Genomic DNA, 288358 nt, shown 5'->3' on the forward strand with positions numbered 1-288358 from the left:
AGAGTCGATGGTGCCTCCATTTCGGGCATTAGAAACCGAGTGGACGGAGTTACCACCTGCAAAGACAGGGAGACGGGAAGACGAGTCCATCCAAAGGGAAACCAAGAGCTCGGTTTTGGATGTTCTGGTTGGAGATCATGCGAGCCATCCCGAATATCGGTTCTGAGACTCAGGGCTGTCTGGAGCAGGGACGCAAACGGGAGAGCTGCTTTTCCCCTCATCTCAGCAGAGCTGGGGCGTTCCCGGGGGGCAGACTCCAGAGTTCCTGCGGCGAGTCCGCACGTCTCCGCTTCCTCCAGAAGCTGCAGCAGAGGGCGCCAGCCACCCTGCGAGGACCAGGTGAACCCCAGGGAAAGGACAAGGCACCTGTTAAGGACCGCACAGAACTTCGATCATTAAAAACAGCAGTCTTTGTAAGCACCTCTCAAAAATAGTTTTGACCTCAGCTGCAGGTATTTGCATAAGAATCCTTTGACCCATAGGCTTTGTTCAGCTGCCTTCAGAAACTCAAGTCCCTGATGGTCGGACTGACCGGTTTAGTAAGAGTGAAGAGTAAGGGAGAGCCGCAGACGAGGAGACGGAGCCGGCGACCTGCGCTTGCAGAGCCCAGTGTCCCACGAGCCAGTGAGAGCCGGGCGAGGGGCCAGGCGGCTGTTCGTCTGACACGGATTCTATTTACAGGTCGAATCCAAAACTCTTCAGTGTTGAATTCGACGGCAGCCTGCAAGGAAATCCAACACAAACTCACAGCCTCTTCCCACTCTGGAAATGAGAGCCCGCCTCGGGCCACGGCACCGGCCACGCGGCCCCGTCTGCAGAGTCAGCGACCCCACGTCCGCGAACAAGCGGCTCTGTTAGGCTAGAAAACATCTCGGAGCCCACCGATTTCTTTAAACAAAAACCAAAATCACCCAGTGAAAAGCAATGTTATCTTATCTTGATGGGTAAGATGGAAAAAAACACAAAACCCTCCAACTTCTGAATTTGAAACTTCAGTGGGACCCGGACAGGGACCGGAGGGGACAGTCACAAGGATGACTGTAGGGCAAAGAGCAGCAATAACACGGGATGGGGGCACAGCAGGTCCTCAGCACGCGGGGGCCAGGCCCCCAGCTCAGGAGACGTGTTCCTAATGAAAAATAACTCCTGAAGGTCCACCAGGGCGCCCGGAGACCACGCGAAGGGTAGAAAAGGTCAGAACTTAACCACCACAACTCAGCGTCTTCTCCTATGAAAAGCGATTAACAGGATGATCACGAGGGCTCCTTTTAACTCAACTTCCTAAGAATGAGAATTTAATTTGTCTCCTGGTGTTTCAGGCAACACACAATGCATCCATGATAGGTGAAAAAATAACTAAAAACAAGGACTTTCTAGAGTGCTTACTTCCGTCGCCCGTCGGAGTGTTTAGGGCTCCAGCCGTTCCCCGGGCCTCTCTGTAGAAAATGAAGCCGTCAATCCGCAGACTGAAGAGTCCTTGCAGGTTACGGCAGGCGACCAGCACAGGACGCATGCCAACGGCCCACCTCGTGGCGGCGGCCGGGGGGGGGGGGCAGCCACGCGCGGCCTCCACACGGCCCACGTCTAGAGGCCACTGAGAGTTCACATCCCGCGTGCTTCCTACGATCATGCCGCCACGGTCAGGACGCGCTGCTTGGACGCAGAAGCCCAGCAGATTTTTAACTTTCATTGATGGAGACTCTCAAACGCGCACAAAACAGGGGGCAATAGGATATCGGGCCGTCCCCAGCCTCGCTGACACATGGTCCATCTGGTTTTACACACGTGCTCAACCCACCTGCCAGTTCTCTGGCATATTTTAAATAAAATATCGGACAGCATCATCACTGGATTCAACCCATGAGGACTCTTTTTTCCGCACGCCCACCACACGTTACTAATCTCACTGTCTGAAGTTAACATGACCCCATATGTACTCCAGTTTCTCTGGCTGTCCCCAGAACGTGTGGCTTACAGCTGGCTTGTTCAGGTGCTGTGATCGCGAGCCTGGTGTGTCTCTCCTTCTGGTCCTGTCTCCCTTCTTGGTGTTCCCGATTTCTCAGAGAAGTCGGGTGAGTCGTCCCGCGAAGTGTCTCACATTCTGACTGGGCTGATTGTTTTCCTCCTGTTCAGAATGACAGACCCTGAGGCCCCGTTAGACACAGGCTCAGCTGGGAGGCCCAGTCTCCACCGTGGGGCTGTGTACCCCTCCGCATCTCATCACCACTTCCTAATGTCTGAGCACCTTGCTTTCAGGGAAACTTCGAGGGCTTCGAGGGCTCTGGGTTCTGAGGGATTCTGGAACCTTCTGTGGTGAAGATCCTGCTGACCCCTAACGGTCTAGCACCCACTGAAGACTGTCCTCCAGAGCCATCAGGACTTCCAAGTGCCGACTTCTAACTTTATCACTGACTCTGAATGTGTTAAGTAGACTCTTCTACAAAGAAAAGCTTTCCCTATTTGTTTACCCTGAAATGCATTTCATCCTGGAAAGGTATCATAAATGTCTACCTCTTTGTGACTTTTTAGAATAATAGACTGATGATGTTCCAGCACGCTGCACCCACGGTCCCTGAGGAGCCCCACTTCCCCGCACGTGGAAGCCAGGCTGGGAGCTGGGGTTCCTGCTGTTACTTCCAGGCCTTCTGGGTACAGAAAGCTAAGAAACACACAGGTTCTGAAGAGAACACAAACCCTGAGCTCGTAGTAAATACGGCCATCGCATAAATTTAGAACACACAGGTCATGCTCGGCTGCGTCGGTTCTAGGCCTGTGTTTCCTTCCTTATGCTCTAAACTTCAGGTCCCGCTCGTACACGTGCTGACTGATTTGGGAGCTGGGAAACCAACGTAAAACGTAGGCGAAGTGACTTTCCTCACACACATCCACAGTTAGGAGCTTGTGGCTTCACACGAGGGAAGTGCCCCCGAGCCTCGTTAATTTCTCGCTCCCGGGGAAATCAAGCAACAGAACCCATCTGCATTATCCAGGAGGCTCTCTGAATTACTCTCAGGGTGGAAATATCTGGGCACTCTGTGAACCATCACACAGGAAGCTTCTCCAAAGACTGTGTTGGGGATGTCACTCACGTCATCAACGGCGTGGACCACTCCTGCAGGCACCGAGCTGGGGGGAGGAGGACAGTGAAAATACGCATCACCGTGGAGTTTCCGTCTGCTTCCTCACCATCCAAACTTTCACACTCCTTCCTTCCTTCCTTCCTTCCTTCCTTCCTTCCTTCCTTCCTTCCTTCCTTCATAAGAGAGAGAGAGCCAGCATGCAGGGTGAGGGGAAGGCGCAGAGGGGGAGGGAGAAAGAATCTCAAGTAGACTTTGTGCTGAGCATGGAGCCCAATGTGGGGCTCGATCCCAGGACCCTGAGATCGTGACCTAAGCCGAAATCAGGAGTTGGCCGCTTAACTGACTGAAGCCCCCCAGGCACCCCAAAACTCTTCAACACTCGTATTTCTGCTGAGCCCTCCTTTTGTTTTCCCTTTCTGGTCCTCCCCACTGGTCCCCTCCTTGCCTCTGGCTCGGTCTCTGTGCCTCATACCCCTCGTATCAACGTCTCTGATTTTCGCCCCGTTCCTCAGTTTCCCCTCTCCTCCTTCCTTTTCACGTCCTCTGGAAATGTTTTCTCTCACGCCCCTGCTTTATTCCATAGTCCCTGTGGGCCATAGCAGTGATATAGCATCTCGACCCCGAGTCTCGGGGGTAACCGATGGACAAGAAACCCTACGGCACAGTCTCTCGAGTGTTTGGGGGCAATCGGGAACCTGGAAAAATGCAACGTGCTTCAGAGCAAACGTCAAATGAACGTAAGCGAGGTAGGAGCACAAACGAAAGTTCACGAGGCCTCTGGTGAGCGCTGAGAAGCTGAACAGTGGGAGCAACACTGTCCAGCAGGCCTTCGTGCCGTGATGGAAACAGCCCGGCCCCAGCGGCTGAAGGGTCGCTCAGGCCACAGGGCGCGCGGCGCGCAGGCCGGCCAGGGGCGGTGTTAGCACGCGTTCCCGACGCTCTCAGGCCCTTTGACACGGGCTGCGGCCCCGGCCAGCACGGCGCAGGAAGGACTAAGCTCGCAAAACAAAAGCGTTGGTGGAAACAGCGCTCAGTCGCTGTCAAAGAGGTACAAACTGTGTTTCATACTGCGGGGCTGACCCAGGGCCTTCGGAAGACCTTCCAAAGTCACGGGCTAGACTGTATGATTGAAACATCAGTGAGGCGCAAGGGAGGCCCTTCCAGGAGAGCAAGATTTGGGCGGAGAAGGGGAGGACCCTGACATGAGCCAACCTGCAGGGCAGAGGTGAGTGCCTGCCGGCCGCAGAGCCGAGGAGACTGACCTAAGGGAAGCAGGGGGCTAGTGTGCGGCATCGCGTGGTCGGAGGGCCCGGAATGTGGAATCCATTCTGCAGGCAACGGGGTGGACCTTTCCACGCGGCTTTGTTTCATCCGGGGAAGAAGGGAAAGTCCTACTGAGTATGGTTTTCAAGTAAACAGCCAACTAAAACCATTTCCGATAATTCTGTGTTATTCAGTAATACCATCAGAACTCCAAGTCACAAATACCAGCAACACTAGTAACCTTCTTGCACCCCTGAGGGGTCTCCGGAGTAAACAAAGAAGGACACCTCTCCCCTATGATGCACTAACATACAGAGAAAGGACCAGCCAGAGCTTGGCCCTGCCAGTCGCTGAAAGAAGCCTGACCCCATCGGGCAGCAGAACCCCTACGACACACACGGAGCTCGCTCAGAAATTCTGGCCACGTTCAAGCCACATTCCAGCAGCCTGCTAACTGCTCAGCTCCTTCCATAAAACAACCCTCACCCAGAGCATGAGAAATCCTGCTTTGGGGCCGGGGTAGGAACACAGGAGACACAGGAAATGGCCGCACTTTCTTTTTCCTTAAAACAGACACACACACACGCATGCATGCATGCACACACACGCACACACACACGCACACACTTGCACACACACCCCGCCCCAGTGCAAAAGCAAATTACCCGTCCTGTGAGGCTGGATCATCAAACTCCTTGTCGAAAGGCAACGGAGGACGGATCCGACAGTGGACTCTGATGTTCCCTTTCAGCTCCTACAACAACAGAGTTTGCACCCATGAGCGGAGACACTGTTCCCTCAGAGAAGGCGCCCCGTACCGTTTCCCCAGGACAGGAGCCTTGGATTGCCCACCCGCACCCCGGCCTCTGAACGAGTCCCCAGGAAGGAACACTGCCGGTCGGTGCTCCTTTACAGCTTTTCAAAATCCCCACGTAAATGTGTTCACTTGGCAAACGATCATCGTGTGGTGTGGTGAGAAGCATCAAGAAAACACCTCTCAAAGGCCACCTGCATCCAATCTGTGAGGCATTTGAGGGGAAGTTTCTGAAACCTGGTACTTCTGCTACTTTTCCAGACCCTGCAAAGCGTTCGTCTGAATCGCGGCAGGCTGTGATATCGCGGAGACCAAAACAAAGAGTGAGAAGGACAAACTGGGCAGCCTGGTAACAGCTCCTCACGTGCCCGCCGGAGGAAGGGCGCTGCGGCCGGAGACGGGTCCGCTCGGCGGGAGCACAGCATCGGGCACATCCGCGCTCAGACGCCGCGAGCCACGCAGGGTCCACCAGCTCCTGGGGGACACTGGCTCCGCGCCCACCGCTCTCCCTGGCACCGTGCCGGCCTCGTTTGCCCACCGGTCCTTGCGCAACCTTGGGACCATAATGAAGACCTCTGTGCCTCCTCCACAGGACAGCATGTCAGAAACACAAACTCTGGCGCCGTGTCCTCTGGAAACCACCCTTCCCCACTCACTCTCACCAGCCCCCGGGCGCGTGGCTGCCTCCGCAGTCCCCAAATGGCTAAAGCAGCGGAGTCCGTCCTTATGGCTCCTGAAGTGCTGCGTCCACAATGAGAACCCATCTCCAGCGGCCTCTGACGTTCTGATATTCTTCTGTTCCGCAGCCGAGCAACCACCAGCTTACTTGGCAGCTCCGGACACGAACGACCTATTCTGTGCTTGGGATCATCATCTAAAACCAGGAATTCTGCATCCACCCGAAGGCGGCCAGCCGCTCCTCCCCAGCCCCCAGATGAGAGACGACGCATCCATGGGGAAGCATGGGGACTGGCATGGCTGCAGCTCTGCCAGAATCCAGCATTCCGTGGGAGAATACGTGGCCTTGGGAACCAAGCCACACCGTATCACAAGACAGGAAAGACCACGTGGAAGGAGGAGGAGGGCCAGGCCGGAGAAACTGGGAGATGGCAGGTGAAGGGCAGTGTCAGGTGATCTAAGAGGCGGCTGCATCCGTGAGTAAAGAAGTGTTACCCACAGAAAGGGACGGTCACCTCCACTCCATGCGCACCAGGGCATCCATCGGCACAGCCTGGTGTGGTCCGAGGAGCCTGGGGTGAGGGACCAGGTCCCCAGACTGAGCCTGCTGCAGTCCGAGCTCCTGTGGCAGGGAGAGGGACTCCTGCTAACAACCACGACGATGATGATGGTGCTGTGAGTTCCAACATGTTTTTCTATTTAAAAACTGATCTTAGCTCACAAGGCGATGCTGTTGCGTGCGGTCACCTGTCCTTGTGCACCTCTCCCAGGCACCTGCTCTTATCCCATTTCCTCATCAGCCGGCACCTGCGTACTTGGCATTCCATAGCCTGTTTGCTCTGCTTGAGCCTAGTGCTCTAGCCTGTGGAAATATTTTGGGATACTCTTTGCCATTCAATGTGTTTGCTATAAATCCCTTTCAAATTCATATTCTCAAATACAATAATATGCTTTTCTGTCTCCATCATGTCAGCAAGAATTAGGATCCAAAGAGTCTGGACAGAGCCCAGAGGACATCCCTACACAGCTCCTCTCCTGGCCGTCATCTGGGCCCAGGTCCCTGGCTGGGCAGGCCTGCCCCTCCCTCACTGCGCGGCCTCCACAGACGCCAAAAACCTGGGGTGGGGGCGCTGGCCTGTGAAGGATGGCTTGCAGCTCTTATGCTGACGTTCTGTTTATTAATATTTCATGTCATACTTTTGCAAATGCCTGGCTGAAGACCAGATACTCTACATCTCTCCTCTTTTCTTGATGTGATACCTGGAAAGGACGAGAACACTGTCATTCTCATACACTCCTGCTGGTTCCGTGAGCAACTCGTTTTCCCTCTAAGTGTTCAGAAAGCATTCTCTGGAGATCCGTTCTGAATCGTACCCTGGACTCACAGCTGGTTGATTCAACTAGTCGTGAAGCACAGCTGCTTTTACTTCCTGAACACTGAGTAGGTGACGCACACCCGCTGATTTACGGTCTGTCGGTGTGTCTTCCAGGTCGCAGAATGCGGCAGCCAGAGCGCCAAGCCTCGTCCCACCCTGGACCTGGTTCCCGCCCGAGGGCCCGCCTGGCCCCTTTGGACCCAGGGCGATGCTGCTGTCAAGACCAGGCATGAACGTGCACGGAGGCGCTTACAGAGTGCCTGGTCAGCAGGAAGCGCACAGAGCCCGAACCACATGGGGAGACAGCGAGCGGACAGGAGAGCCACTCCTAACCTCTGGGGGAGCCGGGGGCCGGGGAGTCGCCAAGCACAGGCTCAGTGGGACTGTGAGCTGGCCGGGGCTGCAGCACGCCAGCAAATCTCTCGGAGCAAAGTTCATCCAACAAACCATCAACTCCGGCCTCATCGTGTGCAGAAATGGAAACCCGAGTCTTCACACTTCCTGGGCCTCAGGCCTCACACTGCATAAGAGAGGAAGGCGGGCCATCCTCGGTGTCCTGCTGACGGCGAAGAAAGCTGGAGCCACGCTGGCCGGGGAGGCTGAGCTCTGAGGATCCCGGCTCACGCATTCCGGGCGCGCCCTCCGCAGACCCCTGGGCACACGCGTGCCCCTGCCCGGCCCCCGCCCTCGCACTCGGCCAGGTGTCTGACCCCCCACCTGCAGGCCTCAGGGACTGGTCCCGTCCCACCCCACCCCACCCCACCCTGGGGCGGCTCAGCCCCACCGCCTCCTCGCCCGCGGGCCACACCTCCCCTCGGGCCACGCCTCTGGCACGGGCCACGCCTCCCCGCGGGCCACGCCTCCCCATGAGCCACGCCTCCCCGCGGGCCACACCTCCCTGTTGGCCACACCTCCTTGGCTGTCCACCCAGACCCCCACCCCTACCTTTCAATGAGGTCACCTTTCCCACCACCCTCCTCGGAACGGGAACCCTGAGTGGAGCTCACCACCAAACGATTGTGAAGCATCTTCCTCTTCTGCTTCTCCAGCTCATACCGCGTGCTTACTTCCTGCAAGGACTGCTCCAGGTGACCCGCCTTCGCCTGCCAGGCTGCGGGGACAATTTTACCGCAGGTGCGAGTGAGGTTTTCAGGAGAGGATCTTCAAACCACTCCCCATGACCTGCCCTACCTGCAGGAGACTTTCGCGTCCTGAGGGAAATTCATGGCTCTTCCCCCTCTTCTCCCAGTTCTCTGTAAAGCACCCCTCTTTGTCAGAGGCACACTATGCCCATTAGATAACCATGCTGTCCCCTTTCCTGGAGCACGTGACATGGAGGACCACAGGCGCACACGCACGTGCACACCTGTCACCTGGCCGGAGACCCTGCAGGAGGGTCCCTGAGCGGAACCTACCCAAGGAGCATGCCTTCATTTCTACGGTGCTTCTGGGGTGAGGACTTACAGCCCCACGGTCAAAGCACCTTGCTCCCCGGGCTGTAAGTCTGGTCGGTGACGAGAACATCCCCGTCTCCACCCAGTAGTGACCGAGCCTGAGAAAGAGCTGAATGGACAGAAGGGACCATCACACTGCACTTCAGGGACATGACACGGGAGGCTCAGCAGGGACACAGCCCCAGCGCAGGGCCGGCATCAGAGAGAGGCTCTCGCTGTCCCCAGAGGACAGGGACCTCCCTGAGGGGCGTGGCCACCGGGACTGTAGCCCCGCGATGGCCAGCCCGTGCCTCGGGGTTTGCTCATGTCTGCACCCAGGTGGGGGCACAAAGCCACAGCAGATGCCAACTCCAATCCCTGGCAGTCTCTGTGTCCGCACAATGGGCCGGGCTGCCGTTGGGCTAGGGCCTCAGCTTACCCAGCAGAGCCTCGTGGCAGAGCTGTGCCCTCTGGACGGCCGCCACCACTGCGGAAAGACCATCCTGCAGGTGCTCCCGGTAAGTTCTGAAAACCTCCAGAGAAGAGGCTCGCAGCGCCTTCATGTCTCGCTTCAGGTTCTGGACCACAAGAACACACAACCGAGATGATGTTATTGATCACATCGCACCATATGGAATAGTCATGTAAGCGTCTATAAAATAAGAACACAGCCACGTGGATGACACAACCATGCACGAATCTCCCATGAACTAAATCCATTTAGAGCTGAAGCTCTTAAACGTTAGAGGGAGGACAGCTTTCTGTCCGCTGCGGACTTCCTCGTGAGGCCGGCCGGGCCCCAGTCCGCACGCCGCCCTCCGCATGCAGGAACAGGGCTCTGGTCTCTTGTCCTGACTGCCCTCGGGGCCACACTGTCCTGAGCACATGGCCAGAGCCATGATGGCCCCTGTGCGCGTGTGACCCATGTCCAGGTGCACCTGCGAGAGCATTTAGGGAACTCTGGGGACAATGGAGCCGATAAGCGGTATCCCCCACGTCAGGGGCTCTTCCCTTCTGGGACGCTGTTTGGCACCAGCAGACAAGAGGCCCAGAAGGAAGGAGCTGACGTCCTGTGGTCTGACATCTAGCAAGCGAATCACGAAACCCCAGCTGATCTGAGATACATGTCCTTGGATTCTTAAGTCTTTCTTTTCTGTAAAACGGAGACCGTTTCCGTATGTTTTGGAAACATTCTGATAAAATGTCCATACGGAATTGAATTACAGTATCTTTAGTACATGGGATGCAGATAAAGTCCCACACTTCCGTCAGAGATGGACCCCTTCCACTGAGCTGTAAGAGGACAAAGGATTAATCCTCCGTAAATTGATTCTACACACATTCCCGCAGTTCGTGGGGAGGAAAAACAAGCCTCTCAGGGCAGACTAATCATGTTTACAGATGGCGTTTTTGCTGTTGTCATAATGATCTTTTTTTTCCCTTCTAATTTCTGCCCTGGTCACATTGTTTGCAACAAAAGGTGAACAATGCTCCTAATCACACGATGGTATAAAAATACCCCTGCACCACGTGGCCCTGGAGCACTGCCAGGAGTGCTAGGGCCACGGCCACGCCGCTTCCGACTTTTCTTTCCAGACGGCCCGGCAGGTCACCAGGACCTGCTCCCCGGTGACCGCGGTGGCGTGCGTCCTGGTTAACCTGACCTGCATAAAGCCGTCTTCTACCATTTGATACTGGAATAAAGAAGAGGACCACCCTGCCTCCCAGTGTATCGGGAGCAGAGCTGTGTCACACGGCCCGGCCACGGCCACACGGAGCTTCTCCCTCCCGCGTGGGCTCAGGACCCCAGGCCTCCTGTTCAGCAGGTGCCGCAAAGGAGGCGAGCTCCCGCCGTGGGCACCAGTGAGACGCGTTGGGCGTCTGCTTTGGCTCGGTCATGATCCCGGGGTCCTGTGCTCGAGCCCCATGTTGTCGGGCTCCCTGCTCCGCGGGGAGTCTGCTTCTCCCTCTGCCCCTCCCCCTGCTGGTGCTCTCTCTCTCTCTCTCTCTCTCTCTCTCTGACAGATAAATAATTAAAAACAAAAAATTAAAAAAAAGAGAAGGCCACGTGGGTCAACTGTGCTGGAAGAGCCACTACTGCTAACCGAGGAGCTTTGCCTCCTTACATCAGGCTCCTTGTAACCCCTTAAGCGTAGGTCCGTCCTCACGGGCATAAGGTCCACAGTCTCACCAGAAAACCAGCGCTGTGAGTTACGGACACGAGCGTCTGCCGTGTAAATAGAGCTGCTCCTACCTGAACTTGGCAGCGGAGCTGGGGTGCGGCCGGGGCTGCGCTTCTCCGCGGCGGGTCCCGGTCTCGGCACCGGGAGCAGAGCCCGGCGGCCGCGCTGCCGCCCTTTCCAGTCATTCCTCGGTACTGTTGTGCAGAAGAGAATAAAAGACCAAAGTCTCAACACCTCAGAGCAGGTGCACTTTCTCTGAGGGGAGACTATTCACCCATTGTCCGCTGAGCCCCACCCGCATGCAGGGCCCACACGGGGTGGGGGGCGGCACGGGACCGGGGCACGGGGGGTGTGGCACGGGGACGGGGGCACGGGGGGGGCGCAGCACAGGGACGGGGGCGCGGGGGGGCACAGGGACGGGGACTGGGGCGCGGGGGGACACAGGCACGGGGACGGGGGCATGGGGGGGCGCAGCACAGGGACGGGGGCGCGGGGGGACACAGGCACGGGGACGGGGGCACGGGGGGGCGCAGCACAGGGACGGGGGCGCGGGGGGGCACAGGGACGGGGACTGGGGCGCGGGGGGGCACGGGGACGGGGGCACAGGTAGGGCTGTATGGACGGCGGGTGCAGGGTGGCCGAGGCTGAAGGCATCCGCGTTGGCAGGTGCTTAAGGGCCCAGTTCGTCTGGCCGATGCAACAAAGGAGAGAACAGTGAAGGGGACGGGGATGACGGGGAGGCCATGGGCCTCGTCAATGATAAGGTCACTGCCTGGGTGTTTTCTTCAGGGCAAAGCCAAGCGAGCGAAGATTTTCAGGACAGATACTTGTTCAGGATGATGGCTCTGGGACCTCGGGGGAGAAGGGGCTGAGTCGGGACACATTCAGGGACAACCTTGGCACGTCTGGGAGGTGACGCGGTGGGACGAGACAGGGGCCACTGCAGCTCCCAGGTCCCTGGACTGCGTGGCCAGCTGCGGAGGGGCCATAACTCAGGTCCCAAGGAAAAGGTGATGTGTTTGGGTTTTTGCTTCGTTTTGGTTTGTTCTCCACGGTGTTTGAGTGTCGATGCTTTCACGCTGTGTCCTTGCAGCTCGTAAATAACGGCAGATGGTCTCCCCCTCCGCACGCAGCCATGCCTTCCCATTCGGTGAAAACACACGGCTGAGTAACAGCCGAGCGCCGCATCGTTGCCGCCGCTGCTCAGTAAGACCGACTTTCCATGCACTGACCGCGCATCCTGACATGAAGGTGCACGGCTCCGAAGCTGCAGGGCGCACGTGCTCACTTCACGAGCAGGAACCGGCTTCTCTTCGGGAGGAGCACAGAGGCGGAGGACGCAGGCCTCCCCACACGGTGGGGTCAGTGTGGGACACACTGGTCTCCGACGCAGGGCCCTGCAGCGAGGAGGAGGCCTGACGGGTACGGGGCTCTCCCGAGTGTCTGTGCCTGATGGGGAATGACACGGAGAGTGGCAGGGACGCCAGCCTCGGAGACGGGCATGCCTGGAACAGGAGCTGCTGCGGAGGCCAGGCCAGGGCGTGGGGTGAAGCACCCTGAGGACCGGCGCCGCCTGAGCATCAGGGGTCAGGGGGCCCCGCCCGGCTGCCACACGTGAGTTTCTGGGTGTTTGTTCCTCACTACGCTTCCTCTACAGCAGGGAACAGAGGCGAGGCTGCCGTCAGCTGGGCAGGGCTGGCCCCCCTCCGCGCCGGGCGGGAAGCCAGCCCCGTAGATCCACGGCTCCGCATGCTGCGGCCCATCCCACTGCCGCCGTGCCCACGACTGCGGGACAGTCCTTATCTCACGGAGGTGAGCTCGGAAGGAACACGACCCGGAGGCTCAAGGCCCTGCTCCTGGCTGACAGTCATGCAGGCCTGGGTCACGCCTCTGGTGACAGGAAATAAAATAAACCAGCTAGCAAGTTCATGTAATTAGGCTCATTTGCTCGGGAGCTTCGGACTGAATTCCACTCAACACCTTGAAAGTAGGAAAGCACCATGATGGTAAATGAATTCTGTCAAAACTACCTGACGAGGGAGCCGCGGAGGGGGACGGAGAGTTCTGTGCACTTTGAGCAGCATTCCATTCCCTTCTTTCACTGGTGCTGCAGGACCGGAGAAGTCCGCTAAATGCCAGAGAGGAGAGAGGGGGCATGTTTGTGCCTCATGGGCCAGACCTGCCTGAATGGCCAGGGGTCTGCGCTGTCCCAGTGCAGCTGAGCCCACATTCCTCCACCCCTGGCGCCGAGGCTTCACGCCGGCTCGCATGGTTGTTGAAACCAACGTCTTCCCTAGACTCCAAACTGTGAGGCTGGGTGTTTTCTTTCAGTCAAAGCTTTTGACTGTAATGCTCATGAAACCACATCAAGCAAATTCTTTCCGCACCAGGACCAGGGTGGACGCCCGAGCTACAGTGAACCGGACACAGAGGTGGCAGGTGGGAAGGGCCCCCTGGTGAGGCTGGAGAATCTAGTACTTCTTGATGGGAAACCTTCACACTTAGGAGAACCGACACGACAGGGAAGCTCAGGAGAACCCGCTCATCCGCGGGATGATAAAGACGACAGAGAACACGCGGCACAGCAGGTGCTGGGAGCCACGTGGGCACGGACTTGTAGACGGACTAGAGCTCAGGGACATCATGCAGTTCACTGCCTCCACCCCTCAGGCGGCTAAAGACAAAACTGAAGCAAAATGAAGGCCCTCAACTCAGAAGGCTCAGATTCTCTCCGGAAAAAAAATAATGTACATATAAATATCCAGACCTGTATTCCGAAGGCTCCGGTGCTGACCGTAGGTCCAACAGGAACTCAGAGGGAAATGAGGTAAGAGCGACCGAGTCCGGCACACGGGACGTGGGGCTGCCTGGCTTCCGGGGCCGGGCTGGTTTGGCAGAAACGGGCAGAGAGCCGCGGGCGTCCAGCGAGAGTGGGCAGCAAAGCTGCGTAAGCATGAGCACATGGCTCTGGGGAGGCGCTCGGACGCGCTCTGGGAGAGACACCGGAACAGGGACAGTGTCCGAGGGTCGGAGGGGCCGCAGCGGAGCCGTGACCGGCCACTCTGCGCAGAGAGGCCGGTGGACGGCAGCTCTCGGCAGAGCCCTGCGGGCTGCCCGTCTCCATCCCAGGCACACGGGCGGGCGGGAGGCGTGGGCCCCAGAATGAAGATGTTCTACTTCATAATCATCAGAAATGACTTAGAGGGACTTAGCATACAAATGCCAAAAATGTTTCAGGCTATGCCTAATGATCTTAAATGTGAAAGAAAATGTTTTTAATTTCATCTTGAGGGTGTTCGGAAACACTACCGGAGCTTTGCGGCAGCCCTCACCGACGGAGGGTTGTGAACTCCGCGATCCCACCGGCCCTGTGCCTCTAGCCCTGCAGCGGGGGCGGGGGCAGGACCGCGGCGCGCGGGCTGGCCGTTGGCTCCGGGGTTCCTGCGGCCGACCCAGACACCTGCCACATCTGCCGCCGACCATCCGTGCCCCTCGGAAGCGCTGTGGGAAGGTTCTGGTGCAACGCAGGGGAGATGTGCTCCTGGCCAGGGCTCTGGCCAGAAGCACCGGCAAAACGAACCAATAAATGAATACTTAATTTAGGAAGCAGTACGAACAGCCCTAACTTAATCTACAATTTAGTGCAACTAAGTTTGGTTCAGTGAAACTTGGACAGGGTTGTTCGAGGAGTGACAAGAGCTTGAAGACTGGGTTCTGCTGTGAGGCCCTCAGGAGAGATCTGCAGGGTTCACAATTTAAAGATGAGGAACTCAGATGTGCGTAGCTTTCCAAACAAATGACCACCGCCTGGGAGTCTTGGGACAACACAAGGGCATCCGCTCGCGGTTCCGGAGGCCAGCGTCGGAACCCAAAGGCTTCGGGGCAGGTCCGCCCACCACTCCAGCTCCCGTGGCCACCGGGCGCCCTGGCCGTGGCTGCGTCTGCGCCTCTGCGGATGGCCCCTGCGCCGTCTTCACATGGCCTTCGCCTCCTGCAGGGACTGCCGTGGCACGCAGGGCCCACCCGAGTCTTCTGGGGGCTGCAGCGGCTGGCCGTGCGAGACCAGAGTGGACAGGCTCCCACCTGGCGCTCTCCTCCGCGCACCCTTCCTTCGAGGTGGACAGCTGATCTGGGCCGAATCACGCGAGCGTCTGTGCCAGGACGCCAGAACTGGTCTGGAAGTGGGGGAGGGCAGGGGATGAATCTGAGTGGCATGAGGGTCTTTGGGGGGCAGGTGCCGGGGGTGTCACGATGGCCGGGCAACCATGAGTGGACTGAACGTCCACTTGTATGCTTCAACTGGGGGGAAGTCGTGTTCATAAGTTCGACCTCAGTGAAGGGCAGGCACCACACTAATTCCCGACTCACTAGATACTCGTGAGCATGGGGATTGGGGCTTGTGGCCACCGCAGTGGACGGGAGAAAGGGAAGGGACGGGCTGCAGCCCTGAGCCGGGCAGGGCTCAGTCCAGCTCCATCTCCCAGACGCGTGGGGGCGCTACCTGGGCCAGTCTCAGGTGAAGAACAGCATTTTCCGTTTCCAGTTCAACTATCCGCTCTTCTTTGGCCTACAGCCAAGGACAAAAAAGGGACGTTATCACCATAACTGATACTCATCAGTAAGCATTCCATCCTCAGAGGGAAGCCAGCACTGGCATCAGGGACAAGCTGCAGGGGAGTCAGCTGGAGTGGGGGCGGCTTCTGACGCGGGTGGGCACCCCCCTGCCCCGCGTCTACAACCCTTACTCCAACGGTGGTCCCCAGCAGCAGCATCTGGGGGCTTGTTGGAAATGCAGAATCCTGCATTATGGCACATAAATTATACCCCAATCAAGCTGCTGAAAAAGTCCCACCCCAAATCTACCAGAGTCTGCATTTTAGCGAGAGCTCCAGGTGACCTATATGCAAGTTAAAATCTGGAATGCACCAAAATCAGCATTTCTTTCCTTGAATTAACTCATATTCAAAAACTATCTGTTAGAAATCTGTCATGTGCCAGGCACTTGTCTGGGTGCTGTGGACACAGGCGTGAATGATCAGGTGCAGGGTTCCCATCCTCATGGGGAGACGTGGAAGAGCCAGTGCGTGGGGTAAGTGAGCTGGGGAGGGGATGCCTAAGTTAAATCAGTGATATGGGTTCAGAGGCAGGGCGGCTGCCCAAGGGTGAGGAGGGCTGGCAGGCCAGCGAGGAAACCAGAGGAAAGGGACAAGCCCATGCAAAGGCCCTGAGGCAGGAATGAGTTTGCTGAGTTGAGGCGCAGAGAAGGTGAGACTCTGGGGAGGAGGCTGGGATCTGGGAGGAGGGACGACAGGGAAGAAGGGAGTGTTATCTGCAGGGTTTTAAGCAGAGGAGTTTAAATATGAGCTATTTACAGTAAACGCTGAGCAAGCCAGCCCCTGGAGGTCTCGGTGGACAGGAAAGCACGGGTTTCTGGGAAGGTGGCCCAGGGGCCGTCCTTTCTGCAGGGAGTCCCTCCCCAAGCCCGCTGATGTGCAGCTCTCAGAGAACTGTGATCATTTCGGGACAATCTCTTTGTGATTGGTTATAAAACCAGAAACCTGGCTGTCATCTGGATTTTCTGTTACCATGTTCAGTCAATTTTACCTCTTAAAAAAAAAAAAACAAACCTCGAATATTTCCGCAGAAGTCCACTTTGGGCATCCAGCAAGATGGCGCCCCTGACTGCAGCGCTATGGAGCTGTGAGTCACTTGCAGGCAACTCACCGGCCCACGTGCGCAGGTCGGCGGCTTTGGTATCCTCACGGTGGTGCCACCATCACCGAAAGTAGTCTGAGAATATTTCCGTCTCCCCAACAGGAAACCCCACCCCTGACGACCCCCAACCCAGCCCGAGGAAACCACTGATCTACTCTCTGTCTCTATAGATTTGCCATTGGACATTTTGGATCAACGGAATCACAGGATATGTAGCCCCTTGTGAGCGGCTTCCTTCACTGGGCACCTTGTTCTCAAGGCTCAACCGAGTCGTGGCGTCCTTCCAGAATTTTATTTCCTCCCATTGCCTGATCATATTCGACTGTAGAGCTGTGCCACATATATTTACCCATCCATCAACTGAAGGACATTCGGGCTGTTTCCAGTTTTTGTTATTCTGAGTAGTGCGGCTATGACATTCCTGAACGAGTTTTTGTGGGACACACGTTTCCCTTTTGCCTGGGTGTAGTCCTAGGATGGGAACCGTGTGCGGTACCCCTGGTTAGCATCTGAGGAACTAACTGCACACTCCCACCTGCAGTGCGTGACAGTTCCAAGCCGTCCACACCCTCGCCAAAACTCCCCATCTGTCTCTCTGAGCACGGCTGTCCGAGTGGGTAGGAAGTGGCGTGTCATTGTGATTTCATCTGCATTGCCCTGATGGCTAATGCTGACCATCATTTTCAATGTGCAAGTCATGCAATCCTTAAATTTCTTCCAAAGCATTTTATTATCTTTGATGATAATGGAATTGTTGTTTTTAATTTCTTTTTTTTTTTTCATTCCTATGAAGTAGAAATACAGATTTTTGCACCTGGATCTTGTATCCTTCAACCTTGCTGAAATCACTTACTAGGGCTAATAGGGTTTTTGGTGGATTTCTTAGGATTTTCCATATATGAGATCATGTCATCTGCAAATAGGAATAGCCTTCTTTCCTCCTTTCTGATATAGATACCTTTTCCTTCTGTCATCTTGCCTAACCACACAGACGAGCACGTCCAGGAAGATGGTGAATGGACGTGATGAGAGTGGGGCTGTTCATCTTGTTCCTTTCACCTTATGCGTGTCAGCTGAGGGGTTTCATGGACATCCCTTTATCAGCTTCAGGAGTCACCATCTGTTCCTAGTTGGTTGAGTGTTTTCATCATGAAGTGGAGTTAAGTTTTGTCCAATGCAATTTTCTGGATCTATCGAAATGATCATGGGGTTTGTCCTTTCTTTTATTGATACGGTCTAGCACATTAACTGACTGGGATGCTAGACCATTTGAGGGATGACTCCCACTTGGTCATGGCTATAATCCTTTTTATATACCACTGGATTCAGTTTGCCAGTATTTTTTGAAGATTTTTACATCTATATTCATGCTGTTTTCTTGTGTCTCCCTTTTTATTTCTGTGAAGTTGGTAGTAATGCCCTCTCTTCTATTCTTGATTTTATTAATTTTATTTAGTCAAACTAAGGGTCTGTCAGTTTGGTTCATCTTTTCAGAGCCCCCTTCTGGTTCTGTTGATTTTCTGTATAGTTTTTCCAGGCTCTGTTGCACTTGTTTCTGTTCTAGTCTCTGTCGTGCTTTTATTTTGCTGGCTTTCAGTCTTGCTTCACGGCTTCATCCAGTGTCTTCAGGTGGAAGTTTAGGGTGTTGATCTGAGAACTATCTTCTTGTTTAAAGTAGGTGTTTACGTCTATGAATGCTCCTTCGGGTGCTGCTTTAGCTGCATCCCATAAACTTGGCTATGTGGCATCCTCATTTTCATTCCTCTCAAAATATTCCCTGACCTCCTTTGTGATTTCTTCTTTCATCCACTGATTATTTAGGACTGTCTTATTTAATTTTCACCTATTTGTGAATTTCCCAAATTTATTTTTGTTATTAATTTCTAACCCCCCTCTCTTGTTACTGGAGAATATACTTGATATGCTCTTTATCCTTTTCCATGTGTTCAGGCTTCCTCTGCGGCCGGCAGGTTGTCTAACCCAGAGAGCGCGTCTTAGTCATGTGAGAAGAGTGTGTCCTCCTGCTACGTGGGAGGGATGTTCTGTGCATGTCTGCCTGCTCGGGTTGGTTCAGGGGCGTTGTTCAAGCTGTCTGTCTTCCTGCTGGTCCTCTGTCCAGTCTGTCCATTACTGAGAGTCGGGAGGGTGGATGTCTGTTGCTATCATTTTTGAGTTGCCTTTTTCTCTCTTAGATCCTGCCAATTTTGGGGCCATGTTGTTAGATGCACATATAATTTTCCTATCTTCCTGATGGAGTGATACTTCTGTCATGAGCAAAGGTCCTTCTTTATCTGTAGTAACACTGTTTTCCTCTGGAAGTCTATTTTGTCTGGTATTAGTACAGTCACTCAGTCTGCTTGAAGCTGATGGTGGCATGATGTCTTTTCCCACCCTTCTGCTTACAACTACTTGTATCTCTGCATCTAAAACATGTCCCCTATAGAGACAGCATGTGGTAGATGTGGCCTCTTACCCCGTCTGGCAGCACCTACCTTTTGACCGACGGTTTGTCCACTCACACTGAATGTCACTGAGGTGGCTTTATGCCCAACATTTCACTTTTGTTTTCTACGTGTCTCGTGTCCTGTTGGTTCCTCATTTACTGTCTTCTTTTGCATTAAGTGGATATTTTCTGGGGTGAAATCTTAACTTCTTTGATGACCTTTTCCACTAGTTTTTGAATAATTTTCTCCGTGGTTGCTCAAGGGCTCACCTGTACTTTGAACCTGGAACAGTCTACTTCACATTTACAGTCCGATTCCAGTGAGATGCAGAAACATTCCTGTTGTGGCTGACGTGCTGGTACCGTTACACATCATGTCCGTGTGTGTTACAGATGTAAAAATCCCGTGCAATCACTGGTACTTCACATAATTTCATGTTCATTAAAGAGTCTGAGAAGAGAAGGGACAGTAAGCATGTATTTATAGGGTTTGCTCTGCCGGCCCTCTTCACCATTTTGACTTCTGCTCACTTGGTCCTGTGCATTCAAGCTACCATCGGGTGTCATTCTTACTCCCACAAAACTGCCTCCACCCACCTCCTTTGTGCTACTTTTCTCAAATACATTACATTTCTAGATGTTATAGTTTCAACAACACAGTTATACATATGTTTTACATAATTGCTTTCTAAGTCAGTGAAGGAAACAAAGAGAACTACACCTTTCTTCTGTGTTTTATAATTACCTGACGGTCTTTACTGGCATTCTTTGTGGATTTGTGTTTCCATGTAGGAACTTCCTTTGGTATCTCTTAAAAGGCAGGCCTGCTAGCAACACATTTTCTCCGATTTTGTTTATTTGGGAATGCCTTTATTTTGCCTTCATTTTTTAAGACAGTTTTGCTGGATGTAAGATTTTTGGTTGACAGAATTTTCGTCTTTCAGCACTTTGAACACGTCACCCACTGCCCCGACCTCCACAGACACTGATGAGAGTCTGCTGACAGTCATGGTGAACTGACACGACAAGTCGTTCTTCTCTCTCTGCTTTTCTCTTTATTTTTACAAAGATGCAGGTGGATGTGGATCTCTTTGTATTTATCCTCATTGGAATTCATTAAGCTTCTTTTATGTGTACCTAAACTTCCAACAAATTTGGGGAGTTTGGGTAATTGTTTCTTTGAATATTTTTCCTGCTTTCTTGCTCTCCTCTCCTGGTGCTCCCATGACAGATATGCTGGTGTGCTTACAGGTTTCACACCTTTTCCAGAGGTTCTATTCATTTTTCTTCTATTTTTCTGTTTTTAAGATTGCATAATTTCTACCAATCTAAGAGTTTGCTGATTCCTTTTTTGTCTATTCAAATCTATTCTTGAGTCCTCTAGAGAATGTTCCCATTTCAGTTATTTTCAACTCTAAGATTATAATTAAAAAAATAATTTCTAGGTATTTCTTGATATTTTCTATCTGATGAGAAATTAACATATTTTCCTTCACTTCTATAATGCAATTTCCTTTAGTTCTTTGAACATATTTATAATGACTGCTTTGACTTACTAATTTCAACATCAGGCATTCTCATGGGCAGTTCCTGTTGTCTGTTTCCCTGCTGTGGATGAGTCTCACTTTCCTGTTTCTTTCATGTCTTACAATTTTTTGTTGAAAACTGGACATTTTAGGAAATATATTGTAGAAACTTTAAATAGTGATGCCTTTCCCCCACCTGCAGTTTTTGTTGTTGTTCTTGTTGTTGTTTTTTGTTTTTTGTTGCTACTTGTGTGCTTTGTTGAGTGATTTAGCTCGCCTCTTCCAGGGAAGTCTGCCCAACCCCTGAGGGAAGGACACAGCCGCGGGCATGCACACAGGCACTGGGAGACTGCAGTTTAAGCAGGGCTCTTTTTAACCGCCTCTCCCCGATCTCTGTTACTCTGTCTCCCTTGGTATCACAACCACCCCACTGATTATTGATTGCCTTATTGTTTTCAATAATGGCCTGGGCCATAAATTTCTCCACTGTCTGGTCCAGTTAAACTGGGGCAGGGCTACTTTTGGAAGCCAGTCTTTGATATTTGCCCTAACCCCAGGCTCTTCTTAGCCTTGAGTGAACTAGGTGGCCTATTAGCTTGTGGCTAATTATGGGCTGTATCCCGCACCCCCGCACACACAATTCACTTGTTGAAGTCCCAAGTCCAGGACCTCAGAATGTGATTGTATTTGGAGACAAGGCCTTTAAAGGGGTGATTAAGTTAAAATGAGGCCACTAGAAAGGGCTCTAATCCAACCTGACTGGTGTCCTTATGAGAAGATCAGGACACAGAGGGCACTCCAGAGATACCCACACACAGAGGAAAGACCACGTGAGTGCGCCACAAGAAGGCAGCCACACACAGGCCAAGGGCTGAGGCCGTAGGAGAAACCACCCCTGCCTATAACTTGGTCCCAGATTTCCAGTCTCCAGAACTGAGAAGAACATGTTTCTGTGCTGCTCTGTTACACTGCCCAAGCACACGTTAATAACTGCTCTTAATGAAGGAGAACTCTTGTTTCTGAACTTCCCCACAGTGTGTTTGGAGGAAGTTCCTTTGCGAAGAGCTTCAGAGCTCTCTCTTCTTATGGGCTGCCTCTCCCCCTGGGCTAAATCCCCACTCTGGGCACTGGGCAGGGCTGTGGCCTCCGGTCTGTTGGCTGGCTCTCTCACTATGAAACCTTTGTGCTGATCAAGGGCGGAAAGAGCAATTGGGATCCCAGTATTCCTGACCTCTGTTCTGGGGTGAGGCCTCTGTCATACGAGTGGGGAACCACATGAACCCCTAAGCCTCCACCCCACCCACTGGTAATTTAGCCTCTTCCGCTGCGTGCTGGTGAGATACAGTGACCCTAAGTCAGAAGCTGAGGAGAGGGGGAGCCCCATCTTGGATACACACACCCAGAGAGGACCTTCTGTCGAGCTGAGCTCAGCTGGTGGGAGGGAAGGAGCCACAGGTTTTCACTGTTCTTACAGAGATTTTTAGCAGATTTCTTGCATAAATGTTTCTTCATGTGATGTATGCCCTTAGGGCCATTTCTAGGGGCTTTACACCATTTTTCTACAATATTCCCCAGATGTGCTTGTTTTGCTTGGGAGCAGGTTCACAGAGGTCCTCATCTTGCCATCCCAGCAGTCCTGCCCTGCACCTTCTAACTCCACCCTACATCTTCATGCTTGTCCTTCAAGTAGGACTTGCTACGAGTGACATTTTCAAAATGCGGATCTAACTGTATCATCCCCCTCTTAAGATCTCTTCAATAGCCTTTCCTGGCCCTCAAGACAAAGAAAAACATCCTTAGTCCGGCTTGACCCTGCGTGGGCTGCCTTCCTCCCGCCTCTCAGCCTCCACTATCCGCTCTCTCCTGTGCTCTGCCAGTCTCCCAAGGCCAGCCCCGCCCGCCACACACACACCATGATAAGGCTATTCTGTCCTTAACCCTCAACCCCACTGCCACATGGCAGCCTCCCATCCCAGCGGAACTCAGCTCCACTTCTGCCCCCAGGGGAAGTCCTCGACTGGGATTCAACCAGACCTGTTGCACTACAGACCCTAATAAGACCATGTACCGTAGCATCATCTTGGGGCCACTTTGATGGCTTACATTTATTGTGACTATTTATTCCTTTATTCAAGGCTATACTCCAAGAGAGCAGGGTTGTTGCTTAACCATTGCATTCCAAAATTTAGCACAGTAAATAGTAAACGCCCAGTAAGTAACGGGAGGGCCCTGGGCGGATGACACAGGTGCTCAGATGAGGGGCATGAGGTCTCAGGTGTGGGTGGGGGTGGGGTGAGGTCCAAGGGGGACTACAGATGAGGACCTCGCACCCTATAGAGCAGAAGGTAGAAGATGATGGGGCCTCTAACCCCAACGCAGTCTTCCGGCGCCATCACCCCAACCCTCCCACGCTGGCCACACCCCCAAGGCTCCCAGGCGGGAGGGGGCGGTCAACCCGGCCAGGGGGGCTGCAGGTGTGGCCTCAGCTGCGCTCAGCTGCCCCTGCTCACCTGCACCTGGCGCTGCAGCTGCCTGGCCCGCTGCTCCAAGAAGCGCCCCCAGCGGCGGCCCTGCACGGGCATCACCAGGCCCAGTCTCAGCCACAGAATCCGCGTGGGTGGGCAGTTTGCGCCCCGTGGTTTCCACGGCGACAGGGTCAGGGGAATGCCGGGGGAGGAGGGAGGCGTGGGGAGGGGAGCGAGCGGCTGCATTTGAAGACCCTTTCCGAAATATTGTGGGTGTTCCAAATCCCATATAAACGACAAGCCTCTTGGGTGGTACGAACTTAACTTCTGTCCTTCCCTTTTTACATCTGCCAAGTGACTATGGCTTCCTTTCCCATAGGAACGTTCATCTGTGGGGTCCACACACAGGAACTCAAGTCAGCGTCTGCTGCCTCACTGAACGGATCTGAAGGAACAGGCAGGGCAAGGCGCCGCGGCGCTGCGAATAAGCCGCATCCTCCCCGACAGCGCACTCCTCCGAAGCTGCTGAAACAGAAATGACAAAGACAGGCGCGGAGTTGGGGCTCGCTGGGCAGCCGGGAGGTGCGAGGCCTCCTTCTGTGCTGCTGGGGGCTGGCAAGGCCACGGCGGGGAGGGGCCCCGCGCGGGGAGCTCCAGCGCACCGGTGATGCACACATGTGATGCACCATGTGGGACGTGTGTGTGCTGTGCACACGGATACAGCGTGACCACTGCTAGAACAGACGCCCTGGGGGGCCTGGGCACGGGGACAGGCCGGCCGCACTGGCCGGATGGCAGGGTGCTGCCCGCCGGCCCGCCATGCCCCTCCCACCACTGCACCTGCCCGAGGCACGTCTCAGGACATCTGCTGGTGCCACATCCACCGGCCTTCCTCCGAACTGGCGCCTTCAGCACGGTGGGTCGCAGCTGCGGGCAGAGCCTAGTCCTCCCTGAGGCTGACTCCAGCTGCGGGCCGCGGGGAAACGACACGCTGGGTTTCAAAGGCTTCCTAGGAAAAAGGATGCGGACTACCGTGTGTGCACGGTTTGTGCCGACCGCATAGTGCCAGGGTAGTTTTCGGACATCTGGGCTGAGTATGAATATGCTGAAATTTACTTCCCGTTTGCCTTTTCTCTTCCAACGCGGCTGCTCAAGAACGGAGTGTCCTAAGTGATTAGGGGCGCTGGACCATCGCCTTTACGGGGAGAATGTGGAGAGCGGTTCCAGGGGATGAAGCGGGGGTTGGTTAGCGGCTGGCCTAAGTGCTGTGTTGCGGTCCCGTGATGCCCCCGAGGCTGGCCTCCCACCCCTTCCCACGCTCTCTCCCCGCCGACCAAGCCGTGAATGTTCCTCCAAAGCGTGAGGCCCTCCTCCCCGGTGCCCTTGGCTCCCGCGAGCCGTGCCGAGGTCTCCTGCCGTCTGCGGGCGGCAGCCTCTCTGCCCAGGGGTCTCCTCCGCCTGCGACAGCCCCTCCTCTCAGGAGGGAAGCCATTTCCGCAGAGGGCGTGCCAGCAGGAGTTAGATGGGGTCCTCCTGGGCAGAGTGCCCAGTGCACCTGCTGTGTACAAACCGAGAGAGGAACTGTGCTCACGTAACTGTGGACGCCTGCCTTCCCGCATCGGCTGTGGGACACTTGGAACCCGCGTCCCCACTGGCTGACACAGAGCAGGCACTCATGAGTTGTGTTTGTGAAATAAAGTGGGAGAGAAATGGACTTTTATGTTTGGAGTTGTTCTCGCATCTTTTGCGGCGCCATGACTTTGAACAAACGATGAATAGCTGTGCACGGACACCGGTCACTCGGCATCTCCTCTCCTGGGAGACTCCCTGCTGCAGGCGACAGGGGCATGGAGACCCTGAAGGTACGACTCGGCTTCCCACACAGGGCACCGCCGTGGCTCAGTCGGTTAAGTGGCCACCTCCTGATTTCTGCTGGGGTCACAATCTCCAGACGGGGCCCCGAGCTGGGGGTGGAGCTTAGACTGTCCCTCTGCCCCTCCCCCCCAAAACCAAGTCAGCTCCCCGAGCAACAGAGCGGCGATCATTTTCCCATGGCACACGCTAGAAAACCCTGCAGGGCCTGCTGCTGTGACGTCCACCACAGAAAGCCTCGCTAGGGCAGACTCCTTACTTCCACGAGGAGCAACACAACTGCGGTCCTTGAGACAACCTGAGTCAGTCTCTAAGTTTCTGTCCTCCTAAACTCTAAAGCACCTTTTTGGGCATTAAAAATACATTACCAGCGAATATCCTCATTCCAGTACATAAGCAGCTGGTCCTACCCAAAGGCCTCCCTGAGCTTCTGCAGTCCTAAGACATTCCCTCCTTCAGGAAAGCCCTTCTCGAACTCCTGGGGCCGCTCCTTCACCCAGCACGCCTGCTCCGGGGCCACAAAGGAAGGCGGACTGGGCACAGGGAACACGGGAGTCAGCACCGGGGAGAGGCAGGCCCCCCCAGGTGCAGCCAGAGCGCCGGCTCCCTTCTCGCGCCACCTGTGTGCTTTCGTGACCGCCTCCCATGAGCCACGTCGGGTGGGTCTTCGCTGCTGATGCACCGCCAGCACATCCGATCCACACAGCTTAGTAAGTTCGGGTGTGCTTAAGAATCCAAGAGGCAATGAAGGGACCGTGTGAGTCTGTGTGACCAGGGGTCGGCTGACGCGCCCAGCAGGTCGTGGAGCCGGGCTGGGCAGGGGAGCGTGGGGACCGCGGCAAGAGTGGCCCGCGGCCTCTGTCCGACAGCCTGCACGATCAGGACAAACCAGAACGAGCGCCTGACACAGACGGGACCCTCGGGGCACCTCTCGTGAATGACGTCACAGGCAGAAGGGGACGGGAGGCAAAGGTGCAGATCACAGATGTAATTCTGCCCGCACGACTGCAGTAACAGCAAACACACTTAAATACATACAAAGTTTATTAAAAATAGATTGCAAATGAAGTACAGTAGAAACAGGAAAGTACAGCAGTTGTGGTGTCCCCAGCGACGCAGTTATGAAAAGCACGTGTTCACATTTGACCTCATCACCCAAGGGTGGCCCAGCCCACCTGCCCACGGGCCTGATGACCACACACACAAATAGCCCTGCATGTCAGTATTTACATGTATTTGCATGTACTTACGCGTAGTTGCTGTTTCTCTATATATTAACAGAAAAGTAATTCATCTGCATCTTTTCATGGAAGAAAGTGTGAATTTAGTCCCTATAAGGCGGCCAGTGTTCTCGAGCTATCTGGGAGGGGCCTGCTTTTCCTGGAACCTCCAGAGCAAACACCCACATCCTTCATAAACACTTAGAACCATGTGACTCTCTTAAACAAGGGGAACGGTGAGAGCACACTTCCAAATAAGAACCCTGATAGACGTAAAAATATTTACACTCGCATTTCAATGATTTATCATACAGCTCTCATTAAAGTGATTTCTCAGGCTAAAAAGCCTCTCCCTCTTCTATTTGAAAGTGTGTGTATTTTTCTAACGTATATATTTGTAAGAGAACAATCTGGTACAGAAGAATCATCGAGACCCCACAGCAGGGTTTTGTCAAGTAGAAAATTTGCTCATAATCACAAAGTAAGTTAGCACTTCCACGGCACACAGTAGAAATCGACATGAGATCCATCTCCCCAGCATCAGCCACACGGTCACAGCTGAAGAAACAACTGCGATGCCCAATGACTCAAAAATGAAAATTAAATAACTCTATTCGATGTAAGAAAATCGCTTAAACTGCAGTCCGAGGTGTGTGACGTTGCTAGCCACGAGCCTTCCTTCCCAGACAACACGTGGATGGAACTGGTCCTTCCTCGAAGGTAGAATCCCTGAGCCCCAGCCGTGTCAAGCGTCACTACTAACCTCCCATCCCTCTCATACTTCCGCATCTCTCCACATCAACACGGCCCAGCTAAACAGATCCTCTTTTATAGATTCTCTTGAATAGTCGAGATACTTAGTGAACTCCCTAACTGAACTGCCATCTTCAAAATCACCAATGATTTATTAGTCTAACAATAATCTGGCATTTATAAAAATAAAATATCCTAAGCTTAAATCCTCAAAATTTTCTTCTTGGAGAATTTTTTTTTAAATTACCTATTTAGAATATAGCAGGAGGGCTGTCCCTGGATGGAAGCAGAGGGGGCAGGGCAGGGTCCTGACAGGCACCACCTCCCTTCTGGGCCGCGTGGGTCTGAGCTGCCTTGGGACCCCCCTCCCCGGGGGGGAGACAAGTGAGCAAGGCGGGGGGCGGGCTCTGCACTGAGCCCCCGTGCAGGGTACGCTCAGGTGTTCTCTCTCCTGGAAGGGGACACCTCGCCCTCAGGGGACACGGTCTGCAGCTGCTACTCAATAGCACAAACAAGGTCTGGGCAGGTCAGGCGGTTCCCTGCCCAGTCGCCACAGCGCCATACAGCCTCTCTGCGCCACGCCGGGCGAGGGCGAAGACGTGTCCCCACTGTGCTCTCCTGCCCTGCATTCTCCCCTCTGCCACTCAGACGCTAAAAAAGGAAACAAAAAACTTATCTTCATGTGAGTCAGATTAAGAAATTAGACAGCGTTTACATTGTATAAATGATCATCTCCTGGTGAATGAAAAGAGCGTCTTGGAACGGGACCATCTCTGGATCCCGGCCGTCTCAGCAACGGTGCTTCTGGGACGCGGACAGGCCGCGCGCGGCCCCTGCCCCGAGCCCGTCCTCCAGAGCCGCGCCGACAGGCCCCTGGGGCGCACGGGCACCTCGGCCCCGTCTCATTTTGTGTTCAGCTCATTTTCCAGTTCTGTTAATTTACGAGAGGCTTTTACTTTGTTGGACACATCTTGACCTTGTGAAAACAGACGCTGACGCTCTTTGAATGTCAAGTTTTCAGGGGCTCCTGAACTTCCAGGTACATCGGCATCGTGGCTGCAGCAGAGCAAATGCAAACATCACTGGTCACATGGAACTAAGCTGTCAACACCAATGCCATTCAAAGTGAGGTGACCTGACACAATGGACAATTAAGTACATTCTTCCATGAGGGAGACTCATTCCTTGTTAAATTTGCCATAATCCTTCCCATGAATACAATCACTGGGGTTGTCGCTAGGCAGCAAAAAGGGCAGAACGTTCTCCTGACTAAACTGTTAACTTTCTCCAGCCACGTCCAACTCTCAAAACGCCAGTCACTTCAATATTAGCAGGCCGGGGATTCTTAATAGGTGAGCTAGCTGAAGAGGTACAGCTTAAAAACATGTAATTTTAATGAGTCCACATGGACCCGAGAGGCATCTGTCAGTATACCTACCTTAACGAGTTAGTGTAAGATACTAAAGATTCTCTCGATGAGCTCAATGTCCGTGTTCTAAGAACCATCTGGACTACGGCCTAGGTGAGGGTGCTCGGTGGAGACACGACGCCCATTTACTGTTTGTGCATCGTCAGGGTTGGCCTTAGGCAGTCTAACAGGATGTCTGGACACTGCCCTAGAATCTTCCACCCTCGTCGGCGGAAGCAGACAGCATCATGCCCCCCTCCTTCTGGAGTTCTGACCACTAAGCCTGAAACCTACATCACTGTCTGAAACACAATGCAAAATAAAAGAGCCTCTAGGCTCACACACTTGTGCAATGAGAAACGTCTGAGATGATAATGAAGTCTCTAAAATTCCACTCCAGCCTCCTACAGAACTAGCACAGCTGTAAATACCTTTTAGACAGTCTCTCTCTCGGATCCCGATAAGCATCATGGGCACCAACAGCTGTCCCAGCCGATCCCATGTAAGAGTTTGGTCCTTTTCCATAAAAGAAAAAAAATCAAAGTTAAAGTGCCTGCACAATTTCCAAAACTTTACTCATGATCAAGATGCAGTGCCCACGGAGGAGTACTGAAAATCTGACAGGAGCCCCGTGGGTCTGAAGCTCGCGTCTCTCAGTGGCCCGAGTAACCCAATCACCAGGCCGCGCAGGTGCACGGTGCCCCAAGCCAGCCACGCCAGCCATGTCCTCAGGGAGCGACAGCCAAAAGGTTCAAATCAGTGAAGATGCATAATTACCATGAATTCATATGAAAAATCCCCAGAAGACTAATTCAAATGAGACTGTCAGATGCTCCTGACGCAAAGGGTTTCCTTACAAACTAACTGAGAGCAAATGTAACCCAAACAGTAAGCAGTGATCACATGCCTCGAGTTTCTCTTTTCAGGGCAGCTCCTGAATTTTTTTGCTACATAAATGGCTATAATTACTAAAACAAAACTTTTTAAACAAATGAGTTACAGAAAAAGCCCTAGTGTTTGATATAAATGCTGTAAATACAAACTCACTCAAAACCAGACCCAAAGCAGTGTAGAGGAGGAGTGCGTGAGTCTGTGGGATGCCCAGCCTGGGTCCCTGGCTCGGCCTGCGCCTGGCCCAACGCCTGGGGTGACTGACGGCAGCCAGCCTGGGAACAGCACCGCCCTCTCTAGCCAGTGTTAAAGATCAAAAAAGATGACACAGATAAAAATTTTAAAATGCATCCAAATATTACCACTAATGATATATTATTAAAACCATAGTGCATTATGTCAGCACTCATATATTGTTAATTGTAACATCAGCAAGAAAAAAAATTTCATGCTTGAAGAGCGTTTTGCTTACAATGATACAAGCTGGAGCAATAAATGCTCAAAATACTCAGCAAACGGGGACAGCATGGGTATTGGATTAGACAGGCCACAAAATCACTACAATATCTCAACAGTAGAATTTTCCTTTTTAGACAGCAGCATAAAAATGATTTCTAGCTTCTTCTCTGGATGCAGGAACATGCTGTGCAGACCTAGCTGTTTGGCTGAGACGCAGCGCAGGGCTGGCTGGGGCTCCTCGGGGCACTGCATCATTCCCGGTCCTTTGCCAGGGTCCCCGTGATCGCCACGTGGGAAGTCATCCTCCACAAAGACTCAAAAGATGAAACAGACCCCTATCTCCAACGTGGAGCAACCCAGAGCAGGCCTCCACAGCAATTATCGGCAGAGTAGAATTTTTTTCTATTTTAATTCTAAATTTTCGCTGTTTTAGAAAATGTTGCATTTTATCTTTTGAGTTTTGTTGTAAGAATGATACTTGCTTCTTCCACTGGTAAAAATCAATTCTTCAAAGTTTTCAAAGTTAATCAGAATATTAAATACTTTCAGTGGACTATATGAATTAATACTGCACATCTCAAGTAATTTTCAAAGAGCTCCAGTTAAAGAACCTTTTTTTTTTTTTTTAAAAATACCTTGCTATGCTAGAATGAGACACTGTTTATTCCAATTCGTACCCGTTTCCTCCTCCTCAGGCACCCAGTGGAAGAAACCAGCCCACCCGCAGACGCATGCGGAGTGCTCACGACACAAGAAACGTGAGCTGAACCCGGGGGTGCGGCCGTGTTAGTGGGATGGCGGTGAGGAGGTCAGAAATGCTCTGCATTTGGTGCAGACAGCTTTGTACTTTACGAAGGAAGTCTTCAAAGAGGCACGAGCCATCAGACGCAGGATATAACCTGCTCCTATGTGGTCTTTTCGGTGTGAAATAAAATAAGGGTTAGTGGTATGAGTGAAAGCCAAGGTGGTCAGAAATGAAAACCTAGCCCAACATCGCGTTAGCAAATCTCGTCTGTGTCACGACACACAACCCCTCAAGTTTGCAGCTTGTAACATGATGCAAGGAGACTGAGGCCATCTCACTTCGAAAACTACTGTTGTCCCAGAAAAGTCTTTCTAGACACCGACAACAGATATTTTATAAAAAGATTTAATTTTGACTTCTGAGTGACTCAGTCTCAGTATCATATGCTGAGCCTTCGGGGTGGATCAAAGCTCTGACGTCAATGGGAAGAGAACCTGGCAGAACTCATTTGTTCTGGAAGAGCGAAGGTCACGTGTGTTTTTGATCATTCATCTTCTTTTAGAATTCTGAGTCCCGGGCATTGCACCAGGAGCATTTTAGAAGACCCTTGTGCCCATGAAGACCACTAAATCTGACAGTGTTTATTGCCAGCATTCTAATATTAAGATTTTAAGAGGAACTTGGAGTTTGAATATTGTAAACATCCCTTCCAGTGCAGTCTTGGACACTGGTTACGGCGGCTGCGCCTGTGGGCAGGACCACCGTCACGTCAGAGCTCGTATTAACTCAAGGCAACTGCGTGCCTGTCAGGGTCTAGGTACCAGGACTGTGACATGCCGGGAACGTCTGTTAACAGGAAGGAACGAAACCAGCAAGAGGGAAAAGGAGTCATTTCACAACGACTGGGTTCTATGTCCCTGGCGTGAGGCAGCTCACATTACAGCAGGACCATCAACTCAGCATAGCGCCAACTACTCCACCCAAACTACCACGGAAAGTAGGGGTCATCTGGTAAACCACTGCCATGTGGTGCGTAAGCCAGAACAGAAAGTTCTACTCATGTTGGAGAACAGAACTTAGCATGTGACCCTGACACTGCTGGGAAGAATGTCTTACTCTCATCTTCAGACACCAAGATGTGTGAAAAAAGCATGTGTTCAACCAAACTTAATAAGAGTTATTTGAAGAGGCAGAGAATGGAGGCCAAGACCAACAGTACTTCAAGTGACTGGGGGGTCCCGGAGGGCCAGCCACCGCTGGCAGGTCCGAGGGACAGAACCCTGCAGGTAGAAAGCAACTGGGGAGCTGGTGTACTTGCCAAAACGACTCTTAGCACAGACAGGACAATTGGAGGTAGGGGGAGATCACCACACTGAGACTAGTGATCAGGCGAAATCAAATTCCAAAGCGAGTGCTGACTGAGGGGGCCCACAGAGCAGCAGGGTGCAGGGTCCCGATTCCAATCAGGAAGATAAAAGAGGGCTTGATTTGCAATCCCACATTTTACCTCTACCTTTCGAGTGGCTGGGCTGGTAGAAGCCTGGTTTTTTTGGAAGGGGCGGGGGCTGGCCTGTTTTGGGAGCAGTACTGTTGGCACGGGCCGAGGGTGGCTGGAATGAGTTGGAGAGGAAGGTGCCGTCGGAGGCCGGGCGTGGCGGGCAGGGGGGCTGCTGTGGCTTAACGGCGGCGGGAAGAAGAAAGTGCCCGTGGGGCTTCCTCGTGCAAGAGCGCTTATCCTGACCTGCCAGACTGCAGTCCTCCTCCTCCTCCTCCCCCTCGTGGTACGAGACGAGCCTGGCGGTGTACAGAGAGTCTGGGGACAGGGTCTGGGCCTGGAGGGAGGAGGCGGTCCGCTGAGGCGGGGGAGGAGGAGCGGCGGCCGGAGGGGACGGGGACGGGAGCTCGTAGCCCCGCGGAAGCGGGGGTCTGCACAGACCCGGCTCCTCCGGCTCCAGCAACCTGCGCTCGGCCTCTGCGTGCTGTCTGCGCCTCTCGGCTTCCAGGCGGCTGTAATACCCTTCTTCCTGTCGCCTCTGCACGTGGAACAGACAAAAGCGCAAAGGTCAGAGTCAGGGGGGGCCTTCCGGGTGCACGAAAGGGCGCATTTACCCTCTGCCCCCCGTCTCCACACTGATCACGAGTCCAGGGGACAGCAAAGTTTCAACGTAACAGTCTACGACAGAAACGGGCAGATCCGCCTGGAGACAGTCTGGAGACTCCCGGGCACGTTCGTCCTATCGGGGGGTTTCTGGCACGAAACTGCTCCAAAGCACCGAACCAGTGCGCTCTAGGTCCTCGCAGGCTCCAGCTTCCCGTTACGACACCACTGTCCCCATTCAATTATCCCTCCAGACCCTTAATTCCCTGCTGCTCCTCTGTCTCGCTCTCCTTCTGCTCTTGTAGAGTATTAACTTACCTGTGCCTGCTCGGTTTAAAGACAAAACGAAACCCAAACAGGCTCTAACTGGCTTTCTACAGCTGGTACTTGCAAGAACAGCAACCTGGCACGCATGCTTTTTCACTGACCCCGGGAGTCCAGGGAGCAGCCCTTCCCCTTCCTCGACCAGAAGGACGATTAAGTCACCTGGTTTATTTCCAGTTATTCAGAGGGAAGTTAACAGAAACCAACAACTGTAAAAAAAAAAATTACTCATTTTCCCAAGGGAACAATCTAACAAATATGCTTTCCACAGTTCTTAATTTATAGTTCAAATCTTAACAGACTCCCTGACAGACAGAAAATTAGAGAGCCAGGCGTTAATAACAGCAGCAACACGATATTCGGATATATTTGGACACACACGGTACATTTTCTTCCGACATACATCCGCACAGACTGCAGCTGACAGAGCTGAAATTATTGTCACATTAAAAAAGGTAACAGCACGGTTCTGTTAAAGATTGACAAAAGTTCTAGAACACATGGGAAGAGTGAGTGTAAGAAAGGGGTTCCAAGAGCAGACAGAAGGACGTGCCTCAACCTGGGTGTGTGGTGCTGCAGAACGGAGGGAATTCTCAATCCATTCAACCACACGAAAACTCATTTTGGGGCCCTTGCTGGCATGAAGATACAAGTTTCGAGTCCCCGTTTTACCACGTACGCTCGTGTTTCCTCCCTGCTCCCTCCGGAGCACGCATGCACCGGACAACGGTGCTCAGCGCTTCCCCTTCTGAGGGAGGAAACTGCAAGGACCAGTGCCGGCCCCGGGCACGGCCCTACACCGACTCCTCACTTGATCTTCTCACTCTGTGTGGAGACATCCTGAAGGAAAGACATTTTGCACCTTATTTTCTACACAAAGTAAGTGTTTGCTTGGGGTTGGGGAATCCAATTCAGAACGATCCCTGTGGCCTTTACATCAAGTTGTCAGGAATCTTAGTGTGACATGGAGAACATTTTAGGAGGAAACCAAAATACCCTTTAGTTACATGGAGAGCAGATACAAGTACATGACCCCACAATTATTCTACCACAAATGAATGGCACATTTTCTATAACAAAGCAAGCCCAACAACTGTGGACATTCTGTATAAAAAATAGGTTATTCAGCTTCTTTTTACAGTGCGCACTCAATTCTAGAAAGCAGTTCCTAAGACACAAGCGTATTTGACAAAATCGTGAGTTGTGAGCACACACGCTGGAAAACCCGAGTAGTGCCCGAGCGTCCCCACAGAAGGCGCGCTGCTCAGGCGGCAGGGCCGTTCCCGCTCCCGCTCCCGCGCACGGCGGTGGCTCTGTGCGGGCCGCCCGGGCACGCAGAGGCTGCACACAGCCAAGGAACAGCAAGACAACACGCACCCCAAGGGGGACCCGCATGGCTCACGTTTCAGAAAACTGATTTTGATTCTGACTCATCATGACACAAAGTAAAGAGTCAAGGGAGACCTAACCCTGAAAGCTCAGACTCCTTCAGAAAACTGCAAATCTACTGGGACACAGCTTTTGAAGATAATACGATGACAACTTTAAGGAATGGTGAAGGTCTAGAAGACGCAGAAGTCGCTAATTTCCATACAGGTTCGTGTGCTAGCGTTATTTACTCTACTTTCATTGAAATGAGTCACATCGTTTCTGTCAATCTTGCTTTTCATTTGTTATATATCCGCAAAGATTCTATTGCTACAAAAAGCTTCCTTAAAGTTCTGTTTTTGGGGGAGGAGGAGGGTGCTCTATGAATACAGTTCACTGGATTATCAGAGGAGGAGTGATGAGTAAGAACTGAACTTCTCCCCATCAGCAGCTGTGGCGCTCCCGGCCTCCGCCTTCACAGAAGGGAAGCAGCAGTGAGATGCGCTTCTCCCGGGCCGCATCCAGCACGGCGAGCCCTGCGGGAGGGCCCGGGCGGCACACACAGCAGGAGGCCACAGGCCACAGGCGGAATAGGTCAAATCAGTTGTCATTTTAAAATTCAACTTAAAAGATCACTTTCATAAAAAAAAAAAAAAAAAAAAATCCACGTATGGAAACCAAGTAGTAACTCAGGATACTTATCAGATTAGATCCTAGTTGAATTCTCCTTGAATCGTGTTTTTCATAAGCCATCAACCAGCAGTGAGTGATGTCAGTGAACAATCTCAAGTGCGGAGTGTGAACGGACTGTGTTACTACGTTCCTGGCGCCTCCCACGGCTCGCACTCCCTCTGCCCGCCTAGCGCACAAGCATCCCCCTCACAGTAACCAGCTGGACCACGTCCAGGAAAGGAAGAGCCCGGAGTACGCGGGCAGGCTGCGAAGAGGCTCACTCATCATAACCAGGCCTATGAGTTCAAAAGTGGGAGAGAGACAAGACTCAGAGGGTAAGAGAGTCTGGACACAGTTCGGAAGAGAGGTAGGTAGGCCGGGTCAGGCTCAAGTGTTGGGTCCGATAACACAGGTGGGGATCCAGGCCCTGTTCTGTCTTGTACATCTTAGGATACAGGTCAGGTCTAGCCCCTCTCCCCAGCCCATCGACGGGTTCAGGCTAATCTGGTAAAGTGCTAGCTGCCCCTAGAGGACCATAACCTTTTCTTCAGCATCTCGCTTCGCTCTCTCCTCGTCCTGGCGGCGCCGCTCCTCTTCCTGCCTGGCGCGATCTTCCGCCTCCCGCCTGCGCATCTCCTCCAGCTGCTGCTGACGCCTCCGCTCCTCATCCTGTAACTAACAACACAGCGCCTTGAAGCTCCGCTCTGCTCACCCACCTGCACGAGGCGTACCGGGCACATGCGGACACAGGCACACACAGTCAAATACAAGATACCAGGCTAGAAGCACTGCTGAAAGACAGTAAAACACACACCTTAGAGCTCTGTAGTTCAAAAATAAGTTTCCTAAAAGCGTGGTCCCCACAGGTCCGTTAATTTCCCCATTAACTGTGGCTCAAAGGAGGAGGACTCTGTCTCATGCATTCACACATTAAACAAGCATCATTCTTGTATTAGAATAAATAGAAGTTTAACCAGCTCCTGTAAATCAGCAGACTCCAGCAACAGACAAAACCCTCAACTGATGGAACTCTGGAACCCACTCAACCCCCTGTGCTTCCTGGCCGCGCTCCTGTGAGCTGTGGCACGCAGATGCTGGCCTCCCCGGGGCGGGGTGCAGGCCCCAGCTCACGACTGCAGCGGGACGTGGGTCTGCGGAGAGCCCCGTGCAGAGCAGCCCGCCTCTGCCTGGGCACCAAGCTTCCAGCACGCCGGCCCGTGGCCATCCGCTCTCTCTGGACCCCATCCTGGACTTTGAGAATTCCTTCTCAGCCCGGGAATACCCCCAAACTGAGTCAGAGAATCTGAACCTAAAATCTGGAAGGAACCTTACTCTACCTCCCTCCTGCTACATCTCTGCCAAGTAATTATCCACTCTGTCTGAATAACTCTGGTGTCTGGGAACCTGCTGCCTACCTCCCCGAGACAGGGTATTCTATTTTCAGGTAACTACTAGTCAAAAAGTTCTTCTGTGGGTCTAAAATTCATCACTTGATGGTTTGCTTTCTATTTTTCATCATTCAGGTTTTGCCTTTTTGAAACAACACAAAACAAATTTATTATCTTTCCTTCACACCATCCAAATGCTTCAGGGTATCTTCAAAAATCTACGATGTAGCCTGTTTTGGTTTCCGGCTCCTTTATCCTTCTGGTCAGATTTCTCTAAGTACTACGGCTTCAGGGTCCCTTTGACCAGAACAGAACAGAGAATGCCCTTCTGCTGTTACAGGCCAGGACAAAGGTAACTCTGGAAGCTTGCTTCTCCGTTGCTGTCGTCTGCGACAGAGCCGGCCTGGAGCAGTGCCCACAGCCCTGCATCACCCTTGGCATCAAGAGCAGTGGATTCAAAATGTAAAAAATGAAAATGTAACTCAACGCCACCTCGTTTAACTGCTAAAACCACTGCAGGAATCCCTTACATAAAATCGCTCACGGTACGTTTCAGTATTTACAGAATTACTAGTTATTGTATAAATTGTTCATAGCAAAAAATAGAAACTGAACTGGACTTAAATTGCATTTATGTTTATTTTTTTAAACAAAAACGTAACGACTTCACTCTTGCCTGATTTCTCTGGAATAAAACACTGCATCTGGTGGAAAGTAACAAATTAACTTGTGTCACTAGACTTTCTCATGTCAGCAAGCAATATTAAGACTCCTTAGAAAAAAAATGAAAACTGCCTCGTCAAGAAGACAAATTTACTTAACTTCCTCTTTCAGTACAATCTAGAAATAGGCCAGGAGGGAGGGCAGGGTGGCTTCTGGAGCAGGGGCAGGTGCTCCTTCCTGAGAACTGTCCAGCGTCCTGCCCTGGGGAGAGTCCCCCACGGAGGGCTCACAGCCAGCAGCGTGAAGACTGATCAAGCATGTTATAGTCATCAGTCCAAGTTATGAGAAATAGTCAAAATAAACAGCCACTGAGAACAGTAAATACTCTACAGAAGAGCAACTTATGGAAGAATGTAAAACTGCATTAGTGAAAGAAGTTTTTGTTACCCAATAAAGCACAAACTAATTCATCATGTTATACTTTCTAGACCTAATTGAAAACAAGTCTGAGCAAGAAAACCAGTATCCACTGAAACAGCCTACTCATTCTTTTAAATTAAAGAGGAGTATGATTTTAAGAAATGAGAACGGTTACAATTCTCATAATTACAGGCACAGAATGCTACACCTTATGAATCGGTAAACAGACTCTTTCTCTTAAAAGCCTTCATCCTTCTAAATCTGGATGGGGTAAGCAAGGAGACATCTCTTGGGTTGGGTTCATTAGTGCCTGTTTTTAAAGTCGACCAATGAGCCGGTGCAGTCAGGACCAGGGCAGCCTCTCCCCACTGCGGGGGTAAGCTGCTTCATGCCCTCTCATCTTCAAAACACAGACTGTTTTGTTCTTCGTATGTATGCTGCTTTACTCTACCCTCCTCCCCCAAAACCATTAAAGACAGAAAAGAGAATCCAATCACTTAATTTACTCCAAATAATAGCTCAGAATGGTACACTGAGCTGACAGTCATTACCAGTTAAGGGGCAGCTCAACTTGTTACAAATTTCATGGCTGAGATCCGATGACAAACTATGTTAACACTGGAGTTAAATGAATAGAGATGAGCTCACTGTTTTACAGGAAAGGAATGCCAAGTGACATGTATCAAAGACGTCTGGTAGGAACTTATATTCAGGGGAACAGATCTGAGTAGACAGAAGGAGAATTCTTACAGAATGAACACAAGGCAGCCCAGACTAAAGCTATTCTAAACCAAGAACTTAAGCTGGGATTTCAAAAGCCAGTCCTCTAAGCCTGAACCAGTTTTGCTACATTGGTGGTCCCTATTTCTAAAAAAGACATTTTCAGGTAAAAAAAAAAAAAAAAATCATGTTGAAATCTATGTGTTTATGACTTTATACCACAAGACCCTAAACTGTATCTTAAATTTATAGTAAAAGCCCCATTAAGGGAGACAATCACACCGAGATAATCGGAATACAAAAGAGGACCAAGGTGTCCCTTACTTTTTGACATTTTCACTGAAAATATCACTAAAAGTCTGTTGAGCAGATTGTCCTTAAGAACTTGGGCAAGACCTTTCTGCCTATGTTCCCACCCATTAAAAACACCCTAAAAATTTTAATACCCACCCATGAGGAACCACTATGATCAGGCCCCTTACTACCGCTGGGCGCTGGCCCGACTCGGGTCCAGAGCAAGTCCTCAGCTAGCTGGCAGCCCCACGCCGGGGGCGTTGAGGACGGGGCGCCGTCCTTAGGAGAGCCGTCCGCACAATGTCGGGCACTCCATCAGTGGGCGAGCTCCCTTCCCTGAGCGCGGCCCGTGCCTCTGCCTTTGCAGTGTAAGGAGAAGGACAACTCTGCCAGGAGCTGTAGGACCTACAGCTTAGCTGCTCCAACAGCGGCAGAGACAGGAAGTCACCCCCAAGGAGGCCGTGCGGCTCAAAGGGCCCACGATGTGCACCCACAGTTCTCTTTGCGCAACTGTCATATCTGACACAAGCATGTGAATTTTGTGTTCTACTCGACAACATGGGCAAGTTGGTTTGACTACGAACACACTCTCCTCCTCACTGCTGGGAGGACGGCCCATCGTTCGGCTCCCACTGCCCGCTCCTGCAGCCAGGCACTCCCCTGTGAAAAGGCAGTGAGCAGCCCACCTCTCTGAAAGGGTACCTTGCAACTGGGTTTCCGAATGACTCTTGCTTTCAGTCCAGCCCCTTCTATGCCCAGGTTGCTCGGGTCTGCCCAATTCCTACCGTCCCACATGAAGACCAGACAGGAGGGCAGGGGACGAGGGCAGATCTAGCCTGGAGGAAAACAGGAGAGCCACCGAAATCCTTGAAAACGTCCCTTCGCTGGCACTACCCCAAGGTAGAAGAATTTTCCCCTTGAGCTGTCAGGTCATCTGAGTCAGCGGATGAGCCATTGCAACGGTACCAAGACAAAGCCTGAGACCAGCCAACCGAGACTGTCACTAGTTGAAAGATGGTTCCTAGCAAGAGTTTCGTGAGCAGGAGACATTTTTGTGCAGCAGACTTTAAAATAACCATAAAGGGAGAAAACTCTGGTTAGGATCCTGACTGTCTCTATGGCGTAAGGTGGATCTCTTCCACACCGGCCTTGCCCCTCTGTTCCACCCACATCACAGGGCTGTCATGAGGGAACAAGAGAGTCATGTATGTAATTAACTGGCAGCCTAGGGCAACAGAGGTATGACGTGCTGCACACCCCGTCACTGGGTAGAAGGACCGGTGGCCCTTAGCCCTCAGCCGGGAGGCTGACAGCACCCACCCCACAGCGCAGGTGCGACAGGGAGGGTAGGCTGGGGCGGGGGAAGGCACGGATGGAACGACAGCACTCCGTGGCCATAGGAAGACTGAGGACGCTTCTCTAAGGGACGGGGAGCCACTGCTGGGTTCTGAGCACTCCTGAGTCATACGTTTTTAACTAGGGTCCCTGTAGCTGCTGTGCTGAGAACAGCCTGTATGGGAACAAAGGTGGAAAAGGGACTTGAGGGAATGGCAGTGGCTCGGGCCAGTGTGGTGTCCAGGGGTCAGATTCTGAGAAAGTAAGGACAGGAGAATTTCTCAACGGAGAGGAAGGGGGGTTATGGTTCCTAAGGTTCATAGATGGGGGCAATTAGGAGAGTCTACTGAAGTGGGGAAGGCTGAAGGCAGAGGAGATGAACAGCACGGTGGGCGGGGGTGGGGAGAGAAGGCGTTTCGGGTGGAACACGCTGGGGTTTGCAAAGTCTTATCTGACTGCCAGTGGAGGTGTTACATGGCCAACTGTGTACAGGTCTTTGCTCCGAGAGGGCTCGGGCTAGAAATGTAAATGGGCATCCTGGATCGGGAGGCGGCCCACTGAAAGAGCAGAGGGCGAGCAGAGCCAAGCCTGCTGAGACGGGGCTGCTCCGGAGCAGAAGACCTGCTCCGCTGAGCCCAGTCATCCCCACAAACATCCCGTGGCGTTCCGTACGAAGGGCACGCTGTAAAAACTGCACGGCATGCGCTTCCTACCCGTCCGGTCACAGCCGCCACCACCCTTCATCTCAGGGAGAGGACTGACACCTAGCAGCGGAGGTCCCTCCACACAGCCTGCCCATTCTGACAAAAGGACTCTCCAGATACTGACTGCTGCCAGTAACATTAATATTCGCAGGGGAATCAGGCTAAGAAATGCTCAGAAATGTGGTGGTTAAAAAGTCAGTATTAATACTCAAAATAATTACCTTTTAAAGAAATAAAAACTCTGAACTGTGTCTTTAAAATACGAATCGTCGTGTAATCCTTTCTCCTTAGGTATCATTCACCTGTCACGTCATCTGCGTAGTGGGTTCTGGCCGGGCCCACAGAGCTGGGGAACCCCTTACAGCCAGCCAGTGCGTCGGGTCAGCACCCGGGGGTAACGGACCCCCCAGGAGCGTGTGCTGAATGAGCACCTGACACAAAGAAACCCCCTGCCATAGGTACACCTTACCACACAGAAGCATGGAGAGAACATATATATTTTATCTTTGTCTATTAAAAAAAAAAAAAAAAAAGGAAAGCTAAAATAATCTGCCCTTCGGCCGTCAAGGAGCTGCGTGCACGAGAGGCTTCTCCCTGGAGCGACAGTGCCGCCACACTGTTTAAAGGAGGAAGAAAAAGGGCTGTTGTTTGCTGAAAAGGCCAGCGAAGTCAGACCTGGACTCAGGGACTGTCCACAGTCCTGGTGTCTGATGCTGCCCATATGCATTTGGAAGCCGACTAACAAAAAATGCCCTCGTTAATATAACAGATACATCAACCAGTCTGTAATTCTCTGGCCAATGACACAGGTAATAATAGCACCTGCGCACCGCAGATACTGAATGACCAACCAGATTTCCCACTACTGACGTCAAACCCACTGAAGTTACAACAGAAAAGGACCCTGGCATTTTTCGGCAGACAGTAAACTGGTACGGCTGATAAACTAAACTGAAGTCCATGTGAAATTATTAAAGAAAACAAAGAATAAATGTTTACCGAAAAGCTTTCTTATTCTACCAATAAACTAATATCCTAGACAGTTACATCTTAATTGGCAAAACAATGTGAATACCAATTCAATTGAGTTTCTAATAGTTGATTATTCAAAATCTATTACCAAGGTAATAATAATGAAATAGATTAGTCATTGCAAAAGTTCTTTCATTTGCTCATGTATTTATGACTACGTAAGAATACACAGAATCAACTTTATGACTGAGAAAAGGTCAAAAACCATAAACAAACAGTAACACTTAAAATTAAGGGGGAAAAGCAAAGAGGAACTAAATCTAAACACACTGCAGGCATGCTTCTTGAGAGGCACGAACTATCCTGCACTAGGACACCCCTAGGAACTGGTCTACTAGAAACACAAAACCACCACCACTGAGAGAAAAAAAGAAAATCAAGACAGGAAAAAAGTACCAAAGGAAAGAAATGAGAACATACCAAATCTAGAACAGAGATTGCTGGCAGAGCAGTCTGCTGCAGGTAACAGAGAGGAAAAAAAAGAAAGATGAAGTGTGAAAAAAAGTCAAGTTTAGACCTGTATTCCACCACCACCGGCGCGTCGGCTGCTCCCGCATTTCATCTGCGTCTGAAGGACAACCCAACGAGAACAGTAAACGCTACAGACCAGCTTCCCGAACTCAGAAATAGGAAAAGGTCCACAAACGTATTAAACACTTGAGTTTCATTATTAAGATACGTGGAAGAAACTTTAAAAAGTATAATTTCCCTGAGCTCATTACTTGGGAGACTAAGATATTAATCTTAAATATGATTAGTGATAAATACACAGATACTTTTCTAACTAAATTATCATAAAAAACTTTCCAAATGTCATAATTCATACTAAAAGGCTTTGAAATAGTCACTGTTTGAACAACCTGGAAAATCTGACAGACCCTTAATAAAAATCCACTGTAAAGAATAAATGCAGCCATGTCACAATGCAGATGCTAACGTCCCACTCTGGGACGCAGTTACCACAATGGAGGTTCATGATGTCTGCTGACTTACCAGAGACCTCGGCTTCACACTCAGCGTGGACGGCAGCGAATGGCACGCTCTCCTGTTTTGGGGGTGAGAGATCTGAGGCCGGGAGCACACGCAGCTCCTGGGACGACACCCCTGTCACTAGGGGCATGGGCCAAAGCAGAGGACCCTGCACTGAGCACTCAGCCACTGGGTACACGGGGGCCTGGGGTCCTGACCCCAGAGTGGAAACTGCGCAAAGAATCCTAACCCTGTAAGTGACCCGTTACTGATCCACCAGTTGCTCTTTCAAATATAACAATACTGATGGTAAGCAGAGCTGTTTTTAAGGACGTTTATTCCTGGTGACTCGGATAATACTGATAAAATCATGTCACAGTTAAGATTTGGGCCTTTGTTTAAGATACCTCAGTGTTCCAGCTGAATTTGTGGCCGAGTTCCATATACCTTTTGCTGAGAATATGTGAATAAGAAGTGTGTGACATGTTTCAGGAAAATTAATTCACAGGGCAAACTCGAAAAGGGATCAGACTGCTGGCTTTATGTACTAATAATTATCTAAGGTTAAGCTGCATCACGACGTGGCAAGGCCGAAATGTCTGCCCTAATAGTTAATTTGTTTAGATCTCTAGTAGACAGCAACAAATCAAAGTTGCAGTTAGACACAAAATCCGAAAGTCGTGCTCCAGGCTGTCTCTCCCCAGAAGCCTGCACTGTAGAGAACTCATTAACATGCTGCGGTCAAATGCCTCTCCCTCAACAGTTCTCTTGACAGGGTAACACAGAATCTTAAATTTGGCACTTTAATGATCTATTGCGTTCAACTAACATAAATTTCACTTATTTTGATACAAAGGAATAAGTTACTTTTATCAAATGGAGAAATCGGAATAAAATCCTAAATTCTCAGTAATCTTTATACTTACACCATTGAAATATAGTTGTTTAATTTGATAAGTATCTGCCTCATCAACCAAATGAGCACTCTGCAGAGTGCTCTTTCTGGTAATGACATTAAACCCGTAACTCTGAAGTTCTCAAGTCTTCTTTGTTACCCACCATCCCTCGCTGATCATCGAGACCAGGGGTCAGCAGACGTCCTGCCACCTGTGAAGGACGTTTCGGGGCGCACCCTCGCTGCTCGGGTACCGTCTGAGGCGGCTCGTGTCGTTTGACCACGGAGCTGCGCCGTTAAAACAGCCCGTATGGCCCACACAGCCTCCGATACTCACTTCCTGGCCATTTAAGAAAAAGTTTTGCCAACCCCTGATGAGGATTATTACTGGTTACTAACAAATTAGTAGTTATTAACTTGTTTTCTCTACTGAAGTGTTAATGAGGACAACTACGAGTTTGCTAATTAAAACAGCAAAGTTCCATGTGGATGATATTTACTTTTCAACGTCTAAGCCTCTAACCCTGGCTCACCCTGCAGGACGCCAGCTAGCAGCGGTAGGTACAGCAACACGCGACAGGCCAGGGCCCTTGCCAACCCTCCGGGAGCCTGGGCGTGGCCACCCCCACGAGCGACACGCACAGGTACGCACGCCCACAGCACTTCTCCCCTTTACCCTTGCTCTCCGCTCAGCCTCGAGGCGCTGCATGATCAGCATGGTATCCACGTCATCGTCCTCCTCCTCCTCGTCATCCTCGTCCTTCTGTTTGGACTCCTGGAGTCTCTTCTGGAACTGCCATTCCAGCATGAGTTTCCGCAGACGGTCGTTCTCCTCTGCACTGCGCTCAGGCTTGTTCTGGAGCTCTTGGATCTCCCTGCTCAACATATCCACGATGTGCATCTGCTGTTGCTTCTCCAGCTTCTCCCGGGCATCCCGCTTCCACGGGTCTGGGGACAGACTGTCTCCGGACGACAGCTCCTCTTGGCTGACTGTAATGTACTGCAGGTCTCTGCGCTCGATCGTGCGGGGCTGCTGCTGGGGCTGCAGCTCCCGAATGACCGTCTCTTGGGGCCTCTGGAGCGTAGAAGGCTTTTCTGGCTTCACGTGTGGGACGGTCACAGGAGAAAATGGGGCCGGGTTCAGGGACTGGGAGCGCATCTGGCCCAGCTTCCGCTCCTGCTCCCTGCGCTTCCTGTCCCGCTCCTCTTCTAGACGGGCCTTCTCCTTCTCATACCACCGCTGGTGCTCCTCCCGCTTCCTCCGCTCTGCAGCCGCTGCCTGAGCAGATGCAGGTCCGGTCTGGCCGGCAGGAGGCGGAGGGAGAGGCAAGTCCATGGGGATTCCGTCGAAGTCTCCAGCATAGTGCGTGGGGGGCGGCGGGGGCGGCGGGGGCAGGTCTGTCTGCACAGGCTGGGAGACAGCCGCTGGCACGGGCTGCACGGCAGCTGGCGTCTTCCAGCGCCCAGGGCCGCTTTTGGTCAGAGTGGACGCGGGGGTGCCTGACTTGGAGGAGTGGTCCAGGTGCTCCTGGCTGGAGGTGCTGGAGCCCACGGAGGAGCTCTGATGGATCCACATATCACTATCAGACTTGCGATCCAAGACTGCCTCGATCCGATGCCGCTCTAGCTGGTACGCTTTATCCTCCCGAAGTTCCTCTTGGGAACGGGTAACACGCTGGAAAAAGGAAAAAGGAAAACTGTTCTATTTCAGCCGCTTAGAAAAAAATTACTAAAAACGCGTAAATGTTTTATCGTTGGGGAGAAAACACTGTGGGGAAATTGTTAAGAGAGTGCTGAACAGAGGTTGAGACCGTCCAGCTCCGTAGCTCTGCGGGACGCACGACTTGGGGCGGGGGGGGCACCATGTCCGGGGGTGGGGGTGGGGTCAGTGCTCTCCCAGGGAATTTATCTGTTACAAACAGGAAGGAGCTGTACGTCCCACCTGCATCCCTGGCAAACATACAAGGCACATACATGCAGGTGCTTCGTGGACACGCGTGGCCCCCCCAGCCGTCCGTGGGCCCTCGCACGCATCTGCAAAGGGGTTCCTCCCGCAGCTGACTTTGAGAGGATGAATGTGTTTAGTGTAATTACACGAGGAGCAACAAGATTTATGCTCCCGTAGTAAAATTCTGAGTAAGAGTCAGGATCCAATCTTAAGCACACCAGCCACGGCTCCACCAGCTGACGACGGGCTTTGGGAACACTCCGACAGGGCTGGGCACACGCCAGGACGAGCCGGCACCCGCGTGTCTCTGTCCCCGTCTCAGAAAGGTACAAAACAGTGTGCATGTGTGGAAGAGACCAACATGAACACTCTTCCAAAGGGCTAGTCTCTGCACAATGGCATGTCTAAAAATTGTTTCAATTGATAGAAATGGATTCACTATGATGTCAAACATTTTTTCCTATCCTTTTAATATGCAAAATAGAAAATGAAGATGCAAATCTGGAAAATAAGCTGTTTCCTTTCCTTAAAAAATAAGCCAACAACAAAAAAATGAACTATCACTTGAAGAAAACAGCAGCCTGCGAGAAGAATGGAGTACTTACTGCCCACGTTTCGCTACAGCTGTACTGTGCCCACAGAAACAGTTTCTTGCTCGCTGGGCCGAGTCCAGACCCTCGAACAAGGCGGGGGTTAGAGGCACCGAACCCTGGGTGGTCAAAACCCCACACACAACTTCTGACTCCCCAAAACTTAACTACTAACAGCCTACTGCTGACTGGAAGCCTTACGGAAACATCAACAGTTGATCACCAAGTATTTGGTATGTCTTATTATACACTATTCTTACAACACACTCAACTACAGAAGAGAAGACATCGTTAAGAAAACCATCAGGATGAGAACATACATTTACAGCACTGCACTGAAGAACACGGGCGTAAGATGGACACGAGCAGGTCAACCGATGCTGCTCAGGCCAACAGCATCATTCAATTTCCTACTATTTGTAGGAACAGATACTTCTATTAAGATACAAGATGTCAGCGGTCCCGCCTCAGACTCTCCACCAGCTTCTCCTGCTGCTGCCACACCGAGCCTCCTGGATCACTGCCCTGCTCTTCCTGACTTCACGAGCCCCCTGGTGCCCTCGTTGCATTTCTCCATGTCTCCCCTGCTAAGTCCTGCCCTGAGGCTCAGTCATGTCAAGATCCACATAAGTAACCCATCGACACGCTGACCTCTCAGCATCCTGACTTCCCCTTCTGGCTCATTTATCTCCGAGGTGAGGGAGAAGCAAACAGCAGACATACACTATGAACCTAGAGGCTTAATAATGGTATTCCCGTCAAATAGGAGAAAATGTGTAGATGCTCTTGACACAGGGGAAGGAGATTTTCCTAAGGGCTAACAAAATACGCTAGAGGAAGCAGGGCACACAAGTACTTCACTGTGAAAGAGAAATCTGGAGGAAGACCTTCTCCGCCAACTCCAGCCAGGCATCCAATGGTCCCAGATAGATTTGGGGGGAGGGGGGAAGGAGTGATCAGGCCTCCCTAGGAAACAGGCAGGAGGGCCCCGGGGACAAGATGACAACATCTGTGACCTCAGGATAACTTCTTGCCCTCAGAGAATGTGGCTCTTCCTCACGGCTACTCGTGCCGTTCCCCGTGCCTGTGAGCCCTCCTCTGTTCTCCCGGCCTTCCCGGCTCAGCTCAGCTGCGCCTCCATCGCTGGGCTCCTCCGACCACCTCAACTAAAGCACCACATCCAGAATTCACTATCCAGGATCCGTATTTGTTACATATCCTAGACTGTGCCTATCTCTACGCATACGTCTGACGTCTTCTCCCAGTCTTCCACAATGCAACGTTATCTTTCCAAACAGAAAAACACATCTGATAATGTTCCCCAGCTCAACGACTCAAGACTGATGCTCCCCTCTCTAACTTGGATAAAACCCCAATTCTGCAGCTCATCACTTCAAGCCCTTGCTGTATGGTTCCAGGCTGCAAAGGCCTGCCACTGCCCCCTGCCCCGAGCCTGGTTCCTGCTCAGCGGCACATCTCTGTGGTCTGAAAAGCTCTTCTGTTCAGAGAGCTGTAATATAATGCGGAAGCCCGGGTGCTAGTCACACCGAGACTGAAAGGTAGCTCTGCCTCTCAGTGGGGACCCAGATCTCCAGCAGGACTTACTACACTATACTGACTTTATCTGTCTCATTTCCTAACACATCATTAGTTTCACTGGCGGGGACCACGGTTATGTCTGCATCCCAGTGCCCGAACAGCTTCTGGTGCAAAGAAAAACACACATCACTCATTTCTCACTCCTTGGATCAGGAATCCTGCCTCACGAACTGTAATGAAGGTGTACTGTTACTAACCCTTCACTAATCAAATACCAAGGGAATAAAGCATTCCTTTTCATATTTAGTATTCCTTCCTATCCACTCTTCCTCAATTAACCAGGAAACCAGGAAAGAAAAAAAAGGTACCAGTCTCAGTGCTGTCCTACAGAGAATATCGACTGTATCTCTGAAATCATCCAGATTTTACCCTGTCAAACTGGTTTATCTTTGACGGCTGCGAATGTTCATGGACTCCTTCTCTCTAACCTGAATTGCAATACTGGAATGATTACTGTCTGCGTGCATGTGTGGCTTCTCCTCGTAATTTGGCCACTGGTTCTGAGGAGGAGCCATCCGGTCCTGGGATTTGGAAGCTGGGAAGGTGAAATACTCTCTGGTGTACGTCTGAGTGGGGATGGGGTAGGCCTCAGGTCTCGGTGGAGGGGTCTGTTCCTGTAAAATGGGAAGAAGAAAGAAAAGTGAGCTTTTGGCAATTTGTACATAAACTAATTTAATTTCCAAAGATCTGTTTTAAAATACAGTAGATACATTTAAAACTGTGTTAAAAATTAAAAGTGTTTGATCCTATACGGAGAATAATGAAAAACCTTTTATTTTGCCCTGACTTCTTAACTTAAAGCTAATTTCCTTATTATGTTAAAAATGAAGAAGCCCCCAGGAATTCTAAACACTGCTGATGTGCAGAGGAAATGCATGAGGAGACAGTTTAGGGATTCTGCGGGAGGCCTGAGTTTTGGCTGTAGTGAGGATGTTCGCTTCACTCTCACACCTCAGTGCAGAGGTTCCCGGTGGAGACAGATGTTATCTTAGCTGTTGTTCCGGGGGCATATGTGCTCTTCCCTCCAGGGCTAGGAGGCTGATCTGTTGGAAAGAGACAGTGAAAAGCAAGTTTTTTGTTTTTTTTTTCAAGTATCACAATGTTTATTCCATGTCACGTGACAAGAGCTCTTTAAGGGCAGTGACCATGTGTCCCGCATCTTCAAACTGCCAGTGAGGAGTCAGCAGAGACCGCTAGGGGCCACGGGACAGATCAGGGCTCATCACACCCTCTCCTCTCTCCTGAATAATCAGAGCCCAGAGCTACCAAGCTTCATCGACAGACCAGGGACTGGCAAACATTTCTGGCAATGGGACAGACAATAAATATTTTAGGTGCTGCAAACCTTGTATGTGTTGTATATCCTTCTATTGATTCTTCTTGTTGTTAACAACCCTTTAAAAGTATAAAAACCATCTGAGCTCCTGCTGGCAGCCTGCCAACTCCTGCTAGCGACAGGATCAATGGCTCTCTAGAGCATCCACTGAATCAGAGTGTTCGAACCTCGTTTTCATTTTCTATCGGAAGAACATTACTTTTGATATCTCTCACGAAAAGCACATTTCCGTTAGCCAGGATATGCAGGTAATCCTACTGCTTTGATAACTAAGCAAGCACGGGGTGTCCCCCCAACACTGACGGTGACTGAGCATGTCCAGGCCAGGGAAGGACAAGCACAGTGACCCTTCTTACTTGCCACGTTGGGGCTGGAGCGGTGATCAGCCCGGTTCTTCATCAGTCTGTCGTCACCTGGCAATTTCTTAGGTTCGCTGTATTCTGCCCAAGGCAGCTGAGGGCTCTCAGGTGACCCGTTTGGAGCTGAATTATTGTAGAGCTCAAAACCTTCACTCTTTGGTCGGGGTTTACCTGAGCCACGACGATCTGAAACTGAAATCAAAGTGCATTCAGGCTCTCCTCATTTATTCAAGATTTTAAACACCCTATTTAGTCTTTAAAGAAAGATGAATCTATAAAGATTTAAAATTTTGTAAGACCTTATTTTTAGCGAAGAAATAAGGTAATTTTTTTTATCTAAGAGTAAAATCTTTCTCAAGAACCTTAAAAGCAACATTTAACTGGCACTGATGGGAAAAGGTGCTCTTTCCAACCTTATTTTCTCATGAACTCCACCTGTTAAGTCACAAGGCTACTTTTAAAGTAACTTTTTAAAAGACGTACTTCCCTCCCTTTCTAAAACACACAGCTGGCACTGCCGTCAGCTGGCGTGACCGTCCACGCTCTGCTTCTGGCTTTCACGTCTCCCTGTGCGGCAGTGTTCTCTGCTCTAACAGCTTCCCTCTGACTTCTTTTTTTTTTTTTTTTAAAGATTTTATTTATTTATTTGAGAGAGAGAGAGAGAGAGAGAAACAGCATGAGAGGGGATAGGGTCAGAGGGAGAAGCAGGCTCCCCGCTGAGCCGGGAGCCTGATGTGGGACTCGATCCCAGGACTCCAGGATCATGACCTGAGCCGAAGGCAGTCGCTTAACCAACTGAGCCACCCAGGCGCCCTTCCCTCTGACTTCTAACTCATGGTCTGGTTTGCTTCTCGGAAATGACCCTAAGCTGTGACATTAGACCACCCATGTCGTACTGTCCTGAAAAAAGTAAGAAATATGCTGAGTTGAGGTCTATACTACAACACATGGTTGTGTGAAGATACGCTGTTTATTCCAGTAAACAGCAGACCCAGGTTCTCAGAAGCTTTGGTTGCTGTCGCTGTGCTACCCTTAGGTCGACTTCAGGTCCTGGACTTGGAAGCTCCCGGATCACTGACTGATGAAGAAGGGAGCTCCACCAAGGCCAGACCGAGCGGCTGTGCACAAAGTTAACAAAGTAAATGCAAAGTATATAATGATTTAAAAAGATAATGTGAGTCCTAATGGGTTTTTCTCTGTGATTTCTGAACTAATCCTTTTTAAAAAGCCTTAAATTTATATTGGTTTTATTCTGAGATTTTTGATGTAGGTACAAAATCATGGTTCCCACCAACAGATTACTTTATCCGAATAATTGAGCTTTTAATTTAAAGTGAACTACATGTAACAGGATAATCATGTCCTGCACACACAGGACTGAATATACTATTCATACACACACTCATATACGTTGTTTCAGTAGAGAATCCTGCTTGTTCTTTGAAGACTTTATATCCCGCATCACCCGCTGACTACGACTAAGTGCCTAGTGCAGGATGGACGGAAACCCTCCAGCAGCCAGCCAGTCCCATGGGGGTTCCTGGAGGGCGGGAAGATAGTGTATCACCACGTGGCCAGACACTGAACGCTGCCCTTGGCTACTTTTCCCGGGCATCTTGCCGAAGTGCCTGCATCCCCAGCTGGGATGGTGAAAGCAGTAGCACCTAATCTAGAGTTTTTGTGGCTACGAAGATAAGGTCAGGACAGTAAAATGCCTGGCATGCGGTAAGTGATCAATACAAGCCAGCTATTATTGGCAGTGGTCAAAGGAAGAGACGGCATGCAGTTCTCCACAATGAGCTCTTACTTCTTTGCATCATTGGGGACGGCTGATTGAGCAGGGTGGCGAGGCCGTGATAAATTGCTCCCTGCTTTGCGACTTCTAGTGTTACGACAGAACTTGTTCTTGTCATGAGTTCTGCCGCCCTAGGAAAAAGAGAGTAGCACAAACATAAAGAAAATGTCACAACGACAGCCTGTGATCAGAGCAACCGACGGCTATTTTGAGTAACAGTTCTGACCTTCAGACAGATGACCTACTGCCCATTCCCTTCCTTTAAAGATTACCTAAGCACACATCTCCTATTGTCATATTAAGAACAGTAAGATGATACTCAGACATTCCCAGGACGTGCCAAGAATATGTTTTTTTTTAAGCTTCAAAGAAACTGCTCCAAACCAAAATACATATTTATAATCTGCTAACAAATGAGGTGTCATGTACACTGGTTTACATTTAGAAAGGTGAAGAGTAAGGGCACAGCTTTCTAGCATTATTTTTTGTCTTCTAATTCCAAACGTGAAACATCCTTAAACACGTTAATATTCAGCTTTAAACAAATACATAAATGATACCTTTCTTGAGAGAGTCCTACCAGACTTCGTCCGTCCACACTGAGGAGCTGGTCTCCCGCAGCCAGGCGTCCATCCTGTGCACACCCAAAAGCATGTGTTTTGGGCGGTGGGGACAGCCAAGGGCAAGAGGAGGAAGAGGAAAGTCAATGGCAAGGAAGCTCACATTTGTTTTTTCAGCAAACAGTCTACATGGTGTTTTATAACAACACACATCAGTGGGTCATAGCAGGTCATTTGCTGACGAGGACGTACTGAGAACTTACATCTTTAAAAATGACACTAACCCCATCAGCAGCACCTCCTTTTACAACAGACTTGACATAGATTCCAAGTTTGTCTTGGCCAGCGCCCTAAACAAAAACAAGGCAACACTGCTTGAAAATACACAGTAAAAAATACAATACTCAGTAAAATAAAACCAAAATTAAAAAAATAAAACTAGTACATAGATAATTGCAACAAAAGTCCTGGTTCTTGCTTTTACATGAAAATTAGTACTAATAAAATTAACACTCTATCTGGTAAATATAAAGGAACAAACAGGAAATGTACCTATTTTATCTTCCTAAATCAAAGAGTACTTACTCTGGAAAAATCGATTAATAAACCAGTTGATGAGATGGCTAAGTTTAAGTGAGCTAAAGCTACCCTCATGACATATACTATTAATCACTTACATACAAAAGCAATTTACTATAGTATTTTTATATTCCAATATTTGCCTATATCCCCTTATTATTTCCAAAGCTGTATTTTAAAACAAGAAAAAACTTCTTGTGGCATCCAGGAAGGGGGACTTAGGTAGTAAGGGAGGATTCTGTAGAAAATCCTGTGCATCGTTTCAACTGAAGGATCATGTATTCTAACTCTAGATGAATATGGAGCTAGGAGCCCCGATCCACACGGAATGCACATCAGGACAAACAGCTTCTGTGAAACAGGCTTCAGGAACACATCCAACTCTTGTACAGAATCACCAACATTCTACTTGGACATTCCAACCAGGACATAAAAGTCCATTATGGATAACTTATTGGAATGACCGCAGGAAGCAATCGCATGCGTGAAATCTCACCTGGATAGCACTGCCCATGTTCCACAACCAAGGATACGGGTCTTAGCTCAGGGTAATTTCAATAGTTATGAAGTACTGGGTCATAAATAAAAAATATAAACGGTATCCCAGAGAGTTGTAGATACAGTGATTTCAATAAATGACTTACTGAAACAAATGTTCTACAACACTCTGGAAGTACATAATTCCCACCGGAAAACTCTTCATTCCTCCCTTTCGCTGAGAGAGCCGGTTTGGAGACTAAGTCTGACTGGGGAGCTCTCCCCTCAGGGAAAATCCAGCATGTAGCATGCCACTGTTTCATGAGCCTAAAACCATCTATTACGTATCTCATTATGAAAATGGCATAGAATGTCTCAATTTAACAAAACAACTCAATTTTGGGAAACCGTGTGTTTCAAGTTTCGTGTGGTTACATTACCTGCGGGCTGAGTTTATAAAAGTTCTATACAAGGTAAAAAATCAAGTCCTCTCTTTGCAGCTCCCCACCCTCTGGTCTAGGTTTTCCCACCTGTTCACCTCCAAATGTTCCTCGGCGTCTGTCCGTTCCATATCCCCTCGCTGCACATCTCCTGCCCAGCCCCAGACACCCGACTGCCTACCAGACAGACGCACGCCCCTTACAAATCATCCAGCACTTCCAGTACGACAGGATAACCAAGTGCACGCTGACACCTCTGCCTGGTCCTTCTGCTCCCCACCACCCTCCCCCAGACACAGCACTGAGATAGTTGGCAAAGCTTGTACTTTTTTTAAGTTTGAAATTCCACAATAAAAAATACATATAGTAGGCACTCAATAAATGGCAACTTCCTGAATTTTAGCATGTCACTTAGCGAGAGAGAAATAGAGCAATAGATACACCTTTTACCTGACTCCGCCCAGGCCAATCCTGGGTTTCCCTGAACCTAGGGACCTAACATGCAATCGGGGGAATTACTTCTAAACCAGCCCCATCCCAACCCCATCTGTTATTATGACATAGGGTATTCCTTCTCATGTCATCTACTTAAATGATTTTTCCCCAATATATTCCATACTTTTATGTAATCTGCGATTGACTGCTTAATTCAACAACTCAGCTATTTAAATGACAATTTTACTCCTTCAACAAATATTCACTGAATGCTTCCTTATACTATCCTAAGCTCTGCACACACATCCGTGAACAAAGCAGACAAACACCCCTGCCCTCATGAAGCTTATATTCCACAGTAGTCTTCCCTGTGGCTAATAATTTTGGCTGGGGCACTGAAAATCCCCTTCTTTTCCTTTTCTGCAAATGCTGCAGGGCATTTCCTTACAGCTAATACCTGAGGCCAGACTGTTTCTCAAAGGTTCTAAGCATAACTACCTGTTTCCTGTGTTCTCTGTCTGACCAAGAGCAAAGCAATGCTCACAGCATTTCAGGATACAGTTTTAGTGTGAATGGGTGGGCACTTACATCTTCATGATGTAGTATAGACCGTAAAAATTGTCCTTTTAAGAAGATGCTTAATTACTACCATCTTGGAAAGAAAAATGTTTACTAGTAATACTAATAGCATATTTTTAGTAACAGTGATATAAATAATAAAATACCAAATACATTTTTATAAAAATTTTTAAATTTTTAAAAAGATTTTAGTTATTTGACACAGAGAGAGAGCATAAGCAGGGGAAGCAGCACACAGAGGCAGAGGGAGAAGCAGGCTCCCAGCGGGGAGCCCGACGCAGGACTCAATCCCAGGACCCTGAGATCATGACCTGAGCTGAAGGCAGACGCTTCACGGATGGAGCCACCCAGGCGCCCCCCAAATATATACATTTCAAAACTTATTGACCTCCCCCATTTCTGGTACTCTTTATAAGAAAAATTATTAATAATGAAACAAATAACATTTATTTAGACAAACTGTAAGAGGACTCTGTCTAAAAATCACAAAATGGAATGAGAAAAGAACAAGAGAAAAAGACTGTTGCTTCTCCCTCCGTCAAGGCCCTGCTCACACAGCCTCTGCTGCCCGGCCAGCAGCTCCTTTGTCACCATCCTCACTCTGGGCAGGGGAGCTCCACATTCAGCATGAACGGAAGCTGCACTGCAATACCCCGTTCTGCCTTCAGCCTCTTGTTCAGACCAGGACTCACACCCTGAGGGGAGCTACCAGGCCCCACGTTCCATTTTGCACAACCGATCCAGGCTTCCACGTGGGAGACTCTGCATGAACTGCAAGTACTATGTAAATTACCGGAAACCCCGCAGCGCCTCTCGAGAGGCAGTTTAGGATCCGACATGCGATGTGAGGTTTATGAAGTCTACATTCAAACATTCAAGTAAAACTGACCATGTAATATAGATACTGGACAGAATCATGACCGTCACATCTTTAAATTCAGGCAGAAGTTTCCAGCATAAATCTCCCAACAGTCCTGACCAAGCCCTCCTTGTCACTGTCCTGCTGGTCCCCTCCGTGCCACCTGCCGCAGGAACCCCTTCCTGAAGCATGCCCTGCGGGGCTCCTGACCCAAGACCAGCGCAGCTGCCCGCCCATGCACAGCACCACGCCCCCTGAACCCCAGGTCAGGTTCTCGCCCCTCTCACCACACGCTAGGCCTGATCCAGATGCTCTTTCACGTGCCCCCATTCCATCCTGTTTCCGTGTTCCTGCCTTTGTTTACGTTGTACTTTCCACACAGAACGTCTGATGCAATCTGTCTGCCAAAACGCTTTCGTCATTCGATTCCCGGGCTCACCTGCCACTATTCACCAAGCCACATACCTTCCCAACCTCAGGACGGATACAAGCTCTCTCTCACCTATGTGCTATGTTCCTGGAACAGCTCCCCTGTCCTGTATTCCAGCTGACAGCACAGACGGCTCTCCCCCGCCCGCTCTCCCGGTTGCTGCCTCCTCTCCTCCTACCATGTTGTCGACAGCGTCCTCTCAAGCCCTGACACGAGGCAGTCCAGAAGCCACTGAATGAGTACATCAGTATCATATTCGTGGGTTAGGAAGCAGCTGATGCACCTATCACAGACTGAGCTGGTAACACTGGGACGTTCCTAGTTTAACAAGTAGGAGCCCTAAGCATTTCTGACTATGGCACCACACATACTGTGTCCAAAGAAGCTATCTTCCATTACTGTTGTTGGGTAATGGACGATGGGAATTTATCTAAGTTCTAAGCTACAATCACGTTAATTCCAAGTTTAATTTATCAGTGTATCTGCTACTCAGAAAAGGACATCTTCACCTGAGGAATTACGAGACAATGATTCTTAGAGACCTCAATTGCAAAGACCCAGTAGGCTTCTAAAAGGTCCTTTTAAGGTTGGTCATAAAAACAGACTTAATAATTAAGTCACTGACAGTGCATGATGAAATACATAAAAAAAAAAAAATACTCTTGGGGGAGGGTGATACACAAGTGAAGAATGTGGATCTAGAATATTCTAAAGAGGTATCCAAGCTTTGGTTAGCATCTGAATCTTACTAATGTGGTCTCAACCTTGCACTACTTACCTAGAAATACTCTTTATTTAACAGACCCACTGCTTACATTTCTGTAAACATGTTGCCATTCTGCTAACCTTTAACCTTCTCCTGAAGACATGGTCCCTTTAGCAGATCTACTCCACTGGAACTTCCTTCCATCCTCCCATTCTGGCCCCCTCCCACCTCTGCTTATTTGAATCCTATCTATACTTCATGTGCAGCTCACTGTTATAATCTGGACATAAAAAACTGCAGTACAATTGTTGTACAGAGAAATGACCAGTTCCACTGGTTATTATTTTAGAAAAACAAATCTACAGATGGATACTCAGAAATCAAAGAAGTCTAAGGAATTTATTTTTAAAGATGTTATTTGTTTGACAGAGAGCGAGCACGAGCAGGGGGAGCAGCAAAGGGAGAGGGAAAGCAGACTCTCCGCTGAGCAGGGAGCCTGACTTGGGGCTTGATCCCAGGACCCCGAGATCATGACCTGAGCTGAAGGCGGACGCTTAACCGACTGAGCCACCCAGGCACCCCAGAAGTCTAAGGAATTTTCTAACTATACACACACATACACATATGTGTGTATATACATAAAATCAACATGGGTAGTTACTTTCAACCCAGAACACCACAATCTCTGGCCAACTCCAAGGGGACCCAATGTCTCCACCTGGCTGCAGCAGCCCTGGTCTGGAATGTCCACCTTGACAGGCTGGACAGAGGAGCATGTAGGTGCTGCTTCCTCCCTGCTAATGCCAGTTGGACTGGGAACAGCTCAGCACCGAGGCAAACTTACCACCCGTCAGGCGGCAATAACTCCTTAACTTTACGAAGCTTTCACTACCTGCCCCACTTCATCTGAATAAAAATAAGATTATACACTATGATAAAAACTGTATAAAGCAAAATTATTTCAGAAGCATTAAGCCACTTATGTCTTCTTTCTGAATAATAATGCACACACTAACCTAGCCTAGGAAGACTGAACTTTGTACGGCAAGTCCATTCCTTTTCTTTTTTTAAAAGGTTTTATTTACTTATTTGAGAGAGAGCACATGAGGGGAGGGGAGGGGCAGAAGGAGAGGGAGAAGCAGATTCCCCTTCAAGCAGGGAGCCTGACGTGGGGCTCGATCCCAGGACTCTGGGATCATGACCTGAGCCGAAAGCAGACACTTAACTGACTGAGCCACCCAGGCGCCCCAAGTCCATTCCTTTTCCAATTAAGAAAGGAAAATGGGGTCCAGGAAGTTTTTGCTGCTACATACCAATGTAACATTATCTGTCAGTAAAAGAATGTAAATGTGAGCTATATAAACATTAACCAAATGTTGGTGCAATGGCATTAGATACTATGAAGACTGTGCTGTCCGGTATGGTGGCCACAGACCACACGTGGCTTTACTGAGCACTCAGAATGTGGGAATGTGGCTAGTCCAAACCGAAATGTGTACTAAGTATACAACATACACAGATATCAGAGCTTTGTATGGAAAAAAGAATCTAAATATATCACTAATGACTTACATTCACTATATGCTGGAATCAATAACATTTTGGATATACTGTGTAAAATAAAATACATTATTAAAATTAATTTCAGGGTTTTTTTTTTAATGCAGCTAATAGAACATTTAAAATTACCTTTGTGGCTCACACATTCTATTGGACAACACTATTCTAAAACTACAGACTTTTCATACTATATGTTATTAGTAACCACAGGTACTAGCAATAAATTTATAATTATACAGATAACTGGGTAAAAGCAAGACTTTATCACAATATAATATATATCATAAATAACATTATGCACCCTGATTTCCAACCATGGGAAGAGTAACCATAATCATTAAAATGGAAAGGCTAAATAATTTTAAGGATTACTTGTTTAAAGCTACTACCTAAGCTGGTATTTGAAGATATTTCTGTATTTTTAGTCTTTTATTTGTAAAATTAAAAGATTAATCAGAAACATTCAGATTTATTCATTCCCCATTTAACAAATCAAATTCTTTTTTTTCTTATTTTTTAAGATTTTATTTATTTATTTGAGAGAGAGAGAGTGTGCAAGCACAAGTAGGGGGAGTGGCAGAGGGAGAGGGAGAAGGAGGAAACCCAGGCGCCCCTCAAACTCCTTTTTAAGGGTCTCCTGGAAAGCAGTTATATATTTCAAAGGCACCAGGAATTATGAATGACTAAGTACAATTTTGGAATTTAATTAAACTACTGAGAAGTAAATTTTTAAGTATCAAAGCCACATTTTCCCTTCCGAAGACACTTTGAGAGTTACACGGTGCCAGAGCTGCCCTTTTTTGGTGTCTGTGCTCCCCAACATCACTCCCGACGCCTAGAGTAGAGAGTGGGGACCAAATATGCCCCAGCCAGGCCGTGCAAATGAGACGCAAAGAGCTAGATCCTCAGTCCTTAGAAAAGCAATTAAAATGAAATAACAGAGATCACATGTGTGATCTTAGTGCACCTTGAATCTGCCTGTCTTTCCTTTCAAAGGGAAAAGGGGCTGGAGAGGGAGGTGGGATCACTGAGGAAGAGGAGGGCAGGGCAGAGGGAGGAGAGGTTTAGCAGAAGTATACTGGGGTGCTGGGGTTTCCTTGTGGAAAAGGGCAGAAGAAGAATGGCAGTAAGTTAACAGAAGAGGTTCCCAAATAGAAAGATTGAGGCAGAAATAAGAACTCAGCAGCTACACACGCCATACATTCCCTAGAACTCGACGAGACGCGCTCGCGGCTTAGCTGCTTACGTGCGGCGTGAGGACCGACTACAGGCAAAAGGCCGCCCCCAGACAGCTGGTCCCGGCTCTCGCTGGCGCACCTTCGGGAAGACGGAGGGTGAGGTCCTCTCACCTCGGGTACAGAAACCCAGTCAGAGGAACCTACTCCTCGAACACCCAGTGACCAGCTGAGTGTGTGGGGGAGTATGTATGACTAACAGCATAAAAACATCATTAGCACACAACCCAAAAAAAAAAAAAAAAAAAAAGGCAGCAGGAGGAGGAAGGAAGATACGCCAGCAGAGAGTCAAGCCTATTGTTTCCAGGGCTAGAGACCCAGTCTGGGCTCTTTACTGAAGGTTCCAGAACAACAGTGGGCTGGGAGGACCTGAGAGCCCAGCAGCATTTAAAACTCATCAGGATGTTCAGTACAGCGCTCTGCCCACGTGCTCCTTTCTCAGGGTCTGAAAGTGGCTTTGTTTCTCATCAGACAAGGAGTTCCGATTCGTAAACTATTAAAATTCAGAAGAAGGTTTTAAAAACATTGAAAAGCTCTCTCTTCTTGGTAGGAATTACCTAATTCTGAAACAATCGATTGTAAAACTCGTTCTTGATACACATTCCACCCTCAACAGTGCTGCAAGCATAAGCTAGGTGCTCCCAGACAGGTGGGATGCCGTAAAGGAGGCTACGCTTGGTTTCTGTGAACCAGCCTCCAGGTGCAGCTCTGTTCACGGCTTACCCTTTGCAGAGAACACAAAACACATCCCAGGGATGCCTGGGTGGCTCAGTCGTTAAGCATCTGCCTTCGGCTCAGGTCATGACCCCAGGGTCCTGGGATCGAGCCCCACATCGGGCTCCCTGCTCAGTGGGAAGCCTGCTTCTCCCTCTCCCGCTCCCCCTGCTTGTGTTCCCTCTCTCGCTGTGTCTCTCTCTGTCAAATAAATAAATAAAATCTTAAAAAAAAAAACCACAAAAAACAAAACACATTGCATCTATCCTTTCCTTCTTTATAAAATGAAGGAAATGACCTAAATAGGGGACTCTTAAGTTGGGTCTCTCAGATGGGCTGCAGGAGGCCCGCAGTGTGTGCACTGCACGACGGCAGAGGTGGAGGGCTTTCCCGAGATCTCAGAGTGGTCTGGGAATGAAAGGACTGCGGCCAATACAGGCGAGCTCCTGGCTTCTGTCCACGGCTCATGCAGGTGTGCCCCCTGCAGGGGTGAGGCCTGACTCCCAAGCCTTGGCTGAGAGCAAGTGGGCGAGGCTGAGGCAGTCTGGACCTTCCTCAGACTGGGATGATCCACAACCGATCCCCTGCACCCACTGAGCCACATAAAGATCATTTCTTACCGTGTGTCCTATCATGTGAAATTGTTCTGCTTTAGAGCATTAACATTTAATGTTTCTATTACGGTAATACTATAATAAAATCCAGTAATTCCATCAATCCAAGAAATTAGCGCTTACACTGTTATTATAAAATAGGTAAAAAATTATTCTTTTATATAATTTACTATTTTGCTTTTAGAACAAAAATATAAAACATTATTTCCAAATTCACGAACACTAGCCATGGAGGGCACTAGTCACTTCATACAACTTAATGGAAAATTATTTCTGACACTTCCACGGAAGAAATTCTGCAGTCACACTGAGTACCTTGAAACTGATTTTAAAACGGAACCAAAATTTCCTGACTTCATCTTTTTGACTAGGTTTTTCCCATGTGGTCACAATAAGGACATTAAAGAATGTGATTAAAGAATGTGAGAACAAAGGTCTCAAATTCTTCAAAGGACTTAATTGTAGTTCATGTCAGGAATTTACTCTTCAAACAGCGAGAAGGTGGTATATTAATAAACACTGTTTTCATCTTCTCCTAAGGCATAGGAATCTTTTTTGTGTTTCAAGCTAATTAAAATTTAAAAACTTAGAATCAGTATATAGTCTAAAAGTATAAACTAGAACACCTTTAAGACACTATTCAACTGTTCATTTTTAAATAAAATAGTAAAATATCCTAAGTACCTTTAAAATGGTCACTTTTAGGTTCACTTTCAGCAAAAATGGGTGTTAGAGACAGTCAAAGCTACCTAACGCGTCCACAGGAAGTTACGGCACTCTTGTTTCTCAGCAAGCTCTACAACGGCACTCAGCATTACTTTAAGCAATCTTCACCATATTATGATCAGCAGGAGTACATTTATGGGGTTTTTTTTGTGTGTATGTGCAAAAAGGATATAGGAACCTTTTATTTTTATGAACCTTAAGAATGTGCAACATTAAAATACAGAGCAACAAACTCCTGGGTGTGTAATTACAAGCTACAGTAAACGGTTGCTTCATGAGCAAGTTAGTTATTGGCAGGTTTAAACAAGTTCTAATGGAAGCAGCAGCATTCTTGGAAGGATCACAGTTAAGAGTTTGCCCAAGAACATCCACGTCCACAACAGCACCCTCAAGAAACTCACCACCGATCCTGTTCTTCCGACAACAGAGAACCACATTCTGATCTCAGGACTACAGCAACTTCTCGAACTGAGGAAAAAAACAACTGTCTGCTTCCCTCAGTTTTCCACAGCAACCAACAGAGCTGGTCTTTGAGGACCCGGATCCGCACAGCTCCGAGCTGGACATTAGGACACCGAGCGGCATTTATCAGCACGGGCTACAGCGAGTGCCGCGCTCAGACTCTTACGTAACCAGTCAGCTCTGACTTGCCTTCACTTGGTACTTTATTAAACTTTAAAAAGAGCTAGGAAAATAAAGAGGGAATTGTTTGTATTTTAAAAATCCAAATTAAACAGGAAGCATCGTGTTGTCCCACAGATGGGTAAGAAGGAGCATACTAAACTTCCCCAAAAGCAATGTTTTAAAAAAGTAAACTGCACACACATACTATTCCAAATCATCTGGATTTCATAAAACTGAACCGCATTGTGGAAGGGGCGTCAGGGAGCTTAACATCAAAACATCATCCAGGCTCACAGCAGCTAGCCACACACTAATTAGGAAAAAAATCAAAAAAAGACTAGGCCAGATACAAAGACCACAACAGCTTAAAGAAAACACAAACTACACAGACACCAGTAAGAGTTCCTGGGGCCTCCAGGTTCTTCTTTGCCAACCATGCGGCAGCAAGGAGAGAGCAAGATGACAGACGGCACCGTGCGGCCGGCGCGGCTTGTCCAGCGTGATCTGCTCGGCTCCAAGGCTGTGAGGTGCACATGCAGATCCTGTGGCATTGGACCAGCAGAGGAAGCAAGCTGAGCCCTGGCAAGAGGGAAGTGACAGCTCCCAATCGTGCTGACCCCCCCCACCGTGTGCCGGCTGGCCTGGCACTTAAAACACATTCTTGAAATCCCGAAAACAAATCTCTTTCTATTGTTATAAGTGATGCAGACCTATGCGACGTATCAGCCTCACGGCGCTGCTTTAGCAATGAGTGTAAATTAAATGACTTCTGATTTTTATTGCTGAATGTTCCTTTTCTAGTACCAAAGACATTACAAAGAAGTCGGAGAAAAACAGGTTACGTGAAGCAATGGGGAACTTCGAGACTCCTGTCCCGTTTCAAGAGCAGGCATGAACGCCCTGTTCATGTCTTCGAGGGGCACACTGTGCACTTAACAGACCGTATTCTTTGAGTTACTTTCTCTAGAGCATCTGTCGGTGTGCTGACATCCAAATTCTGTCTGCTCCACAACATCCTCACTCCCCTAGCGAGACCGGCATCCCAGATCTCCAAGGTAGCCTGCGCAAACTGAACACCTGACTCTCTCCTTGCCCCAGCCCCACCTTCAGTGCATGCCACTTCCAGACGCCCCACGCTGAGCACAGAAGCACGGTGCAACCTGCTACTTCTCTCTTCCACCCACCACAGCCAGTTCATCCATCACACAGAAAGCTGTTGTTCCGCAAACATGCATCGGCACCTACGATACTCCAGCGGCAAGACCGAGGGCCCGACCTCAACGACTGCTCTACCCCTCCTCCGGCCGGCCGACCACCTGCCTCTGCGGCCGCTTCCTGGGCCGGCGCCTCCGGCACTTTCCATCGGCAAACTGCTGGTGGCTTACCCCCACTGCAGCTCTGCCTGCACTCCTGAGCCCCTCGAACCCGTGCTCTCTGAAGGACCAACAATAAACTTTCAAAACCCCACTCTGATCCTGTCGCACCTTTATCTGAAACCCTTCAACGGCTACTTCTCTGGCCGATACTCACATGCACAACCCCGTCAAGACCGCACAGCCACCCTCCCGCACTGGCCGCCGCCCTGTGGCCGCAGCAGAGGCCGCAAGGCCCACAAAGCAGAGAACACTTGCCACCCGGCCCCTCGCAGGAGAAGCGCGCTGACTCTGCTGTGTGAGCCGCGGTCCCAGCTCCCCGTCTCCCAGACGCACCTCGGAAGGCCTGCCCCCCGCTCCTGTGCTGCAGCCACACGGCTGCGCCGTTGCCCGCGGCCCCTCTCCTCAAGTTCTCTGCCCACCACCCTCTACCTGGCTAACACGTGCGCACCCTGCAAGTTGCGGCTTAAAAGGCATTTCCTCAAGAAGGCCTTCACTATCTCCACTCTCCACGGGCGTTTAGACAGTCAGTAAATACCCCTGGATAATGACCTCTGATGTCATTCACTCTCCCCTACTTATTTCTGCCTCACAGCTCAAATGACCAAGGGTATATGTACCGATAAAGATATTCTCGGTGGGAGAAACTACAACGAGAGCCAGGTGCATACTTACTTTTATTAAATCTACTGTTTAATAAGCTGATGAATTAACCACCTTAGCATTAAATCTTTTTTTTTTTTAAAGATTTTATTTATTTATTTGACAGAGAGAGACATAGCGAGAGAGGGAACACAAGCAGGGGGAGTGGGAGAGGGAGAAGCAGGCTTCCCGCCAAGCAGGGAGCCCGATGCAGGGCTCGATCCCAGGACCCTGAGATCATGACCTGAGCCAAAGGCAGACGCTTAACGACTGAGCCACCGAGGTGCCCTGGAATATCTTTTCAAAAAATTTCTTCTGCTTCTAAATTTATACTTTCACTGTGGAAAGTATTTAAAAAGACCAGAAACAAAAACAGTGTGGAAATCCCTGAAATGTTGGCGAGGGTGCCACCTTCCCAGTTTAGAAAAGGAAGGAGCTGGCCTGCCGAAGACACTGAGCAGGTGCCCCGTCCTGGGTTCCCGGGCTCTGACGGGAGGCCTGCGGCAGGCGCCACGGGGGAAGCTGGCAGGAAGGCGAGCGGGCTGCTTTCAGAAACCAGCTACAGCCGGTCTGCCGTAGATGCGACTCAGGCGCCACGCTCTCCGTCTCAGCTTCGGGCGGTAAGGTTTCTACCTAACTTCCTGTGTTGCTCCTAGTCCCCATGAAGCCCCAATTCTATAATCCTATATCCCAATTAGAAATGCTAACACTGGTATTTTCCAGTTTTATCTCCAAATCTTTTTTTTTTTTTTTTAATGCGTCAGTACAAAAAACACCACCAACAGAAACCTAGAGACTTCAAGGTTAAAAAGTGAAAATTATACTTTATTTTTACACAGCAGGCACTTGGTATTCTCTCCTGGAATGAACAGCACCCTAACAATGAGCTACTACTTGCACATTGAGTTTGTTACTCTATTATTAGTGAAAGGAACAAAAGAGCTCCTCTTAAGACTACTACACAACCGGAAGCTAAATCCTGCGTGTTCCCAACTGACGCGAGGCTAACGGAAGCCAGTCACCGTGCTACCACGATTTCTTAGCACAAGTCACAAACACTTCTGTAAGAGCGAGGATCCCAGAGTCACTCTGTTTGCATGACGAAGTACCTCCCACTGCCTGGAGGGAGAACACCGTCTTCCCCACGCTTCCTCGTGTGAACGCAGATGCACGCAGAAGGCACGGGAGCCCGGAGGGGGTGGGGGTCAGCACAGGCGGGAGTGGAAGAGGTGAGCAAGGGCAGGGAACCACCACCAGGACAGAAGCACAGCCGCGTGGCCAGCAGCCACGGTGGTGGGCGAAGGCCAGGCGGGCCAGCTGTCCTCACTGGTCCTGGCCCAAGCACCTCCACACAGAGACCCGCTAACGGGGCCTCAGCTGAGGTCCTGTCCTCTAGGCTCACTCACTGCTTTCTCACTCCTTCCCCTGCTCCAGTCTATAGACTGGAGGCGGAGGGACCCTTCCTGGCAGTGAGAGGACTCTCCCCACTGCCTGCCATCTGACCCTTAGCAGGAACCATTCCTGGGGAGGATGGAGGCCTGGAGCCGTGCCCTCCCTTCTGCCTCTCACCCACAGGCATAGGTGAGTGAATCCAGGCGTGACTGTGACTTCAGCCCACCTCCTTGTCCTAACCACCCCCTGACACCTGGCCGCCCGGCAAGAACAGAGGCCAGAGGGGGCGGCAGGGGCCCGCATGCAGCCTCACTTTGTACACCATGCCTTTACACGTTACAGGAAAGGATCAAAGACGCTTACGTAAATCAGACTTCAATCTTCAGAAAACAGGTTTTTCTGTACCGAGAGAGAGCATAACTTTCTAAGCTGGAAAGGACGGAGGTGCTGATGAACGGTGGCCCTGCCATCCCACAAGTTAGTACTTCAAATCCCAAGTAAGATGAATACCGGAAAAAAGATCCATATACATAAACACATAATAGGAAACACACAAGCTAAAGTTTTCCTGTGTATCTGAGTGTGGCAAGGTAATTTTTCATCCTGGTATTTTTTTTTCCCCTAAAAATGAGCATTTGATTCAGTTGGTAAGCAGAGAAAATAGTCCACATCTAATACCTCCCCATTCACAACTCCCAAAATTTTGAGTTCTGGGTCCATTAAGTTAGAATAGTCTGGAAATATGGCACACGAGCATGAGCCTTATCAGGAGTAAGGGACTCTGGACTACGAGCTGGGCTAACAGGCTCTGGACCTACCCTCTGGCCCATCTTGGGCAACCCCACAGAACCTGGCGCTTCAGAAGCAGACTATCGAGTCCACACCTGACAAAGGCTCGCCTCCGCCAGCCGATTCCCACCTGGAATCCCACCTGCGGTCCCAGGTTCCTCCAGTCATCCTACACACCACGCCCTTCCCATACACAGCTTCCTGAAATGCCAGTTCCATCATGGCCCTTTCCTTTCTCTGTGGGGTCTACAAGACACAGTGCAAACCCCTCAGCCGTCAATCAGGAGTTTCCAGAATCACTTGAGCACCACTTCCCTCACTCCACTCTCCCTTAGCTGTACCTGGCTTCGTGCCATCCCTGCTTGTCCCCAACTACTCACTCTGAGGCTAGCCGGGACGCACTTCGTTCCCGACGCCCTGCAAGTGGGTCTGCGGCACTCGGTACGGAGCGGGCCCACGTGCAGCCCAGGGGAAGGGTGCGACCTCCTAGGCCCCACGGCACACCCCCTGGAAGAGAGTGCCTGGACAGGGGAGGCAGCAGGCCGCCGGGGTAACCAGTGTGTGGGGACGCGTCCGCGTACTAGCACCTGAGAAGGCGTCCGGTGCCCGCTCCCAGCATGTGTGAGACCTAGCTCCTGTCTCAGGCTAAGGGATCCTCTTCTCCTGTGCCTGCCATGGCTCAAGTTCTGACCGCCTGCTCCTCAGGAGCACCCCTGGCTCCACATCAAGGTCACGCTCTCTACGGCTCCTGTGTTCAGAGCAGCACGCCGTCCCTCCGTTGCCTGGGCCTGAGCGCCGTGGCCTCTTTCATGTAACACCACCGACCCCCAAGAGAAACAGAAGTGTAGGCGCACTTCGTCCTCGGGCAGCGAAGGGCTCCCACACACTCGGCCGAGCGCTGACTGAGTCAAGGTCCAGGAATGGAGTGTGACAGCTCACATCACCCACGGTGCCCTACCTTTGCTGCAACGATGCTGAGGCCCATCCCATTTTGCTTTTTAAGAGTCACAGTGATTATTTCAGGTTCTTTCCTCAGAGGCTGAGCCTGAAGGACAAAAACAAAGGTTTATTTTATGGCTGAAATGAAGTGTTTCTAGCTTAGACAATCATGTGGTAAATGGAACAGACAACAAGCAAGGATTACAGATACTGCTCATGGAGTAACCCGGGAAAAGAATCAAAACTCTCGACTCAAGAGCCCCGAAGATGAAACTAGTCATAAATGCTATTTAAACGTTAAAGAACTTAATTTAGAAAACAAAACTACACTTCCATTACTATCAGATTAGAAAAACCCAATGATAGAAATGAAATGAAATTGTTACTTTATTACCTTTCAAAATAAATTACTAGGTGTTTTTTAAAGAAGAGATGTAAACTTATTTTCCACCATCTATGGGGAGGTCAGCAAAAGAGTCGTAACAAAGATGATCACACATCTGTCTCTTGGGAGAATGCAGGCGCCATCTGAGGTCAGGCCACCCCAGGATGCGGGCACCACCGTTCCAAGTACTTTGGGTAATAAAGTCACGGCTCAGGGGCGGAGGTCAGTTCTCAAACTGACCCCTAAGCAAATGAGGAACTGCCCACTGAGGCTACATGTTAGACACGTCACAGCTCACCCAAAGAATAAACAAAACCACAGAGGAAAATCACCAGCGCATACACACTAAGGGATAATTTAATCAGATACGTTAAGTACGAAGGCACACTGCCAACAAGTGGTAGTTATACATGTGGGTTGTTAAGTTAGAACCAAGGTCAGTGAGAGAACGCTTTAAGGAAAACAAGCAAGATTAGGTGACATTACATTTTTTTTTCTTTTAAATTAAGACTTGAAAGCTCCTGAAGGATCTCCGAATACACTAGGAAGATGAAGAAGGCGTGATCCCATCTACGAAGGGACTTGCTGTCCTATAAAATCTGAGAGTTGGGAACTGCTATCACTCGGGATGCGGCAAAAAGCTCGCAAGGCCGAGAGAAAGCGCGAGAGGCACACTGCCGGTGTGTCAGTGGATAGACGCCATCGGCTCTCCGATGGGACAGAGCTCCCGTCCACTAACTCAGCTGCTGGAGACGGGAGGACACACACTCCAGTCTAAAGCAGGCTACTCAGTCATCACAAATAATTACTTGGAATTTGATATACAAAACACATATTACATGCTTTAAGTATTGCCACCTTACACAAACTATGTTTTCTTAGAAATTAGGTACATAACAGGCACCCAGTTTTGACTGACTACTGGTTAATATTTTCAGGTGGTACAAGGAAGTCTCTGAAGCTTCACAAGGTATCTGGCTGTTTCCGCACACCAGAATCTCTAACTCTTGGCGGGTCAGGCGTGCTGGACAATTCCATGCCTTCTGAGAATCGGTGGACAGATGAGTAAGTGGCCACATGCAATCAATCACACATAACACACTAACCCTGACCCATAGGAACCTCGACAAAAGTACGGTCACATCTGTTCGCTCCTTCAAACCCTTAAGTGGCTTAAAGATGAAAATGGCAATTATAGAAAGATATTTAAATGAAACTCAATAACAAAGTTCAAAAAGGGAAAATTTCATCTGTTTCTATTAATTGGAGATACGGCAGTCTACGTCGTACAGGACAGCTGTGTCTGCTGTCACGTTCTAGGGCACAGGGAAACATTCTCTGTTGTTTAAAACTCTCTGTAGGAGGCAAAGCAGAATTTTCCATAAAATGTATGAAGCTAGCAAATACTAGGATTGACTTCTCTTCCAGAAGATACAAAATATCAGCAAGTGATTTGATACGTATTTAAAACAAGGTAAAACCAACTATAAGGCGAAAATATTTCTACCAGCGAAAAAATTTTTTTTTTTAATTTTTATTTATTTGAGAGAGAGAGAGCAGGGGGAGGGGCGGAGGGAGAAGGAGAAGCAGACACCCTGCTGAGCAGGGAGCGCAATGTGGGACTTGATCCCAGGACCCAGAGATCATGAGGAAGGCAGCCGCTTAACCGACTGAGGCCACCCAGGCGCCCCTAGAAAAACATTTTCTGATAAAATTCGTAATGCTATCGTATTAATATCTTTTAAAAAATATGTATTAATATTAAGGCTGGTATAGCTGTGGGTAGAAATATTCTTTATTTTAAAAAATACCATTTGTTTATGGACAAAAGTGTACAGACACGGCCTAGAATCATGGTTTCAGATTTTTTAAAAATAAAATTAGTGTTTAAAGGTGATTTTAAAATATTTTTATCACAACAATGCTCACTATAATCAAAGAAGGAGTTTACGTTACATTTTCAAACTGTAAGGAATACAGGTTAGTCTGTACTCGGCCTGTCACCCTCACAATACTTACCAGCTCCGTGTTCTCACGCAGAAGATGGCTCTCATAATCTGCACCCTCAAAATATATTGTCCAAGTACCTGGTGAGCGTGCATGAGGAATTAACCTGCAAAATCCTGAGGAGAAAACAAGCAAATTATAAAACTGAAAAGCACAGCATGTCAGCCACATAATCGTCAAGAAGGGAAGCAGCATCACGTGTCAATTGCTTAATATCTAAAGATGACATTTATTTTTCCTGCTCTACGTACATTCATTCCCTCTCAAAACTGAACTATCAGACATTTAAAATCATTATTTGTTTTCGTCCAATGGAATTCAACAGCAAGCTGAAAAGTGAAATTGGTCTCCCCCTTTTTTTTTTTAAAGAACTTTTCTCCTTACTTCTATGAGAAATCACTGAATTGCATGGTAACTCCTTCCTTGCTGACCAAGCGCTCAACAGTACCCAGAATGCCTTGCACAGCGGAGACCAGAACCACTGCCAGCACACGCGTCTGCCCAGGTCACACCCTGGGCTCCACGGTTTTCAGGCAGGACTCTGACCTGGAGGATGGGCCCCTTCTGATGACTCTGTCCAAATTTCCTTACTAGTCACTTAAATTTCACACAAATAAATTGCAGAATCATTTTATAATGTTTTAAAGAGTATCTATGACATTCCCATCATGAAGAAATGACATCTGTACAAAACTAATAAGCCTTTTGATTCATAACATGTCACTCTTCATTTTGTCAGATCTTATTCTGTGTTTCTCGGGAATTTCTTGACAAAGTCGTATCACACAGGCCTTGCACAATTCTTAAATGTTCTCCAAAGCAGTCTGCTCTAATATTAGCAGCCAAACAACCACGCGGAGCACAGGACGTGCCCGACGTCACACTGACCGCTCTCGCCAGCACACACAGCCTCAGCTAGTCCTCAGAACTGGGACTGGGCACCACTCTCCCACTCTAGGATTCCACCAGTGAGGGGAGGCTGCCCATTATTTTCGGGCACTTATGAGGTTTTTTGCAGTAAGGGGAAAAGGAGACGTCACAAAAACACAGTTAAAATAAAGATATAAACTTAGAGCCTGTTTTTTTTTTAAATCACTGTTTCAATCCATTTTCATTAAAATACAACCTACAACTTCTCTTTCCCCCACTTGAGGGGACTCAAGTGATTATCATGATTTTGAAATGAACAATTTTTATTATTTTCTTATTTTTTTCAAATGTCAAGGCTGGATCACACATCAGACAGACATTTTCTGCTCTCTTAGGTGAAGGAATGCATCTCCGATCAGGTATGAGTCTGTGCTGGTTTTATAGCCTTCTCTCACACGACTGTGTTACAGGACAAAACAAAAGGAGTATAAATTGAGAACACATAGTACTTCTTTATTTGGCTTACAAAGAACTGAGCATGAAGAATTAAAAACACTGATGTCATACAAGAAAACACCCAGTTCTTTGTAAGTCTTGTAAAGGCACCTCTGTAATAGGCTGTGTTACCATCTGACACATATGGAATAACATGGGGACGCCAAGACCATGATGAAATAGCACATACGTTCTGAAATCAATCATTCAAGGGACCCTCAGGGGAAGTCACGGAGTAAACTTCACCAACGAGGCAAGAGCTCACTCTTCCCAACTTGGCCAGCCTCTCCTCGATGGCACACATTACAAAACTGACAGCTGTGTGCACACCGCAAATCACACACACAGATCTGAAAAATGCTAGTAAATTAGTCTTCCCGTGTGCGCATTCACAAGGACTCGGTGCTGAGCACTCGACGCCCAGCGGCCCCACGTTAGGTGCTGAGGGGTAGGGGGAGCCCGCCCCCCCCAGGGACTGCAGGTGCTGAGGGGTAGGGGGAGCCCCCCCCAGGACTGCAGGTGCTGAGGGGTAGGAGGAGCCCGCCCCCTGGGACTGCAGGTGCTGAGGGGTAGGAGGAGCCCGCCCCCTGGGACTGCAGGTGCTGAGGGGTAGGGGGAGGGCCCCCCCCAGGGACTGCAGGTGCTGAGGGGTAGGGGGAGCCCCCCCCGGGACTGCAGGTGCTGAGGGGTAGGAGGAGCCCGCCCCCTGGGACTGCAGGTGCTGAGGGGTAGGGGGAGCCCACCTCTGGGACTGCAGGTGCTGAGTAGGGGGAGCCCGCCCCCTGGGACTGCAGGTGCTGAGGAGTAGGGGGAGCCTGCCCCCCCCCAGGACTGCAGGTGCTGAGGGGTAGGAAGAGCCCGCCCCCGGGACTGCAGGTGCTGAGTAGGGGGAGCCCGCCCCCGGGACTGCTGGTGTTGAGTAGGAGGAGCCCGCCCCCTGGGACTGCAGGTGCTGAGGGGTAGGGGGAGGCCCCCCCCCAGGGACTGCAGGTGCTGAGGGGTAGGGGGAGCCCCCCCCCGGGACTGCAGGTGCTGAGGGGTAGGAGGAGCCCGCCCCCTGGGACTGCAGGTGCTGAGGAGTAGGAAAAGCCCGCCCCCGGGACTGCAGGTGCTGAGGGGTAGGGGGAGCCCGCCCCCGGGACTGCAGGTGCTGAGGGGTAGGGGGAGCACGCCCCCCCAGAACTGCAGGTGCTGAGGGGTAGGAGGAGCCCGCCCCTGGGACTGCAGGTGCTCAGGGGTAGGGGGAGCCCGCCCCCTGGGACTGCAGGTGCTGAGTAGGGGGAGCCCGCCCCCGGGACTGCAGGTGCTGAGGGGTAGGGGGAGCACGCCCCCCCAGAACTGCAGGTGCTGAGGGGTAGGAGGAGCCCGCCCCCTGGGACTGCAGGTGCTGAGGGGTAGGGGGAGCACGCCCCCCCAGAAATGCAGGTGCTGAGGGATAGGAGGAGCCCGCCCCTGGGACTGCAGGTGCTGAGGGGTAGGGGGAGCCCGCCCCCTGGGACTGCAGGTGCTGAGGAGTAGGGGGAGCCCACCCCCAGGACTGCAGGTGCTGAGTAGGGGGAGCCCACCCCCGGGACTGCAGGTGTTGAGTAGGGGGAGCCCGCCCCCCGAGACTGCAGGTGCTGAGGAGTAGGGGGAGCCCACCCCTAGGACTGCAGGTGCTGAGGAGTAGGGGGAGCCCGCCCCCCCCAGGGACTGCAGGTGCTGAGGGGTAGGGGGAGCCCCCCCCGGGACTGCAGGTGCTGAGGGGTAGGGGGAGCCCACCCCCCGGGACTGCAGATGCTGAGGAGTAGGAGGAGCCCGCCCCCTGGGACTGCAGGTGCTGAGGGGTAGGGGGAGCACGCCCCCCCAGAAATGCAGGTGCTGAGGGATAGGAGGAGCCCGCCCCTGGGACTGCAGGTGCTGAGGGGTAGGGGGAGCCCGCCCCCTGGGACTGCAGGTGCTGAGGAGTAGGGGGAGCCCACCCCCAGGACTGCAGGTGCTGAGTAGGGAGAGCCCACCCCCGGGACTGCAGGTGTTGAGTAGGGGGAGCCCGCCCCCCGAGACTGCAGGTGCTGAGGAGTAGGGGGAGCCCACCCCTAGGACTGCAGGTGCTGAGGAGTAGGGGGAGCCCACCCCCCCCAGGGACTGCAGGTGCTGAGGGGTAGGGGGAGCCCCCCCCGGGACTGCAGGTGCTGAGGGGTAGGAGGAGCCCGCCCCCTGGGACTGCAGGTGCTGAGGGGTAGGGGGAGCCCACCTCTGGGACTGCAGGTGCTGAGTAGGGGGAGCCCGCCCCCTGGGACTGCAGGTGCTGAGGAGTAGGGGGAGCCTGCCCCCCCCCAGGACTGCAGGTGCTGAGGGGTAGGAAGAGCCCGCCCCCGGGACTGCAGGTGCTGAGTAGGGGGAGCCCGCCCCCGGGACTGCTGGTGTTGAGTAGGAGGAGCCCGCCCCCTGGGACTGCAGGTGCTGAGGGGTAGGGGGAGCACGCCCCCCCAGAACTGCAGGTGCTGAGGGGTAGGAGGAGCCCGCCCCTGGGACTGCAGGTGCTCAGGGGTAGGGGGAGCCCGCCCCCTGGGACTGCAGGTGCTGAGGGGTAGGAGGAGCCCGCCCCCTGGGACTGCAGGTGCTGAGTAGGGGGAGCCCGCCCCCGGGACTGCAGGTGCTGAGGGGTAGGGGGAGCACGCCCCCCCAGAACTGCAGGTGCTGAGGGGTAGGAGGAGCCCGCCCCCTGGGACTGCAGGTGCTGAGGGGTAGGGGGAGCACGCCCCCCCAGAAATGCAGGTGCTGAGGGATAGGAGGAGCCCGCCCCTGGGACTGCAGGTGCTGAGGAGTAGGGGGAGCCCGCCCCCTGGGACTGCAGGTGCTGAGGGGTAGGGGGAGCCCACCCCCAGGACTGCAGGTGCTGAGTAGGGGGAGCCCACCCCCGGGACTGCAGGTGTTGAGTAGGGGGAGCCCGCCCCCCGAGACTGCAGGTGCTGAGGAGTAGGGGGAGCCCACCCCTAGGACTGCAGGTGCTGAGGAGTAGGGGGAGCCCGCCCCCAGGACTGCAGGTGCTGAGGAGTAGGGGGAGCCCACCCCCCGGGACTGCAGGTGCTGAGGGGTAGGGGGAGCCCACCCCCCGGGACTGCAGGTGCTGAGGGGTAGGGGGAGCCCACCCCCCGGGACTGCAGCTAGACCCCAGAAACAGATGGATACACGTACTTCAAGTGCTGTCACAGAAACATCCCGAAAGAACACAGAATCACTTGTGGGGAAAGTGGCTGAAGTGTCAGGAGGAGGCGAAGGTTTTCTAGACAAAGGGCTAGCTGGCACGAGTGTGAGTGCAGCAGTGGGCACGCGCGGGGGGGGAGGGCACAAAGGCCCACGGGGCCGCGCAGTCGCAGTTAGTACGAACGACAAGGCTGGGAGCGGAGGCTGTGCGCTCAGATCCTGGGGCTGAAGGGGCAGGGCTGCGGGCAGGAGAGCCAGCAGTGACGGGCTGCCAAGCACCCGATGGCCTCGCAGGGTGGGGGCAGGGAGGGCGGTCCGGGAAGCAGCCTGCCAGAGCACTGCCGCTGTAACCCACACGTGGCTGCGTGGGTGCTGGGGACACACAGCTGACGGGCACGGCCCTGCAGGTGTGACACGTGGTGGTGCCCGCGCGGCAGCGGATACCCCTGGGCTCGGCACACCGAGGCCACACGCCGGTGCCACGGACCAGCGCAGGCCCCCTCTGCGGGGACGGAGGGTTCCCCCGACAGCAGCCCTGACCCGGGGGCTCCCAATGCCTGACCGAAGCTTTCGTGGACGTCACCACAGCCCGCACCTCCGTCCTCCCTGCTGGTCCCAGACAGGAGCCCGGCTTCCTGTCCCGGCCCCCGTCTCCTTCACACAAGGCTCCTCGAAGACGCACGTGCCTCAGCTCCGCTGCTCGGAGGATGGTGTGGACAGGAGACGGGGTCCGCGTTCCCGGCTGGCTACGGCCACATTTGCCGGTGGATGAACTAACACACTACCCTTCTGTTACAACAAGGCTTTGGGAAATGGAAATTTTAAACTATCGAAACCTTTAAAGACATAAAAATCTATTTATTGTAGCATGTGAAAGTCACTGAAATGAAAAATCACACTCACCACGCTTATGTAGATGAACATAAAACCTTAACTTTTCTATTATTTTTGTTTAAACTCCTGAATTTTGAATCTGTTTTTCTATTCATCTGAGCTCCACATTACAAAACATAGACTGGGACTGAATTGTGGTCTAATTTAAAACCTTGTGCTTCAGGTGTAAGTGTGGTATTTGGTGGGGAAGGAACAGGGGGAGAGCGAATGTCAAGCAGACTCCCCGCGGAGCAGGGAGCCTGACACGGGGCTCGGTCCCAGGACCCTGAGATCACGACCTGAGCCGAAACCAAGAGTCGGCCGCTTTAACCGACCGAGCCGCCAGGCACCCCCTAAGTGTGGTGTTTCTATCAGCACAGTCCAACAAGAGCATGTGAACGGGTGTAGGATAAGACCGGGGGGCTCGCTGCCCTCACACTCCTCAGCACCTGCAGTCCGGGGGGGCGGGCTCCCCCTACCCCAGCAGGACCAGCTGCAGTCTGGCTCACACACACACGGCAGGCGCCCCGGGGCTAAGCGCCCCACAGGCAGCTGGCCTGGTCCTCACCACATCCTAAGCCCCTGCTGCCCACGTGCCCGTCTTACAGACGGAAGTCACAGGGGACAGAGCTGGGGTCCGAGCTGGGAGGGTCTGACCGCAGCACTCATGCTGCCCCCAACTCTGCTGGTAGCAACACGACGGACAATTCAGTTCCAGGGGTGAGCCAAGCTCCCGGGCCCACAAAAAATGGAGGGAGGAGCAACAAAAGGTCCTCCTTCCTCGCGGGCCCGGCAGGAAGGTGGCTGTGGCAGCTGGTGAGCCCAGCCAGTGCCCACGGGACGGTCACAGCACCCCCCAGGGACTTCATGGCGGGACACTGCGGGACACTGCTGACCCCCTGTCACTGCGAAACGCTTACTTCCACGTCCTGGAACACGGTTTTCTCCAGACATACACGGTGTGTGCTCCACACGTGTGGACTGCCACACACACACACACACACACACACACACACACACACACACACACGTACGAGGCTCGGGTCATAGTTCAGACGCCAGGTCCAGTAGGTGAGACTCACCTCTCTGGCACAAAGGGTCTAAAAACTCTTGTAAACCATTTGGAATGTTCCTGACAACATCGCAAGAGTAGCCGTCTTCTGGCAAAAGAAAAGGCAGCTGCAGATCGGGGTCCTCTTCGAGCTGCACCTCCCTCCCGTCACTGCGCGCCAACTCATCAGCCGTGTTTTCAGCCACGGCCACCACGTTTTCGATCAGGTCCTGGTCAGAACACAGACGCACAGTGAGAACGGCATGCCAACGGACTGGCACTCAGATCTCCTCGTGCACAGTGTGGCCACACACGCAGGCAGGCTGCGAGCGGGAACGGATTTCTCAGTGTGTTAATGTCACTTTGCAGAGCAACGGATCACCTGCGAAGTACACACTTCAAACATATGAACCAAGATAGTCATAATTAATCTCAAGTCATCTGCAGCCTTAAAAAGAAATTATTCAATCACAAGAAAATGGTTTCCCTTTTCAAAAGTAGTCATTTTTTTCCCTGCAATTTTTTAACATCCAGGTGTTAATAATCCTATTTTTGTAGAATTTTTAATGACAGAAAAAGCTCACAGTGGAAAATGTAAAAAATCGGGACAAAAATACCTATTCCCAGCTAATCGGAAAGCTCCCACACCTTCACTGTAAAGCTTGAGGAAGTGAACACGGCACCTCAACTGCCCCCGGTTCAAGGGACGGAGAAGCAGCCCCTCGTCACCGTCTCCCTCCCTGGGTCAGCTTCCCGGGCTTCTCCGGCCACAGCCCCCACCTGTCTGCTCATGAAACCCGTACAGACGGAGGCTCTATTTACTTCGTGCCTGACTTCTGTGCACACGGCGCAGTGCGTGTCATCTGCCGTGCAAATTCACACCTCAGCGGCGACAAGACCTCTACACGCTGTTCTGTCGGTGGGCGTTTGCTGGTTTCTTATCCTGGGCTACTCCGTACACGTCTTGTTGGCACCAAGTCAGGACTAGAGGTCAACCCATGCACCTCATGCACTCCCCTTGTCAGGACTCCTGCCTCGAGCGGACTTTATCCGCAGGTGGCGACAAGCACTTGCAGCCTTCCTCGCCCTCCACACAGCAGCTGTAGCCCACGCTGTGGACTAGGCCGCTCATGATGCCAAACCTCGATTCCCACCAGTCAGCTGCACCTGCCCAGGTCGGGGGGCCCCCTCGCCGCGCTGCTTGCTGTTGGCGGCACACGAGGATGAGCGGTGGATATGAGGGGGCACTCTGTGTCTGCAGCACATGGGTGTCTGTGGCCGTGGCAGGAGCTCTCGGGCCTCTGAGCCTCAGGTCCCAGGGGAGAGCCTGGGAACCAGGGCAACTTAACTTCCTCTCCCCCAGTCCTTCCAATGACTTCCCAAGAACCTAATTCCCTGAATTAAATCCCTTTCTACCTAAAATGCTTGTGTATTTTGTACTTCTTGTACCGAATCCAAACTCAAATATCAACAAGAAAAATGATCTTATGAGATGATTAAGTAGCTTCTTTATTAAAGAAATAAAGTAATTATAAACGTCGACTCTCCCTCACTTTTTTGAACCAAAAATTTCCCTGTGCAAACACGTGTCATGCTGTGTGGGTGATGTGTGCCACTCACCGTGGGGATAAAAGGCTCATCGGGCGCACAGTGGTAATTCTGCAACAAGGCTTGGAGCTGCAGTGAATTTAACTTAAAGCAGGTACTGTTTATATTTGGAATATCATCAGGTGCATATTTATCCATTGTGAGCAAAGTGGTTGCCTGTTCAAAAGAATAAGTAACAGGAGATATGATTCAAAAGTATTTCATAAACATTCCCCTTTATGTAACATTTAAAACTGTAGTAACTTGCTAATTTGATTTTGAAATGCAGAATGTTTTTTAGGGAAACACACTTCTATTAACATTGAATTGAACTGAAAAAGCATTGTCTAGTGAAGGTTTTTAGCCAGTTTCTTAATTTTACTAAAGTATAGACATTTATATTTTATGTAAAAATATAAATGAGATTCATTTATGTCCACAAATCATTTTTAAAAATTCTTTTAGAAACTGTAAACATTCACATCATAACCATTCCGATTACCAATTACTGGGGTCTGAATAAAGTTTCATTGTAATGACTTGTTTATAGCCAGCTGATACAATCCAAGGAGGAGGATAGTAGCCTCTTTCTATACTCAATTACTTTAAAAGAGTTTAAGAAATTGAGAAAAAATGCAAAATTATACACTGTAATAATAATAAAAAAAATCTGTCCTAAGTTTGAGGCTGCAGATCTTATTTCCTTGACTGTAAAACCCCTGTGTCCCGTGTGGGCTACGTAGGGGCTCCCTGAGAACCGGCCGAGCCCTTAGCACACAGCTGTTGAGTGCTCCTCTGTCCCCTTCTCAAGTCTCCTGCTCTGGTCCTTTGGGAAGTGAGGACTGCCGAGAGCTATGCTTAGACCCCTTTCTCTTTCTCTTCTGTGCATCCACTACGGGTTTTTGCTTTGTGGTCACTTGGCTCTGTATGCTAACGACCAAAGTGTTACCCAGTTTTAAACTGGAATCCATCCATTCAGTATGGAGCTTCACAAAATACACCTACTGGTTTCAGAAAAGAACCCTTTAAGGGCACTTACTCTAGTGCTTACCACCTGCTACGGGCTCACCCGTGTCCCCTAAAATTCATACACAGAAGTCCCAACCCCGTGTACCACAGAACGCGACCTTACTTGGAGAAAGGGTCTTGACGGAAGTGAGCGAGGACAGCAGGTCTAACATGACTTGTGTCCGTATAAATAGTGGATGTGTGGAGACACACATGCCCACAGGGAGAACACCTGTGAAAACGAAGGCAGAGAACCACCCAGCCCACACTGTGACCTTGGACTTCCTTCCTCCCGGACTAGGAGACAACCGTCTGTCGCTGATGCATCGAGCTTGTGGAAGTCCGCCACAGCGACCCAGGCAAACCAACACGCCAGTGTTTCTTTAGCTGTGCACATGCAACACCCCAGAGCGGTACTGAACTGGCTGAATCCGAGTTCTGACCCCGGAAAGAATGAGAGCCACCGATGACGAAGTCCAGGGACGGTGGGGAGGTGAGACTCGGGAAGCCCACCTGCACTATCCGGCTGAGGTGACAATCAGCTGCCAGCTCCAAGCCCTGCTTCTCTGCCCACGCTTCCACGTGTCCCAGCTGCTGGCGGATAATCGCCCCCCAGTAGTGCGAGCACAGTCCTGACTCGGGATCGGTCACCAATCTGTTGAAGAGCCACATGTTGATGAAGTGGAAGAGCTGGGAGAAGAGCTGGATGGTCAGGGCAGCGTTGACTCGGCAGCGTCGCAGCAAAGACATGGCTCCCGTGAGCGTGTGCAGAACGTCATCTGGTCAGAGACGCGGGACGAAAGCAAGAGTCTTTTGAACGAACGGTGAATTCAGAAAATGGCAGTTACGGTAAGAATGCCTACCGGGTCGCTTTTGAGACACCAGTCTCTTCAGAAAGGAGATGACAGTGAGGTGTGAAACCACACACGGCTGGTAACTACACACACTGCAGCTCCCCCCAAGACACCTTCTGAAAAACCATGACACACCAACCCAGAGCTGTTCTTGAAAGAGAACAGACAGCAGTTACGATTTACTGAAGAATACCAAAGCCAATAGGTTATCTCATTTATTTTGAAAATACCTCCTTCTTATGCATGTGAAATATTAAAATGAAGTTAAACAGAAGGAGGGAAGAAGGAAAGCCCAGAGAGAGAGAGAGAGAGAGAGGAGAGACAGGGAGGGAGGAGAAAAAGGGCATCCTAACCTATTTTTGGTCTTTGTAGGCTGTTCTCTTCAGGGTCATCCAGAAAGGCTGGCATATAATTATTCAGTTCTGATTGAAGACAATGAACCAGGTATCTGAAAAAACGTAGGCAATTTTAATAATGTCAGCAGAACACACTACTATTGTCAGACATGACATGCACAAGTGAAATAGTTTATACTGTTTAGAAATATTTTCCGTTTACAATACAATAGTTTTACTCTCAGGATTCCTGAAACACAGCTAATAAATTCAATTTCTTAAATCAACACATTTGGCACATAGTTATTCATGCTTCTCGCTATTCATCTTTAATTAGGGTAAATAAAAACCTTTAAAAAAAAATCTCTACAGAATAGTGCAATCTCCAAAAACGTGCTCCTTACTTAAACGCCATTTGAACCAAGTGTGCTAAAACGTCTTGGGCATCCAATGTGATTCGACTAAGATCTCGGTCCTGTTTAATGAAGTTGAGCAGCTCAGATGCATTGGCCATCCAGAAGGCAAGTGCCCCTGCAATATTCTTCTGTTTCTGTAGACAGAACACATTTCCATAAGCGACCCAAAGACAAACAAAAAGAATGAAAAAAAAAAAAAAGGAATGCTCTTGAAAAGCTGCTGGAGATAGACCAGTACCTTCCCATTGTCACCAAGGTATTTAGCACAGATACCAGATATTTGCAAAGGAATTTGGATACGTTCACAGCAATGGAACTGCAACATCTTCTTAGGATTCATGGACAGACACATGGATCCAGTTAGCTACCATGTATGGAATCAGGGCCGAAAACAGAGGTATCAAACCCTACAACACCCAATTGGAGATTGTGCATTATCTGGTAATCTGTGAAGTACACACGCGTCTATCCATGGTTACCCACAGCCACCCTGATACGCGTAGTCACTGGCTCGGATGCCGAGCAACCCGGTATCAAGTACTGATCTATCACATCATCTCCCGACCACATGTGCAGGCCAGGCAACTTCAGATGAGATCCAAAGAATAGGAACCAAGGATAAACAAGAAAGAGAGGAGAAACAGAACTTTTGTCATTTCATATCCACACTGAAGTGCATTAAGCAGAAATTATGAAATGCTGATAAAGGTTGCACAGTCAAAAAAGGATTTAGTACTGCATGTTTCAGTTGCTGAATGAGTGTTATGAACCGTCCAGTCCGGTTGCTGGAGTATTGTGTTTGACATGGAAGCAGCGCGAGAAACTCAGCTAAGCCGACATAGCCAGGACCAGTTCCCAGCAGCACGTCCTACCTGATCAACCTGGTCTACTTCCTGGAGAAAAACAGACGAAGGGAAATCAAGCAGAACGAGAGAAAGAAACTTGTAAACAATCATGATAGTTTAAAAAAATCAAAACACTAACATGAAGGTACGACATGAAGGTACGACATTTAGTTATGTTATTCCCAAATTACATATTCATTCCTGGCTCTGAAGCAGCTTTGGAAGTACATGACATAAAGGATTAGTTCTACGTTCTTAACACTGGCACAGTAAGGGAGGGAATTCCCAGAATTTATATAAAGGAATGTGACAATTAACACAGGAACACACTGATCTCTTTAAAAGATTTATAAATGAAGGACTTCTTAACGTCTTGTAATGATATCGTGTGTCTGACTACTTAAAGGTATATGTAAGATAATGTCTATCCTCTGGTTTAATAGGATGAAAGAGACAGAAAAGACCAACAGAAACAATAAAAATAAAAGTTAAAAATTTTTTAATGTATAAAAAACATAACTCTACTAAAACGGAGTAAATCGGTTTTTGAAAGTAGGTTTTTACAAATTTAAGCATTTATTCATTACTACGATTCTTTCCTAAAACTTTAAGATTCCTCCAATCACATACTAACCCTAAATGTGTTTTAAAAGACCTGTTGTGATAATGATGATCTCACTGACTGACTAGTTCAAATTCAATCAGAAAAAGTCTATCGGCAGTAGTCTGATGACAGGAGTTTCACAATCTGAAACAGGCTTTAGAAACGCAAACATGAGGGAAGACAGACAATGGCTCTGAACTAAAAGGAAATCTGTTTCTTTATAAATTAGTAAGAGAGGAACAAAAACATGGAATCCAAGTAAAATGACAATCCTTTTTAGCTGTTTCCTCACTTGGGTAAAAGAACTGTAAGCTCATTAGATTCATAGGCTAACCCCTCAAACATAAAAGAAACAGTTCTTGAAAAATTTGGACTTTTTAAAACAATTCTGAAGGAATCAACAGATTAGTTTGCTCAAGCTACCCTCACAGGAGGAAAACAACCAAACCATCTAATCATGTTGCTTCATAATATGTAACTAGAGTTTTATATTTCGTGGCCGAATAACAGCACTGATAAGTGGTTTGGAAAAACTTAAAATCTTTACATTTACTTTTAAGGACTTAAGATTAAATCTTCAAATTATCTGTGAGTTTGGAAAACTGCTATGCCAATTTTACCAACTACAGATGAAGAGTACTTAAAGAGAAACAAACCATACTACAAAAAGAATACTCTTAGTTCCTTAAGCTTTCCACAGTTTTATTAAAGATTTTCAACATTTCATCATCATTGAGAAATGTCGTGATGTCCATCACACCTAAATGAGTGCTATCAAAAATCCACATAATTACTACCAACATCATACACTCACACTAGAAAAGAGCACACCTTTGTAACCATGAGAAGATTCTAAGGAGGTGGTTGCCAGGGACTGGTGAGGGGTTATGAGGACAAACTGCTTCATGGGCACAGGTTTTACTTTAAAGTGATGGGAATGTTCCGGAACCACAAGTGGTTGCTGCACAACACTGTGAATGTACGAAATGCTACTGAATGAGTCACTTTAAAATGGTTAATTTTACGTTAATGTGAAATTCACCTCAACATGTTACTGTTTTTAATTCTAAAAAAATCCCCACAAGTCTCGATACGTTCTCACAACCACTGCCATTTTAAGGATCTTTACCGTGATCATTACGTTCCCACATTCAGATTACCTTCCCGTATTCTAACATTTGTAGGAAGAAACAGAAAACAAGTTTACATTTCTTTTCAACTTTTAAAGCTGTACCATTGTCCATGCTATTTATGGAACTTGCATTTCAGAAAAGATTGTGGAGGTCAAGTCCAACATGTGACCAGGCGGGAACACGAAAGCCACTGGCTTCCTGGAGTAGGACAAGGGGCACACTTACTGAGCTGGCTCTGCAGGCGGACGCTTACCTGGATCACCCCCTCCATCATGCTCACCATCCTGTTGACTATCGCAATCACTTTGTGAGTGCGCTCGGCGGGGCTGACCTCCGGTCTGTACTGGCAGGACAACACATACCGACATGCCATGTATAATACGTATGTAGGTGACAACTTAAAATGGACTGTAGAGCTATTAGTGTAATTTATAATGGCAGATAAAAATGAATCTTCAGCTGTGAAAAGATTTCAAAAAAGAAGAAAAAGAAAAAAAAGAACAAAAAAAAACCCATGAAAATCAGATGGAGGAAAATGGAACAAGAAATAATTCACTAACAATGGAATCTGAAATTACTCACAACTTTCCCTGAATTCAATGCTTGCAGGCAATATCAGTTCAGGCCCAGGAGCATCCTGAGTTCTGAAAGAAGAAAGTGGCCATCTCTTAAAAACAGGTCATGTGGCTAATAACATCACTAACAATCTATGCATATTTTGGCAACTGTTTTTACAGTCTCCATATGGTTCTTACAAATAATACACAGCCCAATGACTCCTGTTCACATGGAAACTGTTCAAACATTCAGACGAGCGTCCTGAGAGTGATCATATCCGTACTCCTCACAGAGGTCAGTTCCCTGAAGTATCTGCTTCCATCCTGAGAACTGATCTGACCGCGATTCTCTATTATTCATGAAGGTTTCGTGCGGAGGAGGGCGACCAGGCTGCCATGCACCTGCCACAGCAACAGCTCGAGTCACAGTGAAAAGCCACTGCTACGAGACACAAGAAAAACTACACCACCGTGGGCCTGGAACCGAGCTCTCACACATAACGAACCAGTTCCTAAGAGCCAGACGCTGCCGCTGGCTTCCGAGAGAGCTCAGAGAAGATCATCCCCGCAGGCCCCTGCAGTCACTCCGTATTACCATTCCTCGATGCTCACAGGGAAGCCCGCCTTCAGAAGAAGTAATCCTACTCACACTTTTTCTTAAAGTCACATCAATTCCAGACACCTTTCATCATGTAGCCGGACACTACAAAAACAAGGCACTGCCGAGAAATATAAACCAAGAGCAACTAGTATTTGGAACACTTCGAAGAATTAGCACTGTACTAATGTTTATGTATTTCCAGGTATTCTGGGCCAAAGTACCTCAAAGGTTAGGTACATTTCTAGTTCTATAAAAGAGTTCTCCAAACAGTGGATCACCCTGCCCCCACTGGTAGGGTGGAAGGTTCACTGTTCCGTGAAATTCTTCTTTCAGTTATAAATATATACATATGTAGGTATGTGTCCACTGGGGCACAATATACAACAGGATTCTGTGTTGTGTACTGTGGTCAAACAACATCTGAAAGCCATTAGTAAGCACAGAATTTCTAAAATGTGTAAAATAATTACAAATCCAATTGAGATCTCCTTACCTTAGATGTATACTGTTCTCGATGGATGGTGTTCAGTTTAACTACTCTTTCATGTAGACACGTGATTAGAATTTCAAGCAATTTAATCATTACTCTAAGCTAGTTGGCTACTAGCTGTATTTTATGTATAACATTTGTAAGTCACCCCCCACCCCAAACAAACTGGCAAATAATTAGATTCCTAAAGAGTTTAAATCTTTACCATTTAGCTCAGCTTTTACAGATGACCAGGAAAAATTTTACAAAATCTGTCTTCGAATAGATTAAGAAAATTAAAATTGACAGCAAAAGCAAAGAAACATGTGTTGTGCCTTCCCACAAACTTAACTGGAAAGTAAAGAGTGGGGCTACAGTGACTTACACCGGGATGAAAGAACTACTGAGGTAAATATGGGCTCAGACAAAACTGAGGTCAGTATTCAAACACAGCTTCACATCTGCTGGAAGGGCGAGGCAACAGCCTTCTCGGTGCTCATGAATTTGTGAGTTAAATGACAGCCATTTTCAGCAGGAACACTGAAGTCTACCAATCCTGGATAAACGGTGACGAATCTGCCCGATTTCAGGGTTTGGAGTCACTGCTGTGACCGCTCATTCACTACATGGGCTCCTGTGACAACTTCTTTAAGAAAGGAGACGAGAGGGAGAAGAGCCCGTGATGGCCACAGACCAAAGTCACTGGTCCCCAGCAGCTCCCGTCCCGCCACCCCACCTCCCCTGGCACTGAAGGAGCAACAAAGAGAAACACAGCAAGTTACCTCAAACTGTTTTAATCGTGAGAAGGAAAAAGAAAAGTCTTTCCATCAAATTATATGCTTCACAGTTTCTTATCCTGTCTATGATTAAACAATTCAGATTTAACTCAACAATTCAGGTGTAAAAAGGCTCTTATAAACAATAGAATTTAAATGCCCAATTATGTTAACATGTCTCTCTTAACTCCTGTATTTATAGACATCTAAAATTGCAGATAAGCAGTTACTTTCAATTTACTATCTATACAATAAACTGGATGAACCTTACCAATTGTTTCCTTAATTTAACACATCTGGTAAAAATAAGGAATTTAATCTCTCACCAAAAAAAAAAAAAAAGTGTCAGTGAGAACTTAAGGCACTCCATTATTCGAAAAGATGTTTTTCCTTGACTAACATCAGTAGTTTTTTTTTTTTAAGATTGTATTTATTTATTTGACAGAGAGAGAGAGAGAGAGAGAGTGAGAGCAGGAACACAAGCAGGGGGAGCGGGAGAGGGAGAAGCAGGCCTCCCGCGGAGCAGGGAGCCCGATGCGGGGCTCGATCCCAGGACCCCGGGGATCATGACCTGAGCCGAAGGCAGACGCTCAACGACTGAGCCACTCAGGCGCCCCTAACATCAGTATTTTAAACATACTTATTAAGACAACTTAGATTTTTATGAATATACCAATTAAGTGAAGCACTGCTTACACCCACATTGTATATGTGAAAAACAAAGACCAAAAATAGCAGAATCACCTGTTTCCATCACCGCTGTAGTACCAACAAAGTCGTACATACTACAGCTCCCATAAGACCTGTAGTAAAACCTCTACTCACAGGATAAAATCAATCCGAACAGACAATGAACCATCAGATGGCTATCTGACACTGTACTAACCTACTATATTCACCTACCAACTATATATATATATAGTTTACACACACACTGATTAATTTTGCATGTCCTAAAAGAATTATCCTAATTGCTCTTTCCTGTCCCCCATTTGATTTATTCACTCATTCAAATATTTATGGGCTAAGAACTATGATACATTGCTCTCAATCACCTTATAAATAAATAGAGGCACTCTTTACGATGCTAGTTTACCATTTGGACTATCTTATTCTAGAATACACCACCAAAAACAAGTACAGACACAGAAAGTAGACTTATTATTACATCTAAAAAAATTCACACAGCCAACAAAAATCTTGAATAATAACCAAAAGTGCAGGATAAAAACAAGGGAAAAACCCGAGATTCCCATATCAATCTACAAACTGAATTACTGTGATAAATGATATTAAAAACTTAAAACACACAGCACCCTCTACTGGAAGATGGAAAATTAAAGAGCTACATCAGCTGCCTGTCACCAAATTGATACATGACCTTGGGCTAGTCACCTGCCTCAGTTACCAGATCTGAGAGAGAACAGTTAGAATGGCTTCATCAAAAATCTGAATAGCACGAAAAGAAGGACACCCCAGTTCCACCGCTGGTACCGAGAGTCCGTGATATGGCACTCCTGCACTACTGCCCGACTGCTGTCTGTGTTCAGAAACCTGCTGGACAAGTACTCGAACCACATCACACTGCGGCTGAAGCTCATCAGCATTCGGAACTCGTCACCTGTTACTTCAGTGTGTGCGGCACCGACATCACTTTTCAATATGTAAACAATGTTAAGAAGTCACAAGGAAGTAGAATTCTAATTAAGGTAACACGTACTTAAAAATCATAAGAAAAGGAAGTAACAAAAGGCAGAAGTTCTCTGTTCAAAAACACTAGGCAAGAACAATGGCAGAAGAAACAGATATTTACCCCTACCCTTCTCAGCAGAACATAAGACACAGTAACGTGGCACTCGCTAAATCCTAAAAACTCCACCTGAAGTCATGTTTGGCTTCATGTATTTAAACATGGAAGGATTTTGTATACGGATGGGTGAAATGATGAGTAAATTATCTAAATATAAAAATTATCAAATATTAACATCCTAGAGAAACTTCCTTTCTCCACATTTTACAGAAGAGCACATTTAAAACAGAAACCTTTTTAACTCAGAGCACCTCCCACTTCAACCGGACAGACGGCGCGGCGGCACTGGGGTAAGGAGCACCACTGCTCATGAAGCCCTCTCCAGTGCAGTGATGTGGAAAGAAAACAGCATTCTAAAAATGTCAGGCAAGCCTCAGTAGATTCAATCATCTTTACCCCAAGCCCTTTCTAGGAATACTTTCACTTCTTTCATAATTAAAAAAAGCACTACCTCCTACCTGTTTTCTTGCCTGCGGTAGTCCTGCTGCCGTTCTCCTCTGATCATTGGCTTCACCATCCCGCGCTCCGCCGTGCTGGAGGCGGACAGCACCCTGTCGCTGTCCAGCCTCGTGGTGCTCTAAGCCAGGGGAAGACACAGCATTTAACCAAGCAAACCAACCAGGCTTTCACTTACTCTTGCAGGTGAAGATCTGATGCAAGGCTGCCAGGCAGGGGAAGGCAGGAGAGGGATGCAGAGGAGGAGCACGGACAAGAAAAAGGCACGGCAATGCTGGGGATGCCATGTCCACAGCGGCACGCCCCAAAACACACGGTCTTCAAAAAAACAATAAAACACACAGCCACTTTGCTTTTCAAAGAGCTAGATGTGGGCTTTAAAACACAGGCAGAAGTGGTACATATACACAAGGGTTCCTCAACCAGTACAGTAAAAACAGGAACTACTCCAAAAAGTTCTAATTCAGGAGAGAGCTGAGAGAATATGTACAATATGAAAAGTCAGGGTCTTTGCTTTACTTGTTAAGAAAGGATTTAAAATCTACTCATCATAGCTCAACACCCAATGAAGAAGTGAATACAGAAACTGGTTTATTTCTTGCCCTTCATCAACAGAGAAAAGGCACACTTAGAGTGGCCCAATACGGTACATTTAAGCTCTTCCAAGCAGGGCACATCCCTAACCAACCCAAGGCAGACAAAACAGATAAGCAACCTGTATTAGTAAGAAAATAATCAGAACACAATCAATAAAATCATACAAAGAAATTCACTGTAGCAAAAATTTTATGTCAAATTTCTCATTGTATTTGTTTATTTGTAGAAATTGAGCTTGATAATAGAAATCATTCTTGTCTTACCAACCAGAGAGTAACTTTGGGCTGTATTTATCTTTACGGTTTTTCTTATTTTCCATAAATGAGGTTATCCAACCTACTTTGTAATAAATACTCTTTTTCATATGTTGTAAACATCTTACAATATTTTTATGTTACAGAACTGTAATGGTTGTGTAACATTTTGTTGTCTATTCACCAAAGTTCATTGAACTAATCCATGATTACATTGTTTAGAATGTTCACCAGGACAGGGTGTCCCGACAACCATGTCTGTAAACATATATATTCAGACACAATGATTACTTCCATAAAACACATTTATAGAAATAAAATGCTTGGTCAATGGATGGCAACAGACTACAAAAAACTGTTATAAATGAATAGTAAGAAGGCAATGGATAAATTATGGTATGTTTATAAGCTAACATATTACAAAATAATTTTAGCCTGTTTTCAAATAAAATGATTACAAAAGCATAGCCAAAGGCCATAGGAAAGGTTTGTGTGTGTGCGCGTGGGGATATTTAATTATTTCAAAGTGGTTTTTTTTTTTTTTTTAAAGATTTTATTTTATTTATTTGACAGAGAGAGAGAGAGACAGCTAGAGAGGGAACACAAGCAGGCGGAGTGGGAGAGGGAGAAGCAGGCTCCTGGCAGAGCAGGGAGCCCGATGCGGGGCTCGATCCCAGGACCCTGGGATCATGACCTGAGCCGAAGACAGACGCTTAACGACTGAGCCACCCAGGCGCCCCTATTTCAAAGTGTATTAATGAACACATGTGCAACATAAAGAGCTCAGAGAAGGATCCATCAAAATGTTACCAATAGCCAACTATAAATTGAGGATGAATGATTTTCATTTTTGTACATTTTTTCTTAATTTACCAAGTTTTCTGTTTTAACTATACACTTTCAGAAGTTTTTATTTAATTTGGAGAGAGAGCACGAGAGAGAGAGCGCGTGTGCAAGCATTCATGCGTGGAGGGGAGGGGCAGAGGGAGAGGGAATCCTCAAGATGACACCCTGCTGAGCGTGGAGCCCGACGCGGGGCTCAATCCCATTACCCCGAGATCATGACAGGAGCTGAAATTAGAGTCTGACACCCAATCGACTGAGCCTCCCAGGTGCCCCTAAGAAACTCAACTTTTTATGAAGACAGTTACATTTGGTTCCAAGAGTATTTGCTCACGCAGTCACTCAACAGCTCTTTACTGCGGCTCTTCAAGGCCCTGAGCGCTTTCTGAGCACAAGCAGCACAGCAATGAACACGTCAGGTGAGGCCCCTGCTTGCACAGAGCTCACAGTCCACGGTTGGCACGGGAGATGGCAGAATGGGCTGGCACAGAGAATTTAAAGTGAGGTGTAATTATGCCTGGATGCTCAAGGAAGTTTCTTCAAGGAGGTGATGTGTAAACTGAGGTCTCATTAGGAAGGGGCTAGCTGCATGAAAACCAGTGGGAAGAACATTCTAGGAAGAGCAAACATGCCCGAGCCTTCAGGCGGGAAAGAGGTGTGTGGTCAGTGTGGCCGGCACAGGCTAAGCCGAGAGGAAAGGTGGGCCAGGTCAGAAGGGGCTGTGAAGGCAGGGCAGTAAGAGGATCGAATTCCTATTTTCAGAACACCAGCCCGGCCACTGGGAGAAGAGCGGCAAGCCAGGTCAGCAGAGGAAAGGCTGCTAACTCAGAAGCCATGCAGATTCCCTGCCACGTGACACCTGGAGCCTCTGCCCGACCACTCACGGCGGCAACAGAGAAAGACAGGCACTTGTGGACTATTTCAGACGAAGAGCAAACAAAACTTGCCAACAAGTGAATGCAGAGGCTGAGGGAAGGGAAGGAACCCAGGATAAGCAGTGATGGACTTCTGTGGGGACAACGCTATGGGTGAGGATATCATTTACTGAGACGGGGAAGGATCAGCGAAAGAAAGATGTTTGAGAAAGAAAATCAGTTCTGTTTTAGCTACGTTAAACCTGAAATATGTCTTAGACATCACCACAGCTGTATCGATCAAGCCTCTGGGGTCTGCAGAGGTCAGGGCCAAAGACACAGTCAAGAGTCATCGATATTTAGATGTACTTTAGCTCCCCGACTGCGTAAGATCACCTCGGGAACACGTACACACAGGAGAGACGGAGCCCTAGGTCTAAAACCAACGTGAGAAGTCAAGTGGAGGAAGACGTGGAGGAGGTGCCACCAACAGATGAGACCCAGGAGGACTGAGCACCGAGGTGGGAGAAATCGGGAGGGCGACACCCTGAGGCTGAAATAAGAAAGTGCCCCAAGTAAATGGTGCTAACCTATCTTCAGGCCGACGGAGGGAAACGAGCACTGGACTGGGCAATCGGGATGTCAGCAGAGCACAGGACAGACACAGTCCCTATGAAGGGGCAGGAGCCAAACGGGAGCCAAGGCAAGAAGAGGGAGTAACAGGAAGCGGAGCAGAGACTACCTCCTCCTCCAGAAGCAGGAAACTGGGCCAACAGCTGGAGGGCCCAGGACGGGTGTCTAAGAACAGGAGGTGCTAGAGCCTGTCGGGGCTGGTGCCGCTGCACGGCAGCCTCAGCCTGCCGCACCCGGAGCAGCTCCTTCCCTGAATCTGCGCTAAGCCTGTGTTTGGCTTTAACCAATGGAAGGTGAGGGAATCAAAGCTGGGCACCAGCTCTGGCCCAAGCTTAAGAAGGCCTGTCAATTCCATGATTCTGTGAGGCATCAAAACATCTGGCTGCCCTCGGGGAGAGATGGGCAAGAGGTCCCAGGGAGAGAACCTGAGATGACAGGGAGAGGGGAGGCCCCGCCAGGCCACCAACCAACCCATCAGAAGCTGAATGCAGCAACACGGGTCACCACCAACAAGACCAGCAAATAAACAGCCCCAGTGAGTCCAAACCACACTGCACAACTGTCAGTAAATAAAATGGGTGCTGTTTTATTTTAGTCCACTAAGTTTTGGGGTGGTTTGTTACTGAGCGATAGATAACCAAAATGAGGACACAAATTCCTTGATCATGCAAGATAAGGGGTAACTGTGGAAGCAAAGTGCCTGAGAAGGTAAGCTGGCAGGTGGATGAGAGGGAAGTCTGTTTTCTTCAGAGGTCACCTGGCCAAGAAGAGCTACTTAGACAGAGGATGAGCCTAGGATGCACTGCTTGGAGGAGAAAGCACAGTTCCCTGGCCTTAGGCCTGTTATGTATCACTAAGAGGCAGCACAAGAGATTAGGACAACCCTCAGTTAGAGACCACTGTGAAGTCTGTCTTCGCAACAGTTCTACAAGTATATTACCAATAACTCATCCATGGTGTCCTATGATGCCACACACAGTCCTATCAGGTCATGTAAATTACCTACCTTGCTTGTTGGTAACGCTGTTCCACTATGAACATCTCCTCCTAAATCAAAAGTTGTCTCTTGAACAATTCTTTTAGGATAAAAAAAAAAAAATACATAGAATTAATAACTCTCAAATGATAAGACATCCTTTTTCTCAATAATACAAAAGAAACGGCTAAATATCCCAATTCAAAGAGCCTCAAGAAATCGCTTTATTTTCAGCGTATAAAGTTGCAGAATAAAAAAGCTGTTAAAACTTTATGAACTTTTCGGGGCACCTGGGTGGCTCAGTCAGTTAAGCGTCTGCCTTCAGCTTAGGTCATGATCCCAGGGTCCTGGGATGGAGCCCCAAGTCCGGTTTCCTGCTCAGCAGGCAGCCTGCTTCCCCTCTCCCTCTGCCACACTCTCTCTCTCAAATAAATAAAATCTTTAAAGAACGAAAACTTTATGAACTTTTCTTACTGCTATATACTGAATACTCTCAGGATCATATTTTTTAAGACTATACTTTAATAACAATAAATTAAAAAGAACCATAAAAGAAAAAAGCAAGCTGCTTCATCACATAACAGCACATAAATGAAGTGCAGATGTCTGTGGTTTCATGAGCCCACTTGCTGGTCCAGGGAAGGCAACCGTGTTCATCGGAGGATAAGGCACGGGAGCGAAGCTGCCATCCTCCTAAAGCCAATCTGATGATTTTTTTAAAAGCTCATGGATACCACTACTTAGGCTATAATAAAGAAATGGGGAACTTTTGTATAATGTTAGTAATCAGATCAAGAGTTATTCTATTTTAAACAATTTCTTAGAATATCTAAAAATACCAAACTTTTAAATCCATCATTACGAAAAATTCAGAATAAACAAAATCTCATTTTGAAGAGTCAATTACCTGAAGCAAGCTATGGTTCTTCAGCACAAATAAAGGTAAATACAATCCATTAATCCCAGACCAAGAGAGAGGCCCCAAAAAAGGGGGAAAAAGAGCCCTAAAAACACCTGGAAACGAACAGGATGGGTTAAGTGCTTAAATTTCCTGGGCTTCTGCCCAAGGTAATCAAAAAGAATGACAATCTCTTTTGTTATCTGAAAGACAATAGTCTAGTTTCACAGCACTGTGGTAACTTTAAACTTGTATTTAAGCCCAATCTATAGAATGAAACCACAAGTGATGCAGAAGTTCAAAACAATTTTTCAAATTAGAAAATCAGGTACAAATTCCTCCCCTACCGCATCACTATGAAAATAAAATCATCTTGTAATACAAAAACAGCATCATACTTTAAAATAGTAACTTGAGAAAGTAAAAGCTTGTACTAAAAGCTAAACACTTTGTCACCTACCCTCTGTCACCAAGATATTCACAAAACATAGAAAGTTCTCCTGGTTTCTAATGGTTGGAATGGGAAATTCAGTTGAGTTACTTTGTCTCTGATAATGAAAGCAAGCAGAAGTACGACAGCTCACCTCCCTCCATCATCTATCAAAGCTACATACACACCGCACCAATCCCTAACTCCATGGTTACTGATGTACGCAATACAGCCAAAGCCTTCTTGACTCCACACGTGATTATCATCCTAAAATAACAAATCTACTCAACACCATGCAAAGCTCTTTACTTTTTCCCCAAAAGCTAACAAGACTTTAAAGTTTAACATGGACCCATTTGTACTACATTCTGGATATGTAAATGATTACAAAATGACTTATTGATGACTTTAATGACATTATCTAAGTATAACCATTGAGGGTAAGAACCATGTCCCGGCCACGTCAGCCCAGAGGACAGTGACATGTGACGCAGGTGCCCCACGAATGCAGGCTGGATGCATACACACATGCAAAGGTGAATGAGTGCCTCAAATGCATCAACAGAAGCCCCGCCCTGACCATCAACATCAAACTGTGCCACTTTGCTGGTCCACCATTCACTAAGGGTTTGAAGACACAGACCCTGAAATCTGCAATTAAGAACACATGCATCATGTATCCCCTCAAGGAACCAGGAAAAAAAAAAACAAAGCCCAAGGTTACTAGAGGGAAAGAAAGAAATAAAATAAAATCAGAAACTAAAAGAGAAGACTTTACAACTGGTACTGGACAACCTAGAAGAAATGGATGAGGTCCTAGAAACATACAAACTACCAAGACTGAGTCATGATGAGACAGAATCTGAACAGATAGATTACTAGCAAGGAGATCGAAACATTAATCAAAAATCACCCAACAAACAAAAGTCTTGGACCAGATGGCTTTACTGGTGAATTCCACCAAATGTTCAAAGAAAAATGAATACCAATCCTTCTCAAACTCTCCAAAATCTAGAAGAGGAGGGAACTCTTTCAAACTAATTTTACAAGACCAGCATTACCCTGATACCAAAACCAGACAAGGGCACAAGAAAAGAGAATTACAGGCCAATATCCCTGATGAACAGAGATGCAAAAACCTTGTACAAAATATTAGCAAACCAAATTCAACATTAAATTAAAGGGCTCACACACCAAGATCAAGTGGGATTTATTCCAGGGATGCGAGGATGTTCAATATCCACACATAAGTCAATGTGGTCCACCACATTAACAAAATAAAGGATAAAGATCACATGATCAACTCAACAGATGCAGAAAAAGCATTTGACAAAATTTAATATCCGTTTACAATAAGAACTCTCAACAAAGAAGGTATAGAGAGAATGTACTTCAATATAATAAAGGCCATTTATGACATGGCCACAGCCACATCATACTCAATGATGAAGACCTGAAGGCTTTCCTCTAAGGTCAGGAGCAAGACAACGATGCCCACTCTCACCACTTTGATTGATCAAAATAAGTATGATCTACCACTCAGGAATGAAGTATTGGAAGTCCTAGCCAGAGCAATTAGGCAAGAAAAAGAAATTAGAGGCATCTAAACAGAAATAAATCTGTCACTATTTGCAGATTACATGGTTATTACCTATAGGAAACCCTAAAGACTCCCATCAAAAATATATTAGTTATATATTTATATATACTTACTTACATTTACATACATATAACTTATACAAATATACTTGCATGTTTATATTTGTTTATATATATAACTAATGTATATTAGCTATATACATATATAAAATGGAATGTTATTCAGCCATAAGAAAGAAGGGAAGTTTGCCATTTGCACAATATGGATGGACCTGGAGAGCACTGTGCTCAGGGAAATAAGCCAGACAGAGAAAGACAAATACTGTATTATCTCACTCACGTGTGGAATCTAAAACAAAACAAAAAAACCTCAGCTCATAGACATAAAGAACAGACTGGCAGTTGCCAAAGGCAGGGGTGGCGGGTGGGGAAAGTGGGTCAAAAACTTCCAGTTATAAATGTAAGTCACAGGGATGTGATGTATGGTATGGAAACTATAGTTACTAATACTGTACTGTGTATCTGAAGGCTGGTAAGAAAGTTAATCTTACAACTTCTCATCACAAGAAAAAAAAAAGTACCCATGTATGGTGATGGATGGTAACTGGACTTATGGTGGTGATCATTTAGCAAAAATATAAATATTGAATCATTATGCTTTGCACCTGAAACTAACACATGTCAATTATACCTCAATAAAAAAACATATATACACACATCCGTGGAAAAAAAAAAAAACATGGGTTATCTACCTAGACATATAATAGTTTGATGACAGAACAAAATTAGTGTTTATAAAAAAAATGAAAGTTCTTTCTAATTTATGGATGTACATATAAGTACTGGTATATTCAACCACTGAGCAGTTTTCACTAGGTTTGTAAGGAAAAGATGTAATATAAACATAAAATTTCATAGCACATTGCCATCAAAGAAACCTAGGCCATGTTCTTAGTATGATTCTGCTTTTGGCCAGAGATAAGATGAAAACAGACACCATGGGCAGGCCTCCAAAGCAGGAGCCATTATGGCAAAAACAACTGGGGAGGAACCTCACATACAGAAAACCAGAAAACCCTGCCGGGCAAAACTCAAGGACTGTAGTGATGGGACAGGGACAGTCTTATCACTACAACTGCAACACATACCATCAAAATAAGTATGATCTACCACTCAGGAATGAAGTATGATTGGGAAAAACTGCAGGTACTGCTTGAAAAACAATGTGCAACAGGCCAGAAGAAACCATTCCACATGATGATTTCTTTGGCCAAACATCCTACAGGTAAGTGGCAAGTAAGACTCTCGGACAGGCACACCTCAGCCTGTCACCCTGTCTGGTGCCTAAAGAAAGATGCAGGCCTGAAGAAGAACGGAGGATTAGAATGGAAACCATCTGAACTGTTGGCTGAAACAAAGGGGCCACGCAGAGGTCACGATGAGGGGCAGGAAATGCGGACGTGGCTCATAAGTAAATACTACCTTAAAAAGGGAATATAAAACAAATGGTCCTCCAAGACACAAAACGGAAGGATGAGTTTAGATACACATTCCGTTTAAAGCTGGAAGACTATTCAGGCAGAAATGGGCTTTCTTGAGAAGTCAAGGCCCACACTGGTTTTCCTTGGGAACCGACGGACGGGTCCTTGGCTGAAACGTGGAGCTAGCTGGAGGTGAGCAGCTGGGAACAGAAGGTCTCACCCCATGACATTTCCCACGTCCCATGTGCCTAGGGGAACATTTGTGATGATCCACAAAGTGTCATCTTGGGAAAGATACTAAGTCTTACTTGTACTAGCTGCCTTTTATCCCTTTTCTGGGCCAGGATTCAAGATGGATACAGAATAACCTAATAACCCTCCAGGAAAGATCGCAGTTGAGTTTACAATGCCGAAAAACTGGCAAAAGACCAACACGAAGAAACTAACAATTTGCACCTGCCCGAGAGTTATCAACTCTGGGTGGCTAAGCAAAGGTAGGTCACAGAACAGAATAACGGGACAGGCAGCAGGGAGAAGACGACCCACACACTCTACACGGTGCTGTTGGGGCAGAGCGCTGCTCTGTACTCAGCGGACTCTCTGGCTGCCCTCCACAGCGGGTGGGAAGGGCCGTGGCAACGACTGCCCCGAGACCCATGCCCTAGCAGCCTGCGAGCTGGATGACAAAGGGGCTAAACAGCGTATTCTCTTAAAAAATTACCATTACCAAAAAGGAGGTCTTACTCCCTCGCCTGTCAAGCAGTTTAATTAGATGATCAGTAAGGATTTGTCTTCTCTGGTAATAGGCCCACACTGCAAGTCCTCAGAAAGGCACTAGGTGGAGCTAAACTATTTTTAATTCCTTAAAGAGTTCCTAAGGTGTCTCATTACTCCTAACCCTAACCCTAACTAATTTAAAAACCAGCCCACAACTTCAATTTTACAATAAAGCCAAGACCCCTTTCTTCTTCTTTCCTCTGCAACCAACCCAAATCAACAAGAACAACAAACCGTACTTTGAATTTTAAAAATGAAACCACCTGTCATGTATGCCGAATTCAGATTCCTTTACACATAAATCAAGCCACCCTAAACTCTTCAAGCTGAGGGATAGCAATTACCCAGGCTTGTGTCTGGGACCCTTGGCAGTCAGGCCTGCATCCACAGATCTCTTTGCCAGAGCGTGGTCCTGGCTCGGGTCCACAAACTTGAACACGTGTGACGTCCCAAACTGCACTTTCATCCCACTCTGCAGCATGGTTGTCTCTGAGATGCGCAGTCCTTCCACGTAAGTCTCAGCCTCCATGCTTCTTGGCGTGACAGTGACAACTCCATCCATGTTTGTGAGGTCACAGTGATGGGGCTGAATTCCTGATCCAAACAGCTAAAATGAAATCAAAGAAACTTCCATCATAAAGGACATGGTATTTAAAAACAGAATTTTTGGGGCACCTGGGTGGCTCAGTTGGTTAAGTGGCTGACTCTTGATCTCAGCTCAGGTCTTGATCTCAAGGTCATGAGTTCAAGCCCCACACTGGGCTCCACGCCCAGCATGGAACCTACTTAAAAATAAAAACAAAAACCCAGCATTTTAAAACCATGAGTTCCTCCTTTATGATAAATATAATAAAATAAACTAGATTTTTGGTGCTTTTTAAGTAGAACCCCCCCCCCAGTATAAAAGTAAATAAACACTGTCAAAATAGTCTCAGAATTATTGAACACATTATGTTTAGCATCAAGTAACTTGCTTTAAGACACACTATAAATCTGAATTGAGAAGCACACGGTCATCTTAAACATTAGATAACTAAGAATAAATCTGTACAGATGATTAGGATTACGAATTCTATTTATCTGTTTTACTGTTGTGCTGAAGGAAGGGATGTCAGAACTGAAAATGACACTAAATAACCCGACCCATCATTTGCAACTGGGAGATGACAGCACAGAGGAAGGGCGGTCTGCTGGAGGTCAGCTGAGTTCAGTCAGGTAAGGAACCCTGGCCTTCCTCATTTAAAGAACACGCTATGCTGTTTTCACTGAGTACCTGAGTACCATATCTGGCTCACATCGTTAACTACAGCCGAGGGAACGCCCACTGCTATGGGCATCAGACCCAGAGGCAGGCTACCTCCCCTGATCCTGAAAAAGACCCACGAAGTTTTCACCACCTTCTGGAGAAAAGCCAACAGTCTCGGAGGAACTCCACAACCAGGTCCAGTTTCCAGAGGTGGAGAGTGGACATAATGTCACAGCCTGCTCCGGTCGTGCTGAGGCACAGGAAAGTGACCCAGAGCACACAGTTATAAAACAACAAAGTCCTTCACGTGTGTCCATGCCTGTATCTGCTGCCGTGCGCAGGCCCTGTACCATGTGCCCCTTCCTACCCAAATGTAAGGACAGATGGTGCTAGAGCCGCGGCTTGCCTGCACACCTGGATGGAGTTCTCATCGAACTTCTCTGTCCCGACCTCAGTGACACTCAACTGAAGGCGGTAAAGCTTGGGCTTATCTCTGGAATCTGAGCCATCTGCGGGAAAGAAGAGCAAAGCTTCATTTGCCAAGTCTGATGTTCTTGTCATGTTATTTCAAACAAGCCAACAAAGCAAGCGAACAAAAGGTTATCTTAGAAATGAAGTAACAGTTCTCAATTCTCAGCGTTCCATTTCAAAGAACTCTCCATATTTAAATCATGCAATTTAATTAACTGGATATAGAAAATTTAAATTAAGACATAGACACATTAGCTTCTGTTTAATCTAATTTAAGGTGTTAACATCATCATCATCCATAACCAACATTTTCTATCACATAAAAAGCAACTTCTCCACCATGCAGCCTGGATTTTTGTGACTGATTCTGAAGAGCAATTCTATGAGGCAGATACAAGACCTTCCCTTCAGAGCAGACTGTTCTCCCAGCAAATGTGCCACCTGTAGAGTATCCGGGACTGACGGGGTGCAGCGGAATCACAGACGGGGGTTTTCAACGTACAATCTCATAGCTCATCCAGACCTTCAGACCCAAATCTCTGGGGATGAGGCCCACACACATGCCTTCCGAATAATCTCAAGTGATTCCAATGCCCATTCCCGACAGTAAGTTCCAGTAAGAACTACCATTAAAAGTGCTTAGGTTTGTGGAGTGGAACGGGGGGGGGGGGGGGGTGGTGCAGAAAGGGACACTGGGTTTTCTGTTTTTGTGTCATTGTATACCTCTGTGAACTGCTGAAATGTTTAACTTCCCTGTGCATGAGTTTCTATGCTGGGGATGGCATGGGGAGAAGGAGGAAGAACCAGCACCAAGATATCCGCCCATACCCAAATGTTTCCTCACTTCTCACCTACTATATTCAACCTAACAGAGGATGTCAATCAGAGATTTATTCTGATTTCAGAGCTGTGAACACACAAGGAAACATGCCTCACAGAACTAATGTGAAGTGAATCATGACCCATCTCCCAGCTGTGAGAGCCAACCTAGCGTGGGTGTGCAAAGTCCTAAAAGGGCCACGCAGAGTCTCCCTGACCGACTTCAATGCACCAATAACTTGCTGATTCACTTATTCAGTTGCCAGTTAAAATCTCTGGTCACTGGGACCAGGAATTAAGCTGTGAGAGCTTCAGAAGTTAAACACTGGGAGTGTATGTGGATTTCAGACTGCTAAAATCTCTTAGCTGTGGTGTGGTCTGAACTCTCACAGACAAAACACACCATGAATATAAAAATTCTGTTACAATTGTTGTTAATCGTAGAGTACACAAAATAACATTCTAATCACATTTCCCACTTCTGAAATATTTCTGAAACCTGTCAAGTCTGGATGAAAGTAACCTGTGTTTGAAAGCCACAACGCCTAATATCCATGAAAAAAACTGGTTCATCATCTGCAATGCTTCACAGCTGGAATATCCTCATCGTGTGTGGTGGCAACGGAAGCATTTTTTTTTAAACAGTTTTCCTTTCAACTCCCAACTCCACCTCCACGTCCTGATCCAAAATGAGGCATCAGAACCACCTGAGCCTTCTCCCAGAGGTGGGCAGGTCCCTTCTAGAGCTGCTGAGTCCAAATGCCCCAGGAATGTGGATTATTTTGCTTGCTTTAAACACCACAGGCAGTCCCAATAAATACTCCCAGTCAGGAAGCATTCTGTGTTCTTCCCATCCTCCACAGCACCCCGGACTACTTTATCTTCATATCACTAACCCTATTCCAGGATTATTTCCATTTACTTGCCCCCCCATCCCACCTCTGAGCTCCTTGGCGGCCAGATTAAAAAATAAACAAACAAACAACAATCTCTGGATTCTGGCGCTCAGTACAGTGTCTGGTCCACAGTACACATTCAACAAAGATTTATTAACAGTGAGTAATTAGTAGCTAAAAATGAAGAAAATAAAGCAATATGGTTACAGAGAAATCACACAAATGAATTACAAAGAAAGCAGAAGAAGCAAATAAATGATGAAGAACAATCAAAACAAAGTTAAAAATACAAGAATATGAAAAATACATGTTTAGGGGTGAAAGAAAAAATTCACATTAATATTCCTCTGCATTTTGAGTGCTTCTGAAAGGTATCTTGTGACTAATAAATGGATATTATGTACTCTTCTAGATCAACAGATTTACAGGTGTAAAGAAAAAGGGGGAAATACAAACTTCCCCTCCAGTCCTTCCTTCCTCCCCCCGTCACTACACTGGAAGCCTCCCCACACACAGGGGAGAGGCAAGCTGCCTTCCCAGTCCCTCTTTTCTTACACTTTCACAGCAATAGAAAATACAGATAAAGCCTTCATGGATAGATTTTGAATAACCCAAACGGTGGCCACAGAATTTACTAGATACAGTGGTCTCTGGTTTGATTTGGGGAGTGAGGGGAGATGTAGGCAGGTGATCTTCAAATAAGCAACATCTTTCTTTTTGGAAAATCTCATTCCCTTCTCTTCATTAAGAGTACAAGGACCATCTCATGGGCATTAATGAACACAGAAAAGTGTTGCCTAAAACAATACCTTGTATTTTCTCCCCTTCCTCAACTGAACAAGAGCACTTGCGCACCTTCCTTCCCCAGAGATGACAAATCTGGAGCACTTTTAAAAGCAGAGACAAATCTAAGTAACCCCCCCACATACAACACTGCTTCTACCAGAGGGGTTTTGGGTTTTTTCTTCATGTCATAATGTAGAATTAAAAATATATAAAATATTCATGTGGTTTGAAATTTAAAAGGCACAGGAAGTAATCAATGAAAAGCACCCTTCCTTTCCTGCGTTAATTCCCTACCCAGAAGCAAATCTTTAAAATCTGTTTTATGCATATATAATTAAGCAACTCAATACACGTATTTTTCTTTCTCTTTTTTTTTTTTTTTTGCACCAACATTAGAATACTCTTTAGGGTTGACAAATGAAATACATGGCATCCAGTCAAATGGGCAATCGTTGGGACCCGATTTACACAAAAATTGGTTTTCTATCTAAAACTGCTAATGCCTCTGGGTGTCTTGAATTTTATTTGCCAACTCTGGTACCCCTAAATTACTATTCACATTGTTCTGTGTCTCGTTTTCCTGCTTTTGCTTTTTTTTTAATTTGAGATATAACCGCAAGTTTTCCTTAGTATTCTAAATATTAAGGGAAAATAGACCATTATGAACATAGCATAAGAACATTTTTTAAAGAGTACTTTTGTTTTTACAACAATTCTATACCTCCAACTCTGCTTTTGCCTCTACTTGCTTCCCCAGGTGAACCCCGGGTGAAGTTAGTATGTGGTGTTAAGTGTTGTTTTTGCCGTGCCACTTACGGGACAGGGAGGGACTCGTTCATTTAAAGAGCGCTGACCAAGAGTTTCCCGTGTCCCAGGCACGGGGAGAAACTGAACACACAGTCACATCCCCACAGAGCTCACAGTTTAGTGAATCTACATAACAGTTAAGAAACTATCTAATTTCTGAAGCTTACTGAATGAAGTACAGAGCTTAGTTAGATCATATTTTCACAAACTCTATTCAGAAAAACAAATAAACCAGCTCTCCTAAAATACAAATGGAAAACTAAAAGCACTTTGGTCAAAGTTTTGATGAGTTTATTCTATGCATTTTTTATACACACCAAGTAAAAAAAAGGAAATGCCATTTTCCCTCTAGTTTCCATTACTTTACAGTATGAAATTAACAAACACATGAAAACATTAAAGAGTCCTTTTCAGGAATTAAAAAACAGTAAAAACAGGTCTTAGACTCTATGCATATATGAGTATCAAAATAGGTGATAAATATCACTTATTTATGTATTTGTTTAAAAAGAACAAAACTCCAAACTCCAAGTTCAGTTAACATCCAATGAAAATCTGTACTATCAGTTTGGAGATAATTCAACAAACAAATACAAGACGCTAAAAGGTGGGTAAACTTTATACAGCATGGAAAAGCATCTGTTACATTCAACATGTAAAAAAATAACATTTAAAACATAAAAACAAAAAAGTATTTCCATAAAACCAAAAACTAGCTGTACTACTGAAGATGACAAAAACAGAAATAGACAAATTTGAGAAAAATGTTCTAAGTAAGAAGGTACATCTTTGCTAACAAGAAGAAACAAATTTCAACCAGGAAAACAAGGAGAATCCTAAGGAACACCCTAAAACCTGGTCCAAATGTAATACGTTAGTTCCCTACAAAAAAGATGGTCAATATGAGTGAACGCCAGGTGTACGGCTGAGTCTTCCTCTCACCCTCCCGAACACTGTCACACATGCCAGTGGTGGGGACACGTCTTCCCGTCAGCGTTATAGCTGAGTGTGTGAGCGCGGAGCCCCTCCCACCCGCCGCTGGGTCCTGGGTGCATTCTTACCCACCACCCTCACTCTCCCCCATCCTCTTCCTCCCCCAGCTTCTCCCCTCTTCCTAACCTTTTTGGGGGAAGGAGGGGAAGGATAGGAACCCAGCTCCTGTCCTTCTTCAGTCCAATTTCTCACTCTAGACTTTGCCTGAGTAAAGGAGCTGGACATTTCTGCAAACTCGGCTTCTGTGAGATGAAGTGAATGCTGCACATGGAGTGCTGACAAGACGCCAACCAAGGAAGGATGGCACATTACATTTCTTAGAATAAAGTTACTTGTATTAATTAAGAAACTAATACATAAAATGTCTGGCCACTTAACATTATTTTGCCCAAGAGGCTCTGTTAGTGCTCTAGTTAGAAAAGCAGTATGAACATAGCATTACCTTCGTAAGGGTGATAGTTGTAGCAGGCAAAGCGATCCCTTCTCCCTGGGGTTAGAGACACATGCACGGGGCCCAGGTGAAGGCAGCGGCGGCAGGACAGAGGCCATGCAGAACACGCGGAAGAGGGAAGGAGGAGAGAGACAGGAGAGGGTGAGCTGCAGTGGGACCCCTTTCAAAGGATGAAAAGCACATTTCACCCAGAGCTTTCGGAGCTGTGAGGACAAGACAACAGCGCTCCAGGCAGCGTGTGTTAGAAACCAATGCACACTGTTAAGGAAAACACCAAGACGACAGTTGAGTCACCAAGCAGCAGGAGAGCAAGTTAGTTAACCATGTAGAAGACTACCACCCAACGCGGCTGAACACATTCAAAACCAAACCAAAGAATAAAATGACTTTTTACCCCCATCTCTCCAAAACACAATAAAGACAATATAAGCATACACCCCCATCTCAAAAACCTCCCATCTACAGCTCCTGCACCCTGGCCCAACCGGGAGGATACTTGCTTGGCTGGTAGTATGTCCAGTGCACGGACAGCACTTATCTATTCATGACAAATCAACATTTACCGGTATTATTTTCTTGTAAATGGAAAAAGAAATCCATTTCATTCAGCATGCTGACTGTGCTCAACTCATAATAATAATAATGAAAACTGAAAAAGACAGCATGACCTAGTAAACAGAACGTGCCTTTGGTGTGAGAAAGACCCCGGCCCAGCCTCCGGGCCCACCAGCGACTGCTCACCCTGGCGCCAGTGGGAGCCGAGGTGCAGGACAGACAGCTGTGCAGCCACAAGCAGGGCTATGGGCTGGCAGCCCGGAGTACTCGGGAGGGGCTCCTCACACACTGGGTTACGACGATGTCTTGTATGGGAGCCACGTGAAGGCAGGAACACCCCTCTTCACTTTTGTACTCACTGCTTTCCCTGAAGCAGCCGCTCAGTAAATGCTGAGTGCCACGAACGGAGGAAATGCGTTACGAGCATTAACCCGGTATTTGGTGAAAAGTACTAAGAGAATTAATGAGAATTAATTTTTATCTATGGCCTGTTATTTTCCCACGCCTACAAAAACGTCTATATATTTTTTTAGCTGGGAAACTAAAAATATGAAATAAGCAGTCAAAATAGCAATTCTCACTAGAATGGAAGTTGCCAAGGTCAGCGGGTTTAATCTGTTCAGTTGGTGCTCCATCACAAAGGCCCAGGACGGGGAGGGTCTGACATCATAAGTATCAATAAATACTTGTCAAATAGATGAAGGATTGAATTCTCATCCTGTCTCTGCGACCCATCCAAACCACCTCTCCATTATTCATTTGAAAATTATTCTATGTCAGCTGCTATTATCAATTCTCTCTAGACTAATATTCCTAAATCCTCAAAAAGTTAGATTTAGAGAAAACAATCATTAGTTTCTAGCATGTAATGCAAAATTTTAAAAAGCAGACCCAGTGCCCAAAGATCCTAAAAATTTGTTAAGTTCCGACACAATGGCTGGCCCTCAGTTGCTGTTACTGCCGCAGATGAGCAGCCCCCCGCGCTCACGTACGCCACACCGCACAGCAATACGGGGACATGTCTCCGAACCACAGTGAGAAAGTTTAAATGAATTTTTCAGCCGGAGAACGGAGGGACAAAGCAACACTAACATACTCCTCACAAACAGCTAATTAATCTAAAAAACTCCTCAAACATAATTAAGTATAAAAACTACTACCCGCAGCATATTGCCACTGATTATAAATTACAGACTATTAGTCAAACCAATACCATTTTTCCTGTATCGACAGGTCCTACTTGTGCCATAAGATTGTAGGACCTCATCTATTCATTAGTTATCATCTCGCCAACAAAAATAAACGCTCATGAATCAAAGAAGAGAAAAACTTAATTCCTGTCCAAGCAACCACAGATGATCTACATTTTGGCTTCCAGCTTTTTCTGTACTTACTAATCGAGCTTTATCTAAAAGCGTTTCTGGGGGCGCCTGGGTGGCTCAGTCAGTTGACAGTCTGACTGATGATGTCGGCTCAGATCATGATCTCGGTCCTGGGATCGTGCCCCGTGTCAGGCTCCGTGCTCAGCGGGAGTCTGCTTGGGATTCTCTCCCTCTGCCCCTCACCCCCAACTCTCCCCCAAAATAAATAAATAAATCTTCAAAAAAATAAAAAATAAAAGCAGTTCTGGGCGGGAGAGCTCAATGCTCTGTTCTTCACAGCATTTCATAATATAGGTTACATACTACTATTTGAACCAAATGAACAAAAACGATGTCGCTTAGCTGAATGATAAAATGTCATATACACATATACGTATGTGTGTGTGTTACATCTATATGCTACATTGGGATATGTGCATAAAACACTTCTGTAGGAATGTCAACGCATCTCTCTACCTCATGACTAACTTAGAACAACAGCTTTAGCTTAATTAAGAGAGCTCTAAAAAGAAATATCTAACATGAAAATAAACTTAGTCTATTATTATTTTAAAACCGAACAAATATCCTTCCTCTTACAGATGGATTTCTTAGATGTACTGTTAAATTTAAAGATACCTTCTCAGACACTGTTCATACATTAAACAATAGTATAGTAAATACACACACACACACTTGCTTCTATTAAATTTGCCCTAAGAGTACATTTCAGTTTGTCATTTTTTAGGTTAAGTATTTTATAGGTTATTTTTGGAAAAAAATTTTAAAAGTGGATCATTTAAACTTCTCCTTAAACTCTCCATATTCACTATTTTAAATTTTGTTTTTCAATATTCGTTTTTGTCCATGTGAACTCTATTTTTATGCATAAATATACATATCCTGTGACCTTAAGGTTCTGTTTTTTTTTAAATATAAGAATAACTTTTTAAAAAAATAAATGGTCTAAAAAAGGGTTGTCAGCCAACAGAAAGGATACTTAAATAAAATTCATTAAAAGCATAAACATTTGAGGATAGAACAATGTATATTGATAGTATTTCTCACCTGGGCTTAGCTCTACTAGATAGGGCAGCTTCTCGGGCGGAAGCGCAGAGCCATAGCCCGACCCCTCCGCTCTCTCCTTGCCCTTCACCAGCTTCCCATCGACATGTTTCTTAGTTTTCTTTGGGATATAGTCTGGTGGCCTCCTCTTCAACTGAAAGACTAAAACCCCTAGAACAGTGCACATTGTCAATCATCAAGCACACTCAAATCAGCATATGTGGCCAAATGACTCACCGTCAACTCTTCTAAGATTTACCAAGAAAATATAATTTAACATCTCCCAAGGAGTGATTGAGTGAAGGCTTAACCAATTTATACTTTTACTCAGTCGAGGAAGTATTAGTCACTTGTGTTCTGAAAAATTCTACTAGCAATTTCCAAAGATTATTTTAAATTAACAACTACCAAAGCACATTACATGCTTGAAAACAACACAGCATCAGTTTAAGAACAAATCAACGTTCACATTGGTAAGTAACCCTATGATCAATAAATACAATCACACACACACACACCACATGCATACACAAATACATATATACAAATATATTTTTAGTTGACCTGATTTTAACTCAACTGAATTAACTCAGAATTCAAAGCAATTTGAATTTATATTATAAAGAGGTAGACTAAGCAAGTGTACACTTTAATTTAAACTACCAGTCTACATTACTGATACGATGAATGGGCAATCAATTTGTATGTCTTCATTATGCAAAGGCCTCTACTCAAGGACACACAGCTTACAGTGTGAAACTGAAAGCAAGAAAACTAGATTTCATCAAAACAGCTTTCAACCTTCACTGCTCTGAAATAATCAGGGGAAACTGAATGGTGAAAAGTCTGGATTTCTCATTTGAAATGACTAAATTCCTGGACAATCTCTAAGGCTGCAGGTCACCGTCCCCATCACAAGCGCTCAGGGTGGAGAGGACCCTGCCACTGACAGAGAACAGTGCTCTTGCACTGGCCGACACAGTGCGGAACCCCCATCCTGTTCCTTCCAGACAAGGTTCTCCTCCTACGGCAGGACAGCCTGTTCCAGGTCTACACCCCAAACTCACACAAGCGGAGTGTGGCCCTCAGGACAACATCTGTCAAGTCTAGGAAGGAGCTAAAAAACTATACAGCAAACAGCCCCCCCCCACACACACACACACAACCAAAAAATCCTGCCACGCACGCTCCCCAGCATCCTCACAGTTAAACAACTAACATATCCGGCAGAAATTTAATGTATCATATAAGTAATTCTTTAACAAATAAAATTACCCTTTACCTTTGTCACTTGGCCATTCCCTGAAGATTTGTAAAGGACAGTCATCATCATCAAGGATAATTTCTTTAGCACCTTTTTCATCAGAATGCTGGGCTCCAGGAGGAAGCATAACCTGAAAGGGAAAAATAATTAACTGTGCTATACCTAAAAAGTAAATTACCAGGATTTACAAACCAGAATTTATTATAAATAAAGTCACGGTAAAATTAAACTGATCAAACACTACAGACAATTCTCCAACTAATCAACGAAAGTGAAGGACAACAGCTTCCAATAAAAAGCTTTGCTGTTTTTATCTACCTGCCTCTCTGGCCCCCAAAAAGAATTAGTGGAGTAATTTTTGTTTGTTTGTTTTTTAACAAACTCTTATAGGGAAGGATGGTATGTAATGGTCAAACTGTGAGTAATTTCTGTAATTTTTAAGGAAAGATCACTCCACTACTGCTCAGTCTCTGGTCCCTAATCCACTTTCCTTGCATCATCAAATAATTGTTTTTATAGTTTCATCTAATGTGAGGTCTCTCAGGATAACTGTCACCTAACAACGAAAAAGCATAGCATTCTTTTTCTTGTAGATAATCGGTCTTTATGATTAAATTTTAATAAGATCATTTAGCTATACCACAGGGCTATTCATTCAACAAATGTTTTTAAGCATCTGTTTTAAAACACTACATTCAAAGACACTCTTAAAACTCATAATGCTGTATTAACTTTTATGTTTTTCTGGTAGCCAAACAATTTTCTTAATCATCTGGGAAAGCCCCCAGTAATACAGAGGGAGAATCTAGTGACAGTAGCCCAATAATCTCATGCACCTGCTGGACTTTTGCCCTTCCTTCATTCTACTTCAGTATTAAAGCAAACCAAAACATGATTATAGAAGACAGGAGAAGCAGCCAAGCCACTGGCGTCTGGACATTATTTTCAACCTACGGCACTACAATGTTATCTCAATAAACCTTACCAACCAAACATATCATCATATCCATACACCAAATGGATTAGACTCTTGTATAGAACCCTGTAATTTCTTTCTACACTGCTTCAAATTACCTGAAAAAGAAAAATATATTACAATACCCTGTCCTGCTAAAGTAATTAATTTTTTCTTGTACTGTTTTGTATTGAATTTAGTACCTTGGGCTTAGAACACACACAGTTCAAAACCTGACCTTTGTCCCTCTCCTGCCCCAGTCTTTGTCACGCACCCTGGTAGATCCCAGCCACTACTCAGAGCTCTCAGACTAAGCCATGAGTTCCACTTGTCCATGATCTCTTGAGCCTAAAAGGCTCGTTTCCCAGCGTCCATGTCTAGCTCAACAACAGCTCCTCCAGGAAACCTTCCCTGACCACCACGCTCACTCCAGTGCTCCTTGTTTTGCGTTTCTCACTCCCGGCTTCTCTGTCCCCCTTTAGTGAAGTTCTTTCAGAGACAGCCCTTGCTTTTGTACCCCAAGAGAGTAATGAACGAGTAAGAGGAACTTAAGTATTTACTGAACAAATAGCTAAAATAACCACTGAATGAATACAGAAGCGCTACCTCTTACATAATTGATAAGATGGCAAACCAAGAGAACGAAGACTATCTAATTCAAGATTAAAACAATAGTCAACTCCTGATTTGTACTCCCTAAGCTTGTGAAGTAGAATTTGCAAGGACATAATAGAACAGAAAAAACCCAAAGAAGGAGACCCTCAAAAGAAAACATCAAATGACTTTAAAAAGGCCTGTCACTACAGCCCAAAGTAGGCTTTCGTAACTTCATGACCCCAATGAAGGTGTCCTTTCATGTTTGAATTTCATCAGTAACAGTATGGCAGAAATTAATGAAAGGGAAAAAAATGATCAAGTTCATTACCACACAATGTATCAAATGCAACTCTGTATGGAACTGATGAGTAGTATTTAATAGATTCACACGCACTTATACAAAAACATTCCCTTGGCAAACAGCTGAGCAATCCCAAGTCTCGCACGCAAGGCTAGGTGCTGGTAACCAAGTTCCTGCCCTGGGTGCTCAAAGACTAGCAGGGGCGCAGCTGGAAGAGGGTCAGGTTTCCGCTCAGCCAAGCAGACCCTATGCACACCACTGATTTACTGATTTTATTCTGACCAGAACACTTTTTACAGCCATGACTAACAAAAACCATAAGGAACATGCATCCAAATCCATCCTTCTCCACGGGCCCAATTACTCCAGAGGCATAAGTGTACTTCCCAGATATACAGTAAGGCTCACTATGTTTTCCTCCTGAACAGAAAAGCAACGATCTCACCAGCATTACAAGAGGGTTCTCCTCTACTTCGTACTTAACCGCCAGGAGGAAAATGCACCAGAATGTCCTGTATCTGAAGTATTTCCCCTTCAGAGGCAATGCATGATTAACTTGATTACCTATTCTCCCAACCTCACCCCACGAATTTCCCCCCCCCAAAGTAGGGTAGAATTTCAGTTCAGGATACTGTTTCTTTATCTATGAACCCTATTCTCCAGAAATCCAGTATAAAATATATCTTTTATTTCGGAAGCATCACTTTCCCTTCTAATTTATCAATACCATTTCTTACGCTCTTAGTGAGACCAAAGGAAATGAAAGAGCATATCAAAAAACAAACACTCGTGATCACCTATCTTTCCCCACCCCACAAAGAAATGAGCTTTGGGGTATTTTTTTTTTGAGGGTGGGGGTTCTAAATAATACAGGCTCACTATAAAAAACTGCAATACAGAAAAGCATAAGGAAGGAAAAAACAAACCCATTGTGAGATGACGTTTTTACAATCATGCGTTCAGTAATGATCTTTATGCGTCTATCTATCTCGTGTTAAGAGGGCTCACATCTGAATCACATGTGTATTTCAGAGTCTTCTTTTCCTCCCTCTTCCCTTCACGTAGGTAACTGGTAAACTGCTGTGTATTTTTCCTAGGCATCTATCTTTCTCTACGGTCATGTATGCACAGACAAGGACTTGTGTTGTTCCATTTTATTTTATGGTAACTGTTTTTCCAAAACCGGGGTATTTTATGAAATGTATGTATCCCCAAGTCAACTGGTGTAGATTTAATTCATAATGTTTCATAGCAACAGGTATCCAGTGGCATAAGCATTCCTTTAGTAATGGGTGTTTAGTTTGCGTCTTATTTATTGCTGTAACACAGAACTGAAAAAACATCCTCACAGAAACACACTCAGGAATTTACTGGCCATTTGTTTTAGACAGTATAACTAACATTTATCACCTCATTAGAAACACTATTTTCAGTCTCATACACTCTCTCCACCGTGCAGTGGGTGCTATGTAGGATGACTGCACAGACAGACATCTTCCAGACTCTCTATCCTTCTTCATCACCCTCGGGATGACCTCCTGTGCTAGATCCTATTCGGGGAGTCTGTACCTTTCTACTTCTTGGCCCACTCCATCATTTTGCTGGAGGATGTCCTCCAGTACCTTTTTGAGAAAGGCTGAATGGGTGGTAAATTTTGCCTTGGAAGCTTTGAAATGTCTTTGTTCCACCCATCTACCACTTGACAGTTTGGATTGGAAATCATTTCACTCTGAATCAGAAAGTACTGTGTCATGTCATGTATTCCAGACTCCATGGTTATGCTGAAATGACTGGCACCAATCTTGCCCACCCTCCTCCGCCGGATCCTTTATATGCCACTGGAATCTTTTTCTTTGGAATCATTATTCTCTTTTCTCTAGTTTTCTACAATTTCAAAATAATACACCTTGGTTTGGCTCTTTTTTGAAGTAACTGTACCATTACTCAGCGGGCCCTTTTTGAGCTAGAAACTCAAACCCTTCAGTTCTGGGAGACATTCTAGTACATTTCCTTGATAACCTCTCTCTCTCCATGTCCTCTTGCTTTCTCTCTCTGGCCCTCATTTAGCTAAGTGCTAGGTATTCTACAAGATGACCTTTCCGATATTTTCTCTTTTCTTTCTGTTCTACACTTGGGCAGATATCTTGAACTTTATCTTCCACCCCTTCTACTGACATTTTTCTCCTATCCCTTACTGACTTCTATTTTAAATTTCCAAGGTTCCTTTCTCCAAGTGTCCCTCGTGACAGCACTGTGGTCTTATTCCACAGATGCACGGTCTTCCCTCTCCCCTGAGTCTCTCTTTTTGAACACTTCCACCTGCTTTCTGCCTTGTCGCATCCATGAATTAAGACCAGGTTCTTTTACCTACTTGTGTTGGTCTGTCTTTCATTTTAAAGGTGTTTCAAATGTCTGTTGATGCTTGGCCATCAGTTCACATTCGACAGTGAGGCAAAAGAAAGTTCAAGGTGAGGGGCAAGGATTATTGTCAGGAGCCCTCTGAGTGAGGTTACCGGATTGAGCTTCCACAGGTCAGTTTCCATACAGATCTCTGTCCCTTGGCGGGAGGGTGCCTTCTGGGAGAAATCCTCAAATCTTCAGGCTGTCAGTGTCCTGGGAAGCGCTTCTACTTCACCCTCCCATCTTCAGTAAAGACCCTTGCCATACCCTGCTACTCCTGTTACCCTTAAATGCAAGGCCTCCTCCCCTGTCACCTCCATCACAGCCTTCAGAGGGAGAGATGACACAGTAGCAGGGATGGGGAAGAGAATCTGGTGGGGTCTGCCACTTCTTATGAAAACTTTCAACCCAATTTCACTTTAGCCCAACCTCAATGCTGCTGAAGCATGTGCTGCAGCCCCTCGTTCCTGTCTGCGGGGATTGTGATGTGGGCGCTCGGCCAGTTTCTTCCTGCTAGGTTCTCTCTGCAGGTTTCCTTGGGCCCAACAAGTGGGATACCAGTCATTGACTTCTCCAGAATTTCATTCACAACTCTGCTCTTTTGCCATCTCTTCTTTCATTCTCTTTGTTCTTGTGCATTTATACAGATTTTATTTCTTTATTGTCATTTTAATGGGGAAAAAATCTGTTTTCTTTTCAGCTAAAACCTGAGCTATATTCATAAAATTGCAGATCTACCAAATAGTTTTTCTAATTGAATAAAACTTCTTAGCTTTTCAGCAAAAAGAAAAAATTCATAAAACTCAACAAGCCCTTTATTTAACTCCATCTACAGCTAACAGAAGAGGTCTGAGACCCACACTGAGCGCTCAAAGTAAGGCCGCATCAACAAGAGGCGCCCTGTGCTCGCAGCCTGGCAGCCTGGACACTTCGAGGGTGGACGCCTCTGACTCATCTGCAGAACCCACGCCAACCCAGTCACAATGCCAGCACCTTCTGGGTACAACCTGACAGGCTGATTCTGAAATTTTTTCAGAAACACAAATGACCTAGAATAACGGAAGCAATTTTTAAAATCAAAAACATAAACAACAAAACTGGGATTTACTTTATCCAGTAAAACTTTAAGACTTACTACAAAACCTACAGTAATCAATACAGCTTAATGCTCACAAAAAGATACAAGACATACAGATTAACAGAACAGATTCCTGAAATCGAGCCACATATATATATATATGGTCAACTGATTTTCAACAAAGGTGTCAAAGCACTCAATGGGAGAAAAGAAAGCCTTTTTAACAAATGGTGCTGGATCAACTGGGTATCTGCATGGAAAAAAATGAACATCTACCCTAATCTCACACCGTACACAAATGTTAACTTTAAACGGAATATACAGACCTAAGTGTAAGAACTAAAACTATAAAACTTCTATAAGACAAAGGAGGAGGGGCACCTGGGTGTCTCATTTAACATCCAACTGCTCTCAGATCATGACCCGGGGTCCTGGGAGGGAGCCGACACAGGCACCATCCATCATCAGGCTCCCTGCTCAACAGGCAGCCTGCTTCTCCCTCTCCCTCTGCCCCTCCCCTCTGCTCCTGCTCTCTCTCTCTCAAATAAATAAAATTTTAAAAAATAATATTAAGACAGAGGAAAGTATGTGGAACCTCAGAAGAGACACATTCTTTTATAGAACACAAAGGAATGCTAAAAACAAAAAAGTTGACTTCCACAAAAATAAAAAAAATTTGTTCTCTAAAGGGCATCATTTAAAAAATGAAAAGGCAAACCAGCAATGAACAAGTCACAGATGAGGAAAAAATATACACAACATATGTATCATACAAAGGACTTGATATATATCTCTCAACAGGAAATTAAAAAAATTTTTTTTAAAGATTTTATTTATTTGAGAGAGAGCGAGCATGAGCAGGGAGCAAGGGCAGGGGAAGAGGGAGAAGCAGGCCTCCCGCTGGGCAGGGAGCCCGATGCAGGGCTGGATCCCAGGATCCCGGGATCACGACCTGAGCCGAAGGCAGACGCTTAACGACTGAGCCACCCAGGCACCCCTAAAAATGTTTTCCACAACGAGATACCACTATGACCTATCAAAACGGCTGGTATTTAAAGTAACTGACCACATCAAATATGGCGCTCTCACAAACTTCTGATGCAGATGGAACATGGTATAATCACTTTGGAATACAGTTTCAAAGTTTCTTCAGTTGCACAAACACTTTACTCGAGGAAAAACGTCTGTCTGTGAGAAGACCTGCACACATATGCTCACAGTAGCCTTATTCTAACAGCCAAAAACTGGAAACAACCCAAATGTCCGTCAACAGGTAAGGAGATGAATAAATTTGGACATATCCATATAATGAAATACCACGCAGCAACAAAAAGGACAAGCATGGATACAAGCAAGCACACCTGAAATTGTCACGCCGAGTACAAGCAAGCAACAGGAGTGCACGCTGCATACGGCTCCTTACATAAAAATTCTACAACATCCAAGTACTTTATAGTGACAGAAAGCAAACCAGTGGCTGCCTGGGCAAGGGGGAGGAGGAAGGGACACATCACACAGAGGCACACGGACACTCTGCAGGTGACGAGGTGTCCCCTGGGCTGGTGCACCAGCCCTAGCGAGGCCGCAGAGGTAAGTACACGCAGTTTACCGCACTGCAACCGTTCCTCCGTAATCCTGAGTGTGTGTATGTGTGTGTGTGTGGGGGGGGCCCTGACACGAGGAACCACACTGTTTTATGATTTAGTTATCGATTGCTAAGGTGAGGAAAGGAAGACATCTCTTGTCAAACCCCAGTGCCAATGCGATCTGACAGGGAAATCCTGGTAATGAAGAAGCCCGCGCACACTTCAGGGTTAAGAATTGTCCAGGTATGGGGCGCCTGGGTGGCTCAGTCGTTAAGCGTCTGCCTTCGGCTCAGGTCATGATCCCAGGGTCCTGGGATCGAGCCCCGCATCGGGCTCTCTGCTCAGCGAGAAGCCTGCTTCTCCCTCTCCCACTCCCCCTGCTTGTGTTCCCTCTCTCGCTATGTCTCTGTCAAATACATAAATAAAATCTTTAAAAAAAAAAAAGAATTGTCCAGGTAGTCTGTCTCAGAAGAGAAAACCTGCTTGATTTTACTTAATGAGACCGCTCAGTTCTAAGGAAGAAGAGCTCACTGTCCTTGTGAGAACTGGGTGAAAGATACACGGTCTTTATCTGCAAGAAATGACGGGGATGATGACGAAATGTAGACACCAAGTGCTAGTTAGAACAGCAAACTGGAGTTTTTATTTGGAAGCTGAATCTTCATGATGTATCTTAGTAAAACCATTAGAAAAACACTTGAAAAATATTAAGTTATCTATATATGCAAAACAGGAACTAAAGAGATATATATATAATGTTATATATATGTTGTCATACATATAAATGTTAATAGGGGTTACCCTTTGGTATTAGAATTATGGGTGATTTTTATTTTCTTCAAGTCACCTTTTCATACTTTTTTACTTTATATTTATTTATTACTTTTGTAATGGAAAGGACAATGTTCGTTTTTTATACATATTTAAGACAAGGTTTCCACTTACTACATTTTAAATGGTACCATGGGAAGAAAATTACCCTACATTTAACTTGATTTAAAGAATATCTTTCCGCTTAAATGTGAAGCTGTAGCATGTGCAATACTGGTAAGCTCTGATGTGATAGTTACTTACCCGGGCAATGCAGTAATCCTTAGGATTTTCTTTTTCCAGACCATATTTCTCTAATGCTTCAGCCACAGCAAAGTCTGCAGGATCCGTGGTAGACAGCAGGATTGTCTTGTAGGGAATATTTGGTTTTAAACTATCTGCATAAATTCTCAATGTTCCACCTGAAAAAAAAACATTTTGACACCTTTGAGCACTACTTTATTTTATTCCAGTAACAAAGATAGCTAACAACTATGATCACTTTAAAAAAGGGCACCTAAGTTCCAGTTGCAAGGAGTACAAAGATGGAATCTGTGTAATACTTCTACATTCATGTCCTGTTAGACAACATTCATTTACAGGCACTTGTTGATCTACCAACACTTTGCTATAGAGAATAATCCTGTATGATAAAGACACTTCCTGTCCTCTCTTCAAGCCCAAGTAGTTTTTATAATGATGAGCTGATGGTCACTCTGGGTGAAGGATGAGAAAAGGAAGAAACTCCGCAGTGTTTGGATAGAGTGCTGCCTGTCAACACGTTTAACCACATACAGACTCACACGGACATGTTCCAGTGCTGAGGACACAGCGATGAACAGGTCAGTGTCCCTGCCTGTAAAGAGCTTACAGTGTAGCTGTGGGGCACAGGAGGAAAAGACTAACAAGAAAACAAACAAATCAGATAGTGGTCATGTTGTGGAAAACACAAGCAGGGTTGTAAGAAAGAAAATGACCAGGAGCTTCCTAAGCTCCTGGGACTGTAAAGCCTTCCATGAAGATGGACACCTGCCACGAGCCCTGAGGGACACGCAGCAGCCTCATGGCCACCTCAAGAGCTTCCTGGGCAGAGCGACAAGCAGGTGCTAAGGCCTACAGCCGGCGTGGGTCTGGCTGGGCTCACCGGCCAGAGATGAACCCCAGGTGAAAAGAGGGAAACGCAGTGAGACTCGCCAAGGCCAGACCACGATCGTGAGAGTCTGGATTTGACTCTAGGTAAAGTGGGAGCCACTGGGAGGCTTTGGCTCTGTGCGTGCACACACGCAAGAAAGAGCGAACCCATGCCTGTGTGTGTAGGGAGTGCGCACAATACCCCTCGTGCTCTCGAAGAGGCCCCGGCTTCTAGGTAAAGAACAGCTGCAGTCGGGGACGACAGCCCCAGCAGGGAGGCCAGTTTTGAAGCACATATCCTACTCTACCAAATGCATTCCCTTCTGATTTAATTACACTCTACTTCCAGATGCATATTTGAACTAATTTATAAGAAAAACATGTATAAGAGAATGAGTAGAAAACAATTTTGTAGACTGAGGTAACATCTCTGTGTGCTTTAGACAACCAAAGAGCAAACCAGACCACCTGTTTTGAAAGCTGACGAGATGGCTACAAAAAAATGCAAATGGTCAGAAATTTAATTTTTCTAAAAAACTTTGCATCTGCTAAAAGCCAACACAAGTACTTTACAATCCCAAAGTTACAGATCATAGAGGATGAAAGACTATTTGGTCTGAAAAAATTTAAGGTCAGGTTTTACCAGAAAATCATGTAAAAAGTCAGTATGGTTCCTACAGATCACATAATTTTATTTATTATTTTTTTGATAACATGATTTTAAGCAGCACTTCTAAAGGACACATGATGAGGTAGCTGTAGATTCATATTCACTGGCCAAATCAACTTAGTTACTGGATGGAATGACTTTTAGCAACCATCTGAATGTTTTAGAATATCTAAAACTTGACTTGGTTTTAGTATAATGAGTGTGGAGTCCAATTCAAAAGGTTTTCAGTCGATGAGCCTAACACCACAGTATCCTCCTCGTAGAGATACATACCACCCAATTTGCTAAAGGAGAAGAGAAGAGCAGCTAACAATTTAAAATCCCTACAATGGACTGAAATTGATTTGTATAAATCTACGCTTCAGCTCTGAGAATGAGCAGGACTGCTACCCTGCTCTGAAGAGGGGCACACCAAGGCCTGCAGTTCTCCAGGACCCCAACTACGGGATTCCTGTCACTGTGCTCTGCCTCTCCCAAAACGGTTCCTAGAAAAGCCTCACACTGCTGCCAACGATGTCTCAGTAAGAAATCCACGGCCACAGCTGATGGCAAAACATTGCGCCACGAACCAATTAACTGACATATACAGGGCATTTCGGGGCCAACTGCACTTTGAGGATCACAAAGTGTATATACCCGAGTGTTAAAAAGGTTTTACAAAGTCCAGGGTCCAAGCTTCTTATAAGCTAGGAGTCTGATCGGCTGTGTAGTGAGTCAGCTCATGAGAATTTAGGGAACCAATCCTCAGGCTAACCAGACAGGAAAATAATAGACTGAGCTGTCAGTCTCAGAAACCTTACCCACATGTGACCACGTCCCCCGTATTTTCTACCAATGAAACAGCCAAGCTAGTAACTATAACAGGTTATGAAAATATATTTTTCTAAGTCATTTATTAAAGACAAACAAAATAGCTAAACTTAATATATTTGACGTCCTTAATATTAACCATAAACAGCTATTTTGCTAATAATATTTAATTTTTTAGGGTTTCCTGGGAGTCTATATAGAAAAAGGTTCCTTCTGCTCCCAACTATCTCTTTAACCTCTACTTCTTGGATGTTCTGCTAGTTTTCCTCCTAATTCTTTGGAGGTTTTTTTTCCCTCTTGTCCTTGCCTACTCCTCTTAACAGTGGCCTTCCCTTAAATTCTTCTATTACCTGTATACTTTCTACCAAAAAGAATCTCACCCATGCCCAGTGCTGCTGTCTGGCAACCACAGATTAGTCCCAAATCTCTCTCTCCATCTGACCCTGCTGAGCAGAACCTGGTCTCGAGCCACTCAACTACCAGCTCAGAACACCCCCCGGATCACACCAGCAGCTCCACAAAACCTGTCTTCCACTCCCAAATATTCTCTCACTGCAGTCCGTCAACATGCATCTGGCTGGGAACGGCTGTTACAGTCTGCACCAGGCTTCAGTACACGGCTTCTGTCTGACCAGCCGCTCCCAGCGGCTGTGCTCAGAAACCCATCCCTCACGTGGGCAGCACGCACTCATTTCCAACCACAGTTCCCTCAGATCCATCCTCTATTCTGCTCCCACAGTAACCACTCCAGACCTGAAGCTTAGGCTAATTAAAACCCTTCTGAATCCCCACCTTAAAACTCTTCAGCAGCTCATTAACAGATCATATCCAATTTTTCCATCCAATTTTCCCAAATTTTCCCAATAAATATGGTTCTCTGTGGGCACAGCCTGAAGTGACATGCAGTTTCCTGTAACAATACATATAAATGTTACATCCTAATCCACATTAAAAGCATATTTCCTCTAAAAATATTTTATTAAGTTACTTACAAAAATAAATGGATCCTCTCAGCTAGCTATGTTTACCATGACTCACACGTCCCTGAGCATACATGAATATTCCTCAAGGAATCACTGAGGAAATGATCATTTGATCATGTCAAACTCCTTCCTATGAGAATCCCTCCAGGTCTGTCAAGCGATGGGTCAGCATTATGTTAGGCATCTCTGAGCATTCCTCTTGTTCTTTCAAAGATTTTATTACCTTTCTTCTTCTTCATCTTTGTATTTTCTTTCCCTCTTCTTCATTTTTTTTTTCCTTAGTGCATATATTTCTAAGTTATTTCGAATCTTTCATCAAACAAGACAGGATATATAGAAACAGACTATCACCTGGACCTCAGAGGTAATCTGTTACATTAATTATGGAACTAGTAAGTAGCCCACGCTCCTAGCTGTTTCGAATCACTGACACTACACCTCCCACGAGCACGTAACTAAGACTCAGAAGGGCGCTGAGGATCAAAGTAAACACGTGACGGAGCGAGCTTCCACCAGGGCCGGCGGCCGTGGTAACGCTACACTGAGTGCCCCGTATGTGTCAGTTCCGGAGACACGGACTCACCGGCAGTTTCTGTCACGTGAGCATATCCTATCAGAACCATGGTCCACAGACAACTTCATGGATGGAGAGGAGAGAGACTTACTAAGGAGAGCGAAGAACGCTGTTCGTATGAACGTAATACGAGGGTCAACACAGCCCCCCTGCCGGATCTGACCTGCTCCACGTAGGTACACTGGATTATAGTTACAAACGTGATCTGGGGAGGGGCTAAAACCCTTTCACTCAGGCTTGGACTCAAGAGAAGGGGTCCACAGTTAGAGAAACGCTGGCAGTCCCAACATTCAAAACCCTAAACCGAGTAAGCAAACTAACAGGTGTAGAGGACGCAACACGACACGAGCAGTTCTCAGGTCCACGAGCGTAAGGCCAGGAAGGACTGCAGAGCGGGTGGGTCCTGCGAGCCCAGACATTCGTAGAAAAGGCTGGATCAGTGATACAGTCCTCTCATACAAGGCTTCTTTTTGAAACTCAAAATGATTTATGCTATCATTTTTTAACAAGCAAAACTTAAAGTTTCTAATATTTTCTTTGCTGAATATAATTATAGGTTAATTACAAGTAAAAGTTTTATGTCAAATAGCTAAATAGCTAAAAGTACACAAGTTCAATTTATAGCTAAAACAGTAAAGTCATTTGTTTTAACTCTCTTTATAATCTGTATTCCCTCAGAAACAGAGTAATCTCTAGTGTATGCCAGTAAGTGGAGAAGACAAGGTGGGGGAAAAGTGTACACAGCATGCTGCCATTTAATTAAAGGGGCTGACAGGGACAAAAGCTGAACTTCTCTACGTATACCTTGTTTTGTAGATTTGACTTGGGAACTATTACAGTACATTAAATTTTTAAGAAGCAAACCTCTAAAATCAAAAGCAAAATAAAACAAACCTAAGTATAAATCAATATGAGCATATAACTACATAGACAGTAATCAATTCTGTGATTTCAAAACGCAGTAATTCGACAGTACATCCTTACATATACTCACAGACAAGTCTCCCAAAAAGCTTAAAATTTTTTTAGTATCATATTGTTGTTAATAATAGCATTATTTTTTTCATATTACTATTTATCATAGGGAAAAGCAAATAATTATGTTATTGGTGTTAGGTGGGAAGAGTAAGAGAAAAGATACTCAGATTTTCTGAAATCAAGGTAGTAAAAAAAAAAGGGATTAAAAGTATTTCTAGCTCTGTCCACTAAATAGGATTAAAAGCAAACACTAGCCAGTAAGGAGGAGCACTCTTAGCAATCAAATACTTATCCCATTAAAAAGAACAAGGACTCCTTGAAGAAACAGCAGCTTCCTAGCCTGGGGCAAGAAATGCAGTAGGTGAGCCTAGATGTCCTGTCACACAGGAAGATGCTCCAAGACCACTGGGGCCATGCGAAAGCCTGAGGCACCAGGTGGAAGAGATCCTCGCTGTCTCAAAGACAGTTCAAGAATCAGAAGGACAGTAACTGCAACAGATGGAAAAATACTGAGAAGTTTTAACTCCATGAGATCATGAAAACATTTCACGAACACTGCTCACCTGTGGATGCTAATAAGGTAAGTATTTCTGCCACACTCCCTCTCCCCCAAAAACCTAAACCTGCCTCTTCACCTAATGGAGGAAACAGAGAAAGCAGGAGGAAAAAATGGTAAACTACCGGATGCTGTCAGCAAAATCTACAAGACAACCTACTAGGTTTTCCAAACAAACGCCCAGTGAAGAACACTAGAGGTGAGCTAAGAGACAGGATCAGGACCCAGAATGACAGACACGCCAAGCAGGTGCCGCATGCAGGTTCTACCCGGCCCTCAACGCAACTGGACAATAATCTGCAGCAGTCAGGAACACGTGAACAGTAACAGGACAGCTGATGGTATTAGGGAATTGGCTTCAATTCTTTTGTACGTGACAGTGGGACTGTGGTTTCTTCTGTTTTTATTTTTCAAGAATCCTTACCTCTAGGAAAATATATTGAAATACAAGATGAAATACTGAGAAATTTGGGATTTGCTTCAAAATAGTCCAGTATGGGAACAGGAGCAATCCATGTAGGAGCAGAGATGAGACACGAGTTATTAATTATGGAAGCTGGGCAATAAGTACCCAGGGAATTGTATCTTTCTGTCTTCTTTCATATATATTTTCCAGAATTCAGAAATAAAAACAAAAAAAGGAAGAGCCACACTGGGGAAAAATATGTAACTAAACCTATCTCTAAGTGACTGGAACTCCTGTGCCTAAGGCAAAGCTGGTCCTGGAGCAGACCCCCAGGCGCACGGTGCCTTTACTGCGGCCAGGCCCGGGTCTGTGTCAGCGGCGGGGGACGCCTGCTGCGGGTACCTGAGTCAGGCCGCCCGTCCGAGCTCCGGAACTCCTGCATCCTCCTCTCTAGTTTCTGCTGCCGGCGACGCTTCATGACCACCTCCGGATTCGAAATCGTTCGGGTAAAGCTGGTTTCAGGCATGTCTTTGTAAACCTCAGCAGCCAGTCGGGAATTCTCACTGTAAGAAAAGAAAGGCACCGAGAGTATTTTCTAAATGTTATATCAGAAAGAACTGCACTGTAATCAGACACACATCCCCGTGGCGGATGTCCCCGGGCTTGCTCTGTCCCGTGCGCAGTTGTGGCGGAGACAAGTGACCACGTGCTGACGAGTTCTGCAGATACAAAACGAAGTTCCTCTCAATACAAGCAACACACTAAACTAAAGGGAAATTTATCATTAAAATCTCATGGTGAGTTTATGTGACTTAATTATTGTGGGTTCACTAATCAGGCTAAAAGAAAAATGTATAAATTATACATGTCAGGAATTTCCACCAGTGTTTTCCCAAAATAGACCAAATGAGTGAGAAAACATTCCGACCATAAGAAATAAAGGATCGAATATACTTTTATTTAGTAGAAATCTCTCCTACAATTATAGTAAATCTTGAGCTTAAATAGCATGATTTTTTAACAACTAAATGATTTACCAACATTCACTTTCTTGAAGCTAAAATTTTCAAAAGGAAATGCTCCAGCAGTTCTTCTGACAAGGAGTTGACTATAGAGAATGAGGAGCTGAAGACTGCATATTAAAGAAAGACTGATGGCTAAATTTTGATAAATACACTTTAAAGATGTCGTTTTTAATCATAAAAATAATTTAATTAAAAACCAATCAAGCATTGGGGCCCCTGGGTGGTTCAGTGGGTTGAGCATCTGACTCTTGGTTTCAGCTCAGGTCATGATCTCAGGGTCTGAGATTGAGCCCTGTGTTGGGCTCAGCACTCAGCAGGGAGTCTGTCTCTCTGCCCCTCCCCCTGCCCCCTGCTCCTTCTTTCTAACAACATAAAATCAAGCTTTGAATCAACCAAATTGAACAACTTAACTCGTTTTAAGTTAACTAATTTTCTAAACACAGACAATATATCACCCCATAAACTAAACTGATAATTAGGACAAACTATAGCCTAAGTTTCAAATGCTCCTTTTCTTTGATATTTTTCATGTATAAGCAATATATTTATACAAGTTCTATTTATGCTAAAGAGAGCCTTACTATGGAACACTTTACTCAAGAGTTTACACTCATTACATAGACATCAGTGCCTGACAGATTAATACCTAAACCCACTTTGATGCAATCCGAAATGGGCTTGATTCCACTCTAAAGTAAACATCATTAACTAAAGAATGGTTAACTGTCCTCAAAAGATACAGAACACTGTATCAAATAACAAAGACTTGAAGAAGTCACTACAACAGGATATAAATGGTTAGTGAATGTGTAAAAAGACATCTACCTTGTTAATGATAAAATAAATTCGAGTTATTGGAGGTATTATATACTGTGGAGAAGGGAGTGTACGACAGTTCTCAGGGTGGGAGGACGCGAGCAGGCTCGTGGGCTCCGGAAGACACTTCCAGGGACAGCCTGGCGATGTATGCGGCCTCAGACTGCCCCTGAGCTGTCTTCTAGAGCACTCCCAGACTTGGAGAACGAGGATGGTCACAGAAGTATTACTTATAAGACCAAAAAACCTGTGAACTACCTATAAGCACACAAAAAGGGGCCAGTGAGATAAAATTTGAAAAAACTGTATGAGAGATTACTACATAATCGCTTAAATTCATACTTTTGTGAAAATACAATACTTGTGAATATATATGCATTTATGGAATATGTTCTAGTGGAAAAATATCATGTGGAAAGCTCTAGTTTTAAAAGCCTACGATTGTATTTGTTTAAAAACTCTATATAAACATATGAATAGTATATATTTGTGTATCAAAAACAAACTATAGGGGCGCCTGGGTGGCTCAGTCATTAAGCATCTGCCTTCGGCTCAGGTCATGCTCCCAGGGTCCTGGGAATGAGCCCCTCGTCGGGCTCCCTGCTCAGCCAGGAGTCTGCTTCTCCCTCTGCCTCTGCTGCTGCTCACCCCGCTTGTGCTCTGTCTCTGACCAATAAATAAATAAAATCTTAAAAAACCAGTAACAAAAACCCTACGGCTCTCTTTGGGTTCCTGCGATGACAGGTTAGTCTGTCTTTCTGAGAATCCGTACGCTCTGGCTTCCTAACACGCGCGCCTGCTACTTTAGCACTGGAAGGACAGTGCGGACACTCTGCTGCCGTCCCCAGCAAGGCGAGGCGGCGCCTAGGAGGGAGGGCACAACACACGCTGGCCTAACGAACGGCCGGACTCGGTCAGAAGTTCAAATGCCTTCCGAGAGCTAAGTACAACTCGGATGGGGCTGGTGTGACGAAGTAAGGAATGGGAGCCGGCGGGGCCGGAGTCAACTAGATGGTGCATTCGAACCTTAGCTGCCCCTCTCGCTGTTCTTGCCCACCTCTGATAAGTGTTCAGCACAGTTAGGGTCTGCAGGAAAGCACTGCTGCCTTAAGGACCAAAAAAGCCAGGAACGAAAGGCCAAAGATGAAGAGAACACGGACATCAATGGTCTACTCAGAAAAAACAATACTGTTCACCAGGTTGCTTCTTTGGGATTAGCAAACCCACGAGACCGGTATGGTTGGCCGTAAACCTTGCTCAGGTGAGACCCTCCACCTTCCCCACATACAAGAGCCAGAGGGTACCGAAATTAACTTCGTAACGGATGTTCGTTCTCTTCACAGTTTATCTGGTAATTTAACGAGGTCTGCTGCATTAGAAACATTCAGCTTATTAGAGCAAAAGGAAATAGGAGGTATTTCCAGAATTACTTACATGTCATCCCCTTGGAAAGGCCTATCGTCCTTATCAGACGCCTGCCTCACTGCCTCTTTTTCTCTCTTCTTTTTCTCCTTCTTTTCTTTCTTTGAGAGAGTTCTCTTGAAGTTCTGGATAACACCTTCTTTCTCCTGCTTTTCAGGTCCATTGCTCTGAGCCTTCTGATAAAAGTAGCATCATCACTATGGCGGTTGTTACATAGAACCACAGAAAGCTCTCTATGGCTTAGCTAACTTCATTTCACGTGTTAACGCCAACACCCAGCTACATCCGGGGGATGGAAATGTCCTTTACCTTGACTGGGCTAATGGTTACAGGCGTGTATTTAGCAAAACTTAATGAATTATACATCCAAGATCTGTGCCTTTCACCGTGTGTATATTTTACCTCAATTCAAACAGAAAAGCAACCAAACAGAAAACCAAACCCACTAAGAAAACTAGGGTGGGAATCATGAAATCTGATTTTCAATATATAAAAATCCAAATAATTTACATAGTTACTTTTAAAAAAGAAGTCTAATCAAAATACAGAAATAACTGGGGTGCCTGGGTGGCTTAGTCGGTTGAGCGTGGGACTCCTGATTTCAGCTCGGGTCATCATCTCAGGGTTGTGGGACTGAGCCCCGCATTGGGCTCTGTGCTTGGTACAGAATCTGTTCATCCTTCTCCCTCTCCCTTTGCCCCTCCCCCTGCTCTCTCACTAAGAAATAAAATCTAAAAAAAAAAAAGAAAAAAAGGAAATAACTGCTTAAATCATCATCTACTTTATAGATGTTTTCTCTAAGTTCAAAAGAAATGTTAAGCATACTGTAAGAAACTGGCTTTTTTGAAGCAAAATTGTAAGTACTATTTGTGCAAGAACTTCTCATTTCTTTTCCAGATCTTGTTTATCTGCTTGTTTATTCTTAATTTACAACATGGCCTGCTAGCAGATGACACAGACATTATTTTTTTGGTATAATTAATAGGCTGACCGGTAAAGAATCAAGAAAAACACGGAAGAACGGTTACTGTATTGGGAAATAAACTACCTTCTGTTTTATCTAAGTTAGCATTTCCATTTTCATTGCTAGCCATGTCAGCATTGTCCTAACCCTAATAAGACCTCTGATCCACATGAATGAGGATCTCTGGCCCACAGCTGAAATCATGGTGCAGAAATGAAATAGCACATGGAGCAAAAAAAAGAGAGATGTTCATTATTACTTTATATGTATTTGTATTTGCTATAAATGCCAAGCCACTAAAGCATAGGCCAAGGCCAAGAACACATTTTGTGTATCTAAAACTCTTCAACATGGCACACTAACATCACACAAATAAAGTAAAAATTTTCTGTTTCCAGAAGTGAACAACGGCACTCTTTTCCCAATCTGTTGAGGAAAATAAATAGAAGGTATTTCTCAAAATATTCTTGACCTCTGCACTTGCTATCACTTGTCAAAATGAATTCTAGTGTAAGATGCCACTTGATTTAGCACAGAAATCATAGTTTGAAATCTTATCTGTATTTCACAGTGTTCCACATGAGCACAGCGGCACAGGAATTCCAGACACCCCACCAGCGGAGAAGGTCTGGTATCACGGCACTAATGCATTACATCACCCAGACAGGTGGCTAACTTCTAATCTTGCACAGAGTACAGAAAAGGTTTTAAATGTGCCTTATTAAGTTGTATCTGAAAAGTCACACAAAATAGGTTGTGATTCTTATTAAAACATATTTTGAATTTCTAATTTGGTAAAAAACCTGGAGCTGATTACTTGATTATTAAATCTTCTAATAACAAAAGCTTCCATAATGCTTCTTTGCAAAAGTAAAGAGCAATATTAGGGATTAGTTAGTGAAACAGAGGATGAAACAGAGATAAGTAGAACTCCTTTCAATTTTTTTCTGGGAGGTGGGTAAGGAAAAGCAGCAAACGGGAAAGTTGAGTGGAGTTCTATCACACTAACTAACATCACAGTCTCGTGTTCGTCTTGGTCAGACCTGGGCCCGGCACACCATCAGCACGGGATGCGCAGGGATCCTACCTTAGGAGGAACGGCATCGTTCTCATTCTTAAGAACAAATCTGCCCTCTCGATCATCTTTATTCCAATTCAACTGAACAACTAGGGGTTTCTCATCTATATCCAATCTTCTTTCTTCTTCAAATCATGAAATGAAAAAAAGTTAAGTCATGGTTATTTAATGGCACTAGCTAATACAACACTCTCAAATACGTTTAATTTTGTAGATATAAATACCTTATTACCACAAGTACTTACTAACAGGCTGAAATGTAATTCAAAATGTTATGTGTTAGTTTCAATTATTTACTATTTTGTTGCCACTATAATATATACTACCATGTACCCAGTGCCAAACACTGACCAGGGATAATGCCCTTACAACATTTAGAATCCAACTGGGAAAATAAGAGAAATACACAAACTAGAAAAAAATATATATATAGGGCTTTGCTATCAGGCTAATTCTGTAAATCAAATTATCTCATATATGCAACTGGAAAATAAGGAAACATTAACATAACACAGGAGTTCAGTTGACCTATGAGATTTCCTTCTCACACGAAAACGGCTGTACTCTTCTTTCTATCTCTCATCTCCCAAACTCACCAGGTCCAGCCCTCACAGCACGTCCCACCATGAAACCACCATCCCATCTCTTCGTTAGGACAGCGTTAGGTTTAGAGTATTCCTTCCTTGCTTGCTACGCATCTAACATGCCTCAGGGCATACTGATCAGGAATGTGATGGAACAGGCTCCCTGAGGGCCTGGCACAGCTCGGCCACCTATTAGAAGCCTACAGTCGGCCAAGATCATCCGTGTAACTGTCTATAGGATGTCTACAATGAGCATAGCAAATACAGGAGGTAGGGGCCAGCTGGAGAACTACGGTGGTAAAGGAAGCAGGAATTAACGGGGCAAATTTAAAGGATAAACAGACTTATACAGGCTTTTAGTAAATACTGTATATAAACAGCAATGTTAATTATAATACAGTAATAACAAATTCAAATTTATTATTTTATGAACCAAAAATATGAGAAATGAAAATGAGAGCAATAAATTAGGGACTGGATGAAGTTTGAAATTCCTGCTACAAACCAAAATTACCAAGTTCTTCTTATTGCAAAGTTTGTCCTAGATCAAAATCCTTCATAGTATATTTTTAGAGAACTAACTTTAAGAACAACTGAGTCGAAATTGTAAAAGTCAAATAAAAGCAAGGGTGAGGTATTCTAAAGCATGTGAGCCTAACTATGAAATGTAAATACAGTCAGGGTGCTACCACAACTTTATAACTTTAAGATATCTTTCTGCCTTAGAGGTTCTCATATTGTTTTTTAACAGCAGAATCCTTTCTATTTTCCCAGTTGATTTCACATAAGGAATCCTAAAACACAGGAAGGATAAGAGCGGAGTCTCCCTGGTGGTGGAGTGCGGGTTGGGGCCTGGGATTCAGCGCACTGGACCTACAGTTCACAAGCGTGAGGGGAGGTGCCCTGAACACTCGCTGAGGAGGAGTATTTTAAATCTTCAGGGAAACCAGTTGCGTCGGGCAGATGCTGCATGAACCGCTAGCTGCAGGCAGCCCCCAGTCCACCCCGGACTGCATCGTCCCTTCTGCTAGCGTCAGGGTCAATATCAAGGTGGGATTTCCGTGGTGCTGGACAAAACCAGCAGCACTGGGAAATGAGGGCACATAAACCCCATCAGGGATGAAAATTTTAGTTTTCCTTTCATTTTATGTACACCATTTTTTCAAACATCTACCAAGTTGTTAGAGCATAAATACTTATTAACTTGTCTGAATCGAACTACTGAATAAAATGAAATGTTAGGTATTTCCTTTAGCCCAGAGGTGCCACTGAAAAATCACTGACACCCTAAGGGCTCCATGACCTGAAAACTGAGAACATGCAGACAAGGGCTCTCCCCGTGTCTGAGGCACAGGTGCGACCCACTGTGGTGAGCACGGACATGTGCGGGACAGAGCCAGATGTCCTGGCCGCTCTCCTCAGGGTGTGGGTGAGACTTTCCCCTTCTTCTCCGCGCACCTTCATTTTGTTCTCACCCCCTTACAGGTAAAATAGTTTACTTTTTAATTAAAGGAAATGTAAAAGAAAAAGTTTCTTTTAAAAAAATCAAAATCATTCCATTTTAAGATCTCAAATTCCAATCTTACATATTATTCCAAAGACTTCACTTGGTGGTTTTCAAATGACCAAAAAGTGAAAACACAAAAAGGTCTGGAAGTGAGAGTATTTTCTTCTCAATAACCTGGTTATAATGATTCTGAGTAAAGGAAAAACTCAACCTCAGAAAAACCATCCAAAGTGAAGTATCCTCTGTTGTCAAATCCAGTGTGGGTATCATGTGTGTAGTGGGATACCCTCAGAACGTTAACAGTAATAAATGAATATGACCTATCTGATATTCTACTGGGGAAAAAAGTGTGTGGTCATACCCAAATTCCACACAATACAAAGCTTTTCACCCAATTTCAAATATACACAGAGAGCTGTCATTTTGAAGTTAAGACAGATAACTTATGTTCAAGGACTTGGGGATGGAATTTAACAGGTATTAAATTTTGGTTTGGGCTGTATGTAATCTTTTATTTGCTGCATTAATTGAGATTTGTATTTTTTATAGGTGACTCAATACTTCCAAAGCACTCATAAAAAATTCTTAGAAATTTCTACATTTCTAATCAGTCCAACTTAAAATTGCTACTTGATATAGATATATAGGATATTTTAAGAAATTTTAAACATTAAAAACAAGGAGAAATCACTAACTACATAAGACAATTTCCTCAAGATGCCCTAATTATTCCCAAATAATAATGAAAATATACTATCTCACATTACAAAATACTCATTTTTGTAAGACTGATAACTCATATAATATTTAACTGGGTTAAAATTAATTGTAATATTATACTCTACACATAAGAGTTACATGAACTACTGCTCCAAAAGCAAGTAGCATATTGCATCATCAGTGTGTGTACGACACCTGGAACTGCTGGCTAATTTTATGAGGAAATGTCATGCTACTTATCTCTGAAGAAATAAGCATGTATTAAATTAACACATTCATTCTAACTTCCCACAGATGTGTGTGCCAAGATCTCATAAGAACGTTTCGCAGACACGCAAACATTTTGCCCGCCTGTCAAATGCTCCCCAGCCCCTCCAGAAAGAGAAGGACCTGCGGGAAAGCAGGGCTGTGACTGAGCTGCCCTGGGGACCAAAAAGTGTTTTGGGAGCTCTCTATCCAAGACGGGGACACCCCGCCAGCTCCCCGTGTGTGTGCGCACGGACCTCCGCTGACGTGCACTTCATAGAGGGAGTACTTGGGGGACGACAGCATCCGCATGTCAGGCCGGAATTTCTCCGCCAGCGTCTCGATCACATCTTGAGTGGTAGCAGTACTAGAGACCCGAATGCATTTTGTTGCAAAATTCCCAGCAGCTTTATCTTGAAAATAAAATCTCATCACTCCATGGAACTCCAAATCCTAAAAGAAAACAAAAAGATACATTTTTGGAAAAACAACATTCTAAAAAAGATTCACTTTTTGTAACAATAATAAATGAAAAAGGCTATTCACCACTTTTTAAAAATGTTTCATTACCATAAACATCTCAGACAGAAACTGAGAGACATGGCATTTTAGTCCTCAAATTTAATTATGTGACTTGGGACAAGTTATTTACAGCTTCTGCTTACTCATCTCACATCTAAGACAACAGCTGCAGAGGTAGCTGATGTTAGTAACAGCTAATGTTAATGAGTCTTCAGCAAGTACCAAGCACACCTTGACATGCAGTATTTTACTATGTCTTTATAATGGTCCAGTTAAGTAGATTTATTACTAAACTCTATTTTCAAGATTTGGTCATTAAAACATAAAGTTTAAATTGCTTGCTCAAGTAGTTATATGGCAAATGCAGAGTTAAAATCCAGATCCACAGGTCCCCAAAGTCCACGCTTATCAGCCCCTGAGGTCCTGCCCAACCTGGAGAATATAAAGCCTCAATGAAGAAAGAGACATTCTAAAACCACAGGGGAAATGTTAGCCCCAATTCTACCATGAATGTGAATAAATGGAAACTCTTTAACTTTTGCAGAATATAATTGTAACTAATTTTAATATGAACTACTTGCCCAAAATCAATGAACACAATTTAGATTTTTCTCAAAACCTTACTTCTAGAGAAAAATACAATGGTCTTACAAGTGAAGGAATCCTACTATAAGACTGTAGCCCATGTAACTATGCGATGTTCTTTCCTGTTATTTGCTTGTTTCCCTTTTTAATTAGAACGCAGTTCAGTCAGGTGAAACTCACGTGGGCTTCCAGGCCTTCTGCTACAACCGTAAGACTCAGTGGTTCATATCCCACAGATGAACCACTGTATCAGAGAGAATCTGGTTGTTTGGTGGGTTACACTTTCCCTGGGGAGGTGGGGGGGGGGAGCGGAGAGTGTAAGGTCCAGAGCCTGAACATGAAGAAAGAAAGCACAGGTCCCGAGGAAATTCCAAACAGTGTTTCTAACTCCTTGGCCACCCTCACTGCCCCCGGCACCACCAAAGGTCCACTGGCTCATCAGTTCTTCCCACTTCTCGCCCTCCACGCGAGCACGTCAAGTCATTCCACCTTCAGTAGACACCTAGAATCCATCCAAAGTTTTGTTAAAAGTAAGTCAGATGATGTCACTCCTTAGCTTTACTCCTGGCAATGGCCTTTCTATGGGCTCAAAGCCCATCACAAGTAAGCTTTCTCTACTTCCTCCCAATCTATTTGCTTATTCTTCACTAATAATTATGCCTTAATAATTATAATGGTTGTGGGATATTAGAATGTGGCTAACTGTATAAACTATATGAAAATTAAAACAGAAAATGAGACATTAAGACATATTTCTAGCCCCAAAGCTTTACTGTGCTTGCTCAGATCCTGTCCACTAGGGAGTCAGTCCGTCCTACCCATTTCCCACTGCACCAGGGAAAATAGAGAGTAAGCGAGCATGTGTGTAAAAATAAATAAATAAAAAAAATATTAAAAATATATATATAAAAAAATAAAATAAAAAATAAATAAATAAATAAATAAATAAATAAATACCATTGAACCACAGATCTTGGGTTGAAGTAGGGCCACTGATTATGGGGGTGAGGCTGAAAAAAGCTTTATGAGTTAGCAAAATGGGAGCTATGTTAAGTTAATAGTCCTGCCCCGGTCTCTCAAAATCATATAAACTGCCTCTTTGTTAGCCTAGGTCAAGCAGCAAAGAAAGTTAAACAACATCCTTTTGAAGGTTTATCTTTTAGTCTGGCAACCCCGAAACCTCCAGATGTGAAAGATGCCCCTAAACTGTAAATGTGTATGTCAGTACAGCACAGTACTATTATTACTACTACTGTAAGTACAGTATTACTGGTGTTACAAATAGCTCCTGGGCACCAAGTACGTCCTGGGTGCCAGGAGCTGTCTGAACACTTCCCCCTGCAGGGCTTCTTTCCCCAGCTCTCCTTTGCTCACGGGCCCCTCCCTGCAGCCCTCCCTTCTATGCTTCTCTACTCTCCCTATCCACCACCCTCCTCAGGCTACCCTAAGACAACACAATAGGAAACAAGAATTACTCTACACATTTAGTTGCGTAAATGTGTTTATTACGGGAGTCCTACTTTTATCCCAGGATTGTGATACTATCATCACCACTACCACTCTGACATCACCTTTATATTACACCTAAGGTCTCAAATATTAATTGGCCCTGGCTTCACCAGGGCTCATGCTTTATAGATGAAGTTAAACCAAAAAGGCAAAGTAACCTCCCACTCGATCATTTTGTTAACAGAGTAATTTTACATCATTTGTGACAATAAGAAGACAGGTGTACCTGTGGATCCCAAAGACAAGAAAGCACCACTCTCCCTGGTAACTGTCTACAAAAAACTCCAAAATACCAGACATCAAAGATCTGGGAGGGAATGCCCAACTTGGCAAGAACACAAAGGAAATGATCAAGAATGAATTTGGTAAGGCAAGCATGGAAAGGAGGAGATCCCTCAGTCACCCTCATGAAAATCCCTTATGTATAGATTACTACCGTTTTTAAGAGGAAACTACAAATACAAAATCTCCGTTATTAATGTGGTTCTGGTACTGATCTCACATAAAATGTTGAGATAAAAGGAAAAAAAGGAGTAAACCCAAGGGTAGAGATCCAGCAAGCAATAGTACCCGTGTCTACAGAGAAATAATATTTCTGTTGATGTTTTTAAAGAAACAAATCTCCAGGTTCTACACCTAGCCTAAACAAAGCAGCCTATTAAAACTACCTTTGATCTCATTCGCACTAGATAAATGTTAATAAATATTAACTTAGTTTGCCTGGTTATCTCAATATCACACAATACCTGAGTGTAGCTGTTATTAGAATAACACCTTAATAAATTAATACATTAGCACTGTGTTTAATTATTCAGCCAAATACAAGTTTGGCCTGTGTGACTAAGTCCACAGAATTTTATCAGACCTGAAAAGACTGGTAAAATCAAGTTCTTGAACCTTAAAGTTTGGTGTGTAATGACCAAACTAACAAAAAATAATAACTAACGTATATTAAGGGCTACTACGTGCCAGATACTAAGAGTTCAGCATTTAATTCCTCAAACATGAACTAGATACTATTATCATCTCGACTTTACAGGGGGTACAAAAGAAGGCCCACAGAGGTTTTAAGTATGTTTTAACTATGATCAGACAGCTTGCCCAAGAGCAGGGCTGAGAAGCAGCCAGCATTAGGTGTCCCACGAAACCTCAACTTCTACACCACCACGCTCTGCAGCCCCTTCTTCAAGTCACTGCATCATCTAGAGGAAGACTGGTATGAATTTCTTCCTTTTCTTTACAAGTACAAGAGGAGTTCCAGAAAAACAGTGAAGAGAAAGAATTCTGACACTGAGAGGGGTCAATGACTTGCCGGAATCACCACCCAGACAGATCTTAAGTATCGTAACGCTCACTTTGGGATCGGAGGCCAGGCTCACACCGCACGCAGTGCCTGATTCATTCCTCTATCAGCCCACGGGCCTGGCCACTGCACGGTGCAAGGGACACCTGGGAGTTTGCAGCAAGGGTCGAAATAAGTTGGTATTTCAACTTAATAGCTGTATCTTTGAGTGAGCTCTCTGATATGCATGTGAGCTCCAATTTCCTTAATTATAAAATGAAAATAAGCTTGTTTTGAGGAGTAAACTATATAAAGAACTAGCAATCAGCGCTCCCACTAGAGGGTAGCTTTCCTGAGGGAGTCTCTGATTCATTGTTCTAGGCCCTCCTTCAGTCTCTAATACATTGCTTCGCACATAAAAATAACAAATTTGAGTCAAAACTTCCAAAAACAGTATCTGATTCTTCCATCTGTGGTTTGTCTGCTCTGAACTGATAAGGACTCTGGAGCAAAACCTGAAATCTGTAATAAGCAGCCCTGAAGTTTCAATAACAGGGCTAATATTCTGATAGTGTTGCAGTCAATACAGTTACAATTTTACAAAGACAAATGTTTCCTTAACAAAGTCCTTACACAAATACCCAAGAGACAACATTTAAAATTTAAAAACACTGTTGTAGATCCTCCAATACCTAAATGAAGTGCCTACTTGTTGGCAGCATATTTTCAGGAAGAAACTCGTGTTCGGAGCAGGTAGGCCAGTAACTGCGGTAAACTGGGGTAAGTACTATAATCAGCACAGGCCACTACCATATGCCAACAGCAATAATCTGAGTGAGAGGCAGAAGACACAATGTATCACCTGTTTTCCTTTCCTTAAGGGTTATTTTTCCTGAAAGGAAAACAAGTTTCTTTCTTTCCTAAAGGTGTATATTTACCTTTGTATAAACTTCTCCCTGAGAAATATTATCACAAGGATTATTACAATAGAAATGAACACTACTTGGGGTGGATTTAATGATAACTTGGAAACAAAATTATTTTAGTATTTATCAGAAAGAATAGACCAAGAAGAACAACAACAAAAACCCCAAACCACAGAAGGCTATATTATAAATTACTAGAGAGCCAATGCAAAGAACAAAGGACTAAAGGTAGAGATTAGCTTTGAAATATTTTATCAATATCTTATTAATTAATGAAACTGATAATCAACTGGCCCTCTCCAAACCAGTAAAAACTCACCAGGGCAATCCCAAATCTCCTTTTGCTCAAACTACTCAGAACCATTTGTTCCAAACCTACATCGGTCGACCGTGCTAATCCATCTTTCTTCTCATTGTGTCCAGCATTTATGTGAAGCCATTTCCTAGCGTGCAGCAAAGCATCGCTAACTGAAACAGGGAATCATCCAACTCCCCATGGAAGAAAGGGCACCACTTTATTACACACACATAATTCATTTCTAATGCTGGTGCCTCCAAAAATAGGTGCAAAATGTTAAGAAAAAATACAGCTGTGCCTCAAAACACACACACACACAACGTTATTAGTACGTAAATCAATCAACTGGACAACAGCCATTTGAGTGTTAATAATTTAGATGGAAAATGGAAGAAATACTTGAATATGGGTTTTTGGAAACTTACTTGTATAAACATTGTTTATTAAACTTTAAAATTATATGCATTTCAGGAAAGCTTAAAATAAGTAACAACTGTCAAATGTCCTCACCAGGCTCATTCATTCCCAATGGGGCCATTTGCCTACCCTTCCCACCTACTCTCCATTCCTATGGGTGGGGAGCTACTAAGAAACCCTATGTTTTCTTTTTAAAAAATTATTTATGTATTTATTATCAAGTATAATTAACATACAGTGCTGTATCAGTTTCAGGTGTAGAATATAACAATTCAACAATTCTACAGATTTCTCAGTGCTCATCACCGCAAGTGTCCTCTTAATCCCCTTCACCTAGTTCACCCCCCAACCCCTCCCCCCCAACCACCAGTTTGTTCTCTGCATTGAGTCTGTTTGTCTCTTTTCTTTGCTTATTCGTCCCTTTTCTTTTCTTTTTAAAAGATTTTAAGTAATCTCTACACCCAATGTGGGGCTCTAACTTACAACCCAGAGATCAAGAGTTGCATGATCTTACCCACTGAGCCAGCTAAGCGACCCCCCCCCCCGTTTTGTTTCTAATTACAGTACCTTGTAAATGGTACCTTAAGAGGTTTCTGTAAAAACTAAGTAAATGGGTTTGTTTTATATTGAACTACCTTTCAGATAACTACAGAGTACAGATTAAGAGTTTCCTCCTGGGGCGCCTGGGTGGCTCAGTTGGTTAAGCCTCTGCCTTAGGCTCAGGCCATGATCTCAGGGTCATGGGACTGAGCTCTGCATTGGGCTCCCTGCTCAGTGGGGAGCCTGCCTCTCCCTCTCCCTGCCGTTCCCCCGGCCTGTACACTCTCTCTCTGTCAAATAAATAAATAAAATCTATTTTAAAAAATAAATAATTTTTAAAAACCATAATATAGTAAAAATTAGTGCATCTTTACTAACATAATAAGTTCCAGAGTTGATTCATACAACTCTAATTTTGAAGTAGATATGAGTATAATCTCATAAGTGAAGAAAATGATAAATTTCAGGTATAGGTTAACAAAAATTTATTTACTAAAACTAAAGATGTAATGACCTTCCCATCTGTTCCAAGACCCCATGACGTCTGTTCCTAGACCTCAAGTTAAGAAACCCCCACGACAACTCCAGTGATGGCAAACTCACTGGCCGTGCAGGCCGTTCCTTCCTTGTACAGCTCGACAGCAGGAAAGTAGGGTTTTATACAAAAGCAAATTCATCTCCTGTGACTTTACCAGTTGGGCTTAATTTTATCCTTTGGTATTATTTAGGCCTATATTCAAACCATGGTTTATGAATGATTTTTTCCCCATTTATTAATGAAATGGTATAGAATAGATAATTTCTACTGGGTACAATGCACTCTGGGTAAGGAAACGGGGCAAGTACTGGCTCATGAAATCTTAATTCCAGTCATTCCTGTGTATACCCTGGGCTACAAGGTAAAATGCACTTCTTTTTCTTGCTACAGGTGAGAGTTGCCCCGTGACATTTGGGACTGCAGAATTCTGTACTGTGGGAGGCGTGCTAGGCACGGCGGGATGCGAGAACACCCCGGCCTCTATAACCTACATGCCAGTAGCAACCCCCCAGTTGTGAAAACCAAAAACGTCTCCAGACATCTGCATACATCCTCCAGGAGACAAAACTGCCCCTGTGGAGAACTGCGGATTTAGAACAAGTCTAGTCCCTTTCCAGAATGGCATTCTAATTCTAGTTCCTCCAACTGTTCTCTTTCCTGTGACAAAATTCCAAATCCACGTACTTTTCTCTTGAACACATTAGTGTTCTATCCACCCGGCCTGACACCATTTCCAGAACTGATCACAGGATTCCAAATGTGTAGCTCTGATCAACTCTTAAGTACACTGCTATTTCTAACAGGACACCTGTAATTAATGCAACGTAAGACTACATTAGCTTTTTGGTTACCACCTAATATTGTTGATTCTCACACGGTTCCAGTAAATTTAAATTCTTGAGTCATTTGCACGCTAGTTACCAACTAGGAACGCTTCTCAGCTTGGCACTAATCAGCCTTGGAGTACAACTGCTTCCTCATTCATCTAACTGTACTACAGCCAGATCATCAACACGAGAATATGACTAAAGACGCTGCTGAACTCCTTGATAAAGTCCGGATACATTATGGCTGATGCATTTCCTTGATCTACAAACCTGGTAGCCCTACTGTCTCTCTCACACGTGGGCACACACAAAATGCCATCGTTCTCTCTACTGAGCCATGATGGTTCCTATGAATGGGGTTACACAACGTCCCTAACTCCAAGGCAGTTTCCCTTGCAGTCTGGCCACAGTCATGGAGAACATTTCTATGAAGAGTTTTAAGTACACCTTTCGACAGGGTCCACATGTGCAGGTCACATAGTGGTTTTAAAATTTTTATTGTGTAATAAACAAACACCTTTATGGAAATCTATATTTTAAAAAATTACACACTAAAATATAAATATATATCATACAGCAACTAAAGAAATGTGAACAAATCTGACTACACAAATTTTCTAAAGACAAGTGACACACTAGGGGAAAAAAACATTTCCAACTAACATGGCAGATTTCTGCCAATATAGAAAGAGTTCCTGGGGGGCTACCGGAACCATGGGGCTTCTGACCATTCTGAAGATGAATCAGAAAGAGTGGGAGCTGCAAGTGCTCACGCTCAGCCTGGACAACGCCGGCAAAACCACCATCCCCTCAAGAAGTGCAACGGGGAAGACATCAATACCACCTCCCTGACGCTGGGCTTCAACACGAAAAGCCTGGAGCACGGAGGACTGAAGCTGAAGCCCTGGGACGAGGGCGGCCAGCGGTCCATGCGGTCCTCCTGGTGGAACTGGTACAAGAGCACAGCCGGCCCCCACCCGGCGGGGGACAGCGCCGGCCGCCGGCAGGAGCTCCAGAGCCCGTGCAGGAGGGGCCTGGCTGGAGCAACCCCGCGGTCCGCCAACGAACAGGACCCGCTCGGAGCGCTGTTCTCTAACGCCGTCCTCGAGGCCTCAGAGCCGGGCTCCATCCACAGACCCCGCGGGTGCACCGGGGAGATCCTCCTATCTGGCACTGAACGGCTCCTGAGGACATTTCCCGCCACATCTTCCCAGTCCACTGAGCCACTCCAGATGCCTCCTACCTCACAGTCAAGACCCCTACTCCAGCCCTCACTAAGCACCATCCACAGGGGAACAGGAGCCGGTCGGCCTGACACTCCGGGCTCCACGCCGTCACCTGCTGCACCTGTGGCCCGAGGGGCCTGTCTCAGCTGCTACCAAGGCTGGGGGCCGCGTCCTTTGCTTGGCTGTGAGAATAAACCGTTCCTTGCCTTCCCCCCCCAATAAATAAATAAAAATAGAGTTCCTAAAATTTGAGAAGAAAAACACCAATAATTCACTTGAAAAATGAGCCAAAAAACATCCAGAAACGCAACAGACAGCTCAGAAAAGAGGTAAAAATGACTCAAATATAAAAAAGGATGAACAAACTCACTCATGAGTTTATTTGAAGTCATCTTATGACTTCAAATAAAGATAACAGTAAGATGCCATTTCTCAACAATCGAACTGGTAAAAATCTGAAATTCTGACAACATACTCTATTTTGGGTGATGGCAAAAAGGTACACACTCAAGGAGCAAAATCTGGCAGTACGTGGCACAATCAGGCACCCGTGGGCCTGTGACAGAGCAGTCCCACGTGCGCGGCTCTGCCCACAGGTGCGCACCAGCACAGCGAGAGGCTGGGGCAGAGCACCCACCGCAGGCCTGGCTGTGAGGGCACAAGCGTGGCAACGACCCAGCAAAGGGCGCAGGAGGAGGCAACTCTGGTACTTTCAAAGGGATAATGGAGTAAAACGCTGCCAGTGGCAGGAACGAGCAGCAGCTCTTCACACGGTGACGCAGCTCAGTGCACCAGATGCAGTCGGCTGCGAAAAGCAAGGAGCGGGACTGTACGCGCAGCAGACCTCCTCTACATGGAAGGGCAGGAAACACAAACACACAAACGCACGTGATCACATCTGCAAAAGGAAACCTTCCTTGAGTGGAATAAACCACATGGAAGCAAAGCCTTCCCAACTGCAATTGATTACACAGTTTCAACTTTGGAACCATGTGATTATTTTAAATAATAAAAATTAAATTTTAACACAAAATAATCACTAAAAATTTAAAACAAACTGAAATTTAATGTCTCACAATATATCAGCTTGGTTACGTTACCATACAGAAAAAAAATTTTTTTTTCAAGTCATGTTAGAAAACAGTATTTTGACGTTACATCCCTGGTAGACTCTTTTTTTTTTTTTTTTTTAAAGATTTTATTTATTTATTTGAGGGAGAGAATGAGAGACAGCATGAGAGGGAAGAGGGTCAGAGGGAGAAGCAGGCTCTCCGCCGAGCAGGGAGCTCGATGCGGGACTCGATCCAGGGACTCCAGGATCATGACCTGAGCCGAAGGCAGTCGCTTAACCAACTGAGCCACCCAGGCGCCCTCCCTGGTAGACTCTTAAGAACAGATACCTTGCTAAGAAATATTAATCCTGGGGCGCTGGGTGGCTCAGATGGTTAAGTATCTGCCTTCAGCTCAGGTCGTGATCCCCGGGTCCTGGGATCCAGCCCCGCATCAGGCTCCCAGCTCAGCAGGGAGTCTGCTTCTCCCTCTGCCTGCCGCTCCCCCCGGTTGTGCTCTCTCTCTCTCTCAAATTAATAAATAAAATCTTAAAAAAAGAGAAATATTAATCTTCCTTCAGAAGTCCTGTTTAGTAATATTGGCATTACTACGTATAATACTGGAACTATATGACAGAATAAAGCAAACAAGTAATTGTGTTAATTTAGTTATAAAACAAGATTTTCCATGTAAGAGAAAGGAGATTAAAATTTTTCAAAAATCAAAGAAATTAAATAAAAACCTGTAAGGCCAAACCTGAATTGGTAACATCAGAAGAAATTCATGGATTTTTTTTCCCCCACAACAAATAAGTATCTTCTAGTTCTTTCTATGCAAAGGCCTTGAAGCAAAAGACAAGCTCCAAAAAATAAGCACGTGTAGCACCTAGACTATGATCTCTAAATATCACTCTCCACTAAAAGGAGTCAGAGCTCCTTGGAGAAATGGCTGAATCCAGGTGTCAGTCAGAAAACGGACAAGATGAGTTTGATACATCTTGTTATGCCAGAAAAAAAAGATGTTCTCAAAAACTAACTGGCTCATTCAAAAGAACCTTCTAGCCAACCAAAAGGTGCACCTGGCCAAATCTGGGGAAATCTGAATGCCAGCAAAAATAATGACTACAAACTGACTGAAACACAGAACAAATAAAAGTCCTCACACGCACCCCAATGCTTACAGCAGTATTATCAACGGTAGCCGAACGACGGAAACAGCCCAGGTGTCCGTACTGATGGATGAAGAAGAGGTGGTATATGGAAGCACAATGGAATACTACTCAGCCATCAAAAAGAGTGAATTCTTGCCATTTGCAATGATGTGGATGGATCTACAGAGTATTATGCTAAGTGAAATAAGTCAGAGAAAGACAAGTACCATATGATTTCACTTGTATGTGGAATTTAAGAAACAAAACAAGCAAAGGAAAAGCGGGAGAGAGAGAGAAACCAAAAATCAGACTCTTTACTCCAGAGCACACTGATGGTTCCCAGAGGGGAGGGGGTGGGGGACGGAGGAAGCAGGTGAAGGAACGAGGACACTAATGAAAGGGCACCTGGCTGGCTCTGCCAGTGGAACACAGGCCTCCTCGCCTCCAGGTTGTGAGTTCGAGCCCCACACTGGATGTAGAGATTACTTAAAAATAGTAAGATCTTAACAAAATTACACTTATCATGGTGAGCACTGTGTAATGTATAGAACTGCTGAATCACTATATTGTACACCTGAAGCTAATATAACAATGTATGTTAACTATACTGGAATTTAAATAAAAAGCTTATTTTAAAAAAATGAAAAAAAATCCTCACATTCCTAATGATAGTAAAGAAAACCATGCAAGCCAAAAACAAAATCATAATCACTGTCACCACTCCAGGTAACTAGGGTACCAACTCCTTGGCCTGTAAATAAGCAATTCAAGTAAAAGAACTCAGAAACTCTGCTTTCCTTAATTAGATGCAGAAAATTTGTTTCTTTTTTTAAAGAAAAATTCCAGCCACTCAATGTGACAGAAATGATAGAATTAGAAAAATCACAATTTTGTAAGCCCTACTTGACTAGGCCCAGATCTACAAAGGCTAAAATCTGCACTGGAGGTTCAGGGGCACACAGGTCCCCTCCTACTGGGCAGCCAGTGGGCGGCCACAGACCGCAACCAGCACTACTTAACCAGGCATTCTTATCAAATAGTTTGATCTGAAGCCAACTGGGCTTTAAAGCTATGGAAACAAGTCAAATACCACCACCATCCCTGCAAACAAAAAAGGCAAGTGGAGTATGGGATATTCTACAGGAAAATTTAGCCAGTTTTTTCCGGCATGTCTATGACATGAAATAAAAGTCCGGTTGGAGAGGGGTGAGAATGCTCTAGATTAAAAAGAGACATAAGATAACTAAATATAATGTGTGGACCTTGTTTGGATCCTGATTCAGATAAATTACCCGTAAAAACAGTTTTTCAGAGAGACAGGGAAATTTTAATATGGGCTAGATATTAGAGAACAGTAAGGGAATATGGTTAACTTTGCTGGCAGGATTACTGCATTATGGTTAGATTTTTTGAGATACACACCGAAGGAGAAGAAAAATAACATGTCAGCTTTCAGGATTTGCTTTAAAGATTTTATTTACTTATTTGACGGGGGGGGGGGGGGGGGGGGGGGCGGGGGGAAGGGGGAGGGGGGGAGAGAGAGAGAGAGAGAGAGAGAGAGAGCGCGAGCATGAGCAAGGGGAGGGGCAGAGGGAGAAGCTGGCTCCCCGCTCAACAAGGAACCCGCTCAACAAGGAACCCGATGCGGAACTCAATCCCAGGACCCTGGGATCATGACCTGAGCTGAAGGCTTAAACAACTGAGCCACGCAGGCGCCCCAGGATTGCTTTAAAATAGCTAAAACAACAACAAAAACTAATGAATTAAAAACAATGAAATTTTGAGGGAGCCTGTTCAGTGGCTCAGTCAGTTAAGCGTCTGCCTTCAACTCAGGTCATGATCCCAGGGTCCTGGGATGGAGCCCCACATCAGGCTCCCTGCTCAGAGGGGAGCCTGCTCCTCCCTCTCCCTCTGCTCCTCCCCCCCCCACCTCATGCTCTCTCGCTTACTCTTTCAAATAAATAAATAAAATCTTTAAAAAAAAAAAAAACAGCAAAATTTTGAAAATTTTTAAGTCCTGGGGATGGATATAAATGAGTTTCATCTATTACATTTTATTAAAAGTGTTTAATATAGGGTGCCTGGGTGGCTCAGTTGTTAAGCGTCTGCCTTCAGCTCAGGTCATGGTCCCGGGGTCCTGGGATGGAGCCCCACATCAGGCTCCCTGCTCAGAGGGGAGCCTGCTCCTCCCTCTCCCTCTGCTCCTCCCCCCCCACCTCATGCTCTCTCGCTTACTCTTTCAAATAAATAAATAAAATCTTAAAAAAAAAAAAAACAGCAAAATTTTGAAAATTTTTAAGTCCTGGGGATGGATATAAATGAGTTTCATCTATTACATTTTATTAAAAGTGTTTAATATAGGGTGCCTGGGTGGCTCAGTTGTTAAGCGTCTGCCTTCGGCTCAGGTCATGGTCCCGGGGTCCTGGGATCAAGTCCCACATTGGGCTCCCTGCTCCGCGGGAGCCTGCTTCTCCCTCTCCCACTCCCCCTGCTTGTGTTCCCTTTCTCACTGTGTCTCTGTCAAATAAATAAATAAATCTTTAAAAATAAATAAAAGTGTTTAATATAAAAGTAAATTATAATTACAAATTATTAAATATGAAATAAACCCATTTTCATAAAAATACAGATGCTTTAGAAAAAATTCAAGGAATTGGATTCTGTAAATAATAAAATGAACTAACATCAGAGGTCAAGCATCTATGGCTTGCACTGACAAGCAGCAGGTGTGTGGAGGAAAGAGAGAAAGTGAGGCTGGGCCTTGGAAATGGCCAGACATTAGCTCAAACTCTGGTATTTTCACTGAACGCTCATGCAGCTCTGGGCGAGATGCCTGAGTTCTCTTGTTCCCTGTCTACAAAATGGAGAGGCTACTCTATTTCACAGGGTTTTGTGGTTACTACATCATTTATGGTATATAAAAGCACCTGCTATGAATAAAGCACTTGATGATAAATGTCACTTCCTATGTGCACATTCTCAAGTGTTCATACTTACATGAGAACTAGTTTGAAAGGTACATAATCCCATCTCTAGCAAAACAAAATACAAAAGCAAAAACAACTGGGCACATATTAAAAGTATCTGAAAAATGCAAAATAGTAAGCTTTATAGAAAAAAATGACACTTTACAACATTTATAATTGCTTTTGAAACTCAATATCCAAAAGTTCAAATCATTTCCAATGATCTGACTGTAACCAAATCAACATACATAAAACTCCTGAACTCTGCCTCAATATCATAATATCAAAAAGAAAATCCGGGACGCCTGGGTGGCTCAGTCGGTTAAGCGTCTGCCTTCTGCTCAGGTCATGATCCCAGGGTCCTGGGATCGAGTCCCGCATCGGGCTCCCTGCTCTGCGGGGAGCCTGCTTCTCCCTCTGCCTCTCTGTCTCTCATGAATAAATAAAATCTTTAAAAAAAAAAGAAAGAAAATCCAAGAATATAAAATTAGAAAATGTGTTTTTATAACCTGCTTCTTAAATCTGGACTGAGATTCTTTTTTAAGTATGTGAAATATTAAAAAGGCGTTTCAGGGTGCCTGGGTGGCTCCGTCAGCTAGGTGTCCAACTCCTGGTTTCGGCTCAGGTTATGATCTCAGGGTCATGGGATGGAGCTCCACATTGGGCTCCCCACTCAGCGGGGAATCTGCCTGAAGATTCTCTCTCCCTCTGCCTCTGCCCCGCCCCCACTTACATGTGCTCTCTCTCAAAAAAAACAAAACAAAATAAATAAATAAAAAGGACCTTCTAAATCTGAACAAGGGTAATGCACCATACAAACTGCATACACAAATAAGTAGACTATCATTTACTGTACTTAGAGTAACTTTCAAATCAAAGTAAACACTCTTGTGACTGATTCAAAGAAGCTTCCTATAGTCAAAATGCTTCCATCTGTATCTTTTTACTACAGTAGTATCGTAGACTAAAAACTGAATTCGTATTATTGAACCTATTTCGATAAAAAAAACTTCATGCAACTTACCTAATTAAAAATATCCTCAAATCTCTGGTAGTACTGCATTAGGACTACCATAAAACACAGGTGCAACACAATTTTAAAACACAGGCTATTGTCTGAGTCGTCTTTGTCTTACACAAGATACTTGAGAGGGGGCTGGGACAGAGGTGAAAAGAACAAATTAGAAACGAACTAATTTTTGGGCAGAGGATGCAGCAGCAGTGGCGTGGACTATGACTGTCTTATAGTTGGGATTTTACAAACTAAACAAACACTCTCTTCGGTGTAAGTACTGTGCTGGTGCACATATTTGACATTCTCTCCCCTGGTATCAGGAATGATCTCCCAACTGCGTATGTGGTGCCAAGCAGTACCTCCTGACTTTACTTCCTGTTTCACTCTGCATTATCAAATGACCCCAGCAGATTGGAATGTCACTGAGTACCAGGCAAGAGAAAAACAAAAAGGTAAGGTGCATAAATCAGCACAGGGACTTTGAAAAGGAGTCCTGTTTTTACCTTAAAACGGGATTTTTAAAGCACTAATTTAGAAAAGGAACACAAAACCTCTATGTAGGGGCAAAGTAACACCGATAACAGCTCACAGTTCAATTGAGAAGTCTTCTTAATATATAACTGCAAAAGAGAATTACCATGAAAAGAAGCAATCACTGAATAGATTCTCGTTTAATGTTACTAAATATTCTCCCTAGAATACTTTTACCTCCTAGTCCAAAAGCCGTCCAAATGTTAAACATTCCAAGCTAACGCACACACATATATATAGACTAAAAAAAGTACATTCTGGGGCCCCTGGGTGGCTCAGTCGTTAAGTGTCTGCCTTCGGCTTGGGTCATGATCCCAGGGTCCTGGGATCAAGCCCCACATCGGGCTCCCTGCTCAGCGGGAGGCCTGCTTCTCCCTCTCCCTTTGCCCCTGCTTGTGTTCCCTCTCTCACTGTGTCTTTCTCTGTCAAATAAACAAATAAATCTTAAAAAAAAAAAAAAAAAAAAAGTACATTCTGGAATAAATTCTTTAGGTAATTAATGGAATGTCATAGAAAGGAACTCAAAAACAATAGATACAGAAATATGATAAGTGTTAGGTTCTGTGAAATGAAAACCTAAAAATCACTGATTGTGTTTTTATATATAAAATTACACTGCTCACGAAAACTCATTCAAGGAGACTCGTGAAGACAATACTACTGTGTCTAGATATGACTGCACACACAATAACAAACAACAACAAATAAGAACTTTTTTTTTTCAATTTAAGATATGGAATGCAGAGTCAACCTAAAATGTAAACTATCAAACCTAAGCATGTTGTTGGAAACCTCCTCTCCCCAACAAATAACATCAACTGATGTGAAGACAAGCAGACAGATCTAAATTTCTGTCCTGAGATGAACAAGGAAGATGTTCTGCTACAGCAAACAAAACAAGAAAGGGCAAGAAAAAAGAAAACACAAATAACGATGATGATAATACAAATATAAGAACATCTAACACATCTAGGCATCCATTGTAAAAAAATTTCGTTAGTACTGAAGGAGCCAAATGTGGTGCTAAGGGCTCTTTATGCGTTGTCTCCTTCGGTGGTAACAGCAACCCTATGAGGCCGGTACTATTACTTTCCTGTCTTGCAAAGGAGGAACAGGGTCTGAGAAAGACCAAGTCACTTGACCATGATGGCACAGCTAATACCCGTGGGCCAGAATTTCTACTGAGGCAATTTTGAAACAGGACGCCATACTTTTTAACCACGAAGCAACAATGCCTCTTACTTACCCTGCTGTGTAAAAGACTGTAAAACTCCCAGTTCTAGCAAGATAGTAGGCTATTCAGGAACCATTCATTACCTTATATGATAGATAATACAAAATAAACTTTCTCTAAAGTATATCACTGAATCTATAAAAAGAAAGAAAACTCCAAGAAGGCAGGCCAGAAAAACAGGTGTACGGGACGGGCTCCAGAATGCCCAGCATTGCGGCACCCGCTACAGAGGGGAAGGCGGAGGTGGGCGGCCATATCGCAGAGAGATCCCAGGGGGTCTACATATCTAATTGTAAAAAGCCAAACTGTAAAACTTTCAGAATAAAACATGGAACATATGCATCAAATGAGAAAAAGTATAAAACTTAAAAAAAAAAAGATAAACCCAACTCCATTTCAGAAGTTTTAAAAATCTGTGACAGAAGACACTGTAAAACGTGAGAAACCATAAACAATACATAATGCATGAAAAATCCGGATTCAGATTTTAAAAGAATTTCTATGAGTCAATGTGAAAAAGACAAATAGCTCATGGGAAAAAATATATACAAAATATATAAATAGGCAATTCAAAGAGAAAATCAGAATGACCATAAATATAAGGAAACATGTCCATTCACTGAAATCAGGGTAATATATAAGCAATAAATATTTCATATATTCCAGCTTGTTTAAAAAAAAATCTGAATACACTGAGGAGATAGGAAATTCTGAAATTTGGGATACAAATTGGTATAACCATCTCAAAGATCAATTTGCCAGGCCTGGTAAACCAGAATCTCTGCATGGCCTATGACCAAGAAATTACTAGATGTCCATGCTAAAAATTTTCATTAGTATAGAAGGAAACACAGACAAGGGTGTTCATTAAATCCACATCCGTAAGAGTGGAAAAATATAAACAACATGATCATTTCCAGGTAGGGGTTGGGATAGACCAACTGTGGCTCATTTGGACAATGGAATACTACAACACAGTTAAAATAACTAAATTATCATCCACAATTTCCAGTTAGTAGTTACCTCTGGAAAGGCAGAAAGCGAGAAGGAAAGGCTACGTCTGTAACTATTAGTTCCTTAAAATTTCTGGGCCTCAATTCAACTGAAAGAAAAACAGTAAGACATCCCTTGTTGCTCTGGGAACTAAATGAAGTAACAGACTGGTTGCAGCACCTAAATCACCGCTAGGTGTATAATACATCATCAAGTCAAGGAGGCGTAGAGACAACCTACTGCCCCGGGAGAAGCTCACGTTTCCCAAGGAGCTATCCCCGCAATAAAAGAAGTGCCCAAGGAGGCGGGCTGCCACACAACTATGGGTCTACTTGATCAGAGCCGTTAGGACAAGGGTTCTCTACGCTTTTCCAGTAATAATTCTCAAGAAATGGAAGAAAGAGGGAAAAGAGAGAGAACGGTCCACAAGGGAGGAAAAAAACAAAAACCAACACCAGAGTTCAGAATTTCCAAAGCTGAGACACAAATCAGTTCAAAGATAAACCTCACTTCACAGTAATGCTTTTGAATTGTATTAAAAATGTAAAAATTACACATTCAACAAATAAGTAAATGTAAACATTCAGTAATATGGGAATAATGACTTAAACGATTTTTTTAAAAGATTTTATTTATTTATTTGAGAGACAGAGAGAGAGAGAGCACAGAGGGAGAAGCAGACTCCCCGCCTAGCAGAAAGCCCAATGTGGGGCTCAATCCCAGGACCCTGGGATCATGACCTGAGCTGAGCTGATCTGAGCTGAAGGCAAACGCTTAACCAACCGAGCCACCCAGGCATCCCTAGAGTAAATGTTTTCAAACAAAATGAAAACTTTAATTTAGTCAAGGAAGACTTAGAGAAGAAATTAAGCCTAGGGGATAGAACATTTTTACTTCCAGTTAAATCATTATCATCATCCTCCTCCCCTCCTCCTCCTCCTAATTCTAGGCAACGGGAAAAGAGCGATTAACAAAATAAAACAGCCCCTATTTTCAGGAAGTTATAATCCAGCAGGAGGAGATACACAGTACTGACAGATGGTGGCACACAAAAAGAATTACACAGAGCAGAGGGACCAAAAGTCACTGGGAGACAGAAGTGGGAGGGAATACTTGAACAAAGCCCTAACTCTAGGCAAAGAGCATTCCAGGCAGAGGAAGCAAGTACAAATGCCCCCCAAGACAGCAGCCTAGCTGGCATGTCTGAAAAACAACAAGACCACTATGGCTAGGGCAGAATGAGAAGGTGGGGAAAATGGCATCATACCGGGCTTTGTAGGCCAAGGTACATTCTGAGCCATGTAAAAGCTATTGAGAGTTTGAGCAGAAAAATGACATGATTTAACCTAAGGTTTAGAAGTATTATCTCTGTGTAGGAAACAGATAAGAGGGCAAAGGTAAATGATGGGGGGAAAAGGAGAAAAAAAGATTAGGTAAGAGGTCACTGGAAGAGTCTGGATGAGATGAGGGTAGTGTGGGCTGGGCCAACCATCAGGAAGTAGTTAGATGACGAAAATATTCTGAAGGTAGAGCTGCCAGAATTTGCTGAGAGATTCAATATGAGGTCTGAGAGAAAGAAAGGAATCAAGAATGATCGCAACGTCGTGGGCATACGCAACAGATAAAAGTGACTTGCTGGATGCTTCCCAAGACGGGAAAGACTGTTAAGAGCAGATGTGAGTGGGCCAGTGGGAAATGAGAGTTCTGTTCTGGACATGTTAACCTCGGGGCCATGACTCACCCTAGGGATATTAACATGGGCAATTCAGCACTTAAAATCATAAGGAGGAAGAAGTACCTGGGTCAAACCCTGGGGTCTCCTTCACTCAGCAAAGGAAAGAAGGCCAGTCCTGGAGAGCATGTGGAGAAAAGAGTTCCATGGAAGATGTGTCAGGATCTAGGGGTTATGAAATGGTGACTGGACTTGGCAGCATGAAGGTCATTGGTGACTTGGACAGGAGAGGTTTTGGTGAAGTCAAGAGTTCAGCCTCTTAGGGTAAAAAGCAATGAAAAAGTTCTAAAATTTAACTGGTATGTTTAAAGTTAAACAATTCAAATTGATAGCAGAGTAAATAGCCATGCTTCACTGTTTTCAAAGAGCTGAAGTTTAGTGTAAGAGCCCAAGTGCTTGACAATGCGCTTTGGTATCAATGACTTACTCCTCAATCTTGGAAATAAAACAGCTCTCTTATACTTACTACCTAATTCCTAGAGTAAATTCATCATGCTCTTGGCTTTACGCAGATTCCCCCCAGCAACTCCATCTTCCCAAATACTAGGGAAGAGAGGTCAGAAATTGCTAAAACAACATTTTGGCAATCTGGAGCCCTGGAGGTGCGGGAGTTTGGGGAAAATTATTTGGACATTTGAGCACAGAATGGACGGGAAGCAAAAAGATCAATCACAAGTTTACGATGAGGAGGACGGATATTTTCATATAGACTTACCTGAGAGATCTTGTTGGAGCTCTAAGACAAATCTTAACTCTGAACCGGCTACCCAAGTGCGCTGATTTACCTGGATTCCCCAGAATTCCACTTATTTTCCTTTCCACTCCTGTGCTACTACTCTTATCTATTTCATTTCCTCAGCTCCTCTCCCTAAGATTGGCCACCGAAATAAACACGGTTTTTGCTCTGTTTTTAAGGCCTTTATTTATGGATAATGGGGGAGGACTAAATGCCCATGTGTGTGACGGCATCACCGGAGAGCGATGAAGACATTCGAAGTGGACGACTGAACACCAGCCCTAGTAGGCACTTCCTGAGGATAGTCACCGACTGACCGCCAGCCCAAACTCAAAAGCAATGCTGGATTTTGGTAAGCCATCACCTCAATTGCCTGGTCTAGAAAATACAGACTCCAGATTCTATGACAGCCATAACATTCGCAATCCCATCCTGGTAAAGGAGGGGAAGGCAGAAGACGACACAGCAGAAGCAGCTCCCAGGAGACAGGCGATCAGGCCCTCCGTAATGCCCTCTCGCACAGGATCCTGTGACCAGGACTCTCAGCAACATTTTTTAGTATCTAAATGAGTGTGCATAGTTGGAAGTCAATAAATGTTAAGTGAGCGTATCATGTCAGCTACAGTATCAGCTTGCCCCCATGGTCTCAGAACAGCCCCATACTTAACTACAGGCCTTCCTCAATTGAAAGAAGTAGTAGAGCACAGACCCTGGTATTAAAACACTTACGCTGCCGAGACCGAGAGGAGCAAATGGAGTCAACCAAGGGGAAAAGGGAAGAAAGGAAACAGACTAATACCATCAGGAAGAAAACGAAAAAGGCCTTTTTGTGGTCCAACAATGGGCAAGTGATTTTGGCAATGGGAAGATCAAGGCTACCTGGAGAAGAGCAGTGTAGTAGGGCCATAGGGCTGCCAGGCAAGAACTAGCTAGCAGGTGTTCTAGGTCACAGAGGAAAAGGCTCAGCAGGGGAGGCTCCCTCTGTCAACTCCCCCATGATCTGCACAGCAGCAAGACTTCTCTCCCGCATCAGCCTTCTAGAGCCACTCTGTCCTGTGCTTCACCACTCCCCCCTCCTCCACCCGCTCCAGACATGGGGCGTTCTCAAGCCTGCTGTCCTGGGGCTCTTGTCTCTCACACAACTCTTTTCTAGCAGGCTCATCTCTGCCTTGGCTCCCTCCCACCCACCCACCCCAACTGCCCTTCATCCCCTGCTGCCAGTCCTCTTTAGCTGTCTGCATAGGGACCTTCTACCTGGAAATTCACAAGCACCTCAAATTCAAACTATCTCAAACACAACTTCCTATTTCCCCACCCAAATCTACTCTACCACATGTACAGTTTTTTTTTTTTTTTTTTAAATTCTGGTTCAGGGTCCTACCATCTGTCTAGGTAGCCAAGTACAGACCTGGGACTCGTCTGGACTTTCTTTTCTCTCAGACACTCCCCTCATCACTCTCCACGCCCCCGGGGTACTTCCTGAGCTTATGCTCTTCCTTCCCTGTGAACTGAGCGGCCTTAGTTCAGGCCTCTATCTCAGACACAACAGCCAAATAGCCCAGAAGTCTCCGGCCTCCAAGCTCGCTCTCCCTACATTCCGTTCACTCTGCTACCAGGAAGGTCTGCTGAGCGGCAAACCTCATCATATTATTTCACCTGGAACATTCCTCAGTTGGCTAACAAGGCCCATAAGAAACTGGCCCTGGTTAACACGTCCAGTTTTTTAAGTCACTAACTAACTCCTCCGCTCTGGACACACTAGGACGCACACATAAACACACACTATACTTCAGTCACCAGGTTATGCTGTGAAAACAAAAGAACACACCATCTCGGCGGCTTACAACAAAGATTCATTTCTTTCTCATGATAGCACATCAGTGTGTGGCTAGCTGGGACTGTCCCAGTAGTCTTCATTCTGGTACCAAAGTTGAAAGAATTAGCCCCCGCCCGGGACACACTAATTCACGGAGAAGCAACGACAACAGTGTGGCACGGGACTTAAAGCTTGGGCTCAGAGGGGCACGTGTCACTGGACAGGGCAAGCCACAGTCACGCCTGACACGGGGAACACAAGAAGGACCCCCAACCCTCATTCAGGAAGGAGCAGCGAGCACCGAGGAGCACACATGGACTCAGCCAGACTGGGCACCTCACAAGTTCTCCAACTTTCCTCCATCTATGTCCTACGAATACTTCAGGATTCAGAAGAAACACTTCCTACAGCTCAGTTAAACTTGCTGACCTGCCAAGTAGGCAAGGTTGGCCGCCCAGGTCACTCGGGTCTTCCCTCCTCACAGCACTTACTACAAACACTGTATCTGCTTAGTCACGCACGTCTGCCCCCAAAGCATTCCTGACAAGTATGCCTCTTGCTCATCTCTTCACAAGAGGTACCAGATGATGCACGTTTGCTGAATCAATAATGCTCTCTGCCAGGAATGCCCTCCCCCTTACCCACACAGAAAATTCCAGAAAATTTTTTGCCATCTAAAGACTCATCTCAAGTCTATGGAGATGTCCCTGGTCCCACCATCCAAACAGAGCACTTACCATATTACTGCTGTGTTTTTTTCAATCTATCTTCCATACCAGAATGGGAGTTATCTGAGAAAAGCAGCGTGTGTCCACGAAGTTCTGCACACTCAGCACTTGCAGTGACTGGCCCATAAAAGTTAACTACTAAATGAGTAACCTTGGAAATGGAGACAGAGAGGGACACCTTTACTGAGTAGGAAAGCCAGGACTCAACCTCAGGCCCCACGTGTAGTCGGCCTTGTTGGCTGCCACTTAGGCTCTGCTCTGATAGCACAATGGGGCCATGATGGTCAGTCTGTGTCCCTCTCTCTTTGGACAGCAGACCATTTCATCCCTTCACCTCTGCAGGGCCAGTCTCTGACCAAGCCTAAAACACAGCAAGCACTCGATAAATACTGGCCAGAACTGAGTGCTGGGTTAGCCTAAGAAAAATGCAAGAGGAACGTCTAGATGTCCACAGTTTTAACAGGGCAGAGCCACGAAAAAGCACACACACCACAGAAGCAATTTCTCCTACCACTGGGCCTGTGATACAGGCACGTAACTATTCCCAAAATTTTTGCTCACAGTCAAAAATTCACAGAAGCAAACAATTTTCACAGTATTTGATGTAAAATCTGCAATGGTTCTCAACAATCAAGCTGGTAATACCAATTACATGCATTTGTAATTACATACTAAAGATAAAATGTCTAAAAATGTCACTATGCTAATAAAATGTAAACATTCCAGAAACATTCGAAACTTGTTCAGAAGCTGTGCAAATCAGAAACAAGTGGCACTTGTTGGTTTAGGTGCCACTTGGTTAAAAAAATAGTTACTTCTTACAGTTAAGTTATATTTATGCTAGAATACAAGAGAGGGAAAACTTGGCGTGGCATGCATCTAATCACCCTGTAACACTAGTTTAGAGACAACGCTTAGTTTGCTGCTGTTACAAAATTATATACTAACACGTAAATTATGTGTATGTACATAATGTATACATGTAAATTATATAACTTACAATCAATTATTCAGAATCCTTGATCCATAAAAGTATACTTAACTTCCCATCTAGAAACTTCCTCCATGTGAGAAAACATAGGCTCATAACCAGAGAAGTGAATTTGTAGGATCTGAGAAGGTCCACTACACTGCCCCCTAAACCTGCCATTTTATCGGAAATTCCCCCTCCTAGTTTGAGAATGGCAAATATTTGCTCAATAGATGTCAGAATTGTTAGTAACAATCAAGGAATTATCTCTATTTTTTTTAAAGATTTTATTTATTTATTTGACAGAGAGAGACACAGTGAGAGAGGGAACACAAGCAGGGGGAGCGGGAGAGGGAGAAGCAGGCTTCCCGCAGAGCAGGGAGCCCGATGCGGGGCTCCATCCCAGGACCCCGGGATCATGACCTGAGCAGAAGGCAGATGCTTAACGACTGAGCCACCCAGGTGCCCCAAGGAATTATCTCTAGAAAACCGTTGAAATTCAAACATTACCTAGGGGAAAATCGCTAGTTAATATATAAACAAAACTTTACGAAATTAAATTGAGCCCCAACAGTGATGAGAACAAACAAGTTTCATTTGTTGTTTACTTTGAAGCGTGGACCAGAAATGGGCTGAGGCGACACCAAAGCTAACTCAAGGCGGATGGCACTAAGAGGAAGCAGATCAAGAGAACAAGGGACAACTACAAACTCAAAATCACACCCGTGCTGTCACAAAAGGGTGTGAACACAGCAGTGCCAGAACCTTGGGGAGGCCTGGCCTTTCTTTCTTTCGGGCACAGGAAAGCTATCAGTGAAGCTATCAAAATTCCCTCATACTCAAATTTTTGGTTGCTCCAAGCATACAGTATGGCATGCACCATGCTGGCTAAAAAAAATACCATCAACTGTCTCAAAGATAAAAGATATAACAGAGTTTCAGGAAATCAAGATGAAAATCAATACATTCATGTCTATAACATATAAAGATATACACATATACGTACATAACACACGACATAAATAAAACAGAAAGGGGGGTTCCTTATATCACACTTGTGATTCTTTCTGAAAATCAAGCTCTAAATTATCCTATTTATTTTTTATTTTTTTAAGATTTTATTTTTAAGTAATCTCCACACCCAACATGGGTTCGAACTCACAACCTAGACAACAAGTCGCACACTCTTCTCACTGAGCCAGCCAGGTGCCCCTAAATTATCCTATTTATAAATTATTTTCCTACAAAATTTTTGAATTCTACAAACACAGTGGTTAAGGGTTTGAGTCAGAATATCCGGGTTCAAATCATTGCTCCTCAGCTCATTACACCTACATACTCCTGAGCAAGTTATTTCATCTCTTGGTCTCTTCACCCAAAAATGAGAATAGCAAAAGTACCCACCTCATAGGATTGCTACAGAAACTAAAGATAACACACACAAAGCATTTATTAGTAAACAGATTGTTTTAATTTAGCTGGGTAATAAAATATCAGGTAGGTAGATAGCATGCATTCACAAAATGTTAAGTATTACAGTTATCCGAATAACCTAGGGTTCTTGACAGACATATGGCTGGTTAAGAAATAGGATTCAGTACTGACTAAAAAATGCAAATAATAAACACATATAACCAAACATACACGTACACTTCAACCATTTCCCAAATATTCTAAAACATACCTATTACTTTCATAATAAAAAACAAATATTTTTAAGCATATCATCTCACTACAGTGAAGTAAACGCATAAACTCCTTCTATGTCTAACTACATTTTCAAGAATATACTTAAAAATAAACCATAAAATAATATCATAAATGTTTCCTAATGCTTTTCCAGATTTGCTGGTCTTAATTTTACTGTCCTTAATATTCCCAAAGTAACAATTTCCTGAAGGTAATAAAAAAATAATTTTTAAAAACTGAAATCAGCAAATTTGGTATAAAAACACGTTAACTATACCAAGAACTCAACAAGGCCACCTTTGCCAAACTTGAATTAAAAACACATTTTGAAATATTTGAGGTCCTAAACGTTAAATGTGAAAACACTGTCCATGGTACTCTTGGCAAGCTCCTCCTCTTGAATAAGCAGAAGCTGAGTTCATCTACAAAAGGAATCATTTACAAACCGGCTTATTCAGCAAGTAAGATTTCTTATCTGTATTTTATTACCCTGGTAAGTTAAAAGAATATGTTTACTAACACATTTCATTAAGTGGTTAAAAATAGTGTATCATCAAAATAATTTAGTGATGCTATCTATAAAGAGGAAATGGTCACCAAAAAGATCGAAATGAATGTACACCTCACCATAAATAAGCAACACAACATATTTGTTGCAAAACAAGTTGCCACTGAGTAAATAAATTCAACGTAAAATTCAGTATTCTAATATTTTGTTTTTACCGCATGCACTTTTAGAAGTACTATATTTACATATTACTTTGAAGTACTAAAATTCCATATTGTGTAAGGCAGGCTTTAGAAAATAAGTATTATCTGTCTGTACTTGGGTGTTATCTCATGAAATACACTAAAACTGATGGAAAATACAACTGCAAACAGCAGTGACGACCTCCTCCCATCATCAGCGACTGGCCTGATTGCAAGTGTCCACGTTGGAAGGAGAACAGCAAAGGACAGACAGTGCCAGAAGATGGAGCCCACACCAAACACATCCCCCCACCAGAAAACTTGGAATACAGACAGCACTGTTCGCCAGACTAGGAACTGCCCCCCGGGGGAGGAGTGGCTGAACTCTCACCCTGGGTGAGTCCGAGTAGTAAAATTCACAGGTCACCACTTTAGTGAGGTTGTGGGACAGTATTCTTCAATAACAAAAGTGTAAATGCTTGCATCTTATTACTGATAAGTAAAAATGAAAATAGGTGCTTATATAGAAAATAATCAAATATATAATAATATGTAAAAAATTAATACATGTTGAAATCTACCCTTCTATCATATTGAGCCCTACATTCACATTTTAAATGATATGCATGTTAATTTTATAACCAAAGTTGGAAAATACAATGAATACCTACCTTCAAATATAAACCAAAATTCAAATACAAACCATAATTCTTAAAACCCACCCCTAAGTATCCTAGGGCAGTAGCTCACAAACTATCGTCCACAAATCCCTGGGGTTCCCCCCAGAGCTTCCAAAGACAACCGTGAAGTGAAAACTTTTTCACACCGGTACTTACACAGTATGAGCCTCTTACTGTGTCGGCATTCATACTAAAGTTCAAAAGCAACGATGGGCCAAACTGATGGCACATGAGCACAAACCAAGGCAGCAGCAACAAACTGTACTCAGAATCAATGAATTTTTCACTGCTACGAATCCACACTTAAAAAATGGGGGTGCAGTTTCACTCAAGAGTGTCTTTGATAAAACAGAAAAAAAGTATTAATTTTATTAAAGTCTGACTCTTGAGTACATGTTTGTTCAATAATCTATGTACCACAATGGGAAAAATTTCTACACGGGCTGCATACCAGTTTGATGGCTCTCAAGAAAAAGCTCTTGTGAACTTCTGATTTTGTGAACAGACTGAGCCGATTTTTCAAGAAGGACCATTTTCACCTGAGGGAACGACTGAGGAGCTACATTTATTCAGGCGTCAGTATCCCGCAGGCATTTCCTCAAACAGGAAGGAAGCAGCCTATCCCCCTCGAGCGCTGTCTGGGGCAGTGAGGCGAGTACTAAAACTGGAGCTTGGATAGCAAGTTCCAGGTTTTGAAAACTTAAGATTTTTCTGATCAGCGGTAGTATTAACAAATGTAGTATTTCGATACTGTTTAAAGAAATGTTCCAACATTTGGAATATCCACATAACTCAGTGAACCAGTATTTTCTATATGGTCAATGCATGATGGCAAAAACCCATGGGTAAAAAATCCATTCAAAGAACAAGACAGACAAACTCTAATGTAACAGAACATAAAAAATATTTAAAAGGATCTTGCAAAGAAGAATTAGTAGCAGAAATTAAAATACTTAGGCTCAACCCAAAAACCGTCACATAACAGATTCTTTTATTACCAATGTCTCTTAAAAATAATCACCCCAACACCACCCCAAGTTTTTGCCAACACAAAAATTCATTAACGTGAAATGTAATGTAACTTAGAAACTCATTAGAGAGCTCATGTAAAATCATGGTATATTGTAAACTTATGTAAAATCATGGTATATTTTATAAGCATTGGTCTAGAGGTCTGGTGCACTCATAAATTTACTCAGATAATAATACCAATATCCACCAAAAAATAACATATTTGAAAGACATCTTCCCAATGCATAGGCTTTATACTAAATATGTATATAGAACTTATCCATTTTAAGAATACAATGGTTTTTAAATATTTGTGTCCATGGACACCTGGGTGGCTCAGTCGGTTAAGCGTCTGCCTTCGGCTCAGGTCGTGATCCCAATCGCGTCCTGCATCAGGCTCTTCTCCCTCTGCCTCTGCCTCTCTCTCTCTCTGTCTCTCATGAATAAATAAATAAAATCTTTAAAAATAAATAAATAAATAAATAAATAAATAATTTGTGTCCAACAGTGTGTGTATTTTTTTTAAAAGACTTTATTTAAGAGAGAGTGGGGGGAGGGGCAGAGGGACAGGGACAAGCAGACTCCATGCCCAGTGCAGAGCCCAATGCAGGGCTGGATCCCATGACCCTGAGATCATGATCTGAGCCGAAATCAAGAGTCGAACGCTTAACTGACTGAGCCACCCGGACGCCCCAACACTGTGTGTGTATTTTTGCTCCTACTTCATTTTCGCACCTAAACATATGGAACTCGGTTCAAAGCAACGGAAAAAACTGACAATCTGAAGTCTCAGCACCAAAACACTGTGACTGATAATAGTGGCACAAAAAGAAATTATAAGATAGAAATTTTGCTGGTTCTCTTGTAAAGATCAGTAAATACAAAGAATAATAAGTAGGTCACCATGGAAAGTACCACCCTTAGCAAACTAGGGTAAAGAGGAAGTACATTCTTGCAAGGAACAACAACTTAAATTTGCAAAAGGCAAAAGTCTAATTTTCCTTTAGCAAAACATATATGAAATCAAGCAACAGAGAACGAAAAACTATAATTCTGAATATTACAAGCTCACTGAACTGCTCTTAACCAATAAATACCCAAACAAGACTAACGAATGAGCATTTTTTCACGGGTCTTAATTTTAGGAGTCAAACTCTCTTCTCCTACAAAAGAACAGTGAAACTCTCAGACAAAGTTTCAGAAAACAAGGCAAGACTTCTTTATTTGAAAATACCTGTCACACTGTTTTTACTACGGATGGGGGCAGAGCTAGACTCAACAGTGCTATGTCCTCTTGCAGTATGCTTCTGTGCTACCCAAATGGAAGACAGTCTTAAAAACACAAAGAAAATATCTGATATTCTGTGAACATGGTCTTGTCCATTCTACCTAGGTCACCTGGGCACTCGCAGCAAGAGTAAACGGAAGGAAGTTTGAGGCTTCAGAAACAAACCAACCATTCAGCAAGTTCGTCTTGCTCGCACCCGGAGTTACGGAGACAACGCCAGTTTCTTCCTCTTGTCCTGGCATAATTATCACTCACATGCTTTCCATATGGCTCACCCCAACTATATAATGCAGTGACAACACTGAAAAAGCAACTCTTAACAGGGTGGGTATAAAGGGATCATACCTCAAAATAATAAAGGCCACATATGACAAACCCTCAACTAATACCATACTTAACTGTGAAAAGCTAGAAATTTCTCCTCTAAAATCAGGAATAAGACAAGGATGCTCTCTCACCACTTTTTAAAAAAAGATTTTATTTATTTATTTGAGAAATAAAGGGAGAGAGAGAGAGGGTGAGCACAGCAGGCAGAGCATCAGAGGGGGAGGGAGAAGCAGACTCCCAGCCGAACAGGGAGCCCGATGTGGGACTCGATCTTAGGACCCTGAGAACATGACCTGAGCAGAAGGCACACGCTTCACCAACTGAGCCGCCCAGGAGCCCCTCACTCTCCCCATTTTTATTCAACATACTATTGGAACCCTACTGGAATAAAAAAAATCAGTAAATTTGCAGGATACAAAATTAATACACAAAAATCTGTTGTATTTCTATGCACTAATAATGAACTTCAGAAAGAGAGATTAAGAAAACAATCCCATGCACAACTGCATCAAAAAGAATACTACACCTAGGGATAAATTTAACCAAGAAGGTGAAAGTCCTGTACACTGAAAACTATAGACACTGACGAAAGAAATGGAAGACCTCACAAACAAATGAAAAGATATACCATGCTCATCGATTGGAAGAATATTCTCCCAACCCATGAGAAGAATACTGTTAAAACATCCATACTACCCAAAGCAATCTGCAGAGCCAATGCAATCCTTATCAAAACACCAATGGCATTTTTCACAGAACTAGAACAAATAATTCTTAAATTTGTATGGAACCACAAAGGACTCCAAATAGAGCAATCTTGAAAAAGAACAAAACTGGAGGTATGATGCTCCCTGATTTCAAACTATACTTACAAAGCTTCAGTAAACAAAACAGTATGGTACTGCCACAGAAAGAGACACATCAATCAATGGAACAAAACGGAGAATCCAGAAACAAATACACATTTATATGGTCAATTAATCTTCAACAAAAGAAGAAAGAATATACAATGCAGAAAAGACCATCTCCTTCAATAACTGGTGTTGGAAAAACTGGACAACTATGTAGAAAAAATGAAGCTGGACCACTTTCTTATACCATATACAAAAATAAACTCAAATGGATTAATAAAGACTTGTATGTAAACGGGAGACTAAAAACTCCTAGAAGAAAACTCAGGCAGTAAGGTCTTGGACATCAGTCTGAGCAGTATCTTTTTGGATCTGTCTCCTCAGGCAAGGGCAACAAAAGCAAAAAATAAATGAATAAAACTACATCAAATTAAAGCTTCTACAGAGCAAAGGAAACCATGAAAAATATGAAAAGGTAATGTATGGAATGAGAGAAAATACTTGTGAACCACATATCACATATATCCAAACAAAGAATTCATATAATGCAACAGAAAAAAAAATTAAAAACGGGCAGAGGTTGTGAACTGACATTTTTCCAAAGACATCAGAGGGCCAATAAGCACATGAAAAGATGCTCAAATTACTGGTCATCAGGGAAATACAAATCAAAACCACAAGAGATAACGCCTCACACCTGTTAGAGTAGCTTCTGTCAAAAGACAAGAAACAACAAGTGTTGGCGAGGATGCACTGAAAAGGGAACCCTCATGCACTATTGGTGGGAATGCAATGGTACAGCTACTATGAAAAACAGTACGGAGGTTCCTCAAGAAATTAAAAATAGAACTACCCTATGATCCAGCAATTGCACTTCTGGGTGTTTACCCAAAGAAAATGAAAACATTTATAAAGGCGTAGGCACCCCTCTGTTCACTGTAGCACTATTTACAATAGCCAAGATATGGAAGCAACTTAAGTGGTCATCAATAGGTGAATGAACAAAGATGTGGCATACATACACAATGGAGTATTACTCAGCCATTAAAAAAAAAGTGAAATCACGATGTTTACAACAACATGGATGGACCTAGAGAGTATTATGCTAAGTGAAGTCAGAGAAAAGCAAATACCATATGATTTCACTTATGTGAAGTCTAAAAAGTACAACAAAAACCACCAATAACAACATCAAAACTAGAAACAGACTCATAGACACATAAAATAATCTGGTAGTTGTCAGAGGGGAGAGGTGGTAGGAAGATGGGCAGCAAAATGGGGAAGGAAGGGAGTAAAGGCTACAAACTTCCAGTCACAAAATGAGACCTGGAGATCTAATGTACAACACAGACAATTTAGTTAATACATCTAACAACTTTGGATAGTGACAGATGGTAGCTAGCTTTATTGTGGAGACCACTTCCTAATGTATATAAATGCATACTAATGTTGTATTACTCTGTTGTACACCTGAAACTAATACTGTATGGCAACTACACTTCACTCACACACACACACACACACACACACACAGCAAAGCATGCTATGTGTAATCAACCTAAAAACATGACAATACAAACAAGTGCAACAAAAGTTCACATCATTTTCTGTAAGCCACACAATTTAATTTCCTTCAACACCAAAATTTTTTTGAGTAAAAATACAGAAATTCTGGCTACTTTCCAGTCATAGTAAGCTATTCAATTTCAGTTCCTCTAAATAAGTTCATTCATGACACATACTGGTAAACTTGCAAGTATGAAACTTCAAATTATCCTTATCTTCTGCAATCAACTTACACCAGGAAAATACTTTCCCAGTTTACATATGAACTACTACTACATGTGCTTACTTTCACCTTATAAAATACATTCACTTTCTAAATTAAATTATAACACAATTTTGGTCAATCACATATACCAAAACGGTGAGTGAAGTTTTACATTTTTATTGTTACTAGAACCAAACCTCAACCAGATGACCTGAGATAGGCAAACAAAATCCCCCTCACCAGCTCTCTGCCTGCTTTATTTGGTCCTGATATATGACTGGAGATGTTAAGAAAAGCTTCTGCTCATTCATAACTCATGCATAAAGATGGTCCAACTCTGACAATATGCCCACATCTGCCATCAGCTCGTACATATGGGGACACTAACCTGAAGCCCACCGTGGATCTGCAGGCCCTGCCAGCCTGTCAGTGTCAGCTAACTGACACTGTGTGACTGGGACACACCCAAAAATGGTGAAAAGGTCTGTGAGAGTTGGCAAAGGATTTAGGATCTAACTCACAAGTGTAAATGTAGGTCAAACAAATTGTCATCTCTCTCCTAGGCATCTTCAAGGTGAATGAGTACATCCTAAATGCAATCAGCCAAGAAAATAACAGAAACAGCAAACTTCTGAACAAAAATGAACAGAATTTACCTAACCTGAAAATAATTTTCAATTAAGAGATCAGTTTAGTTTTATGTTCTATTTGCAGTACCCGTAACCATTTCATTTTATAATAAAGGAAAATAGATTTACATCAAAATAATTGCTATTATTATTTATTAGCATTTTCTGACATTAATACCCAAGTTTAAGTCCGGTAAAACTGCTTATAAACAAATTAACCTATGCCACCAGAATAAGCAACACCTAGGAATAATGCCTTCCACAGTACAACTACTCAAATAAATCCTTAATGGCATAACCCTAAGCCTTCTTTTCAGAAGCTTCCCACCAATTTGGTTCATACCCTGATCTTCTGTGACTCATTTTTTCAAGAACATGAAAGAGACACTTCTGCTACCATGCTATGAACCACGATCCAAATTTTATAGTCTAGAAAAGCCTAGTTACAACAGTTACATTCCATTAAGTCTATAAATCGCAGAAATTAAAATTAGTTTTCACTGGCAGAAGGAGAGCAAACTCAAGCTAGTCTAGATGCAGTTTCAACTTAAGATGTTCAACAGTGCTGGACAAGGGTTTACCTCAGACTGACAGGCTCACACCCATACAAACAAATCTTAACCAGTTCTTACAGAAAATAAAGGTTAAAAAAAAAGTTACAACCACCACTGAGTTTCAAATCAAAAAGAAGAAAAAAAAAAGACAGAGATGCCTATAAATACTAAAAACACATCATTGGCAACTGCCTGCCTGTATCATTATACATTAGTCACCAGAAAAAGAGCTCTTCTGAAGTATCGATGCTCAATAACACAACTGTTGTTTTTAGAACCGTTTCAAATATAGTTAATCTTGTGATAAAGCATAGTTACACCCTAAGCACTAGTCTGGAATATAGATTTAGGTATAAATTATGCAACTTATTACTACTTCACATAAAAATGTCCTACTCCATCTCTGCTGACAAACCAGAAGTTTTTTACACACACCTCTGGGTAATATGAATCACCACATTACTTCTGAAGATTAATCAGAATATTAAAACATAACATATTCACCTTTAATAAAGCAATGTGGATGTACGTGCAAACTCTAGGTTATATTTTCCCTTCAAAAGAAGATAGTGAACTCAGTATATTATTTCTAAAAAACTGACTTTAAGAACTATCTCGTAAAGCAAAATGGTCAACTACTTAGAATAGTTTTTGCATTTAGGTGTAACCTTTATGCAAAGGAGTAACACATGAAAACATAAACCTTTAATAGCCTAACATAATCTCACCAAGTTCTTAATATGTATATACCCCATGTTTTGTCAAGAATAAAGGTACACAGGGACGCCTGGGTGGCTCAGTCGGTGAAGCGTCTGCCTTTCTCTGGCTCAGGTCATGATCCCGGGGTCCTGGGATGAGTCCTGCATCAGGCTCCCCGCTCAGCAGGGAGTCTGCTTCTCCCTCTGCCCCTCCCCCTGCTTTCTCCTGTTCTCGTGCTCTCTGACAAATAAAATCTTAAAAAAAAAAAAAGAAGAAGAAGAAAGGTATACAGAAAGGAAGCCATATTCAACACTTTTTGGGCAAAATATTTATTGAGGACCTACCACGGTAAAAGACATAACAATGTTTAAAAAAATAAAATTCTAGCTCTTGCTTTCATGTAATCAGGGAGGGAAACAGAAACCAGGGGCTATAATAACAAGACTGGGATAAGTTAAACAACAGAACTCCAGAAACCAAGAGGGAGACCTTTGGGTAATCAGAGAAGCCCTCTTCTGAGGAAGTAATGGGAAGTAAAGATTAGCAACAAGCATTCTGCCATAATAATTAGAAATCCCTAAAAGAAAAAAAGCCTTAACATTAAGAAAACAATAGAACTAAAAAGCTTTAAGAAGCTTTTATTAGGAGCTATAGTTTTCCACAGTAATCAAGATCTTAGTTCAAGTTAACATCAATCTCCCAGTGATAAAATATCAACATTAAGTTTAAATCAACTCTCATTTTACAATTTCAAAAGAGTCTAGGACCCAAGCGAGGAAGGGGTTGAAAAAGACAATGACAAAATATAACCTGCTTTTCCTCTGGAAGCCCTCCTTTTACACATAAATGTGATTATGAAGGAAAAAGTAAACTTAACCAGGTTGATTTTAGAACATATTCTAATTTTCTTAAAAAGTAAATATAATCCAAAAAGCCAAGTTTATCATCTTATACTGAACACAGAAACCACAGAATTATCAGTGGTTATCAAGACTGCCTGAAGCTACCAAACACAAATGATTAATGTAGTTATAAAATCTGATAACAGATACTGATTACTGTACCCTCACCCCCAAAAGCAAACAAAAGAAAATAAAACCACTATACTCTCGTATAGATACATAAAAAGATTATCCAAATATTTAAATATAAGGCTTAACTCGCATTCTACAAATCAAATTCTGTAGTAAATCTGCTTAACATTTATTGAAAATAATAAAGGCCTGTATCACACATTCTTATAGAAAGCTAAGAATAATAAAGGCCTGTATCACACATTCTTATAGAAAGCTAAGAAAAATGATTTGTGATGCCCAAATAAAAATTCATCATCAGATGGTAGACACTTTTAGACGCATGTTTAAATAAAGCAAAGTAAAACCCTGAACGTTGAAATATTGGTTTAGAGAATTACTAACATGAACGTTACCTACATCATAATGAAAAATACACCCTGTTAAATGTGAAGCTCAACCTGCAAGACCAGAATAAATTTAATAGTATGCAAAGGTTCTCCAGAACACATAGTATTAAGTGTGAGCTAGGTTCTAGAGAATGAAAAAACTAATATAAATAACATCAGACATTTTAAAAAAAACAGTTTATTTCATTATGCCAAGCTTTCCCAAATAATTCTGGAGAACCATTTCTAAAGAGAGATCAAGTGTTAAATGGAGAGGAGAAACTACTAAATGGAATTCATAATCCTTTTCAAAACCAGTCCTTCAAATTTGCTTTGCTTCAAGACACATACACAGCAACTTCTCACCTGCAGAATAACTATGTAAAAAGTAGCTCTCCAAATGACAGGCCAGTTTTAATACCTAGAGTATCTCTAGGAAAAATAGAAAAAAAGTTTCCATTGAGTGCTTAAAAATATAATTTTTTGAGACCAATTAACTATAATCTGTTTCTGATTTAGACTTTTTTAAAATGCCAACGCAATTCAAAATCCCAAAGGGAAAACTAAATTATCTATTACTAGATTGAAAAAAAATTCCTTTTCTCAACCAGACTTGGGAAATTTCTCAAAAAACAATTATAAATGGATTCATTCAAGGAGAAAAACAAACCAACCACGTACCATGATAATATTTTACATCCCAATTTTTTAAACCAGAGATAAGAAAAATGAATCCATTATTCTGAAAGACAAAGTCACGCTGAAAGTTAAATTACTGCATATCACCTTTCAGAAGACGTGCTAAGTCCATGAATGAGCGCAACTACCTATTATTAATTTGCTTAGTAGGACCCAGCTGAAAATCATTTAGGATGACCTGCGAATCAGGAGCAACTGGGCAGTGCTGGAGCTGGCAACCTAAACCTAACAATGTGCATTCAAGTAAGGACTGACATGCAGGGCTCTACCCACCCAGACAGAAGAAATCCTTCCAACCACAGACAAGTCCAAGAAGCTGGAATCGTAAATGCCAACTTCACTCAAAAATACAGACTGGGGGCTAATGATAACAAAAAGGATGAAATTTCACGAGAATGTTCAAATTGGCAAACATGACTGGCGCATAAAGGCACCCTAGCAAATAGTACTGACTTCACATTAGCTGTAAGAACCAGTCAAAACCAGGTGCTATTAAATAATCACCTCCCCAGAACGCCTGACTCCCGTGCAAGGTGCGCGGCACGCTGTCCAAGTTTGCGCAACTACAACTCAGGGACGAGACAACTCTCGGCGTTGACTGTTATGAAACCACCCCCAGGGCTCCGCCAGACTTCACCTCCCTCCTTTCCCACGTCACCGCTCCCAGCCCACAGACCCGGACTCAAACCTATCTTCTCAAAGACCCTTCAGAACTCTCTGAGCAGCCTCGCCATAAACAACTGCCATTGTCCTAGGCCAGGAGCAAGTGGGATTTCCTCCTCTCCTCGGGAGCACGCCCAGGACTGGCCGCCCCCAGGCGAGGCCGCGCCGGCGGGCCCGGGAGCTGCGGAGCGGCGCGGGCGCGGCCCCAGGCCCCCCGCACGGGCCCCGCCCTCCCCGACGGCCCCCGGCCCCCGCCCCCCGCCCGCCCCAGGCCCCCCGCACGGGCCCCGCCCTCCCCGACGGCCCCCGGCCCCCGGCCCCCGCCCGCCCCAGGCCCCCCGCACGGGCCCCGCCCCCCCGACGGCCCCCGGCCCCCGCCCCCCGCCCGCCCCAGGCCCCCCGCACGGGCCCCGCCCCCCCGACGGCCCCCGGCCCCCGCCCCCCGCCCGCCCCAGGCCCCCCGCACGGGCCCCGCCCCCCCGACGGCCCCCGGCCCCCCGCCCGCCCCAGGCCCCCCGCACGGGCCCCGCCCCCCCGACGGCCCCCGGCCCCCGCCCCCCGCCCGCCCCAGGCCCCCTCCCGGGCCCCGCCCCCCGCCCCCCGCCCGCCCCAGGCCCCCTCCCGGGCCCCGCCCCCGCCCCCGCCCGGCCGGGTCACCGCGGACGCCCGAGCCGGCCCGGCGGGGGGAGGGGCGCCCCGGCGTCAACCTGGGCGGCCGGCAACGAATGGGAGAAGCCTTTCTGTGCGCCGGAGTTCAATTCCGGGCCGCGTTATCAGCAAATGCGCACAACTGGAACTTTCCTGCTATTTACTCTGCGCTCGCGGCTGGCACCCCCCAAGTTTTCAGACCCACTGAAGCAAAACACCGCCGGTCACATGCTCGCCGGAGTGACAAAGGTCCGCGCTACCCACAGCCCGGAGCGGACGCGGACCCGGCGCCGCAGTCAGGGGACAACGCCATCAAGTCACGCCCGCCTCCCAGCGCACGGCCTCCCGGCGCAGACCCCGGCCCGCGACCCCCGCCCAGCCGCCGCTCGACTCCCGCCCGCCACCCCGCGCCCGGCTCCCGACCCGGCCCGCGACCCCCGGCCCCGCGCCGCACAGGTGACCGCGCCGCGCCCGCTGTCCGCCGGCGCGGGCCCCCCGGGTCCTGGGGCGCGGAGCGCGGCCCCGGGGGCGGGGTCGGCGGGGGCTCCCCGCGGGAGCGCCGCGGGCCGGGAGGGGCGGCCCGAGGGGGGCTCCGCGGAGGGGGAGGGGCGGCGCAGGGAGGGGCAGCGCGCTCACCTCGGTGGGCTGGCTGATCTCGAACAGGTCCAGCCGGTTGGCGTTCCAGTGGTGGATGATGTCGGCCAGCTTCCGCCGCTCCTCGTCGCGGCCGCTCGCCGACATCCTCCCGGCCGCGCTCCTCGGCCCGCGCCGCCGCGGGGGTCGGGACCGGGCCGGGTGGGACCGCGCGCGCCCACAGGTCCGCGGGCCCGGCTCTCCCCGCGCTCGGCCGCCCCGCGCTGCGCCCGGGCTCCGCGGGCTCCGCCGCCGCCTCGGGCTCCCGGTCTCCCGGGCTCCCGGCCGCTTCGGCCGCCTCAGCCGGCCCGCCCCGCGTCAGCCCAGCCGGCCGGTGTGCGCCCGAGCGCCCGCACACGCCGCCCGCGCGCCCCGCCCCGCCCCGCCCGCCGTGCGCGCCCCCGCGCCCGCGTGCCCGCCCCCGCGCGCCCGCACCGCCGCACCTCGGGCGGCCTCCGCTAGGTGCTGCTGCGCCGGCCGCCGACAGGCCGCCGCGCGCCGGGCCGCCTCACCTCCCGCGCGCCGGGGCCGGGGCGGGGTCCGGGGCGGGGCGGGGCTCCGACGGGGGGCGGGTTCGGACGCCGCCGGGTTCGGACGGTGCTGGGTTCGGAGCGGCGGGGGTGGGTTCCGACCGTGTTGGGTCTGCGGGGTGCTGGGTTCGACCGAGTGGGTCTGGGTTCCGAAGGTGCTGGTTTGCCGGGTGCTGGGTCTGCGGGGTGCTGGGTTCGACCGGGTGGGGCTGGGTTCCGAAGGGGTTGGGTCTGCAGGGCGCTGGGTTCCGACGGACGGGGCTGGGCTCCGAGGGCCGGGCTGGGACGATGGGTGTGGGCACTCAAGGGTGGGGGGACAGCAGAGCGCGGGCAGAAATGCCCGTGGGCGGGCGCGTTGGCGAGCGCGGGCGTGCGGCGGGTGCTGACCTCCGCAGCAGGGCCTGTGTGTGCCCTGCTCCCCTTCCAGCCCCGCCTGGGTCCCCGCGGGTGTGTGTGGGTCACTAAGGCGTCCCTTCCAGGGTGATCCCTTTTTGTTGGGGTGCAGTCAGAGCAAGCCTTTTGGAGCTGCTTTCTTCTGAGGAGGGGAATCGGTGCGCTCCGCGTGTGTTCAGAGGTGAGGCCTGGGCGGTGCTCCCGGAGTCCTGGAGGCAGCCCTCCCCTCCGCCCCCCTGCGTTCCTTGAGCCTTCGCTGTTGCAGGTGTGCCCTGCGGTGCGGAGTGCGGCCGGGGTGCCCCGCTCTCCCTGTGTCTGTGTGCCCGCAGACCGACTGCACCCGCAGAGCTCCCCAGACGTGGAGAGCGGGCCTAGCAAGAGAGGGAAGAGTCATTTTTTGGGCAGGGAGAAATGCCCCCTCACCCCGATGTTAAAGCCTCCAAGTGTCCCGTGGGTGTGGAGGCCTCACATTGATTTCACTAGCAAGCTTTCTGAATTGTAGGGGTGTTTGTTTCATTAGGTGCTTTCTCTTTAATTGCCCCCTACCTTCCCCCCCCCGCCCCGGCCCAAAAATTATTTTTGGCCACAGAACACATCCCAACAGACTCTCCTCCGTGCGGCGCCCATTCAGGTGGAGCTGGTTTCTTACATTACCTGTGATGTGCTGTAACCAAAAGCCTTCATCTTCGAATTGCCGGAGCTAAGGAATGAAACAGTGAGTTATATTTGACCAAACCTCTTTATTTTCGTCATTCCTTTGTCTTCCAGCGTGGAGATAATTTCTCTCTCCACCAATGGGATCTTTCCTTTTGTAGGAAAGAAGAGATCATCCCTACTGGGCTTTGTCCTCAGCTTTTTCCTCAGCACTGTACGGTGCAGGGGCGGGGAGGGAGGCTCTCCAGCCCAGGAGCCCCCAGGTGCTGAGCCAGTGGGGGGGGGGGGTCCTTCAGGAGCTCTGTGGTCTGCGCTCTCAAAATGAGAGGGCGGTGACTTGTAGAAAAGCAAAGGTGTGTAAATGGTGTCTTCGCGTTCTGGCATTCTCTCCCTTTACACCTTCAAGCTCCCGGGCTTCTTTACAGGCTCCTGTTGGTTGTTCTTTTTGTTTTGTTTTGTGTTTGTAGTGAACACGGCAGGGTAACAGGGCTTGGAACTGTCTGGCTAGATTCCACGGGCGCCACGCGAGTCATCAGCCACCGTGTCAGCCGAGTGCTCGTTGTCAGAGCTTAATTCCTGATGATGCTGTTACCAGGAGCCACTTCACTCGTGAAAAATTACGCAGTCTGCAAAGCCGGTGAGTAGCTTGCTGGTGTCCGAAGTAAGTACGTGCAGTACGGCTAGGGAAAATTCAGCGTTGCTAGAAAGTACGTATGAGCTCCCTGCAGTGTCGTTTTTGTAAGAAAAATGTCTGGCACGCACGGAAGGCCTGCAGTATGATGCAGGACACACAGACAGCTCTTAATCAATGTTAATTATTGTAGTTTTCGTGAGTCTCATTAAAAATCCCCATTTATATTATATGTGAGTAGTATATTAATATCCAAACTACAACTCATAGTAGATTGCAACCAGCATTAGTTTATTGACAAAGGTTTAAAAGCAACCCGAAATCCGAAGAATACCTATGATTTCTCAATCATGAAGAGCCAGGATATATGTGTTCAGGCCGTGAAAATATTCAGGCTGACGTTCTTCATTAACTGTCATTGTTCAAGACCTCAAGGTAATACACTGATCCCTGTGTTAATTTTGATACCACATTATAAAAATAATTAGACACAATCTTCTATTTTCAGTGTACTGCTGAGTTCTGATACATTTAAGAAATCAGATTTAACTGCTCCTCAAGAAATGCTGTATAAAAATAAATTCATGCGGGATTTATTATTCGCCCCACCTCATAGACCAAGAAACCAAGATGTGAGAACAGAGACTAGGCTGAAGGTGAGCAAAGCTGGGTGAGGCTGAAAAAGAAAATCTTTTTCATCTATAACTCTGTTTTAAGATTTATTTTCCACCTCGTATTTAACTTTTAGTTTTCTTTCTTTAAAGTATTATTTTTAGTTACGCTTAAAAGAGTAAGAGCTCCTGCTTAAATCTGCATTGATCTACAAATATTTCTAAGTATCTCTGTCTAAAACTTAAATCTACTTAAAACCTTAAAGTATAATGTAATGGGAACAAATAAGTAATGATATTTTATTAAAATTCTGGTTAAACTCTGAACTTAAAAAAATTTTTTTCAATATTAATGAAAACCAGGTTCTAAGACCAACCAAATGTAATAAACCTATTCCTGCCCCAATTTTCCCAAGCTTTGGAAAACAGAAAATGCCAAGAGAAAGATTAGGAGCTTAATCCAACTCCAGAAGAACAAATGGTACAAATATATCAACTCTGTTTAATCTATAAGTCATTTAGTTTTCTAGCCACCAATAAATTTCATATTTCAGTAAGTTAATTTTGAAATATTTTAATCCTAAGATTGTACAGATCATCTTAGGAGCCCTTTTGCCAGATCTATCAATTCAGAGGATGGTCTTTAAATAAAACGTCAAGTAAAGGGATATAATAAAGTTACAAAGAGCAAACTTTCTGGGGTAGACTACATTCCACAAGTGAAGTTCACCTAGTTACTTATAGAAAGTTAAATAACCAGACTCTTCCTCTGCCGAACCCATGGCTAGGAATGTCAGTGTTGTTAATTTAACTTTTAAAAAGAGAGAGATTCCAAAAGATTAAGTCTACAGAAGTAAGGAGGGTATGTGCTACTTTACTGATAAATGGAGGAATATACCTTTAAATTCTTCCTGCATTATATTTCCATGTTCTTAATGGTTAAATTCTAGGTTACCTGTTAGAATTTTCAAGAAACAAGGGAAAGCAGAGATACATAAAGCCCTTAAAATAGGAAATTAAGCTTACCAACTCAGACATCAGTGGTTAAATGTGTTTGTTAGCATTTTATAAATTAAGATAATGCTGCAAAAAAGATGGCAAATCTTAAGTAAAGAAGGTATTTACACTGAATGCAAAGGAAATAGACCATGTGCGTGCAAGTGCACGTGTGTGTGTGTGTATGTGTGTGTGTTTAAGGTGTTAGAGGGGAATTATACCTTCTGAACACCGGTCACTTACCCTTAATGTGTTGGAGAACTGCTTCATGTTACCTTAGTTTACCTAAGGCCACTTGGTGCCCAGGACTTGTCTTTCTGACTCTGCTTCTGTCCCCCACTCCCAGCGCTGTGCACAGCACCGTGCTTTGCCTATAATTGATGTTGGATGAATAATCATTGACCGCAGTGGAGGCCGCTGTGGTCCGCGGCCCCCAGCCCAGCGCCGCCAGCCCTCTTGCGGTAGCGCCGTCACTCAAGTGAGTAATCTTTACACGGGTGGATGCCACAGCATGGAAGCCACAGATCGTTTCCACCCAGCCTTTCACCTTTTCTCTAGATAATAAAAAGTATAGTTCCAGACAGTGGGGCTGGAAGGAAAAGGCATGTTTGCCTCATCCCTACAACAGAGATCTTGGTCTACTGAGCGGCTTGCACATGACTCCGTCCACTGGCTGCCATTGATTCAACAGAAGCAAAGAGAATGCAGGAGACATTGTGAAAACCAGGTTCTAAGGTGAACTGACTCCTGCCCCAATTTTCATAGGCTCTGGAAACTAGAAAGTGTCAGGAAAAAGATCAGGAATTTAACAGACCTAAGAAGAACCAAAGGTACAAATATATCAACCTTTATTCCCTATGTCTCATGCCCCTTTCTGCCAGAAAGTGGGTATGATATATATATATATATATACACAAACAAAAAATTTTATAATATAATTACATATTATAAAAATAAAATATAAATAAAATGTGTCCTATAATTATTTACGTAAGTAATATAAATTATATATATAATGTATGCTGTTATATAGAATATATATAATTTTGTTAGAAAACATATTTTTAAACGCAAACTCCCATTACATTTTATTTGAACAAATGAAAACACAGACCAGATGAAGGGAACGTGGACTATTAAATGCTTTACCAGCACTAAGAACTGGAGAAACCAAGAGAAGTAAATGTTGAGAAATGTGTTGTTCATGGGAAACCTGAAAGTGGAATATCTCAGGTCTTCCCCCCGGCCTCTCCTTTATCCACTAGCATCTCTGGAAATCAAAAATACCAAATTATAGGTGTTTGCTTTTGGAAATGCAGTACAACTTAAACATTTTTAAAATAGCTGATGTTTGCAAAATCTTGTGGGAAGTGAAAATCTTGGCCTGAGGCTTTGGTAAGACGGTGTTTGTGCTCGAGGTAGCGGTGCCACGCACATGCCCCTGCTCTAAATACACACTGATGACAGATGGAGGACAGAGAAAATGTAAAATTAGAGGGTACTTGAAACAACCAAACATCCCTGAGGATCCGCATTGGACACAAGTGCACAGGATGAGAAGGAGTTAGAGAAGCCATCCTGCTGGACTTGGGGCCCAGAGCAGGCAGATCCCACAAGGAGGTGGGGTCCTGTTGGGCAGTGGGGCTAAGAGCCCACGGGGAGGGGAGGAAACACAGATCCAGCCTTCTGACCAGGAGCTGAGCTAAGCCATACGTTGGTATATCCGGATGCCTCCTGCCAGAACAACACTCCTTGTTCCAGGATGAAGGCCCCACTTGGACCAGGTCAATGCCTTCATTAGCCAGAAGGAGGTGTGAGCAAAGAGGCACTGAGAGAGGGGGAGAAAGAAAGAGAGATTGAGAGAATCGCCACCTAGGATGAGTTGAGAAACCCCAAATTCCAAAACACATGCACAAACCAAATGCTAACGTTACCATCAAAAGCAAGAATTGAAAGATGAATTCACTCCAGGCTAAAATTAACAAGTCAGGAAACCACAGATGTTGGCGAGCATGTGGAGAAAGGGGAACCCTCCTACACTGCTGGTGGGAAAGCAAACTGGTGCAGCCACTCTGGAAAACAGTATGGAGGTTCCTCAAAAAGTTCAAAATAGAAGAACCTTACAACCCAGCAATTGAACTACTAGGTATTTATCCAAAGGATACAAAAATAGTGATCCAAAGGGGCACCTGCACCCTAACATTTATAGCAGCAGTGTCCACAATAGCCAAACTATGGGAAAAGCCCAGATGATGTCCATCAGCAGATGAATGGTTAAAGAAAATGTGGTGTATACACACACACACACACACACACACACACACACAATGGAATATTACTCCACCGTCAAAAAGAATGAAATCTTGCCATTTGCAACAACATGGATGGTAGAAGGTATTATGCTAAGCAAAATAAGGCAATCATCAGACAAAGACAATTATCATATGATCTCACTAATATGTGGAATTTAAGACACAAAACAGGTGAACACAGGGGAAGGGAAGGAAAAATAAAATAAGATGAAATCAGAGAGGGAGACAATCCATAAGGGACTCTTAACTATAGAGAACAAACTGAGGGTTGCTGGAGGGGAGGGGGTTGGGGGCATGGGGTAACTGGGTGATGGGCATGAAGGAGGGCACTTGATGTAATGAACACTGGGTGTTATATGCAACTGATGAGTCACTAAACTCTACCTCTGAAACTAATAATACATTATATGCTAACTAAATTGAATTTAAATAAAAATTTTAAAAAAAGATAAATTCACTCCAGACAAAATAAGAATAATGAAACATTCTGAAAAGAGCTTTAAATAAATATTTAGGAAACTTAAAGAAATATATGATGGGATAATGCCCATAAAAAGGGAAAAGAAATTGTGAAATATTGAAGTGGCAGAAATAAAACAAGCGTATATTTAAACAGAACCAACTAGAAATCCTAGAGATGATAAATGTAGCAATTGACATAAACATAATAGAAGAAACGGGCTCAGAAACGCATCTGGAAAGTAGAATGGAAAGAGATTTTTAAAGACAGGAGTCCTATGAGGGACAAGAACAATAGGCTAAGGGTTCAATCTAATTTAATTAGAATTCCAGAGGAATGAAGGGAATGACAGACAAGCATAATTAAAACAATAAAAGCTGGGAATGTTCCAGAATGTCAGAAACACATGAGTCTTCAAATTAAATGTGCTTCTAAATCCAAGCAGGATGAAGGAAAGTAAACCGACACTTGATATAGAGTTGGGAAACTGCAGGGTAAAGGTCAGCGTGGAAATGTTAGTAGTTACCTGAGAATGGACTGCGAATGAAGGGAAAGGAATAGAATCCAAGAGAGGACCTAGAAAACATGCCCATTTTTGAGGGACGGACCTCAGGTGCGAGAGCACTCAGGCTCACACAGGGGCACGTGTGTCCAGCCATTCTTACTCACCTTACTTCACTACACCCCTGACCCGTGAACAACATGGGTTTGAACTGCGATGGTCCACTCACACGTAGGTGTTCTACAGTATGGTACAGTAAAGCTATTTTCTTTAAGATCTTCTCAATAACATTTACTTTTCTCTAGCTTACTTTAAGAATACCTTACATAATGCATATAATGTACAATATGGGTTAACTGTTTGTTATCAGAAGGCTTCTGGTCAACAGCAGCTATTAGTAGTTAAGTTTTGGGGGAGTCCGAAGTAAAGCACATGTTTTTGACTGAGGAGTTGGCACCCTAACCCTTGCATTGATCAAGGGTCAGCTGTGTTCTGAACACCCTGTTTCAGTAACACTATTTCTTGATTGCTGCTACTGGCCGGGAAAGCAAGTAGGAGAGTTCTCAGCAATACCGCTCTAATGTAGCTGAGTGCAAATAGCCCAGCTGACAGGGAACCTCTGTAATTAGAGTGATGTGCTTGGATTAGATCTGAGATTTCCAAAAGTTGGTGGTCATCAGAGATTCCTAGGGAGCTTTTTACTTGTTTTGTAGCTTTCTTAGGATAGAAAATTTTCAATGCTATCCATGGGCATAATAGTATAGAGAGCTCCCTGCCCCCTCCCACCCTCCACCGCTCCCACACTCATCACAAGCCTGTTTCACGCACTCTCTGCCCTCTTTGCTCATCCCTGGATTATTTTTTAAATGTAGTCAGACATTATTTTATTTCATTCCTAAGTGTTTCCAATGAATACTTAGAAGACAAGCACTGTTGGGGCCCCTGGGTGGCTCAGTTGGTTGAGCAACCGACTCTTGGTTTCCACTCAGGTCATGATCTCCAAGTCATGAGATGGAGCCCTGCGTCAGGCTCCACGCTTAGCAGGGAGTCTGCTTGAGAGTCTCTTTCTCCCTCGGCCCCTTCCCCTGCTCACACGTGCACCCATCCACGTGTGCACTCTCACTCTCAAATCTTAAAAAAAGAAAAAAAAAAAGACAAGGACTGTCAAAAATACATATTTTCCTAATACCATTATCATAACTTGAAGGGAAACAATTACTCCTCAGCTATCAACTGTCAACTCCATGTTCACATTTCAGAGGACTTTTTAAACCTACATATTCCCTCAACCCAATCCTAGACACTGAATCAGGATCCAGAATCTCCCTGAGTGATTCTGACAGATCTGATAACCACTGGCTTCGATGATCTTTTAGATCCTTTCTGACCTTGAGACTGACTTTTCCAAGGTCACACATCTGAAGTCACACCTAAGTGAGACTGTCTCCATTATGTCACAGAGCCAGCATGGGAATCTATTCTGTACGTGTTATCCTAAGTGTTGGGATGAGAAAGTAGCACAGGGTCAACGGTCAAATTCTCAAGTTTGAGGTCTGTCTCTTAACACTAATTATAGGGCAGTGAATGGACCCTTGCAGCTCTCTGAGACTTGGTTTCCTCTGGTGAAAAATAAACATCACGGTGCAGATTCCCCGACTGTCCACCGTACAGAACTGTTACACAGTTCAAATTCAAGTAAGGCACACGAATGTGCTCGCCCAGAGGCCATGGCTATAGAGATGTTGTCATTCTCATTTGAACATTGGTACTGTAGGGTTGCAGAAAAGATTTTTTTAACAGACTTGAAAGTGAGTGAGACAGTACAGAAGTATTCATGCTTATGGATGTGGAAAAAAGAAAAATTGTAAAATTTTAACTTTTTATGCATATTTTTAATTATTAAAAGACACTACATTAGAAATTCCATTTGTTCAAGACATTGCAGTAAGCCTCTAGAGCCTTGGGAGAGTTGTAAGCAATAGAATGCTTTAATAAATATCTGGGTGGTGGTTGTTTTCACTATGTATTATTATAATTGTTTTCATCACAATGCAATGTCTGTAATGAATTTGGTACATTACGTACTGTGAATTTTTAAACTGTAATTCTGTATGTGGGAGAAAACAAGTGCTCATCTATCCTTCCCAAATTACTAAACCACCTTTCCAGTTGTTTCCATCTCCAAGACTCAAGGGTGTTTTGCTGCCAGTCCCCTCCTTTTCCCTCTTTCTCCAGCCCGCCCCCCCACCCCATCACATGCCTTCTCCAAACGCCCAACTTAGGGGCTCCTTGCTCTGATTTCAGGGTCGTTCTAACTCCCTCCTTTCTAACTTTGCATGTCCTGTTGGTCCCCAACCCTGGCACTTCTCTTTACCCTCAGTACTCTCCTGAGATTTTGCTGCACTGTCCCTCCTATTTCAAACCCATCTGAACTTCCTAACACACGACAGCAATCGTATCATAGCTGCCATCCCCCTGATTACAGCCTCACATGCAGTCAGCTCAGCCTGGCTCATCTTGGTAGCTTAGTTTCCTACTTTTCACAGGTGAATGCCTCTCCATCTCACAAACTTGCTTCTGCCTCCTCACCTCCCCAGTTTTGCTCACATCTTCCTTCCACTGGGAATATCCCCTCTTATAGCCACCAGGTGAAATCCTAACCTTCTCCCTAGACATCCGTGCTGTTTACTGGTTTTGATTTTCCTCTGCTAAGCACACACGATTTCACCTTCCACCCCTGTGGTGTTAGGCATGGCCCTGTGACTTGTTTTGGTTAATGAAATGGTGCAGAAGCACTATGTCACTTAAGAGCCAGTGAGTGACTGGCCAGCCCTGTTTTCCCTTGCTGCAGTGCCTGGCAAAGTCTGTGTAGGAGTGGGAGAGCCATAAAGTGAAATAGCCCAGTCTCCCCAGCAGCCAACCCTGCAGGGTCACTGGGTCCCACAGTGGGTGTGAAGCCCTGCAATGTGGGGGCTGCTTACTACCATGGGATGACTTGCCTCAACACTGAAGTGGGGCAAGTGCGCTAACCACAACTGGAGGGGCACCCCTGCGGGACCCCCGTGCACCTCATCCCTCTGCAGTCACACCCCAGCTGATGGAAGAGCATGGACTTAGGGTCACATAGAGCCGAGTTTGAAGGTCACACTGTCATTGGCCATTAGTGGCCAGATATCTTTCTAAAACCCAGTTTTCTTATCTACGTAATTGGCAGGCTGCTCAGGATCCTCAAAAGTAAGTGAGCTGCATTCCTGCAATGTTCACCCTTCAGTGAGATCTCTCTCTCCCTGGTATTGCAAACGCACAAACCTTAAAGTAATTTCAGAGAATAAGATTTATTTTTTTCTATATGTAGGGCAGTTATAAGACTACACAAATTTCTCTGTTCAATATTTTCACCAAAGTCTAATCTCTTTTTTTTTAACCTTTTTTAAGATTTTTAAGTAATCTCTATACCCAACGTGGGGCTCGAACTCACAACCCTGAGATCAAGAGTAGCATGGTCCTGAGCCATGGGTGCCCCCAATCTCTTTTAAAGTAATGCACAGATACATATTTCTTTTTTAGGTAGTTAACAAGGCAAAACATAACTGTGTAATTAATTTGGTTAAATCATTATGTAGTAATATTCTTGTCTTTCTAAAACAAATGTTCGCTGGAATTTTCACAAGAAAAGTCTATTTAAAAACAATTGTCAGAAAAATAAAGTAAAATTGTTTTGTTATTCAAATGTCTCCAATTACCCTTGACCTGAGTGTCTATTTTGAAATATATGACAATTATTTATTTCAGGGGTTTTTTTGTTTGTTTAATATAGATTTGTGTAAGTATTAAGGACGAAATGAATAAATATACCGTCATTACAGAGTAACTTACATTGTAGACTAGATGAAAGCAGTTTGTTGTTTAGATACTAAATTCTTTAAAATAATTGCATATTAACACGTACTGAGACCATGATGCTTTCACTAGAGTAGCATAAAGCCTCAATGCGGTTAGAAATACATTATTAGCAAAACAGTATTAAGTACTATGTAATTTCAGTAATTCATGGTTGCAATTTCCATGAGAAACTTAAGACATCATTAGCATCCTTTAAAACATTAATCTCAGCAGCGAGTTTTGAGAGAATTATCTATGATTTTATACTTTCATTTGGATTGGGATGCCAGAAATTGACCCTTTTGGTTCAATAACAAGACTTTTTTCCAGGAGGAATTTTTAACTGTTATTTTCCCCACAGTCATTAAATAAAGAAGACAAGATTATAGTGTGAATTTCAATTTATAAATATAGTGAACTGGCAATAGAGTAAAAAATAAAATCTTTAAAGGGGCTGTAGCCAAGAGTATACATAACAAAGTATCCAACAGATGTATGCCCAATTACGGGTGAGATAATTATGTTCTAGCTAAAAACGATTTCTTTAAATATAGAAGTTCATGAAGAGATGTCCATTCAAAGACTAAAAACAAATGGTTTGTTTTTTCTTTTTTAGTTTAATAATGTGGTTTATTTGTTGCAAGGCAATTATAAGGAGTGGCAAAGCAGGGTGAGTTCCATCTTTAAAAAGGCATATTCTAAGTACTTCCAGTCTTGGGGTGCCTGAGTGGCTCAGTCGTTAAGCGTCTGCCTTCCGCTCAGGTCATGATCCCAGGGTCCTGGGATCGAGCCCCGCATCAGGCTCCCTGCTCGGCAGGAAGCCTGATTCTCCCTCTCCCCGTCCCCCTGCTTGTGTTCCTGCTCTCACTATCTCTCTCTCTCTGTCAAATAATAAAATCTTTAAAATAAATAAATAAAAAATAAATAAATACTTGCAGTCTTGTATGATTTTCTATACCATAAATCCACATTTTCACGACTGACCTTTACTTCTGAGGTCATGTAGACTATGGATTAATATGAACAAAGGTTAATATTTTAAGCCAGGGATCAGCAAACTACAGCCTGTGGGCCAGACCCAGCCTGCTTTGTTTTTAAATGGTTGAGAAAATCAGAATGAGAGGTGACACATGACAAGATGCTAATTTTAAAGTCTAGATATAGACAGTATTAGCTAATAAACAGGGATAAAGTTACAGAAGCAAAAAAAGAGGAGGTGCCCACTTCTCCTCAGTTAAGACTTGACTTCATTGTACTTGCCTTGTTGAAAACAGAAAGTTGTCAGGTTTCACAGCTTTTCTGGGAGGGCAGTGATAATTATCCCAGAAGAAAGTGTTTTAGTCCAAAATGAGAATTCAGTATTTGGAGATATTTGTAATCAGAACACCTTCCAAAAGATCCAGCAACATGAAAGCACCTGACATATTTGGGGGATTTTATAAACAAGGTGTTGGAATCCAGAATCAACCCCAGACTAGGTCCCTGAGGAAGACAGCTGAGGGACAAAAGCTAAATTATTTTTTAGTTTGTAACTGCATTTACTTAGATGGAAATGGACAATAGCTGTGTATCAGTTCCATGTATTTTTGGGAAAAGCACAATGGTGAATTAATAAGCATCCTCAGCTAGTCCTGGGAGAAGGGCACAGAGCACAGAGCAGGAATTTCGCCACATGAAAGCAAAAGCCCAGACCACGCTTACCTGGGCATTCTGCCTTCAGGTGAGAAATACAACAGTATTGGGAATCCTGGTTGGTAGCCTGTTTCTCTGCCCCTTGCTTGCCGAGAAACCAGGCCAACTACTCTGCTTGGTAATATTCTCTCCTCTGAACTCACATAATGCTTGCTACGTCGTTGATGTTTCTCTTCAAATAGGACCCAACTAGTATTTGTCACTTTTATGTTTAAGTCACATAAGTGTACCAGCTCAGTTAACGCAACACAAACATACCAGTTTATAAAATAAAACAATGGAATATTCCTAACACCCCAGTGTCCCCACTTATGTCTCTTCTCAAGGAGTCCCCTTCGTTCCTTGTCCAAAGTTAAACACTCTCATGATTCCCAATATCACAGGTTAATTTGTCTAGTTTTTGAAGTGTATAAAGATAGGATCAAAGTGTTGGGTGGGGGGGCGTCAGGATTCATCAACTTAGTTGTGTGTGGTGGCTTTTTCCTATTAATTGCTGGGCACCATCCCATTGTATGACTGGGCGATAATTTCTCCTGCTAGGGAGTCTTTGGGTGATTGCCAACTTTGGACGGTTGCGAACAGTGCAGCTCTGAATAGTTTGTGGGCGTCTTTATGCGCGCCGTGGTCGGGTGTGTGCCTCGGAGCAGCCTTGCTGGGTCGTCGGGTCCACGAGCCCATGCGATCAGCGCCACCAGCGCGGGGACAGGGCTGCTGTTGGTTCTGTCTGGAGCCATTCTGGTGGCCATATAGTGATGTTTTATTATTTTAATTCTCGTTTTTGTGAGAATAACCCTCTTGTCACATATTTATGGACCATATGGATATCCTACTTTGTGAAGTGCCTCTTGAAGTCTTTTGCTTATTTTTCTGTTCGGTCATCCGTCTTCTCTTGATTGGTTGTAGGAACTAGTGAGTCGTCCTGGGTGTAAACTTTCTACCTGGTGGGTGACTGCTCTGCGCTCTCAGTAGCATCTTCTATTCTTCACTTTTGAGTAGTTTTCAACTTTAACGTAGCCTACTGCATGCCCCTTTCCTTCCATGGGGAGTGCTCTTTTATGTCTCATTTGGGACATTGTCTCTATCCCATAGCCATAGAGCTTTGCTCTTGTATGATCGTCTCTCAATGTTTTACCCTTCACATTAGATAAATGGTAGGCTTGGCATTAATTGTCGTGTACTGTTTCAGGGTAGGAGTTATGTTTTATATTTTTCCATGCTGATTACCCAGGTTTTCTGAGCGTCATTATTAAAAAGCTCCTCCCGCTGCTCCAGCTTTGCCGTAAACTGTGTGTCCACATGTGTGTGAGTCTGCCTCTAAACTAATTATTCTGTTTCTTTGGTCTAAGTAGACCTAGACCTATTGCTGCACAAAAAGACTGCCCTAATTACCAAAATGTTATAATAAATGTTGATATCTCGTAGACTAAGCCCTTCCACTGTTCTTTTCACTTAAAGATCATCTTGGCTTTTCTTGATCCTTTGTGTTTCCATATAAATTTTATAATCAGATTGTCAATTACCACAAAAAAGTGCAGCTGGGATTTTTATTGACATGGCATTGGATTTATAGATCAATTTGGGGAGAATTGATATATTTATAATAAAAGCATTTCTAATCCATGCATATGGTATATCCCCCCCACCATCTTTAATTTTTCTTAATAATGTTGTATAGTTTTCTCTATGTAGCCCTTGTGAATCTTCTTTTTAGATTTAATCTTAAATATTTGATGTTTTATGCTATTGTAAATGTATTTTTATTTTTATTATTCATTTATTTATTTTAAAGATTTTATTTATTTGGGAGAGAGAGTCAGAGATAGTGACAGAGAGCACAAGCAGGGAGGAGAGGGAGAAGCAGGCTCCCCTTAGGGAGCCCGATGTGGGGCTCGATCCCAGGACTCTGGGATCATGACCCGAGCCGAAGGCAGATGCTCAGCTGACTGAGCCACCCAGGTGCCCCATAAATGGTATATTTTTTAGTATTTCATTTTCCAACTGTTTATTGCTAATGCATAGATACATAATTGATTTTAAAATAGTAACCTTGTGTTTAACAACATTGCTAAACTCACTTATTCATGCTAATAATTTTTGTTTTCTATGTACACAATCATATCAGCTGCATGTAATGGCAGTTTTATTACCTCTTTTCCAACCCTTATATCTTTATTGAATTGGCTGTGATGAATAAAGGTGGCGATACCAAAAACTTGTTTACTTCCTTATCTCAGATTGAAAGGTTTCAACATTTCACTATTAATTTTTTTAATACCCTTTTTCATAACAGTGATGTTCTACTCTATTCCTACTTTTTAAAAAAATACCCTTCAGGGGCGCCTGGGTGGCTCAGTCGTTAAGCGTCTGCCTTCGGCTCAGGTCATGATCCCAGGGTCCTGGGATCGAGCCCCGCATTGGGCTCCCTGCTCTGTGGGAAGCCTGCTTCTCCCTCTCCCACTCCCCCTGCTTGTGTTCCCTCTCTCGCTGTGTCTCTCTCTGTCAAATAAATAAATAAAAAATCTTTAAAAAAAAAAAAAAATACCCTTCATCATAATAAAGGAGTACCACTCCATTCCTGGTTGCTAAGAGCTTTTTTTTTTAATCGTAAATGGGTTTAAGTTCTTTCAAATGCTTTTTCTTTATTAATTCTATGATCGTATAATTTTCTTCCTTTTTTTTTTAAAGATTTTATTTATTTATTTGACAGAGAGACAGCAAGAGAGGGAACACAAGCAGGGGGAGTGGGAGAGGGAGAAGCAGGCTCCCCTCTGAGCAGGTAGCCCGACATGGGGCTCGATCCCAGGACCCGGGGATCATGACCTGAGCCAAAGGCAGACGCTTAACGACTGAGCCACCCAGGCACCCCTAATTTTCTTCTTTTTAAAAATATTCTTACTATGCTACTCCCAGGAATGAGCCCCAAATTTTGAGATATGTCATCCTTTTTATACATTGCTATATTTGATTTGCTAATACTTTATGTGTAAATTTTGCATCTATATGCATGAGGAAGATTGGCCTATCATTTTTGTCTCTTATACTGTCCTTGTTAGATTTTGACGTCAAAGTTATGCCAGTCTCATAAAAATTATCGGGGAGTGTTCCCCTTTTTCTTTTCTCTGAGTTTCCCAACCCCCAAAAAATCTGATAGAATTTACTAGGGTCTAGAGTTTCACTTTAGGGGTGGGAGTGGTGAGGGTGGGGGAGTTTTAAGTATAGATGTAGTTCCTCTAAGTGTTATAGAACTATTCAAATTTTCCATTTCTTCTTGTGTCAGCATTGGCAAGCTTCCTTTTTCTGAAATTACGTTCAATTCATCTAAATTTTCAAATTTATTTGCGTGATGTGCACATGAAGTGAGAGACATCACTACAGATTTCATACATCATGAGACCTGTAGTGATGTCTCTCACTTCATTCTTGATATTATTTGTGCCTTGAGGTTTTTCAGTTTCATTAATCTTTTCAAAGGACCAAGTCTTGGTTTTATTGATTGGCATGAACCATGTGAAAGCCATGAAATTATGGAAAAGGCAGGTGTCTGGTTGAGCACTGTTAGAGTAGAAAGTGGGCTTTACCTATACTACTGCAGGAAGTTCAACAGCTTTTTCTAGTAACAGCTTTGTTGAGATATAATTCACATACCATAAAGTTCACCTTTCAAGGTGTGTAGCCAGTGGATTTTAGTATATTCTGAGTTGTGCAACCATCATCCTATCCAATTTTAGAACATATTCTTTACCCTGGGAAGGAACTCTGTACCCATTAGGTGTCACTCCCCATTTTGTCCCAAACTCTGCAGCCCTAGTTAACCAGTCATCTTTCTGTTTCTACTTTTATGCCCATTCTGGACATTTCATATAAAAAGAATCATACAATATGTGGTCTTTTGTGACTGCTTCTTTCACTTTGTGTAATATTTTCAAGGTTTATCTATGTTGTAGAACAACTTTTTTTTTCTAAATGAAAAAAATTAGCATACATGTTCTATATGATCAAAATATAACTATTACTGTTGCACAATATAGATTTATTTATCACTACCTTATCTGCTTAATACAGTGCAAATTAAAATGAATTTTATAGATTAAAACATTCTCAGTTCATTTGGCTGAAAGGACAAGAAATCAAGTATAATGTTGTAAATTAATATTTCTAAAATATACTCTTAGCCAATAAAAAAGTTATTACTAAATTATTAAATATAATTTTAAAAATCAGATAACTTATTTTTGTTGGATATAAATTTTAAATTGAAAAGTTTTAGTTAAAAGTAGAACATAACATATCTTGCTTTTCTTTGTTTTCTTATCTTGCTTTTCTATACAAATTAAAAATGTAAAACTTCACAGTTAATTTAAGAAGCTTTAATTTGGAAACATTTATGTTTGAGTTTTATTGAGACGCCAGGATTCTATTCAAGTCTGGAAGGAAATATTTACAAAACACATATCTGGGAGAGGAGAAAAAGGATTAAATGGATATGTGTGGTTCATTGTATGTTAATTATACCTCAGTAAAGTTAGAGAAAAAGATTCTACTTATCTGCAACCCAAATCATGTTATATATATAGCAAATGTCATGTGCTTGGTCGGAGTGGTTTCCTGTTGTGGTTTTCACTTCTTGAGGTGGTTGGATTCAGGAAAAATCTGGTTACTTTTTTCTTTCTGATCCTTTTTAAGACATTTAATTTTGGCAATTTTGCTTCTTTTAAAAAAAAAAATGGGCATGTACAGCATAAACATTTTAGAAGTAAATCAGAGTAACCAACACTGGGAATAAAACCATGCATTTCAAGTGTGTAAAATCTTTCTTCATGTCTAAAAATAAACTAGAATTCTTTTAAGTTTAACTACAACTTAAAAAAAAAAGTGTTTGGAGCACCTGGGTGGCTCAGTCGTTAAGTGTCTGCCTTCGGCTCAGGTCCTGATCTCAGGGCTCCGGGATCGAGCCCCGCATCAGGCTCCTTGCTCAGCGGGAGCCTGCTTCTCCCTCTCCCCCTGCCCCTACTTGTGTTCCTGCTCTCTCTCTCTCTCTCTCTCTGTCAAACAAATAAATAAAATCTTCACAAAAAAAAAAGTGTTTCCTGGTTAAAAAAAAAAATCCCTGCAGAAATGCACATATAACAATGACTTATAAAATTTGTTCAGAAACCAGATTACTTTTTTATGTTAGATTACCAAATTATCAAGATTTATGAATATAATGTTATTAGCTTTACAAGAAAGAAAACTGTACAGTTTGCCCAAATTCAAGTGCCACCCACTGTGGCGTTAGAAGTCATGTGGTCTGAAGAGGTGATGGATCAAGGGGACAGAGGTGGTTCCTGCTTTGCCTTGCATTCCAGAGCCGGGACTGAACACTCTAAAGATGTGCCTTAAACATGCTACAATTCTGATTCTACTGCTAGTTTACTTCTGTGTTTCATGTTCTGCATTTGAAAAATGCAGGATGATAATGTCAGACATGGTTAAAAGGGTTGACGATAATAGGTCTGTCACTGAAGTGTTGAACATCCCAGGTATAGGCGTGGTAAACTCGGGAGTTTGCGGTAATAGTGCCTTTTATACATTGATTAACTCTGCTCTTATGTGGGAGAATGCTATCCAGCTGCATGGTGGAGAGATCAGCTTGGAATCAGACCCACCTAGATATGAATCCTGATTCTTCAACTCGATAAGCTTTATGACCTTGAGCAAGTTGGTTGCCATTTCAAGTGTTGCATTGACGAATCTGTGATAAGTAGAATATCGTCCGCTGTTGGGAGACAATCCTCCATGGGTGTCTGGCTTTCTGCATGTTTTGTGGGTGGTGGCCCTGACAGCTTTTTTAACAACCACCTTTCCCAGGGTGGTGATAGAGTGAACAGGCTTGGGAGACAGAGAGTGTCCTCCTCTATCTTAGCTATAAGGGGCAGATTTTTTCGTGGGCCTGTGCAATAAAGATAATGTCTCCTGGGGGGCCAAGAGTAGGTTGTAAAAGATTGAGAGTTCCTAGGCTTGGAGCCGTGGCAGCTCAGCTGTGGCACAGACCCGCTGCACGGGCAGCATCTGCCAGGAGCCCACAGCACCCCAGGGGCCTGGGAGAGCAGGGGGGTGGAGGTGGGCGTGCAACTCACACTACCTGCTTTGCTGGGAGCAACAAAGCCCTTTGTCTCTGAGCCAAGAGGCTTGTGTCTTCTGCCAGCATCTTTGGGCACTGTGCCAGGCTAACCTGTTACGTGCAAGAAGGGTGAGCCCTCACATGCTTCCGGTCGCCCACCTGCTGTCAGTGTTATCCTGAGGACTAGAAGAGGTGCTGGATCGCCTTGGCAAATGCTAGTCCCTCAAAAGCATACGTCCTTCCTGACATCAACTTCTAAAAATTGTAAATATTTGTCAACCAATCATTATTTTTTTTTTTTTAGGTCATTTGTTACTTGTAATTATATCTAAATAGCGTTTTCTGAAGCTATCTACAGGACAAGCAGCCAGATGAAAATTAAATGCAGTTTTTTGCATTTTTCTCTTTTCAAGTCAACTATTTAGATACTTGCAAATGATAGACTAAAACTCACACTTCCGTGTAGGTCGCCACAGTATCTGGCATCGGGGCACATTTAAAGTTTTATCCATCAAAAGCACGCTTTGTGTAGTATAGGAAATGTTTTTAAGAAAAAATACTACCAAAGAATGTCCATTGCTCATAATTCTGTCTTACTGTGTTTTCTTTTTTTTTTTTTTTTAAGATTTATTTATTTGGGGTGGGGGCAGACGGAGAGGGAGAGAGAATCTCAGACTCTACACCGAGCAGGGAGCCTGACGTGGGGCTCGATCTTATGACCCTGAGATCAGGACCTGAGCTGAAAAACCAAGAGTCAGATGCTTAACCGACTATCATTCTCACCAAGAGATAGAAATTAGCTTCTCAGGCTTGCTGAGTTATGGAACTATGACACAGTATTAGTGATGAGGCATTATTTTTCAATGACAAATTCTGCCCTGAGACTCGTTGATACTGTTGTATTCTCTCGTGTTTCAAGTTCCTATTTGAAGGAAGGGCAGAATCCCCTTAACTTTTATATTCTCTCCCTCACTCACTGGATGTCTGCCAATATTGGATATTGATCATGCATGGTAACATTACTACCCCTACAAGAGTTTACAATGTTTAAAAACTCTTACCAGAGCTTCTTGTAAAATTTCACAGGGAAATTATGAAATATTAAACTACATGGAATAGCACTTCCTCTTTGTCAAAACATCTTACAGTAACTTCTGTTTAAGGAAAGCATCCAAACCACCAAATCCTCCTTAATATTTAGTTTCATTGAAAAATGGTTTTATAGTGTGTTTCTGGAGGTTTTCTCGCAAGCCCTGCTCCCAGAAGATGTGTCCTTGGATGTGATTTTCAGTTTGTTGGCAAAGATGTGAGCTTCCTGTTCAGTGTGTGACAAAGTTCCCCAGTTAAACCCGCTGCCCTGTGCCTGTTTACATTTGTGATGGTTATGGTTTGTTGCTGGGGAATAAACAATAGGAACACAAAATGTAAAGCAGATTTGTTGGCGAGGAAGAGTGGTTTCAGATGCTGTCCGGCTGTAACAGATGAGAAGTGCTTGACAGAAGCGGGCGGGGACGGCTTCCACACCTGCCCTGCGCTGAGATCCCGTATGAACGTTGCTTGCTTTGCAGATACGCCAGGTGCTGGTGTAGGAAGCTCTGCGGGACAGGTAGTCCTGCTGTCGCCACTTCCTGTGGCCTGACTGGGGCTGTTGCCGGGTCGCTCTCTCCACACCTCGCAGTGCCCTCACCTGTAACAGCGGGCTGGTGACCCTGCTCCCTAAGATAGAGTGAGAACCAAGCAGATGGACCGCATCGGTGGCCGCCAAAGCTTTGTTTTCTGCCCGCTCTTCTGACCCACACGCCTTCCTGGCCTCACATGAACTTCTGGGTCCAGTGCGTGATGTGCTGAAGCAGGAGAAGGCCACGTTTAAGGAGCTCTGCTTATTTCCTCCCCTCCCTTGACCGATTTTCCTTTTGTCACTGAGCTGGGACTTAGCTGCGCAAGTGTCCAGAGGAGTGGAGGCCACGGGGCCTCTGCGACTCTGGAGGCCTGGGGTCCCCCTGCAGGGCCAGGGTCTGAGGACGTCACGTTTCGGGGCTGACATATGTGGGACTGAGAGAGTGGAAGCCTCGGCCTTCAGCCTGGCAGCTCACCCGCAGGATGGAGCGAGCACAGCACGTCCCAGGACCTCATCCTCACCCTGCTGGGAATGAGCGGGCGGGTCATTGCGGCCAGCGAGGGACTGGATGGACACTGAGGGGGCGGCCGAGATCGGTGAGGGAAGCAGTCAGGAGTGAAGGACACCCAGGTGTGTGTGTCCACTTCGTCGTGGCCCAGGCCTGCCCCCGCCCCGTGTCTGCGGCGAGGGCTTCCCGCAGCGCTGAGTTCCTAGATGTCTAGATGCTTCCCCCGCCCCGCACCCTACTAAAACACACATGAGAGCTCCGTCCAGACACAATGGACGTACCGTACAACGTGTACCACCAGTGGCCTGGGTGCGTTTGCAGGCGCGGACGGGTGGCCACACAGGCCCTCAGAACACTGTCTTCAGCCCGAAGAGGCGCCCGCGCCCCGGAGCGGCCCTAAGACTGTGCCCAGTCCCTGGAGCCCTAGAGAGCCACAGATCCACTTTCTGTCTCCACAGAGAAATCTCACGTACATAAAATCCTGCAACAGCCCACCCTGCTTTTGTGTCCTCTAGCCCTGCCCACACCCGTGGAAACGGTCCCTCCGTAAGACTCCTAGGTTTAACTCCTGCATGTGCCTCCTTTTCCGGCAGGAACCCCAGTAATTTGGAGCAGGGGGAGGGCTCCCGCTCTGGCTCTCGGGGGGAGGGGGGGACATGCCGTTAACACAGACAGCAAAGCAGAGGCAGGCCTGACCGACGTGAGCAGGCCTGACCGACCGCTGCCACCTGCGATATCAGGCAGACAGAGAATGACCTCACAGCGCAGGAATGTGGGTGACCCTGTGGCTCAGTCCCATGGCCGAAGAGAAACCCCAGGAGTTGCAATCTTTCCTTGCGCTTCTTGAGCAATGTGAGACCCCCAATGTGCCACAGAGCCTCTGCGAGCCCCCCCCACCCGCCTCCCTCACTCCCCCCAGAGCCTTTCCCTCCATCTGCAGACTCTTCCAATGCCCTTTCCAGCCCTGTTGCCCCATGGCATTCCGCACAGCCGAGGCCAGCTCTGGTCTCACAATTGCCAGAATCGGGTTTGCAGAAAGAGAAATCAAGATGCGCAGGAGGTGGATAAAGGCATGACCCCCCGCAGGCCAGGGCTGCCCTGCATTGCCGCGTTTCCCCATGGGTGCATGATCCCCAGGGCCGCATCTAAGGGGCAGGCGGGAGAAGAGAAGCCCGCAGAGGAGGGTGACAGAGTGGCAGAGAGGGAGAATTCGGCCCAGACAGCGCGGTTCTCGGGGATGAGAGGAAGGAGGCTGGGGCGGGTGGGGTCTCGGGAGGAGGCCCCACAGTGCTATTGGCCGCACTCATCCGTCAGGAAGCAAGGGTCTACTGGGGGGCCCGGAAGTCACCTGTCAGCTGTCCGAAGTGCGAAGGAGAGGGAGGAAGTAGAACCGGGAAGTGTCACATCTCTGTCCAGAGGTTTGCTGGTGAGAGCGGCAGAGCCGGGGACACAGGGTGTAAGGACACGGAGTGGGACGGATGAAACACACTGGTGTTGGGGACGGAGCCTGGTCAGGGTAGAGGAGGGCCAGGTCAAGGAGGCCAGAAATACCAGTGCGCTGCTCTGCTTCCCCTCTTTGCCGGGGCCGCCGGGAGCCTCCATGTGGAGCCAGGGAGGCCTGGGAGCAGAGCCCGGGGGGGCCTGGGTGTGGAGCCGGGGGTCCTGGGGGCGGAGCCCGGGGGTCCTGGGTGCGGAGCCAGGGGGCCTGGGTGCAGAGCCCGGGGATCCTGGGTGTGGAGCCCGGGGGTCCTGGGGGCAGAGCCGGGGGGTCCTGGGGGCAGAGCAGGGGGGACCTGGAGGCAGAGCAGGGGGGCCTGGGTGCAGAGGCCCCGGAGGGTGGCCTGGGGGCAGAGCCAGAAGCTGGGGGGGCTGGGTGCAGAACCGGGGGGCCTGGGTGTGGAGCCAGGGAAGTCAGGGGGCCTGGGCGTGGACCCAGGGAAGCCTGGGGGCCCTGGGCATGGAGCTGGGGGCCTGCGTGTGGAGCCAGGGAAGCCTGGGTGCAGAGCCGGGGGGTCCTGGGTGCAGAGCTGGGGAACCAACAGCACAGGGGCCGCGACCCTGATGTTCCCAGTCTGCCCTTCCCTGGGCTCTCTCCCAGTCCTGAAGTTGTTTTCACTTTCCTTACTTACTGTCGTGTTTCATGGTCCACAAGATAAGATTTGAAATCTGTTAAAGGAAAATACAGCAAGAAGTGTGAGGAGGAAGAAGCGAAGCCACCAGAAACCCCAAGCCCCAGAGGACTTCAGTGATGGGAGCCTGGAACCCTCTCAGTTCAGGGGCTCCAGGTGACCCGAGGGTCCCCAAACTTCCTTGCGTAACAAAGGCACTGAATCACACACACAGATCAAAGTTAAATTACCATCTGTTTAAGAATGCAAAAAAAAGAAAAAGTTTCACATATTACAAACCATCTCAAACGGTTTAAAAAATGTTGGCCTTTAAGTAAGGAGTAGATTTCCATTATTTAGAAAAGTAAATTGTGTCACAGGTCACTGTCCAATAATGTCAACCAAATAAAGTGCCAGGATGGCGTTAAAGGAATGACATATTTGCAGAGGTGCGGTCGCGGCGCGGGTGGGAGGCAGCAGGGTGGGGGTGTGTGGGTGGGGGCGGCAGCCCAGGCGCTTTGGGGCTGCAGGGCCCGTGCCCAGAAGCTGCCCTTCGCCTGCGCGCACCGCTGGGGTTCCCTGGGCTACCCAACCACCTCATTTAAAAACTGTTTTTGTTTTGGAATGGACTAGAATGTTCATTGTTTTCACCTGAGAAGCCAGGTTGATACCACGACGGGCCAGCTTGAAGAACTTCCAGCTTGGGTCAGTTGGTTACTATAAAGAACGTAGGCAAATGTGTTAAAGGCAAATGTAGGCGATCTTGGTAGTTCTGCCTCCGGGGACCAGGAGGTCCGAGCGTGGAACCAGACACAGGAGCTCCCAGCAGAGACGGAAGCCCTGCCTTCCCCAAGGGCTGCTGGCTGGCTGGCTGTCCCCTCGGCTCTGATTTTTCTCGCTCCCATTTCTGGTAGGCTTATTTTCTCGTCTGTACTATCCATGTTTCAAGGCCCACGCCCACGCCTCCTTCGCTCAGTCCTCACCACCCCTCGCACGGTGCTCAGCACACTTTGGCTGTCTAATTAATACCCAAAGGCATGAGTTGATTGAGCCACACAGGACTGGACTGGCCTATTTTTGGCTACCACATCTGTTCCCTGGCCTGGAGCTCACTGCCTCTCCTGCCTGTTCCACGGCTCCCTGGAGGGCCGAGAACCCTTCCATGAGCCGAGGAGGACACCTGGCCATGTCAGCAGGGCAGAGGGCTCCCATGGGTGACCCTTCTTCACTCGTCGGAGGCGGCCGGGCTAGCTAGTGGGCTGTAGAAACCACACCTGGTCGTCTTTCTGGGCAGCTGGGCGGTGTCAGGAAGTGCGGGCCCGCGCACACGGGGACTCCACCATCCTCACGGGTCCTTCTGAACGGGTAGGACCCCCTCATGCCCGTCGTACAAGGAAGTTCCGTAAGACCTAAGGTCGCCATTAGGGCACGGAACAAAGCTTCAGGTAGTGAGCTCCCAAGATGAAGGAAGGCCAAACCCTCCCAAGCAAGCTTACATGCTGGCTGGTTCTGTCACATGAAGGGTAAAGATGAAATGATTATGCCCCAACAGCAGACTCATGTTCCTATTGGAGCCACAAACACTAGGTGTGAGTTCTACTTCACTTGGATGTTAAAAATCCCTTAACCTATGGACATTTCATTGAATCTCAGAACATTTTCCCTTTTTACCAATTCATACGATCCTTTTGCTTATTAGTCAATCCCACATTGTTCTATAACTTTCTGCTGAGAGGGGGAAACACCCAGCATTCAGGACTCGGCACTTTACAAAGCACCCTTCGGTTTCTCCAGCCCGGCATCAGGACCTCCGATGCCAGCCCTGAGGCCCTGTCTCCGCGTCCCGTTTATAAATGGGGCGCTCAGGTACGGAGCGCTCGTGCAGTTGGCCGGGGCCTGCGAGGCTCTCAGCCGGCACGGGGACCTGGCCCCAGATGCTCTGCACCTAAAGCCCAGGCCACGCTGGAGCAGCGTGAGGACGCCGCAACGGTGAGGCTGAGTTGTTTCTAGCTGATAGGACTGCAAACACGGTATGCTTGTCATTGAGGAACATTCCAGAACCTCTTCACCAGGTTCAGTGTCACAGAGCAGAACAGTTTGGAAGACCTCGGAGACCATGTCTGCCCCCCAGCCCCCATTCTGCCGCCGAAGGGCAGTGACAGTGGGGTACTCCCCCACTGGAAAAGCAACAGGGGCTCACTTGGCGACATCCGCTTGGCTCAAGTGTCCGAGCCGCTGAGAGGGGCCAGGCTGTTCTGTGTGGGTCCGAAGCGTTACTTCGCACCCACGCCCACCCTGAGCGCTGTCCCATGGCATCGTACCCCCAACATATCGCAGTCGCTGCAGACAGAAGAGCGCCTCTAGAGTTTCAGTCGGCCAGGGTCTGCGTTCTTCAGGAGTTCCTGGAATCTTCCAGAATGGACGGATTAACTGTCTTCCCCTATCACCTCCTTCCTTAGGCAGCATGCGGTGCGGCTACTGAACGCGTCTTCCGTTCCCCTTGACAACTGGACACGCGCTGACCTGGACTGTGCACGCTCCCTGTAGGACTGTTCTCTCTGGATCGCTGGAGCGGGGGCCCCACCTGCTGACTGTGTACCCACGTCCGCCGCCCTCACCGTGGACCGCTAGCCGGTTCCTGCCAGAAGCCTGGAAGCCCCACATCTCCCCGATGCCGGCCAGTGGGCTCTCTTCAGCAGCCGAATCCTTGGCCTTGGGGGGCGGGGGGCAGCGGGAAGGACGCCGAGGGGATGAGAAGTCAGGAGGGGGCAGGGCTGTCCCAGCGGATGCTCCCACTGTTGCCCAGGCCGGGGCTGCTCCCGGCCACGCGTCTCTCCTGCCGGCTGTGGGGGCTCATTCCTGCTCCAGCCTGGAATTGCTCAAGTTCGGGAGGCACGTGCGGGTGGCGCTCCCGGGCACGGCCCTCGGTGCCTGGAGTGCCCGCATCCTTCCGTTGTGCCATGGACGGGAGCCAGCTGACTTCCATCGGCCGGTCGCCCGCCCACGGAGCAGCTGGCCAGGCGTGCCGGACGGGGCTCGGGCACCCGGGCGCGCTTCTGAATGTCCTGCCGCATGGGGCCGCGGGAGCCGGGCCGGGCTGGCTCGGCAGCTGCCTCTGCCCTGGGAAGACCACCCTGCTCAGACGCGCACCTGCTGCGCAGAGGTGCACCCCCACCTGCCTCCAGGCTCGGCTCCCGCAGGCTTGTCGCTGACCTCCAGCAGGAGCAGCTGCGCGGTTTCTGAGCACCAGCCGCGGACTTGGGTCGTCTTTGTCCTGATTACTCCTTTTTGACCTCCGAGTGGCCCATGACGCTCTCAGGAAGGGACTTCAGGCCTCCAGTAAGCAGCACCATTGGGAAGTGTGGTCCTGGTGGGAAGCGAGGCCCTAAGTGGGGTCTCGCCCGGGTCCCTCTGAGAGCGAGGGGTTAATTGGAGCGGTGACCCAGGGAGCGGGAGTGGGGAACAGGGCAAGGGAAAGAGGAACAAGAAAGGCAACCGAGCCTAACTGAGGTCACTGCTGCAGGCCCTGGGTGCGTGGGGTGCGTCCAAAGGATGGAGCTTGGGGCAGAGCCCCAGCTGCTCCCTCCTGGCGCCCCATCGTCTTGGGCTGTCTCTGCGCTTGTGCAGCGAGCTCCCCCAGCGTCTGAGCAGCCCGGGCGCAGCGGAGTGGAGAGATGCAGGCGGCCCAGCGGCGGGGTGCCTGTGCACGCTGTGCCCGGGGCTCTGGCTGGGGACCGGGAGGGGCCCGGAGAAGGGGCTCGGCTCCGGAGAGGGCGGTGCAGGTGGTTTGTTTCGGGAGCGTCTGTCCCCGAATCGACCGTTCCCGGATCGGGCGGGCCCCGTGCGCTCTGGGCCTGGGGATGGCGGTGGAGTGTCCGCTGCAGCTGTGCGAGGGACCGCCTGTTCGAGAGAAGCACGGGTGAGCCTCTGCTCTCCTCCCGCCGCCTCCCTTCCCTCCCGGCTCGGGAACATACAGACGCGTGAGCGTTCGCACACCGCCAAACGCTGTCCCTGCGCTCGAGTCTCTGACTTGTCTCAGAGGTGATGATAAATGTCTCTCAGAGCCAGGCACGGCCTCTCAGTCTGTGTCTCTCGTCTGTCCGTCTGTCGGTCATCTTTCCACCGGCCCATCATCTGACTTTGACTCTGAGAATCCTTGCCCTTGTGTCCGATCATGAGCGACTGTCTGCCTGTTTCGCGCTGTGGTTATAGTGAATGCAATAAATGTGTGCGTGAACACACGCACGGACACTGTTTGCTGAGCGTGGCAGGAAGCACCACAGCTGCTGGGGGCCTGCCCCGAAGGACCCCAGGCACGTGAACCTGTGGGGTCTCGGTGCCTTCCCTGTCACAGGGCTGCTCCATGACAGCTGTCCCCACGGGCCGGGGATGAGGGCAGGCCCCCCCAACGCGAGAGAGCAACCTCCAGGTTACGGGGTGGGGGGCTCTGCACCTGCAGGACCAGGTTCTTAGGAGCCGTGAGTGCGGCGGACGCCTGCAGAGGTCGCGCTGGCTGAGGGCTCTGCAGAGTGATTTTGCTCCGGGTCCTGGGCTGCAGAAGGACGTGGACGGGTTTTGCCTTCCCTGCACTAATGTGTAACTACAGTTTATTCATGTGACTGTATCCGGCACTGCATGTGATTTTTGCTGGGGAAAACCAAATTCCTGCCCTCCTGGAACGTCCATGTTGATGAGGGAGCTGAAGGTCGGAGTCCCAGATAAACGTGAAATAGCATGTCCTGCCCTGGATGGTGGGGAAGGTGGAAGACTGCCATGGGGGAGACTGATGGGGAATGCTACTCGACAGCGCATCAGGGGTCCTGGGCCAGCGTGTCCCTCCGGGAGTCCTTGGACGTAGACGGCTTCAAGGCTCGGAGCGAAGGAGCGAGTCTGGGCGAGGGTCCCGTCCTGAGTTCTGTGGCGTGTTCCCGCGGAAGCCCCCAGAATGTGATGGGGAGTGACATTGCACCAAATCCAACTTTCTGAGTTTGAACCAAACCTCAACAGCACTGCCCTTTGGAAATTCCAAGATGTTGAAAGTGAGGTGGACTTTGGATTTTAAGTTCTTATCAGGAAGTACTTTAGGTACTTGTCATAAAAGGAACAACGGCAGTAAAACACGGACATCAGGGTGGGGATGCGACGCTGGTTCCCTCCGGGGCGGCTTCACGCACCTGCTGCCCCTTCTGCTTCATTTGCGGCTCCCGAATCTTCGTGCGGCAGCCCTCGATCCTGAGTGCACGTTCCCAGGTGCTGGTCAGAGACCCCGTGCCCGAGGCCCCGCGACAGAGGATGGATGAAAGGGAATGACACCAACAGGCCACAGGCCCCGACGCCATTCCGGAAAGAGCAACAGGACTGTGTAGACCGGCTACACCACCAGCCCTCTCCTAGAAGATCAGCCCCAAACCACTGCAGAAACAGAACCTGCAGACCACACTTAAAAAAAGATATCGTAAAAACGTCATTTAGCTTTAACATTTTCTAAGTGGGGAGATTTGAAACACTGATTCATTGACCACCTTTCTCATCGGCCTGCTTTGGCAAAACGCTTTAAAATATCCCAGCCGAGCGGAAACATGGCAACGTTAGCCTCCCAGTCAACCACCTGGGCGCTCGCGGGGCTCACCCCTCTGCGGTGCTCGGCCCCTGCTGGGTGTCAGGCCGTCCCGGGCGTGAGCGCCGCGCACCTGCAGCTGGTCCGCCGCTCAGCGCCTCCCACGCTGTCTCAGGCGCCTTTTGTTGCGAACGCCGCCTGTGTTGCTGGGCTTCAGAGTTAAAGGAACATGAACGTGGACGGTGCAGTCCATGCCTGGAAAGGACATTGTTCTAGCACCAAGTGGTGCCGGGAGCTCTGCATATGCAGTCCTGCCTGAGACGCTTGTTCTCTGAGCGCTCCAGGAAACTGTGTCCAAGGGACAGCTTGCCCCCCGTCCTGGCCCCGAACGCCGCTGCCGCGGGAAGGTGGCAGGACGGCCACAGGGCCTGCGACCTGTGCGGGAGTCTGGGTTTTATGCAATGTAGGCCTTCTGACAAGGGCAGGGGACCCACAGCCGGGCACCGTGCCTGCCCTGCGCGCCCCGCAGAGGCCCCTGGATGCCGAGGCACCTTCCTGCCTTGTAACCCAGCCCTGCTTCCCATTAATATCTTGGTCAGCTTTCACTCTTTGTGGGATGTAACGTGCATACAGAAAAGTGTACTGACGTGTCAGCTTGGTGAATTTCCACAAACTGAGCACACCTTTGTCATCCGAGCCCAGATTAGAACCGGAACACAGGGGACCCCAGAAGCCTCCCCGCCCCCACAGCACTGCCTTCGGAAGGCTGCTTTGTTTCGCTATTTTTGGACTTTTTGCAAATGGATTTTGTGGACATTTTCATTGCATTTTTTCCCTATACTAAGTTTACTATAAAATGCACTGGAGATAACACTTGACGTTTGTTTCGAAGTAGAGATGAAGATACAACGTATTGTCAGGTGAGTGCAAGTCATTACTGGAAATACCAGAGGAATCATATTGTAATGATTCAGCCTTAAAACCTGAGACTCCAAGATAGGAAGGACCTTGTTGAAGTGATGATCATAGAAGTCTCCGTGGTAACCAAGAAACAGCTGAAGGGGGTTGAGGGCGGGGTAGTGGAGGTGGGGAGACTGGGTGGCGGGGGGGGGGTGAAGGGTGAGGGCAGGATGGCGGGGGTGGGGGGCTGAAGGGGTGGGAGGGTGGGTGAGGGGTGAGGGCAGGATGGTGGGGTGGGGTGGGGAGGAGGTGGGGGTGGGTGAGGGTGAGGGCAGGATGGTGGGACAGGGTGGGGAGGGGGTGGGGGTGGGTGAGGGTGAGGGCAGGATGGGGGGGTGGGGTGGGGTGGGGTGGGTAGGTGAGGGGTGAGGGCAGGATGGCGGGGGTGGGGTTGGGTGGGGAGGGGGTGGGAGGGTGGGTGAGGGGTGAGAGCAGGATGGCGGGGGTGGGGTGGGGGTAGGTGAGGGGTGAGGGCAGGATGGCGGGGGTGAGGTGGGGAGGGGGTGGGGGGTGGGTGAGGGCAGGACGAGGTGGGGAGGGGGTGGGGGTGGGTGAGGGCGGGATGGCGGGGGTGGGTGGTGGGTGGGTGAGGGGTGAGGGCAGGATGGCAGGAGTGGGGTGGGTGGGGGGTGGGTGAGGGTGAGGGCGGGATGGCGGGCAGGAGTGAGGGCAGGGTAGCGGCCATTCCCAGTTCCGCGTCAGCGGGTCGGGGTCACCCTCTCTGACAACAGGGGTCTCCTGCTCCCAGGGCGGCTGGCATCAGAACGTGTGCCCCTCGGCTGTGCGGTGGAGGGCAACTTCCCTCCAGAAGCTCCCTGAGCACAGAGACTGCTGTTCGTGTGTCCCGGGCGCCTGAGCGGCCCCCGAAGTGCTCAGCTGGAGCCACGGAAGGAGTGAGGATGGGCCACGGGAGACGCTCCTGGCGCCGGGACAGGCGGGACAGGCTGCGCGCACTAGTGCCTCCTTCCCTGGCGTGACGCCCCCGTCCCAGCTCGGACGGCTCCTTGCACACCTCCCAGGGCACCGAGGTGCAGATGGAGCAGAGGAATCGTGCGCGCGGGTCGGTCCGAAGGGCGGATAAGCCGGCGGTCATATTTGGTGTAATCCAGTGAGTCATAGTGGAGTAGGGGTAGGACAGGGGATAATCGACGAGCAGGAGCATTGAAGAGACTTTCTGCGGTTTCTCTGAACTCCAGCGTGACCTAGGTGTCTGTGTGCCCTCCGGCCGGCCTGCTGCGTCCACGGCCCGTGCCAGGCAGGGGGCTGGGGGGGGCACGGAGGACACGAGGGAGGGGCCACTCTTCGCTGTTGGGTTCCTTGACCTTTTACTCAGGGGGGTGGTCAAAGCAGTCTTCGTTCCCTGCAGTGACCTGCGCCCCGCTGCCTCGGGCCAGGCCAGGAGGGGACAGGAGCCATGGTGCCTCCCGCAGAGCAAGGGGGACGGGAGGCGGGGTCCCCGCCTGCTCAGCAGGCCGGCCCTGGACGGGCGCCCTGGCGCTGGGCAGGGACGTGTGGCAGAGGGTGAGCTCGCACCTCTCCTGAGCCCCGGCTTCATGGGCTTGTTCGTCCACAAGGACAGGACAGTGACCCATCCCTGCAGCGTCTGAAATGACCGTGACACAGTCCCACGGGCGTGCGTCCTCACAGTCTGGGGGCACACGTCCAGAGCTGGTGCCAGTGGGGAGTCTCCTTCTGACGCCCCTTCTCCAGGCTTGCAGGGGTTGCTGTCCCACTGTGCGCTCCCAGGGCCTCTGTGGGGCTGCAGGGGAGAGGGTGGGGGTGGGTGGGTAGAGAAACAGAGATAGAGACGGGGAGAGGGAGAAAGGGGAGAGGGAGGGAAGGGGGAGAGCACTCTGGTGTCGCTTCTCACGAGGACATCAATCCTGTCCTATGGGGGCCCCACACTTATGAGCTCCTTTAACCTTGGTACCCCCTTATATGCCCCAGTCCCAGATACAGTCGTACTGGCACTTAGGGCTCCAGCCAGTGACTTTGAGGCGCACAATTCAGGCCATAGCAGCCCCTGAGCAGGAACTTCTGAACGTTTCAGGAGCCTTCAGCAAGTCCTGGTATCCACACCCATGGCTCTAGAGACTTTCTGGCCACAAGACCCCAGCTACTCTGGGGCTGGGGGTGCCGGATGAACGGAGACACATTCTGCCCCCCGGGATGTCCCAGTCTCGAGGTGGATCACACACACAGGGGATCATAACCAGGAGGAAAGCTACACGCTGGCAGGAAAATACAGTTCTCCTAGGATAGGCCAATTATGTCCCAGATCACAAATTCTGGCTTGTTTCTTGCTTTGTTTTGAAGACACGGGTCTCCTTTAACATCAGGAAGCCCCCACCGCCGAGAACAGGGCAGAGCCTCTGCATTCAGGATCGGAGAACGTTCCCCGGGGGAGGGGGCATGCCCGGCCGGACCGCACGGAATCCTGTTACTGAGATGAGCGGCAATGAAGGCAAAGCCCACAGGCCGCACGCGACGGCACAGAGGGCAGAACTCACGGGGACAGGCAGTCCTCACGGGGACACGCAGTCACGGGCCATTAGCTGGGTGTGGGCTGCAAGCTCCCAGGGCCCGCGGACGCCCACAGAGCCTCAGCACGCACGTGCAGCCCGGGTGGGGACTCCGCCTCGGCGGGCTCTGACTTGGAACCACCGCCGAGGATGTGTTCCTTTGGCACCGAACATAGGCTCCGGAGAGGTGAGCACATTAGCGCCTCTGGAACATCGGGGTTTGTAGGATTCATGGTCCACTGAGTGCAAGCTGCCGTCAGGAATTTGAGCTGCATGATTTCTGAGCACCAGCTACGCGACGGGCCGTATAAGGGGCTACGGCTTTGCCCCCCGGATCTCGAGCTTATTCAGGAACTCGATTAGGAGGCAAGACAGCTGGTGCAGGAACTGATGCCGCCGAGACGTGTGCGCGGTCAGAATGCAGAGGACGCGTTACCACCGCGGACTCAGGGCAGTTTCAGTCTTTGTTTCCAATGATGCGCTGGATTTTGACAGAAAGACAAGAACACAAATCATTTAAAAGGAATTGTAGCTTGACTGATTGTAAGCTACTGGTAACTCTTTATAAACACGTGGTTTGCGTTGTTAACAAGCCTGTCTGATTATTGTCCCCACTCTGGGAAGCGAGCTCTGTCCACGTTTTCGAAGGTAACGTGGTCTATGATACAGCTAGCTGAGTTCAGCCTCTGGAAATAGAAATAGGAAGAGAAGAAATTATGAATTAGTTAATGGCCTGCTTAAGATTTTTTTCAACAAAAACATATTTCTTAACTTAAAAGGTAAGTCCGTGTTTATTTTCTCAAAGATATGTTAAATTAGTAAGAAAAACATTAGAAATTGAATTTAACTTTCAATTTTCACTTGGAAAATTTTTATCTATTTAAAAAATGATGAAAATCATCAATAAACATATAAATATAAACGTTGTATGGTCTTGGTGCGCTACCAAAATGGCTCTGTGCTTGGGCATTAGATAAATTATCTAAGGAAAATCTGATTTAAGAAAGGAGATCTAAAATAACCCCCCCCCAAATTAGCAGCACATCTCATCCCAGATTAAAGATTTTATTTTACATTTAAAAATAGCTCCCTTTCCAAATTATAAATTTAATAAATACACATTATGGAGAATTCGGAAAAATAATGTCTTAAGCCAAAGTAAAATTGCCTGCCAATTCCACATTCTCCCCTCCAGTTTAGGGGAGAAAAACCACAGTACTCTGTGGATTTTGTTTCGATCTTTTTTCTGTGCAACAGAATTGGGATAATACAGCATATTGGTGACTCTGAAGGCAGGGCATACCCTAAAACCCACAGTAGAACTTGTCATAAACGCAGAGACGTGGGTCATTGCGCACACACTGTGGGTGAAGCCTCTGTTATTCACACGTGTCCAGCTTGCTGTTTTCCCTTAACATTGTCATAAACATTTTCCAAGGTCAGTAAGTATTCTTCAAATCATGTTTGTCTAAATGGCTGTGTAGTTTTCCATCAGAGGAAAAAACCCCACAATTATTTTCTCCCTTCTCTTTTTCTTGAACATTTGGGGCCTACTATTTCATGGTTATTAATAACACTACAACAAATATCCTTATATCTACAACTTTGCTCATTCTTGATTTTTCCGTAGGCTCCGAGAACCAGAATAAATGGGTCATAACATTTGAAATTGTTAAGCCTCCTGGGAAGTATTGGCAAAACTCCTTCCAGAAAAGTTATCTAAAGTTATATTCTTCCACTGGTGTTGGAGAGTGTCCAGTTTAACAGATCCTGTCCAGAGAAAATGCTTATCAAAACATAATAAAAAAGAAATAAATACAACTTTTTCATTGACAAAACTGATTTCTCATTTTTTGAGATAGACTTTGAATTCTAGAGAAGTGTAATATTATTTGACGTTTGTTATATACTTTTAAAGAATTGCCAGTTAATGCTCTTCCCCATTTTTCTCACGGGTTTATCTGTTACCGATTTTTAAAATAATCAAAATCATTAGATGAATTAATGCTTTGTTTTTCACATATAATGCGAATGTTTCCTTCTAATTTTTCATTTGCTTTTAACTTCATTGGTTAAAATTTTGACATCTAGGCATTTTACCATTTTAGGTATAAAATCTGTAACTGTTTTGCTTGTGGGTTATTTCTTTGCTTTTGCCTGTTAAAAAGATAGGATTTTTCCATCAAAAGATCACATAAATACCCACTGACATTTTGTTTTTTCTATCTGACTTCTCTAAATATTTGATATATTATTGTAATAATATTTATACTTTATGATAATTATATATAACATTATCATGTAGTATATAGTAATTACGTAATACATTTATGTATAATTTTTCATAGTTATTAATAAAATGATGTTCTTTCTTAGGTGGTCTTTGAGTAACTAATTTGAGTAGTGAAACTGAGTCAAACAGGGTTTTGGAGGAATATAGTCCAGGACTCGCACTATTAATGTTAATGTAACTAGCACGGGCATATTGAAAGTTAAGTGCCTGCAAATATTTTGCAAACATAATTCTTCTTTTAAAAGTTTCCATTTTAGCCACTGGACTGGATCTCTTCAAGGTGGGGAGTAATTAGAAGGATCTCCGCACTTACAAATTGACATTCCACAGAAGATCTGGAATTGCCGAGGTCTTGATGAAGGTCGTCTGCTGAGTAGTATCGTCAGTCCACCGTGGCCACAGCGGTGGCTGAGGGCGACCCTGAGCTCCACGGCACCGGGCGATGCAGGAGGTTATCCAAAAAATTCACCCCAAATCACCCTTTGTTTTTAAGGAAGACAAGGGTTTTTTTCTTTCCTCTTTCTTGTGCAAGCCCAAAGTTTTGACTTGTTTGCCCTTTAGGTCCAAGGACAAGCAGTGGGCTTTGCTGGGGACACTGTGTGGGGTCGACTCTACTGTTTACCACGGTTACCTTCTGGGGAGTTGGGAAGTTAGCTGATGGTGTCTGATCACATGAACCATGACCTATTCTGAAATTAAATTAAAATTAATATTTTTAAATATTCAGAGATGAAACATTAAAAACACTGATTAGAATAATTTCAAATCAGTGGCTGGTGGGAAAGCTAAGAGGTCAAAGTCCAGGAGGAGGCTCTGTTCTGTCCCAGGGGCTGGAAATTAGGAGGAAGGTAAACCGTGCTTGCTGCAAAACACATGCTGGTTTCACGAGATGCTGCTTGAAAATGGAAAGCAAGAATAGAGTGTTAGGGAGAAAAGCATATTCATTTAAAAATGATTATGATGTCATAGAGAAATATCAAGAGAGTAATTTGGTAGAATTCCCAGCTCAGGACTGATTTGAAAATATTCTCCATTTTCATAATCTTTGAGTAGTTAAAGAAGCTGATTTTCATTATCAGATTTTATGTAAACCTCCAGTCTTATTGGATTTAACTCTTATTTTCCATCAACTTTTTTTTTTTTAAGATTTTATTTATTTGAGAGAGAGAGGGGGAGAGAGAGATGGCGCGAGCGCACAAGCAGGGGAGAAGCAGAGGGAGAGGGAGAAGCAGAGGGAGAGGGAGAAGCAGACCCCGCTGAGCAGGGAGCCCGATGATGGATGATGCCAATGCGGGGCTCGATCCCAGGACCCTGAGATCATGACCTGAGCCGAAGGCAGACGCTCAACCGACTGAGCCACCCAGGCATGGTAACTTTAATTTTCAAAATCAGAAAGCTCCCTTTTCTGACTGAGCACTGACATTAAAAAGTACTGACTATCTGAATTGTTCTCTTCATTATGCTTTCAAAGGAAATGTACATTAGACATTTAAATGAATTATTTTTTTTAAAGGGGCAAAAATTCCCTGGCATATAAAAAGTAAACATAGGTGAAATTACTATTTGGTACAGTAGCTTTTATTTGATTTGAATCAGAACATTCTGGGGCATCCTTCTGAATTTACAAAATGTGTCCAAAGATGAGCTTTTTGAAAGACCGACTCTTTTCACCCCTCAGGCAACGCTGGCTCTGGGCCTTGGAGAGGGAATAGTGCAGTGAATTAATTCATGTTCATTCCCTTCCGTCGCAGAGCATGTTTAGTTCTCTCCCCACTGAGAGCGGGGGTCTTGAAGCTGGAACCTCCCATATCACTGGGTCTTAAAGTTCCCAGCGGTCTGAAGACCCTCCCCTCTTTCCCTCCTTCCCTCCTAAGTCCTTCCTTCCTTCCAGCTGGCGCTTGCTGAGCAGCTGCCAGGCACTGGGGGATCTCTGAGGACCCAAGACTCAGTTTCCGCCTTCAAGGAACTTACCATCCGGTGGGGGAGAATCCGACGAGTAAAGCAGAGAATATAACTCACGTGACTTAGTCTAGGCTATGCCACGATCCATTCTACAGTTGAGAAAACCCTCTCCATTCATTCATTCATGTGTGCGTGCTTGCATTCACTTAGTGAGGATGTCAGAGGGTGTGACGGATGCCATTTTGCAAAGACGGCCGCACCTGTCTATTTCGCTCCTGTCACATACTCTTCCTGGAACTTATCATGAATGGCATTCCTCCCCCGGGGGATGGGGTCAGTGTTTCCTCCCTTTGAGCACCTGTGGGATCTCGTTACTTGCTGACCAGTGAATTTTGGTGTAAGTGAGGCTCTGTAACTTTGGAGGCTCAGTCAGCAAAGGAGAAAGCTGGGGCCTGGCGCTCTCTCTCTGTCAGGATCCTCTCCCTGGGAACCTGGCTGCCATGTGGTGAGGAAGCCCTGGCCACATGAAGAGGCCATGTGTGGGTGCTCAGGCTGATGCACCAGCTGGGCTCCCAGCTGACACCAGCGTCCCCTGGTAGACATGGGGGTGAAAGAGCCTTCAGATGATTGCAGCCCCAGACATCACGGAGCAGGGACAAACATCCCGCCACGCCCCCTCTGTATTCCGGACCCACAGCAACAAGAGAGACAGTAGCCATCACTGTGGCTTTTAAGCCACTGCACTGTGGGCTGATCTGCTGTGCAGGAATACGGCACCGGTGTGAAGGAGCTAAAGGATCTTCTACAGAGTCTGTCTTCTGGAAGCTTCGACTTTAGTTGTAGGTAGAAGATACACTTGTGAAACACGGGATGAGTAGAGGACTCACTTAAAAACGAATAATTCAGAAAACACTGCCATACATGTTCAAAGAGGTGGCTCAAAGCCAGCTCATCTTTGGGAAGGATGTAGTTTCAAGTGTAACTTTGGAGTCCTGGGCACTCACTTCAAGGACAAATGAATCCGATTATCCCTTTATATATATAAATATAAATCAGAGCTTTCAGAGAATCACAGCCCTTGTTAGTCACAGTGAGGACCAGGAAGGGAGCTAATACTCACCGATGATGGTGCTTCACACGCGTTCACTCATTTAATTCTCACAACTATCCCATTTTACTGATGAAGAAAACTGAAGTTGATAAGGAGTTGTTCATTTTCACCAGGTTACAGCTAGTAACCGAGCTAGTGTTGTAGTCCAGGTCTGACTGACGTAAAAGGTTTTTTGGTTTTTTTCAAATGTGAAGTGATACATTGGACGCTCGGGCTGTGAAAGGTGTTGGGAGCTGGATGAGTGCAGTGCTCCAGGCCAGTGGTTCCCAAAGTGCGGCCCGGGGTTCCCTAGGGAACCCCACTCAGGGGTCTTCAAGATCAAAACTGGTTTCATAATCATACCATTGTAAATGTAAAGCTGAATACAAACAATATTTATAACAAAACTGTGCCTGTCTTTGTGGCCATGCTGACACGTGCGTGATGGTGTCCCTGCTGAGTGCTAGCACAAATCGAGCAGAATCTCTGACAGCACGTGGTCACTGGATTCCTCACACTAAGGGACGGTGGCGACCAAATGGCCAGCTTCAGCTATGAATGCAAAGCAGCGAAGATTGACTCTAGTGAGTCTCAACCCTGGAGTCCGTAGACATGGTCAAGCTCGGCTGCGCGCACGGGGTGGGCGGTGGGTGTCTCCCGCACAGCTCATGTTGGGAGATGAACCCGCCACTTCCCACCGAGCCCCGCTTTTACTCAGAAGAACGAGTGACCGCATAGTTTGGGTCCTTGGCAGACATTTTCCAGAAAATGACTAAAGTGAGCCTGTCTCTTCGAGGGGAATAACTGACAATATTTCCTGGCAAGGACAAAATTTGAAATTTTGTGTGAAAATTAGAATCTTGGAAAACTTGTATTCACCACCATGAGCTTGACAATTTCCCAATACTTAAGGACCTTTTTGAAGAGATTGATGGTAATAGTAACAAACGTGATTTTTTAATATTGTATGAAATATGTCAACATCTGGAAGATCTGCAAAACTCAGTGAATCATAATTTTCCAAATGACTCCTGCTTGCTATTCCAAAATCTCACACCAGTGAAAGGTCCATTCGAAGTGCAAGACAGGCCAGCGGATTTTAAAGTTTGAGGGTATGAAATGCTCATTGATACACTTTCAGATTCCATGTCGCAATTAATCTTTAAGAAATAAACACTTCTCTAGTTTTGGTGTATTATCAAAGGAAGAGATCTGCAATGATCTGAAAATACAATTATCTTAAAATACTTCTCCCTTTCTGGATTCAACGAAAGCAACACATCACAATGGACTGAGTGCAGAAGCAGACATGGGTCCAACTTTCTTCCGTGAAGCCAGACATTAAAGGTATTTGCAAACATACACGTTTTTGTACTTTTTTTAACCATTATTTTTTGTTTGGGGAAATATGTTTTCTCATAAAAGTTTGTCATTTATGTTAACATGAAATGGGTGCATTATTATTTTTGAAGGAAGTAGTGCAGAATTTGAATACTTTTCAGTTTTAATTTCAAATACAGTATTGTAGAAATGACCCACATAAACAAAAGTTCTCTGGGGTCCTCGATAATTGTAAATGGGTCCTGGGCCCCAAGCATTTGAGACTTGCCACTCTAGGTAAGAGGAAGGCTTTGAGGTTCTTGAGGGAGGGCGTGTCAATGTGGTAGGAGATGAATGTGGCGAGATTGTGTGAGGAGAACAAGTGGAGGGCTTCTTCATAGTTGCAGCTGGAAACAGGTTAGGTGGGGCCTTGGTGTGCTGAGGAAGGGCGCCGGAAGGAAGGGGCTGTAGGGAAGGCCTGTTTCAGTGGCACACATAAAGCTTGAGCATAGACGCCATGATAAAGGGAAGGAAGAACGAGAAACTTTGTGATGGTTAATTTTATATGTCAACTATGATGACCAGGTATTTGTTCAAACACCCAGCTAGATGCTACGCAGAGGTACTGTGTAGATTCACATTTAAATCGGGCAACTCTGAGGAAAGCACATTAATGTGGTGGGCCTCATCCAATCAGTTGAAGGCTTTAAGAGGAAAGACTGAGGTTTCCTAAGAAGAAGGAATTCTGCCTCCAGACTCAAGCCGGTGTCACCTCTTCCTGAGTCTCCAGCCTGCCCACCTGCTCCTTGGATTTCAGACTTGCCAGCTCCCCAGATGCCCTGAACCAATTCCTTAAAAATCTTTCTGTCTGTATATAGATGATATCCTACTGGTTCTGCTTCTCTGGGGAATCTTGACTGATATGAAACTGAACCACAAGAATAAAAATCTGGGATCAGTCATGGAATTAGGGAAGGGCAGGAGTTGTCTTGGGACTGAGTCCAAAGGCCCTGCGCGTGAAGAGTGCCTTGCTGCTGGGAGAAGCTTGGGAGTGCAGGTCATGGCGGGCTGCCCACGCTGCTGGTGTTCACATGAAGGGTTGAGAAGCAGCTCTACAGTGTAGACATTCGAAGTCTAGGGTGCCAAGTGAGGGGTGTTCAGCCCCGGCTGAGTGGCTTGCCTGTGGATGCTCGGTTTCCCCACCTGTGCGATGGAGGGGAGGACACACCTCGTGGAGAAGATGACATCACATCAGGAACGTGTGGATCGCGGCTGCTTCGGGCTCGTGTACTCCAGCTCCGCGGGCACTCAGAGGCCGTGCATGTCCTCACTAAAAACCACCTGTCATTGCCAACCTGCATCTCCAGCTCCCCCTGGGGCCACACGGGACATGAAGATGTGTGTGCCTGCACCGCTTCCCGTCCTTGACCTTGGGAAGTGCCCAGGCAAAGATGAGTGGTTCAGGGGGAGGGCAGGCACAGGACAGATTTTAAGAATCGTTCAGGCCTTCTTGCTCTGTTGTTTTGACCTCTCGACTGGTTCTACCTTATGTTTTGTAATCTAGGGGCTGATCTGGTCCCATTGATTGGTTACTAATGACCTGGACTGTGAAGTCCGTCTCTGCTGTTAATGGGTTGGGCAGAGACACACACACTTGTGTGGTTTGGGTGGTTTGTGCTTGTGTGTTTCTGTTAAGGCAGACAGAGGGTTGGGTTGCTCCAGAGGGACAGTAACCAGAGCTGGGAGTCTGTCTATTTGTCCCCCGGAGTCCCTGAGGCCCGCCACGGACTGGGTGGACCAGGCACCTGCAACATGACACGCGAGATCTACACCCGCTGCCCATAGGAGTTCATGGCCAGGTTAGGGGACATGGCCACCCCAGTTTTCCAGGTGGCCTTGGAGGTCCGCAGGTCTTCTCAAGAGGAGCTGGGTGGCCCGGGGTGGTCCTGTGAGGTGGAGCCCCATCCCTGAGCCTAGCAGGAGGGGGAGTGGAGCCCTGCGGACCGGAAGCCCCAGGCTGAGGCAGGAGGAAAGCGTAGAAGGAGGCTGACCTTCCCTGACTAGAATCCTGACCAGTTTTTCTAATCAAAGCCTGGTTGACACATGGTGCCATGTTAGTTAAGGTGTAGAGCAGAGTGACGTGACCAGGCTGACGCCCTGCACAGTGCCCACCATCAGGAGCATGGTCGCCCCCGACACCACGCGGTGACCAGGCTAATGTCCTGAAATGTCCTTCAGTTGCCTCTGAGGGAACCACTGATGTCTGTCAGATGTTTCTTCTGGAAACCGCCCCTTGTCTGGAGGGTCCCCAGGGCGTTGGCCGCTCCAGGATGACGCTCACCGCAGGTCCCAGCGCTGCTCTGCCCGGGCTCCCCTTCCTTCACCACCCATGTGGACTGCGAGGGAGAGGAGGTCGCATTTGAACTGTGGATGTTCGTGTCTGGAGGATGGCACCGTGTGGCTGGGGGATTCGAGGCCAAATCTGCAGAGACCACTGGGGGGCAGGACCCCCCTGCCCCCAGCACAGTGGGCAAGCAGAGCTGGAGCCAGGCCGGTGTCCCCACGCTGCCCTCTGGGGTGGCCCTCCACTGCTGGGCAGAAGGCCCAACCAGGTGCCCGCCTCTCCTAGTGGCTCCAAGTCTCCCGTCCCATGGCCCCTGTGGCCTTGGACACTCAGACACTTGCCTTGTTCCTTCTGGAGCCCCACAGACTTTGCCACTCACTTCCTACTCATCACTCCCCACATTCTCCCCATGATCAGCTTCATTGCTTATGTCCTTCCGCTTGTTTGACTTACTACGAGCTTTCTTCAGCCAGGCTGTCACTGTCCAGAACTCCTTCCCGCACATCAGGAGCCTGGACAGGAGGCCTGGGAAGAAGAGGGCGCGTGTGATGAGGAAACTGAGCCTCCAGCTAGGGGGGTTGGCCCCAGGGAGCCCTGCTCTGGGTCTGCTCAGCCAGGGGGTCCCACTGTTCTGAAGTGTGTCCCAATCTGCAGAACGGGGATACCAGCTCTCCCCTGGCTTGTGGTGTGGGGAATGTGACAGGGGTGAGGGGAAGGCAGGACAGCGCTGCAGACAAAGCATGTGTCACAGAGAATGGCAGACTTTGCGCGGAGAGGGGGCATGATGGAGGTTGAGGAAGTGGCTGGAGCCTTGGCTGGAGGAGGAGACGGGAGGCACCAGGAGCCAAGCGTCATCTGAGTGCTTGGACCAGATGGGAGGAAAGTCTCCAGAACCAGACAAACCAGTTGGTGGCCTGGTGTGGGGTGATTAGGAGCCTCTGTCATTCCTGAGCACTGGAGGCCTGAGCACGGATGTCTGGGGAGGAGCGTGGGGAGGGGGAGACCCTGATGCAGGTGGGCGGGGCTGGGAGGAAGTACTGTGAATCTGCCTGGATGGTGGGGGCAGCGAGAGCAGGGGCAGAGCTGGAGGAGAAGGCTGCAGCAGCCTGGCTGTGGCTGGAGACCTACTTGAGGCAACCAGCCAACTGCAGCCATGGTGCTTGGGGTGGTGACAGACAGTGCGGACTGCACTGTTTCCAGCGCTGAGCTCAGCCTTGGGACCAGAGGAGGACGGTCTCACCGGGCTGATGTGGTAAGGGACCTGTCTGTCGGCCATCCGTGGGTGGTGATATGCACGCAGACCTCTAAACATAACCCTTACTTGCCCAGTGCTGAGGGCGCCAGAGATGAAAGACCTTGTGCAAGGGACATGATGGTAGTAGTGGGCAGTACAAGTAGTATGAGCATGCCCCCCCTCGAAGGAGTGGACCACGAGGCCAGGGAATTTGGTTGACACTCTTTTGAACAGAATCAGAGACAGTCCAGTCCCGTTACTCCTGCATGGCCACGCGGATGTGTGTGAGCTTCTCACCATCACACCTAGTGTCACCTCATCCACAGCTCATGCTTCATTTGTGCCATAGATGATGATGAAGGCTAGTTTAGACAAACAAGCTGGCACTTCTTTGTTTGCTTGTTTTTGGTCTGTAAATCCAGGTTTTATCAATCGGCACATTAAGTGAGGTTGAAGAGAAAGAGCTCAAAGCAAGAGGATTCAGGGCGGTCCTGATTAGGGGAGGTGGGGTAGCCACAGAGAAGGCCACTGGTGGAGACTCGGGTTTATCTGACCAGGATGGTTCAGATAATGCTTCTGACTGGGAGCAGGTCTCTCCCAGCTCAGAACCTCAATGGACAGGTATGGGTGGAGGGCAGGAGGTTAGTCTCACAGCTCATGACAGCGTTCACGTGCGTGTATTTGGGGTAGATGCTTTTAAAATCTTGACCTGAAGCTAAAGTTTGCCTGTTTCCCTTTCCCCAGTCATGCCTTCCCTTGCCCTGGGCTCTCAGAACTGGCACCCCGCAGCCCTCTCTCCCCCCTTCCTGGGCTCATGGGTGTGCACTGAGGGGCTGGCCTCTTGCAGGAGGGAGGACGGTGCTCCCAGACTGCTGTCCACATGGTCTGCAGAAACAGGTCTCCCGCTTATAAAACCCTTGCTCCCCACTCGCTGCCATGAACCTCGCTGGTTATAGCAACTCTCCCACTTCCCTAAGGAATCCCTCCCAGCTTGGAAACCCTAATTTTCTGTATTTCTCAAAAAAGACTCTCCCACTCCACCGTAAACAAAACTATCTCATTCTCTATTCATGGGCCAAGCTGGGAGCTGAGTACTTGGGGAGAGACATAGTATGGCTTAGATACCATGTGTCTAAATATTTAGACAGTTGAGAGAGGCTGCAAGAAATTCCAAATCCGTGTAAGAATTGCAGTGTTCATCAATCCTATGGCAGGATTAGTCAGCAAATTATAAACTTAACGGGTCACAGCTTTACTGTTTATTCTTCTGTATGGATGTTGGGAAATTCTCCACATGAAAGCAGCGGAAGAAAGAAGAGAAACAGAACATTGATTGAAAAATAACTAAATGGGATGATCAGACCCCCAGTTAGTAGAAAACTGACAGAATCCAAGCCTTGAAAGGACAAATCAAAGAGGTTACGTGAGCACGTTTGCTGCTGACCCTAAAGCACATACCCAGGGCGGGAGCAGGAGCTCGTGTCTGCATGGATGACAACAGCATCTGGGGGAAAACCCAGATAATATCCAGAGGTCTGGTTCAAGCACAGTATGATGAGAACAGCTAATGTATACCGGGTGCTTAAGATGAACCAGGCCCTCTGTGCACATTTTCTCCTTTATCCTCACAACATTCAGAGAAGGAAACTGGGTAAAGTGATGAGGATGTTCGTTAGTCCAGTAAGGAAATATGTTGGTCTAAGATGCTAGGGTGACGAACACAGCCCTGAGATCCATGGGAGACGTCAGCAGATCCTGACATAGGACGATACAAGCAGTCTGGTCCCGGCCTGGAGACAGAGCGAGCAAGGTCCATTGAAGCACATTGACGCCAATGCCCACTGGCTCTGGAACACTCGGGGTGAACCAGGCTTGTGCTGGCATTGGGGGAGGCGGTGCTGGCAACAAATGGAGCTAGCCAACTCTTCACTCCTTTAGTTAGATGTAAAAGCCATCTGCGTGTTGAAAAGAATAGCCCTTGACGATGGTAATTTAATTCCGTTCAGTTCAGCTCTGCACCCCGCAAGTGAGGCAAAGACCCAGTGGCACATCCAGATGCCGCCAGGCAACAACATGCTGTCAGGAAGAACCGTGCGCGAAGATACTACAGTGTCTCCATAGGGGCTGGTAAGTAGCAAAATTGAAGCCAGGAGAGGGGCACTATTTCATAATCGTAGGAATTCTAACATAGGTCACGCTAATTGTTATAGACCATCATGACGACTACAGATACACGGGCTTCCTGTCTTACTGTTTCCTGAGAAACTTATAGTTTTACTTTTGTGGTGTGCTTTGTTTCTTATGTAAGTAGTAACTGCAGGATTTATAATAAAATATTATAAGCAAACACCACTCTGGATAAGTGGGTTAATGGTCCCTTTAAATCTCATGGGCACCCATCTTCCAAATCTTGGGGGAACAAGGAAGAAGTAATAACATCTGCGGCTGGGAGTGTCTTCTGATACTGTGTAAATACCAGACCAGCTTGGAACAGGATTTGATGTTATGCAAGAATGAATCAGAAAAGCTGCATTCCTGAATGAAACACAATTTGATTATTTCAACAAAATATGAGTGGCTTATTGATATTGGTATAAAGGCAGATGCAAATGGTGCCAACATTTGTAATGTTAAAATTTGAAAATGTTAATCATCTATATATTTCAGCACAAAGATAATCATGTTCTGCTAGAGGCTCATGGTTTCCATAAAGAACACTTGCAATAATTAATGAGGGAAAATTTAAAAGAATATCATAATTCAGTTTCATATAGTAAACATTTAAAATAATAAAAACTTAGGAAAATTTTTATGAAAAGATATTGATAAAGCAAATGAAAAACATTCAGAAAGTACTATCATTATCTTTAATACCACCTCTGTGGCATTTCAGGCATGAAACACTTACTAGGACTTAAAAAAAAGAGTAACATTAATGTAGGTGGATCATTGTGATCTAGATGTTGATGCTGCTGAGTGGAAATATGCATCTATTGAAACGTGAAAACAACTTTTGGGAAAACTTACAAACCCAGGCAGCAAAATTTTAGCTATTACTGGTCACACTTCATTTCTTTCACTTAAGAATATTGTAAAATGTATTTGAAGGGCAAAACACAAGGACTTGGAAGATAGTTGGTTGGTTTCATGATTTCCTGGGTCCAGAAGGGGTACATGTAGCTACATATCGATTGTTATGATTAGTGTTTGAGCAATTTCAGTGGGAAATCTTCCCAAATAAAACACATCAGGTATCTATAAACAGTGTTCACGTAATTATAATTACACTGTAATTGTAACTTAATTGTAATTAATTATATAGAGAGAGTATATCATCGCTACCAGATTTTCATTAAAATTTCCGGATGTTTTCATTTAGATTGTCTAAAATGACCACACTTGATTATATCTGGATGATGTCATAAAATATTTAAGCTGATCACCTTATATCTTTTCCCAAAAAGCTTTATATTTGTTTTGAATATCAAGCGAAGAGCAGAGAGTACTAAATACTATGTGTAATGTAAATTGAAAGAATCTGTGGGCCTTGTGGGTCCCCGGTACAGCTGGGTGTCCAGATCTGTGCAGTCTCTCTGATAACAGCTGTGTGATGGGGGTGGTTAGACATTTGAAGATCGGCTTTCATAAACATGACGCTCCAACGGAGGAGTGAGTACTTTCATTAGCGTTATAGGAAAGACTTGTTTCAGCTATTACAGCGAGGATAAAGAAAGCTTTCGCATGTTTATTCTCGTAGGAGAGACCTGCCCTGATTCCCCGTCCCTGCTCTAGGTGCTTTCCCACAGCACTCCTCTCCTTGACACACTCAGAACTTCAGTCTTTATTTTCTTTCCTCTATACTGTCAGCCCCCACAGGGCAGAGAGCTTTGTTATTCTTGTTGCTGATAGTCGTGGCTGATGTGTCCTGCAAGCCTAGAACGGTACCTCACACCTGGTGGATGCTCATAAATATGTTGTGAGTCAATGAATATATAAAACAACAAATGAGACTAAGAAGGAAAAGTGGAAGCTGATATTCAAGGGAAGGAATCAGATATGAAATTTGAAATGAAACATGTATACCTATTCCAAGAGGAAATGCAACCACATTGTCTAATAAATTATGTAAAAATGCACTCGTGCTCTAATCTGAAAAGCTAAGAAAATAAAAGGAAGTGTTAAGGTTTTCCCATTTTTGGCATTCCGAAACTAGGTCAAAGGACATGTGAGGCTCTGTAGATAGAGCAAATGCAGCCAGCTAATTGAACATGACAATCCAACAGTCGGGGTTCATGATTCGGTTTAATGGTGGAGACCCAGGACGTGCAAAGTGTCAGACAGTGTTACTGGGCTGGAATATTCTCCTGGAATATAGCAAATGCTGACAGAGGTTTCTGTACCATGAACAATGTCAGTGACGTCAACAGAACTTCTCCATGGAGACTAGAGTCACCTGACAACTATGGAATTAGTAAGGGTGTTGTTGCAAACACTGTGCAGTCCCCATGTCAAGTCGTGGCTCAGGCTGGGGCATCTTCTGGGAACACCTTTGTCAACCGGAAGTCATGCCAACATGTTCCAAGGCTGTCCATGAGCTGGAAATTATTAGAATGATTGGATAAGCAATTTGTGCTGGAATTCATCTATCCGGGCCAATGATTATATATGAACACACTTATGGAATAAAGTCATGGTTTAGAGAACAAGGGGGGATATATTTTATCATTTATACATACATTTATGTGTTAATTTGTGCAGTTGTTAACTATTTTGACTATTTCCCACTGCGTGGAGTGTCTACATTGACAGGGACGCAGAGCCTGGCTTATCACGATTTATAGGGTAGGTCTTCCTCTTTCCTGAAGACGCTCATGTCCTCATGTATACGGTTCATGCCTGTGAGGGCTGCCGAATGAATGACACAGCCCAGACATGGCACCTGGAGCATGAAGAGGGAGGGGGGACTTTGGTCTGAGATGCTCAAAGCCTTGAGGTAGAGTGGAGCGTGAGCTGGTGTGGGAATCAGAGAGAAGAGCAGAGGCTGGTCCCGATCATCTGGGCGGTGCTGGGGCGGCTGGGGCCACGTGCGCAACAGCTTGGAGAAGGCGCCTACGGACAGGGCTGACAGGACGGCGGGGGTTGCCATCTGAGGCGTGATGGGCTCTGCAGGGTTGAGTTGGCAGAGAAGGATGAATTCTTGGAAAGCCTTACATCCTAAGCTGGGGGCTTGGATTTGGTCTCACAGTCAGTGTGGGGTGACAAGTAAAGGAGGTGCTGGGACAGCCGGTGGGCTGGGGTGGAGAGCTCAGCAGGAAACTCAGAGTTTCGGCCATCCCGGACGGATGGGAACAGGGTCGCGTGGAGGAGGAAAGGTCTTCGGAAGCCCCAGAGAGTGGTGGAGTCAAGAAGGAAGGAGTGGGCAGTGTCACCGGTATCTGGCACCGCGCGGGGGGCTGAGGGCCCCGTACGACACCTGCGGCGTGCCCGGTGGGGCACAGCGTGCAGGCAGGTGCGGACACCGCGGGTTAGGCCCGCTGCGTGATTCCGACGCCTGGCGGTGGGAGGTGAGGCCGAGGAAAACAAAACGCAGAGAGGCTTCTGCGAGAAATGGCCATAGGGGGACATGACAAAATTCTGGCGGCCAAAGTCTAGAAAATCTTGATGAAGGATACATGCTGGGTGAAGAGCAGCCATTCGCCAGGTCTGCTGCAGCGGGAAGGACAGGCGCCCCTCAGGCCTCGCCGGCGGGGGTGAGCACAGGCTGGGACAGACGCGTGGCCGCAGGCCTCCCTGGTTGTCCCCCCACGGAGCTCCGTTCCAACCAGGACTGGTGCTGGTGTTCTCTGTCACCCATGTCCTGAGTCAGGGCGGTGATCCCTGCGTTTCGGGAAAGGCGCCTGAAGTCGGGCGTTCCTGTTAATGGGATGGAAAGGCCACCAGCTCTGGAGACCTCCCTTCCCCCTGGAAACGCTGCCCGGGCCGGTGGGACTTCCAGAGGCTTCGCCGGTTTCCTGTTAGTTTTCTGTGGCGGGTGGACAGGGGGCGAGGAAGGGAGCAGAGACGCTGAAGCAGGGCCACCTGGCGAGGTTTGTGAAGACCTGCTTCTCTGTTCCCGGCTGCTTGCACCTGAATCCCCTTCCTGGCCAGCCTCCTTGCCTCTGTTTTCACCGAGCCAGGTCTTTCTTTCTCCTTCTTTGTCCCGTAGGCCCTTCCCATGAGGCTTGGGGAGGGTATCTGTGGGGGTCTTTGGTGATGTCATCGGGAGAAAAACATGGGGGCTGGCTGTTTTAGGGTAAAATGTTTCACTGAAATGGAAGAAAATAAGTCACAGGTATATTTAGGAATAATGCTGTGTGGGGAGCCACACCAGACTTCTTTCTTACGTTACAATCCAGTTGTTTAAAAAGAGCCTGGTTCTATAGGGCACCTGGGAGACTCAGTCGGTTGAGCGTCCGACTCCTAATTTCGGCTCGGGTCATGATCTCAGGGTCATGGGATCAAGCCCCGCGTCAGGCTCCGTGTTCATGGGGGAGCCTGCTGGAGATTCTCTCCCTCTGCCCCTCCCCCAATAAATAAATAAATAAATCTTTAAGAAAACAAGCCCGGTTCTGTATTTGTCTAGGCTGCCTTTGGTCATTCCTTCTGTTTATTCAGCTAAAACTTGGTCCCCATACAAAACTAAATAAAACCTTGGCATATTATTTTTAATATCATAGAGGGTGTGGAATGCACAGAGATGTTATCTCTTGAGAAGTAAGACTATTTTACAGAAAAGGAGAGCAACAGAATCTCTCTAGGATCATTTCAAATGCACCAAGTGCTCATTATAGAGTCATAACTTAGCCTGAGGAGGAAAAGAAAGGAATCGGGAAAAACAGTAGGTGCATTTTTGGCCATTTTAATGCACTGGGTGGGATGTAGCAGGCGCTGTGGGAGCGGGTCACGAGGTAGGACTCCGGGTACAGGAACGGAATGAAGCCACATCCATCCTGCGCCGGCTGTGCGCGGGGGGCAGGGCAAAGCACCCGCGGGACGATTCCATGCAGCCCTCGCCCAACCTCGCCCAATGGTCTGTTGAATGTTTGAGAGGCCTCTCCAGAGGCAGCCGTCAGTGACCGCTTTGGAGAGCAGTCCCGGGAGCTCGGACGGGCTGGGACGTGCAAAGGAAGGCTAGACACGGCCTCTTGTGCACGCATGATGCCGACCCTGCCGTCCGATCAGACCAAGGCTTCGTGCCCCAGGGAGGCCGCCTGCCTTGGGGGGCATGCTGGGAACTGAGCTGGCTGGGACAAACTGACCCAATCAGATCTGGTCTGGGGACACGGAGCGCTAGTCCCCAGAGGGAATGGACCTTTCTCCTGCAGGCTGGTCCCATGTGTGCTGGCCTCTCCATGGCCCGTGGCACACCCCAGCCCTGGCAGGGGGATCCGACAGGTGGGAAAGGCTTCCCAAACCACCTCCCGTTCCACTGATAACCTCCGGGTACCAACAATCTGGGCCCGTTGCATCCCTGCCGGCTTACAGATCCTCCGGCATGCAAGTGGGAAAACTGTTGGTGCATCAGTCAGAAAATCCAAATAGTAATAATAAGTAAAATGCCTACAGGTAGCTCATGCCGCTTTGCGTGGAAATGTGGCCACAACACTGTGGGGAGGGCGGTGCTATTTCCAGTTTGCAGGCAAAGGCTGGAGGTCCTGGGGGCTTGCGTGGCTGGAACAGCCCGACTTTGAAGAACACCAGCCCAGCTCTCAGGGCGTGGGCAGAATGACCTCCACGCTGGCTCTCGGGAAAGCAAGCGGTGTGTTCAGGTCTAAACTCATGTATCGCGGCCGGCGGAGGTCAGATGGTGGCGAGGAGGGAGAGCTCGTGGGAAGTGACTGATGGATCTTAGTTTGTAGGCTGTCAGGTGGATCCTCTCCTGGAGAAACAGGCCCAGATTGTTGGTACAAGAACACCAGCCCAGCTACATGGGTGAAAAGTCGACTCCTGCCCGGCCATCGGGGTGGGCGGCCCCTGCACGCGCTCCGGGAGCTCGCCCCGTGGAGCTGGGCCCACGCCTGGGGAGGAACAAGTGACACTGATTAGGGTCAGACTTGGGGAGGATTTTCGGGCTGCTTCCTGGAGTCGCTTGTCGCGTTTCTGACCGGCTCTGCCTTTGGGTGGCGGGACGCAAGAGCACGTTGGGGGACGCCTGAAGGGCAGCAGAAGCCCTCGCTGTGGGTCTTTAGGGTTCTTGCTGCGCTTGACGCTCACCTTCTGCTTTGGTGAGAAATGCACCCACACTAGCTGGCCCGTCTGAAGCGATGGAGCCCCAGGCTGAGTTCCAGAAGGCTTGAGGCTCTGACCTGAGCAGCCCATTACTCCTGGAACCCTATCTGTTCCAAGCCCCGTCCAGTGCGGACCTTGCTGCCCCTGCGGAAAAGCCAGCAGGAACTCCCGATCCCATTTGGCTCAGTTTCCTTGCATGAACTGTTCCTCTTAACTGAGGCCAAGGCGTATTTTTTAGACCTTGTTTTCGGTCCCGGGTGCTTCTGCCGTGGTTTGGAGCCCGGAGGGAGAGCCCGGGGCACGAGCTTTTCTCCATGAGAGACTGAGTCTACGATTAATTCGGATTTCTGGGGCCAGTGGATTTCTTTGAAGATGACTACATTTGAGGTGACTAATACAGAATTCAAAATCCATCAGGATGGAGCAAAAACCCAACCAGGAGTTCTGCCAAATGGAAAGCATATAGTACTAGAAATCTCTGTGTCAGTAGCACACGCCCCTCGACTCTGCCCAAAGCTGAGCGAGAAAAATGGAAGCTAAGTGGGCAAGTCTGATCTAGGTGATTTGACGTAGAGGGCATCTCGCGTTTTGCTTCCTTTTCACATGGAGAGGTGACGCGGGCTACCTGCTGACCAGTCTTCAAAATTCCGTCATGCAGGGCGGGAGAGTGAAGTGCAAGCACAGCCCTGCTCTGCGTGATTTGAAGGCTTGGGCTCTATTTACACCTGCAGCTTCCAGCCTTCCCAAGGCCGAGCAAGGGTTTCTTCAAACCAGACTGAGAACAGAAATCCAGTTCCTGACTCCAGGAAGCAGAGGTGCTCCGGGGAGCTGGGCTTGGAGCATGCCCCCACTTCTCTTCCTTTGCGTCTCCCCCGTGGAACCCTTGGGTTTCCGGAAGCACAGCTGCACCCCCTGGTTCGTAGCAGCTGGTGGCTGTGGGCGGCGGGGGAAGCGCGCTCTGTGCGCAGCATCTTCCGAACCCGGCACATGGGGGACGCCGCCGCCGTAAGCCCACGATGTTGCGGAGTGACCAGCAGACCCCAGCTGCATCTCTGCCTGCTCCGTGCACGCGCAGTTTACCAACCCCACCGGGGAGCCCGCCTGGTCCGCAGCCTTTCTTCAAGCTCCACATCCCCGCACAACCAAGAAGCTGGGGAGGTCATCTTGCTGCTCTTATCCGCAACCGTGAACACCAAACAGAGTATTTAAGGCCATCAAACCCGAACCTGATCTCTATAGAACAATTTATTCAGTAAAAGCATCGTGACGTAGGGCGTCCTACACTTTGGTTCCATTTGGTGTTACTCTGCTTGTGCTCCATTTCTGTGTCTGTCACCTGGGAATAAGTGAAACCAGCCCCAAGGGTTGCTCTGAGTACAAAAGGGGTCGCTCCAGCTAAAGGTTGAACGGTGCCCAGCACACAGTAGGCAGTTTTATTAGGGCGCCGTCTGCGCATCCACTGGGCGCCACCAATGGGCCCTCTGGTTTGGGCTTCTCCTCCTCTGGGTCCAGGAGCGGCAAATCCAGGGGCCAGGGGAAGGCGCTAAGGACCGGCAGGACCCACACCGGCCACTCGATGCCCCATACAGATCGTACACACCCCGCGGCCCCGGTCCTGCTGCGTGGCCGCCACCACCCCGAGGGGTCAGGAAGGCCAGTCTCGCCATCACACACTTCATGAACATCAGCTGCTACTCTTCAGCAAGACATGTGGCTGAGCCGGCGCTCACCTACAAGGAGAAGGAGGCTGATCAGGTGTGTAATGTCACACGGATGCTATCAGTTAGTGCAAAATATGAATGGGAATCAAGATTACTCTTTATTTTCATCCTATTTTTGGTCTGCAACCCTGTCCCGCGGTAGCAACTTCACGGAAGCGTAAAGTAGATGGAGTCCAATGACAAGGAAGCAGCGGTGAGTGTAGCTCTGTGGAACTCCACTTAAACATTGTGTTTATGTATTTGAAAACCCCTACAACCACGCACGTGATCTATTGATCAAAGCTCTTTTCCTTTCTTTGCTCCACATGGACACACAAAACTCCATCATGTACTGGCGCTCACGCTATCTCCTGGTGGCAGCGTGCTGACATTTGTACTTGCGCCGGCGTAACACAAGCGAGAAATAGCTCGTAGTTCATCCCGTATCCACACCGGAGCCAGGAGTGTGTCACTGTCTCAGGGCCGGCTGCCAAGGCAGCGGAAGACTGGACGTGCTTGGTTATCGTTTCACTAATCAATACAATCCACTCCTTATGTCACTCTGGTTTGGGTAATTTATCACAGAAAATCCTATTAGTTCCCTTCCATAAATGAAGTTGATGCCTTGGCAAAATGCAGCATTGTTGAACTCAGGTAAAGTTTGGGGAAGAGAAGACAGGCTTTCCTGGGAGAGCGTAAGGCTGGTGTGAGGAGTGGGGATGGAAGGAGGGGTGAGGGTGAGGATGGCCCGGAGGAGGGGTCGATACTGGGAGCGACCCGACACGCAGGCAGGAGAGGCAGCCTGACGTGCCCCCTTGTTTGGACTGCTGCCTAAGGTTTGTCAGCAACAGGTCTATGGTCAGGTGGCAGGACAGCCGGGGGAGGGATGGGCAGATAGATGGACGGACGGTGGAGCCGGAGGGGGTCGCGACGACCTGGCGCCCTGGGCTGAGAGAGGTGGCGTAGCGCGCTGACCGAGAGCCAGGCCGTGGAGCCGCGCTCCCCGGGTCTGCAGCCCACAGCCCCGAACGCTCACCACACGGCCTTGGGGGACTCTGAAACTGCCCTGTCTTCTCAACTCTAAAATGTGGATGAAAACAAGGCCGTTGTGAGGATAAATGAGTTAATACAGGAAAAGCGCTTGGAACAGTGTCTGCTGCATATTTAGGACTATCGTGATTACCATGATTAACCAAGGGGCAGAGTTTCCCAGCTTCTTGGCTTCCGTGGCCTGGCTGGGCTGCAGACAGACGGTGCAAGCTCGGGTCAGGGCGCGAATCACACGGACTCTGGACAGAGGGTTGAGAAACCAGGAGGGGGCCAAAACTTCCCACAGTTTCAAAATCATTCCTCACCTTTGACCTTGGCCCTTCAAGGCCGACAGGAAGCCTGCAGCGCCGTGCTCTCTGGCGGAGCCCGAGTGAGCCTCAGAGAGGCTCCAGCTGCCCTTCCCACCGCGGACCCCCGTGTCTCCCCCCGCAGCACGTCCTGAGGCTCGAGGTCAGCACAGTCCGCTTCTGCTTAGCTCCTCCTTCTGTCCTTTTCGGGCCACTCCCGGATGCTTGTTAAGTGCCCACTGTGTGCAAGGGTGCAGTCCCGGGCTCTGTCGCCTCCTCTGCCCTCCCCTCCCCCCAGCATTTTTTCCATAAAGTCCTCCTCTGCACCGTGTGGTCTTGACGCCTGCCAGGGGCTCAGGTTTGGGTTTGGCAGGTGTGAGTCTGGGAGCCTCTCCTGCCGGAAGTGGGTGGGACGTGGGTCTCATTCCCTCCTTCTCCTTCTTTCTTCCTCCAACGGAGTCTCAGTTTCTTTCCCTGCACCGTGGGCCCCTTAACCCCAGATGTGGGCAAACTTTCCTCAGCAGGATGTAAGGAGGGATATGGGACAGATAAGGTTCCAGAAGGGAGACTTGACATCCTGCTGAGGCCCCATTGAGCAGAGATGAGGGCCAGGGAGGGCTCTCCTGCTCTTCTATTTGTCAGAGTGGGCTGTGGGACACAAGAGTGAACGGAGTGGGCTTGCTTGGACCACTCAGCGTCTGCTGGAGATCTTAGTCCAGGCATGACCCCGTGTGGGTCTGGAGCGGAGTGGCAGGCCGTCTCAATGGGGTGGGTCTCCCTGACCTGGAGATCTTTGTTTCTCCGTGGTGCCTGATGCGATTTCTGTTCCCAAAGCAGATGAGCAGCAGTAAAGGTGGACAGGGGGCCACGGGGGCAACAGTGAACTATTCCCGCAGGCTTGGACATAGGAAGGATAAACCACACATTAAAATGGAAAATAAGCTATAAAATTGCACTTAACGAACAGAGCAGGGCCCTGCATGTAATGAGTGGTGGTGACTGCTTCTGCCCTCAGCGCCCGGGGGCCCCACGTCTGCCCCTTCGCTGCCTAAGCCTGGAACAGCATCTGCGCACACGCTGACCTCCGAGCAGCTATCCCCTGGCCGCCCCACAGTCTGACTGCTGCAGGGCAGGGCCGGGAGGGGATGGCTCTTAGCATCTCTGGAGAGCTTTTCAAAAGGCACATGCCTACCTGTTCTGCAAATGTCTCTGTTTCGAACAAGTTATCCAGCCGGCCCTGCGGGTGCCCCACGTTCCTTCACCCCTGCTGCAAACTTGACAAGCTGCCTCTGTCAGACCCCCCTTAGACTGGCCCTCGGCCCCTGACTGCCGGGTCAGGCCCTAGGCCCAGCTCCTTGCCCTTCCTCCAGAGCCCTCTCCGGCTTCCCTCCCGCTCCCTGGGCTGCTCCCTCTGGCCTCCCCTTCTGGCTCCTTCCCGGACCTCTTACTGTCTGTGGGCTGAGCTCGGCCCTTGCCCCTCCTCCCTGCACTAACCTCTTCCTGCACCATCAGCTTTGTGCTCAGCTCCATGCGGCCCCCTCTGCCAACCCCAGACTCTCAGCCTGGGCCTCTCCCCTTAGATCGGGGCTGAGACCCCTCTGTGAACCTGCCTCTCCGGGGGGTGAGGGGCACTCATCCTGCACACTCTGCCCTCCCCACACATTCCATCTGATCACTCGGCTCACTTGACAGTCTATCGGGGAGGCCGGTCACTTGCCGGCTCTCTGTAGAGATGATTGCATTTAATCTTTGCAAAATCCTGTGGACATTTCCTCAATTTTATGGATGAAGTAAGAGGCCTGGGAGGCCTATCCGGGCCAAGGTCGGGGGCCAGTAAGTGGTAGCCCACGCTTGAACCACAATGCGTCCAGCCTCCTGATGGCTCGGACAGGGAGCCGGGGAAGAAGGGCTGTTTCACGGTGACACGTCCCAAGCCCAGCATCTGTATGAGTGGGGGTGCGGAGCCCGTGGTGGGGACCCCATCGTGGGCGGAATCGCTCCCCGGCATCGGCTCCTTGGTTCCAGAGTTGGGCAGCAGCTTGGAGGGACACTGGCTTGCCCACTCGTTCAAGCCGAACGTTACTCTTCAGGGGAGGAGTTTGTCCCAGGTTCGGAGGGATGTTCTGGAGTGGCAGGAAGGGGAAGTGGGAGAGAGGAGCCCAGGGAGGGAGGCCAGGGATTCCTGGGGGCCTGTTGTGGGCCCCTCACTGGGTGTGTAGTTGAGTAATCAGCCTTTGTGGAGCCCTGCCTGGGGTGTCCCCCTGGGCAGGTGAGCACTGGGGCCTGGGAAAGGCTGCGGTCTTGGCCTGGGGGCTGGCTGTGACCTCAGCTCCTCACTGGGCTCGCTCGGCCACGTCAGGGACAGTAGACAGTCACAGACCGACCGCCAAGGCCAGCGCAGAAATTCCGTGGCCGGCCTGGCACGTGGCCACCACCGGACCGCACTGTACCTGAGGTCAAGTCCCCACTGCCATGCCCTGTTGCACCATTTTGATTCAATTAAAAGTAATCGTGGACTTCCAACCCAGCCACGGCCTCCTGCATGGGAGACAGCCCCCCCGTTCTTCCTTCCCTTGCCCCAGGTCGTCCTGAGGAGGCCTGAGACTGAGCCTCTGTGTGCAGGGGAGGCGGGTCCTGAGCACGGAGGGCTGAGGCTTCGGGGTCCATATATGGGGCGAGTGGGGCTCCCTCCACAGGCAGCCGGGCATGACGGGGGCCGGGCGCCCATGAGGACCCGGGCCTCAGAGGAGAGAGCCCCTGAGGCCCCGCTGTGCCGGGATGGGCTCCCACCCTTTCTTCACACTGCCCTCGGTGTTTTGCTTTTTTGCTTCTGGAAACAGCACTTAGCACAAACCACCCCTGGGACTAACCCCTCCGCTCCCAGCAGGCCTGGGCCGCTGCCGCCGACAGTCTTTGCTAGCGGCGGACTGCGGCATCCGGCAGCTTCAAGGCCCTCTTACGTCTCCGTGCTCGACACCGAATACGCCGTCGACCGAGCCGCCGTCTCTGAACGGGGCTTTCCACCCTCACCAGTTCAATTTGTATCAGAGAGGAAATGAGCTAGCACCACCGAGTGGGAGGCGACGCACGGCCTCCCTTCTGACTTTCTAACGTTGATACTGGATATTAGGTGCATATGGAGTCAAAGACCGAATGATCTTTCTCCCAGGAACACGCACTGAAATGGCTATTCATCATCTCCAGTAACAGCAATGCTGTTGAAACCGAGGGGAGACGCCCCTTCTCACCACAGGCAGGCGGCCCGAAGGCTGGAGGGCACGCTTGGCTGCAGGGCTGTGGACGCGCCACGTGCTGCCCGTGGCTGAACGCAACGGCACGAGCCCTGTGGATGGGAATCCGTACCGTCTGCCAAAATTGCAGATGCATGGATCTTGGCCAGAAGCCAGCTCCGTCCATCTGATCAACACCAGCGCACCTGCAACGTGACTCACGCATAGTGTCGCTCCTCGCGGGGGTTTGTGAGCGCGGAAGGTTGGAAACGGCCCAGAGATCAAGCCCGCAGGTGGAAGAGAGGGATGAGGAAGATCTTCAGGAACCAGGACAGAAGGATCCTCAGAATACGATGCCATGCGGAACTGGGTCTGAAGAGGGGAGCGGAGTATGTATTCGCGTTTGCCTCCATTCACATGCACACAGAGAGAGCACGCACCTGATGCAAACGTTTGTCATCGGGGCGAGGGGACCAGATCGAGGGGGCGCTGGGGGCAGACTCGCGGCGCACGCGTCTTCACATCTCACTTTAACGTTTGAGCCTCGTCAGCGGTCATCTGCCTGAACAGAAAGTGGGAGGTTCAGCGCAGCCCCCGACCTGGGTCACACTCCTGTCGCCCGTCTGTGCCCACGGTGCCCTTTGAGGCCGCTCACGTGCCACCTCACCCCCGACGCCGCCACTCTAGTTTGGTGGCTGGGCCCGGCATCTCCAGAATGCACCATCCACATGGTGATTAAAGTGTTTATTTTACTCAGCCTTGCGTAAGTTAGTAATTAACCCACCTGTCTCCCCTAAATGGTACATCTCCGGAGGGAAGGAGCTGTGTATTACTCATCAAGGCACTTCGCACAGGGTGGGAGATTGGACAAACATTAGCTGAGGAGAGGGTACTTCCGGGGTCCCCAGGAAGGCTCACACCTCCATCAGGTGGCTCTGAGATGTGGTCGGTGGCGAGGGTCTCCCTCGGGTGAACGGGGATGCAGGGGGCTGTGGGAGCAGTGACAGCCTCCAGATTGACCATGGAAGGCCACGGAAAGCCCCAGGCCTCCCCCAGCCGCGTGCTGCACAAGCTCGGGGAGCCGCGGGCAGGCCAGGCTCCGAGCATCAGCTGAGTCCGTCCTCAGGGGATGGCAGCACTGTCGTCCAGTATGAAGGCAAAGACCCTTCCTGCGCTTCACTTCGCCAATCCTCATGGGTGTGTCTACAAGGCGCCAAACAATGGGACAACTTCACCAATTTAAAAAAAAAATTAATGTTCCCCCAATGAAAATAAGCAATGATAATAGTAATTTATGAGATACTTGACTCGACTGAAACTTGATTAACTTGATGAATGCGTCCTGTGCCCGGGAACACCGAGGCCTTCTTACGAGAGACGCCGAGGGGCCAAGGGGGCAGGTTCTTGGGTGGAGGCGGCCCAGGCCTTCTGGGAATGGAAGGGTTAATCCCAGGGGTGGTTTGTGCTAAGTGCTATTTCTAGAAGATGCCGTGACCCTCCAGGAGTGTTACTCAGCGTTCCGACACTGCTTTTCATCCTGAGATCCCAAACTTGAGGTCAGCTTCCTGTCTCCTGGGCCCCGTAAGGGGTGAGGTGTGGCCCCATAAAACCAGCCAGTTGTAGGTGAGATTGAAGGCAGCTTTGGTGGTGACATCTTCGCCTCGATGAGTCATGAAATTTTGATCTTCCCAAGCAGGAAGGGGTTTTCTAGGTCACAGCACAGTGCCCTTCCCGCGTGGGGGCCACGGTGGGGGCGCCCACGGAGCCGGGGAGCCACACTGGCTGAGCCGATAGGCACTTCCCGTAGGGCAGTTAGGTGCCACGTAAGCCCTGTTTCTTCTCCTCTGCCACGCACCTTGAACTCGCCACCATTCCAGTCCAGGGAACAACCCACTTTCCGACCTCTGGAGTCTACAGCCCATGCTGAGGATTTCAACACGTTTGTGTAAATCTCCCCACCCAGGCGCCAACGGAGGAGGAAATAATAACAGGAATATTATCAACTGACGGTTGATGAGGGCCTTCTGGGCGTCACTCACGCTAAGTGCGTGACAGCGTATGACTCACCGAGTCCTTCCAGAAGTCCCCACTGCCACCTACAGCTCGCCGGTGAGCCCACGACACACAGAAAGGGGGCTGCTTGGCCCAAGGCCACCCAGGGCCTCGGTGGCACAGACCACACGTCTCTTCCACTAGTGGGCTGACCCCAACGAAATGTTTTATTTATCTGAAGCATTTTGTTAACATTCTTCAAAGCGAGAAAAAACACTTCTGATCACATACCTGAGTTTTGCCTTAAAGTTGTAAAATATAATAGTAAATAAAAACCCTAAAGTCATTTTTAAATATTCAGCATTTTTGACCACGAGTCAGAGTTGCAGGGCTCATGCCCGGCGCCGGGATGAAGCTCTCTGTAACAAGGCGAGCCTGCAGCGTGTCCTGGTCCCCGGGAGCTCCTGATCTGAAGGCACAGCTCCGCAAGTTCCCACACCTTCCCGTCCTGGGGCGTGAACCGCCCTCCCACACTCAGGCCACACTGTTCCCGAGCGTGTTGCTGTTCTCAGGAGCACGGGCACCAGAGTCACCGGCAGCTGGTTGGGAACACGTGGTCCCAGGCCCCCACCCGCCGACTCGGACTCTGCGACATCGTGGTCCCCTGGGCCTGGGCTCACTGACGCTGAGAGGTCCTGCTCTGAGATACGGTCTCAATTTCTGAGGTGTCTTCCCAAGCCTAAAGTTTTATGATTCATGCTCTCTTTGAAATTCTGGGGCTGGTGAAGCCAGGCTGGGCGGTTCATCTGCCGGCATAATTGTTGGCAGGGTGGTTCTCGATGACCGTGGCCGACGCCCAGCCCGAGCACGAGCCTTGGCCACTGGGTTTTCTCCTTTTGTTAATTAATTCTTGAGATGGGTTTGGATCTTATTTGTACTTTTCCTCAATCTAAACCCAGGTGCTTGCCCCACGGTCCTGGGCCGGGCCAAGGGTGGGCTGTGCCCGATGTGAGTGCTGGGGTGGGCCTGGGGCTTGGCATTTGACAAAGCTCCCTGGGATTGGGTGCAGGGCCTGCTGTGGGGCTGTGGGTCAGCATAAGCTTCGGTGGGGCCAGCAATCTGGTGACGAGGACACAGGCAGGGTGGCCCCACGCCGACCGGTGAGGCTGAGGAACCTGGCTTCGTCTGGTGGAATGTTTCTCAGCCACCAAAGGGACAGCTCCGTCTCTCTGTGTCTGGGAACTTTCTGCCCTGGAAAAGCCGCAGGATGGCCCCTTAAATGTAAAGAGGGTCTTTGAAGATCCTTTAGACTCCTTGAGCTCTCTAAGGCCAGGACGGGGTCCAGCGAGAAAGCCTCGGAGACTCCGTGGCAGCAGCTGCCCATTCCCTGGACGCTCTGCCCACCCCTCCCCACCCCCAGCCTGCCCAGCGTCCTGCAGGGGAGGCTCTCAGCTCCACACAGGGGCGGGCGTCTCCCCAGCCCCAGACAGCTCTAAATATTACCATCCCAGAGAAGGGCCTCGAGACTTCACTCACGCCAAACAAGCCAGCAGAATCTGAAATGTGGAAAGTCAATCCAGGGATTCAGGTGGAAAAAATGAGATCTTAACCCAGATTCCTTTGCCTTTTCAAGTGTGGTGTTGGGAGAGGGCTTGCCTGTCAATCTGAAGTCACCTACCGTGTCATGGGAAAAAGGATCCATAAAAAAGGAATATTTTCTCTCAGGCCCGTTAGCTGTGGTTCCGGAAGGGGTGGCCAAGACGCACAGAGGCAGACCGCCCGTGGCCCGCCTGAGCCCTGACCTTCACGGCACTTCTCCCAGGGCTGGGGCTGGGGCAGGGCAGGGCAGGGCAGCGTCTCGGTGAGCGAGCCTGGGCCAGATTCTCCGCCGGCACCGGACCCTGGCATTCACGGAAGGACTGTCAGGTGTTTGAATCCAAGCTGGTGTTTTATTTTTTTATTTTTATTTTTTTTAAAGATTTTATTTATTTATTTGACAGAGAGAGAGAGATAGCAAGAGCAGGAACACAAGCAGGGGGAGTGGGAGAGGGAGAAGCAGGCTTCCCGCGGAGCAGGGAGCCCTATGTGGGGCCCGATCCCAGGACCCTGGGATCATGACCTGAGCCGAAGGCAGACGCTTAACGACTGAGCCACCCAGGCGCCCCCAAGCTGGTGTTTTAATCTTTTGCTTCAGAAACAACTGATGCCTTCAGACCTTGCTTTTTGGTGATTGTGTTCATTGAGTTTACCTACTACTGTCTTAACGTCACCTGGAACGTTGGGAAAGCTTTGTGATAACTGTCTGGAATGTGAAAATCTCTGTTTACACCAGAGGAAAACTCACTGGGTCGAGGAGGGCGAGGGGAGGTCGTGCCTTCAGGCCGCACATCCATAAGCCTGGGCGTGGCAGGCTCTGCTGTCCCATGGGGTCCTAACCTTGTCCCCTCGGCTGGGCCTTTCACACACAGCTGGGGATGGTTGGGACCCTGTTTACAGAGGAGACACAGGTCCCGGGAGCAGGGGCAGGCCCGAGGTCACTGGGCTGGCTGATGACAGAGAGATGCCGGGACCCCGCAAGGCGCTCACACCTTCCAGTGCCCACACCGTCCCCGGGCCCCACACGCCTCGGTGGGGTCCGTTAGCCTGAGGAAGTGCTGGGCCTGGGCATGGGTGGCGCCTCTCCCTGGTAAGCACACATCTAGCTTTTATCAGAAGTGCAGAGGAGAACTCTGGGAAGCCGGGAATGCACAGAAACCATGGAAACACATGATACTGAACATCCCATCTGACTTTCAGACTCTGATCGAACTCTCCAGGCCTCCGTCCCAGGAAGAAGAGGTGCTCCAGGAGCACAGCGTGGTCCGCTCAGATCTGGAACTGGAGGGTCCGTCAGGGACCCTGGATCTGGCCCCATCTAGCAAATTTCAATCACCTGGGCTCGAGCTGGCTGTGAGGCTTTTCACGGGGACGCCCGGAGGGGAGAGGGCAGAGTGGGCAATGTGGTGGTCAGGACGGGACGCTCGAGGAGGGGACGAGGGTGTGGAGGGGACTCTGGCCACCGAGGGTGCAGGTGACGCGTTGCGGGTTGTGCCCTGTGGGGAGGACCTCGCTCAGGCAGTGGGCGTCTGCGCACTTTGGAGCGCGTCTCTGTGTCCTCACTTCCCACAGATCCTCCCCGAAGTTGGGGGCTAAGGTCCCCGCGTGGGCCCGGGGTGCTGGAGCGGCTGCAGAGCTCCCACCAGCCTTGGGCTTATGTAACTCGCCCTTGAAATGACACACGTCACCGCCTCCCCACAGCACACCCCGGAGGTGGACACACAGGTTAGGCTGCCTTTCCACGGGACTCAGTGAGCTCAACACTCGCGGAAGGAGGTGTGCCCTTTCTGTCCAAGTGCTTCCAGAAGGGCCGGTCGGTCGGGGAGCACCCCGCACCCCACTCCCCCACGCTGGGCGGCAGGACCGGCTCCACCCCGATCGCCTCCCCAGCTGGGAAACCGAGAGCGAGAGCCCACAGGGGCCGGGTCCTTCCTACGAGGCTGCTCAGACACGAGTTTGCAACTCCAGCCTGTGGCAGACAGAAATGTGAGGCCGGCTGGCAGTTTGCCGTCCCGGGGCCTGGAGAGCAGGGCAGGCGACCAGACTCAGCAGCCCTGGGCCTGTGTCAGGCCCTGCGCTGGCCTCACCCTATCCAGTCTCAAGGCCACCCCAGGGCAGGCTGCAGCCCCCATTCTCAGCACGCAGGCAGGGAGACACACCGATGCGGTGAGGCAGTGGGTCCCCAGGTGGTGTGATGCGTGTATCGTGGGTCATGTGGCCTCTCTAATAAAAACGGTACTGAGACAGGTTTTGCAGGTCATCCAGATGGCATTTCATTTAAATGTAGTGAAATGTACAAATTATCTAGAAGGCAGCTGATTTGTGGGAGTCTGGAAACTGGGGAGCTGCTGGGATTTGTAAGGCGGACGGGATCGCGGTTCTAAATAGAAACTTTTAATGAATTTGGTGTCCCAAGGTGATAAAAATTAAGCCACCTGGTCATGGATACCCCTGATTCTGTTTCTTTTCTTTAAAGACAATTAATATGTGAGCTTTTTCCTTCAAATCTTAGAAGATGGGACCGATTTTTAAAAAATAAGCCTCTGCTTCCCAGATGCTGTCTGTGGGGCTCACTTACTCCTGACAGGTGTTAGAAGGGCCCAGGGAAGCGGTTTTAGGATGAAGAGTAGAAATCTTGTACTTTTTAAAAAAGTTCCCTTTACCATAAAATGTAAGAAAATATTCCATAATTGTGGGATAGCAAAGCCCTTTGAAAATATGAAAAGCCACAGATCCTTTCCTCAGAAACACACACACACAAACACAAAAACATATAATTTTGCCTAAGATTTCAGGAGGTTTATAGTCGCCTTTGAAAGCCGTCCAAGACCCCCAGTCCCCTTCCCTAAATGTGTGACCCCGTCCCGTTTGTCCAGCCTTCTGCGGGGTCTGCCCTTCCTGGGGCCGGAGCGCAGCCTCCCCCCGCGCCTCCTTCTCCGCTGCCCCAGAGGTGGCTGGTCTCTCCAGGGGGAGGAAGGACTGTCCTGGGGGGCGATCGGTCACAGCTGGCTTCAGCGGCCACTCCCTGGGGGCCAGGTGGGGCCGCGTCTGTCCCCCAGTGCCGATGCTCCAGCGGCACCCTTGCCCTGCGTCTACGTTTTCTGGGTGGCCGACTCTCTGAAATGGGGACGGGGAGAGGGCCTTTGCCCCAGGACACGGGGATCGACTGCGGATGGGCACAGTCCGTGGTGACGCGGCGGCTCAGGGACACGGCGGCTCCGTCTGGCTCTGGAACGTGGGGATCTGGCTGCGTCCTCACGCCGGGGCAATGTGCCAGGGCCGAGGGCTCGGAATGCAGGGGGACTTGGGGTCAGAAATGCCTGGGCACCCTTCTCATTGCAGTCCCAGCCTCAAACCCAGACTGGGACTGCACGGGGACCCTGGAGCCAATGTGGTGTGAAGCGCACAGCTGTCTTTCCCACTGCCCAGCACTCTACCCCGGAGCATGAGACCTTCTGTCTGGCATTCTGTGTCCCCAGAGCCCAGCACCCTGCTACCTCCATAGTCGATGGTCAATGAGCCGAATCAAATCAAATGACATCAGCAAGTCCGGAAAATGATTCTGAGACCTTGCGAAATGTGTGCTGTGGGTCCAGCTTCATTGGCAGAGCTCTGGATGCAGAGGACAAAGCTGCACAGAGAAGATCTATGCTCCTGGCCTTGGGGTCTTTCCCGAGCAGGCATGGGTGTGGGGTTGCTGTGCACCTAAGCAGATGGCCACCTTCCTGGGGACGGGACCATCTGCCCTCTCTTTCCCACCCACGTCCTGTTCCTCCCAACGTGCGCGCACACATCCCCACCAAGCGGATGTAGGCATGAAGGACAGGAGGTCGCACCTCCTCCCTGCCCCCCCTTCTTCCAGAGCTCGGACTCGAGTCACCACAATAACACATGACACAGTAAGAGGGGTTTAGAAGTCAAAATTTGTTGTCTCTTCCGTATGCTCATTTCTAAAAAAAGTATTTTCACGTTGTTTTGGTAACTTTAAACCATCCAGTTGGTAAACAGTCATAAAAATGACACTTCTCCAAATACATTATTTATTTTGTTTAAAAATTTACAACATGCCATCAATAATGCATGCAACTGGAGAACATTATTTCCCTTTACTCCAGGCACCAAAACCCAGCTTAGACTCACCTTCCACTATGCTACGCCGGGCAATCCATATGCTCCCAGTATCCACCCAGAGACGTGAGGGCAGGTCAGCCTCTGCGTGGAACCCTCCCAGCACTTCCCTGCGACCCCACAGCCCCCCGAGAACAGCCGTGGCTGCCGGAGGGTTCCACGTGCCCCACAGGCCCCGTCCACGGTAAACACTACACATCAAACACTCAGCTCTTGAAGATTTCAAGCTTGCAGAGCAATCTCAAAAGGGATTAAGATGGGGACAGAGAGAGGGCCTTTGCCCCAGGACACGGGGATCGACTGCGGATGGGCACAGTCCGTGGTGACGCGGCGGCTCAGGGACACGGCGGCTCCATCTGGCTCCGGAACGTGGGGATCTGGCTGCGTCCTCACGCCGGGGCAACGTGCCAGGGCTGAGGGCTCGGAATGCAGGGGGACTTGGGGTCAGAAATGCCTGGGCACCCTGTGCTCTCAGGGATTTCTACTGGAGGAGAAAATATACCAGCCAAACTGGGTCGCAAGCGGATGGAAAAGTAATGTACTCGCAGAGCTGTTCCTTTTCTTCCCATACAGAGGTTTTGAAGGTTCGCCTTCAAATTGTTGTTCTTCACTAAAAAAGCCCAGAGCACAAGTCCTGTAAAATGCAATTATGAAAATATTCTAAACAACCAAGAGTCCCTTCGGAGGTTCAAAGAGCTGTATCATCTTTCCGGCCCCAGCTCAGGGGGCCCGTGTGGGCCGGGGGCCTGGCGCCCAGAGCACGGTCCGCAGAGCCTGGTCCCCTGCAGGCCGCCGCGTCCGGGGTGCCAGAGTGGCCCCGTGCAGCTGAGATCAGAGCTCGGGCACACCCTGGAGCCCCACGGGGAGACATCAGGACCGCGGTCTGGCAGCGGGACGGCGTGGAGGCGTGCAAAGCCCGTCCGTGTTGGCCCGCCTGGCCCGCGGCGTGCAAGAAATTCCTGGCTTCGCTCCCATGGAGTTAGCTGCGCGGCCAGACGCTTTTATGGTTGAACTCCTCGAGGAAGAGATAGGACACACATTTTCTCCCAAAGTGGAGTTTCTCCTGTGGGCTGGGTCTGAGCGACTCTGCTTCCCAAGGGCACATTTTCTCCAGCAGAGGGTCAACGTTGTGTGGGGCGTGGGGCAGTGTGGTTCGGAATCCCCACCTGGCCGGGGTCACGGAGACCGCCCGGGTGCGCGTCCAGGCCTGTGCCGCCTGCGAGAGCCCCCGGGTGGGGGGCACAAATGTGGGGCCCGGGGAGGGGTCGGGGGCTGGGCCGTGGGAGGGGTGGGGGGCTGGGCCGCACAGCCCACGGAGCGGGAAGGAAGCACGTGCGTGCCAAAGCGCCTCCTTCTTCTTTGTTTAAAGAGAAGCCAGATCTTTAAGTTTTACAATGAAATATCCTAACTTTAAAGTACTGTGCAGCCGTAGGCCTGTGGGATAGAGCTCCTAGCTTGCACCCGGAGCCCCGCACTCATTGCACAGACGCCAGCCCGAGGCCACGGCCCGTGGAGTGACTTGCCTGAGGCCACGGCCCGTGGAATGACCTACTCAAGGTCCTGCAGGCCGTTAGTGACGCGGTGGGGCCAGAACTCCCATGTTCTGGTGCCCTGGTGATTAGCTGGGGATTCTCCCTGCCTGGGGGGACCCTTGCTCCCTGGCGGGGTGGGGGGGGTGGTGCCAACTGACTAGCCCACGTGGAGACAGAGCCCTGCCCCCAGTGCTCACGGCCTTAAGGCTCAAATATAAAGAGTATTTAAGTATGGGTTTATATATGTGAAAAACATGTATTCAGAGACACACGTATTACACCGCGTTACAGCTGGCTGCGTGAGGGGACAGCAGTGCCCAGAGGTTCTGGTCCCCCGCCCTCTCCTTGGAGATGTCCCCAGATGCTCACGGGATTCCTTCCAAACGGCACAAGGACAGGGGTGATGGAAGACTGCTCTCACTGATACTTCACAGAAAGATAAGGTAACCTCAACAAACCCTCTGATAAGGAGGGTCAGTGGAATCCCGCAGAATGCCTGGAATTTGCCGTCTGAGGGGCCTGTCCTCTGGCAGGGCTCAGACATGCCTGGTGGGGAGGCAGCCTGGCGGGGGCGGGGGTGCTCACTGGCCTGGGGGCTGTCATTCTGCGTGGCTCTCTGTGGCTAAGGCATCTGGGATCCTCAGCTTTTCTCATTTCTAAAATAAGAAGACTGGGCTGTTCTCTCTCCAGTCTCTGGGATCTGAAAGACCTGTTTTCCAATCCCAGACCCACGGCCTGCCGTGTGACCTAGTGTAGATCCTGAGACTTTTCTGGGCTTTGATTTTCATCTCCGTGAGCCACATTTCTCATGACTCATTGAAATGACATGGCCAGGCCTCCCATGGCCTCCCCACGCCCCCCAAAAGTACCTCTGTTGAACACAGTGTTGCCCCAAGTAAGAACTGCTTGCAGGATAAGCCTAGATCTAACGCAAGAGTCAGGATGCATAGAATTTGGGATTTTACGATGCCCACGAAATTCTGAACCTGCCCAGAAACTTTGGTGTCCTAAAGTGGCAACCACGGTCTAGTGTGGAGCATTCACAGTCTGATGGAGAGGTAGTGTGAATCGTGTTTCCTCTAAGAACAAACAACAGTGCTTCTGAACTTTTTTTCTCTCCTGAGGGCGGGAGCACCTTGATAGACTGGTTTGACGATTTGATAGAAGCTGTCCAACCTGTCCCCAGAAAAAGGCGCATGTGCATATACACACTAAGTTCTGCATTCAAATGTCTCTCTAAGTAGGAGGCATCAGGAGCGGGGAGCCACTGGGAGGCTGCCTGGGGAGTAGGGCTGACGGGGGCGGGGCTCCCTGTGAAGCTGTGTGTGCTCAGCAAACCTCTTTCTCCTGGAGATGTGGGTGTAGTTATGGCCAGTTTCCCGGCCGGCGGAGGTCTTCCTGCCACTGTCCTTGGACCTGCAGATGTTCTGAAATCCTGGTCTGGGTGGGGGGAGGGTCCCAGAGTACAGAAGAAGTATGGATAAAAGCAATGACAGCGACCGTGACAACCACCATTAACGGTGTCCTCAGTCCTCAGATCCATCTGACGCCAGAGCTGTTGGCCACCACACTCCTCATTATTATAAAATCATCCTGTGATGGGAGAACCTCACTGCCCTTTCTGCTCTAGGGCCCCAGAACTATTTCTCAGGTGTCCATGGACCTGGAGTCGCCCTGTCTTCTCTGTCCTGGTTCTCAGCTTCCGGTCAGTGTGCTTTTCTCCACACTTCTGGTTCTGAAATCTGTGTCAGTCAGGGTGGAGCCAGAGAAACAGGTCAGGAGGAAACGTATATTATGAGATTCAGTGCGAGGAGTTGGCCTGCGGTTGTGGGTGGAGGCAAGTCTGAATCTGGGCCAGGCCGTCTGTGGTGGGGGAGCACGACCCTCGGCACAGCCCAGGGCCTTGTCTACGGGGAGTTTCTTCCTGGTTTGGGAGGCTTTAGCTCTTCTCTTCAGGATTTTCAACAGGTTAGGTGAGGCCCACCCAGATTACCTAGGACGATCTTCCTGACTTGAAGTCACGTTCCTTACAGAGTCACACAAGCTTAGGGATCTTGATCACATTTACGTGCACGGATGGATGTTTGAGTCACTGACGAATGTAGCCTAGCCTGCTTGACAATAAAACTGATCATCCCAGTCCATCCTTCGTCTACTTGGACCCATCTAGTCTCCTGAGCCTGTAGTTAATCTCCAGATGCCTGACATGACACAGCTCTCCTGCGGGCTCACCCCTCGTCCAGAAGCGGAGGGAAAACCCTTGTGTGATGTTTACTCTTCCGTTGACATCCGTATTTATACTGTGACAGAAAGGTATTTATGATCAGTTCATCTGTGTCAGATGATAAAAAAGGAGGTAAGGAAGAAAACAAAAATATCCGGTCAATATATATACAAACATATTCATAACAAAATAAGGAATGAAAACTCACAACAATGACGGTCCTCTTGTCGCTAGTCACCAAGTCGTAGTGCCGTTTGCAACTGCCTTCTTCCTCTGTCCGTTCTGCATTCCCTTCACTCCCAGCAAGCACCTCAGCTGGTGGTTCATTCCTGAAGGGTCTTGGCCATTCCTAGTCCTCCTTGAGTTGAGTTCTTGTGGTTTTCCACCGATCTGAAGGGATGATTTTCAGGACATAGTAGTCCCAAGAGAGACACCCTTAGGGATCTCCCGTATTTCAGACACATCCCTCCTCACCACCATTATGGAATAGCGGCTCAGTGTCCCCTTGGTGGTCAGGATCACTCCCCCTGGCCAGCACAGGAACCCTCTCTGTGCCTGTGGAGTCAAGGCAGGAGGGGCCAAGGTGGCCGGGTGGTGGCCTAAACTTCCAGTTCAATGAAACCATTGTTGTATCTCCTGGGGGAAGCATTTCCCCCTCTGGAACTAAGACCTCTAGACTAGTAGACCCTAAAATTGTGGGGATGGGAAGCAAACATTTTGCAGTGGGTCACTACAGTGTGAAATAGGGCAATTTCCTCTTTTTCTTGCTGTTGATGAAGATAAACACATTTGAACTTTTCTTTTGAAGGCAAGAAACAGATGGGATTTACTAAGAATAGTAAATACGTGGGCATTCCAAAACCAAAAAAAGTAACCTGAGTCCTTTGGATGTCTGCTTTCTTCCTTCTGCATTGAACAGTGAGAGCGGATCCCCTCCTATTGCCAGCCACACACACAGATGGTGCTCAGATATATTCAGTTAGGTGCCTGTGTCCCAACTGGTAATTTACATTCCACTCACTTAATACTTCATTCACTTATTCACTTACTCATTCACCCATACATTCATTCATTTACTGATTCATTTATTCAGTAAGTATTTATTCAATAAAACAATGTGCCAAGCTTGGTTCTAGGTGCAGGGCATGCCTCTGTGAAGACAATACGAATATTGTTAAGATGTTAATTTCCCCAAATTGATACAGATTCAATGCAATCTTTATCAATATTCCAGCAGGGTTTGTGTGTATGTGTGTGTGTGTGTGTGTGTGTGTGTGTGTAGAAATTAACAACGTGATTCTAAATGTTATTTGAAGATTCCAAGGACCTAGAATAGTCAAAACATTTTTGAAAAAGAACATCGTGAACAGTTGGAAGATTTACACTACCTGAATCATGACTTACTGTAGAGCTACAGTTATCAAGACAGTTTGGCATTGGCAAAAAGATGGACACATAGATCATGCAACAAAATAAAGTCCAGAAATAAATCCATATATTAGGTGGATTATAGGTGGATTGATTTTCAACTAGTGCCAAGTTAATCAAATGGAGAAAGCAAAATCCCTTTAAACAAATGTTGTTGGAATAACTACGTATCTGTATGGAAATAAAAAAGAATCTTGACCTCTTTCTTTCTGTATACACATAAATTAATTTAAATGGAGCATAGATCTAAATATAAGTTTTAGAACCATAAGGCTTCTTCTAGAAGAAAATATAGGAGAAAATCCACATGATTCTGAGGAAAGCAAAGATTTCTTGCACAAGATGCTAAAAGCACTAACTAGAAAGAAATACATGACAAATTGAAGTTCATGAGAATTAAAATTTTCTGTTCATAAAAAACTACCTTTAAGAAAAGAATGGGCAAGTCATAAACTGGGAGAAAGTATTTGCAGGACATATTGCTGACAAAGAGCTGTGTCCAGAATATGTAAAGTCCTCCCGTGAATCAACAGTAAAAGATGAACAAGCCAATGTAAAATGAACACGAGACTTAACAGTGCACATGAGTAGTGAGCATGGAAAGGTGCTTAACATCGTGAATCCTCGCAGAGAGTCAAATCAAACGCAGTGGAATGCATTTCACACCCACCGGGATGAACGGTGTATCGTGGCGTGTCAGGTGGGTCAGCCTTTCCTAAGATCTGGGTATTTACCCAAGTGAATGAGAATATGTGTCTATCTAAAGACTCTGTTGGATGAGTAGAACAGCTCAGACTGGAACTGAAGGTCCTGTAACTGAGCCACGGAGATGCGCGTCGCCCCGTGTTCACACGCCGCAACGCTGTTCACAGTGACAACAGCGGCCAGAGCACCGACCCGTCTCCAACACGGCGGTAAAGAAGCCAACCGTGGAGGGTTCCACGTCCGCCAGCCCGGAAGAGGCAACACTGGTCTATGGGGACAGAACCGGGGATTTTGTCAGAAAGGCGCGGAAGGGAGCTCTCTAAGGGGACGGAGAGTGTGCTCCGGATCGTGCATTTTGTGGTGGTGTGTGGGCGCGTACAAGGGGGAACACACACCGAACACAGAAGATCAGTGTTTCATTTATGTGAAAAAGGAGAGAGAGAATGCATTAGTGTTTTAGCTTCTGACGCTCCTCGCGCTGACCCCCCCCAACCCTGAGCGGCTCAGCCGTCCCGTCAGGGAGAGCCCCTGGGCCAGGACCCAGAGACCCAGACTTTCCTCCAGTGTTAACTGCGGCGAGACCCCTTCTTCGTATTTCGCGGACACATTTGGAAGCTCTCCTGGGGCAGCTCACCTTGGGCCCTCAGACCCCAGGCTATGAAGATGTGGTCCACATCCCGAAGCACGTCCTGACGGAAGGCCACGCGGTCAAGTCGCCCTCTTGTTTCATGGACAGTTTCCAGGCTTTGACGGGCACAAAATCACCGTCGACAGAAACACCCAGAGGAGAGCGAGCCCCTGCAGGGGTCCCCGAGCTCTGCGACAGAGGAGAGCGAGCCCCTGCAGGGGTCCCCGAGCTCTGCGACAGAGGAGAGCGAGCCCCTGCAGGGGTCCCCGAGCTCTGCGACAGAGGAGAGCGAGCCCCTGCAGGGGTCCCCGAGCTCTGCGACAGAGGAGAGCGAGCCCCTGCAGGGGTCCCCGAGCTCTGCGACAGAGGAGAGCGAGCCCCTACAGGGGTCCCCGAGCTCTGAGACAGAGGAGAGCGAGCCCCTGCAGGGGTCCCCGAGCTCTGCGACAGAGGAGAGCGAGCCCCTACAGGGGTCTCCGAGCTCTGAGACAGAGGAGAGCGAGCCCCTGCAGGGGTCCCCGAGCTCTGCGACAGAGGAGAGCGAGCCCCTGCAGGGGTCCCCGAGCTCTGCGACAGAGGAGAGCGAGCCCCTGCAGGGGTCCCCGAGCTCTGCGACAGCTACAGCTGCTGCTGCACGACTTTCAGGCCCCTTTTCGAGGCATATATTTTCCCCTAAAAATTCTGAGTATATTGTACACACCGTATCGGCGCTCTTCCATTTAACACAGAGCGAAAAAAAATCCCTGTGCGACCGATTACAAGTTTGCAACACAGATTTTAACTGCGGCTTGGTGTCCTTCATAGAAAGACAGACGGGAGGGAGCCCGGGTGCCCCCGCCGGGGCGGTTTTCAGCCCTCGCCAGCCAGCGGGGGGGTGTGGCTCCCTGAGGATGGCAGGAGGGAGCAGGGTGGGGGCTCAGGCAGGGGAGGCTGCTGAGACTGAGGGTGCTGGGCAGGCTCCGTGCCCGCGGGCAGCGCTGCCGGGGGCCACGGAAGCAGAGACCAACTCTGCTCTGTCCTGCTCGGAGGTTGTGTGTGCGGGGACCGGCGCAGGGCAGGTGACCGGCCCCAGGCCACGGGAAGGACAGGAGGTCCCTGCGGAGGCCCTCCAGCCGCGGGTGGAGACAGCTCTGACTGTGTTTCTGCACTGCCGGTCTTGCTGCTCAGTGTCCCGTCCTGGCGGGCGGCCGGGCGGGCCTCTCCCTGTTTCCATTGTGTGTGGAGCACGGTGCCCCCGCCCAGGACGGAAGCGCGCTCTCTGCATAGAATTCATGAGACAGCCCTGGGCGCAGAAGGCCGTGGTGGTGGCGGCGGGCGGGATCCTGGGGGCTGGCCAGGGCTGCAGGCCGGGGTCAGTAGCGGGGCTGCTGGGAGGATGGCGAGGCCCTCCCGACACTCTGAGCCTCCCTGTCTCCAGACAGTCCCCGGGTCCATTCCAGGGAGTGTGCCCGTGGAGTCAGGGAGGACGGCTGTCCTGCGGCAGCCCCTGCCTGGGGAACGACCGCCTGCTTCTGTGTCTCCTTGTGGCTGTCACAGCACACACTAGCGCCCCTCCCCGGGAGCTTGCTCATCAGATCCACGGCTGGTCCTCGAGAATCCCAGGGAAGGCCTGAGCAGGGCAAGACACAGGCTCCGGGCGGAGCCCAGCTTCTGGGAACCCCTGGGTTGTGCCGGGATCTCGCGCTCGGGTCGACTGTGTTAACCTTGGGCGGAGGTTCATCCCTCTGCGGCTCAGCTGCTTTCCCTGGGAAGAGAGAAGTCGTATTTGCATCACCTAATTGCTGCAAAGATGCACAGGAGCTCGTGAGTGTCTGGAACGTGGTAGGCGCTTTCTGTTTTCCCCCTTGCTGACTGAGCAGGGGCTCTGCAGAGACCGTGGTGTCCAGGGGCTCACGCTCCGCTGGGGTCGTCCTGGGCTGTCAGTGAAGATGCTATCCACACGGTGGTTTTTTCCCTTTTTTTTTTAATGCGCCGTGAAAGTTAAAAGGTCGTTTTCCCCGTGAAGAGAAATCTTGCTGAGGGTTTTCTTGTCATCAACAAGCTCTTCTGAAAATGCCTGTTCTTCTGCTGAGAAGATGGGGGTTTGGGTCTTTCTATGAAGCACATTGGGCAGCACCATAAAATAGAAATGGCTCTTAAAATTACAGAGCTCGATTTTCTGAAGACTCTGAGGAGGATCAGACCAAAGGGATGAACACCAGCTCACCCTCAAAGCCTGGCCGTCCCCTCTGGTAGATGAACGATCGTTAGCGTAAACCGAGCGCTTGGCCTTGTCATCCAGGTCTCAGAGCCAGCGCGTCAAGATCCGAGTCCCTGCAGCCCGTCCCTCCGTCCCCACGGCGGGGTCACAGAGCGCCTTCATCGTGGGGGAAACTTTCAGGCTCAAGGAAAACGTGTCCCCAGTATCTTAGCGAATAGACACGGATTCAAGGAGTGTGCGTGATCACAGAGGGGAAGGGCATGAAATGCACCCCCAAGTAGGCGTCTTGCCTGGGGACCGCATGTCACCCCCAGCACCAACCTGAAACTCACTCTTAGCTCCTGCTAAATAAACTCCCCCAGGAAGAACTTTCTCTTACCCATCGGAGTCTGCCTGGTAGTTAGCACAGTGACTGGTGTACAGTAGGCGCTTATTAAAGGCTCAGGAGTAAATGACTTGACCACAGAAGGACCGACTTCGGGATTGTTGGCATGCACACAGAGCCGCTGCCGGAGGGAAGGGTCTGGTCCTGCCCCTCTCCCAGGGACCCAGGTCAGGCGCTGCTTCATGGGAGACCCCCAGCCTCCCTCGGAAGGTGGGTGGGTGGGATCCTCGGCGCTGGCACGGGTCCCAGCCCAGAAGCCAGGGCGTGGGCAGGGCTCCCTGTAGCTCAGGCCCCAGGAGGGCTGCCTTCATCCTATCCCAGCTGCACGCAGAGCGCCGGCCCCCCAGACTACTGCCAGGGCTCCCGGCCCGCTCAGGGCACCCACTTGGTTTATGCTCCCCGGGATCCGACGTGCAGCCCTGCCGGAGGAGGGGAGGGCAGGCCTCGCAGTCAGAGGCTGGCTGGGAAGCAGTCTTTGAAAAGGCTGTCATTAAACCCAGATGGCGCAGGGGCATGGGGAGTTGCGGGCCGGGCACCGAGAGGTTGGGTTTGCGGTGGCTGTTTCCCCCTCTCCGTCCAGGGGGATGGTGTGTTCCTATGGAAGTTATGCAGCGTCCAACCTGATCCCAGTGCACAGCCGAGTTCAGAAAGGCGGAAAACCGTCTCCCAGGAATGAATTTAGGCCATTGTTTAAACCAACTGTTTGGTCAGTCCAAACACTGGGAGGGGGCGGGGCCCGCAGAGGGAATCAGCAAGAGGAGGGGCAGAACCTCCAGGCCGGCGGAACTTCCTTAATCAACAGCAGGCCCTCCGAAGTCTGAGGGGGCTCCGAAGGCCGAGGGGGTCTCTCGAGCACACACTGCCCTCCGGCCCAGCCAGCAGCGCACCTGCCGCTCATGCCCAGGGGAGTGTCCAGTGAGCCGCCTCCCCCGTGGACGCGCTGTGTGCACTGGGTTCCCGGCGGGGGCCGCTTCCGGGAGGCTGGCCTCGCGGGTGAGAGGCGGTCCAGGTGGCACAATGGAGATGGTGGATTGTCCCCAGTCAGTGGCTATAGGAAGAAGGGGGGGAGTGAGCGGGGTTTGTATTAGGATGTACAGTGAAGGAATCGATGCTGATCGGGTTGGACAGGGGGAGGGTGAGTCCCAGGCTTCTGGTTCCAGCAGTGGGCGTGGGAGGGGAGCATGGTGGGGTCAGGGAGGGTGACGCGCGACCCTGCTCTGTGGGATCAGAGATGACCTGGGGTGGGTGAGGACAGGTCAGCTAGGAAGTGTGTCTGTGGGGCGAGGCCCGTGCAGAGCCCGGGCTAGTGACCCACCTGAGATTCCGCAGCCCTAGGAGGGCAGTTCCTCAGAGGGGAGGCCCGAGGCAGCAGTGAGGAGCACGGGGTGTGGCCCAAGGCCCACGAGGCAGGGACGGCAGGGCTGGGGCTCTCAAGGGTCTGAGGAGCCACAGCGACTAGGAGCTCACATCTCTTTACTACGTACATGAACTTTACTAGCAACATCCTTCAATGTTTTCTGCGTCATTGTTTCTTTGAAAGAGGACAGTGAGGAAGAAATAGGAAAGGGAGGGCTCCTTTCTGCGTCCGTGTCGGCCTCTCTGGGCCTCCGCACATCCTGCCACCAGCTCTGGAACCCGGCCTGCTGGAATTTCTGAATGTCGGTCCCCGCCTGGCCGCCGACCTCGGTTCTGCGCTGATTTAGAGTCGGGCCCCATTTAAACATGTGTTCTGGGAGTTACTATCTATACCTGAAAGATCTAAACACGACAGACTTACAAAAGATCAGAGGGTAGTTTTCACGCCCGGCCACCCTAACCAGGGCCTGCCCTAGGCCGAATTCTGTGTTCACCTCAAATAATATCTGGGTGTTTGATATGATGAGGCAAATAATGTCCTGTCTCTTCATAAGTGGAAAGGTGTTGTCCTGTTAAATCACCTTTCCTAAGCCAGGAGTGACTTTTTTTTTTTTTTGAACTCACGGTAAATTCTAGCCAAACAAACAGCTGTGAGATCTGGAATCTCCCATCTCTGTTCTAGGATGAGGGTCTCTCTTTGGAAGGCTGGATTCACGAAACTGGCCCAGCCTGTCTCAGGTTTCTCACTAATATATTTGCAAATGAGAAGAGAATTGGCAAGCAGGGCTTCAATTTGCTCCGCCAATCACCCTGGATTTTCTCTTTGCATTTCCTATCAAGAAAGACAGATTTTCAATGGTTGAGGGCACGTTCTGCATGGAGCACTGGGTGTTATACGCAAACAATGAATCATGGAACACTACATCAAAAACTAATGATGTAATGTGTGGTGACTAACATAACATAATAAAATAAAAGAAAAGAAAGTCCTTCTTAAGCAAGACCTCAAAGACAAAGAAATGAAAGATTGATAAATGACCACAACAAATTTTGTTGCAGGGACGCCTGGGTGGCTCAGTCGGTGAAGCGTCTGCCTTCAGCTCAGGTCATGATCCTGGGGTCCTGGGATCGAGCCCCGCATCGGGCTCCCTGCTCAGTGGGGAGTCTGCTTCTCCCTCTCCCTCTGCTGCTCCCCTGCTCGTGCTCGCTCTCTCTCAAATAAATAAAAAATCTTAAAAAAATCTTTTGTTGCTTAAGTTATTTCCGCTAGGATTGCGGCGAAGCGTTAAATACACGCAGCAGCGTGCACGGCCCTGTGGGTGGCTCCGGCCAGCAGGACGGGGCTCAGGGACAGCACGTGGTGTGAGGTGCGCCTGAGACGGAGCTGCTGTCCCGCGTGGAGGGCTCTCGTTCGCTCTCGATCCTCGGCAGCGGGGAGGAGGGTGGAGGGAGCGCACAGCCGGCAGCCGTCTCCCTCCCGCCCCCCTCTCCCAGCACGGCCAAGCCTGGCCCACGGAGCCATCTCCAGGAAAGGAGACTAATACTCTCTTGTTTTAAGCCCTGAGTTTTGGGGTGCTTGGTTGTGCAGCAACACAGCAGAAGGACCCGTTTTCCCGCGGCCGTGCAGAGCACGCGGGTCTTCCTGGGACTCCGTCCCGTGGTCCGGGAAGCGAGGCTCCCGCCAATACCTTCAGCTCTTTAGATCTCTTTACCTTCACACCATTTTGATGTTTTCTCTGTAGACTTCTTACACATACTGTGTTAGATCTGCTCCTTTCCTATTTCCTGACTAGAAAGTTACGTCGTCTGCAAATATCTGGAGTTAGTTACTCTTGCCCTCACAATCCTCACGGTTGCTTTCTTACAGAGCAGGCTAGGATCCCCAGGACGATTAGACAGGAGCAGGGCTTCCTCCCCATTCCCCCGATCACCACCGCAGGTCCAGCGAACGCCCTTCTCCTCCTACAGAACAATACAAAGACAAAAACAAAAAAGAAACGAAAAAAGGGAAAAAATTCCCTTGTAGTAAGAATCCAGGATTTACTCCCTTAACACATTTCCCTTATGAACTACAGCAGCATTACCTACGCTCAGCATATTGAACGTGATGTCCTAGTAATTATTTATCTGTTACCTGGAAGTTTGTCTCCTGACTTTTGTTCTAGATTCCATATACAGGAGAGAGCACGCAGTATTTGTCTTTCTCAGCCTGACTTACTCTGGGTGTCACGCCCTCCGGGCCCATCCAGACCGTCACAAATGGTAAGATTTTGGTTTTTATGGCTGAGTAATATTCCCCTGTACACATACGCCCACCGTTCTTCATCCATCCATCCATCCATGGACACAGGTTGTTCCCACGTCTTAGCTACTGTGAATAATGCTGCAGTGAACATGGGGGTGCAGATAATTTTTTGAATTAGTGTTTCCTTTGGGTAAATACCCAGTATGTCAATTACTGGATCATAGGGTAGTTTTATTTTTAACTTTTTGAGGAACCTCCTCACTGTTCTCCCCACAGTGGCTGCACCCAGTCTGCATTTCCACGAACAGTGCATGTGGGTTCCCCTTTCTCTGCTTCCTCACCAACACCTGTTGTTTCTTGGGTTGTTGATTTTAGCCGTTCTGACAGGTGTGAGGTGGTATCTCATCATGGTTTTGATTTGTGTTTCCGTGATGATGAGTGACGTTGAACATCTTTTCATGTACCTGTTGGCCATCTGGATGTCTTCTTTGGAGAAGTGTCTATTTGGGTCCTTTGCCCATTTTGTAATTGGATTGGGTATCATCATCATTATTATTGTTATTTTTGCTATTGAGTTGTATGCACTCTTTGTATTTTGGATATTAATCCCTTTCAGATATGTGGCTTGCAAATATTTTTTCCTATTCCATAGGTTGTCTTTCCTTAACTGAGGATTGCTGTAGTTGTGCAGAAGCTTTCTCGGGTGGTGTGGTTCCGCTTCTTCATTTTTGATTTTGTTGCTTGGTGTCACCTCCAGACATCACCGCCAAGACTCACGTCGAGGAGATTTATTCCTGTTTTCCTCTAGGAGTTTTGAGGTTTCCAGTCCTGAATCCACTTTGAGTTAATGTTTTTGTGAGTGGGGAAAAATATGGGTCCAGTTTCATTCTTGTCCATGTGAATATCCAATTATCCCAGCACCATTTATTGACAAGACTGTCCTTTCTCCGTTGAGTATTGTAGACTCCCTTGTCAAACATTAGTTGACTGTAAAAAACAGCCAACTTTTTAATAAGAGCATTTTTGCTGTATCACTTAGGATTAGATTCAGATTGCATGTAGCAGAAAACCCATGTCAGAGAGACAAAAGCTTACTTTTCTTTCACATAAAATATCTAAAATGAAATACATGAATTACATAATATAAATCTGGAGGTAGGCTGTCTAGAGTTGGTTTCCCTGTTACTAGGGATGCAGGCTTTTCCCGTCTGCTGCAAATTTCCTCATGATTGCAAGATGGCAGCTGCAGCTGGGGCCATCACGTCTCCATTCCAGCCAGCTGAATCAGCCCTCTTCAGGCAGCTTTCCTGGAAGCCCCGCCAGACAGCTTCTTACAGCTCCGATCCTTACTGCGGGGGCTGCGAGTACGATTTCACACAGGGCACCTTTCTGCTTCCTGTTACTCCAAGGAAGACAAGAATGGCTATTCGATTCATGGTAGTGGGCACGTGGACTGAGCTCCTGACTTGCATGAGGTACGAAGCCTCTCCCTTCCTCCTCTTCCCTGCTGTCTCCCCTTTCTCTGCGCCTCATCCCCTCTCCCCCGTCCCACTGGACTCCTCTTGGACCGCCCCCGCAGGAGAACCTGGTGCCCGTGCGTGTGTTGCACACGGTGGCCTATCTGCGCTGTCTGGCCGCTGGCCCGGATCCTCAGTGTGCCCAGCGCTGGACGCAGAGCCTGCATGAACCCGGGCTGCACGCACTGTGCTCACGCCAGCATCACCCACTCTAAGCAGTGCCCTCCACGCAAGCACCGTGGGAGGCCTACCTTCACCTGTTACCTGGGTGAAGGCAGAGGGGAGGACGGGGCCCAGGAAGCTCCTGGGCCAGGCTGCTGGGGGCGGATCATGATGACTTTACCAGAGGCCCTTTTTTGGTTTGGTTTGTTTTGTTCTAAACACTATAATTTAGCCAGGCTACCTCTCTACTGATCACTATCCCACTGGGGTAATGACCATCTTTTGCTTAACAGAAGGATATTTTTGACTACGAGGTATCTTCTGAGATGATTTTAATTGGACGGAGATGACAAGGCTATGTTTAAACTCAGGTGGAGCAGGGACTACGGCCCTCAGCGGCCAAGACGGTGAGGAGCAGGATGGTGCCTGCAGGAGAGGCCCGGGTAAGCAAGGCGGTCAGGCCAGGGCCCCGGCATTACCGTACCCTGGCCTTCTCTTTCCAGAGTAACTACTGCATTTATGAGGTTGCTGTTAAGGATGACAAAGCAAAAATTCATGGCAAATCTCGTCGCCTCATACTGACCACTGCTTATGTTGGGTCAGCGCTTCAGAGATTTCTCAAGGCAGCTGCTCTCGTCGGAGAGTAGGTGGAAATCATTTTACAGAAATAAGATCAGTGATTTTTAAAATATGTCACTTAATAGATTCCATATTGCTTGTAATGAACCAAAGAAAATTAAAAGAAAGGAAATACATGTTGATACATGTTTTTCTTAATAAGTGATATTAGTTCTTAAAAACCTAAAGGATCAAAAGAATGAAGCTAAGAAATTGGGGTTAAGGTCAAGTTTCTCTTTTAAAATTAAAAACTTGGACATCATAACTTTAAGAAGGCCGACTGATGCCCCTTTGCACACGTGCACCGCCATCCCCCACCCGTGCCACCCCCAGCTTTCACGGGTGATGCCAGGCTTGCGTGTTCTGCACCTGCCGTGGCCCCAGCACGCAGTTCTGGTCCTTTCTACATTCAAGGAGGTCCAGAGACTTTTTATTCCAGCTCTTTCACTCCTAAGTTTTAAAACACTTCTGATTCAATTGCTGGATGGCTGAATTTTTGACGTCAAGTATTTTCTTCGAGAAGGCTTGGGGGTGTTCTGCTGGCTGAAGTCTTCTGTGGTTGAGAGGCCGCGTGATTCTTGGGTAGCCCGACCCGGGGGGACTATTCCAGAACCTTCTGGCACCAGGGCTGCTGGGACAGCCTGAGGCCGGCCCATTTCCCCTGGGTAGCCGACGCAGACATCCGCCCTCCTGCCTGGACACTCAGACGAGGCGGCGTGAGTCCTGGGAATCCATTACATCGCTGGCATGGGTCTCAGGGACCAATGCTTGTGACTGAGTTTTTCTGGAACAAGAGAGAGTATCCCTTTAATCTGTAGACATGGCGTTTTCTTCAGGAAAACCATTTCAAATCCATATAAGTATTTCTTGTCTGCTCACTCTTGTTTCCAACACACCAATCGCCCTTCTGTCTGGCTTCTCTCTGTATCAAGTTGAATCACATGAAAGTGCCGTTTTTGACCATTTTTAGACTTGCAAACAGCATGTTTTCTCGGGTTCCGCCGAACCCTCTCTCTCGGTGCTGCTCTCGTGGTCGTTGAAGGCGTGCCTGGTAGTGCAGGCGGCGTGTGGAGCTCAACCTGCTCCTGTGGGTGCATTTGTGTCAGGAGCTGGGGGTCATGGTGTATTCCAGCAAGTTCCCAGCGCAGCCTCTTCCCCCAGGGGGTTCCCTCAGGTTCTGTTAGGACAGGGCCTCCCTCCCAGGCAGAGCCTCACCCCTTCTCCTGGGCTCCGCTCTTGCAGGTCATCTTGTTCCAACTCTGGTCTCCCTCCCTGCGTCCCCATCCCCGTCCGCTCTGTCTCAGGCTGCTCTCTGCACAGTGGGTGGTGGGGGGATGCCACTTTGGAGCCCGGGTGCATTGTTCATTGGGAGTTTCTTTTCAAATTGAGGTTTATTAGTGAAAAATTTCAGAATTTTGTCCACTTACTTGTTCTCTTAGATTTTGTTTCTTAGGGGTCAGAGCTGTTTGTCAGCTTCTATACTCTCTCCCACCGTGGTACTTCACTTTTTAAAAGATAATGGCCCGAGGGGCACCTGGGGGTGCCGTCCATTGAGCATCTGACTCTTGGTTTTGGCTCAGGTAATGATCTCAGGGTCCTGGGATCGAGCCCCACGTCTGGCTCTGCACTCAGTGTGGAGTCTGCTTGGGATTCTCTCTCCTCCCTCTGCCCCTCCTGGTTGTGCCCCCACCAAAATAAATCTTTAAAAAAAAAGATAATGGCATGTAGTTATAGTCTTATCTTCTTTCGATGGTACTATTGTGTATTTGGACTGGTTTTTCCTTATTCCTTATCGCTGAGGTTTTGCAGTCTGATGGTTCTGTGGCCTGGGGTTATTTGGCAGGGGGGCCTTAATGTATGTAAATAATTTAAAATTTAAGGTAATTTCTGTAACGGTCAACTCCTAGGCCTCCTCTTTGGGGCATCTGGAACACTGGACGACTCCCTCCCTGAGTCCCTCTCCGTGTGGCCGCCCACCTGGACACTCCTCCCTCCCTTCAGAGGGGGCTTCAAACCCCTCTAGATGCTGATGCCCCTCCACTCTATCCTGGGGGGGGCTTCCCACTCCTCCGCGTCTCTCCTGGGACGGCTTGCAGGTGTCTGTGAGGATTTCTGGTTCATTCCAGGCCATGGCCTTCCAACCCCCCAGTGACTCGTAAGCTTGCAGCCCTGCTGAGCCCCCCACATCCCCAGCTTTACCGACTGTCACATCTGCACCGAGACCTTGTGCTGTGTCACCATCCGTGTCTGTCTCTCTCACGGGTGTAGACCCCGGGGGGGGAGGGGCTTGTTCTATTTTGTTCAGCGTTGTGCCCGGCCCATAGTAGACAGTAGGTAGGCACTGAATGAACACACACTTACAAACACAGGTGGAAGTCATGATGGAAATAAGCTCCAGAGTTAGAGAAAAAAGCCTGGATTCCAACCCAAAGTCTCCTGTTTATGTGACAGCTCTGTGACTCGAGCCTCTGACCTCCTCTGACCGCGGTGGCCTGCCGCTGTTCCCCAAGGATGATACTCTGCGGCTGAGGTCACATGTGCTTTCCGAGCCCCTGTGTGCAGTAAGGCCACCAGGCTGGGAAAGTAAGCAGAAAGTAGGGAGATCCATGCATAGCAGGTTACGGGAGAAGTGTCTGCACCCTCAACCCCCCCCGGGAGGGGAGACCACCAGCCCACCCCTGTCAGCTGGGGCTCCCAACAGCGGGGAGCCCGTGGGCCAGTCCCTGGTGGCCCCAAGCCGGGGGCCCACCCTCTCCACGAATGCCCATCTGTCCTGTGCCACAGTGCCCTGCATGCAAAGAGTGATCGTGACCCACGCAGCTGATTGTCTCGTGACGTCAGCTCCTCTTCTCCCTCGTCTCTTTCTGAACTCATGCGCGTAGACTGTGTTGGGCAGCCCAGGGGCGCCGCTCTTGCAATAGGCTCCCTTGAAATGATTGGATTTGGGAAGGTATTGATTAGATTTAATATTCCATCTTCATTGGGAATCTCAGTGATCATGACTCGGTGCACAACATGCAGTTTGCACATTGAAAACTGACTTTTCTGTTTAATTTCAGTTGTGTCATGTGGATTTTTTCCAGGATACAATCATGCTGTCATACTGACAATAATGGAAGTTGAGAACAACACCCAAATCCCCTGAAACCTGTCATCATACTTAAATTTACAACCAGCTCTCTAGAATTCCCTCTTTCTTCCCTGGTTTTATGCAAGTTCCAAATGGTGAGCACTCTGTGAGCTCGACATGTGCCTTTAATAGCTTTTCCTCGAAACGTGGAGAAGGAGACTCCTCGTCCTCCATGCCAGCTGGCTGCGTGCCTCCAGTGTGGTGCAAGGAGGTGACAAAGTCTGCGAGGAAGCCCCAGCTTAGCAGCACGTGAGTGCAAAGGCCCTGGGGCAGCGCCCCTGCCGGGGGGGGGGCAGGTGAAGGGTGCTAGTGTGTGAGCTTTGGAGCGCAGTCCTTTCAGCGGTTCTCACTTGTGGGTTTGTGAAGCGCTTGTGTTGGGAGGAATCTCCAGTGAATGCTTCCATCGTTCCAGCTGGACAGAGAATGGGATGGGACTGGAGCCACAGGGAGGCACGCACTCTTGAGCATAAGCCTCTCCAGCGGGAAGCCGACAGGGATACCTCAAGCCTCACCTGACGGGCCAGAACTGCAGGCTGGGCAGGTTTGCTGTGGGCCACCTGTTCCCCGGGAAGGGCCCTCCCACCCACCTGTTCCCTCAGGAATGGCCTTCAACACTGGGAATGGCCTCCTGACCCACCTGTTCCCCCGGGAATGGCCTCCTGACCTACCTGTTTCCCCAGGAATGGCCTTCCAACTCACCTGTTCCTTCAGGAACAGACTTCCAAGCCTGGGAATGGCTTCCTGACCTCCATGGTCCCTGGGAATGACCTCCCACATGCTGGGGAAGTGGCCGTCCAGCTCAGTTCTAATGGCCTCCCGGCCAAGTTGTCACATAACCCCTGGGCTGATTCAAGGTTTCTCTCCCCTTTAATCCAAACGACACACTCTTTTTGAAAATAAAGCTTGTGAGGGGGCACCTGGGTGGCTCAGTCAGTTAAGCGTCCAACTCTTGGTTTCGGCTCAGGTCATGATCTCAGGGTTGTGGGATTGAGCCCCGCATTGGGCTCCGTGCTCAGTGTGGAGTCTGCTTGAGATTCTCTCTTCTTCTCCCTCTGCCCCTCACCCCACTTACGCGTGCTCTCTCTCTCTCTAAATAAATAAATAAATAAAATTTTTTTAAAAAGAAAAGAAAGCTTGTTATATATAAAAAGGTAGTCATTAACTAGTTCTGAGTTAGCCTACTGGGGCATTTCAAGACTTTGTCCCCAGAGCATGCCTTCAGGACAGATGGCCAAAAGGACGGCCCTGCCGCACAGACCCAGTGGGCTTTAAGTCTGCTGCCTATGTCCTTGTGTTTCCTGGTGCCAGGACTGCCATGCTCTGCCTCACCCCACGCGGTTAATGCGTTTCCCTAAGAAACACATAAGGCGGTCTCCGGGGGCCCGAGGCCCTATGAGCCACTTGGAATATGGGGCAAAATGGGACACAGTCCTCTCTTCTGGTCCCTCCCCTCCAGAACCTATGAGCCCTCACGCCCGGCCTCCCCACCATGCTCTGCTCTACTCCTGTGGGTTCTAGATCACCTCCCCGTGCCCCCGGGCCCTCCCCCTCATACCTCATTGTTGTGGCTGAAGGCCAGTCCTGGAGCGTGTATGTCTTTGAAGGAGGTTTCATATGAATAAACTCTGACATCAGGAGAGGGGCTCTCGGTGAGGCCCTGTGCCCCAGTTTGTGATGAGCTAATATTTCCACCACGCCTGTACCACCTGGTTGGGCACCTGCCGTTTGCTTCGCTTTCATGTTACTGTGGTTTTAAGAGATGCCTGTTTTAGGTTCTCAATGAGCTCCCAAGCTTTTAAAACCAGGGGCTGCATGATCTCGTGCACCCAGTCACACCCCTTTGGCGCCAAGTACGGAGCAACGCTCTGTGAACGTGAGTGAGTAAGTTCCGGGGGATACCCTAGGTATTATTTGCACAATTTTCTCCAGGTCAGAGTCTGGAAAATCAGAGTTACTGATGCTAATCGCCCCAACCTCTTACTTGTTTCTCTCACTGATGTGAAGAGCCCTGTCTTTGGGGTCAGAATGACCTGGTTTAAGTCCCAGCCCCTATACTTTTGGCCAAATTTCTCGACTTCTCCGAGACCTGCTTTCCTCCCCAAGTCTTCACACAAAGTCAAGACTGACCTAGGCGAAGGCCCTGCCCTCCACTTCCTGGCCCTGTGGGGCAGCAGGAAAAGTAGACACTGTTCTTGGCCTCTGTGCAGATGCCACGTGTTCTCTCCCTTGGTCTGTTCCTGGAGCTGAGCCACAAAAGGAATGTCCAGGAGAAGTTGTGGACATTGTTATCCTGGAAGGAAAGTAACATCAAACTGAAGCCCAGCAGGTGCTCTCCAAGCAGTTAGCCGGGAAGTGTGCCACCTGGACAAAATGCTGGTGCTCCGGGCGTCGGGGGCTGTGTGCCGTGCTCCCCGGGAGTGAAGGCCAGCAGCTGGGGGCTGGGGTGGAGCGGGGCAGAGGCCTGGGTCGACTCTGGGGTATTGCCACAGCCATTCAGGTATCATCTCTGGAAGGTGGGAAGATTTCCAGGGGATTCCCGGAGCCCGCATTCCCCAAATGCATCACTGGTGACTGTCCGGATGTTTTATGAGTCCCAGGGGCTCTGGGCCTATTGTGGCCACAGAAACGCGAGGTGCTGTTGGCGGGGCTGTGCGGGGATTCTCCCCCAGTGTGGGGAAGCATCTGAAGGCAGTCTCTTAGTCCCCTGGGCGCTGCAGGGCTCCAGGACGAGGCCCCGAGCTGCTGAGGGCACCTGTGCTGGAAGGTGACTTGGCGGCCAGCTGCGTGGGACACACGACCCCCGCCGTCAGGATTCCTGGTGGGACCGCTGACTCCCCCACGGACACAGCCTCACTCTCTTCCTGCTCCTGAAGGAAGACCTCAGGAAACTTCCAGAAGCTCCTCCAAGAGCAAGAACGTCCCTCCACTTTGTGGGTCAAATGTCCCCTCCTCAGGGCCCTCTCTGAACCCTCTGCATCATCATCGTGTTTGTGGGGTGACTTCCGGGAGGCCCCTGCTGCTGCCACCCCCACCTCACACGTCTGGGGAGGGGCTGGGAGGGCCTTTCTGGGGTGGGTTCTCAGGGGTCCCAGCCCCCGCGGGCTGTCTCCAGAGGCGCAACAAGGGGCCATGTGGTGCCGTGTCAGCCTCCACACGCCAAGCGTGTCCCAGCCTGGCTCCGCCCCCGGGCCTGGCCTGGGGTCCCCTCCGCCCTGGTGTCCTGTCCTGGAGGGTGACCACGTCCTCACTGACTGGGGACATGCTGTGGGGTGTCCCAGGGTGTCCCAGGACCACATACGGATTTGACATGATTCCTGTTGCTTTTAGCTAAATTCTTTTTTTTATTTATTTATTTTTAAGATTTTTATTTGCTTATTTGATGGGGGGCGGGGGGAGAGCGCACAAGTCGGGGGAGTGGCAGAGGGGGACAGAGACGCAGGCCCCCAGCTGAGCAGGACTCGATCCCAGGACCCCGAGATCATGACCTGAGCCAAAGGCAGCCGCTTAACCGACTGAGCCACGCAGGCACCCCCAACTAAATTCTCTTTAAAAAAAAGAATTCTAAGTACAAGAATATAATTTTTAAAAAGAATTCAAAGGACAAGGCTAAGCTTTAAATATACAAGCCTGTCTTTACACAGGAATCAAAATTCGACTGCCTTTGAGGTTTGAGGATCACAGTTTTCTCCTTAAATTGAAACTCTTTATAGACGGCTTTGTTGTATTCGGGCATACAGTGCCGTGCCCTAGAGACTAAGATGATCTTAACTTGCCTATCCTTGCACATATTTTTTCTAAGTACTTGCCACGGTTTGACTGTTACCTTACCCCAGCTGGGGGTTCGATAAGGTGAGGTGGGCTGTATTTGTACCAGTCCTAATCTCCACACCGTGGAGACAGAAATCGTGGACAGGATATTGTAACAGGCCTAAGAAATAACACTTCGATGTGCTAATCGTTCTCAAGAAAGATATTTTAAAACAGAGACACTGAGGTCTAAGCAGATGTCCGTGGGTTTTCTGTCCATGGGTGACGCAGAGTGGGGACAGGCGCCCTGGTCTGGGTTCCTGCCACAGTGAAGGTCAGGGCGAGGTGGGGCGGTTCATCCCCAAGGCCTTGTCTGGCTCTTGTGTACTTGATTTTATGGTTCCAGGATGACGGGTAAATGGATTTTAGCCATGAAAGGAAATAGGTGGTACTTTCAGCTACAAGAAACAGAAACTCTGACTCAAACGGCTTTAAAAGAGAAAAGGAAATGTATTAGCTCACACACCAGGAAACGGGAAGTGCAGGGTGGGCGTGGACGTGGATGCCATGAATCAGTGGTTTAACTGGGCTCGGCTCTTTCTCCCGGGGCTGGTTTGCCCTGTTGTCAGACGCCGAGGGCCGTTGATCCTCTGCAGCAAGCCGGGCTGTGCCCAGATGAGGCGCCTGCAGGGGCCCGGAGGACGTCCTGGATCCCAAGCCCAGGGCGAAGCCCCGAGTCCCAGCCCACCAAAGCCCCCGGCGGGGTGTGACACACAGCAGGGTGGAGACCCCCGCCCAGGCTGCCCAGCCTACCTCCTGCCCCGGGAAAGGAAGCCCCAGCAGGGCAAGGTTATGATGACAAGGAGGGGACAGAATGGGAACAGAACCTCAGTTGTGTCAGCAGGGGGGAGGCAGGCATGATGGAGCGGCGGGCGGAGGGCTCGCACGGCTCCTCTGTGCTCTCAGTGGTGGAGACCAGAGAACCGGCTCCCTGGAGGCTGGCACCTCACGCCCAAGGGACAGGTGCTCCTGAAAGCAGGCTCTGGGGATCCAGAGGGCACAGGGCAGGGGTCTCCTGTGGCCTCCCCCCCCTCCCACCCAGCCTCAGGGCTGCTTGTGAAAGCCTGCGTCCTGCAAAGCCGGGTCCAGTGGGTCCGCCTCCCATGATGCAGCCCCTCGGCACACCGGGGGAGCAGGGAGGCAGGGGTGCAGGCAGCGTGGGCTCCTGAGCCTGAGGGGGATGTGCCCCTGGCAGCGAAGGGGGCCAGGTGACGTGGGTGCCCAGCAACCAGGGGATTCTCTCGCACCTGCTGGTGGCCTTCGCAGGGGAAGCTTCTGGCGGCGGAGACAGGAAGGGGACGTCTGCCTCCACACCGCCGGACCCTGCTGCGTGGCATTTCCCCAGGACGGCCCCGGCAAGTCCCTGGAGTGGGGCGTCCTTTGTCACCGTACCCCAGCTTCCTGCTCTGCCTCACCGGCTCTCTTGGACTCGGTCCCTTTCTCCCAGCCGCGGCTCCTGCCAATCACATCCTTCTTGGTCGCCGCCTGGCACGTCCTGGTGCGTCTTACACCAGATGCCTACAGGGATCTGGCCAGGCAGTTAGAGCCTGTCCTGCAGGAGGTGTGTGTGAACTAGTCCCCTCCAGACTGCTCACACTCACAACCCTGTCCCCCACGCCGCCAGCCTCCAGAAACAGCTTTGTTCCCAGCTCAGCCCAGCCCGGCGCAGACTGGCCCCGGGGCCTTGGGAAGCTTGCTGTCTCAGTTTTGTGACCTGGAAAAGACTCATTATCTTAAAGTCCCACAGTAGGCACTGATTTCGATGGTGACTATGACGTGCTTGAGACCTTCCATGACCCCCACACAGGGCCGTTCTTCCTTCTCCAGACAGAGGGCCTGCATCGGAATCCCGCAGAGAGGGCCACGGGCACGGGAGGCTCGTCGGTACCCATTGCCGGGGCCTGTGGGAAATGAATGGCTATTAATCCTAAATCCTAAAAAAAGAAAGAGAGAAAAAAGACAGAGCATCTCTAGAGCGGGAGTAAGGCCATCCACACTCGGGATGACAGCCCAGAACGGAGGCTCATCCATCAGCCAGATGGCATCACAGAAAAACAGATGGTGGTCTGGGACTGCAGGATGGCCGCCCAAGGGCACGAACCCTTGTACCGACGGCTGATGACCACGTGGGTGTCCTCTGTTGTCCACTCAATACACACACACACAATACACACGGTGGATGTCCCACAAGACTGTGATGGGCACGGAGAAGTTAAAAAATGATCTCATTAGTTTTCCCTATTGTAGTAAAAACAACTTGTACATAAATATTATGAAAATTCCAATCAGTTTTGGATTTCTGAGTGCTATTATATGAATAAAAATACCCTGTAGTGTATATTCAAAGCTAATTCTTTCCCAACACAAAGAGAAATCTTTGCCAAGTGTCTTGCACAGCCCCCACTCCCTCTTCCCCCCAAGAAAGACCAAAAGAACAAAATAAAAAAGGAAGCAAGAACTTGGCGCTGTTCCGCTGGGTAGCAGTGGAGGTAATCCTGAAGATTCTGGGTGGATAAACATACCAGTCAACGCCCGAGGTGTCAGGGTAAATCCTTTCTTATTAAAAAGAACAAGAGCAATTTTAAAATTCGTATAAAGAAACCTTTACATTAAAAAAACACCCTCACTGTTTTGCTTTTTTCTCTCTGTACAATACATACAAGCTAGTCAAAAAGAATGAAACAATAGTGGGAAAAGATGGGAAAATACACATTTCCATAATATCCACGGCCCTGCCCACGTCCGTTCCAAGAACCACGGTCAGCGCCTGGCGAACAACCTTCTTGTTTTGCTTCTCCTTCTCCACGCCTAACTGGAAACAAAGCCCATGTATGAATTCTCATGAAAACTGGATCGTGTTAGGGACGCCTGGGTGGCTCAGTCGTTAAGCGGCTGCCTTCGGCTCAGGTCATGGTCCCGCGGTCCTGAGATCGAGTCCCGCATCGGGCTCCCTGCTCCGCGGGGAGCCTGCTTCTCCCTCTGCCTCTTGCCCCCTGCTTGTGTTCCCCCCTCTCTCTCTGACAAATAAATAAAATCTTAAAAAAAGAATCGGATCCTGTTATACATGTGACTCTGTTACCTTTTTTGCTTAGTAATACATCTTAGACACTGTCCACGGGGCCGTGGGCTCCGCAAGCCCCCCTCGCCCCCACCACGGGAGGATGCAGGGGTGGGCAGCGTTCCGGGTCCTCCTAGGAAGCAAAGGCTTCGCTTCGCCCGGGCAGCCCCCATCGGGGAGACTCCTACTCCCCACGGCCCACCCTCCCAGGACAGGGGAGAATACCCTGTGAAAGGAGCGTTCTTCTGAATATGTACCTGGAGCACGAGCTCCCCTGCACGAGACCCTGCAAATGCAAGACCCGAGATGTCCTCTCTTCTTCCGTGTTTTGGGCATCTCTGAAGGCGCCGTGAATTAGAAGCTCTGACCGCCATCTGAATTAGAAGCTCTGGGGCACCGATTCCCAGGTTTCAAGTCTGATCTGCCACCAGTGATCTGTGGCGAGGCTCTGGAAGCCCGTTTCCCGATGATTCCTCCGGGCACCGTGTGAGAACACGGGCTCTGACTCTGCTGTCTGGTGTCACAGGTGGGTGTACTCTGTATATTTCGGGGCTCCTCATCTGTTTGGACTCGCTGCGGCCGTCCTGCTCTGATATTTCTATTTGCCATGGTGTTTCTTGCCTTCTCCAGATTTAGTGTTCTTTTATTGAAATGGTCTGTTTTTCCTTGTCCCCCTTTCCCTCCCGAGGCTACAAGTTACAGTTCTTGTAGCGCTTACGCTAAACATCTTAGCCAATCCGTCCCACCCAACAAGACCTGAAATAGTATCAACCCCTCTGGAGGATGCGAGAACGGGGGCGCGCTTGCGCATTTGCCTCCACGGCCCCTCCTCCTTGTCGCTGGTCTAATTCCGTATTGTTGCTATGGTTCTCGATCTTCACCATCAACGGTTATTACATTTGTCACTATTTGTATACATCTCATGGCTCATCGTTCCTACCAGACCCTATTTTTCCTTCTGGTTCTAATTCTCCGCTCACTGGGTGAGCATCTCTGGCCATTTCGGTGGGGGTTACGAGTGGTCAGCTCTCAGTCTCTGTCTGGAAATGACTTTCTATCTCTCGCTGTTGAGCAACAGTGCAGCTCAGCACAGTTTCCTGAGAAATTTGGTGTCAATCCCACTGTCAGTTAAATTATTGGAATTTTTGGTGGTAGTATGTCTTTTCTATTGTTCCAATATTTGGTCTTTGACCTTGGTGTGTGGCCCAGAGCTCCTGAAACCCTTGTGAATCCCTAAGGGGCAGGAGCACTGGAAGCATCTCTCGTCCCATTGAGGCGACTCTGGATGGCTCCTGGATGAGGCGTGGTCACCAGAAAGAGCCGCCGTGTTCAGAAGCTTGGAGTTTTCAGCCCCACCCCCAGCCTCCAGAGAGGGGAGGGGGCTGGGGATGGAGTTAACGGTTGACGGTGACTGTGTGGTTGGTGGACACGGAGATGTGGGGGGAGTGATGGGCTCAGAGACCATGGACGCTCCTGGTCTGGGCATCTCTTCCATCGGGCTGTTCCTGGTTGCCTCCTTTCACAGCAAAGCAGTAATCGAGCAAGTGCAGTGTTTTCTGGGTTCTGTGAGCTGCTGTAGCCGGTGAATGAGATTAGTCAAACCCAAGCCGGGGCTGTGGGAACCGCCGGTCCTCAGCCAGCTGGTTGGAAGCAGAGGTGGCAGCACTGAGGGGGGCAGTGCATGTGGGACTGAGCCCCTAACCTGTGGGGTCTGCGCTGTCTCCACGCAGATGGGGTCACCACCGTATCTACCACGTCTCTTATGTTCTCTTGGCCTCCGTGCTCCATTCTCGGTGATTTTCTCTAATTCACTTATATCTGATCTCTCATTTCATACAGTCATTGGGTTTTTGTTTTCCTTCCCTATATTCTCCTTTTCTCGACTCTGTAGACATTGTCTTTGGTGATGGGGTTTTGCTGTGGGTGCTTCCGACTCGGGAGCCAACTCTTCTGGGTGGGGGCGAGGTCTGCCGAGTTGGCTGGAGGAGGTTTTCTCAGGAAGAATGTGAGTGTGGGTGGGGATAGAGAAACTGGTTGGCTTGGGGTGACCTTGAGGGCTCCTCTCCCACCCAGGGACATGTTAAGCTCCCGGCTGCATTTCCCTTGGATTACAGGGAAGTCACGGGTAGCTCATGGCATTGACTTTTCCATCTGTGCAGGGTAAAGTCTAAGTTGCCATCTCCCAAGTATCCAACACTATCAGGACTTCAAGAGCGACAGCAACAAGCGTGTGCACACCTCAATTAGCAGTCCCGGGTGAACGTTCCAGAACTGCAGTAACTCTGCTCCATGAAGGCGTCAAGCGAAGCCGGGGGGGGGGGGGGGGGGCTGCCTCCTTCAACATGTGACCTCCAGGGGGAGGGCCCCAGCGCAGGCCCAGGGCAGAGCTTTCCTCTCGGGACCCACCAGTCCCGTGTCGCCCTGAGAACTGGGTCACGGGGCTCGTGCGCTCCCGGAGCGGCGAGGTGTGCGGGTGCAAGCCTGGCCGTGTGGTTCCCCTACGGCCCTGCTACTGGGGCAGAAGGAGGTGCGGTTTCGGCAGCCGTCTCTGTCACTTCTACAACGGAACTCCTTGTATGTTGTCTGGTCTTTCAGAAAGACCTGATGAGTCTGGAACCTTCTCGTCAGCCCCAATCGCCTTCTTGGCACTGGTCCCTGTGTCGAGAAAGAAAAAGGAAAGAAAGACAGGTAGTGAATAATTATCTTTAAGGAAAATCAAAGAACAGGGAGAAGAGGGGAGCAGAGGAGAGACGTGAGTTCTGGGTTTTCATTCAGGCTTCACGGGGCCACATGAACGTCACGCAGATGTTTAAGGACGGCGTCCTGAGCGCTCTCATCCCCAGGGTTCGGTGTCTGATGGAGTCACTCTGTTGCCCACGTGTCAAGGACGCTGACGTGGCTCACGTGGTCTTCCCCTCATTTCTGTGTGCCGATCGTTTCTTCCCATTTGGGTGTCTTCAGGACAAATCTGAAGCCAGTTTGGTTTTTTCCCTTCTTTCTGTTTCTTTCTGCCCAGATGTCAGTTTCATTTAAGAATACCTACTCTTTCCTGGACTGAGTTGTATCCCCCCGGATTTCTCCTGGTTTGTTAGTACCAGTTTGTTCCCCCGTCTCTCTCCTTCCTTCCCCCTGCTCCCTCCCCAGGCCTCTCCCTTCCCTCCCCCCTGCTCCCTCCCCAGGCCTCTACTTTCCCTCCACCTGCTCCCTCCCCAGGCCTCTCCCTTCCCTCCCCCCTGCTCCTTCCCCAGGCCCCTCCCTCCCCTCCCCATAATCCCTCCCCAGTCCTCTACTTTCCCTCCCCCTGCTCCCTCCCCAGGCCTCTCCCTTCCCTCCCCCCTGCTCCTTCCCCAGGCCCCTCCCTCCCCTCCCCATAATCCCTCCCCAGTCCTCTACTTTCCCTCCCCCTGCTCCCTCCCCAGGCCTCTCCCTTCCCTCCCCCTGTTCCCTCCCCAGGCCCCTCCCTCCCCTCCCCATAATCCCTCCCCAGTCCTCTACTTTCCCTCCACCTGCTCCCTCCCCAGGCCTCTCCCTTCCCTCCCCCCTGCTCCCTCCCAGGCCCCTCCCTCCCCTCCCCATAATCCCTCCCCAGTCCTCTACTTTCCCTCCCCCTGCTCCCTCCCCAGGCCTCTCCCTTCCCTCCCCCGTGCTCTCTCCCCAGGCCTCTCACTTCCCTCCCCCTGCTCCCTCCTCAGGCTGCTTCCTTCCCTACCCCTGCTTTCTCCCCAGGACATTTTATAGGATCCTGGCTGGATTGTCCGTTCCCTTCATTCCCTTTGAATGGGGAGCTTCTATTCCAGCCTGTTCTCCCACCAAGGCTGTCATGGTTGTGTCTCCTTTCCTGCTTCTATCTACCTGGACTATATTCGAATTGTCCCCTTAAATTGCGGCCCGAAGGCTTCATATTCCTAATTTGTAAGCTGTGCTTTCTGTCAGCTCTCTGTGGGGGTTCCTTGCGGTGGGGAGCTGGGTCGTGTGGTCCTTCTCCCAGGGCTTTCTGTGGGATCCCCTCAGTCCTCCGTCAGGGACCCTCCCCAGGTTGACGTCTCCCTCCGTGCTAGAAGTCTGGGTTCCTCGAGCCCCCACGGCTCACGGTTCTTTCTGCGGGAGTTTGTATTTAGTGTCTCTGCCCGGGGGTCACTCGTGTCGGTTTCTGCGAGTGGACTTGTGGTCGCTCTTTCTTACTGCCTCCAAGGACTAGGGCCCTAATGCTTCGGGAAAGGTTTTATTGACTGAAGTTAGACAGTTTGCTGGCCTGATGTTGGAAGGCCATTCCAAAGATATCACAGCTTTGAGAACAAACACGCAAGCTCAGACGTGGGGGAGACAGCTGATATATAGGAATGAGGTCCTCTCTCTGTATCTGAGACTTGTATTTAGAATATTTATTTAGAATAGTTGAGCCTTAGTGTCTTTATAAGGACAATAATATGAATTAATTTTGGTAAGGTGCTCTCAGACCAAGTGCACAGCGTGATATTTTAAACTTGACCTTTGGCCTTTAGAGAAACTGGCAGTAAGCTCAGTGTAAGAAAACAGAGCTGCTCCCATCTGACACGTCACCCAGATGACGCCCGGCTTGGTGCCCACGGCTGTCTCAAGAGCACATCATGACCCTGTAAACGGCAGAGAGGCTGGTTTGGGCCGTGAACTGTCTTCCTGGATGGTGCCCACCGCCGTGCACAGTGGGAAGGCCCCAGAGCGCGCTGGGCTGAGACGCACGCACAGCGGCTGGGAAGCAAGGCTGACTCACAGCAGACGAACCATTCGCCACCTCACAAGACACATCAAGAAGGGTCGGGGTGGGGGCCAGGAAGCAGCGCTCCAAGAGGTGCCCACCTCTGCCTCCTCTCGGCTGCACAAAATATCCTCCAAAGTCACAGCAAGCGATTTTCCACATGAGGCCTCTTATTCACCGTTGACCGGGGACATCTGGTGGGTGGCTTAGTGGTCAGTGAAAGTCAGGTTTGCAAAAACGTCCCCATCTGGCGAAGCAGCAGTGATGTCCGTAGATAATCCCAAAGAGCCTGGAGCTACGCCCTTGAGATGCGTGTGCAAAGCGATCCCACTAACAGGGAAAATCCTTCTGGTGCCTGATAATGACTTTTCCTGTTTTCTGGCCTGTGGGGTCGGGAGCTGGGGCTGCACGGGATTGCACGCAGCTGAGCGCAGTGGGGCAAGAGGGCTCTGCCCCCACCCTCGGGGCCTCTGCAGTCTTGCGCGTCTTCCAGGGGAGCGAGGCCAGGGAAACTGACTTAATTTCTACACGCATCGCCCAGAGACTCAGAGGGCAGCACCACCTGCCTTTCACGACTGACGGGACACTCCACGCTTAGACATCGCAGGAGTAGTGGCTCCTTGCTCCTGGACTGTTGGCCTGAGCCTGTGGGGTTTTGCCCGGACTTGCTGTCCCACCCCGCTGTGGCGTGTCGGGTCGGCCGGGGCCTGGTCACAGCCCTGTCTCCCCGGAGCCTGGCGGAAGCAGGATGCAGAGGCCTGGCCTCCTTACCTGTAAGATCTTCACGCGCACCCACGAGTCTAGAGCAATGGCTGTGGTTCTCCCGCGTGGACTTGCCCACGCCGACCCCATTGCCATGGAGATGCAGGCGGCGCCCCATGAGGATGGACCCGCCTCTGCTGCCCACCGGAGGGCTTCCTAGGGCTGGAGCCACCCTCCTGGAGCTGCTGGGCCAATGAGGAAATGTTCTTCCAGAACAGGAGATTTCTCCGTAATTCTGATTTCTGATTAGGAGAAGGTCTCAGGATCAGAGCCCGAATGAAGGGAAAACAAAGCTTTCGAGGAAACTCAACCAAATGTTAGGATGGTTAGATGTGGGCCAGTAAGCAGCCTGAAGCGGCCGCGTGGTGCCCGTTAACTGACCAGAGACACGTTGGCTAGATCCTCGTGCCCAACACGAAGGTGACAAACAGTCTAACTTTTCTTCTATAAATCCTGTTTGCCTTCCGTCGTCCTTTTAGGCAGCCTCGCGACCAGCAACTCACGGTATCCTACAAGGTGCAGGGGTGTCGGAGAGAGGAGGTGCGGATGGACCTGACACGCTCCTCGTCCTCCCGGCGCCCGACGGTCCTGAGTGACCTGCCGGGACGCCCGCTGCCCACTCACCTGGAGCCTCCGTGCTTCCTGATCACAGCAACTCCAGGCCCAAAGCCACTTTGCTTTTTGGAGGGTTCCGTCCCAACAACGGTGGCGTGTCCCGAGCATCCGCACTTGATCGCGTGCAGTGGATGTGCGTTTCCAAGCTCAGCCTCCGCTGTGCACGGTGTCCCTCACAGAAGGTCCAGGGGTGGCGTGGAGCTCTGGCCGGGCACAGTCCCCCTCCTCTGTAGGAGAGGAGTGTCTCACGGCAGCCAAACTCCAGACGTGGGACCAGTCCTTCCACCCAGGGGTGCAGAAGCCGGGAGAGGAGACCCAACCTCCTCTGACAGCAAAGGCTCTGGTCCGCCGGCACCACCGAGCGAGGGACCAGCGGCCCCCTTACAACGTGAGCGCGCCGTGTGGACGTGCCCTCGAGCCACGCAGACTGTCCCACTTGGATGTGCAGACACGGTCTCTACGCGGACACACTCATGGGGGTTGGGGCTCCCCACGCGGCAGACTGCTGCTTCCTCTGGCTCTTCCTTCTGGAAGGTCCCGCGTCCTGAGCAGAGGGCTCCCTGGGGTCTCTGCACGTGTGCATCTACCTAGCGGTGGCGCAGGGCTGGGAGTGGAAATTCAGGAGCGGTGGGGTCTCCAGGACACGTCAGCACACATGACCCTGTGTTTCATTCTGGGCTGGCTCTCCAGACTGCTGATCTGATTTTCTGAACGTCTTCCTGATTCTTCGAGTGCAAAGCAGCATCGGCTGCTTTCTCCCGGCTCCCCTCTCTCCTCCTGGAAACGGAGCTCTCTCCGGGGAGGCGGCCTGCAAGGTCTGCCCCTCCCCCCACCCCTGCGGGGTCCCCGCTGTGCTGGCGGCATTCAAGGTGGCCTCCCCACCAGGAGCCTGTGGGCCGCGTTGGTCCTGCGACCCGCCAGCATTTGTCCTGCTCACCGAGGACGTGCTTCACACGTGATCACAAGACCCAGATCTCACTCCACTAAAGAAAGCAGCGATCTCAATAAAAGTCCAGCAAACTGGAGCAAAACTCGAACAACAAGGCAGGACATGGTGTAGCTTTAATTTCTCTTCCTCTGGCGGTCAGCGAGCCCAATGGTTAAAATGGAGACTGGCGGCCACTGTCCGCTCTCGTCCTGGGGAACCGGGCAGCTGCGCCGCGAGAGCTCACGTGTGCCCTCTGACCCCCACACGTATGTGCACACACACGCTTGCACGCACACCCGTGCCAGAGCTCACGTGTGCCCTCTGACCCCCACACGTATGTGCACACACATGCTTGCACGCACACCCATGCCAGAGCTCACGTGTGCCCTCTGACACACACACGTATGTGCACACACACACTTGCACGCACACCCGTGCCAGAGCTCACGTGTGCCCTCTGACCTCCACATGTATGTGCACACACACGCTTGCATGTACACTCATGCCAGAGCTCACGTGTGCCCTCTGACCCCCACACGTATGTGCACACACACACGCTTGCACATACACCCATGCCAGAGCTCACGTGTGTCCTCTGATACCCACACGTATGTGCACACACACATGCTTGCACGTACACCCATGGAAGAGTTCATGTGTGCACCCTGACACACACATGTATGTGCACACACATGATTGCACGTACACCCATGGCAGAGTTCACGTGTGCCCTCTGACACCCACATGTATGTGCGCACACAAACACACACTTGCACGTACAGCCATGAGTGCACACACTTGATGCACACACCAGTGTGCACACATGTGAATACATACATGCACACGTGAAACTCACATATTTGCACACAAACACACTCATATGTACACACTCGAATGCACACACCCTCACGTGTATACACATACACACACACACACACACACACACAGTTATTTCCTAGATCAGTGACTGAAATCTTTCCTGCTCTCGGAAGTAAGTGAGGTGAAGCTGTGTGGAGAGGGCCTCCCTTCTCTGCACCCTTTCTGGTTGTCCTGCTGTCAAGGTCACGAGGGACCGATGCAGGGAAGGGGTGCGACGCTGCCGTCCTCCAGGTCCCGGGTGTGGACCGAGGCAGGGAGGCCCCGCTGGCTTCCTGGGCGCCTGACTCTGGGGCAAAGGGTGGGCGTTGGGGGCTGGTCAACCAAAACAATACATATCACGTACTAAACCCAGCACTGGCCGCCGCCTGCAAGCTATGGCTCTGCCCTCAAGAAGGCAGATTCTTCCGGAGAGACCAGAACGAGGTACTGGGTGGTGCTTCTGGAGCCTCTCTCGGGAAGTCAGAGGGGAGTGGGTTGCTTCTGCTGCTGAATAGACTTCCAGGGAAAGGTGTTTCCTGGGGCTCCTGGAGCACCCATGAAGCCCGTGGCCCCTTCTTTCCCACCTCGTCCTGTTGAAGAGGAAGGAAGGAAAGACTGGTCGGGCAGGGACACGAGACAGAATCTACGCATGAGGACCAGGAGCGCCAGGGATGTGTGACCTTCAGGAATACACGAAGCCAGAGAATCATAGCAAGTTGCTGGGTGTAGCCTGGCACGAGGGGGAGGCACACAGAGGCGTGACGCGAGGTCCAGTAACAAAAGATGCAGTTTGTCAGAGCCGTGGCGTGAGCGCAGTGGCATGCAGGCTGCGAGGGATGGACCCGCAGACGGTCGGCGGGACGGTGATGCTCCGGGAGCCCAGGCGCTCACCCCCAGCTCACGGCCTTCCCGTCCTCCTGGAGACAGATCCTGTGCTGCGCGTCAAGCGCGGATCTGAACGGGGCGAGGGCAGGGGGGGAGAAGGCCTGGGGACACCCCCCGCTGGTGGAGCCCAGTCACGGTGGGCTCACGGTGCCCGCGTGGCCCCTCGAGGTCTGATGGAGGCAAGCAGTCCACCATTCACGGTCATCACAGCCACCCTTGCTGTGTGGCAAGCACTCACCCTCGGTGAGAACAAACACCGCACCCCCACTCCACGCCCCGGCTTACCCCGTCCACGGTGCGGTGAAGGGTCTATGCTCCACGCCCCGGCTTACCCTGTCCTTGGTTCAGTGAAGGGTTGCTGTTTCTTTGTAAGATTTTCTTTTTTCTTTTTTTTTTTAAAGATTTTATTTATTTATTTGAGAGAGAAAGAGTGAGAGAGAGCATGAGAGGCAAGAGGGTCAGAGGGAGAAGCAGACTCCCCACTGAGCAGGGAGCCTGACTCGGGACTCGATCCAGAGATTCCAGGGTCACGACCGGAGCCGAAGGCAGACACCCAACCAACTGAGCCACCCAGGCTCCCCTGTAAGATATTCAAGTGACTATTTTTCAGGTGTTTCTACTGTTTCGGGTGTGGGGTTAATTTTCATCAGAACTTCCTGAACGTCGGCAGGTGCATTCTGAGTACCCAAATGAGACTCACTTATTTCCAAAGCATAAACATGAGTTTTGCTGACTGTCCTGTTGCAGTAACAGCGAGTGTGGTTTAGGAGCACGGTTTGGGTGTGTAGCCACATTTGCTTCAACACACTTCAGAACCCAGGCTGTCTTTTACCTGCCATGAGAACTGATCTTTTCTCAGAAGAGCAGGTGCCCGGGGTGGTGGGACTTGGGTCGGTGGCCCCTGGCTCTCTCTGACTCCTGGTTTTTCCACATGTGCGGCAGAGAGGTGACCGTCCCCGCTTCTCCCATGGATTCTCTCTTGCCGACCATGAATGCTTCAAACTGCATCAGGGACTGGGGTCCAAAGTTATATTTCCACCTCCAGGCAGCTGGTGTGAGCGGATGCCCTCTCAGGACGGAGTGACCGATGTGTACTCGGTGGGTTCCGTTTCGGACTAGAGTGGCCGGTGGCGTCCCCTTAGCACAGCAACGTGCCACTCCCGGTTTCCCGTGCTCGGAGGCGTCCTGGGGCAGGAGACACTCGCGGACGGGGCTGAGAGCAGGGCTGGCCACAGGACTTGCTCCTCGAGCCCGGGCGGGCGGGCTGAGCGCCAGAGCGCCTCCTCCCGTGGCTGGGATGCACGGCGTGTGCGTGGTCCCTGCCCACGGCGATGCCCAGAGGGAGGGCGCGCTGAAGAAACTTGCATGGGAGAGTTGTCCTAGAAGGGAAAACCCACACTCCGCCGTGGCGGACCTTGACCTCCAGGCCCAACAAGAAACAAGGCTCTCTTGTCCTCACTCTCTGAGACGCGGCCGAGCGAACACATCCCAATTGTAAGTTTGCTGCTGACCAACGCAAATCCCGGCTGGCTCCAGGCTGCCGCAGCAGAAGACAGGACCCTCGGCTCTGGCCACTGTATGTGGGGTTGATGGACCCCCCTGTATGTGGGGTTGATGGACTGCACCCCCGAGTCCCTCCTGATCTGGGGCAACGCCTCAGACAGCAGCTCCCAAGGGTGCTGAATTTGGTACCCGTCAGAAGCACTTTTTTGAATGATGTGAATCAAGTCCATATTTCCCATGAATCTAATAAAACGAAATTATTAAGAATTTTCTTTGTCCAAACAACTTTGGAGGCACTTGGCAGATTTGGGCTACATTTGTCATTGAATGAGAATGATCCCAGAGCATCTTCAGGGTGTGGATCACATCATCACCTAGAAACAACATGACGCTGGGAAACGGTCAGGTGTTCCGTCTTCCCTCTGGGCGCTGACTGAGCCGTGCATGGAGGGAGCCGGTTTGCCTTCTCTGAGCTGGAGCTGTGGATGCACCCCTGCAGCGCTCCCCAGCCTCTGGGATCCCCGGGCTGAACGGGACGGCTCAGCTGCGGTGTGGGAGCTCCCTCCCGAGGCTTCCCGGGAGCACCTGGAGAGAAAGCCCCCTGCACCGCGAGGACATGGGGTGATGGAGCACCCTGAGGGACGTCTTGCTGAGCCAGTCTGCACAGCACAGGCCGCGGGAGGCATCCCTGCATCTCCAGGCCTGCAGGCTCACTCGTCCTGGAGAACCAGTCCTTGGGCCTGAGCCCTGTCTTCAGTACTGTGGGCTCACTAGTGCCCTTCCAAATACTTCTGAGGATTTATGTGTTTTAAGGGGGTGGTGGGGGCAGCAGTAGGAGACTTATGTTCTTCTAGATGCTTCCGGATCCGACCTCCAGCTTCTCCCGGTCCTAGCAACCTGGGCCTGGGGCTCCACGTGCGTCTGCGTCACAGGTGGACATTGCTCCTTTCCCTTCTCCCCCCAGAGCACCCCTAAAGCAGGACTGGACCGCAGCAGGTGCTCAGGGAGGCTGTGAGGACTCCAGAACCACTTCATGTTATCGGCGTAAATTTACCGTTACTCCCCCCATTTCTGCCCCTGGGGTCCCTGCCCTTCTCCCTGGAGCTCACCCCCTCTCTCCACGCCTTTGCTCACCTCCTGGTCCTCGGTGTGGGCTGCTGACTTAGTGTCCCCTGCAGCCGCTGGGGAACTCGGTCCTGCATTCTTGCACGAGCAGGTGAGTTTGCTTCTCTCAAGGACGCTCTTCCCAGACTGGCCTACCTGTCCGTTTGCAAGACCCAGAGCTGCATCCCAGGTGAAGGGGTCACATTCCGTGAGCTGCACCACCAGAAGCACGAAGACGGCCAAATGCTGGAATCACAGCTCTCCTTCAGAGCTCTCTTCCTGAGGCTCTCTCCCCTACGGTGCTCCGGAGCACGCCCTCAGCGAACGGTCATCTCTCTCCTGCCATTCCTATTACACAGCCTTCAGTGGTTGTGGCCTCAAACCAACAGGCAGGTCCCAGGGCGGCAGGGCCCCTCTCCCGCCCGAGACCATGACCCCGACCTTGCCCGTGATAGCTCACTCCTCGTGGGCCCCCAGGCACCTGCCCAGTTGCCCTCCGGTGCAGCCCGGCCCGGCCGCCAAGCTCGGCAGTCTCATTCCTAACCGCTGTATCACACTGGGACTTTTTTTTTTTTTATGATTTATTTATTTATGAGAGAGAGAGGGAGAGAGAGAGAGAGAGGCAGAGAATCTCAAGCAGACCCCACGCTGAGCACAGAGCCCAGTGCAGGGCTGGATCTCACAACCCTGAGATCATGACCTGAACTGAGAGAAACCAAGAGTTGGACACTTAACCGACTGCACCCCCAGGCGCCCCTGTTACACTAGGACTTGACCGCTGGGGTCCGAGAAGCCCGTCCGTTCCTTACGAGGTTATTAACTGGTGCCAGCGCGCAAGGAGGTAGGGAAAAGGAGCTAAAGTCACAGCGTGTCTGCAAGTGTTGGCTCTGTCCCTCGCTGGTGGAACGCGGCTTCTGATTCCGCAGGGCGTGGAACGCTGGTAACTTCACCGCACGGCTTCTCTTGCCCGAATCGTTCAGACGGGGTACCCGGCCCGTGAATTCTGATTTCTCTGCTGCTGCCTGGGGCCTTTCTGCTTCTGTAGCAGACACAGTGTCCGGAGTTGATCTGGTGCTTGCAGGGCTCACGGTGGTGGCCTCGCTGATCTACCTGGGCATCTTTAGGTTCTGCGGATGCATCCGGAAATGCCGGCTGGGGTGTTTGAAGTGCGTTGTGGGTCCGCGTAGGATGCAGCAGGGGCGGGATGGCTAGCAGCCTTGAGCGGAGCGGTCCCCCCCCCGGAGAAGGTATCCCTCAGAAAGCGCCCACCTCCGGCCACAAAGACCCTCCGTCCTTTCTGCTCTCTGCTTCTTAAAAGAGGGGTAATGAAGGACTGTGGGAGGAAATATAACCTCGTAGGACACGCAGCTAGCCTTTGCATGGCTTCTAACGTACACCCTCTCACGCTGACCGACTCTCAGGAAGGCCCAGGCTCCTTGCCAAGGAGTGAGAGGCTTTCTCACCCCGCAGGCACCTCTTTGCTTCACTTCAGAGCACATTCAGGCGTTTTATTAAAAATAATCCACAGCATATGTATTCACGGGGCAACAGCAAAAGACGAGTGTTTCTTATTCTCCCCAAGTAATGATAGGAAGAAGCATCAGCAATGAGATTTTTTGCAGGAAAGGGAAACCCCAGGGGCACTGCGTTCAATAGGAAAGTTTCTCCAGCCTCACGACCCACGTGAATCTGCAAATCCTTTCCCACATCCTCTTTAGTTTTGGATCTGAGGGTGCCAGGGATGGGACAAGCCCCTGCAGGTTTTGGAAATTCCATCAAAAGCGTCTTTCTCTGGGTTGGTGTGGATCCCGAGCCTCTTTGGGATCATGCAGGGTTGCAAGCCTCTGTGGGTCCTGACCCATGGGAAGGTCAGGCCTGCAGAGCCTCCTGGCCACAGGCCCACCTCCTGGGACCCAGGATGCTGGACGGAGGGCACCACCCCCAGGCCGGCAGGCAAGAGGCAGTCCCTGCTGCCTGACCCCAGGGCTCTGGGGGCGAGGCGGGGTCCAGGGGCGCACAGAAGGGCTGTTGCGGCCAGCCTGTAAGTAACTATTCTGATGGGAGCCTTGATTCATACGCTAAGGACATACAATCAGGCTTTAGTTGGTGGAGAGGAGACCAAGGCTGCAGAGAGCCAAGCATGAATAACTGGGCTCATCCCCACAGGAGAATGCTGTGCTAGGAACCTGGGAGGAGCAGTCCGCAGGGGCGCAGAGGCCGGTGGAGAGCTGCAGGGGCGAAGAGTGCAGGGTCACAGGGTGAACACAGATCTCGGGAGTTCGCTGGCCCAGGCAGAATCCTGACTCCCAAACCTGCCGCCCAGGAGAGCCTCGGTGTCCCACTCTGGGTAACGGGAATAAGACAGCTCCAGTCCTGTCACTCACGAGAGTGAGTGGATACCCGTGTGACGGCCTTCCATGCAGCTGGCACCTGTTATGACCACGTGTGGGCTCTTTCTAGGGAGGAGGAGATGGAGGAAAGCCCGTCCGGGACTCGGATGGGACCTGAAAGGTGGGGCGGGTGGGAAGCTGCTCCTCCCTGGCTTGCCCCTCCCGGGCTCTTGCAGGCTCTCTGGAGCTGGGGCTCGGCACAGGGAATTCGAACGTGCAGGGGGAAGAGGGAGGAAGCAGGCCTTAGCGTAACTTAGGGTAACTTGCCACTTCTCTCCTGGAGCTACCAAAGGAGGGCACGGGAGGCCCTTTACCCGGCTTCCAGTTCAAGCTGGGTGAGGTTAATTGGCTCTCTTTATCGGTGGAAAGTGAGGGGACCATGGGCGCTGGGAGGCCTGCAGGATGTCCCGACAGGGATGGATGGCTATGCTGCCTCTCTGTGTAAGTCTGAATAGAAATTATGTTCATAAACATAATCTGGTTTATCAAACCTGTAATAAGCAATCTTTCTGACTCAGATTATCATTTCTCTGCAATCTTTGCTCTGAGGAAAAGTCTGAATACTGTAGCAAAAAAGTCACCCTTGGAGGAGTTCACGAAGGGGGAATTAGTGAAACTGTCCTAAGAGGGGCAGGTGGTGCCCGCAGGTGGAGCTCGGTGGGGCCTGGAGCAGGTGCACGGCTTCCTTGCTGGCCGTGGGCCTTGCTGTGGTCTGTTTGCACAGTTACACAGCTGAAATACTCGGAAAAACCCTCTTTGTGTGTTGAGCCACATTCCTACCAATGTAACAGATGGCATCTAAATGCATCAGTCCCCATTAGCAGAGGATGTGGTGGGTCTGTGACTTTACCTTCTGGTCACACCTGGTCAGGGGAGGCTCCACCGTCCACCACCCCGCTGGTCCTGGCTGCCCCTTTATATTCCTAGTCCCAGAACCCGACAGGCCGGACGCGTGTTTCACAGAAATCGGGGCTAGACTAGAGCAGGTCCCCGGACCCAGAGTTGGCAGGAATACAGCAACACACCTTACGGTGCGGGGGCCTGAACACCTGCTGGTGACGTTCAAGCCGCTGGGGGGCGGAGACAGCAGGTGCGGCCCAGCGGGACCCCACGCGGACGGGGCGCCGCGAACTCATTTGCATGCTGTTCTGGGCCAAGCTGGAGCTTCTGCGGGGACGGGCGGGCCGGCCTCTGTGTCTCGGCCCTGGGGAGCCTGTTGCCGGCACTTCTCTGAAGCAGCGGGTGTGTGTGGCCCTGCGTCAGCGCTGGCGGGGCGGGGAGCCGGGGTCAACGGGGAGCCGGGGTCAACGGGCTCCCAGGCCGCCTGCCTTTTGTTCCCACCAGACTGGCTTCCCTGATGGGATGGCGTGCCCGGGGTTTGCCCGGGGCCTTTCCTGGTCTGGGGCAAATGACGGTGGGCTCCACCGAGGGCACGCTCCCACATTCGGAAGCACTGCCTTTGTCTGTTGTGGCCACAGAGCAGCGGGACTTGCGCACACTGCAAGGCTGTGAGGGGATGATCAGTCCGTGGCTCAGAGTGCGCGTAATGAAAAGACGGGGACCTGGTGGGTCTTTAACTATTGTCGGTAATAGAACCCCACCCACTTGCAAATGAGGTCTCCAGGGCAGGTGACATCCTAAAGGTCCTGGGTTGGCTGCAGGTCCAGGTTGAGACCCCGGGCTCTGAGTCCCCTCCCAGTGCCCCCCACTGCCGCCTCTGCTCATTTCTGCCAAAATACAGTGAAAATTGAGCAGAGCTTGCAGTCCTACAGCCATCGCGACGGCTGGGACACTGGGGACGCGGATCCATGCGAGCAAACCGAGAACGCTGCTCAGTGGGTTCAATCAACATGGGTCACCCAGGAGCACACACCGAGGGCTTTCTACGGACGAGAAAAGCACGGTGCGGGCAACACGTCTCTGTCCGCGATGGACAAGGGAAGCCAGCTCTCAGCGACCCCGGCAGCAGGTGCCCGTGGGGTCTGTAGACGCTGGGGGAAGCGAGTGGGGCCGGGGGCGGGGTAGGCGCCAGCTCCGTCTGCAGTCGAGGGTCAGCTCTGGCTGCTGGTCAGCACCCCCCGGGGAGCTCCGCAAACATCAGTCCCCACGAATCAGGATCTCCTCCGAGTGGGCCCTGAGCTCCCGTGCCCTTTCACTGATAATCACCAGGTGGTTCCAGTGTGGGGCCAAGTTTGAGAACCAAGGCTCTGGAGAGATGTCGTCGGACAGAGCCTTCAACTGTCCTGTTCAATGCTATATAACTCGCTGCGTTTCTCATCGATAAGATGTCGTTAGATGTACAACCTAGCACTGACTTAATACGCCTTTTTCAGGAGAAAAACACTACCCATGTTGTACATGAGATGCATCCTTTCCCCAAAACACTGCAAGCTGAAAAAGTACGTGTAAGCATCAGGGAAACAGGATATTTAGATAAAGATTTAGATTTAGAAAAGATTACTTTTCACGGGCTGTGTCAATTCTTGAACGACAAATCAAGATTGAGCATAATGTGAAAGACTGAGACCACGATGATACCAACAAGGTGAAATTCAGTGCGGACATGAGTAGTGGAGTCAGAAAAGAAAATGCACAGAACACAACACAGTGAAGCAGTGAGATCTGGGGCCTTAACGGACCAAAATTCAGAACGACTTTGTGCTACAATAACAACAGCCAATGTCAGAGGAGCGTTTACTGTCAACGATGCATCTTTGCAAGTGTTACGTACGAGCGTGCGTGTGTGTGTGCAATAAAAATATATATACATCGAACACACACACATAATTCATTTAATTCTTCCGAAGGAGGAGGCTCAGGCTTGGAGAGATGAAGTAATCTGCTGAAAATCACACACTGGGCTTTGAACTCAGGCCATCTGACTCCACAGCCTGCCCTGGACTCATTAAAAATGTTGCTTAATGCTAATGCTTAGCTTTCTTTAGGGGAAGTGTAAGGTCAAACCCCGTACAGTAATCAGGCAACATCTGGAGGATTATATGGAATCCTTACCTCCTTTTCGAGAAGTGATTCTCAAAGGCCATGGACCCCGTTAAGTAAGGCTCCCCTGGAAAATGTCCATAAGCAAATGCACGCAATATTTGCCCTGCGGTTCACTGCCTCCCCAAAGTAGCCGTGGACCAAGTTCATAACTGCATTTTATGGGAACATCACTGACCTCAAGCTCATCCCCAGGGGCTGGCCCGGCTGATAAAATCCTGACACCAGTTCTTAGAAGAAAGGGAGGGCATTTCTGATGTTTATCATGGAGAGGAAAGAGAAAGGGTGGGTAATAAATACAGACCTTTTCCCAAAGATTTCCACAGTTACCCTATGAGAGAAGGACCAGACCGAGTCTGTGGTGGCTTGGGAGCAGAGCTGGAGCAAGAACCAAAAGGAGAATTTACAGGGAAATTGCACTTTCGCCAAGACAAATTTTTCCCCAATCACATTTGCCTCCAAATGGATAACTCTAATTATGAGTGATAGGAGCCTCTCCTAAACCCCGAGTCTTCTAAATCTGAGCAGCATCAATCGGAGGCTTGGTGCAGGACTCAGGAGTGTGACAGGGGATTCTGGTGAAGGCAGCAGGCCTGGGTCCTCTTCAGGGTGTGTGCCCTGATCTCTGGGGGCCCTCTTGAGATCACAATTGTAAGCAAAATGAAGACAGGGGACCATGGCTCTTTTATGCATCCTTATATACCCAGAGCTCAAGAAATCACCTGAAGATGATCAAATTGAGAAACACCTGTTACGTGGGCAGGATGGGGTAGGGGCAGAACATGGGTGCTGGATCCAGGCAACCTGGGATTGAATTCAGGCCCTCGGACTCCTGGAGATGCAGTGTAGGTCCAGTCACTGCGTCTTGCTGTGCCTTGTTCCTCACTGTACACTGGGGTCTAGTAATACTTCCCACCTTATGAGGATGAAATTAGATATTCTAAGTGAAGTCCTTAGGATAGAGCTGGGAGCAAACCCTACAGCTCAATGAGCATTCGCTACGATTTTGTTCAGTATTGCAAACGTCTATGTGCTCATCCCTCCCTCCCTGGCTCTCAGACGGTCCCCCTCGGGAGAGCGAGCCCTCTGCCTATTCCTCGTTTCCATGGTCCCGGTGCGTGGATGGTGTTGCACATGCATGAGTGATGGATGGACAGCTGAAAAGAAGAGGAACTGCCTTGCTGTTTTCCAAGTTCTTTTCCAATCCAGTTGGAACCTCAGCGCCTGGGATTCTTTCATTTTCTTCTCCCTGAAAATTGGAGACAGATTCACTTATTTTCATCGTTAGTTTTATTCTCCTACCTGTAGTGTAGGCTAGATGGGACATTCACTGTGGTGTAGCTCTACCCTCGGGATCTAGGCCTGTGGTGTCAGAACACGCCGTCATGTCACGGACCCCCGAGAAATGTACAAACAGACCTGGTCTCAAGGTCACGGTCAATTTCCAAGAATGGGTTATTCCCTTACTGACCAGTTTCATATTAGCTTCTCTGTGTTACATTGGACGCCAGCCCCCAGAGATAGGGTCGTGTCAGAAAAATGGTCTGTGTTCAGTATCAGCTGTTGAATAGGCTTCCGTTTAGACACCGAGTGCTTTGAGCCTCAGAAGTGAGACTCAGTACACTGGATCTGCTAAGGCTTGTTTTTCTTCTGGTTTTTTTTTGAAGTAGAGAACGGCTCACCCCCGAGGCCCCCTGGGGACCCTTCCTGGCCTCTTCAGTCCTTGGGCTCACATTTCGGCCTGCAGCCCGGCCAGGGCTGGGGTGAAAGGTCATGGCCGCAGGCCACTGTGCTCGTGGATTTCTGCCCCAGGGACAGTGAGCAGGGCGATAGGACATCCCACAGAGCTGGAGGCCCCAGAGAGGGGAGCCGTGTTTCAGCGGGGTGAAGGCCATAGCCCCTTACTGGCTACACGCTGCCCAGCGTGTTCCTGAAGCGGCGAGGTTAGATGGTGCCGCAAGGCCGGGTGGCTCGTCTGTCTTAAGCTGGGGTGTGAGCGTGGACACACAAGGAGTGCGGCCTCTAGAACCGGGCTCCTCATCTATGCCTCTTAGTTGTGTTGTGGAAGTTCATCGGTGCAGGGGGACCGGCTGCTCATCCTGGGGAATAAGACATGCGTAGCCACGGCCCCATGGAGAGGGTCTGGGTGTTCGGGCATCCCAGAGGCAGGCCCAGGACCTGTGGACCTTAAGCACCCAAGGCTGGTGCTCTTCACCCCATCCCTTGGGAGAGGGTGGAGGTCAGTTTCCTGCACCTGGGGCTATGGTCACTGCATCTCCTTTCTTGCCATGTCCACAGGAGAGGGCCACGTCCACGGGCAGACGAGATGGAGAGGAGAACGCTTGGGACTTCCCAGCCAGGCAGCCCTCCCGGGTCAGTCCCTGGTGTGCACATGTCCTAGGTTGAGGGGACCCAGACCGCTCGCTAGACCCTGTGGGGCCAGAAGGTTGGGGACTCCCCGCTGACACCTGCAAGGGGGCTCAGCATGCTCTCACAGCAGTCCGGGTCCTGGCTCCTTCAGAGGCGGGTGGAGGCCTCCTGGCCTCCCGGGGTTTACTGAACCCGCAGGCCTGAGCCCAGTGCAGGTGAGTCCTTAGTCCTGCCCGTCCCTGCGTGCCTTCTCTCTGCGGACAGGGGAGTTGCAGCCCAGCTCACTGGGGGCGGACAGGAGGAAGCCGACCGTCCTCTGTGCTGTCCCCTTCCCGCTGGGCCCAGGACCCTGGAGGACCCCGCTGTGGGGGAGCAACCTGTGAGCTGTCCCGCAGGATGGAGCGGGAGCCTCTGTAGTGTCCACGGCCTGTGTGTGGCCCTCGCTCAGCCTCCCTCAGCCCATCCGCTTGTGGCCTTCACAGTTGTCATGACAACACATGCCAGTGAAAATGTTTTCTGGAAAACGTGTCGTTTTTGAAAAATGTGGCCAGGAGAGCAACTTCTTGTGTGACTCGGCTTATGTCCCTCCCAATCCGGCCCCGCAAGGGGGCTCTGGACGGGGGGCTGTGGCCCGGGGGGCGGCAGGGATGTGTGTCTGCACTTCCGGTCAGTCGGACAGTCGTCCACTTGTGTTTGGAAATTGGACTTGACACCTGCATCCTCCAGACAGGCGCTCAGCTTCTCCGCGACAGACTGCATGTCTGCGTTTCCCCAGGGGCCGCGTGTCTTCTGGGGCCTCCGAGCAGCGTCCCTGGTGCCCCTGACTTGCGGTTGCTCCTGGGTCTCCCGGGTCCCAGCCATCCCCGGTTCCCGCGAACCTGGCGGCCAGGACCCTGCCTTCCTGCAGATCTGCGGCCGCCACGGCGCTGGGCGGGCAGCCATGCGGGACAGCAGTGCTGAGCACACGCACAGGCAGGCTGGAAAGGCAGGGAACTCGTCCGATCGGGTGTGTCTTTCTTTTTCCCATTCCAGCTTTTTCGAGGACGAGGGGTGAGGGGTGGGGAAGGGCCACCCAAGAAGCCGCACATAGGAATACAGTCTTCTGGGAAAAGCTGCATCTCTGGAAAGAGCAAGAAAGGCCAAGTACAAGTGAGAAAGACAAAAGAGACCCTGTCCCCAAAGGCTGTGGCAGCCGCCGTCTGGTTCTCCACACGAGCCGCAAAGCCAGCGCGGCCGGGAAATTCATGAGAGAGAACACCATCCAGAGCAACTCCGTGCCCGGTTCAGGGAACGCTGCTCTCTGAGAAAACCTGCGGAGGCAAAAATAACAATTTCACCCTCCGTGGATGCGATAAACAGTTGTTTCCAAAACAAACAAGCAGATACACTTAGGTCTCCTTCGGCGAAAACAACACCCACAAGCGCCCTTTGCAGCCAGTGAGCAGATGTGTGCCTGCCAATCTAGTCCTTGAGCAGCAAACTCCAGCCTCCCCGTCACCGCCACCCACCGGGAGGTCTGCGGAGGGCGCGGGGGCCGGGAGGGGACAATGGGGTCTGCACTCTCTGTGTCTCTTGCGCTGTGGCCGACGCACGAAAATCGTAAATCGTGCCAGAGCCAGGATGCCATGGAAACAGGAGCGTGAGTTTGTGCTCCTGACCAGACGCTGGCCCCAAGTCTGCTGTAGGACACGCAGAGGAAGGAGCCCTGATCGGGGGGCGGCTGGTCACCTGCAGACGGAGTCCCGCTGAAAGCAAACCAGCTCAGCTCAGGCTTCACTCAAACCGTCGGGGCGGCCTGGGGGTGAAGCAATGGGGTCCTGCTGCGCGGGGACCCCAACACGCCGGGGACAGCAGGGACCGTGCTGGACTGGGCAGCGGGAGTGGGCCGAGCCCGTGGCCACCCAGAGTGTGTGTGTGTGTGTGTACGTGCGTGTGTGCCTTCATACGCCAAGTCTGCCACGTGACCGTTCTCACGCGCGCAGTTCAGGGGTACTAAGCGCATTCACGTTGCTGTGCAGTCACCCCCAACTGCTCATCTCCAGAACTCCATCAGCCCCCAGACTGAAACTGTCACCATTGACCACCACCTCCCCTTCTTCCCTGGCCCCTGGCCGCGCTGGTCTCCTTTCCGTGTGTCCAGACCTGACTCTCGACGTGCTTCGTGGGAGTGGAATCATTTAGTATTTGTCCTTTTGGGTCTGGCTTATTGCTCTTGGGACAGCGTCCTCTAGGTTCACCCACGCGGTAGCTTGCGGCAGAATCTCCTCCCCTTTAAGGCTGAACAATCCTGCAGGGTGTGGATGCCCCAGTGGGATGGCATCTTGATTCCAGCCTGGGTCCTCCTCTCTCTCCGGCTCTGCTTTCTCACTGTCTGGTGAGATCTAGGAGCAGAGCACGATGGGGACAGGGTGGTAGAGCGAGGAGGAGCCCTTGAGCCGAGACCTGCGTGGCGACAAGGCGCGGGCTGTGAGTCTGGGGGACGAGGCTCTCGGGAGGGAACAGCAGGTGCAGCCGCAGGGGGCCGGACCAGCCTGTCGAGCTCAACCGCGGACAGCCGGTGTGGACGCGCTGCATGGGGCAGGCCTGTGCGCTGGGCTGGGGAGCCGGCAGCGAGGGGGGCTTATCCCAAGGGAGGTGGGAAGTCCTCGCTGACAAGCAGGGGAGTGGCAGCATCTGACTGTGCTTCCCGGCTCAGGCCACCGAAGGGCGGACCTTCTGTGCGGAGAGCAGCGGCAGGCCCGTGTGGCCGGTGGGCAGGAGGTATTGCACCTCGGGGTGCGGGGGATGGGGCGGTGGGCAGCGGGCGCCCGGGAGCGGAGCTCAGGTGCCCCCAGGCTCTCGAGCTGAGAAAGAGGATGGGGCAGGTGGGCTGCGGGGGGGCATGCCTGCCCTGTGGGTTAGGAATCCGGTTCTGGCAGACGCGACCGGGAGGCAGTGTGGAGGCTGCGAGAACGGTGCCCTGCGGGTGCGGCTTGCAGTTCCAACCTGAAGACGGTGTGGACGCCACAACATGGACGGGGCCCCATGAAGACCGTGGAGGTGGAGGACGTGGGACGCGGGAGGGCTGGGTCTGTGACCAGGCTGCCTGAAGAAGCAGCAGGACACTGGCGCAGCAGAGGACCCCCAGCTGCCTGGTGGACCCACGGCCCAGCTCCCGGCGGCCGGGCCGGCGCCGCCTCACATGAAGCCCAGGACCCGGGCTCTGGTGGATGCCAAGTGAGCCGTTCTTACTTCAGCCTTTCCCGCCTGTTCTTGGAGCGGTGTTGTCTCATCCTTCGGGAATGTGGCAGGAATTTGCCGTCTTCAAGCCACCGTCAAAGAAAAGGCCCTTTGTGAATTGGGAAGCGGGCGCCCTTCCAGCCCCTGGTAAGGCGGCCAGCAGGCAGCATGCGCCATGCAGGTGGGAGAAGGAGGAGCGGGGAGGGGGTGAGGGCTGGACTCCTCGGGACTCCAGACGGCTCTCGGATCCTCTCGGAGCAGGGCTCACGGGCCGCTCCCGGAGCGCGAGGTCGTTCTGTCCTGAGACTGAGAGTCCTCGGAGCAGGACCGGTATGCACCCTCATGCAGACTCTCAGCCTCCACCCCTGCGGCCCGGCCGAGACTTCCGATAAATGTGGCCAAGCCTCCCAGTGGAGCAAACATGGGTTCGGAGCCCTGGATTCAGGCGCCGGCCCCCACTGCCGAAGACTGTACTTCCTTGGAAAGACACTTCCCACCTCAGTGTCCCCCTTGCGAAAAGGCAGGAAGGAAGAACACAGGATTGTGCCAAGCTTTAAATGAGCCCAAATCTATAAACATCTCCCTTTGTAAAACCGTAAAGCATCGTACAACTTTTACCGTAACACGTGCTACACCCAGATGACAATAAATGAAGGCCTAGCCCCCACTCCAGCGCCTTAGGAAGGATGCGGTAACTCACAACTTTAACAGAGCGACTCACTCTGCGCAGTCTAACGGACGAAAGCTTCGCGTCCCCCCAGATTCATATGCTGAAGCCCTAACCCCCCGCGGTGGCCGGATTTGGGGGTGGGGCAAAGAAACGAAGGTCAAATGTGGCCTCTGGGTGGCCCCGGTGCGGCAGCGTTTCTGTCCTTAGAGAGGGAGACCCCAAGGAGCGGCTCTGTCCCCGGGACCCCGAGCGCGTCAGGAAGGGGGCGGCCGTCTGCGCGCCTGGCCAGGAACCGAAGCAGCCGGAGCCTCGATCAATCGGGGACCCGCGTGGGTCACCGCTGCTCTCTCGGTGCCCAGCCTGTGGTATTCTGTGGTGGCGGCCCAAGCTGACGAATACAACAAGCATTTTATAAACAGTTAAGTCACAGAAAGAGAAGGAAAACCCCAGTTTGAAAATCCGGGTCGACATGAGGCCGTTCTGCAGAGATTGAGGACCACGGACGAACTCCGGTGACCAGACGAGGACAGCGCACGGCGTCCCGGGCCGCACCAGCACACAGCCCCGCGGCGCCCCCCGTCCCGGGCCGCCGAGCCAGCGCAGGGCCACGCACGGGCCAACTGCGGCCACCATCCCTCCCACGGCGTCCCAGAGAGGACGCAGGCCGCGTTACCGGGACCGCTGCACCCGGTTTCCAGCCAGGCTGTCCCCCTCTTGACTCGCAGGATTTCCCGCGCTCCTGACTCACGGCAGGTGTTGCCAGACGCTGACCCTCAGGTCCCTGCTCCACTTCATGAATTGCTTCTAACGTGATTTTCTTTGGAAACCACAGATGCTCTGTCGTCCTCACTTCAAGGTTGGCGTTGCGGAATTAAATTATAAATTCCCATCAGACCATCCAACACCAGATAATAATTTGAAGTACCGCATTCATTTTATGAATTTTCCGCTAGCACAGATGGTGCATTTCTCTAACTTCATTCCAGCTCTGCATTTCATTTGGGTGTTTTTTTCAGGAAGGTACTGTGAAGTCTCTCTCCCCTTCCGGGCAGGTTATTCAGAGTCCCTGTTAACTCGGGCTGAGCTGGCGCGGTCGGTTGGCTCGTGTGTTCAAGGTGCACAAGCCTTTCTCCTGCTGTGGGGGTGGGAGCGACCCGTCTCCGTCCCCCAGCACGGCCAACCGTCCCAGGGCTTGTGCTCGCTCCTGGGACACACTAAAGGAAGGAAGCAGGGTGCGGAAAAGTCAAACCCTGTGCGCAGAAGGAGTGCCCCCTCCCTGTGTGTCAGAGCTCAAAGGGCTGATTGAGAAGCATCAGAGGACGGCCTCAGACCCGCCCTGAGCTTGGTCGGGGCTGGCAAGCGTGAGACGGGCAGATGGAGGAAACAAGCCAGGGTAGAGCCGCTGTGACCTACTTTTGAATTCAAAATGACTTTTGGATTTGACATCATTGAATTTCCGTTCCTTCCAGAGCACTGAGCAAAGACACCAAGTGCAATGGCGAGTTTGGTGCTTCCCCTTGGCCACCGTGGAGCAGGGGCGCAGAGGCGGGGGGCCGGGGAGGACACAGCCGATGCTCTGCCGTCTGCCTCTGAGGTTAGAGAAGCTGGGAGGGGTGAGTGCCCTGTTCACCCGCCCTGGATGAGCCCAGCAGTATGTGGTCAGAACACCTTTGCCGAGCAAGGGAGAGGATGCTCCGGCAAGGAAATCTCATGACGGGCCCCTGAAACGTGGTTCCCCCACAGGTAACATCTTCGAGCAGCAACCCATCATGAAGGTGAAGGGAAGACACAAGGTCATGGCTGGCCGCCTAGTGGGCACCTGTGGCCGTGGGTGGGTGGGCCAACACCCACCACACCCCACGGCTGTGTTCTTCACTTTCTCTGGAGAAAGGTTCTGGGGAGGGACTCCAGGAGCGGGAGGAGGACGTGGGCTTGCATGACATCCGTGCAGACCTCCAGGCCCGAGGGTCCACGGGCCTGCCCCCTGGAAGGCCCAGCGCACAGCCGAGTCAGCGGCGGGGTCAGAGGGCACAGTGAGCGCTCCTGGCCTCTGGGAAGACCGCACTTCGCCGCGTGCCTCTGCACCTGTCAGAGGGCGGCCGGGTGCTCCCGGGGTGGGGCCTGCGGAGAGAAGGAGGAAGGGCACGGCCAGGCCGAGGATCACCCTTTCCCGTCCGGGCCTGCTGGTCCTCCCGGCACCTGGCACCACCCACCTGCCGCCATGGGCACCGCAGCCCCAGGCGGCCCATGCCGAGCCCCGTGCAGAGGGCGCGGTGAGAGTCGGCCCTTTGCTCGGGAAACACAGGGGCATCCGGAGCCGTGTGGGAGGTGCCGTCACAGCAGCGAGGCCATCGAGCTTGGAGATTAGGGCCCGGCCGTGCGAAGCTGCTGGACCTGGGCCTGCCTGTGCAGGGCGGAGCCGGAGGGGGTCCCAGGGGCCTGCGTTCAGGAGGCCGCGGCCCCGTCCAGCCCTGGACTGGGAAGCACTGGTGAGGAATAAAGCAGCCGCGGCTTTAGGACCGTGTGGGGTCAGCACTGCCCCGCCCCCGAACCGCCTGTCAGCGTGGGAGGTCACTCCTCCGGACGACCAGGACTCGGCTCAACAGTGTTTGCAAGTTCTTTTGAAATTTCCTCCAGAATTTGTTTCATTTCTGCTGTGTGGCCAGGGTGCTGCATCCTAGAGACCAGTCGGTCCTATTCTATGCCGCCCTTGGCCGTGGTGGCACATTCTAGCTCTGAAAGTGGATTTTCCTTCTACAAACAGGCAGAACGTGTTGGGAACGTTTTGGGTAAATCGAGTGAATGATGCTGCTGGATAATACGATCTGGGGGGAAATCCAGAAGGAAGACCGGCTCACTCAGGTGTCTTATGAGCCGCCCTGAGAGCAGGTCCAAACGGGGCTGGGGGGGTTCCAAAAATATTCCAAGCCTCGGCAGCATCCACAAGCCACTTCCTGAGCAAGTCTTTGAAAGGCAGGCGGAATCCAAGAGCTGATGCGGGACACGGCGTGTTGCTGCCGCCGTCGGCGTTCACACAGCCGAGCTCACACTGCGGAAATAACACTGTTTCTGAAATTTTAATAAAGCGCCGCCTCCAGCAGCCGGCCGCCGGGCCCCGGGCAGGTGCTGGAGGGAGTGAACAGGTACGTTTCTGTCTCTGGAAGATTTCCAAGGCAAAACAATGGCTCCTTCACCCGAGATCCTCGAAACTTGGATAGGATTACTCCCTGCTCTGATACCAGGAAATTTATTTTTAGATCAGGGAAAAGAGTGTGTGGGAGAAGCGGAGGGAGGGCAGGTGGGTGGGCCGCGCGGTGCTGGCAAATGATTAACAACGGCTCTCAAATGAATGCCGGGGTGTGTGTGTCTATGTGTGTGCGTGTGTGTGTGTATGTACAATAAATCTTTCTGGCAGAAGAGGTGTGAAGCACACAATTACAAAGAACGGTAAATACCGAGTACTCCTTTCCGTGTGCCCATGATCCCCCGCGATGCTTCTGCGACTCCCGCCCAGCTCCTAGATCTGCAGGTAGCCTGTGGGCGCGGCTCCCCCAGGATGTGACCAAGGAAGCAGCCTCCCTGTGCCCACTTTCCTCAATGGATGCATCACTATTATATCTGACACACTATCTACTCTTAAATTGTTTCTCACCTTCGTCTTGCACAAATGAAACCTCTCTCCGCTCCAACATTACTGACGTCAGAATTTTCAGGCCTCGTGTAAATTTCTGGCTGCAAGGACGTTCAGTGCATCCCTGCCCCTAGTTTAGGGAGGTGAGGGATGCACGTGTGGGTGGCCTGCAAAATGCAGGGACAAATTTGGGACGATCAGAAAGAGATTTACCTTGTCGTTCTCTGTCCTGTTTAATTCTCAATAATTCACTGGAAGAGGGGTGTTCTTGCAGTTTACAGAGAAGAGAGATCTCTTTGGGGCCCTGGCAACCAGCGCAAGCGGTTCTCCTGCTTAATAAATATTCTTATTAGAACCAGCGCCTCTCCCATTTGCTTTAGTCTTTCTGTATTAAAGGAAATTCTACAGCACTCAGAATAAGAAATGAATTTAAATATTTCTCTTTCCACACAACCCAAATTCGTCTGACTAGCAGACTGTTCCATGAGTTTAGAATATACACTGAGCGCATACAGTTATTTTAAGCTTCTGCCTTTTCTTCCTCTGTAAACACATCATCCTGGTTATAACTGGGAAGTCTCAGGTTACCACAACTTGCTTTTGACTCTTAGTGAGAATTTATTAGTCATGAAATCTGGTCCCATGGGATGAGTAGACGTTTGTCACGTTTGTGCTGGAGACTCACAATGACGGTGTAAGGAACAATGTGTGTGTGCACACATGTCGGTTCACACGTACGTGCACTCACAGGCATCTATGTATGTCCGTGTGTGTTCACACATGTGCCTTGTTTGCATGTGTGTTCACACGCATGCACTTATGTTCATGTGTGTATCATGTGTTCACGTGTCTGTGTTCACATGCATGTATATATCTCAGCCCATTTGCCAAGTCACTCTGTCATCCTGGAAATCCCAGCGCTTGGGAGCAAGGAGAGGGCCCACCTGCACGCAGTCCTGGGCCCCTTTCCCAGATAAACCCCAGAGGGCTGAGCTGGTCAGGAATCAGGCGTGCACCAGTGCTTAGGTCACGTACTAGTTAGCGCTGGGCGTGGCCACAACTCACCCCCCCCACACACACACCAGTGACACAGTCACGGGCAAGCAGCCAGGGCTGCCACGCTGGCTCTAGGATCTTGAGGGCACAGGCTCCCTACCTCCCACTGCTCAGATCGTCGCAGTGCGTAGCTTCCATCTCTCGCGCTATGGGACCGCTCAAGCTGAGCCAACAACCCAGCGTCCAGCCGGAAGGATGGAAGGAAGAAGGGGGGAGGGGCTGCGCCCCCTTGTAAGGAGGCCCCCGTGGTTGTTTCCCACTGTTCTACATTCTGCACCACCCCCCTGAGATGCAAGGGAGGCTGGGAAAGTGGTCTTCCCTCCAGGACGCCGTGTGCTCAGCGGAAGTACGGTCACTGGATAGTCCTGTTACTGAGCCAGAAGGGAGCGTGGGGGCTCCTGCGGGGCCCCACTCAGACCTACAGTCCTGGCCGTCGTCCCTGCTCTTCGCCCACTGCTGTGCTCGCTTCTCAGTCTGCCTCGCACCACGGCCTCTGTGCATGGTCCCCATTTCCCTGCCCTTCTGCGGCCGAACGCAGAAGCTTCATGCACTTACTCGACCGCTTCCTATTCCTTGTGCTCCAACCAAAAGTAAGAGTGCAAAATACTTTCCCATATATATTTTCACTCACTGAAGGTTTCCCCCTTGGTTCAAATGTGTGGCTCCTACGGGGAACTTACTGAGACGGATTGGAGGTTCAGTATCTGAGACCCTGATGCACTATGCCCATTGCAATCAATTACAGGTGACTGAATTATTTGGAAGAATTATTTTTCTATTTTCCTTTATCCACTTTTTTAATGTGTCAAAGACTCCTACTTTCTATGTCTGTGTTTAACAAACATATGTGTGAACTGTATTTAAGAATAATGGTGCATCACATAATATTTTGTATTTCATATTTAAAAACAACCATAACCAGGGCAGCTGGGTGGCAGAGTCGGTTAAGCGTCCACCTCTTGGTTTTGGCTCAGGTCATGATCTCAGGGTCGTGAGATCAAGCCCCTCATTGGGCTCCGTGGTCGGTGGGGAGTCGACTGGAGGATTCTGTCTCTCCCTCTGCCCTTCGCCCACTTGTGCGCGTGCTCACACACACACTCTCTCTCTCAAAATAAATAAATAAATCTTAAAAAAATGAAAAAAAAAACAGCCATAACCAAGATGAAAATCTCACCAGGAAAAATAATCCCAAAAATGGAAAAATTCACATAAAATAAACATTTTTCTTATTGTATAAAATACTTGAAATAATCTTTCTTTGTAATCACTTATTTCTAAATAATCAGAAACAATGGGTGGCAAAGATATTGCTAAGGGAAATTAAATCATCTGAATTAAGGCTGCAGTGTAAACACCAGTGACTATAATTAGGCCTTGGTATTTTATTTCTGAACTACACCTTCGCTCGGCAACATATACCATCTCAAGTTCCGTGGGATCCCACTCAGCTTCAAGAGTGCGAAAGATTTACAATTTGTCCTTTTCAGTCTTGAGTAGAAACACTCTTTTTAGCGACGCATTGGCAAACATGCTAGATTTCCACACTATCTTTATTACACAGAGTGATTGTTCCGAGTGCAGAAAAGGGTCATCCATGACGGTCAGGACTGAATGAAGCCGAGGGAGTGTCCAGGAAGGAGCACACAGTGACAGGAGCCAGGCTGTGCACGCGGGACAAGGCAGGTGCAGGAAACGGATTAGGATGTGCGTGTCGAGGTAACTACAGTTTGTGGAACAACGGCAGTGGCTGGTTGAAATTGTCTGAATGTTTCTTACTTGACCGTGACTGACACAACACATTTCACTCGGTGGTTGTGGGGAACACGGGCTGTATCTTCAAACTTAATTTCACTTGTTCCTCCCTCCCACTATTTAAATAGTAACATGCACACACTACATCTTTGCCCAGGTTCTCCTCCTCTAGCTCAGTTAAAGATATCATCTCCGCCCAGTAATTCAAGCCAGAAACCTCACTCTTTGTCTCTGACTCCTACCTCCAGAGTTAATTGACAATCTATCCATCCATCCACCTGTCCATCCATCCACCTGTCTGTCCATCCATCCATTCATCCACCTGTTCATCTATCTGCTCACTCATCCGTGCATCTATCCACCAACAGGCGCTTTTCAGCACCTACTATGTGCTGCTGTGGTGGGTGTTCGGGGTGCAGCTGGGAGCAGCAGATATCCCTGACGACTCACACAGCTTGCCATCTAGTGCAGGAGGCAGACAATGAAATAGTCACACTAAGCAATGTTTAATTACCAGCTGTGGAAGGTATTTTGGAGGGAAGGACCACAACTCTATAAAGCATGTAATAGGAATCTAACTTTGCCCAGCTCCCTGGAGGAAAAAATGAGTCACATGGGGGTGATGGGTAAGTGACAGTGTTCCAGACAAAACATTAAGCACACAGATGTTACAGTATGAAGGACTGTGGCAAGGGACCTGAAGTAAATTTTGTGCAGTTGGAGCACAGAGAGCAAGGGGCAGAGCAGTTTGAGATATGACTTGAAAGGCAAACGGGTGAGATCAAGGCCATGGAGACCCTATTAAAAATTTTTGGGTTTTATCTTATGAACAATGAGTAACAGGACACTCCTGAAGAATTTTTGCCAAGAGGGTAATGATCTATGATCACCCACATGTTAACTATAACAGAATGTTTTTGCTTTATTTTACAGAAAACCTGATTGAATTGCTTTGGGAAAACAAAGTTCCTGAGATTATTGGCCCAGGTCACTAAATACATTTCAGGGAGGCTCAATCCAGGCTGAAACACTGTGACCTGCTTTGTGTCTCTAACTTTGGTTTTCGGTTCTTGGAATGGTTTCTGTTATCAGGCAGGCTCTCCCCTTCCTGATGGAGACAGGAGGCAGGGAGGCTTGTTCCAAAATGGCCATCTGGGTACAAGCTCTGTTTTCTTGGCCAGTGGGGAAGAAAATTCTTCTTCCTTGAGAGGTTTTTTTAAAAGTCTTAGAATTTAGTTTAAGTAATCTTGATTGGATTGTCTTGGAATGTGTTCCTGCCTTGAAAGAATCCCTGTGGGTTCTGCCAGTTAGTCTATGGGGCCATCGCACCCTAAGAACATGGCTGGGCATCTGGGTTGAAGTTAGGAAGGGAGTCCCCATCATCACTCTGGTTGCAGCACGCTGCATGGGTGAGAAGGGAGCAGAGCCATGCGGAGTCAGGAGGGTGGTCAGTGTCCTTGAGGAGGGCTGATGGGCATTGGGAGCTTGGACAAAGAGGGGAGGCAGTGCAGATGGAGAAAAATGGGTGAATTCCAGGTGCACTTGGGCATAACTAACACGTGCTGAGCACAGATTGGATATGAGGCTGCTGAGTTGGCCCGGTTTGGTTAGCAGAACTGCACTGATGGTGGTGCCATGGACCAGCATGGAGAACCCAGAAGATGACCACAGCGGGGTTGAAGTTTATTACTTTTATCTTGAGTATATTGAATTTGAGTTATGATGTCCAAGTGGAAATGCTGAGCAGCAGGTGCATGTATAGATCTTGAGCACAGGGAGGAGGTATGGCTAGGGATAAGAATTTGAAAGTCATCTTCATTTAAAGGCTAACTGGAGGCATGGTCATAGGTGAGATTTCTTGGGGAGGGAGTACAGGATGAGAAGGGAAGGATTAGTGGGAACGAGATTTAGGGATTCTAGCATTGAAGAGACATGCAGAGGAAGATGAATCAGGAAGGAAGCAAACAGTAGGTGGCCAGAGATGTCTGAGGTCAAAGGGAGAGAGTGAGGAGGGATGATGGGTCTTTGTCCCATGTCCAGCAGGTATCCGCATCATATTCCATACGTGCATCTTTGCTCAGAGTCACTGGCTGGACAGGCTGCCTCTCTGCAGGACCATAGCCCATCCCTGCTTACCCTGGCTCCCACCACGGCAACACCATTGTCTTCTGTGTCATCTGTCACTATGACTCTCCTTCCCTTCCCGCTGCCAGCCATAGCCCTGCCTCACGGCTCTCTCCTGGTCAGGGCAACCAATCCTTTTAAATTAGAAATCCTGGTGGGGGATTTCCATCTGGTCCTGGAGACTTGCTTCTTCCCAGACTGGGTCTTAATCTGGCTTTCCGTGCTGTGCTTCCTTCTCTCCCGCTTGTGGGTCTGGTGTTCCCAGTCTCCACATTATTTCTGATCTGCTCTGTCCGGGCCTTCAGGTTGTTCGGACACAGAGTAGATGGTACTTCTTTTATTTCCATTCTCCTTAAGATGGTTCAAGTTTCCTCTGAGCTACGGCA

At 48.7% G+C, this 288358-nt stretch overlaps 1 protein-coding gene, 1 long non-coding RNA gene and 1 pseudogene across 22 annotated transcripts; 2 read left to right on the top strand and 1 right to left on the bottom strand.

The window, feature by feature from the left end:
- Positions 1–25874: 25874 nt before the first annotated feature.
- Positions 25875–167263, bottom strand: AFDN (afadin, adherens junction formation factor). Of its 12 annotated transcripts, none has more exons than XM_036118628.2 (35): positions 166906–167263; positions 129335–129530; positions 126030–126145; positions 123991–124154; positions 121118–121278; positions 114872–115029; positions 106899–107010; positions 105620–105787; positions 102627–102671; positions 97827–97921; positions 96511–96773; positions 91012–91081; positions 86827–86945; positions 82738–82799; positions 82409–82614; positions 80446–80466; positions 79562–79707; positions 79176–79270; positions 78482–78747; positions 76994–77137; positions 75405–75603; positions 68911–69014; positions 66526–66612; positions 51678–51743; positions 51394–51467; positions 50846–50964; positions 49036–49230; positions 48295–48386; positions 47772–47957; positions 43883–44881; positions 41763–41798; positions 35327–35461; positions 32066–32357; positions 28661–28745; positions 25875–27877 (listed from the first exon to the last, which is right to left on the bottom strand). In XM_036118628.2, the coding sequence occupies exons 1-35, from the start codon at positions 167008–167010 to the stop codon at positions 27724–27726; spliced, it is 5535 nt and encodes a 1844-aa protein (XP_035974521.2). In that variant the 5' UTR covers positions 167011–167263; the 3' UTR covers positions 25875–27723. The 12 variants fall into 12 exon arrangements, with proteins under 12 accessions (XP_035974521.2, XP_077910583.1, XP_035974523.2 ...); XM_078054457.1 differs by having other exon boundaries at positions 35327–35455; positions 51657–51743; XM_036118630.2 differs by lacking the exon at positions 41763–41798 and having other exon boundaries at positions 126030–126142.
- LOC118552301 (ADP-ribosylation factor-like protein 2 pseudogene) lies at positions 137236–137799 on the top strand (annotated as a pseudogene).
- LOC118552297 (uncharacterized) lies at positions 166277–171687 on the top strand. 10 transcript variants are annotated; one of them, XR_013441000.1, is made up of 6 exons: positions 166277–166725; positions 168457–168540; positions 168641–168832; positions 168947–169116; positions 169619–169766; positions 171064–171687. It is a non-coding gene; the product is annotated as an uncharacterized LOC118552297 (long non-coding RNA). The 10 variants fall into 10 exon arrangements; XR_013440997.1 differs by lacking the exon at positions 168641–168832 and having other exon boundaries at positions 166285–166725; XR_004925461.2 differs by lacking the exons at positions 166277–166725; positions 168641–168832 and adding an exon at positions 167477–167522.
- Positions 171688–288358: the final 116671 nt, after the last annotated feature.

Source organism: Halichoerus grypus, chromosome 9, assembly GCF_964656455.1.
Source record: "Halichoerus grypus chromosome 9, mHalGry1.hap1.1, whole genome shotgun sequence".
NCBI classification, from domain to species: Eukaryota; Metazoa; Chordata; class Mammalia; order Carnivora; family Phocidae; genus Halichoerus; species Halichoerus grypus.

Bases quoted from the DNA above. Each gene is read 5' to 3' on its own strand.
- AFDN (XM_078054457.1), bottom strand. From the start codon at position 167,010: ATGTCGGCGAGCGGCCGCGACGAGGAGCGGCGGAAGCTGGCCGACATC. The intron at 115,030-121,117 runs GTACCCGCAGCA...TTTTTTTTTCAG, and splicing joins GGACGGGCGGCCTGACTCAG to GTGGAACATTGAGAATTTAT. The intron at 97,922-102,626 runs GTAATGCTATGT...TCTTTCCCGCAG, and splicing joins CAACTATCACCCTTACGAAG to ATGGCTCAGATTCCAGAGAT.